This window comes from Carcharhinus amblyrhynchos, chromosome 26 (assembly GCF_965287045.1).
Source record: "Carcharhinus amblyrhynchos chromosome 26, sCarAmb.v2.hapA, whole genome shotgun sequence".
NCBI classification, from domain to species: domain Eukaryota; kingdom Metazoa; phylum Chordata; class Chondrichthyes; order Carcharhiniformes; family Carcharhinidae; genus Carcharhinus; species Carcharhinus amblyrhynchos.
In genome coordinates, this window is record NC_137349.1 from 12374661 (window position 1) to 12663018 (window position 288358).

At 46.4% G+C, this 288358-nt stretch overlaps 5 protein-coding genes across 6 annotated transcripts; 3 read left to right on the top strand and 2 right to left on the bottom strand.

The window, feature by feature from the left end:
* Positions 1–848: 848 nt before the first annotated feature.
* ano8b (anoctamin 8b) lies at positions 849–141022 on the top strand. Of its 2 annotated transcripts, XR_013889508.1 has the most exons (20): positions 33301–33655; positions 42933–43043; positions 50489–50621; positions 51213–51351; positions 52403–52499; positions 53486–53602; positions 54317–54444; positions 56005–56166; positions 58238–58390; positions 60444–60570; positions 62754–62809; positions 64977–65051; positions 65334–65489; positions 75106–75822; positions 77574–77765; positions 78684–78815; positions 79405–79515; positions 79964–81134; positions 87628–87724; positions 139034–141022. XR_013889508.1 is itself a non-coding variant. In XM_080213111.1 (18 exons), exons 1-18 carry the CDS (start codon positions 979–981, stop codon positions 80666–80668), a joined length of 3423 nt encoding a protein of 1140 aa, XP_080069237.1. In that variant the 5' UTR covers positions 849–978; the 3' UTR covers positions 80669–86199. The 2 variants fall into 2 exon arrangements, 1 of the variants encoding a protein (XP_080069237.1); XM_080213111.1 differs by lacking the exons at positions 33301–33655; positions 87628–87724; positions 139034–141022 and adding an exon at positions 849–1090 and having other exon boundaries at positions 79964–86199.
* Positions 98876–116153, bottom strand: dda1 (DET1 and DDB1 associated 1). The gene is made up of 5 exons (XM_080213117.1): positions 116086–116153; positions 104678–104758; positions 101661–101712; positions 100793–100854; positions 98876–99913 (listed from the first exon to the last, which is right to left on the bottom strand). Exons 1-5 carry the CDS (start codon positions 116086–116088, stop codon positions 99803–99805), a joined length of 309 nt encoding a protein of 102 aa, XP_080069243.1. The 5' UTR covers positions 116089–116153; the 3' UTR covers positions 98876–99802.
* Positions 129031–147245, bottom strand: babam1 (BRISC and BRCA1 A complex member 1). The gene is made up of 8 exons (XM_080213115.1): positions 146677–147245; positions 143800–143858; positions 137556–137676; positions 136892–136970; positions 135972–135996; positions 133964–134093; positions 130777–130863; positions 129031–129681 (listed from the first exon to the last, which is right to left on the bottom strand). Exons 1-8 carry the CDS (start codon positions 147232–147234, stop codon positions 129481–129483), a joined length of 1260 nt encoding a protein of 419 aa, XP_080069241.1. The 5' UTR covers positions 147235–147245; the 3' UTR covers positions 129031–129480.
* Positions 147246–150165: 2920 nt separating this feature from the next.
* On the top strand, positions 150166–179892 carry ushbp1 (Usher syndrome 1C binding protein 1). The gene is made up of 15 exons (XM_080213119.1): positions 150166–150322; positions 153270–153445; positions 155887–156029; positions 156939–157090; positions 159800–160006; positions 160745–160882; positions 161073–161221; positions 163450–163590; positions 164426–164532; positions 164940–165093; positions 167384–167690; positions 173134–173313; positions 174007–174083; positions 177820–177942; positions 179443–179892. The coding sequence occupies exons 1-15, from the start codon at positions 150317–150319 to the stop codon at positions 179615–179617; spliced, it is 2235 nt and encodes a 744-aa protein (XP_080069245.1). The 5' UTR covers positions 150166–150316; the 3' UTR covers positions 179618–179892.
* Positions 179893–185701: 5809 nt separating this feature from the next.
* Positions 185702–210758, top strand: ccdc124 (coiled-coil domain containing 124). Its single transcript, XM_080213042.1, has 5 exons — positions 185702–185756; positions 198749–198921; positions 204685–204874; positions 206253–206364; positions 209091–210758. Exons 2-5 carry the CDS (start codon positions 198763–198765, stop codon positions 209290–209292), a joined length of 663 nt encoding a protein of 220 aa, XP_080069168.1. The 5' UTR covers positions 185702–185756; positions 198749–198762; the 3' UTR covers positions 209293–210758.
* Positions 210759–288358: the final 77600 nt, after the last annotated feature.

Consider the following 288358-nt stretch of genomic DNA (forward strand, 5'->3'; position numbering starts at 1 on the left):
AGCGCCTCTGAGAGTGCAGCTCTCCCTCAGTACTGCACTAGAAGGGTCAGCCACATGATCAAGGGTCTGCAGGGGGGTGTTGACCCCACAATCTTCAGGGGAGAGACGGTTAATAGATAGCCCCTATACAGCAACTGGCAGGAATGAAAAAAAACTCCCCTTCAAAGACCCAAATCCCCTTTCCTTTTGGGTACTGGGAATTAAAATTAGCCCAATCTCTGCCTTACTGTTTGTTTTCCTAGATATCCTTCTCAATGGGGACAACTCGGTGGCACAGCGGTTAGCACTGCTACCTCACCATGTCCCGGGTTTAATTCCGGCCTCGAGTGACTGTCTGTGTGGAGTTTGCACATTCTCCCTGTGTCTGCGTGGGTTTCCTCTGGGTGCTCAGGTTTCCTCCCACAGTCCAAAGATGCGCAGGTTAGGTTGATTGTCCATGCTAAATTGCCCCTCAGTGTCAGGGGGATTAGCAGGGTAAATATGTGGGGTTATGGAAATTGGGGTGGGATTGTGGTTGGTACACACTCGGTGGGCCGAATGGCCTCCTTCTGTACTGTAGGGATGCTATGATGCTCCCTACATTCCCCCTCTTTCTGTCCCTGTTAATCCCAGTCTCCCTCCTTGTTAATCTGTCTCTCTGCCCAGCCATCTCTCTCCCTGATGCCCTCTGTGTCTCTTTGTTCCTGGCTCGGGCGGGGATACAAAGCGGATGATTAATCCTGCATTTTGCTTTCATCCTCTAACCTTGCAGTTTCCCAGTGCTGTGTGTGTGTGTGTGTGTGCAGAGAGAGAGAGAGAGAGAGTGGCTTCAGGAGATTGTCATGCCCAGGAGGTGCCAGGCACTGCATCAAGCTTTCACAAAGGGGGAGGTGTGAGTGCGTGTGGGGGGGATGTAGGGAGAGTCAAAGTAACCCCAGCAGACAGAGCACTGCACCCCAAATGCAGCCCGTGTAGAGAGCAGCATCTTTGCACTGGGAGATGCCGGTGCCAAGGAAGGAGAAGGAGGACAGCGACGCGGAGAGACAACCTCAGCCCGAGAAGGAGATGCGAGAGGCGGCGGAGAAGCGGGCAGCCAGCGCTGGAGTCTTGGGTGAGTGAAGGGAAGGGACTGGGGGGGGGGGGGGGGGGGGAGGGTGCAAACAGAGGGGCAAAGAGAATGCGGGGCTGGGGGTGGGGGGGGGGGTGGCAGGCTGGTTTTGGAAAGAACGTGTATATCCATGACAGAAATGCGTCCCTCCCTGCGCAAAAAGGGAGCAGAGAAAGAGGCAAGAGATTGTGGGACAGGCGATGCAGCAACTGCTTAAAGGGGACACTCCGCACCCCCGGTATTCTGTGGGATCTTTCTCTGCAGCCCCGGCAGAATTTGCATTCCAATCAGGAGAGACAAAGGAAATTGCTCTTTCTTTTTAAAAAAAAAGAGACAGGAGCTGGTGCAGAATGTGTTATCAAATCTCCACTGGATTGATGTGAGTGGATCGATTCCACTCACTGGATTCCCTGTGGGATCATTTCACAAAGTGCCAGGGCTACTGGCCTCTCTGCATGTTTACTGAGGTTTCACAGAGGAACCAGGAGCTGTGAAGGGCACACGTTTGTTTCAGGGACTCTGTAGCAAATCCCCAGGTCAAAGCTGTGTCTCTGTGAGACCAGGCTCCCTCTCATCTCTAGTCACTTCCTCTCCTCTCTCTCTCTCCCCTACAAGTCTTCCTCCTCTGCAGACTCTGAACTTTTCCCCTGTGCCTTCACCCTCAGTTCAAACCTGGACTGGTTGCATCAGTTTCCCTGCTCTCAATGTCAGCCAGGGTGCAGTGACCTGCATCACACTTAGTCCCCATCACCCCACCTGGCCAACAAACTCCACTCCGCAGATTCAAGCTGGCATCCCAGGCCGGCACTTCCATTGCCAACACCTTGGGAATGCTGCCCTGTCAGAGGCACCATCTCTTGGAGGAGATATCAAACCCTCTCTGGTAGATGCGGACATTCATTGGCCACTATTTCCCCTGGTGCCCCGGGACATTATTTATCCATCAACCTAAGCCATAGCCGGTGTGTGGGATCTTGCTGTGCACAAATCGACCACCACTTTTCTTCCATTGCACGGTGACTGCATTGCAAAAGAATTCAGTTTTCTGAGATGTTCAGATGTCACGAGAGGCGCTATACAAATTGCAATTCTGTCCTTTTGTAAGACCCCAATATCCTCTTTGTTAAACCTCGGCCTTGTTAAACTGGGATTCCCTCCCTCTCTCGCCGCCATCCTGTTTCACCCTCTATCCTCCATTCTGAACTTTACAAAACGCAAAGATGTGCAGGGGAGGTGGATTGGCCATGCTAAATTGCCCCTTAGTGTCAGAGGATTAGCTAAGCTAAATGCATGGGGTTACAGGAATAAGGCCTGGGTGCGGCTGTGGTCGGTGTAGGCTCGATGGACTGAATGGCCTCTCTTTGCACTGTAGGGATTCTGTGATTTAATGATTCAGTTCTGGCCTTGGGTGTCTATGTGATGTTTGCACATTCTCCCTGTGTCTGCATGGGTTTCCTCCAGGTGCTCCAGTTTCCTCCCACAGTCCAAAGATGTGAGGGTTCGGTTGATTGGCCATGCTGAATTAACCTTAGTATCAGGGGGATTAGCAGGGTAAGTATGAGGCGTTGCGGGAATAGGGCCTGATTGGGATTGTGGTCACTGCAGGCTCGATGGGCCGAATGGCCTCCTTCTGCTCTGTAGGATTCTATGATCCTATGACATGTTGAGCTTTTGAACTGTAACTCCTCATCTCTTTCGCCCTGTTTCTGGGTATCTGCTCCATGATGCACCTGGCAGTACTGTGACTAATTGAGCTCAATGTAGTGTTAAGGATGGGAGGGGTGTTAATTAAAACGGCTTTAATTTTTCCTCTCACCCACCCCCCCCCTCCCATATATAAGCTTTGATTTGTTTTGACTCTCACTAGCGGTGGCGAATTGCCCTCACCCCCTCGGTTTTTGGTGATCACAGTTTCTATTAATAACCTCACAGCAAACTCGGGATAGGATGAACTCAAAGGGTTAGTTTATTTGCACACACTTGAAACGCAGGAAGAGGATTGCAATGTCACCTCAACACTCACACAATAAAGAGAGGGATAGAGAAAAGAAAGTTTCACATTACAGAGACCACAGAGAAGGTTAATATTGGGTCATGTGAGTTCTAGAATCAAAGTCCAATGAGGTATTCCTTCATGGAGGTTGGCAGGTCGAGAACCGATGCTGTAGAATTCACAGGCACCAAGAGATTCAGTCTTGTAGGCGATGGTACAGACTCACAACAAACGCAGTCTAGATGGAGCCAAGTGTTCTATCTGGGCAGAGCTCCTTTCAGTGTGGCCTGCTAGTCAGATATTAAAGCAGCAGACTGAACTATTCAGCTCAGCAAGGCAATATTAACTTGTTCAACAAGCCAGAGGCCTCACTCACGTGACCCCATTTCTTCACCAGGTCTTTGACAAAGGATGTGTATCCATTGTTTGGAACCTGGCTGCTTCTGACAGAAGGCTAAACATCCCAGCCATTATGAGTTGAAAAGAAGCAAAGAATCATAGAAACCCTACAGTACAGAAAGAGGCCATTCGGCCCATTGAGTCTGCACCAACCACAATCCCACCCAGGCCCTACCCCCATATCCCTACACATTTGCCTGCTAATCCCTCTATCCTACACATCTCAGGACACTAACGGGCAATTTTAGCATGGCCAAAAAACCTAATCCGCACATCTTTGGATTGTGGGAGGAAACCCATGCAGACACAAGGAGAATGTGCAAACTCCACACAGACAGTGACCCAAACCGGGACTCGAACCCAGGTCCCTGGAGCTGTGAAGCAGCAGTGCTAATCACTGTGTTACCATGCCATCCATACCACTGTGCTACCGTGCCGAATATTTGAGGAGCCTTTTGTCTGAGCAGATCTTGTGTCTCCTGTTGGTGAGCCTGTATTAGCAAATGCAGATACACTTTGTATAGCTCTCTGAAGTTGGGCTGTGTAGTCCCAGATGAATGTTAGTGCCTCCTCAGAGATAACGAGGTGGGAGTTTCCCCAAAACTGCAAAACAGATTCACAGTGTGAGGTTGCTGTCTATCAAGTGGGCAAATGTGTACAGCTGGAGTACTGTGTACAGTCTTGGTCACCTTACTTAGGGAGAGATTTACTTCCACTGAAAGCAGTTCAGAGAAAGTTCGTTAGGCCAATTCCTGGGATGGAGGTGTTGTTTTATGAGAAAAGCATGAACAGGTTGGGCCGACACTCACTGGAGTTTAGAATGAGGAGAAGTGATCTTACTGCAATACAGGAGATTCTGAGAGCACTTGACCAGGTAGATTCTGAGAGATGTTTCCCCTCACAAGTGAATCTAGAAGCAGAGTTTAAAAATAAAGGCTGTCTTGGTTACAATGCAAATGAAGCAAAGTTTCTTCTCTCAAAGGATCATTACAGTTTTACAGACTCGGCACTTGGGGGCTGAAGCATTGAATATGTTCAAGGGAGAGTTAGACAGATTTTTGATGAACGAGAAGTCATGGATTACGAGCAGAAGACAGGAAAATGGAGTTAAGGTCACAATCAGAGATCAGCCATGATCCTATTAAATGGTGGGGCAGGGTAGAGGGGCCGAATGGTCTAATGGGAGGCACGATGGCACAGTGGTTAGCACTGCTGCCTCACAGCAACAGGGACCCAGGTTCGATTCCCGGCTTGGGTCACTTACCGTGCAGAGTCTGCACTTCTCCCCATGTCTGCGTGGATTTCTTCTGGGTGCTCTGGCTTCCTCCCATAGTCCGAAAGACGTGCTGGTTAGGGCCGTGCTAAATTCTCCCTCAGTGCAACCCAAACAGGTGCCAGAGTGGGGATTTTCACAATAACATCATTGCAGTGTTAATATAAGACTGCTTGTGACAGTGCCAAAATAAATTCCTGCTTACTATCTTACATGTGAGTTCAACTCAACTGAGGGAGACGGAGATGCAGAAATCACTATTAGGTGATGGATGCAGAAAGTAATCAGAATGTGACGGATTGTTAGTTTCTCAAGGGGAGCAAGCTATGTTTCCAAATTACAGAACCTTGGGCAAAGCCCCACCTGGAGTCAGTGGGTTCAGTTCTGGACTCTGTGCCCCAGGAAGGGGATGTTGGCCTTGGAGGGGGTACATGCAGATTCACCAGAGTGTCATCTGTACTGAAAGGGTAAAACCATAAAACACAGCCATATAAACAGGCACACACACACAGGCACACTCACGTGCTGTACGCACTACAAAGTACAGCTGCAGTGCTGCCAATAACGTGGGTAATTGCCCAGGCAGGAACTGTTTGTGAAAAGACAGAACAAATCCATCCTGCTTTGGAAATATGTCGCCGTTTCTTCACTGTTGCTTAGGGGGAGGAGTGGGGGGGTGTGGAGAGTTATAGAGTGGGGGAGGGGAATAGAGGTATGGGGAGAGGGAGTGTTGGGGAACTGTGTGGGGGGCAGGTTGAAGTGTGGGGGGCAGGCCTAATTTAAATCAATCAAACTCAGAGTATTCCAATTGGATTTTTGTTGGAGAAGGGTTTGGACACAGATTAGACATTGGAAATGAGGAGGTAAAATGGACCAGTAATTTTCTGTTGTACCAGTGGAGCTGTCTCTTTGAGTTAAATGTCTTTCTCTTGCTCCTCTGAGCAACACTGTACAAGCAAATAAGAGGAAGAGAGACATGGAAATACTGTCTGTGGAAATGAAGATGATCACAATCAGGTCTCAGCTTATAGCTACAACCTTGCTGAGTAAGAGTGAGTGCACTGGTCAGGCTGCCGTTCCCCATCACCATCTGGTGCCTCTGTTGGACAGTACGAATGTTGGCCTCCATATCCTGAGGGCAACACATTCTGGGCCAATGTCCAGGGCAGGGCATAGAGAGAAGCTGGGAAGAGATGGGCAACTGGTCATCTGCAGCTGTCAGGGTTTCAGGCAGATGTGACAGGACTGACGATAAATCCAACACAGACATTCCCAATGCATGAAACCTTCCTGAACTGAGAAATTACTCAGAACACGCGCACACACACACAGATATACATGCACACACAGATAGACACACACACACACACACAGATATACATGCACACACAGATACACACACACACACACACACACAGATATACATGCACACACAGATACACACACACACACACGCACACACAGATATACATGCACACACAGATACACACACACACACACAGATATACATGCACACACAGATACACACACACACACACACACAGATATACATGCACACACAGATACACACACACACACACACACAGACAGATATACATGCACACACAGGTACACACACAGATATACATGCACACACAGATACACACATACACAGATATACATGCACACACAGATACACACACACACACACACAGATATACATGCACACACAGATACACACACACACAGATATACATGCACACACAGATACACACACACACACACATACACAGATATACATGCACACACAGATACACACACACACAGATATACATGCACACACAGATACACACACACACACACACACACACAGATATACATGCACACACAGATACACACACACTCAGGCACTCACACTCACTCACACACACACACACACACGTACACACACACGTACACACACACACACATACACACACACTCACACTCACTCACTCACACACACACATACACACTCACACACACACACACACACACACACACAGGTATACACGCACACACAGATAAACACATACACAGATACACACACACACACACACACGCACAGCTACACACACACATCACACAGTCACATACAGATATACATACACACACTCACACACACACAGATACACATACACACACACACACACACAGATATACATACCCACAGCTACACACACAGACACACACATAGATAAACACACACAGATGCACAGATATATGCACATACACACACAGATATACATATACACACACACATACAACATACACATACATGCAGATATACATACACAAGTACACACATGCAGATATATGTACACACATGCAGATATACATACACATATGCACAGATATATTTACACACATGTACAGGTATACATACACACACATACACATATGTATAGGCATACACAGATATATATATACACACAATCACAAATGTAGATTCACATACACACACGCACAGATATATGTAAAATGTGCACAAATATACATACACACACATTTACATACACACATGCAGATGTACACATATGTACAAACACACGCACACAGATATGCATACATACACATATGCACAGAATAAGATATGCACAGATATGCACAAATATACATGCAAACACACAGAGATATACATATGCACAACCACAAAATGCATACGCATACAGATATAGACACACGCACACAGATATAGACACATGCACAGATATACACATATGCACAAATATACATACACACAGATATATACATATGCATATATGCATAAATATACACACAGGTATACACGCATGCATAAATATACACATGTGCACAAATATACACACACATGCACAGATACCCACACAAATATACACACACACAGATAGACATACACACACGTGCACAGATATACACACATGCACAGATATATATGTATGCATAGATATACATATACACATACTTACACACAGATATATACACACAGACATACGCAAATGCACGCACTCACACACATACAAACAGATACACAGACGCAGGTATACTCATGCGTACACACAAACACAGAGATGCATACACAAATGTACAGACAGATACACACATGCACACAAATACACACAGTCACAAATGCATGGATAGACAAACGCACACAGGCTCACAAATACACACAGACAGACAGCGTTACACGCAGGCAGACTGGCACATGGACATGAACGCAAACACTAATATGCACGCGCAGCACCGGGTGGTAAGCGCATAAGATGATTTCTGGTGTGGGATTTCAATGTCCGTCACGAGATTGACTCGGCAGCAGCACTACTGAACGAGCTGCTCAGGTCCTAAAGGATGTAACTGCGAGACTGGGTCTGCAGCTGGTGGTGAAGGAACCAACAAGAGGTAAATGACATACTTGACCTCATCCTTACCAATCTGCCGGCTGCAGATGTATCAGTCCATGGCAGTATCGGTGAGAGTGAACACCGCACTGTCCTTGCGAAGACAAAGTCCTGCCTTCACTTTGAGAATAACCTCCAGCGTGTTGTGTGGCACTATCACCATGCTAAATGGGACAGACTTTGAACCGATCTAGCAACTCAAGACTGGGCACCCATGAGGCGCTGTGGGCCATCAACAGCAGCAGAATTGTACTCCAGCACAATCTGTAACCTCACGGCCCGGCATATCCCCCACTCAACCATTGCTATCAACTCAGGGAATTAACCCTGCTTCAATGGAGAGTGCAGGAGAACCATGCCAGGAGCAACACCAGGTATACTTAAAAATGAGGTGTCAACCTGGTGAAGCTACTTGTGTGCCAAACAGCATTAACAGCAACTGATAGACAGAGGTAATCGATCCACAACCAGTGGATCAGATCTAAGCTCTGCAGTCTTTCCACATCCAGTGAAGAATGGGAGTGGACAATTAAAAAACTCACTGGAGGAGGCAGCTCCACAAATATCCCCTTCCTCAATGATGGAGAAGCCCAGCACATCAGTGAAAAAATATAAGGCTGAAGCATTTGCAGCAATCTTTAGCCAGAAGTGCCGAGTGGATGATCCATCTCGACCTCCTCCAGTGGTCCCCAGCATCCCAGCTGCCAGTCTCCAACCAATTCGATTCATTCCATGTGATATTAAGAAACGGTTGGAGGCACTGGATACTGCAAAGGCAATGAGCCCTGATAACATTCTGGCGATAATATTGAAGACTTGAGCTCCAGAACTTGCTGTTCCCCTTGCCAAACTCTTCCAGTACAGTTACAACACTGGCATCTACCCAACAAGCTGGAAAATTGCCCAGGTATGTGTCCTGGACACAAAAAGCAGAACAAATCCAACCTGGCCAATTATCGCCTAGTCAGCTTTCAATCATCAGTAAAATGATGGAAGGGGTTATCGACAGTGCTATCAAGCAGCACCTGCTCAGCAATAACCTGCTCAGTGATGCCCAGTGTGGGTTCCACCAGAGTCACTCAACTCCTGACCTCATTACAGCCTTGGTTCAAACATGGACAAAAGAGTTGAATTCCAGAGGTGAGGTGCGAGTGGCAGCCCTTGGTATCAAGGCCGCATTCGACCGAGTGTGGCATCAAGGAGCCCTAGCGAAACTGAAATCAATGGGTATCAGGGGGCAAACTCTCCACTGGTTGGAGTCATAACCTGGTACATAGGGAGATGGTTGTGGTTGTGGAAGGTCAGTCATCTCAGCTCCAGGACATCGCTGCAGGAGTAGGACAGGGTAGTGTCCTAGGCCCAACCATCTTCAGCTGCTTCATCAATGACGTTCTCTCCATCATAAGGTCAGAAGTGGGGCTCTTCGCCGATGATTGCGCCATTCAGCGCCATTCGTGACTCCCCAGATACTGAAGCAGTCCGTGTTCAAATGCAACAAGATCTGGACAATATCCAGGCTTGGGCTGACAAGTGACAAGTAACATTCGCGCTACACAAATGCCAGGCAATGACTATCACCAATAAGAGACAATTTAACCACCGCCCCTTGACATTCAATGGCGTTACCATCACTGAATCCCCCACTGTCAACACCCTTGGGGTTACCATTGGCCAGAAACTCAACTGGACTTACCACATAAATACAGTGGCAACAAGAGCAGGGCAGAGACTCAGAATACTGCAGCAAGTAACTCACCTCCTGACTCCCCAGAGCCTGTCCACCATCTACAAGGCACAAGTCAGGAGTGTGATGGAATATTCCCCCTTACCTGGATGGGCACAGCTCCAACAACACTCAAGAAGCTTAACACTAAACCCACTTGATTGGCACCACATCCACAAACATTCAATCCCTCCATCACTGACGCTCAGTAGCAGCAGTGTGTACTATCTACAAGATGCATTGCAGCAATTCACCAAAGATCCTGAGACATCACCTTCCAAACCCACGACCACTTCCATCTGGAAGGACAAGGGCAGCAGAATAATGGGAACACCACCACCTGCATGTTCCCCTCCAAGCCACTCACCATCCTGACTTGATGTGGAGAGGCCAGCATTGGACTGGGGTAGGCACAGTAAGTAGTCTCACAACACCAGATTAAAGTCCAACAGGTTTATCACTCACCTGATGAAGGAGCAGTGCTCCGAAAACTCGTGCTACCAAATAAACCTGTTGGACTTTAACCTAGTGTTGTGAGACGACCCATCCTGACTTGGAAATATATTGCAGTTCCTTCGCAGTGGTTGGGTAAGATCATGGAATCCCTCCCTATAACATTGTGGGTCAATCCACAGACCATGGACTGCAGTGATTCAAGAAGGCAGCTCACCACCACCTTCTCAAAGGCAACAAGGGATGGGCAATAAATGCTGGCCAGCCAGCGACGCCATGAATAAAAAAGACAGGCATACACAGACATACTCACTTTTGTATATACTCGGATACGTACACAAATGTAAAAAATACCTATACAAGTGCATGTCTCTGGGTAATATCCCCCCCCCACCCGAGGGTGCTGAAGCCCAGTTTATTTCTGTTATGTGTTTCCCTCTGGAGGCTGCTTTCGGTGAGCTTGGAGGGTGCCACCTCGTCCCTGTGGTTGAGGGTGAGGCACGTTAGGAATGGGGTGGATTGTGGCTGATGGGGAGATTATGGAGCAGGAAAATACTCGTGAACCCCAGAGTTCTGGAAGTGCAGTTGACTTGAGCAGTCGCTCAATTCTATTTAACTAAAATACTAATTAATAAAACAGCCACTTCATACCGAGTAAATAACATGCCTTCTCGTTTGTTTTGACTGAACGGAATGATCAGTTAAAGGGTTATTATCAACAGCTCTGCAAATCTTCTCAAGACAGTTTCCGTTCGGTCTCAAAATCCACTGCTGTGTTTCCATGGAAACAGTTTACCATCACAAGTGTACCCTTTGCTGTAACAAATATTTATTGAATCTTGTACTTACCAAAGTAATAGCTGTTAATGCTAAGCACGCAATATTTTTCTACACCGTCCCCATCAAACACTCCCAGTATAGAGAGAGCTTTACTCTGTATCTAACCCTGTGCTGTAGCTGTTCTGGGAATGTTTGATGGGGACAGTTTAGAGGGAGCTTTACTCTGTATCTAACCCCCTGCTGTACCTGTCCTGGGAGTGTTTGATGGGGACAGTGTAGAGGGAGCTTTACTCTGTATCTAACCCTGTGCTGTACCTGTCCTGGGAGTGTTTGATGGGGACAGTTTAGAGGGAGCTTCACTCTGTATCTAACCCTGTGCTGTACCTCTCCTGGGAGTGTTTGAATCTGTGAAGCAGATTACGTGGTGATTATCGCATTTTGTGTGGGAGCGTGTTGTTCACAAATTGCCTGCCGCATTTACTACAACAATGATTACAAATTAAAAAGGACAGGATTGGCTGTAAAGCACATTGCGACATCCTGAGGTTGTGATTTGGATATCCTGTTGGTGGATTTAGGAATAAATGTAAGATGATCCGGTTCCCCAGAGCGTCTGTCAGCAAGCAGAGACACGGTAAGTGACTGCGCCCTGGGAATAACAGCACCTCAAATTTCCTGTGGGATTTCCTTTCCCAATAAACATCTCGAATGACGAGATCGGGATAGCAATTGTGTTTGTGTGTAATTTTGGTTTTAATAAACTCTACCTGTTGGAAACTTGTTGTTATCTAACAACAACTTGCATTTAGATAGTTTCCTGTCTTGTGAACCAGTGCATCGCTGTGTAGATTGTCACATGATTATATGTGATGACATCATTAGAGGCATGGGGAGATTTTCCCATCCTGGATTGTAAGTGGGCAAAATCGATCGAATTAAACTCCACAAACTGGTTTAGTGGCCCACTGTGTGGCAACCGTTTCATTCCTTTATCTAAAAGTGAGCTGACCGCATGAATACACCACAGATAAAGGGCCGCACTTCCCAGCCGCACTCATCCCAAGGCTGGAAAATCCCGCCCAAGGTCAATGGACCTCAGCGTGGTCCGTGTCCCACCCGCTACGATTCCCGTGATGGGAATATTCCACCCCAAGTGTCTTAACATAGGTGAAAATGCCAAGCCGCTTCAATATCAAATTAAGCTGGACACCGAGCTAGGTAATGCGATATTCAATCGCAGCATCAAAAGTTTGATCAAAGGGGAAAGTTTAGAAGAGAGTCTTAAAGGAAGAAAATGAAGTGGAGAGATTCAGGAAGGGAATCTGAGAGGTTGGGGCCTGGCTAGTTGAAGGCATGGTCGCAAATGTTGGAACAATGGAAATCGGGGTTGTGTGAGTGAGGAGATTGAAGATGTGCAGAGATCTTTGGAAGAGATTTCATAGAATCTCTACAATGCAGAAGGAGGCCATTCAGCCCATCGAGCCTGCACCGACAACAGTCCCACCCAGGCCCCATCCCTATAACCCCATGTATTTACCTTGCTAATCACCCTGACTCTCAGAGTTAATTTAGCATGGCCAATCCGCCTAACCCACACATCTTTGGACTGCAGGAGGAAACTGGAGCAAACCCACGCAGACACAGGGAGAACGTGCAAACTCCACACAGACAGTGACCCAAGGCAGGAATCGAACCTGCGTCCCTGGGGCTGTGAGGCAACAGTGCTAACCACTGTGCCAACTTGCCACCCGAAAGATTGCAGAGATCGGGAGGGACAAGAACATGGAGGGATTTGTAAATAAGGATGAGAATTTTTAACCTATCGTGCTGCAGGGACAATAAGTTAAAATGCTTCACCTTTGATCACATTTCTTTGCCTGAAAATTGGAAGGGTGACTTTTATCTCTCATGGATTCAAGCCTAATGGTCTACCCTGTATTTCTGTTCCAACTTCCTCACACTCCTTGCGATCTCTCCCACCCCTCATTATTTCTCCCTATCAGTATATCATAGAATCCCTACTGTGCAGAAGGAGGCCATTCAGCCCATCGAGCCTGCACCAACCACACCCTATCCTCCATTACTCCACACATTTACCCTGCTAATGCCCCTGACACTCCGGTCAATTTAGCATGGCCAGTCAACCTAACCCACACATCTTTGGGCTTTGGGATGAAACCAGAGGAAACCCACGCAGACACAGGGAGAATGTGCAAACTCCACACTGTCAGCGACCTGAGGCCAGAATTGAACCTGGGCCCCTGGTGCTGTAAGGCAGCAGTGCTAACCGCTGTGCCACCGTACCGCCCTTCTGTTCCTTTCTCCTTTGATTTGATTTGCTTTATTATAGTCACCTGTATTACTATACAGTGAAAAGTATTGTTCCTGCACGCTATACAGTCAAAGCATACCGTTCATAGAGAAGGAAACAAGCGAGTGCAGAATGTCGTGTTACAGTCATAGCTAGGGTGTAGAGAAAGATCAACTTAGTGCGAGATAGGTCCATTCAAAAGTCTGGAAGCAGCAGGAAAGAAGCTGTTCTTGAGTCAGTTGGTACACGTCCTCAGACTTTTGTATCTTTTTGCTGACGAAAGAAGGTGGAAGAGAGAAAGTCAGGGGTCATGTGTTTATCCAGCCTCCCTTTGAATGAATGAATCCATGTGTACAGTTTGAGAGTGAAACGTTTTAAAGTACGTCACTTTTCACACATCCTCTGGCAACCAGGAGAAGTGACCTACAAACGAGAGCCAGAACGGGGGCAGACAAAGGGTGAAGGAAATCTGAAATGCCTGAAATGTGGTGGATGCAGGAGGTCATTACAGCGCAGAACAGGCCCTTCGTAAGTTCAGGCCTGTGAGTGATAGATTGCTGTTGGGGTACAGAAGTAAAGTGAAGTTTATTTGTTAGTCACAATAAGGCTTACATTAACACTGCGATGAAGTTATTGTGAAATTCCTCTAGTTGCCACACTCCAGTGCTTGTTTGGATCAATGCACCAAACCAGCACATCTTTCAGACTGTGGGAGGAAACCGGAGCATCCGGAGGAAACCCGTGCAGACGTGGGGAGAACGTGCACACTCCACACAGACAGTGACCTAAACCAAGAATCAAACCTGGGTCCCTGACGCTGCTAACCACTGTGCCACCATACCACCCAAGTGAGAATTTGGGGTTCTGGATCCAAGATGGGGAGATACAGTTAAGATTCAGATCAGGCAAGATGGAACAGGCTTGAGGGGCTAAATGGCCTCCTCTTGTTCCCATTATTCCATATTCCTCTATTCTAAAGTACTTTCCGGTCAATAAAATACTTCTGAAATTCAAAGCAAATTGCAGATTGCGATCTACCACAAGCAGATTGCAGTCATTATTTGCTAATATAATTGACAAATGTTATTTATTATTTACATTAATGATTTGGATGAGAATATAGGAGGCATGGTTAGTAAGTTTGCAGATGACACAAAGATTGGTGGCATAGTGGACAGTGAAGAAAGTTATCTCCGATTGCAACGGGATCTTGATCGATTGGGCCAATGGGCTGACGAATGGCAGATGGAATTTAATTTAGACAAATGCGAGGTGATGCATTTTGGTAGATTGAACCAGGGCAGGACTTACTCAGTTAATGGTGAGGCGTTGGGGAGAGTTACAGGACAAAGAGATCTAGGGGTACATGTTCATAGCTCCTTGAAAGTGGAGTCACGGGTGAACAGAGTGGTGAAGAAGGTATTTGGCATGCTTGGTTTCATCAGTCAGAACACTGAATACAGGAGTTGGGATGTCTTGTGAAGTTATACAAGACATTGGTAAGGCCACACATGTAATACTGTGTGCAGTTCTGGTCACCCAATTATAGAAAGAATATTATTAAACTAGAAAGAGTGAAGGAAAGATTTACTAGGATGCTACTGGGACTTGATGGTTTGAGTTATAAGGAAAGGCTGGATAGACTGGGACTTTTTTCTCTGGAGCGTAGGAAGCTGACAGGTGATCTTATAGAGGGTCTATAAAATAATGAGAGGCATAGACAAGATACATCTTCAACATCTTTTCCCAAAGGTAGGGGAGTCTAAAACAAGAGGGCGTAGGTTTTAAGGTGAGAGGGGAGAGGTACAAAAGTGTCCAGAGGGGAAATTTTTTCACACAAAGGGTAGTGAGTGTCTGGAACAAGCTGTCAGAGGTCGTAGTAGAGTTGGGTACAATTTTGTCTTTTAAAAAGCATTTAGACAGTTACATGGGTACGATGGGTATAGAGGGATATGGGCCAAATGCAAGCAATTGGGATTAGCTTAGGGGTTTAAAAGAAAAGGCAGCATGGACAAGTTGGGCCGAAGAGCCTGTTTCCATGCTGTATACCTCAAGACTCTATGACTAAGCAGCAGTGAGGTAAATGTACTGATCATCTGATTTGAATAATGGTGACTGAAATTTAAATATTGGTCAGGTGACTAGGACCACACCCCTGTGCTTCCTTTAGATAGTGCCTTGTGATGTGTCCACCAGAGACAGTAGACAGGGCAGCAGTTTAACATCTCATCCAAAAGACAGCACCTCTGACGGTGCCGCACTCTGTGTGTTCTGCACTGGGAGTGTCGGTCTTGGTTCTGTGCCCCAGCATCTGCAGTGGGAGTCATACACATGGTCCTCTGATTCATGGTAAACACTGGGCATGGTGAGCACATTGGTTAGCACTGCTGCCTCACAGCGCCAGGGACTCGGGTTTGATTCCCGGCCTGGGATCACTGGCTGTGTGGAGTTTGCACGTTCTCCCGTGTCTGCGTGGGTTTCCTCCGGGTGCTCCGGTTTCCTCCCACAGTCCAAAGATGTGCAGGTTAGGTGGACTGGCCATGCTAACTTGCCCCTTAGTCTCAGGAGAACTAGATAGGGTAAATGCATGGAGTAATGGGGATAGGGCCTGGGTGGGATTGTGGTTGGGGCAGACTCGATGGGCTAAATGGCCTCCTTTTGCACTGTAGGGTTTCTTTGATTATCCAGACAGCAGTATTTATGTCCATTGGCAGCAGGAGATGCAAATAAAAAGTGAGAGCTGGATTTTTTTCTTTACATTGCCCTATTTAACCTCAGACTGACCCAGTTGCTGTGTCTGACTATCGTCAACCTGCAGAAACCCTGCCCTCGTCTAGACTGCATTTCGCAGAATCATAACCAAGCTCAGATCTGTGTGTGCAGCCCGCAGATGGTGTCTGCCTGTGGCCGGTGATAGCTCTCTTGATGGGGACTGTGTAAAAGTGCATCACTCAAATCCAAGATTCCCAGGTGCAATGCAAGATCTCCACCAGGGCAGCAGGCCACCTTTTTAGCCCGTGACCCCGTGCTGGGAAGCAAAGGCAAGTCTGTTGGGGTTCCCGTTTCCCGATCGCTCTACTGGGGTTCGTGTTGGGAGAGGTAAATGTCTGAAAATCGTGACAGGCTCCTGCTGAGTCCTGATTCCTTCTCCTCTGTGGCACGTTGGTTAGCACTGCTGCCTCACAGCGTCAGGGAGCCGAGTTCGATTCCCGGCTTGGGTCACTGTCTGTGCAGAGTCTGCACATTCTTCCCATGTCTGCATGGGTTTCCTCTGGGTGCTCCGGTTTCCTCCCACATTCTGAAAGACATGCTGGTTAGATGTATTGGCCATGCTGAATTGTATCTCAGTGTACCCGAACAGGCGCCGCAGTGTGGTAACTGGGGGATTTTCACAGTAACTTCATTGCAGTGTTTAATGTAAGCCTACTTGTGACACTAATAAATAAAATTTAACCTTTAGAAACACAAAGCAGGAGGAAGACAATCAGTTCATCAGATGGGGTACAGTTTACACTCTCACAAGCTCAACCTCAAGTTCATGAGTAAATGACCAATGTGAAGCCCAGGGTTAATGGAGCTGACCCCACACAATATGAATTAGGAGCAGGAGTATGGCCATTCAGCCCCTCTGGCCTGCTCCACCATTCAATGAGGCCATGGCTGATTTGATTGAACCCTCAGCTCCACATTCCCGCTCACCCACCATAACCTTTCACCCCTTTGCTTATCAAGGAGCTTTCTCACTCTGCCTTAAAAATATTCAAAGACTCTGCTTGGGTCACATTTTGAGGAAGAGAGATCCAGAGATTTACAACCGTCAGAGAGAAAAAAATTCTCTTCTTCTCTTTCTTAAATGGGCAACGCCCTCAGAAGAGATTGAAATGAAATTGGAGAGCTTTGTAACAGTCCAGATATTAAAGGAGAGTTTACTGTACTCATTGTTCTTAGTGCTCAAATAACAAGGCAGCTTGAGACAAGGAAGCTGTACCAGAAGTTGCAAATTCCCAAAAATTAAGAACATAAGAACTAGGAGCAGGAGTGGGCCAACTGGCCCCTTGAGCCTGCTCTGCCATTCAATAAGATCATGGCTGATCTTTTTGTGGATTCAGCCCCAATTTCCCCAACCGCTTGATGTAACCCTTAATTCCTTTACTGTTCAAAAATTTATCTATCCTTGCCTTAAAAGCATTCAATGAGGTAGCCTTAACTGCTTCACTGGGCAGGGAATGCCACAGATTCACAACCCTTTGGGTGAAGAAGTTCCTCCTCAACTCAGTCCTAAATCTACTGCCCCTTATTTTGAGCCCATGCAGCCCTAGTTCTAGTTTCAGATGATTTGTATAGTTCTGTTATCAGCTTTGTGAAAACAGCAGCTCAGTCTCAACCTCCCCACCGAGTGTCAACAAAATTGTTACCTTTGCACATGACCCAATAAACTTACTACAAGAAGTTAGGGCTGGTAATTAACAGTGTAAGGACCTTTTTAAGAAGAAATTTACAAGCCTGCAATGCTACTTAACCTCCCCAGCCCAGGAAATGAACAACTGAAGCTGAAATCTCAAGCTAGCCATTAATAAATTGATGTTAGCAGTTTTAAAAATTTAAGATGAGTCACATGACATCAGGTTAACGTTCAACAGGTTTATTTGAAATCACGAGCTTTCAGAGCACTGCTCCTTCGTCCAGTCAAATTTAACTATTTTCTTTTTTGTCTTTTTTTTTGTTGATGTTTTGGTCTAATGTTTCTGTCTCTCTCATTCTTAAAAAGGTTCTTATTGGATTCTAATTTATCCTCATCAGTGCTCCGAAAGATTGTGATTCCAAATAAACCTGTTGGACTTTAACCTGGTGTCGTGAGACTTCTTACTGTGCCCCACCTCATTCTAACGCCGGCATCTCCACACCATAGCCACCTTTAAAATTTAATTATTTTCTTTTCGTCTTTTTTTTCTCCCTCTCTCGGCCTAATGTTTCTGTCCCTCTCATTCTTATTGAACTCTAATTTGCCTATTTCCTCCTGTGTTCTTTCTCTGCTTCTTTCCCAATCGCTAACTCTCATTACTTACAGAGATGGACTGTGGTTTCTGTTGTTCAGTGGGATCCCTTTGCCCTTGAACTGGAAGCAGTTGACAGGACAAAGTGATGATTGAGCCGAAGGGTGAGTCCAATTTACTGAAGAATGCCATAAGCCTTCAATATGATGTCCAATCGTGTTACAATGATAAGCGAAAGAAAATTTTTATTTCCCTGAGCTATTGGTTGACAGTCTCATGCCCTGTTACCCACACTGGGGTTAACTGACTGATTCAATTGAGTGTTGAGCTGTGAGATGTTTATTCTTTTGTCATACCCTCTTCTCATTGTGGATGTTGCTCTGTTCCTTTAGCTGTGTGCAATTGCAACATTCTGTGGACTATCTAACGATGGTTTGCAGAATAAGGGTCCCCAACAATTGGCAGTTATATCTTCTCCCTGCTGCCCTCCTCATATAAGACAAAGAACGACCAGCAGTAAACAGTTATTTTGTACCCATTGCCCCACCTTAGCCCCAAGACCCCGGCAACAAAAAAGCAGATTAGAAATTGAAGGTTTTTTAAAAAATTCATTCATGGGACATGGGAGTTATTGCCCATCCCTAGTTGCCCTTGAGAAGGTGGTGGTGAGCTGCCTTCTTGAACCGCTGCAGTCCGTGTTCTGTGGGTTGACCCAATGCCTTTAGGGAGGGAATCCCTGGATTTTGACCAAGCGACTATGAAGGAATGGTGATATATTTCCAAGTCGGGTTGGTGAGTGGCTTGGAGGGGTACTTGCATGTGGTGGTGTCCCTTTGTATCTGCTGTCCTCGTCCTTCTAGATGGAAGTGGCCCTGGGTTTGGAAGATGTTGTTTAAGGATCTTTGGTAAATTGCTGCACTGCATCTTGTAGATAGTAAACACTGCTGCTACTGAGCATTGGTGGTGGAGGGATTGAATGTTTGTGGATGGGGTGCCCATCAAGTGGACTGCTTTGTCCTGGATGGTGTTGAGCTCCTTGAGTGTTGTTGGAGCTGCAGCCATCCAGGCAAGTGGAGAGTATCACACTCCTGACTTATGCCTTGGAGATGGCTTTGGGAGTCAGGAGATGAGTTACTCGCCGCAGTATTCCTAGCTTCTGACCTCACTTGTAGCCCCTGTGTTTATGTAGTGAGTCCAGTTGAGTTTCTTTGCGGTGGGGTGGTGTTTGGGAATTGGCTTGAGAGGGTCTGGATTGAGTGTGGTTTCAGTCGGGGGGGGGTGGGGAGTCAAACTGGGGGCTACATTGAGAAAGAATGATAAAAATACAGGTTCAAAGAGACAAGCAGTGTTATTGCCAAAACTCTATTAACTCTTGCCCCCGCCTCTTCTTCTGAAAGCAGGTTCCAGACTCTTCATTCTCTCTGGTTAGATTTGGTAGAATCACTTCTTTCCCGCCACATTTAATGTGGTTAAAAATGTCCCCAGTTGCTTCACAGGAGAGATATGAAACAAAATGTGTCACCAAGCCAGGTAAGGAGATATTGGGTCAGGTGACCAACAGCATTGGTCAATGGTGCATGTTTTAAGGAGTGTTTTAAAGGACAAGTGAGAGCAGGAGAGGTTTAGGGAGGGAATCCAGAGATTGGGGCCCAGGCAGCTGGAGTCACGCTTACCAGTGGTGGAGTGGTATGAATCAAGGGTGTGATAATGAGCTGCTGTTGCAATTGGGTATGAAAGAAGAACATTTGAGGCAAGTAGCTTTCTTGCCTGAAGGAAGAGACATAAAAATCAGAGAAGTATGCCTGTTTTCTTTTTCCTAATTTATCCATTCATGAGACATGGGCGTCGCTGGTTGGCCAGCATTTATTGCCCATCCCTAAGTGCCTGAGGGCAGTTGAGAGTCAACCACAAAGCTGTGGCTCTGGATTCACATGTAGGCCAGACCAGGTAAGGATGGCACGGGACATTAGTGAACCAGATGGGTTTTTCCAACAATGGTTTCATGGTCATCAGTAGATTCTTAATTCCAGATATTTTTAATATTGAATTAAAATTCCACCATCTGTCATGGCAGGATTCGAACCTGCCATGGGATATGAGCTGAGTTTCTGGATTAATAACCTAGCAATAATACCACTCGGTCATTGCCTCTGTAGACACAATGAAGTGCCTCAATATGTGAACTTCAAAGTAGTCAAAGCTTTGAAATGATGCACTTTTGTTAAGGGATAGACAGTTGAGGAAGAATATTTAGGATTGCGATGTTCTTGGTCACTGAACGAGAAGGACCAAGCCCAAACTGTTTGGTTGTAGGCAGAGAAACATCTGGTTTGACATGTCCTGTGACTCAGGGAATGTGGCAACAGAAAGAGACATGGCTGGGAAGAAATGCTGACACATACACATGGGAACAATGCTGAGGGGAGTTACAGAATCCAGTCTTCATCTATAACTGCAGGCATCTGCACTGAAAATCGCCACTCGGCTACACTGCCTGTTCAGACAGAATGTGATTACGGTGCTCTGTGCTGGGTAAGCTGGCCTCAGAGTGAGGTACAAATTGTTGTGTTTTTAAAATGATATAAAAGGCACCAAACACTGCTAAGGGATTGTGTAAATGCGTTGTGGGTTAATTTATTTAAACTAGGTATGTGAGACTATATAAACAGGGGCAGAAAGCTTGAAGATATCAGCAGTCGAGTTGTGTGTGATTTGATTTGATTTGATTTATTATTGTCACATGCATTAACATACAATGAAAAGCATTGTTTCTTGCGTGCTATACAGACAAAACATATCGTTCATAGAGAAGGAAACAAGAGACTGCAGAATGTAATATAGTGCTCCACAGGGCTCTGTACTGGGACCTCTGCTGTTTGTGATCTATATATAAATGATTTGGAAGCAGGCGTAGCTGTTCTGATTAGTAAGTTTGTGGACAACACAAAGTTTGCTGGAGTTGTGGATAGTGATGAACATTGTCAGAGAATATTGCTGACATTGTCAGCAGGATATAGATAGGCTAGAAAATTAGGCGGAGAAATGGCAGATGGAATTTAATCCAGATAAACGCGAAGTGATGCATTTTGGTAGATCTAATGCAGGTGGGAGCTACACAATAAATGGCAGGACCAACAGGAGTTTGTAAAACATAGAGGGATCTGGGTGTGCAAGTCCACAGATCCTTAAAGGTGGCAACACAGCTGGAAAAGGTGGTGAAGAAGGCACATGGCATGCTTGACTTTATTGGATGGGGCATACAGTATAAAAGTTGGCATATGATGTTGCAGTTACATAGAAAGTTGGTTAGGCCACATTTAGAATCCTGCATCCAGTTCTGGTCACCACACTACCAGAAGGATGTGAAAGCTTTGGAGAGCATGCAGAATAGGTTTACCAGGATGTTGCCTGGTAGGGAGGGTATTAGCTACGAGGTGAGATTGAGTAAACTAGGATTGTTCTCCCTGGAAAGGCAGAGGTTGAGGGGGCAACCAAATAGAAGTTTATAAAATTATGAAGGGCATAAATAGGGTGAAGAGTTGGAAGCTTTTTCCCAGGTTGGAAATGACAAACACAAGGGGTTACAAGTTCAAGGTAAGGGGGGGGGGGCAAGGTTCAAAAAGAAATGCGGAGGACATATTTTACACAGAGGGTGATGGGGGCCTGGAATGCATTACCAAACAAGGTGGTTGAGGCAGACATGCTAGGATCATTTAATACTTATCTAGATAGCCACATGAGCAAACTTGGAATAAAGGGATACAAACGGATGGTCTAGTTAGGAACACATGATCGGTGCAGGCTTGGAGGGCTGAAGGGCCTGTTCCTGTGCCGTATGGTTTTTTGTGTTTATTTGGCTTTCTTTTACAGTAAAAGATATGGTGCAGTGAAAGATCAACTTAATGCAAGGTAAGTTCATTCAAAAGCCTGACAGCAGCAGGGAAGAAGCTGTTCTTGAATTGGTTGGTACATGACCTCAGACTTTTACATCTTTTTCCCAAAGGAAGGAGATGGAAGAGAGAATGTCTGGGGTGTGTGGGGTCCTTAATTATGCTGGCTGCTTTGCTGAAACAACGAGAAGTGTAGACAGAATCAATGGATGGGCGGCTGGTTTGCATGATGGATTGGGCTACATTCACGACCTCTTGTAGTTTCTTGCGGTCTTGGGCAGAGCAGGAGCCATACCAAGCTGTGATACAACCTGAAAGAATGCTTTCTATGGTGCATCTATAAACGTTGGTGAGAGTTGCAGCTGACATGCCAAATTTCCTTAATTTTCTGAGAAAGTAAAGGCGTTGATGGGCTTTCTTAACTATGATGTCGGTATGGGGAGACCAGGACAGATTGATGGTGATCTGGACACGTAAAAACTTGAGGCTCTCGACACTTTATACTTTTTCCCCATTGATGTAGACAGGGGCATGTTCTCCTTTACGCTTCCGTTTGTAATTGAAGTCAATTACAATCTCCTTCATTTTGTTGTCATTGAGGGAGAGATTATTGTTGCCGCACCAGTTCACCAGATCACCTATCTCATTCCTGCACTCTGTCTCTTCATTGTTTGAGATTCAACTCACTGAGGTGGTGTCATCAGTAAACTCCTTGCAAATGTCCGTACTGTGTTCTGCTCTCAGGTCAAAGTGAAACTGGGACTGGAACACATGACACACTTCCCTTCTGGTGATGTCATGCTGCTATCCCTTAAAGACATTTTACAATATGCAATAAAAAAACATATTTTCCCCCTTCCAAAGAAATAGAACTATTTCCAATACATGTTTATGTTTAGTTACTATTACATATGTGTATAGGACAGATGAACCTGAGTCTCTGAAGTTTAGACCTAATCTGCTGGTATGTTCAGATATTGTAATGGAAACTTTGTCTGGAGGTTTAGTTAATTGTTCACTGAGATCTGTAGGATTGTTATTCTTAAATATTGTCACTAGTTGTATTTGGGATTGTGTGTCTATGATGCAATTGGACTGTTGAGAAGCTGGAATCAGTGGGGTAGCTAGAGGGGGAGCAGGGGGAGTGACTGCTCCCCCTAAGCATGTTCTTCAAAAGTGGCGCCTTTTCAACAGAGTGTTCCTCACGGGCCCCTCAGATCTCTTCCCGAGATCTGAAGTCCTCGATCCGTGTACTGCAATCGCGGGATGCAATACGGATGCGGGAACTTCAGGTAGCGAGGAAGGCATGAAATCTCCCGAGAGGGCAATGCAATCACAAGGATAGTTGCAGGGACCGCAAAGGACATAAGTATGCAGGCACCGCGATGAACTGGCAGTCGAGACCAAGCATCCTTCACCGACGGACATCACCCACCGAGATTGGGTGAGTAAATAGATTTGGTGATTATCACTTGAAGAATTTAAACCACTACAAAGTCCAACATTGGCAGCTTTAATTTAAATAAATCTGGCTCATTTAAGTACAGAGCAAATATGAAGAATAAGAGTATGACATCGCAAGAATGGTTTGGTGAAAATATTCGGCGTGTAATTTATAGTTTTAGTCACCATTCATTCAATACTGTGTATGATTAGAACCGTGGCACCTTTTTTATATGCTCGTTCCCCCTACTTTAGAACCTGGCTACGCTCCTGGCTGGAATGGATCAGATTTGACCTCGGTTAAGCCTCACCACTGCACCTCTGTGTGTGATGACTTCATTAGACTAGGATTCCAACAAATCCATGTCATTGCTACGTGCCTTCTGTGGGATCCTGGATGCGAACTTGCCCCAACCGTAAACTTGGCAATTCTGTGCCCACATTCTCATCTTGCGCATTGGTCATCTTCTCTCGCGGTTTTGAAGGTTGCTCTCTAGTTCCTGAGAGAGTAGAATGGTTAAGAGTTGGTAAATTAGTACGCACTGGACAGCTGACCATCAGCTCTGTCAGTGAGGGAATGGTTGCATTTAAAGGTGCCGCTCTCAGATGTAACATTGCAATGTGTCGATCTGGCTTGGTCTGCCTACATTCGAGAATTAGGAATCCCATTCCTCACACATATCCTGAAATGAGTGACCAGAAAATTTTTGATTTGATTTGACTTGATTTGATTTATTATTGTCACATATATTAGTATACAGTGAAAAGTATTTTTTCTTGCGCGCTATACAGACAAAGTATACCATTCATAGAGAAGGAAACGAGAGAGTTGGAACATATTGTTGAAGTTGTACAAGACATTGGTAAGGCCACACTTGGAATACCATTCTGATCACTCGATTATAGAAAGGATATTATTAAACTAGAAAGACTGCAGAAAAGATTTACTAGGATGCTACTGGGACTTGATGAATTGAGTTATAAGGAGAGGTTGGATAGACTGGGACTTTTTTGTCTGGAGCGTAGGAGGCTGAGGGGTGATCTTATAGAGGTCTATAAAATGATGAGGGGCACAGATCAGCTAGACAGTTAATATTTTTTCCCAAAGGTAGGGGAGTCTAAACCTAGAGGGCATAGGTTTAAGATGAGACAGGAGAGATACAAAAGTGTGCAGAGTGGCAATTTTTTCACACAGAGAGTAGTGAGTGTCTGGAACAAGCTGCCAGAGGTAGTAGTAAAGGTGGATACAATTTTATCTTTTAAAAAGCATTTACATAGTTACATGGGTATGATGGGTACAGAGGGATATGGGCCAAATACGGGCAACTGGGATTAACTTTGGGGTTTTAAAAAAAAAATAGCACGGACAAGTTTGGCTGAAGAGCCTGTTTCCATGGTTTACCTCGATGACTGTATGACTCTATGAGTGCAGAATGTAGTGTTACAATCATCGCTAGGGTGTAGAGAAAAATCAATTTAGTGCAAGGTAGGTCCATTCAAAAGTCTGATGGCAGCAGGGAAGAAGCTGTTCTTGAGTCGGTTGGTATATGTCCTCAGACTTTTGTATCTTTTTCCCAGCGGAAGAAGGTGGAAGAAAGAATGTCCAGCGTGCGTAGAGTCTTTGATTATGCTGGCTGCTTTTCCAAGACAATGTGAAGTGTAGACAGAGTTAATGGATAGGAGGCTGGTTTGAGTGATGGAATGGGCTTAATTCACGATCCTTCGTAGTTTTTTGCAGTCTTGGACAGAGCAGCAACCATACCAATGCATCTGGAAAGAATGCTTTCTATAGTACTTCTGTAAAAGTTGGTGAGAGTCGTAACTGACATGCCAAATTTCCTTAATCTTCTGAGAAAGTAGAGGCATTTGAGGGAGGGGGTTCTTAATTATGGTGTTGGCATGGAGGGACCAGGACAGGTTGTTGGTGATCTAGACACTTAAGATGTTGAAGCTTTCAACCATTTCTATTTCATCCCCAGTGATGTAGACAGGGGCATATTCTCCACTACGCTTCCTGAAATCAATGACAATCTTCTTTGTTTTGCTGACCATTGTTTGTAATGATCCCTTTGGGCACACCAAATAACAGGAAAATAGCATTTATAGAGCGCGTGACAGTTGTGCTTCACATATTGTGCAATTGCAGAATTATGGATTTAGTTATTTATTGGTCACAAGTAAGGCTTACATTAACACTGCAATGAAGTTACTGTGAAAGTCCCCTAGTCACCAGTCCGGTGCCTGTTCGGGTCAATGCACCTAACCAGCACATCTTTCAGAATGGGAGGAAAACGGAGCACCTGGAGGAAACCCACGCAGACACGGGGAGAATGTGCAGACTCCGCACAGACAGTCACCCAAGCTGGGAATCGAACCCAGGTCCCTGGCGCTGTGAAGCAGCAATGCTAATTACTGTGCTGCTGTGCTGCCCTGTTACTTGGTAAAGTGGTGGACCATGATGATGAAGTCAGTACTATGGACATGATAAAGCTTGGATGTGAGTTTGGACCGAGGGTGGGTAGAGATGTTGTGAGGAATCAGTGGCTCTTTGTACTGACTTGAGATGTGCTCTTGAGGAACCTTGCACTTCTTGATGAAGACTTCACTATCATTGTTCATATCCTGCCCATAGCCTGGCTTTCCTGCGATGTTTCTTGTCTGATCTATGCACATATGCGAGTGATGAAATTGTTGAACAGTGCGACATTGCAAAGATTCCGCTATGATGACCTACTTGCTTTAAAAATGACTCCCCAGGAGATTCCGAGCTCATTCCAATAAAGCCAGAATTGTCTCACACATTTGTGATTTGCTGAGTTGAATCAGGTCAATCTGCAGTGATGGTTTTCCACAGTTTCTGCAGTGTGGAATCTTTCACCATTTCTTCTTGTAGCTGCTGGTAATTGCATTGCACAACTGTAGCAGATCAGTTAACAGATTTGCATCTCTTGAATGCGCAATATTGTGGCTTTCAATGTTGCCAAAACATTCCAGATATTTCGATATTAGGTTGTGAACTCGGGTGATGGAAGTTTCTGAGGTTGATCTGGAAGCCAGTGGCGGGTGGGATAGGAAAATACTCCCCCAAAGTGCCTGATCAAGCCCAAGATGGGGTGCAATGCCTCATAGGATCCCTACAATGCAAGAGGAGGCTATTCGGCCCATCGAGTCTGCACCAACTCGAACCCAGGACCTATCCCTGTAAGCACACGTATCTACCCCGCTAATCCTCGTAACCTATATATATAAAACTTGGGACACCAAGGGGCAATTTAGCATAGTCAATCCATATAACTTGCATATCTTTGGATTGTGGGAAGAAACAGGGGCACCGGGACAAAACCCATGCAGACATGGGGAGAATATGCAGACTCCACACACAGACAGATCCCACACACAGATCGAATCCAGATCCCTGGCGCTGTGAGGCAGCAGTGCTGACCACTGTGCCAACGTGCTGCCCTGCTCGTCAGCTTGGATCTGGTTTGTCTCTCTTGTAGGGACCATGAATTGGATTCAACTGGATTTTGAATTTGGTTTTTTGGAGCAAGCAAGGAATGGATTTGGATTCACCCGGTCCGCTCTGAGCATTGGCTTTGTAACTTTAAGGATGATTTGATTTGATTTATTATTGTATTGGTATACAGTGAAAAGTATTGTTTCTTGCGCGCTATAAAAATGAAAAGCACTTCACTGCTGATTGAATATTTCTGGCAAACAGTCAGTGTCGGAAAGCAGAGAGAAAGCAATGCAAAAAACTGCACCTCCAACAGTTTAGCACTCCCTCAGCACCGGCAATGTTAGTCAGGATCGCTGGGGTGGCCCTTAGGCTTACAACCTTGTGACTCCCGGATCAGAGAGTAACTCACTGAGAGCCACACCACAGCAAGGGAGTTAAAGAAATGCAGGCTATGTTTCAGATACACCAGGGCGGCACGGTAGCACAGTGGGTTAGCACTGCTGCTTCACAGCTCCAGGGACCTGGGTTCGATTCCTGGCTCGGGTCACTGTCTGTGTGGAGTTTGCACATTCTCCCCATGTCTGTGTGGGTTTCCTCCGGGTGCTCTGGTTTCCTCCCACAGTCCAAAGATGTGCGGGTTAGGTGGATTGGCCATGCTAAAATTGCCCCTTACTAGGATGCTTAGGTTAAAGAGATTAGTGGGTAAAATATGTAGGGATGTGGGGGTAGGGCCTGGGTGGGATTGTGGTCAGTGCAAACTTGATGGGCCGAAGGGCCTCTTTCTGCAACGTAGGGTTCTGTGGTTCTATGACAAAGTGAGAGGCAGGGGTGATAATCGAGATGAAGGAACAGGAGCATCCCGAATAATCAGTGATGTGAGTCACTAACAAACAGAGAGAGAATCACCTCACCAGTCAGTTACAGATTTATTACCTGAATAACTGTTTCTGTAAAACCCAGTAATGTTTTCACAACTGAGTGGAGTAAACTTTCAGCAGCTGGGGACAGCCACAGTGAAACTCCTTTGGTTGTGAGAATTTGGGATGCACAGGGACTAGAAATCCGGGTGAAGTTCGAATCCAGTGTTCTCCTGTGCACATGTTTCACACTCTGTCGCTCACACATTCTTTCACAATCCCACACACACTTTCACACTCTCGTCCCCAATGGAAGGATATTGCTGCTGCCATTCTGTCACCCTCTATCCACAACCACCAACAACCCCCCCCCCAACCCGTCCCTCTGCACACCCCCCTCCCCCCCCTCAGATCTAATTTCTGTAAACAGTCTCTTCCTCCAAATCTCACTGTAAACACAGCAAATATTCACACGGTGCTGATCCTCCCCCATTCTCCCCAAGCCGTGAGTCCTCAGCGTCAGTCCGAGTGTGGAACAGTCAGTGCATTGTGCCGAGGGGTTTAGTCCAGCCTGTCACACACTCTGTTCCACAGCTCATTCTCCCAGCTCTGGAGGGGGGGGGGGGGGAGGCAGGGGGGGAGGGCTGATCAGCAGTCAAGCTAATGACAAGAGGGAGCCAGAAAGCAAAAGGAGGAAACAGTTACATTTTTATAGTGCCTTTCACACCCTCAGGAAGTCCCAGTGTACACGGCAACCAGTGAGGTGCAGTCACTGTTATAATGCAGGGAACACGACAGCCAATCAGTTCACAGTCTGAAACAGCAATCTAATAATCACCAGATCATCTGTTTTAGTTAGGATGTGGAGATGCCGGCGTTGGACTAGGGTGGACACAGTAAGTAGTCTCACCACTCCAGATTAAAGACCAACAGGTTTATTTGGTAGCACGAGCTTTCGGAGCACTGCTCCATCACTCACCTGATGAAGGGACAGCGTTCCGAAAGCTCATGCTATCAAAAAACAAAAAAACAATAAACCCATGGATTTTAACCTGGTGTTGTGAGACCACTATCTGTTTTAGTGATATTGGTCTGGCCAGCAGGAAGAACTCAGCGGTCCCTCTTCACAATACTATCTGTGGGATCTTCTGTGCTTACCCTGGGAGAGCAGACAGGGCTCCCATTTCACCTCAGCCCGAAGATTGGCATCTCCAACAGTGCAGCATTCCCTCAGTCCTGAGCATCAACTCAAATTTCTAATATGGGACTGAACCAGTAGCTTTCTAACCCAGAGGTGATACAGAGAGAGCAAGAGAGAGAGCTACAGTGAGAGAGAGACGGAGAGAGAGTGAGAGAAAACATCAGAAAGAGAGCTAAAGAGAGACAGAGAGAGAGAGAAAGTCTGGGGGAGAGAGAGCGAGAGTGTGAGAGAAAGCATGAGAGACAGAGCGAGAGAGTGATCAAGAGAAAGCATGAGAAAGAGAGCGAGAGAGAGTGAGAGAGAGCGAGAGAGGGAGTGCGACAGCAGGGAGAGTGCGAGGACAAGCCACAGAGCAAGAATGAGAGAGAGCAAGAGCGAGCGAGAGTGAGAGTGAGCGAGAATGAGTGAGAGAGAGAGAGAGCAAGAGCGAGAGAGAATGAAAGTGAGAGAGGGAGAGAGAATGCTACCCCTGCAAAGAGCCACAAATGATAAGAATTGGTTCATTCTTGAAGATTGTTATTTCAGGAAAGAATTGGGCGTGAGCTGCCTTCTTGAGGCGCTACAGTCCATGTGGTGTAGGTACACCCACATTGCTGTTAGAGAGGGGGTTCCAGGATTTTGACTCAGCAACAGCGAAGGAATGGTGATGTATTTCCAAGATGGTGTGTGGCTCAGAAGGGAAGCTGCAGGTGGTAATAATTAAAGGGGATTGACCTTGTGATTCCATTAAATTGCAATGGTGCCCATCCCTACTGACCCCAGAAGAAATACTTTATGTGGAGATGAAGGCCCAGATTATCTGGGAATGTTCTCAGCTTCACTGAACATTAGTGTCCATCATTTTTAATCTTGAGAACTTGCTTAAAGATATGGCGTCACGTAGGAAACATAAAATCACAAATGAATTCCCTGCAAGGATCTGAGATCCCTCCATTGTTCCAGTTCCGGCCAGTCACACAACCTCAACTCCATTCATCCCTCCATCTATTGCTTAAAGCACTCTGCCCCTCACTCTCTCTGCCTATCTCTTCTGCCTCTCTCTGTCTGTCTTTCTCGCTCTCTCCTCCATAGTAACACTACAGTGCAGAAGGAGACCATTCAGCCTTGTAAATCTGCATAGAATCTGAAAAAGCATCTTACCCAAGACCTGTGGGAGCGAGACCCACATTTTCCACACTCCCTGTGGGAACGAGACCCACATTCTCCCCACTCCCCATGGGAGTGAGACCCACATTTTCCCCACTCCCCGTGGGAGTGAGTTCCACATTCTCCCCACTCCCTGTAGGAGCAGGTCCCACATTCTCCCCACTCCCTGTAGGAGCAGGTCCCACATTCTCCCCACTCCCTGTAGGAGCAGGTCCCACATTCTCCCCATTCCCTGTAGGAGCAGGTCCCACATTCTCCCCACTCCCTGTAGGAGCGGGTCCCACATTCTCCCCACTCCCTGTAGGAGTGGGTCCGACATTCTCCCCACTCCCTGTAGGAGAGAGTTCCACATTCTCCCCACTCTTTCTGTCACATTGTCACATGTATTAACATACAGCGAAAAGTAGTGCTTCTTGCATGCTATACAGACAAAGCATACCATTCTGAGAGAAGGAAACGTGAGAGTGCAGAATGTAGTGTTACAGTCATAGCTAGGGTATGGAGAAAGATCAAAATAATGCAAGGTAAGTCCATTCAAAAGTCCGGCAGCAGCAGGGAAGAAGCTGGTTTTGAGTCTGTAGTACGTGATCTCAGACTTTTGTATCTTTTTCTCGATGAAAGAAGGTGGAAGGAAGAATGTCCGGGGTGTGTGAGGTCCTTAATTATGCTGGCTGCTTTGCCAAGGCAGTGGGAAGTGCAGACAGAGTCAATGGATGGGAGGCTGGTTTGTGTGATGGATTGGGATATGTTCACAACATTTTGTAGTTCCTTGCAGTCTTGGGCAGAGCAGGAGCCATACCAAGCTGTGATACAACCAGAGAGAATGCTTTCTGTGGTGCATCTGTAAAAGTTGGTGAGAGTCATAGACCCTTTCTACTTCGTCCCCATTGATGTAGACAGGGGCATGTTCTCCTTTGTGCTTACATTAAGGGAGAGATTATTGTTGCTGCACCAGTTCACCAGATCATCTATCTCATTCCCATACTCTGTCGCATCATTGTTTGAGATCCAACCCACTATGGCGGTGTAGTCAGCAAATTTGAAAATCAAGTTGGAGGGGAATTTAGCTGCACAATCATAGGTATATAAGGAGTATAGTAGGGGACTGAGAACACAGTCTTGAGGGGCACCAGTGTTGAGGATGATAATGGAGGAGGTGTTGTTCTCTATCCTTACTGATTGTGGTCTGTGGGTTAGGAAGTTCAGGATCCAGTTACAGAGGGAGGTCCCAAGGCCAAGGCCTCGGAGTTTGGAGATGAGTTTTGTGGGAATAATGACGTTGAAGGCTGAGCTGTAGTCAATAAATAGGAGTCTGACATAGGTGTCCTTGTTATCCAGACGTTCCAGGGTTGAGTGCAGGGCCAGGGAGATGGCATCTGCTGTGGACCTGCTTATGGCAGTAGGCAAACTGTAGTGGATCCAGGCAGTCCGAGAGACTGGCATTGATCCCTGCCATGACTAACCTTTCGAAGCACTTCATAATGATGGATGTCAGAACCACGGCTGATAGGCATTAAGGCACGCTGCCTGGCTTTTCTTAGGTACTGGGATGATGGTCATCTTCTTGAAGCAGATAGGGACTTTCATCCCACATTCTCCCCACTCTGTATGGGAGCAAGTCCCCGATTCTCCCCTCTGTCCATAGGAATGAGTTCAACATTCTCCCCAGTCCCCAGGGGAGCGAATTCTCTCTCATGAGCCAAAAGAAAAGTGTCAGAGCATCAGGAAAAGGGGACATGTCCTCTTCCTGCCCGACCCCAAAAAGGCTCTGTCCATGAGAGCGAGTCGCACATTCTCCCCACTCTGAGTAAAGACATTTTTCTTGAATTCCGCATTGAGTTTCATAGTGACTATCTGATGATGATAATGTTGTTTGCTAGCATTGCTATGAATCACTGTGGACTGTATTGTATTGAGGGCTCAGAATAAGTACATGTTGCTGAGGTTTATGTAGTGTGGATTGCTGATTCTGGGGATTTCTGGATCTTGATTTGTTGAGTTTTTACCCTTTCTCTATCAGAGCCATTAGCAACATCCCAACAATCAAAATAATTCTGGAATGTAAACTCAAAATAACAACCCCATAAAAACCCCAGAGAAGCAATGTATTGAAAAACTCGGGACCAGCCTGGGACTGGGATCCATCACCACCCCCATCCCACTCCCCCTCACCCCCCACCCCCTCATTCCCACACTACCGCACTCCCACTTCTGCACTCCCACCCCCATTCCCACCCCCCTCACTTCCACCGTCCACCCCCTCCGCACTCCCATTCCCCCCACCCCACCCCCCCGTCACCCTCACCCCCTCACCACCCCCCCACCCCCACCCCCTCCCACAAGATCATCCCCCATACCCACACTGCCCCCCCCATCCCCCTCACCACCATCAACCCCCCACCCCCCAGCCCACCAATACCCCCACACGTACCAGTTACGTCCTTGTTGAAAGCTCGGAGTTGCCAACCCGCCTGGATTGCCAGGAGTTTCTGGATTATTGCGCAGCCTCTCACTGACTGTGGAAGCATTTGGGTAAAAATCCACCAGGGAGAAATCGCCGTGTGTGTTTTTTTTCTCATTTTCTGTGAAATTTGTTTTTCAGGGATTGGGTGAAAGTGTCTCTCCCACAAAGTCAACCAATCCCATTTGACACTCTCCCCGTTCTAGAGCTCCGGTCACCCAGTGAAGCGACAGGAATACATCCAGCTGGAGTTGGCAGCTGGTATTTAAAGATTCAGCACTGAGGAAATCTGAGCCCTGACCAAACATCCCACCCCCTCACCCTCACCCCACCCCTGCCCACACCCTCCCGCTCCCCCCCCCTGCCTCATCTGCTGTCTGGTGTCTGGAGCGGCTGGGTCTCAGGGGTTGGGGGTGAGGGTGGGGGGGGGAGTTGGATCGATGAGCTGCAGTGGATCCCAGGGAATCGATCTGAAGCTCATGGTCCGATTGCTTGGAGCAGGGAGACTTCATTCGGGTCTCGGTCCCTGACTGACAGATTCATATTCCTGATAGAGAGAGGGGAAAGAGAGAGAGAGAAAAATTGGAAGGAGAGAGAGAGAAGCAGCAATCGACAGCTTTAAGATGGTCTGTGGCGAGGAGCACAGAGATTACTGAACAGGGGAAGGTCTTAACTCGGTTAACAGCTGAAAATGCCTGGCCACCAGGTCTCTGCTGAGTCTGCAGGTGATGTTCAAAGGAGATTAAACCCGTGTGGAATGCTGGACCCACGACCCAGGACCTTCTTCAGGTTTGTGCTCTTATCTTTTCTGCAAAAGGTTGCATTTCCAGAGGTCCCAGTACCTCGTACTCCACTGGCCATTTACCATGCATGTACCAAGCCAGTAAACTATTCAACTACAGAGGGCATCATGGCTTGTTGCAGTCCTGTCCACCCTGACAGATGTACACGCACATATACACGCACGCACATACACGTGTGCACACATACACACACACATACCGGCACACACTCACGCACACGCACACTTTTTTTTATTCATTCGTGAGACAGGGGCATCGCTGCTGGCCAGCATTTATTACCCTAGTTGCCCGAGGGTAGTTGAGAGTCAACCACATTGCTGTGGGTCTGGAGCCACATGTAGTCCAGACCAAGTAAGGACAGCGATTTTCCATCCCTAAAGGACATTAGTGAACCAGATGGGTTTTTCTGACAATCGACAATGGTTTCATGGTCATCAGTAGATTTTTAGTTCCAGATCATTTTTATTGAATTCAAATTCCATCATCTGCCATGGCGGGATTCGAAGCTGGGTCCCCAGAATATTAGCTGAGTTTCTGGGTTAATAGTCCAGCGATAATACCACTAAGCCATCACCTACCTATATACATGCGCACACATCCGCATATATGCACACACATGCACAAGTGCACACTATGCACGCATACATGTGCATGTGCACACACACATGCAAACACACACATGTACACATGTCATTATTGCCACAAGAACTGGCCATGCTGTCCTATACCACATTCATCATACCGTCCCACACTGTACAACCCTGTGCTGCATTGTACCACACTACTGCACTACACTGCATGGTAGTGCATTCTCCCACACTGTAATGCACTGTATTGTACCACACTATCCCACACCACAGTCTACTGCATTTTAGAATACAGCTGTAAACAGGATGTGTAATGACGCTTTGTGCAAGTCAGTAGAAAGGAATTAAAAATACAAAAATAGAATACAAGATGAAACATTTCTTTTTCATTGAAAACAATGACTTGTTTTTGGGATGTGAGCTCACTGATGGCCCATCCCAAATTCCCCTTTGGCAGGTGAGGCATCTACAACTGAGCGGCTCCCTTAGCCATTTCAGATACGTTGCTGTGGCTCTGGAGTCACATGTAGGCCAGGCTGGGTAAGGACAGCAGATTTCCTTTCCTGAAGGATAAATGGGTTTTTACAACAATCAGTAACTTCATGATCATCATCAATGAGAGTAGCGTTTTATCCTCCTAGCTGCCAGGGTGAGATTTCAACACATCTCCAGAGTGTTGGTGCAGTCCGGCGCCCAGTAACAATACAACGATGCTACTGTCCCCATCTGACAGAGATTGATGAACTGGTGGAGGAGTGCCACTTGTGAGGAGACCTAAACAAAGCAGTGTGAATATAAGATAGTCATTGATAAAGCTAATAAAGAACTTCAGAGAAATTTCTTGACACAGTGTTCAGTGAGAATGTGAAAGTTGCTCAGAGTATTTGAAGTAGAGACTATTGGTATATTCAACAGGGAATTGATGCAGAACATGGTGGGGTTTGGGAATAGAGATATCAATGGGATGGGAGAGGTTGCTGTGGAGGAGAATTATACAATGATACATAAGAACTAGGCCATTCAGCCCCTCGAGCCTGCTCCGCCACTCAATACAATAATGGCTGATCTCATCAGGGCCTCATCTTCACCTTTCTGCCTGTTCTCCATAACCCTTCATTCTGTTACTAATTAAAAACCTGTCGATCTCCTCCTGAAATTTGTTTGGTATTCTGACATCCCGCACTCTGGGGTAAAGAGTTCTGCAGATTCACGATCCTTTGAATGAAATGATTTCTCCTCATCTCTGTTTTAAATCTGCCACCTCTTATCCTTAAACTATGGCCTCTTGCTCTAAATTGCCCCACAAGGGGAAACAACCTCCCCATGTCTGTCCTTTCAATCCCCCTTATCATCTTCTGCACCTCAAATAAATTTCTCATTCAGGCACCCACTACCCTCTGTGTTTAAAAAACTTGCCCCGTACATCTGCTTTAAATCTTGCCCCTCGCACCTTAAACCTGTGCCCCCCTCGTAATTGACTCATCCCCCCTGGGGAGAAAGCTCTGCTTTTCAAATTATTCATCCGATTCCCAGTTATTATTGAACCGATCAAGGCTAGTCGGGTGGAGTGGTGAGTCTTGGCACTGACAGTTCTGTGCAGTCGTACGCCTCAGAGGTTTGGGCACAAAGTGTCTGAACTGAGAGGAGGCGTTGGAGCGGGAGCTGAGAGTCAGTGCCCAGAGGGTTAGTAACATGCTGGAACATGAAGGTTTCTTTGTAAATTGATTCGGCCGGCAGTTGTTCAGCTGTTGTCAGGGCTGATTCTGCAATGACCTCGGTGACAGTCTAAACCTCCTGGCAGCGTCTCCGACTAGATTTGATTCTGGGAAATGCAGACCTCAGTAGCAAGCAGAGGTTGAATTCGCGAAGGAGAGAAGGTTAGGACCAGACCTCGTTTTAGACAAGCTTATGGTCCAGACACAACACCAGCAGCTGCATTTATATAGCACCTTAGGCAATAGTGAGCAGAATTATCCCAAAAGCTGACTAATTGACATTCTGGGTGGGAAAACAAGTGCGTTTGTATCTGATCGGGATCTTTCTGAACTTAGTCATTTAGTCAGGGCGGCACGGTGGCACAGTGGTTAGCACTGCTGCCTCACAGCGCGCAAGGACCCGTGTTCAATTCCGACCTCGCGTCACCGTTGTATGGAGTTTGCACATTCTCCTCGTGTCTGCATGGGTTTTCTCCGGGTGCTCCAGTCTCCTCCCACAGTCCAAAGATGTGCGGGTTAGGTGGATTGGCCATGCTAAATTGACCCTGAATGTTAGGGGGATTAGGAGGGTAAATACAAAGGGTTTTGGGGATAGGCCTGGGTGGGATTGTGGTTGGTGTAGGCTCGATGGGCTGAATGGCCTCCTTCTGCACTGTAGATTCAATGATTTCTGGGGAAGGGGGATGGTTTTGCACCGGTTCACAGAGGGTGGGGCCTAAACACGTTAGCAAGCCTGACTTTACAGAGGTGCGGGTGGGGGAACCGAAATCAACAATCTCCCTCACCCCATAGACATTGACCGAGGAACCCACCCCACTGGATTCCCACGCGCTCGAGGATGGGAGAACCACAGGAGCAGAGAGAATCAGCCTTGAATCAGACAAAGTGTATTAAATAGATATTGAAATGTGTAAACCTGGTTCACACCTTCACTGGGGTGGGGAGGGGGGGATCCAGATTACATCAGGGCACGGGGGCTGGGACAATCCCAAAGGTTGTTATCGCCAGCGCTATTTCGCTGGCATTCTCATGATCTATGCAGGGCTGAGATTATGCCGAGCACTGCCAGGCTCGGATTGGAGGTGAGGTAGGATTATGGGTTCGGTTCAACTTCTGGGGAGCTTTACTCAATGCAGTTTGTCCCTCTGGTGAGGGTAACAGCTAAAATCTCGACGGGGCAGTAAAGTTTGTTTGCAAGACACACTGGGGATATCAAATATCCCATGACCTTTATAGAAATAATATACAGAGTAAGACTCCTATAATTAGGGATAAGAGCTTGTAAAGAGCCCTGTACTGAATCACGCATCGTTGAGAAAGAGATAGTGACTGAATACTGGGGACAGTCTTCACGGTAATAACTCCTCTCCACAAGCTATTCCTTTTGAATATGATCCTTTTCATCGGTATTTGATTCGTGCTGAGTACAAACAACCATCACTGATTCACGAGCCATTTTACAGAGACTGTAACTGTCCTCAAATAACATCCGCACAAGCAGGCCAAAGGCTTCTGAAGGTACAGCAGTATTCTAAATCCTGCCTCATGCTGTATGCAGTTCAGATACAGAGCCAAGGAGTAACACATTTCTAAATACTTATAACAAGTGTCTGCGTAGGTTTCCTCTGGGTGCTCCAGTTTCCTCCCACAGTCTGAAAGATGTGCTGGTTTTGTGCATTGGCCATGCTAAATTCTCCCTCAGTGTACCCGAACAGGCGCCAGAGTGTGGCAACTAGGGGATTTTTACAGTAAAAGAATTATAAAATCCCTACAATGCAGAAGGAGGCCATTCAGCTCATCAAGTGTGCGCTGACAACAATCCCACCTAGACCCTATCCCAGTAACCCCATATATTTACCCCGCTAATCTCTCTAACCTATACATCCCAGGACACTCAGGGGCAATTTAGCATGGCCAATCAACCTAACCCGCACATCGTTGGACTATGGGAGCAAACCCACGCAGACACGGGGAGAATGTGCAGACTCCACACAGACAGTGACCCGAGGCCGGAATTGAACCCCAGTCCCTGGCGCTATGAGGCAGCAGTGCTAACACTGTGCCACAAGTCCAAGACTGACTCACCCAAGTTCCTACCTGGGTGGAGCTAGTTCTTCCACTCACTTGATCCACTCACTTGAAGAGGCAAAATACTCCATCTACATACATGACACAAGCAGTTTTATCCATTGAAATCCAACCTCCCCGCACAGAAACACTCCCATAAAAGGCCAGCACTTTAACACCCTAACTCTACCAGTTAAGAGGTTATAGAGTCATAGAGCTTTACAGCATGGAAACAGGCCCTTCGGTCCAACATGTCCATGCCACCCTTGTTTTTAAAACCCCTAAACTAATCCCAGTTGCCCGCATTTGGCCCATATCCCTCTATACCTATCATACCCATGTAACTATCTAAAAGCTTTATAAAAGACAAAATTGTACTTGCCTCTACTACTACCTCTGGCAACTTGTTCCAGACACTCACCACCCTCTGTGTGAAATAGTTGCCCCTCTGGTCACTTGTATCTCTCCCTTCTCACCTTAAACCTATGCCCTCTAGTTCCAGACTCCTCTACCTTTGGGAAAAGATATTGACTATCCAGCTGATCTGTGCCCCTCATTATTTTATAGACTTCTATAAGATCACCCCCTCAGCCTCCTGTGCTCTAGAGAGAAAGGTCCCAGTTTATCCAGCCTCTCTTTATAACTCAATCCATCAAATCCCGGTAGCATCCTAGTAAATCTGTGTGGATGTGGGACCTGTGTTGCAGGAATAGGGCCTGGGTGGGATTGTGGTTGGCACAGACTTGATGGGCCAAATGGCCTCCTGCAGGGATTCTATGAATCTACAGCAGTAGCTGCACCTTCAACTGCCTGGGCTCTGAGCTCTTGAGATTCCATCCCAAACCTCTGCACATCTCAGTCCTCTTTTAAGTAGCACCTTGAAACCTACCTCTTTGATTACCTGCCCTAATGTAGAACATAGAACATTACAGCGCGGTACAGCCCCTTCGGCCCTCGATGTTGTGCCGACCTGCAAAACCAATCTAAAGCCCATCTAACCTACACTATTCCAATATCATCCATATGTTTATCCAATGACCATTTAAATGCTCTTAATGTTGGCGAGTCCACTACTGTTTCAGGCAGGGCATTCCATGCCCTTACTGCCCTCTGAGTAAAGAACCTACCTCTGACATCTGTCCTATATCTATCACCCCTCAACTTAAAGCTATGTCCCCTCATGCTAGCCATCTCCACCTTCAGGAGAGGAGGAGAGGCAGTCTGAGAACATGTGGCATGGTAGCACTGCTGCTTCACAGTGCCAGAGACCCGGGTTTGATTCCTGGCTTGGGTCATTGTCTGTGTGGAGTCCGTACATTCTCTCCATGTCTGTGTGGGTTTCCTCCGGGTCCTCCGGTTCCCTCCCGCTGTCTGAAAGACGTGCTGGTTAGGTGCATTGGCCATGCTACGTTGACCCTTAGGCCGGAATTTTACTGGCACACCCATCCTGGAATCGGCCATTCTTTGGCCTTGGGCGGGATCTTATGAGCCTCGGGCATGCGAGATGGTAAAATTCCCTACTAGTGTCCAAAGATGTGTAGGTTAGGGGGATTAGCCATGGAAAATGTGTGAGGTTACAAGGATAGAGCAGGAGAGAGGGCTTGGGTAAGATACTCTTTCAGAGAATCAGCACAGGCTTGATGGGCCAAATGGCCTCCTTCTGCACTGTAGGGATTCTGTGATTACATCAAGCAACGGTGAGTGTTCTCTTCGTTAAAGTCCGTTGAGATAATGTTGAAGAGCATCACTGTTTGTGTTGTCTCCAGCGCTTCCTCAGCTGTTGTGAAATGCTAACTTGTTGCTGGTGTGCTGCCAGGAGGCTGTTCGCACCAACAAGAGCCCTGACTTTGTGGCTTTCACACTGCCGAGAGTGGGATTGCTGTGTCCCAGTAACTCCTTACACCTCTGATCCTGAGCTTGTATCTGTCTCCAAGACTCCCGGGTGGCAGAGTAAAGGCTACTTCTGTCTGGCGGAGAGCCAGGCTGAAGTGAGGGGCCTGTTAGGGAATAGAACTGAGTGTACATTAGTGCAGCAACCTGGGTAGTGTGTGGGTGAAGTGTGCTGTGCTCAGCACTGAATGTTTCTGGAAAATGAAACATCAGGGTGGTGTACTTGGAGATGTAAAGTGCCACTGTGGAGTACATTTACAGAGGCGAGGGTGAGGTTGAATGGGAGTAAAGAGGCTTCGAGGGGCTGTGGGTGGAGGGGTCTTGGAGGGAGGAGAGTGGGATGTAGTGAGGATAAAGTTGCAGCGGGGGTGAGGTTGCAGTGGGGGTGAGGTTGCAGCGGGGGTGAGGTTGCAGTGAGGGTGAGGTTGCAGTGAGGGTGAGGTTGCAGCGGGGGTGAGGTTGCAGAAGGGGTGGGGTTGCAGAGGGGGTGAGGTTGCAGTGAGGGTGAGGTTGCAGTAAGGGTGAGGTTGCAGTAAGGGTGAGGTTGCAGAAGGGGTGGGGTTGCAGAGGGGGTGAGGTTGCAGAAGGGGTGGGGTTGCAGAGGGGGTGAGGTTGCAGTGGGGGTGAGGTTGCAGTGAGGGTGAGGTTGCAGAAGGGGTGGGGTTGCAGAGGGGGTGAGGTTGCAGTGGGGGGTGAGGTTGCAGTAAGGGTGAGGTTGCAGAAGGGGTGGGGTTGCAGAGGGGGTGAGGTTGCAGTGGGGGTGAGGTTGCAGTGAGGGTGAGGTTGCAGAAGGGGTGGGGTTGCAGAGGGGGTGAGGTTGCAGTGGGGGTGAGGTTGCAGTGAGGGTGAGGTTGCAGAAGGGGTGGGGTTGCAGAGGGGGTGAGGTTGCAGTGAGGGTGAGGTTGCAGTGGGAGGTGAGGTTGCAGTGAGGGTGAGGTTGCAGTGGGAGGTGAGGTTGCAGTGAGGGTGAGGTTGCAGTGAGGGTGAGGTTGCAGCGGGGGTGAGGATGCAGCGGGGGTGAGGTTGCGGCAGGGTTGAAGTTGCAGCGGGGGTGAGGTTGCAGAGGGGGTGAGGTTGCAGCGGGGGTGAGGTTGCAGTGAGGATGAGGTTGCAGAGGGGGTGAGGTTGCAGAGGGGGTGAGGTTGCAGCGGGGGTGAGGTTGCAGCGGGGGTGAGGTTGCAGCGGGGGTGAGGTTGCAGTCAGGGTGAGGTTGTACTGCAAGTGGAATTGCACTAAATGATGAGACTGCTTGGGGGTGTGGGTTTGTGAAGTGGCACTGGAGGTAAGATTGCACCAAGGTGAGCTTGCTCAGGGGCTGGAGGTGAGGGAGCATTGGAGAATGAGATTGCATTGGGGTGACGTTGCATTTGGGATGAGGTTTCACTGGTGGTGGGTAAGGTTACATTGCACTCAAGGATAAGATTGCCTGAGCATCATAGAGTCATACAGCGCAGAAGAGGTTGTTCGGCCCGTCGAGTCTGTATCAGCACATGTGAAACACCTGAACTCCCACCTCATCCCATCTGCCAGTACTTGACCATTGCCCTGAATGTCATAGAGTCATAGAGGTTTACAGCAGTGAAATAGGCCCTTCGGCCCAACTTGTCCATGCTGCTCTTTTTTTTTTAAGAACCCCTAAATTGATCCTAAATGCCCGCATTCGGCTCATATCCCTCTATACCTATCTATCCATATAACTATCTAAACGTTTTTTAAAAGACAAAATTGGACCAGCATCTACTACTACCTCTGGCAGCTTGTTCCAGACACTCACCACCCTCTGTGGGAAAAAATTGCTCCTCTGGACACTTCTTTCTCTCTCCCCTCTCATCTTAAACCTATGCCCTCTAGTTTTAGATTCCCCTATCTTTGGGAAAAGATGTTGACTATCTAGCTGATCTGTGCTCCTCATTATTTTATAGACCTCTATTAGATCACCCCTCAGCCTCCTACGCTCCAGAGAAAAAAGTCCCAGTCTATCCAGCCTCTCCTTATAACTCAATCCATCAAGTCCTGGTAGCATCCTAATAAATCTTTCCTGCACTCTTTTAGTTTAATAATATCCTTTCTATAATAGGGTGACCAGAATTGCACACAGTATTCCAAGTGTGGTCTTACAACTTCAACAAGACATTCCAACTCCTGTATTCAATGTTCTGACCAATGAAACCAAGCATGCCGAATGCCTTCTTTGCTACTCTGTCTACCTGTGACTCCACTTTCAAGGAGCTATGAACATGTATCCCTAGATCTCTTTGTTCTGTAACTCTCCCCAACGCCCTACCATTAACTGAGTAAGTCCTGCCCTGATTCAATCTACCAAAATGCATCCCCTTGCATTTGTCTAAATTAAACTCCATCTGCCATTCACCAGCCCACTGGCCCAATTGATCAAGATCCCATTGCAATTGGAGATAATTTTCTTCACTATACCACCAATTTTAGTGTCACATGCTGGGTACATCAGGATATGCCAAGTGCTCATCCAGGTCCTTTTTAAAGGATGTGAGGCAACCCACTTCTATCACCCTCCCCGGCAGCGCATTCCAGACCATTACCACCCTCTGGGTAAAAAAGTATTTCCTCACATCCCCCCTAAATCTCCTGTCCTTTACCCCTTGAGGATGTAGTTGCACTGGGATGATAAAGTTGTATTGGAGGGTGAGTTTGCATTGGAGGTGAAGTTGCATTGGAGGTGAGGTTGCACTGGGGTGAGGTTGCACTGGGGTGAGGTTGCATTGGGAATGAAGTTGCATTGGGGGTGAGATTGCATTGGGGTGAGGTTCCCTTGGTGGTGAAATTGCAGTGGGGGTGAGGTCACACCAGGGAGTGAGGTTGCATTAAGTGTGAGGTTGGTCTGGGGTTCAGATTCTTGAACTCCTCATCATCCAAAAAGAACTCACATTTGCACAGAAAATCCCAATGTTTCTGTCTCACTCCCCTCTCTGTGTAAGATGGATTGCACTCTGTACTGTCTGCTGATTCTGTTTTTGTATTCCCACAGATAAACTGTTTGGCAAAAGTTTCCTCCAGGCGGGACGTTACATCATGTCCCATAAATCATGGATGAAGACAGTTCCAACAGAGAATTGTGATGTATTGATGACATTTCCAGGTACAACTAAGACCCTCGTGAATAGTAACTAATTCAGAGAGAATAGGCTAAATGCTCTGAGCTCGATAGCTGCAGCTTGGAGTGGGTGGAGGGGAGGGCAGTGGGGGGGAAGTAAGGGGAATGGAGATTCTCAATCTGTTGTTGCCTGTGGGCACTTTCTCAGAGACAGGAGGGAACAGGCACAACTACCACAGAGGCAACCAGCCAAGGGAGGCGATGAAGGCTCTGATTTGACCACTGGTGTACAGGTCATCATCTGAACCGTGGCAACCTCCCCATTCCGTGCCCCAAAGAAGGGGTTGTTTAGAGTCACCAGATTCTCAAATGTCAAAACTGGGGCACATGGGAAAAAAGACTGAGGAAGGCAGGGCTTGGATGATTGATATGTTGGATAACCAATGGCAGGGATCTGAGGGAGGGGCCATTGAATGATATCTCCCTCAATGTGTCTAAACCCGAAATTGAGACCCTAATTCCCCAAAACCATCGACCTCCAGTCACTGAGAAATGACCAATCAAATTAATTTTAGCCCCATATCCCTTCCTGTGGAACTCATTTCAAATCTTCAGAGAACAATTTCAATGTGCTGTAATTTTAAATATTGCGTACTCTGAACAAACAACAATAGGCAGTGAAACTATTGTGATTTTGAACATGTCATCCAACAGTTCAGCTAGTTAGTTACAGATGAACTCATGACCAGATTGTGTTAGCATGTGGCAGGAAAATTGCATTTATCAATTATCATCGAATGTCCTGTTTTCAAAACTACACATTTGAAGCTGATAATAGGTGCATCTTGAGAATTAGATACTTGGGTTACAATTCATAGCCTGATCCATCTTTACTGACGATTTGCCTATTAAATTAGTTCATTATTTGGTCAGACAGAATGTGAGTATAGCTGAAAAAGACACATGCTGTTGAAGCTTTTCATCTTGCACTCATCAGGACAGACACAAAAATACCAAATCTCAAAGGGAACAACAACTTATACTGCATGAAAAGAGAGTGCTGATTGGTTGGCAGGTGGACTTTGATTGGTAGATACATTGCCATGGAGAATGAACCAGTTAACGGATGACTTTTGTTCTGAAAAGTACCACAGATTACCCTGGAAGGTGCTTCATGCTGCTGCTGCACAGTAGCAACATGAATGGTATTCACCACTAAAAGGATATAGAAGGATATCATCATCGAACCAAAAAGACACTAGCTAACCACACAAATGAGTAATGTGATTAATGAATTTGAGTGCCATTGTGATGTTGGTATGTAAGTCATAGATCCCAAAGACTGGCAGATTGTACCAAACAGCATCTCCCTTTCACTGTTCACTACGGGTAAGGTACAGACTGTACCCAACCACCCTGTGCTTGCAAAACATTAGATGTGATTCCACAATTGGACAATATTTAATAAGCAATCCTAAGAATTACACAAACAGCCAATTTAAGATTGACAATTGGGCTGACAGCGTGGTTCACTAGCAAGTGTTAGAGGTCCATATATTAACACATGAGGCCCTGTCCTTTACAGACAAAAGGAATATGTACATACATTGCACCTGTTTCAACTAAACAAAATAGCCATTCTCTGTTTCATTTACCAGAGGAATAACTCAACCAATCAGAGCAAACTTGCCTGGTTGAATTTAAACAAAGCTTCACAGTTAACTGTCAGTCATCAGTTAACTAATGCATTTTCCATGGCAACACCTGTACCAATCAGAGTCCACTTGCAAACCAATAAACAGTCTCTTCTCATATAGTATAAATTGTTATTCACTTTACATTTGGCATTCTTAAGAGTTGTCCTGATGAGTGTAAGACTAAATGTTTCTACAATGTGTCTTTTTTCAGCAACACACAAATAATTCTAAATTTTAACAGAAGATTAATTGTGCAATTGAGTTGTCTGCTATGAACACAGCGTTCTGCTGCTCTGGAAGTTATCCAGACTGGTCAGGTAGGGTTATCCTAAACTGCAAAGTGATTGACAGTTCCTTGCAACCACTCAGATGGTGCAGCAGTGAGAATGACCTGTGTGGCAGCCAGTGGGATAGCTGAGGAGGCGAGCCAGGGGTGAGAGGGGGTGGTGGTGCTGATAGAGCAGTCATGGAGCAGCAGGGTGGATTGAGCAGTGACAGCAGCTGAGCGGGGGAAGTGGCTGAGGGTCTCAGGGACGTTGGAAAGGTTTTAGTAGCAATGGAGCCATTAACACCAGTAAGGCTGCAATAACCCTCTTGGACGGTGGCTCCATTACATGGTGGCAGCCATTAGTGAACAGTTGGATCCAGGGTGGAGCTGGCTCTAATTCCCAGGACCTGGGTAGGATTGTGGTCAGTGCAGACTCAATGGACCGAATAACCTCCTTCTGCATTGTAAAACTCTATGATTCATTAATTCTTTACTGAACTTTAACTGAACATCAACTTTAACTATTTCCCTGAAAGTAGATACTACCGAGCTTAGGAAAACCTTGGCCGAGAAATATCCTTGATGTAGAATCTATCTTCTTCTTCTCTGAAGCATCCTTCAGGACACCGGTCTTGATGGTTGGTCTCTTCGAGTTATCACTGGCAAACAAAGGCTGCACATGTCGTTTTATCAACAATTTTCCGCTCACTTCCAGAAGATTTTCTGTCATCTAGCCAACTGTGTAACCAGAAACCAAACACATGGCTCGAACATCCAGTGAAAATACATTTGAACAACGCCCTTACGCTTAGTTCAAATTGCATGCTCCATACATAGCAACCATATAAATCAAAGCCACTCTGTCTGGACTAATGTAGATGACTTCCCTTATCTGGGGAAGCTTCAAATCACAATTCCCAAACCAGAGCAACTTTACGACCTGCATCTGGCTTTAATCTATAAATTGACCAATAGAAATCCCAGCATGCTTAATTCTCATCCGGAGAAGCCATTATAAAGCCACTATTGCCATTATTATTGTTAAATCACTGGTGTAGCCATTTTTTCTTGTCCACCGTGGGAAGGAAACATTATACCCGCCTCCCTAACCATGTAGCCCCTGGGGGTCTCCACTCTGAGTGGCCGAATGGCTTCACCTCTCACAACATTCAGTGCAAATCCACGCCTCTGACCCACGCCCCCATGTTGAGGTGCCTTCGTGGCTTCTGACCTGCCTCAGCAATGCCCACCTCTCCCGCTGGGACTGTCAATACTTCCAGTCCTCTGATTGGGCATGAGGCCTGTCTACTGTCCTCAGAATTGGACAGTGAGTGTGGAGGCAGCCAATTAGGAGGCCACTTGCTGAGCGGACACAGCTGGCCAGTGTGGATTTGGGACCCCCGACATCAGGAAAGCTCAGCGATTGGTCAGGTGCCTTGTATCCTGGGAGTGCTGAGTCTGATGATTTCCTTTCTCACTCACCTCTATATCTATTGGCGCAACTTTGTCTAACAATCAACACCATTTAATATCCCACTGACTACCGCTCTCAATATTCGGATAGAAAAGCAATATCACTGCAGACAGGATCCAGTCCTTTGGAATTCAGATGGTGGGTTTTCCAGGGATAGACAGCCTTTCGACAGAGGACAATAAAGTATCTGCCCAATCAGTATAATGACAACCCCATGAGGGAAACTCGGATCTGTGACGATATTAACCTATCCACAATGCCAGCTGGGTCTCAGTGAGTAACAGTGCCACTGAGGGAGAAGGTTCTGGATTCAAATCCCACTCCAGACATTTCAACCCAAAATCCAGACTGGCAATTCCAGTTCCAGTACCGAGGGAGTGCTGTACAGTCAGAAGTGCGATACTTCAAATAAGATGCTCTTTGAGGCTGATGTAGAAAGTTTATTTATTTGTCGCAAATAAGGCTTACATTAACACTGCAATGAAAATCCCCTGGTTGCCACACTCCGGCACCTGTTCAGGTACACCGAGGGAGAATTTAGCACGGCCAGTGCACCTAACCAGCATGTATTTTGGACTGTGGGAAGAAACTGGAGCACCCGGAGGAAACCAGAGCAGACACGAGGGGAATGTGCAAACTCCACACAGACAGTGACCCAAGCGAGGAATCGAACCCAGGTCCCTGGCGCTGTGAGGCAGCAGCACTAATCACTGTGCCACCATGCTGCCCACACGACACAGATCCCACAGCCACTGAAGGAGAGAGGGGGGAGGGATCTTCTTCCCACTATCCCTCAATCAATTCCACAAAAAGTGTTACCTGACACCTGGATATAAATTGTCCCACTGGGAAGACGCAGCATGGGTTTATGAAGGGAAGGTCATGTTTGACTAATTTGGTGGAATTCTTTGAGAACATTACAAGTGCAGTGGACAGTGGGGAACCTGGGGATGTTCTCAAAATAAGGGGGAGCAGATTTAGATCTGAGTTGAGGAGGAACTTCTTCACACAAAGGGTTGTGAATCTGTTGAATTCCCTGCCCAGTGAAGCAGTTGAGGCTACCTCACTGAATGTTTTTAAGGCAAGGATAGATAAATTTTTGAACAGTAAAGGAATTAAGGGTGAACAGGCAGGTAAGTGGAGCTGAGTCCACGGAAAGATCAGCCATGATCTTATTGAATGACAGAGCAGGCTCGAGGGGCCAGATGGCATGCTCCTGCTCCTAGTCCTTATAGTCATTATCAGATTGCTCTTTGTGGGATCTTGCTGTGCACAAATTGTTTGTCACGTTTCCTACATTGCAACTGTAACCACAAAACCTACTTCATTGCTCTAATTACCCAATCTTTTCCAGTTTCAGGTTTTGATTACAGCATCTCCTAACCTGGGAAAACAACCCAGTTTGTGTGCGGTCTTCTCCTCCAAAAGTAACCCTTGGAGTCCACATGTTAGTGTGTTAAATCTACATCCCTTCAAGGCCAGTAAATCATCCCTGAGGTGTGGGGCCCAAAACTATTCACAGTGACTCCAGGTGTGGTCTAACCAGGGTTTTGTCTGTATTTTTTGCCCTGCTCTGTGATCCAGTCCTCTCGATAGAAAGACCAACATTTTCCGTTAGCCTTTCTCATTAAAGGCTGGGGCTGGGCTGGCCCGGTGGCACAGTGGTTAGGACTGCTGCCTCACAACTCCAGAGACCTGGGTTCAATTCCCCACTTGGGTCACTGTCTGTGTGGAGTTTGCACATTCTCTCCGTGTCTGTGTGGGTTTCCTCCGGGTGCTCCAGTTTCCTCCCGCAGTCCAAAGATGTGTGGGTTGGGTTGATTGGCTGTGCTAAATTGCCCCTTAGCGTCAGAGGAACCAGCTAGGGTTAGTGGAATTAGTGGGGTAAATGCGTGGGGTGATGGGGATAGGGCCTGGGTGGTCAGTGCGGACTTGATGGGCTGAACAGCCTCCATCTGCACTGATGGATTCTATGATTTGATGATAATAAATATAATTGATAACTGAGACCTCCGATCCTGTGGGAGGCCACATTCTGCCAACGAGGGGAACTGCCCATACTCCCTACGCTCTTTCACTCAGCCAATTTCCCAACCATCTGAATAACTTGGAGTCTGTACGATTGCCACAGTTGCTCGCAGGGATTACTGCCGGAACAGAGGAACTGTTTGGCCCATTGTGCCCGTGCCAATGCTCAGTGTTAAACTGCGTTTCATCTACTCTTAATCACATGTTAAGCCGTATTGCAGACTGGCTTACTGGCGAGTACACAGAGTCAAGTTACAGGAACACTGACACTGGCAGCATCCCATCCTCTGGATTTTCCAGGCACTGAGCTGCTAATGAGGGGGGAGCCAGAGTTTACGGGAAGGCCAGGGCACTCTGTAACCAGTTCAGTCTCTGTGTCGGACGGAGGGAGCGGAGAGGTTCAGACACTTGAGGATGTTGTGAATCAGGGGAACTATCCCCTTGGTCATTCCATGTGGAGCTCATCATTGGCAGACCATAGGAGTGGGAGGAGGCCATTCAGCCCCTCCAATCTGTTCCATCATTCGGACTACAGCCAATTATGACTGATAGGTGTCTCAACTCCATCAAACCACCTTGGTTCCACAACAATTAACATCTTTGGCTAACAAGAATTTCTGTCTTGAAAACCTCAACACCTTTATTTTTATTTTCCATTGGACATGGGTGTCACTGGCTAGGCCCAGCATTCATTGCCCCTCCCTAATTGCCCCTTGAGAAGGTGATGGTGAGCCGCTGCATTGGACCACTGCAGTCCACGTGGTGTATGTGCCCCCACTGTGCTTTATTCTTTTAGAATCATAGAATCCCTACCGCGCAGAAGGAGGCCATTCAGCCCATCAGGTCTGCGCTAACAACAATTCCAGCCAGGCCCTACCCCCATGTATTTATGCTGCTAACCCTCCAGGACACTAAGGGTGGAATTTAATGAGATTTTTTTGAAGTGCTGCGTGGGCGTGAAACTGGGAGAGGTCCTGGTCTGTTTTTTGGGCGAGTTTTCAGGCCCAATTTTATGCACTCTGTCCGCAAAATTTTGGACTCATCAGTTTCTAGCCATAGAGGTTGTGGGGGGGGGGGCTTAACTTGCCAGACAGCCTGCAGGGGGAGGTGTTGCGCATGTGCTGACCTCTAATGCTGCACATGTGCATCAGCTGTAGCGGGGGTCTGACAGACTAAGAGAGAGCTGGCAGGCTCAAGTAGCACCACCACACGCCCAGCAACCGCGGGGGCCCGTGACCCGAGATGCAGCCCCTGCCAAACCTCCCCCCGGCTGCCCAGATCGATCACACACCCAAGTGCAGAGTGGCAGCAGGGCCCCTCCCCCACTGGCCCCACCCACCCACAGGGCTCACCCTTGGTGCTGATCCCATTAGGCCCACCCTCTGGCATTGTCTGGTGGGCACTGCCCAGGTGCCAGGCTGGCACTGCCAGTCTGGCATCACCCAAGGGTCACCCACCCCCTTGCCCTCAGCCTCCTAGGGGGGCCCTCAATGGCCTTTGGTTCCACCAGCGAGGCCAACTATAACTGCTCCCCGTTCATGGGGGACATGTCTATCCCTCGACGGCGACAACCCTTCCTAACAAGGTCATAAAGAGGGGAGGGCCTGGACGATTGAGAGTGGGGCTCACTAAGCAGATGTTAAACAGCAGTTAGATAAATTTAGTTAAATTAACCAGCCTCCCGTCCATTACCAGGGTGAGGCTGACGACACTGGAAACTCAGCTGCTGTAAAATCCCGCCGCTCCCACTCGCCGCTTTAACGGCATTTTCCCACCGCAAAACGGGCGTAAAGCAGCAGTAAAAACCCACCCTAAGGGTCAGTTTGGCATGGGCTGATCCACCTAACCTGCACAACTTTGACAGGAAACCGGAGGAAACCCACACAGACAGTGACCCAAGCTGGGAATTGGACCCGGATCCCTGGCGCTGTGAGGCAGCAGTGCTAACCCACTGTGCCACCGCGCCTCCCTGAAGTTCATTTGCCTTCTCACCACCGAGGGATTTGTTTCATTATTCCCACAGAAACGACGGACGACCACACGTTACTATGGTTACTGAACCACATACGACTGGGAATCCCAGAGCTGATTATCCAGATCCGACATCACAAACACACTAACGTGTACGCCTTCTTCGTGACAGCGACCTATCAGAAGTAGGTGTGAGCGGGGGTCCGGTGTGAATGGGGTTCAGTTTGCTGGGGGGTGTGTTGGGTGTATTGTGGTGGGGGTGGGGGAGGAGGCTGCCTGCTGGCTGTGTGTATTTGGAATGTGTGTGGGACAGAGGGCCCTGGCTGGGGTCACACACAATACAGACAGGAATTTGGGGGGGGGGGTGCAGAGGGTAAGTGTCAATTGTACACGGTGGGCCTTTATGGAGCTTGATTGGTGACCACTCGGCAGTACGGGAGCGGCACGGTGGCACAGCGGTTAGCACTGCTGCCTCACAGCACCAGGGACCCGGGTTCGATCCCCGGCTTGGGTCACTGTCTGTGTGGAGTCTGCACGTTCTCCCCGTGTCTGCGTGGGTTTCCTCCGGGTGCTCCGGTTTCCTCCCGCAGTCCGAACGATGTGCGGGTTTGGTGGATTGACCATGCTAAATTGCCCCTTAGTGTTAGGGGGACTAGCTCAGGTAAATGCATGGGGTCATGGGGATGGGGTCTGGACGGGATTGTGGTCGGTGCAGACTCAATGGGCCGAATGGCCTCCTTCTGCACTGCATAATTCTCTCTCAATTCTACCTACAGCTTGCTCCGAGGTGCTGAGGAGACGGGTCTGCGGAAACCAGTGAAGGAAGAGTTTGGGGGAGGGTCGAGGGCATTTTCCTGCGAGGAGGATTACATCTACGAAAACATTGAAAATGAAATCTATTTCTTCACTTCCCAGGTGAGGCAATCTGCGGGGTGGGGGGTCACCATATTGGCAAAGGTGTTTATACCACAAACACACAGAAACCCACTGCAAGATTTAAGCACAGGATCCAGGCACTGGGTGCAGTTTTGAGGGAGTGCTGCGTTGCCTGAGGTGCCGTCCTTCAGATCAGATGATAAACTCACGGCTCTCTCTCTCAGGTAGATGTGAAAGATCCCACAGCCGCTATCTCCACGGGCCTTCGGTCCGATCCATGGAGGTTCTCCCCTGTGTCGTGGCCCAGTATTACCGCTCAGCCAACATCACCCGAAACACACTGGCCAGAATCTTATCACCGTTCACACCGGCGGGATTCTCCCATCCCGCTGCAGTGAACGGAGATTTGGCTGGGCGCCAATTCCTTCAACTTCGCTGCAAGTGGGAGTGTGGTGTGAACGGGTAGTGAGATTGCGCACACGAGGCACAGCTTAGGGCGGCACGGTGGTTAGCACAGCTGCCTCACGACGCCAGGGACCCAGATTCAATTCCGGCCTCGGGTCACTGTCTGTGTGGAGTCTGTACATTCTCCCCGTGTCTGCGTGGGTTTCCTCCTGGTGCTTCAATTTCCTCCCACAGTGAGCAAGAGAGAGAGAGGGAGGGAGAGGGAGCAAGCAAGCAAGAGAGAGAGAGAGAAAGAGTGAGCAAGGGAGAGAGAGAGAGGGCAAGCAAGAGCAAGACAGATTGAGAGAGACAAAAGCAGAAACTCCCACGCTACCTGTTGAAATGCACACGTTATAAAACTCAATCAAGGGGTGCTTGGGGAGTTGCTGACAGTGTGCGGGGGTGGGGGGGGTGTCACACAGCAAAGGGAAGCTGGATGAGGACCTGAGGGAGAAGGAATTCGAAGGATAAGCTGATAGAGTGAGGTGAAAAGGGATGGGAGGAGGTTCATGCGCAGCATAAACACCAGCACAGAGCAGTCGGGCCGAATGGCCAGCTCCAGTACGGTAAAATGTGACTCTGCTGAATTGGAAAGAAACGGTTTGAGGGTTTGATTTTGAAACGAAAGGGTCTTGTGTCCTCACAGGAGAGACAGAGCATTATCCGACACTGGCTCCAGAACCTGCGAGCAAAACAAGGAGAAAGTCTACATAACATCCACTTCCTGGAGGGGCAGCCAATCAGTAAGTAGCATCTAATCAGCACACAGAGCTCTGTGGAGATTCCTTTTGTGAGTGGGGTTTACAGCTCCCGCACACGACAGACCCTCCCCGTTATTCAATATAACACCAGCCTTTTGCCTGCCTCCCTCCAGACATCTGGGTCCAGATCTGAGCTCAGAGCCTCTCCCAGTTTGAACTTGGCTTCATTTCCCCCACAGACCTCTTTGTGTCCATCCCGCTCACTGGTCCATCACTGTGGATGTTGGGGGTGGGGATGTTGGGGGTGGGGATGTTGGGGGTGGGGATGTTGGGGGTGGGGATGTTGGGGGTGGGGATGTTGGGGGTGGGGGTGTTGGGGGTGGGGGTGTTGGGGGTAGGGATGCTGGGGTGGGGATGTTGGGGGTGAGGTTGTTGGGGGTGAGGTTGTTGGGGGTGAGGTTGTTGGGGGTGAGGTTGTTGGGAGTGGAGATGTTGGGAGTGGGGATGTTGGGGTGGGGGTGTTGGAGGTGGGGGTGTTGGGGGTGAGGATGTTGGGGGTGAGGATGTTGGGGGTGAGGATGTTGGGGGTGAGGATGTTGGGGGTGGGGATGTTGGGCTTGAGGATGTTGGGGGTGGAGGTGTTGGGAGTGGGGATGCTGGGGTGGGGGTGTTGGGGGTGAGGATGTTAGGGGTGAGGGTGTTGGGGGTGGGGGTGTTGGGGGTGGGGGTGTTGGAGGTGGGGGTGTTGGGGGTGAGGATGTTAGGGGTGGGGGTGTTGGGGGTGGGAGTGTTGGGGGTTGGATTGTTGGGGGTGAGTGTGTTGGGGGTGAGGGTGTTGGGGATGGGGGCTATGGGGGTAGGGGTGTTGGGGGTGGGGTGTTGGGTGTCAGGGTGCTGGGGGTCAGGGTGTTGGAGGTCAGGGTGTTGGTGGTGGGGTGAATGTGGATCCGGGAAAGGGCAGCGGGAGGAGGTGAATCTCTGAGTCGTGTTGAGTTTTGGGAATACTGACCGGTGCGTGTTGTGTCCAGTTGCAGAGCTCCTGACCCGAGGGATAATTCAGCAAGTGCTTCCCATCCATGAGCAGCGGATCCTTAATCGACTGGTGAAATCCTGGGTTCAGGCTGTCTGTGAGTCACAGCCAATAGGTACGTACGGGAGATTCAGAGAGTCCTGCTAAGGCCGACAGACCTCAGACTGATCACTAAATGATGATTTATATAATGTCGCCTCCCTATCTGTTTAAACTTGCTGCGTTCTGCACCTTGGGGCCTCCTGCTGCCCTGCACTGTGGACCTCCCTGGTGTCCTGCACCATGGGGCCTCCTGGTGTCCTGCATTGTGTGGTTCTCCTGGTTTGCTGCACCGTAGGGCTCTTCTGCTATCCTGCATTGTGTGGCCCTCCTGAGGCCTTGTACCATTGGGTCATCTGCTGTCCTGCACTGTGGGGCCTCCCTGGTGTCCTGCACCGTGTGGCCCTCCTGGGTTCGTCCACTGTGGGACCTCCTGCTGCCCTGCACTGTGGGGCCCTCCTGCTGTCCTGCATCTGGAGCCTCCTGCTTTCCTGCACCGTGGGGCCTCCCTGATGTCCTGCACTGTGGGGCCTCCCTGGTGTCCTGCACTGTGGGGCCTCCCTGGTGTCCTGCACCGTGGGGCCTCCCTCATGCCCTGCACCGTGGGGCCTCCCTGGTGTCCTGCACCGTGGGGCCACCCTGGTGTCCTGCACCGTGGGGCCTCCCTGGTGTCCTGCACCATGGGGCTTCCTGCACCAGGAGACTAGGCCTTTGCTAAAATCCTTGTTGTGTAACCATTTTCTGTGTGTTCTCAGCTGATGAATCTATCTTCTCTTCTCTTCTGTTGCAGATGAGATCTGTGAATACTTTGGGGTTAAAATCGCGATGTATTTCTCCTGGCTCGGATATTACACGTGGTGCATGATTTACCCAGCTGTGATCGGCTTCGGACTCTGGACATTTACAGAGTCTGACCAGGTAGAGCTTGCAATGAATGATTTATCTCCGCTATAAAGACCAGAAGTCATTCCTGAATTTCCACTGAAGCAAGTACACACTGACAGAATATTACCCCTTGCACACCGAGATTTACAGATGAATGAGAGAAGCTCAAGTCAAACAGTTGTATTCTCAGTGAAGGATTTACAATAAAGCTTTACAGATTTATTCATTTATTAGTGTCGCAGGTAGGCTTACATTAACACTGCAATGAAGTTACTGTGAAAATCCCCTAGTCGCCACACTCCAACACCTGTTTGGGTACACTAAGGGAGAATTTAGCATGGCCAATGTACCCTAACCCACACATCTTTGGAGTGTGGGAGGAAACCAGAGCACCCGGAGGAAACCCACACAGACACGGGGAGAATGTGCAGGCTCTGCACAGACAGTGACCCATGCCGGGAATCGAACCCAGGTCCCCCAGATCACCATGTCACCAGCCACCCTTTATTTTTATCCATTGATCACCCTTATTTGCCACCCGCCCCTTATGGAACCACCCTGCCTCCCTGGATAGCTGTCTCATCCTGAAAGTTATGGGTTCACATCCCACTCCAGACACTTGGGCACAAATTCCATCAGACCCTCATACTGAGAGTTACACTCTCAAAGATCCAATTCTAACACAGAAGGAGGCCATGCCAGCTCCCTACTGTAACCCTGTGAGTTTAACTGACCATCTAATATTTCCATTTGAACTCATTGAATGTCTTCACTTCCACCACCCGCATGGCAACAATTTCCAGGCCGTTAACACTTGCTGTGTAAAAATGTTCTTTTTTACAACCCCTGCACCTCTTGTGTAAAACCTTAAATCCCTGTCCCCCAGAGTCCACGTACCATTTATTAATGAGAAGAGTTTATCCTCATTGACCTTATTAAAACCTGGTGTAATCTTGTCTTTTGGAAGAGATGTTTAGCCAAAACCCTGCCCATGCTCTACGATAGATACTAAAGATCCCACAGCCTTCTTATTTTATTCATTTGGGGGACATGGGCACCACTGGCTGGCCAGCATTTATTGCCCATCAGCAGTTGAGAGACAGCCGCTTTGCAGCGGCTTTGGAATCACACGTAGACCAGACCAGGTAAGGACAGCAGATTTCCTTCCCTAAAGGGGATTAGTGAACCAGATGGGCTTTTCCGACAATCGATTCTTAATTTCAGATAGTTTTTGTTAAATTCAAGTTCCACTATCTGCCGTGGCGGGATTCGAACCCTGGTCCCCAGCACATTGGCTGAGATTCTGAAATTAATAGTCTAGCGATAATACCACTAGGCCATCGCTTCACCATATCTTAAAGAGGGGTAAGGATGTACTGGTCAATGTCTATCCTTCAACCAACGTCACAAAAAAACCAAATCATTTATCAGGTTGCTTTTTATGGGATGTTGCTGTGCACAAATGGGCTACTGCGTTTCCTACATTACAACAGTGACTACACTCCAAGGGTATGTCATTGGCTAGGAAGAGCTTTGGGAGATCCTGAGGTGGTGAGAGGTGCTGTATAAATGCAAGTTTTCTTTCTTTAACAGACCAGCCGTGATGTGATCTGTGTGGCTTTTGCCCTGTTTAATGTTGTGTGGACCACCTTGTTTCTGGAAGGTTGGAAGCGTCAGAGTGCGGAGCTCGCTTACAGATGGGGAACGTTAGACCGACCACCAGAGCTTATCGAGGAGCCCAGGACCCAGTTCAGGGTGAGCATGGCTCAAATATCTGGACTGTGTTTACGCGGATGGTATAAAGTGTGACACTGTAGAATCCAAAATGTAAACTAGCAACGAAATACCTTTTTGTTAACTACAGAGAATGTAGTTAACTACAGGAAATGGCCATTCGGCCCGACTGGTCTATGCTGGTGTTTATGCTCCACATAAGTCTCCCTCATTATTCCATGCTATCAACACATTTTCTATTCCTTTCTCACTCAGATGTTTATTCAGCTTCCTTTGGAACGTATCTCTGCCATTCGCATCAAATGCTCCCTGCGATAGCAAATTCCACTTTCTCCCCACGTTCAGGGTAAAGAAGTTTCTTATGAATTCCTTATTACAGTCCAAAGATATGCAGGTTAATGGATTGGCCATGCTACATTAGCCCTGAGTATTAGGGGGTTAAGAAGGGTTAATACATGGGGTTACAGGGATAGGGCCTGAGTGGGATTGTGGTTGGTGCAGACTCGATGGGCCAAATGGCCCCCTTCTGTACTGTAGGGATTCTATGATGAAGTAATTGGAGAGGTGATGATACTGCATCGAAGGTAAACACGAAGGTCTTATGAGGAAAGGCTGAGGGACTTGAGGCTGTTTTCGTTAGAGAGAAGAAGGTTAAGAGGTGACCTAATTGAGGCATACAAGATGATCAGAGAATTAGATAGGGTGGACAGTGAGAGTCTTTTTCCTCGGATGGTGATGGCTAATACGAGGGGACGTAGCTTTAAACTGAGGGGCGATAATTATAGTACGGATGTCAGAAGTAGGTTACATAACATAACATAAGAAATAGGAGCAGGAGTAGGCCATCTAGCCCTTCGAGCCTGCCCTGCCATTCAATAAGATCATGGCTGACCTGAAGTGGATCAGTTCCACTTTCCCGCTTTCTCCCCATAACCCTTAATTCCCTTGTCTGTCAAAAGCCTATCTACCCGTGACTTAAATATGTTTAGCAAGGTAGCCTCCATCACTTCAACAGGCAGAGAATTCCAGAGATTCACCACCCTTTGAGTGAAGAAATTCCTCCTCAACTCTGATCTAAACTGCACCCCCCTTATCTTGAGGCTGTGCCCTCTAGTCCTGCTATCCTTTCTAAGTGGGAAGAATCTCTCTACCTCTACCCTATCCATACCCTTCATTATCTTATACGTCTCTATAAGATCCCCCCTCAGCCTTCTAAACGCCAACGAGTACAGAACCAGTCTATTTAGTCTCTCTTCATAGTCCAACCCCCTCATCTCCGCTATCAGCCTAGTGAACCTCCTCTGCACTCCCTCCAAGGCCAATATATCCTTCCGCAAGTGAGTTCTTTACTCAGAGGGTAGTAAGGGCGTGGAATGCCCTGCCTGCAGCAGTTGTGGACTCGCCAAGTTTAAGGGTGTTCAAATGGTCATTGGGTAGGCATATGGATAATATTGGAATAGTTTAGGTTAGAGGGTCATTAGATTGGTTCCACTGGTTGGCGCAACATTGAGGGCCAAAGGGCCTGTACTGCGCTGTAATGTTCTATGTTCCCTCCCATTGGGCCAGTGGACACACTGAGGCAGAAATAGGTTCACATTGAGCATAAATCCCTGGCACTGATCAGATGGGGTGTGTGCTCTGTGTCTGTACAGTAAAATTTTAACCCAGGAACCAACCCCTTAGCCTGGCTAGTAATCAATATGTGATCCAGACCATTATTCTGACAAAGAGCAGGCGAGTTCTCCCTGGTGTCCTGTCCAAAATGTCCAGGACAATATCAGTGCAAGTCGGATTATCTCACCATTATTTTCTTGCTGCTTGTGATAGTTTCCTGTGTGTAAATTGGCTGTTGTGGTTCCTGTGTTACGACAAGGATTACACTTCAAATTATGCTGATGCCTATAAGGTGCTTTGGGCTGTCCTGAGGTGGTGAAAGATGTAGAAATGGAATTCTTTTTACATTGACAAGTGGAGCTTGAATTGGAAAATGTTCTACTCCCCAAGTAATGTCTCTCAGCTTGATAAGGACACGGGTTACGGCACGGTTTGCTACACAATATTTTTAATACTTCTCCTCTCTCTCCCCCGGCAGGGTGTAAAGCGAGTTAGCCCAGTTACAGGTTGCGAGGACTTCTATTACCCGCCCTGGAAACGGAGGTTGTTCCAATATTTTGTCAGTCTTCCTGTGTGTTTCTTCTGTCTCTGCGTGGTCTTTCTGATCATGTTAATCTGCTTTGAACTGCAGGTCAGTACCGGGCAGCTGTCGAAACATTGTCATTGACCATTTGTGTACAACGTAGGCACAGGGTAATTCAAACTGTGCTGCTGGATAAGCAACTGCTTTTGAAATGTTAATGGAAAATCTCAGCAGCAAGATACTGTGCGGGATTTTTCCACCTCGCTCGGGTGAGGCTCACAAAATCCTGTCCGAGGCCAGCGGAGAATTCTGTTCTGCGGACCTCGCCTGCCTTGATTCCAGGCGAGGCGGTAAAATTCTGGCTACTGACTCTACATTCCGAAGGACATTCTGCAATTTAACATGGAGTGATACTCAACCAAGCTTTATTTCCACAGTAGCCTTAGAGGATTATAGTACGCTACATTCCTATGAACTGAACTTCCCCCCACTTGAATGTCTTCTAGTGCCATGGTATTAGGGCCAGTTCACCCACAAGCTGTGATAATCTCAAACCGATTGGACAATTGTAAGGCTGCAGGTTCCCCCTCAATCCCCCTACCTGCCTCACTGGCAGTCACGGTCTCCTGTGCCTGACCAGTGATCAAACCAGAAGGCGCAGACCCAAGGAGTGTGATCTCCTCCCGGAACAAAGTGTTCAGGTCACTTTCCCCCAACTGGTGCCTCACACTGTCTGCAGCTCAGTCTCCAGCCCAGTGACAATAAGGTGATGCTCCTCCAGCCACTGGCACTCACTACAGGTGTGTTTGCCCTGGCTCACTCTGGTGTTTAGGAGTGCCTACATTCTCCAGTTGCAATACCTCACCTGCCATGCCGTATTCTTTATCTTTATTACCAGGGTGGTATGGTGGCACAGTGGTTAGCACTGCTGCCTCATAGCGCCAGGGACCTGGGTTCAATTCCCAACTTGGATCACCATCTGTGCAGAGTCTGCACATTCTCCCTGTGTCTGCGTGGGTTTCTCTGGGTGTTCCGGTTTCCTCCTACATTCTGAAAGATGTACTGCTTAGGTGCATTGACTGAAACAGGCACCAAAATGTGGCTACTAGGGGAATTTCACAGTAACTTCATTGCAGTGTAAGCCTTACTTGTGACTAATAAATAAACTTTTTAACTTTAATTTTATTTTTGAATTAATTATTATTTCCTTCATTATTAATTACTTTGATTTGATTTGGTTTATTATTGTCACGTGTATTAACATACAGAGAAAAGTACTGTTTCTTGCATGCTATACACACAAAAGCATACCATTCATAGAGAAGGAAACAAGAGAGTGCAGAATGTAGTTTACAGTCATAGCTATGGTGCAGAGAAAGATCAACTTAATGTAAGGTAGGTCCATTCAGAAGTCTGACAGCAGCAGGGAAGAAGCTGTTCTTGAGTCAGTTGGTACGTGACCTCCAACTTCTGTTTCTTTTTCCCAATGGAAGAAGGTGGAAGAGAGAATATCTGGGGTGCATGGGGTCCTTAATTATGCTGGCTGCTTTGCTGAGGCAGCAGGAAGTGTAGACAGAGTCAATGGATGGGAGGCTGGTTTGCGTGGTGGATTGGGCTACATTTATGACCTTTTGTAGTTCCTTGTGGTCTTGGGTAGAGAAGGAGCGAGAGCAATGAGGCTCTGCTATTGCAAGTAAACCTTGCTAATATTAATAAAAGCTTACAATTGGTACTAAATTACCAAATTTTGAAAGATTAATGAGCAAACAATTACTTACCTGCTCCTTCCTCCCTCGACGCACCAAATACCTTCACTCACCAAATTCCCAAGTTCACACTTTGTGACAGGTTGCACTCATGCTGAGCTGCTATTTCCACACTGTTCCGAACCCATGGTGGTATTCAAGGAAGAAACTGGGAAGTTCTCCTCGGTCTCTTTGCTAAGTTAAATCCCTCGACCACCACCACCTAACTCCGATTAACACGTTATATAAGGACATTAACATTGCAGAGCTGCTGTCAGCGTGACGGACATACCAGCAGTCACAAGATCCCAGTAATAATCCAGGGTGAGGTGCACCAACACAAAGGGAAGTTTTTACTCAGCTCCGACACACATCAGTCTCTTGTTCATCAATTTCCTTCTGCTTTGTTTTCCTAGGAATTTGTGTCTAGTATTAAAGAATTGCCACGGATAGTCGTGTATTTTCCTAAAGTCCTTTTGGCTGTTGTGGTTACAATTCTAGACGATGTTTACAAGAAGATCGCTTACTGGTTAAATGACATGGGTAAGAACCAAAAACTCTTTCCCCTTCACGTGAGGGGTGGGGGAGGTGGTGAGTGGACAGGGGGAGAATCGCTGTGGTGGGGTAAATGGGCCAATCACCCTCCCTAGGATTTACATTTTACAATTTGATTTGATTTATTATTGTCACATATATTAGCATACAGTGAAAAGCATTGTTTCTTGTGTGCTATACAGACAAAGCATACCGTTCATAGAGAAGGAAACAAGAGAGTGCAGAATGTAGTGTTACAGTCTTGGTTGGGTGTAGAGAAATATCAACTTAGTGCAAGGTAAGTCCATTCAAAAGTCTGACAGTGGCAGGGAAGCAGCTGTTCTTGAGTCGGTTGGTATGTGACTTAGACTTTTGTATCTTTTTCCCGATGGAAGAAGTTGGAAGAGAGAATGTCCGGGATGCGTGGGGTCCTTAATTATGCTGGCTCCTTTGCCGAGGCAGCGGGAAGTGTAGACAGTGTCAATGGATGGGAGGCTGGTTTGCGTGATGGATTGGGCTACATTGTGGTCTTGGGCAAAGCAGGAACCATACCAAGCTGTGATACAACCAGAAAGAATTCTTTCTGTGGTGTATCTGTAAAAGCTGGTGAGAGTCGTAGCTGACATGCCAAATTTCTTTAGTTTTCTGAGAAAGTAGAGGCTTGGTGAGCTTTCTTAACTATAGTGGCAGCATGGGGGGACCAGGAGAGGTTGTTGGTGATCTGGACACCTAAAAACTTGAAGCTCTGGACCATTTCTACTTGGTCCCTGTTAATGTAGACAGGAGCTTGTTCTCCTTTACGCTTCCTGAAGTCGATGACAATCTCCTTTATTTTGTTGACGTTGAGGGAGAAATTATTGTTGCCGCACCGGTTCACCAGATTCTCTATCTCATTCCTGTACTCCGCCACATCATTGTTTGACCCACTGCGGTGATGTTGGATCTCAAACAACTTCATTTCATCAGGATCCGAAGGACTTCAGTTACGTGGTGAGACGGCAAAAGTTGGGATTTTCCCCAGACCACAGAAGGTTAAAGGGAAGATTTAATCGAGGCGTTCAAAACCAGGAGGAGATTCGATGGAATAGATAAGGAGAATCTGTTTCTAGTGCCCGGGGTGATCAGCAACCAGAGGACAGAGATAGATGGTGATTGGCCAAAAAAAGACACTGAATGTGAGAAATATATTCTACTCAGCGAATCTTAATTGGAAATATCTGTGCAAAGAAAGACTGTACAGGCAGTGGGAGAAGAGTGGGGCACAGGGGGGCAGGGTTTGCTATTGGACTAATTCAGTATCTTTGCAATTCTCTGCCACGGAGAATTGTAGCTGCTCCATCATCGAGCCAACACAAGGCTGTCCAGAGGTGATGTCAGGAAGCGACTCTTCACAGAGAGGATGGAGGGGTGGGGTGTGGGAGCTGTCCTGCCTGAGTTTGATGGATATTTGTTGGAGCCAAGGTGGGGAAGTGGAGTTGAGGTGCACATTAACCATGTAGATAGTGCAGCAAACTGGAGGGGCAGAATGGTCTTCTCCTTCATAGAATCCCTACAGTGCAGAAGAAGGCCATTCAGCCCATCTGCACTGAGCATAATCCCAGGATCAATTTAGCATGGCCAATCCACCTAATCTGCACATCTTTGGACTATGGGCGGAAACTGGAGCACCTGGAGGAAGCCCACGCAGGTACGGGGAGAACGTGCAAACTCCACACAGACAGCGACCCAAGCCGGGAATCGAACCCGGGTCACTGGTGCTGTGAAGCAGCAATGCTAATCACTGTGCCACTCCTAATCCATATATTTTGCAGGAGTAAGAGACCTGAGAACGTAATCCAGGCTGTACCCAAATAGACTCTTTGGAGTAATAACTTTGAATGGTTCGGAAGAGTTTTGATGAGTTTGAAGGACATTCCTGATGTTCTGCAGCCCTTGAAGCTGGGCTTGTTACGTCATTGCTCCAGCAGCTGGCAAAAGCTCAATAATCAAAGGGTTTTTTCGTTGCCCAAACCCTGGAATTGGAATATAGTCAATTAGCACAAGCTCAGCAGTGAGTGTGTAGGAAATATCAGGGTTCAAGCTGCACCCCAATTCCTATCAGCTTCTCTGCTGATTGGTTTCTGACTGTTATGGGAGGGTTCTGTGTCCATCGGTGTGTCTGAGTCACCTTTCTCTGTATTTCTTTCTCACAGAGAACTACCGCTTGCAGAGTGCCTATGAGAAACACCTCATCATTAAAATGGTTTTGGTAAGTGTTGTCTTTTGTTGAGACATTAAACTGAATTTCTATCTGTCAGAGAGTCACTGCACCGAGTCATTTACAGCACAAAATGAAGCTATTCAGCCCATTAACTGCACAGAGTCAAACAGACATGGAGGTTTACAGCATGGAAACAGGCCCTTCAGCCCAACTTGTCCATGCCATCCTTATTATTGTTTAAACACCTGATCTAATCCCAATTGCCTGCATTTGGCCCATATCCCTCTATACCCATCGTATCCATGTAACTATCTAAATGCTTTTTAAAGGATAAAATTGTACTCGCCTCTACTACTACCTCTGGCAGCTTGTTCCAGACACTCACCACCCTCTGTGGGAAACATTTGCCCCTCTGGACACTTTTGTATCTCTCCCCTCTTACCTTAAACCTATGCCGTCTAGTTTTAGACTCTCCTACCTTTGGGAAAAGGTATTGACTATCTATCTTGTCTATGCCCCTCATTATTTTATAGACCTCTATAAGGTCATCCCTCAGCTCCCTATGCTCCAGAGAAAAAAGTCCCAGTCTATTCAGCCTCCACTTATGACTCAATCCAACAAGTCCTGGTAGCAGCCGAGTGAATCTTTTCTGCACTCTTTCCAGGTTAATAATATCCCTTCTATAATAGGGTGACCAGAATTGCACACAGTATTTCAAGTGTGGCCTTACCAATGTCTTGTACAACTTCAACAAGGTGTGCCAACTCCTGTATTCAATGTTCTGACTGATGAAACCAAGAAATTCATAGAAAGAAATTCATAGAAACCCTACAGTACAGAAAGAGGCCATTCGGCCCATCGAGTCTGCACCAACCACAATCCCACCCAGGCTCTACCCCTATATCTGTGCATATTTTACCCATTAATCCTCTAACCTATGCATCTACGGTCAATTTAGCATGGCCAATCAACCTAATCTGCACATCTTTGGACTGGGGGAGGAAACCAGAGCACCTGAAGAAAACTCATGCAGACACGAGGAGAATGTGCAAACTCCACACAGACAGCAACCCAAGCCAGGAATCAAACCCAGGTCCCTGGAGCTGTGAAGCAGCAGTGCTAACCACTGTGCTACCGTGCCGCCCAAGCATGCCGAATGCCTTCTTCACCACTCTGTCAACCTGTGCCTCCACTTTCAAGGAGCTATGGACATGTACCCCTAGATCTCTTTGTTCTGTAACTCTCCCCAGTGCCCTACCATTAATTGACTAAGTCCCGCCCTGGTTCAATCTACCAAAATGCATTACCTCACATTTGTCTAAATTAAACTCCATCTGCCATTCGTCAGCCCACTGGCCCAGTTGATCAAGATTCTGCTGCAATTGAAGATAACCTTCCTCACAGTCCACCATGCCATCAATCTTGGTGTCATCTACAAATTTACTAACCATGCCCCTTATATTCTCATCCCAAATCATTAATATAAATAAGAAATAACAGTGGGCCCAGCATTGATCCCTGAGGCACACCGCTAGTCACAAGCTTCCACTTTGATAAACAACTCTCTACAACCAGAGGCCAATTTTGTATCCATTTAGATACCTCACCCTGGATCCTGTGAGATTTAACTTTATGCAACAATCTACCATGCGGTTCCTTGTCAAAGGCCTTGCTAAAGTCCATGTAGACAATAGTTCATGTATACTATTGATCCATGTGTATTAATAGTCTAGCGATAATGCCACTAGGCCAAGGACTCCCCTTTTAAATTGCTCTCTAAATGCAGGTCTTTCACTTCTGTCTGTACTGGATAGCCTATATCCTCAGAGTTACAGTTTATTTACTTATTAGTCACAAGTAGGTTTACATTAACACTGCAGTGAAGTTACTATTGAAATTCCCTAGTCGCCACATTCCTGTTAGGGTACACTGGAGGAGAATTTAGCACAGCCAAGGCACCTAACCAGCACGTCTTTGGACTGTGGGAAGAAACTGGAGCACCTGGAGGAAACCCACGCAGACATGAGGGGAACGTGCAAGCTCCACACAGACAGTGACCCAAGCTGGAAATTGAGTTCAGGTCCCTGGCTCAGTGAGGCAGCAGTGCAAATCACTGTGCTACCATGCAGAGGGGAGTGATAATCTGGGAGGTATTAATCTGACTCTGAATCACCAGCAAGAAGCAAGCCTAACCTTTTCCTTTCTTTCCCTCCAGTTCCAGTTTGTAAATTCATACCTTAGTCTTTTCTACATCGGATTCTACCTCAAAGACATGGAGCGCCTCAAAGAGGTAAGAGCTCTTTTCTCCCTGTTGTTGCTGCATAACCCCATTCTTTGCAAGACCTGGGCACGATGGGCTGAATGGCCTTTCCCTATAAGAGTCTGTGATTGCTGGCTGCTGAGATGGATAGTGGTTTGGGGCCAACAGTCACTGGGCTTCTTTGCAAGGTCAGTATTGCAAAGATCCTTTCCTGATTGGGCACACGGTTGTACATCGCAGCTGTTCCTGGTCTTGCTTTATTTACTTCACTTGTGTTTTCATTTCAATTTTTCTTTCCTCTCTCCTCCGCAGATGTTGATAGTCTTCTCCCTGTCCAAAAGCCTAATCCGTCAGCTAAAAGATGCCCTCCTCCCATACATTCTCCTCAAATTCTATCTCCTCCTCATCTTCAAACGCAACACGGCGACAAGGACCTACATTATCTGCTTCCGATGGTTCCGATGCCAAGTACAAACCAGGCTTGGCTTTGCTGGTGCATGCTTTGCAATAATGGGCAAAGGGCAGAGTTCAATCTAGGCAACCCCATTTGCTCGATGGTGGCAGATTTTCCTGACCCAGATCATTAATTTGGGCTGATTTCTGATGGTTCTGTTCTGCCAAAAGTGCGAAAACTGCCTCAGAGTCATCATTTTCAAAAAACAAAAACCCTTTCTCATTGATTGTCCAATTCTACTTCCATGCTTGACAGGAACTCTCCCAGAATATTTCCCGTGTAACTGAGTGACCTGCCAAGCCACTGAGAAGGAACGCAGTCACACTCAGCACGGTGGCACAGTGGCACACTGGTTAGCACTGCTGCCTCACAGTGCAAGGGACCCGGCTTCGATTCCTGGCTTGGGTCACTGTGCAGAGTCTGCACGTTCTCCCCCTGTGTGTGTGGGTTTCTTCCCACAGTCCAAAAAACGTGCAGGTTAGGTGGATTGACCATGCTAAATTGCCCCTTAGTGTCAGGGGGATTAACTAGGGTAAATGCATGGGGTAATGGGAATAGGGCCTGAGTGGGAGTGCAGACTCGATGGCTGAATGGCCTCCTTATGTACTTTAGAGATTCTATTACTCAGCAATTCAGTTAGCTTTCTTTTTTCTTACTTATTGCCAGAGGTTTAAGATTTTTTTTTCTATTTTTGCTTTCCCCTTGGAGACCAGGGTGATTTGGTACAAAGATTCACAGACTGAAGGTCTGTTCTTGTTGTTTGAGTATCTTTGCATTCATGCCTTAGGTGCAGTGTGGAGGTGTGAGAGAAAGATGATGTGGAGTTGCGGGGTAGAGATTGGGATTCCCAGAGACAGAGTTGGTCATATGCAGTGGGGCAGTTTTACAGCTCCCATACCCCACGCACACCAGACACGAGAATCCCACGAGTTATCGACACAAAATTCCAAGCCTGAGATCCACCCACCATCAGTGGGTCACCCCTGAACATGTTTCAGCATTGGGCCTCGTAACCCAGCGGTGGAAATGGTCAGTCAGTGGAACCCATACCCCAGTGAGAGTCGGTGTGTGTGCAACCCGTACCCCAGTGAGAGTCAGTGTGTGTGGGACCCGTACCCCAGTGAGAGTCAGTGTGTGTGGGACCCATACCACAGTGAGAGTCAGTGTGTGTGGGACCCATACCACAGTGAGAGTCAGTGTGTGTGGGACCCGTACCCCAGTGAGAGTCAGTGTGTGTGGGACCCGTACCCCAGTGAGAGTCAGTGTGTGTGGGACCCGTACCCCAGTGAGAGTCAGTGTGTGTGGGACCCGTACCCCAGTGAGAGTCAGTGTGTGTGGGACCCATACTCTGTTAGAGTCAGTGTGTGTAGAACTCATACGCCAGTGAGAGTCAGTGTGTGTGGGACCCGTACCCCAGTGAGAGTCAGTGTGTGTGGAACCCGTACCCCAGTGAGAGTCAGTGTGTGTGGGACCCATACTCTGTTAGAGTCAGTGTGTGTAGAACCTGTACCCCAGTGAGAGTCAGTGTGTGTGGAACTCATACGCCAGTGAGAGTCAGTGTGTGTGGGACCCATACTCTGTTAGAGTCAGTGTGTGTAGAACCTGTACCCCAGTGAGAGTCAGTGTGTGTGGGACCCATACCCCAGTGAGAGTCAGTATGTGTGGAACCCATACGCCAGTGAGAGTCAGTGTGTGTGGGACCCGTACCCCAGTGAGAGTCAGTGTCTGTGGAACCTGTACCCCAGTGAGAGTCAGTGTGTGTGGAATCCGTACCCCAGTGAGAGTCAGTGTGTTTGGGACCCGTACCCCAGTGAGAGTCAGTGTGTGTGGGACCCGTACCCCAGTGAGAGTCAGTGTCTGTGGAACCTGTACCCCAGTGAGAGTCAGTGTGTGTGGGACCCGTACCCCAGTGAGAGTCAGTGTGTGTGGGACCCGTACCCCAGTGAGAGTCAGTGTGGGACCCGTACCCCAGTGAGAGTCAGTGTGTGTGGAACCCGTACCCCAGTGAGAGTCAGTGTGTGTGGAACCCGTACCCCAGTGAGAGTCAGTGTGGGACCCGTACCCCAGTGAGAGTCAGTGTGTGTGGAACCCGTACCCCAGTGAGAGTCAGTGTGTGTGGAACCCGTACCCCAGTGAGAGTCAGTGTGTGTGGAACCCGTACCCCAGTGAGAGTCAGTGTGTGTGGAACCCGTACCCCAGTGAGAGTCAGTGTGGGACCCACACATTATCAGAGAGCTTGTGCTTTGACTGATAATGGTGTAAAACGTTGATCAGGTGGAAAGAGGGGAGAATAGGCTTTCCAAACCTCGCGTGCCTATTGATTCATTGGGATGTGCTTTTTTACGAATTAGGAAGAATTGTACAGAAACTTCGCTGGGTGAGAGTGTGGATCCCAGAGTCTGACAGGGTTAAGCTCCATTTCCACCCCACACTCTTGTGTAGCCACACCTTACCAAAGTCCCCATTCCCTTATCAGTACCGAGCCAATTTGGGTGAATAGTGAAGATTAGGGTCTCGAGTCGAGATCCTTGACAGAGAACCGCACCCCTCCCTCCCACCCAAAATGCACCCCCGGCTGCGGAGTTCTGTATCAGAGTTTATTTTTCTGCCCCAGTTTTGTTCCCTCCCTCCTTGTCTCGATGTCTATGGGGGCTTGGTGCATGCCAGATTGAACCCTGCTTAGCTCGCAGTGGAGTGAGTAATACTGGCAATTTGCTGATCTGACAGGGGAGCTTTAAAGAGGCGGACATGCTGAAGGTGTGGGAGGCTGGAATGAATGAGTGGTTTGATGCAGATTCTGGCCCTGTTGTTGCACAATCCCACAGGCCACACAATGCCAATGGCACCAAGTCAGTGGAAAACAAATGTTAAAAAGCGACTTGAAGTCTTTGCAGACTCTTGAGAGGCTTTGCTGCATGTGGAGGTCTGATACAGGCGTTCATTGTACTCTAATGCTGAATGTGAACTTTCTAAAACTGGCCTCCTCTCAATTCTAACCCTCGTAGGAATAAAAGCATGAGATCTTTATTAGACCAGTGTGAGGCTGGTGCGTGCCACTGAGTGAATTCTGAGATAAGGGAGAGTCGGCTGGCCAAATGCTTGTGGCAAGCGTGACAGTGACGCATATCCAGATCGTACTTCGGAGATTAGTAAAATCCTGGAAAACAGGAAACTTGGAAAGTTGATCAAATATCAGCATGCCTTTGTGTTAGCGTGTCTCGGCTGTGGGTTCACTTAGCCCTCAAGCCTGTAATTCTGGTTAACCGTATGGGTGCAGCTTTGACGGGGTGCTGCACTGTCGGAGGTGCTATCCTTCAGGATGAGGCCACAAACCCGAGGCCCAGTCTGCCCTTGCTGGTTGCCGTAGTAGATCCCGGCATGCTAGTTCTCTCCTGGGTCAATATTTACCCCTCAACCAACAGCGAAAACATATCTTCCAGTCGTGATCTTATTTCTGTTCATGGGATCTTGCTGTGCTGTTCACATTACAACAGTGACTACACTTCACCAACACTTTGGGATGCGCAGAGATCATGAAAAGCGTTACACAACTGCAGGTTTCCCCTTCTCATCAGTCCATGATTGGCCCAGCATAGACAGACGAGAAGGAAGACTTGCATTTCTATAGCACCTTTTGTGATTTCAGGAAAAACAAGGGGACAGAGGGTCTAGCATGAAGGAGGAACTGAAGGAAATACTTATTCGTCAGGAAATTGTATTGGGAAAATTGCTGGGATTAAAACCTGATATGTCCTCAGGGCTTGATGCTCTGCATCCCAAAGTACTAGGGGGCATAGCCTCAAGATAAAGGGGGGGCGGTTTAGAACGGAGTTGAGGAGGAACTTCGTCACTCAAAGGGTGGTGAATCTCTGGAATTCTCTGCCCGTTGAGGTGGTGGAGGCTGCCTCGCTAAATATTTTTAAGACGCGGGTTGATGGGTTTTTGATAAGCGAGGGGATTAAGGGTTATGGGGAGAGGGCGGGAATGTGGAACTGAGCCACAACAGATCAGCCATGATCTTATTGAATGGCAGGGCAGGCTCGAAGGGCTAGATGGCCTACTCCTGCTCCTATTTCTTATGTTCTTATTTTTTCTTATGTACTCAAGGAAGTGGCCCTGGAAATGCAGGACACATTGTTGATCATTTTCCAGCATTCTATAGACTCTGGAAGAGTTCCGGTGGATTGGAGGATAGCTAACGTAACCCCACTTTTTAAAAAAGGAGGGAGAGAGAAAACAAGGGATTATAAACCGGTTAGCTTGGTGATGGGGAAAATGTTGGAGTCAGTTATTAAGGACGTAAAATGAACATTTGGAGAGCAGTGACAGGATCAGTCTAAGTCAGCGTGGAATCACCACAGGGAAATCGTGCTTGACAAATCTTCTGGAATTTTTTGAGGCTGTGACCAGTAGGAGATGCCGGCGTTGGATTGGGGTAGGCACAGTAAGAAGCCTCACAACACCAGGCTGAAGCCCAGCAGGTTTATTTGGTAGCACGAGCCACAAGCTTTCAGAGCACTGCCCCTCCATCAGGTGAGTGGGAGCTCTGTTCACAAACAGGGCACATATAGACACTAACTCAATTTACAAGATAATGGATGGAATGCGAGGCTTTAAAGAAATCAAGTCTTAAAGGTACAGAGAATGTGAGTGGAGAGAGGGTTTCCAGCCAGATCAGTTAGTGAGATTGTACAAGCCCAGGCAAGTCATGAGGCTTATAGATAGTGTGACATGAACCCAAGATCCCGGTTGAGGCCATCCTCATTTGTGCGGAACTTGGCTATCAGTTTCTGCTCAGCAACTCTGCGCAATCGTGTGTGTGTAGGCCGCATTGGAGAATACTTACCTGAAGATCAGAGGCCGAATGCTGAAGTGTTCCCCAGCAGAAAGACAACACTTTTGCCTGGTGATTGTCGAGCAGTATTCATTCATCCATTGTCATAGCGTCTGCATGGTCTCCCCAATGTACCATGCCTCGGGACATCCTTTCCTGCAGCGTATCGGGTAGACAACATTGGCCGAGTTGCAAGAGTATGTACCGTGTACTTGGTGGATGGTGTTCTCACGTGAGATGATGGCATCCGTGTCAGTGATCCGGCACGTCTTGCAGAGATTGATGTGGTAGGGTTGTGTGGTGTTGTGGTCACTGTTCTCCTGAAGGCTGGGAAGTTTGCTGTGGACAAAGGTCTGTTTGTGGTTGTGCGGTTGTTTGAAGGCAAGATGTGGGGATGGCCTTGGTGAGATGTTCGTCTTCATCGATGACATGTTGAAGGCTCCAGAGAAGATGTCATAGCTTCTCTGCTCCAGGGAGAATCTTCGGGTATTCGCTGAGCAGAAACTGATAGCCAAGTTCCGCACACACTAGGACGGCCTCAACCGGGATCTTGGGTTCATGTCACACTATCTGTAACCCTGACAACTTGCCTGGGCTTGCAAAATCTCACTTACACACCTGGCTGGAGACAATACACATCTCTTTAACCTATGCTTAACCCTCTCTCCACTCACATTGTCTGTATCTTTAAGACTTGATTACCTGTAAAGACTCGCATTCCAACCATTATCTTCTAAATTGAGTTTGTGTCTATAAATGCCCTGTTTGTGAACACAACTCCTCACTCATCTGATGAAGGGCCAGTGCTCCGAAAGCTTGTGGCTTGTGCTACCAAATAAACCTGTTGGACTTTAACCTGGTGTGTGAGACTCCTTACTAGTAGAGTGGACAGGGGTGAACCAGTGGATGTTGTGTATCTAAACTTTCAAAAGGCTTTTGACAAGGTCCCACACAAGAGATTAGTGAAGAAAATCAAAGCTCGTGGTTTTTGGGGTAATATATTGACGTGGATAGAGACTTGTTGGCAGACGGGAAGCAGAGAGTGGGAATAAGTGGATCCTTTTCAGAGTGGCAGGCAGTGACTAGTGGGGTACCGCAGGGTTCAGGGCTGGGACCCCAGCTTCTCACAATATACATTAATGATTTGGACAAAGGAATTGAATACAATATCTTCAAATTTGCAGATGACCCTAAGCTGGGTGGTAGTGTGTGCTGTGAGGAGGATGCTAAGAGGCTGCAGGGTGATTTGGACAGGCTGGCTGAGTGGGCAAATACTTGGCAAATGCAATTTAATATGGATAAATGTGAGGTGATCCACTTTGGTAGCAAAAGCAGGAAGGAAGATTATTATCTGAATGATGGCATTTAGGAAAAGGAGAAATGCAACATGACCTGGGCGTCTTGGTGGAACAGCTGCTGAAGGTTGGCATGTGGATATGGCAAGCGGTGAGGAAAGCTAATGGCATGCTGGCCTTCATAGCAAGAGGATAGGATAAAGGATGTCTTGCTGCAGTAATACAGGGCCTTGGTGAGGCCACACCTTGAGTATTGTGTGCTGTTTTGGTCTCCTAGTCTGAAGGAGGACATTCTTGCCATTGAGGGAGTCCAGCGAAGGTTCACCAGACTGATTCCTGGAATGGCAGGACTGATATATGAAGAGAGACAGGATCGACTGAGCTTGTACTCTCTGGAATTTAGAAGGATGAGAGGGGATGTCATAGAAACATATAAAATCCTGACGGGACTGGACAAGTTAGATATGGGAAGAATGTTCCTGATGTTGGGTAAGAGCAGAAGTAGGGGTCACAGTCTAAGAATAAGAGGTAAGCCATTCAGGACTGAGATGTGGAAGAACTTATCCACTCAGAGAGTTGTGAACCTGTGGAATTCTCTACCACAGAAAGCTGTTGGGGCCAGTTTGTTAGATATATTCAAGAGGGAGCTGGGCCTGGCCCTTGTGGTTAAAGGGATCAAGGGGTATGGAGAGAAAGCGGGAGTGGGATACTGAGGGAGCATGATCAGCCATGACCATATTGGATGGTGGTGCAGGCTCGAAGGGCCGAATGGCCTCCTTCTGCACCAATTCTGTATGTTTCAAAGCAATCAATGCAGTGTAACCACTGTTGTGTTGTAGGGAAATGTGATTTGAGGGCAGGACGGGGAGGGGTGTAGTTTATGATGCATCTTCACTCCAGATTCATGTTCAATGGCCCACACTGTCTGCCAGAAACTATATCGCTGTGGGAATGTTACTGGAGATAGCTATCCTGAACTAATGACCGGGAAGTGGGGGAGGTGTCTGGAGTCCCCACATTCTTCAGCTGAACCCCGACACTATCCCTAAACACCCACACGGTGTTGCTACAGTCCAACTGGTACCTGCACCTTTAGCTAAGGTCACTAACCCCAGTCCCTCTGCTTCTGTCTGCTATCCAGAGTCAGCACTTTGAGAGTGGGAGTGGAGTAAAGACTTTCAGAATCTGATCCCCCCCCCACCCCCGACTTTCTCACTCAGCTGGAGTGACTCATCTCCCAGACATTGAGAACCCTGAACGCTGCCCGACCCCACCCTGACCGCACTCACTGTCAAACCACCCCCCCCACCCTGTCCCCTCCCGCCCCCTTCCTCACTAACAGTCCCCCCCCTCACCTTGTCACCCCACTCACTGACATCCTCTCACCACCCCCCCCTTCCCCGACACTCCCCCCCCCCTCACTGTCACCCCACCCCCCCCACCCCCCCCCCCCTCACCCTGTTCCTCCCCCCACATGCTGACTGTGCTGCCCTCCCCTTGCTGCTGTGCCCCGGGCACACAGCTAGCTGGGAGGCTGCAGTGCTGACTCGCTGAGTAGCTGCAATGCAGACACTGCCTCGAATCAGCAGAAAGTGTCCGAGCTCAGCTCAGCTCAGCTCAGCTCAGTGGGGTGGGGGGGAGGGGAGGGATTTCTATTCTCACTCTGCCTTTTGCGGAGAGTTCCTTTAGCCTGGCACTGAGGCAGTGACAGGAGGAGAGAGAGCAGCTGCTCTGAATCCCAGTGTCCCCCCCCAACCTAAGCCCCTCGACACTGGGTAAACACTGCTTAATTATTCAAGTAAGAAATCTCCTTCCGACCCGCTATCACTCAATCTTCACACAAACCAGTCCACACCCACCTGCCCCTCAGCCCTACACCCCCCCCTCAACCTCACCCCCCCCAACTCCTCCCCCATCCCCACCCTGTCCCCCACCGCCCCCCCCCCCCCCCTCACATCGTCACTCCCCTCACCACCATCCACTGGGTTTGGTCTCTAACTGAATACTCTGCCTGTGACAGAACGGAAACGTTGAGATATGACAATCCGGGTTCCTCTCCACTGTGGATGGCACAATGGTTAGCACTACTGCCTCACGGCGCTCAGGGTTCGATTCCCAGCTTGGGTCACTGTCTGTGCGGAGTCTGCAAGTTCTCCCCGTGTCTGGGTGGGCTTCCTCCGGGTGCTCCGGTTTCCTCCCACAGTCCAAAAGATGTGCGGGTTAGGTGGATTGGCCATGCCAAATTAACCCTTAGTGTCAGGGGGACTGGCTGGGGTAAGTGCGTGGGGTTACGGGGATTGGGCTTGGGTGGGATTGTGGTCGGTGCAGGATCGATGGGCTGAATGGCCTCTTTCTGCTCTGTAGGGATTCTATGATTCTGGGTTTCTCGCAACTCCAGGATCAGCTCCAAATTTGTACACAGCAAGATTCCACACACAACACAGATAAAATGATTGGATAATCTAAATGGATAAGCAGAGTTGTGGGTAATTATTTCACTGAGAACTCCCTCAGTGCTGCATTGTGACAGAGTGCTGTGCACTGAGGGTCTGACGGGTAGGTGATGATATGAAGGATTTAGAAATATCGATACAGACAGCAATAAAATAGACACTTCCAGATATTATGTCTGGCTATAGTTTGGAGATTTTGCTGTTGGAAATGGGATCATTCTCTGCACTGAGCTCTGGGAATCAGTGTTCTAACATTTGCTGTTGTGAGCTGCAGTGAGAATCTCTCGCTTGGTTGTAACAGAGCACGTGGTTGTTTGCAGAAAGCACAAACTGACACAGGAATGCAGCATTACATCAAACTCTGCTCAGATTCACAACATCAGCTTCCTCACGGCATCGAGAAGCCAGTCACACACAGCACTGAATAAAGAGTCAGACTGAATATACTTACACTGACTGTCTGTGTGTGTGTGTGTGTGTGTGTGTGTGTGTGTGTGTGTGTGTGTGTGTGTGTGTGTGTGTGTGTGTGTGTGTGTGTCTGTAGCTGTGTGTGTGGGTGTGGGTGTGTATGTGTGTCTGTCTTCATGTGTCTGTGTGCATGACTGTGTGTTCGTATGCGTGTGTGTCTGTGTATGTGTCTGCATGCATCTTTGTATGAGAGAGTGTGTATGTGTGTGTGTAACAGGACTGAATATCCTAGCATTGACTGTGTATGTGTGTGTCTACATGAGTCTGTGTACATTCTGTGTTTGTGCATGTGTGTGTCTGCATGTGTGTGTGTGTGTAGGAGTTTGTGTGTGTGTGTGTAAAACGGGACTGTATGCGTGTGTGTGTGTGTGTGTGTGTGTAGGCGGCTAACAGGACTGTGTATTTTTGCCCTATTTTGCAGCAATACTGATATGGATTACTGGCTGTGCGGGGTCTGGGGGGGTGGGGGGGGGGGGGGCGGTGCGGTGCTGGGAGATGGTGTTGGAAGTGAGTGAATGATCGAAGCTGTCTGTGAGCTACTCCAACTGGTTATCTTCGCTTTCTATCTTTCTGCTGACAGATGTTGGCTGCTCTTCTAATAACCAGGCAGATCATTCTGAATGTGAAGGAGGTTCTGCAGCCCCTTTTCTACGAGAAGTATAAGCAGGGACACCTCACCCTGCAGGTGACAGCAAGGATGCTGAGAAATCTGTTCAAACAGTCCCCGGAACGGGTCAGGGAAGTTGGTGAGAGCCCAGAGGAAACGGGTGAACAAGACCCGGGACAGCCAGACTCCGACCCGGGCAACGGGAAAGCGGAGACAAAGTGTGAGAACGGAGCATGTGGGGCCCCAGAGGAGGAGGAACAACAGAACGAAGAGGAGGGTGACGAAGACAGTGTCCTCGACTGCGGCCTCCGCCTCTCGAAGAAAGTGAGCTTCGCTGGCAGCGGGCAGAAGATGGTGAAGGAAGAGAGGAACTGCGAGATGGAGGGAATGCTGCAAGGGATGCTGATGGAGGAGGGAAGTCCAATCCTGGTGGAGAGGGGGGCCGAGGGGGGGCTGGTGTTTGAACTGTGCGAGCACGATGTGAAGATGGAGGCAGATGATGGTGATGTGGGCGAGAGCAGCAAGCAGCTGAGTGTGATGCTGCGGCACAGGAGGAGGGACAAGAGCGCAGAGCGAGGCGACAACACCGAGACTGCGACCAGCAGGCTGTCCTGGATGGATCCACCAGACGATTACGAAGATGTTCCTCTGACTCAAGGAGAAATTGAGAGCTGTATGCAAAAATATGAGGTCAGTGCAGTTATTCAGTCCCATTAAACACAAACCAAGTCCCATTAAACACACACCGTGTCCCATTAAACACAAACCAAGTTCCATTAAACACAAACCAAGTTCCATTAAACATGAACCAAGTTCCATTAAACACAAACCAAGTCCCATTAAACACACACCCTGTCCCATTAAATACAAACCAAGTTCCATTAAACACAAACCAAGTTCCATTAAACATGAACCAAGTTCCATTAAACACACACCCAGTCCCATTAAACATACACCCAGTCCCATTAAACACAAACCAAGTTCCATTAAACACGCACCAAGTTCCATTAAACACGCACCAAGTTCCATTAAACACGCACCAAGCCCCATTAAACACGCACCAAGTCCCATTAAACGCGCACCAAGTCCCATTAAACACGCACCAAGTCCCATTAAACACGCACCAAGTCCCATTAAACACACACCAAGTCCCATTAAACACGCACCAAGTTCCAATAAATACAAACCCAGTCCCAATAAACACACACCCAGTTCCATTAAACACTGATCTGGTCTCATGAAGCCACAGGGTGGTGGCACAGTGGTTAACACTGCTGCCTCATAGCACCAGGGACCGGGTTCAATTCCAGGTCTGGGTCACTGTCTGTGTGGCATCTGCACATTCTGCCCATGTCTGCGTGGGTTTCCTCCAGGTGCTCCGGTTTCCTCCCACAATCCGAAAGACGTGCTGGTTAGGTGCATTAGCCGTGCTAAGCTCAGTGTAGCCGAACAGGTGTCAGAGTGTGGCGACTAGGGGATTGTCACAGCAAATTCATTGCAGTGCTAATGTAAGCTTATTTGTGACACTAATAAGTAAAACTAAAAATTAAGCACACACCCAGTCCTGTTACACGCACACAAATAGTCACTCTCACATACACAGAGTGCTGAGACACTCAGCCCTGCGGGTTGATCCTGATTGCTCTCCTTTGCGCCCTCTGCTGGGTGAATTAGGTTCTGCTCTATCCTGTCTGGTTGTTAATCTCCGCACTGCCTTACAAAGGGAACCAGCCAAATGTCGACCTACACTGAGACACTTGGAGCAGGAACCACCTGCTGCCATTCCCATTCCAATGCAGATCTCAGCCAGGACCAGAGTGGAGCCGGCGACAGTAACAGTGCAGTAACGATGCAGTGTACAGTAAAAATGCAGTGTACAGTAACTTAAAAGGAACAGTGCAGTAACAATGCAGTGTACAGTAACGGTGCAGTAACAGTGCAGTGTACAGTAAGTGTAGTGTGCTTTAACAGTGCAGTGTACAGTAAGTGTAGTGTGCTTTAACAGTGCAGTGTACTGTAACAGTGTAGTGAGCTTTAACAGTGCAGTGTACAATAACAGCATAGTAACAGTGCAGTGTACAGTAGCAGTGCTGTAACAGCGTGGTGTAGAGTAACAGTGCAGTGTACACTAACACTGGATAGGGGATGTTAGCGAGGATAGCCACTGGGTCAGTGGGCGCCTCATTGCAACCTCTTTGTTTTCTTTCTTTTTTTGCCATTTCTCATTCCGGCTTCATTCTCCCACTTTCTGTTCTTTCATTTTCACCAACAACTTGCTGAGGCTGAACAAGTGTTTGACACAGATTCATCATGACCTGCTGACCTTTGTACTCTCAGCCTCGAGTTACAAGCCCAGGATCCCACTGGCCTGTTGAGTTACTTTCTCACGCTGCAAAATTTGTGCACAGATTCTTAAAAGCTTCCTTTGCTCTTTCTTTCAGGACACTTTCCAGGATTACCAAGAGATGTTTATTCAGTTTGGGTATGTGGTTCTCTTCTCCTCAGCATTCCCCCTCGCGGCGATGTGTGCCCTCATCAATAATGTCATTGAGATCCGCAGTGATGCCTTCAAACTGTGCACTGGCTCCCAGAGACCCTTTGGTCAGAGAGTCGACAGTATTGGTCAGTGGCAGGTAGGACCAACATTCACACTCATTCACTCAGTGCATCACTTGCAGGAATGTGACTTTTAGATTATTCCTTAAAGTATAATAGTATCTGTTATTCTCTATAAGATATACAGGGGCTGCTATTCTCTATAATATGCACAGGGACTGCTATTCTCTATAATATACACAGGGACTGCTATTCTCTACAATATGCACAGGGACTGCTATTCTCTATAATATACACAGGGACTGCTATTCTCTACAATATGCACAGGGACTGCTATTCTCTGTAATATACACAGGGACTGCTATTCTCTATAATATGCACAGGGACTGCTATTCTCTATAATATACACAGGGACTGCTATTCTCTACAATATGCACAGGGACTGCTATTCTCTATAATATACACAGGGGCTGCTATTCTCTGTAAGATACACAGGGGCTGCTATTCTCTATATTATACACAGGGACTGCTATTCTCTATAATAAACACAGGGACTGCTATTCTCTATAATATACACAGGGGCTGCTATTCTCTATAACATACACAGGGGCTGCTATTCTCTATGATATACACAGGGGCTGCTATTCTCTATAATATACACAGGGGCTGCTATTCTCTATAATATACACAGGGACTGCTATTCTCTATAATATACACAGGTGCTGCTATTCTCTATAGTACACACAGGGGCTGCCATTCTCTACACAGGGGCTGCTATTCTCTATAATATATACAGGGTTGTTATAATTGTCTTACCCCTAAATATGGTGGAGAGTGAGGCTATTCTTGTACTGAATGTTACTGCGGTGATTTGCTTATTGTGATGTGTTGTGCTGATCCAATGCCTGTTGCAGCTGTGCTGTTCCTGTGGGTGCTACACTAACGCAGCAATGTTGTGGACCCACTGAGCTTGGTTTCTTGCTGTTTCCCCACAGAGTGTGATGGAGGTGATGGGGGTATTAGCCATCATGGTTAACTGCTATTTGATTGGACAGTGTGGACAACTGCAGCGCCTGTTCCCCTCACTCAGCTCCGAGATGGCCATCATCCTCGTGGTAATCCTGGAGGTAAGGGGGGAAATCAGAGCCAGAGAGAGGGAAAGGAGGGACATATCAGTGTTAGAGTGAGGGGTGTGGGGTATATCAGTGTTACAGTGAGGGGTGTGGGATATATCAGAGTGTTACAGTGAGGGGTGTGGGATATATCAGAGTATTACAGTGAGGGGTGTGGGGTATATCAGAGTGTTAGAGTGAGGGGTGTGGGGTACATTAGAGTGAGGGGTGTGGGATATATCAGAGTATTACAGTGGGGGGTGTGGGGTATATCAGAGTGTTACAGTGAGGGGTGTGGGGTATATCAGAGTATTACAATGAGGGGTGTGGGGTATATCAGAATGTTACAGTGAGGGGTGGGAGGTATATCAGAGTGTTAGAGTGAGGGGTGTGGGGTATATCAGTGTGTTACAGTGAGGGGTGTGGGGTATATCAGAGTGTTAGAGTGAGGGGTGTGAGATATATCACAGTGTTACAGTGGGGGGTGTGGGGTATTTCAGAGTGTTACAGTGAGGGGGTGTGGGGTATATCAGAGTGTTACAGTGAGGGGTATGGGGGGTATATCTCATTGACCAATCTCCAATAATATTTGTGACTCCTGCAGCACTTTGCGTTCCTGCTGAAGTATGTGCTCCAAATCGCAATTCCCGATGTCCCGTCCTGGGTGGCTGAGGAAATGGCAAAGCTGGAATATCAGCGCAGGGAGGCATTTAAGGTGAGTCGTTCTATTGGGGCAAATTTGTTCCTGTTAGCAGTGGATTGTCAGAGAGTAGCCGAGAGCAACGTGTCAGCAGCAATAGTGGGAAGGAACCTATTTAAAGAAGGGATGATGTGGAGATGCCAGTGTTGGACTGGCGTAGGCACAGTAAGTAGTCTCATATTCACCAAGTTAAAGTCCAACAGGTTTATTTGGTAGCATGAGCTTTCAGAGCGCTCCCCCTTCATCAGGTGAGTGAAGAGTAAGAGAATTCTTTACTCCCCTGATGAAGGGGCAGAGCTCCGAAAGCTCGTACTGCCAAATAAACCTGTTGGACTTTAACCTGATGTTGAGAGACTTCTTACTAAAAAAGGGATGAGAGAGGCTTTAAGCATTCCGGCCTTGCGGAGCCCTTTGGCAGGGGAGCAAGCTCTGAAAGCACGTTAATGATCTCCTTGCCTTCCAGAAGCACGAGCGTCAGGCCCAGCAACACTACCAGCAGCAACAGAAGAGGAGGCAGCGTGAGGAGGAAGAGAAGCACAGGCAGGAACAGAAGGAAAACATCCAGTCCAGGAAGGAGAGAGAGGCAGGGAAAGGAGAGGAAAAGTCCGGCTCTTCGTCGTCCGACCAGTCTCATGGCCGAGCTCACAGCAAGTCCAAAGCAGTGCAGTCCGGCCAGTCCGTAGAGAAGCCCAAGCGGCCTAGCTCACTGCTGGCCTCCAACAACGTCCTGAAGTTAAAACAGATCATCCCGCTGCAGGGAAAGTTCCTGTCCAGCGGAGGGGGCGGCACGGTCACTGCCAAATCCCCCCAGTCACCGACCGGCAGCGAGAGCAAGCTGCCGGGGTTCCTCAGCTTCAAGTTCCTGAAGTCACCAGCAGACGGGAAGAAGGACGGGGCGGCGGAGAAGGAGAAGGTGCAGTCTCCCACCAAGCCCTTCAACCCCGGCAAGCTGTTCAACTTTGGCAAGTTGGACACCGGGGTCTCCAGTAGCAATGGGACCACCACGACCCAACCCAAGGCTGGAGGCGGCGGGGGGGCCGCTGCTCCCCCGCCAGAAAGTGGCGAGAAAGTCACCAGCAAGTCAGACCTTAACGGCCTCCCAGAGACAGCAAACCCCGAGGAGACCAGCACACACCCAACAGAGGAATCCAGCAGCCCCAAACGTTAACACACAAAAAAGGGTAAAGTAAATGTTAGGGCAACGCGAAAACTGGGTTGAACAAAAAAAAACTTTAAAAAGATCCTTTAAAAGTTTGGCTTCTCTCGTTATAACTTTATTCATATAAAATTGAATATTCAGGGATGGAAATCTGTATTTGATAAACAGGATACTCATCATCTTCAGGTTTTTTTATACAACATGGTTGGTATAGACCATTGATTTACTGACACCAAGATTTTTGGCTTTAAATTGTCTGGGAATTGCGATTAATTTTCTCTTAACCTTCCTGTTCCCGACTCCTTATCCTTTGTCAATGTTGAGCCATCTCACTCTGCAAACTCTCTCAAAATCCGTGCCGAAGCATCCGTCCAAAATCTATCCAGTACAAATTTGTCTTCAAACATTTTTACCGATTAAGTGTACAGAACAGTCATTTGTGTACAGCCTGTGGTCAGAATCACCAGTACGACAGGTAAGGGGAAAGGTGTCAGAGTCTTTTATTGGGGAGTTAGAACATTTTAATTTAATTTAATTTAGGCTATGCAGATTTCAGAAGGGGAAGTCTACAAAGGGTATAGGTAGTGGGGAACTAGTGCATGTGGATTTTCAGAGAAAGCATTCAGCTATATTGGCATACAAGAGGTTATTGCATGGGATTGGAGCATGGATAGGGAATTTGTCAACACACAGAGAGTAGGAACAAAAGGAAAATGTTCATGTTGGCTGGGGAATCGCAAGGATCAGTTCTTGGGTGTCAGCTAAGTACTATCTATTGTTGGGGTTGGGGACTGAGTATAACTTATCCAATTTGCTGTTGATAAGGCAGCACGGTGGCACAGTGCTTAGCACTGCTGCCTCACAGCGCCAGGGACTGTGTGGAGTTTGCATGTTCTCCCTGTGTCTGCATGGGTTTCTTGCGGGTGCTCCAGTTTCCTCCCACACTCCAAAAATGTGCGGGTTAGGTTGATTGGCCATGCTAAATTGCCCTGGGTGTCAGGGGGATTAGCAGGATAAATACGTGGGCTTACGCGGATAGTGTTAGGGTGGGATCGTTGTTGGTGCAGGCTCGATGGGCTGAATGGCCTCCTTCTGCACTGTAGGGATTGTATGATTATGTAAAATTGGATGGGAAGTGAGGAGGATACAAAGAGGCTGTGAAGTTATCCGGATACTGAGTGGCCAAAACAGTGACACAGGAAACATTGGGCAGAATTTTTGAGCGCTCAGCTTCCTGAGAGGGGGCACGCAACCGACTCCTGGTTCCTGCCAACTCTCAGTGGCCCACCCGCTGCCATTCCACACTCAACTAAGCTCTGACTGGCAGTGAGTGGGGCTCCTCTTCATCCTTGGAAGGAAGGCCCATTGTGGAGATCGTTTGGCCAGTCTGATTGGCCCTCCAACCCGTCCAGGCAAAGCGCTGCAGTGATACTGCATTGCCCTGCCTGGAAACAAAGTCCCACGGCCGTTTCTGAAGTAAGTCCCGGGGGATGTGCAGGAGGAATGGCCTGGGGGTGGCGGAGTGATCTTGGAGTCAGATTTGCTGCCCCAAATCTGGAAGGGTCTTCAGGTTGAGGCTCGCCCAGCCACCCCCACCTCAACACCCCCCCCTTCCTGCTCAAGGTGGAGAATCATTTTTCCTTTCTGTTACACACCCTGTGCCGACCATCACAGTGGAGGTCAGTGGGTGGGAAAACGTCTGAACAGCGGAGAGGTCAGGTTTCCGGCCTGGAGCATTGCCCGTCCCACTGCGTCAGGGGTCGGGGTATCCCATCCCTTCAATTCTACACTGCTCCCCATCACCTCAGAGCCTGCCTGGCTGGGGATGGGGGGGGCGGGGGTGTAAAATTCTGCCCATAACATGGAGAAGTGTGAAGAAAATAGAAAAGCAGTGTTTTTATTTAATGGTGAGAGACTGGGGAATGTTGCTGTTCAGAGAGACAGGACAATTTAAAATCAGTTGAGAAGCCTGTTAAACAGGCCGACATGTGGTCGCATGCTTTATAAATAGGGAATAGAGTTGAACAAAAAAAGAAAGCAAGGCGGTTATGCTAAACCTTTGTAAATGACTGGTTGGAGCTCAGCTGAAAGTATTGTCTCCAACTCTGAGCACCAAACCCCAGGAAGGATGTCAAGATGGCGCAGGGGAATGTTTCCAGGGATGAGAGACCTGAGTTACATGGAGACACTGGGATTGTTACTGGGAGTGCGGAGAAGATTAAGATTTTACAAGGAAGTGTTGAAAACCATGAGGAATTTAGGTCAAAGAAACAAAGTGAAACTGTTGCTAATTTTTTTCCAAAGGGCTATTTCTGTGCTGTCATCATCATCTGGTTCTGTTCACTAGCAGGAAGGTCAGCATTCAGTCAAAGGTTTAAGATAATCAGCATAATAACCAGAGGGAGAGCAAAGGAGATTTTTTTATTATGCAGCCGGTTGTTGAGATCTGTAAGGGCAGTGGAAGCAGATTCATTAGTAACTATCAAAAGGGAATTGGATAAATATTTGAAGGGAACGGAATTACAGGCTTGTGGGCAGAGGTATGGGATTAATTGGATTGCTAAACCAAAGAACTGGCACAGGTTCAATGGGCTGAATGGCCTGCTTTAGTGGCGCATGATTCATGAGCTATGTCCAGTCAATCGGTGACCTTATTGAAAGCCAACATCCGACCAGAATTCGAAAAAAAACTGTAAACTGGGCTCCAAATGAACCAACATCAAATAAAGTCATTGCCCCGGTCACCTGGAGACAGGTAACTTCAGAGCCCGATTTCAATGCACCTGCACGGGATCCGTCAAGTTGCAGTGTGGGAAAACCAAGGGCAAATGTGGCTTTCGATATTCGGCAGAAGGCCAAGGGAATGGTTCACACTGGGATCAGGGCTTCAGGTGACAGATAGAAGCATCGCCTGGAGATTAGAAGACAGAAACCATTAGGGATGGAACCGACGGTGTTGACCTCCAGGCCTCGACCTCCCAGTACCGGCTTCCATCCTGCAAAGCGCTGCCCAGAAAATTTCCAAATTTGACCCCTTGTGTGTTGGAGGCTGTGATTCGCTCCCAAGGTTCTGCTGACATTGGAGGGAATTATAGCTTTGTTTTTTAAATTCCTGATGTCTTTAGAACCATTGGCCAATTCAGAGAACTGTTTATTATATATATGGTGAATCGGGTTTCTTACGGTTCTATATGTATAAATGTATATATTGTATATCAGCATGTATTATAGTCTGTGCACCAAGAAACTCTTTCAACATATATGTACAGTTCCAGCATAGACCTGATTAAATATAACACTTGAATCAGAATTACAATTCTCCTATTTAAATTAGTGTGAAATAATAAGCAGTTTGCCTTCAGCTTATTGGCTGATCGATTGGGTAACAGTATCACGTCAGCACGAATGGTGTCATCCTAATTTAGTCAATTGTCGTAAAAATCAATTTTCTCCGAGAAAGACTTGCATTTTGTTCACATCTTTAATGACCTTAACAATGTTCCAAAGCAAATTCTCAGCCAGTGAATCACTTTCTGCAGTGTCATCGCTGTTGCAATGTAGGAAATGCGGCAGCCAGTTCATGCATAGCAAGATCCCACAGGCAGCAATGACAGGATAGTCTTAATGAGGTTGGGTCAGGACACCAGCAAGAACTCCCCAGCTCTTCTCTGAAGCAATGCCATGGGATCTCTACCTGTGAGGATGGACAAGGCCTCGCTCGGTTTGACATCTCATGAGAAACCCGGCACATTGCAACACTTTTGTCAGTATTACACTGGGTGCGTCGGCCTGGATTATGTGCTTGAGTCTCTTGAGTGGGGTTTGAATCCTGTACCTTCTCCCTCTGTGGAGAGAGAGTGTGTTACCTACTGAACCCTGGCAGACAGTCAAATCAAAAGTGCTAGAAGAGGTCCTTTGTATAAGTGTTGCATTCAGTCTGACCATGCACTCAACAAATCCATTCTGACTGCCATGTTGTTTGGCCAAGACGCAATTACATCTCGTTCCAGGCTTCTCTTCTTAGTCATTTAAATCGGCAGCACGCTTCCTCCAGGAGGCCCTGGGGTAAGAAGAAGAACCGATGTTTAAATTGATGGGATGGAACTATCTACTCTGGGTCTCAGAGTTCTCCGTGAAATGCGACTGGGTCGCTCCCGTTCAGTGTGGATCAACAGCATAAACTATCCCCAATCTCAGCACAAGTTGGCATCAAACTCGGTGACAGAGGCTGTGAGATTGAGAAAATGGAGCATGGTGATTGGGCCAAAGAACCTTGTCTTAAAGCCAGGACTTTGGCCGTGACTTGGGCGCACCTGATGCCGAGAGCAAAATGGGCCCATTTCCACTAACGCTCCTTAATGTGAAGGCTCGCTCAGAGCAGTAGGTCACCTCTCAGTCATCCTGCATTGCTGCAGGAAAGGAGTGGGGAATCTGAGCTGCAGTAACATTCTGAGTCACAAAACCATTTCCAGAGATTCCCAACAAAGGAAGCTCCTCACACAACGAAGGTGATCTTCAACTTACCTTCCTGTCTGCAGAAAAGTCAACCGTCTTCTGTTTCCTTCTTCATCCAAACATCTTCCACTTTAATCGAGTCCGGCTGCAAAACCTTTCTTCTGCATGAGCCAATGAGTTTGCACTATTTGAATTGAAGCCATTTAATTCTTCCTCCACGTGTTTGTGTGTGTTTTATACAGAGGGCTTAATAAACAGGGCAGGTAAAGGAAAATAAAAGGAAACAGAAATTTCAGTGTGTGGCTGAGGGCCTTGGCTTTAAAATGGAGAATATGTAAACTAATGTTCAACAGGAGTACAAACTCTTGGCAAGCTGCCGTGGAGTTTCCAGTTTGCTGCTTATTTTGGTGTGGCGTTACCAGTGTTCATCGGGTACATTTTATTGTGCATCTCTTTTTGTTAAACATGAGGTCTTTTGCCAAAATTCGCTTAGGCATTTCAGGTCCAAAGCAATAACAATTCATATTTTACATTGCATCTTTAACGTAACAGAACAACCCAGGGTGTTCCATTGGAATGTTCTAAAACAGTGTGTGATTAAGGAGATAATAGGGCAGATGACCAATATCTTGGTCAAAGAGAAGGTACTGAGGAGCGTCTTAGAGGAAGAAAGAGTTAAGAGAAGCAAAGAGGTATAGGGAAAGAATTGCAGCGTTTCAGACCCAGGCAGCTGAAGGCACAGCCACATGGTGGAGCTATTATAATTGGGAAAAGGCCAGAATGAGATAAGTGCAGAAAGCTCAGATGGTTGTAGGGCTGAAGGAGATTACAAGGAAGGAAGGAGCAAGGCTGTGGAGGAGTTTGAAAACAAGGATTCTAAAACCAAGAGATTGTTTGACTGGGAGATGTGTAGGTCAGTAAGCCCAGGGTGATGGAGATTGAGACTCATTCTTCAGTACAGACATGGGCAGAGTTATGGGTAATGTCAAATTTACAGAGTATTCGGAAGTACAAAGGTTACAACGTGCATCACTGTTACTCAGAGAGCGCTAGAGAGAGGGAGAAATAGAGGGAGGGGGAGAGGAATAGAGAGGATAGAGAGAGGGAGGCATGGAGAGAGGGGGGAAATGGGGGGGAAGAGGAATAGAGAGGGGGAATGGAGAGAAAGGGGGAGAGAGAGAAAGGAATAGGGAGAGAGAGGTATAGACAGAGAATGGGTTAAAGAGAGAGGGGAGGCTTGGGGGGGTGGAGGAATAGAGAGAGAGGGATGGAGAGAAGGTGGGGAAGAGAGAAGGTTAGAGAGAGAGATAGAGAGAGAATGGGATGGAGAGGGAGGGGGAAATAGGGAGAGAGGGGAATAGAGAGAGAGAGGGGGATGGAGAGAAAGGGAGAGAGAGAGAGAGCAGGAGAGAGAGGGGTAAAGAGTGGGTCCGAGAGAGAGGGACAGAGAGAGAGGGGAAGAGAGAGAGGGATAGCATTGCTCGGGCAATGAATGGCAACAGAGTATTCTACCAGAGCTGCAGCACAGCCAAGCCCACTGCCCCATGCACTATCCAAAAGTGCAACTATCAGAAGCAGGAATCATGACCCCTTGGGGTCCCCCCCCCTCCCTTCACCTAACCCACCCCCCCCCCAAAACCCCAACCAATCACGGCTTCACTTCCATAAGGGAAGTGATCATAAATCTGTTAGACGCATAGATCACTACAAAACGTGCACGTCTGGTCCTCATGTTATACAAAGGATATGCCTTTACCCTAAGTGATGAGAATGAGTGGTTGAAGTGAATCGTATTGATGTACTTGAGAAGTAATTAAATGAGTAGATGAGGGAGAGGGAACTGAGGGCTTTAATCAGAGGTTTAGATGAGAAACGATGGGTGTAGGCTCAAAGCAGAGCCAAGGTAAGGACAGACCTGGAGCACTCTTGCTCTGGACAGGAGAGTTCCACAGCAGGTAGCACTTCCACAAACTGAGTCATTTGCCTTGACTTTGGCACATGTTCTTAGTTTGTCAGAATTCCGATTCAGTAAATGGAATGTTCCAGAAGTGTGGATCAAGTGGCCATTCATAGAATCCTGATGTGTAGAAGGAGGCCATTCGGCCCATCAAATCTGCACCCTCGCTGACAGAGCATGTTATCCAGGTTCACCCTCCGCCCTATCCCCATAAACCCATGTATGTATCCCATTGATCCCCCTAACCTGCACATCTTGAGATACCAGTATGGCCAATCCACCCAACCTGCACATCTTTAGACTATGAGAGGAAATCGGAGCACCCGGAGAAAACCCACGCAGACATCAGGAGAACGTGCAAACTCCACACAGTGACCTGAGGTCGGAATCGAACCTGGGTCTTTGGTGCTGTAAGGCAGCAGTGCTAGCCACTGTGATTCACTGAATCTTAAAGGAGGATTACTGAATTAGGAATTAATTAGTAAGTTATAAATGAATATACCAGGAAAATTATAACTGTTCCTCAGTCACTCTTGTTTTGTTATATTAAGAGCAGGTTCGCATTGGACATTCTGTATCGGTCTTGCCCTGTCTGCATATCACATCAGGAGAGGGAAGAGCCAAGCTCAGCCACACCACCTCAAGTCTAGCAGGTACCACTGATTAGCGCCCCCTCAATACTGCAATAGAACATAGGCAAAAGAGAAGTCAAAGAGCTTCTACAAATACATAAAGGGTAAAAGAGTAACAAGGGAGACAGTAGAGCCTCTTAAGGATCAACAAGGTCATCTATGTGTGGGAAATGGGTGAGATCCTAAATGAATATTTCTCATCAGTATTTACTGCTGAGAAAAGTTCGAATGTTAGGGAACTTGGGGAATTAAATATTGATGTCTTGAGGAGTGTACATATTACAGAGAAGGAGATGCTGAAAGTCTTAAAGCACATCAAGGTAGATAAGTCTGCAGGATCTGATGAAGTGTAACCCTGGACATTGTGGGAGACTAGGGAGGAAATTGCAGGTCCCCTAGCCGAGATATTTGAATCATCGATAGTCACGGGCGAGGTGCCTTTATTTAAAAGGGGCTGCAGGGAAAAGCCTGGGAACTACAAGGCCAGTGAGCCTCACATCTGTGGTGGGTAAATTGTTGGAAGGTATTTTGAGAGACAGGAGCTACAGGCATTTAGAGATGCAAGGACTGATTAGAGACAGTCAGCAAAGCTTTGTGAATGGAAAATCATGTCTCACAAATTTGATTGAGTTTTTTTAAGGGGTAACCAAGAAGATAGATGAGGATAGTGCAGTTGATGTTGTCTACATGGACTTTAGCAAGGTCTTTGACAAGGTACTGCATAGTAGGTTGCTGCGTAAAGTTAAATCTCACTTGATCCAGGGTGAGATATCTGAAAGGATTCAAAATTGGCTTCTTGACAGAAGCCAGGGGGTGGTTGTAAAGAGTTGATTTTCAAACTGGAGGTCTGTGACCAGCGATGAGCCTCAGGGATCAGTGCTGGGCCCACTGTTATTTGTCATTTATATTAATGATTTGGATGAGAATATAGGGGGCATGGTTATTAAGTTTGCAGATGACATCAAGATTGGTGGCATGGTGGACAGTGAGGAAGGTTATGTCCAATTGCAGCGGGATCTTGATCCATTGGGCCAGTAGGCTGACAAATGGCAGATGGAGTTTAATTTAGACAAATGCGAGGTGATGCATTTTGGTAGATTGAACCAGGGTAGGACTCACTCAGTTAATGGTAGGGCACTGGGGAGAGTTACAGAACAAAGAGATCTGGGGATGCTTGTTCATAGGTCCTTGAAAGTGGAGTCACAGGTGGACAGAGTGGTGAAGAAAGCATTTGGCATGCTTGGTTTCATCGGTCAGAACACTGAATACAGGACTTTGGACGTCTTACTGAAGTTGTACAGGACATTGGTAAGGCCACACTTGGAATACTGTGTGCAGTTCTGGTCACCCTATTATAGAAATATTATTAAACTAGAAAGAGTGCAGAAAAGATGCTACTGGGAGTTATAAGGAGAGGCTGAATAGACTGGGACTTTTTTCTCTGCAACGTAGGAAGCTAAGGGTGATCTCATAGAGGTCTATAAAATAATGAGGGGTGTAGACAAAGTAGATAGTCAATATCTTTTCATAAAAGTAGGGGAGTCTAAAACTAGAGGGCATAGGATTAAGGTGAGAGGGGAGAGATACAAAAGTGTCCAGAGGGGCAATTTTTTCACACAGAGGGTGGTGAGTGTCTGGAACAAGCTGCCAGAAGTAGTAGTAGAGACAGCTACAATTTTATCTTCTAAAAAGCATTTAAATAGTTACATAGGTATGTTGGGTATAGAGGGATATGGGCCAAATGCAGGCAATTGGGATTAGATTAGGGGTTTCTAAAAAAAAGGCGGTGTGGACAAGTTGGGCCAAAGGGCCTCTTTCCGTGCTGTAAACCTCTATGATTCTATGAACATGACAACACCCACAACCTCGGGGCTGAAGCAAGATTGTTACATGGCTCCAATGAAGGCCAGAGGTGGCTGTGCATTACCAGGTTCCAGTCAGATCAAGTGTATGTTGGACATTTGGATTTGAAATGCTTTAAGTTTTGTTCCACGGTCAATTGCCACTTTCATTGCAGGACTATTGAACAAACCTCAATGGAGCCCTTGTTAAATAAATCCTGCAAGCATTTCAAAGCAATGCACGATTTATGAAGCCATTGAGTTATCTGATTATCCCTGTAAGTGGCCTTTGAGAATGACCCACTTGTGATATTCAATCACTCTCTGAGTGGGAAGGTTCAATCTTAGTTGTCCACTCCTTCTTACTAAGTTTTATAAATGTTTTATGTAAGTTCTATGGCTTAGGGGTGATCTTAAAGCGATCTATAAAATAATGAGGGGCATAGATTAGCTACTTAGTCAACATATTTTCTCAAAGATAGGGGAATCTAAAACTAGGGGGCATAGATTTAAGGTGAAAGGGGAGAGATACAAAAGGGTCAATTTTTTCACGCAGAGGGTGGAGTGTCTGGAACAATTTTGACAGATACAATTTTGTCTCTTAAAAAGCATTTAGACAGTAAAATGGTATAGAAGGATATGGGCCAAACACAGGCAATTGAGACTAACGTGGAAAGGGCAGCATGGACAAGTTGGGCCAAAGGGCCTGTTTCCATGTGGTAAACCTCCATGATTCATATAATCTACAGGGTACAAATATGTATTTGGTCTGACCAGCCCAAGAACTTGTTTATGCTCCTCAGGGTCATTTCTCCCACACCACCTCAACCTCCTATTCCTTTTCCCACATTTGTCCAACTTCTTCTTAAATGTATCTGCGCAATCCCAGTTCTGTATTCTCACTATTCTCTAGGTAAAGAATCATCTCCTGAATTCCCTGATTGATTGGCGAGCATTTTACATTTATGGCCCCTATTTCTGGCCTTGCCCACAACTGGAAATGTCTTCTCCATATCTATCCGACTAACATCATTTCAAAATGTTACAGACCTCATCAGCTCACCCCCTCAGTTTCCTCTTCTGGTAAAAAGAGCCTCATCCTATTCAATCTTTCCAAATAGTTATGACTTCTCAGTCCTATATCATCCTTATCATAATTTTTGGACCTTCTCAACTGTTTGCACGTCCTTTCTGTAATATGGTGACCTGTCTGTGCACAGTGCTCCAATTGTGGTCTAATGAGGTTTCCAAAGCTGAGAGTTTTGTTGGTAGAGGTGTGAAGGGATGTAGAGCAAAGACACGTTGTTGGACTTGAATCATCCAGATGAATGGTGGGACAGCTCAGGGACCTGAATTGTCTCCTCCTGCTCCTATATTCCTTTGCCCATTGCAGAGTCAAAGGGCTGTGTGTTTGAGGCCAGAAAGACTATACTAGGCTACCTGGGGTGACAAACAGCCTCACCAAAACCCAACAATAAACAATGCAGGGTGACAATTTTACATTTCTGTGCAGATGGATAGTCTGGGAGTGACGCTTAGTATTCAACTTTTTCACATGGCGAGTGGCTGGGGTTTAGAATGCACTGCCTGGGAGTATAGTGGAGGCAGGTTCAATTGAGGCACTTGAGAGGGCATTAGATGATTATTTGAACAGAAACAATGTGCAGGGATACAGGGAAAAGGCAGGCAAATGGCACTAAGTCATGATCCTCATTTGAAGAGTTGGTGCAGTTACGATGGCCTCCTCTGCACCCTTACAATTTTGTGGAGATACTAGTCTGGTACTTTAAAAAAACTGATCGACTACCCAATAGGACCACTAAACAGGGACCTGGGTTCGATTCCCGGCTTGGGTCACTGTCTGTGTGGAGTTTGCACATTCTTCCCATATCTGTGTGGATGCGGATGTTCCGGTTTCTTCCCAGAGTCCAAAGGTGTGCGGGTTAGGTTGATTGGCTATACCATAGTGTCCTGGGATGTGTTGGTTAGAGGGTATAGCAGGGTATATGTGTGGGGTTATGGGGATAGGGCCTGGGGTGGGATTGTTGTTGGTGCAGACTTCATGGGCCAAATGGCCTCCTTCTGCATGGTAGGATTTCTATGATCGCCAGGATCTGTAATTCCCATCACATTTACACAGATCCAGGGAAAATGAAATTGTCCGTGAAACTAGGAACAGATTGTAAATTCCTCATTATCTTTTGGGAGTGTTATCTTATCGAAAAATGGAAAATGTTCAGAAAAGGTATTTGAGAGAGAGAGAGAGAGAGAGAGACAATCATCAACATTTAGTAGTTGTGGGCACTATTGTGAGGACTGAGTAGCACAGTCGACGCTGGGAGTAATTATTTCATTTATAAGGTTGCTCGGTTTTTTAGTTTAGTTCTTTATTAGCAGCATCCCTCTAACGAGGAGGGTCACGTTTGTTAGGTTTTGGTTTGGTGATGTTAGAAGAACCAACAAAGAATAAAGCAACTCGCTCCCTGTGAAGTAGCTCATCCTGAGATTAGTTAGGTTGCAGCTAAGGATTGCCCAGGATAAGGAGAGGAGCATTTGAAAAAAATAATAAAACATTTGTATTAAAGAAAGAACTTGCATTTATATAGCACCTTTCACAACCTCAGGACATCCCAAAACACTTCACAGTCAGTGAAATACTTTTGAAGTATAGTCAATGTTGTAATGTGAGAGACACAGCACTTTGCACAGCAGGAGCCATATGACCAAATAATCTATTTTTGATGGGTTGGTTGTGAATTAGGTATTGGCCAGGACAGCAGGCAGAATTTAGTGGCTGTGCAATCTCTTAGGCTTTCGAGAGAAAAGCCACGTGAAGAGTGGTGAATCTGTGGAACTCTTTGCCGCAGAAGGCTGTGGAGGCCAGGTCATTGAGTCTTTAAGACAGAGATAGATAGGTTACTGATTAATAAGGGGATTAGGGGTTATGGGGAAAAGGCAGGAGAATGGGGGTGAGAAAAATATCAGCCATGATTGAATGGCAGAGCAGACTTGATGGGCTGAGTGGCCTAATTCTGCTCCTACGTCTTATGGTGTCATCAGAAAGACATTTATTTTGATACAAAGGCTTATTTGAGCGTGATGATTCTTGAAACTTTCTATATTTCCTGCTGGTATTACGAACCTACCCTCTGCTAGTACTCGATCCCAGTGATCACAGCTCAACTTTTCATACAAAATTGAAACCACGCTCTGAGGAAAAAAGATAGCAAACACAAGTTGAGCGTTCTGGAGTTGCTATCAAAGGTTTGCTTCTAGAAGTCAGACATGTGGGATTGTTTAACAGGAACAGCTTGGAGATTGAGGGTTCTCAGAATCTTTGTTCAGACCTTAGGTCTTGACAGTCCCATTTCAAAAGCGTAATCCTGGTTTAGAAGCAAAGTGAGTTGTCAGATAATGCAATGTAAAGACGTACATTTGTGACTCATTTGCTCAGAAACAAAGTACCAGCAAAGTAAGTCTCATCACTGCATCTTCCATTTTACTGATGTACAAAGGTTTTTTTTTAAAAGACTAGTTTCCTTTTCATGCAAAAGGGTTTATTTATTTAATTTATTTTGTCATATTTTTGTAATGCTGCATAAAAGATAACAATAAAAGTATGCACAAAAAAATGAGTTCTTTTTACCCCTCACCAGGTAAACTTTCATTTGTATAGCAACATTTCAGTGATGACCAAAGGTGTGGTCAAAGAGGGAGGTTTTGAAGAGTTTCTTAAAGGAGCAGAACAAAGCAGGCACACTCAGGGACTGAATTTCAGAGCTTGGGGTTCAGGCAACTGAAGACACAGCCAACACGTCAAATCGAGGATTGTATAAGAGACCGGAATTGGAGCAGCGCAGAAATCTGAGATCTGGGGTTGCCAGTTTGGGGAGGTTATTCTATTTTATTTATTAGTCACAAGTAAGGCTTACTTGTCTCCTAGTCACCACACACTGCCATCTGTTCAGGTCAATGTACTTAACTAGTATGTCTTTCAGACTGTGGGAGGAAACCGGAGCAGCCAGAGGAAACCCATGCAGACACGGGGAGAACATGCAAACTCCACACAGGCAGTGACCCAAGTTGGGAATCAAACCCAGGCCCCTGGTGCTATGAAGAGGCAGTGCTAACCAATGTGCCACCGTGCCACCCATACATTAAAGACAGGGATGAGACAAGACCAGGAAGAGGGGGGAGATTTGAACACAAGGACGAGGAATTTTTTTAATTAAAGAATTGGTCTACCGGGAGCCAATGGAGGTCAAGGTGCACAGAAGGTGAAGGGAAAACGGGACTCCATGCTAGTTAGATTTCTTTTTCCATTCTGTTATGCAGATTAGCACAACACCAAAATATCCCATTTATTTGGTGAAGAAAGCATTGGAAAGAAAAATGACAGAGATTGGAGCAGCAAAGAAATGGTCAAAGTTTGGAGTGAGCACAGACCACGCTGATTGCAAAACACTTAAAATGATAAATTATTGGAACTGTGATGATGTTTGTAGACACACACAAACCATTCAATGCCAGCAAGTTCACACACTGAGACCAACCAATTGGTTATACTATTGTTAAAGGAGGACATGTTAGCCCGAATATCTCCACTTCAAATATTCTACCGGGGGCCAGCAGACAGCCCGCTGCCCCGGAAAATAGGCTGACAACTATTTGGGAGGTGGCATCAAGGAAATATTGGGTGGAAGAGAGGCAAAAGATATTTAACTGACAGCAAATGAACTTAACATTGAAACAAATATAAACAGCGGGTGATGGTATTCGTCAAAATATTTTAATTTGCTTCTAGAAGTTACATCAGCTTTTGTTTGCTAAATCCACAATAGAAAGCTCAAAAAAAACGTGTACAAATTCAGAGAGCAGCATACATCAGATCAAGGTAATCACTGACTGTGATCTCACCAAGCCTGTGTCTTAGTCCATTCACTGTTCTGTTTCACAGAGAGCTAATGGAGATCAAGATGCACAGAGGGTGATGGGAAAATGGGACACTGTGAGTTAGGATAAGGAACATCTTCACAGCAACACCCTTTCCCTGTCCCAACAAGCACAATGTGGTACTGAACCACGCAGTTCAGGGTAGGATCTGGGCTATAGCCCCAGCCTCATGTGGAATTAATGACAAGAGAAGCTGCTAGGATTGACTTTGCTTCACTAGCCCTGTGCTTTTGACAAGGGTTAAGACGAAGAAGAAAAAAATCAGTTTTGATTCCTGCTCTATCCAGTCCGCTGTGTGTGTGCCTGATGAGATCCTGCTGGTCGCCTCCCAGTGAGACACCCAACCCCCAATAAACACGGACACATTCCTAAAGAGCACCTACTGCAATATCCAAAAGGCCATGCCAGTTATTCAGAGGAGGGAAGCATTGATCAGTATCCTGCAATGGGAATAAATTAGGAACTGCAAAAATACAAAGAATGAATCAAAAATTGTGCTGCAGCAAGGAACAAATTTATCGCGGGAAGCACTTCTGGGATCTCTCAAAGACCAGGGACTCCAGACTGTAACCCTATTACACAGATTGGAGAATACAGCAACAATAATGGGGGTGCCAAAACTTAGAGTAAGTAACAGGGTCGAACTACTAACTTAATAACTCACCACAAACCATCACCGCACCATTTCCACCCCCGCCCACCATTCTGCCCAGGGATCCACCTTCTCAAATAGCCAATTGAGACTTTAGATCCTTCCCCACCAGGTCCCATCCTAATCACTTGAGGTTTTCTAGTTTTAAATGGAGTGCTGCGGTAATGTGAATCACAAAATAATCATGTGCTCAGGGGCATAGCAAAGTGGCAATGGGACAAAAACAGGGTTGTAATCAGTAATGATTCTCCCCTTGACAAACATCCAAAGAGTAGAGGTAGGACCAGAAACACCTGTTCCCCCAAGCAGGACTCAGTGACTTCAAGGTATCCTCATGGGGTGGAATGGGTGGTTGTGCAGAAGGGACAGGGGGGAAAACAGCAAATTTCCACCCAATACTGGTCTTGCAGTGTAACACTGGGGCCTTTCCCCATTTGCAGACTGTAAATGCTCGGACTGAAACCCACTACTGGATTTGATCAGCACGGTAACCCACTGCTCTGGGCCCAGTATTCCAAAAAAAAAGAAAATTACATTCTTCACATTTATAAACACCTTTATTACAAGTTTTCTCTGATGTTTTATTTAATTTTAAAAATCCAATAAAAGCCAGCTATTGATTGGTAGCAGCTCAGAGTTCATGCAAGGCAAAGTTAATGGTTGAGGGAAGTGGGAATGGGAGAGAGACATTGTACAGTAATCTGGTACCAGTGATTGACAATGCTGGGTGACGGACTGGCACAGAGAACACTGGAACTATCTTTGCAACAACCAGACAGCACCTTTGTGGCCCTCCAGTGTGCTAAACTATGAGCCTATATTCACAGCGGCATCATTGTGATTGTGGGCTGCTGGGATGAGAGTGTTTAAGATCTTACAAGAGGAGTAATAAAATAACAATCATCAAAGGTTGTGACACTGACTCCTGGATACATTCTCCAAGCCTATGGGAGCATATCTGTTTATCTGTCAATTAGCAAAGAGATCAGAGGGGGAGGCTTCCTACGTAACAGCAGTGACTGCTGGTGAGAAACAGCTAAAGTTGGGGGTCTGTTAGGAATGTAACTACTGCCAGGTTTCTAGAGAAGTGAGGAGGTGGGTGGGGGCTGGAGGAGAGAGAGAACAGACGGGTTGGGAGGTGGAGGGAGGACCAACACAAACACAACCCTGTGGTTCATGCAAAATTTTCAGCCCAGGAGCATCACATGCAGTTTTATGGAATTCACTACAGAGAGGGATGGGGCACATTGGAATCAAGGTTTTTACACTCCTTCCACCCACACCCAGCACCAACAAAGAGACACCAACCCTCTTCCCTAACCGCAGCCCCCCCCCCCTCCCCAACACACACACACAAACAAACCCACTGACCTGCTAATAAATACCAAGCAAAGCCAAGAGATTTGAGACCCGGTCTCTTTATAAACAAGGGGCATGTATACAGTCCAGCAGAGTTCACTGCACTTCAATTAAGAGCAGGAAGCTGGTGGATTCCCCACCATCCTGCTCAATAAGCCAGGATTGCTGCCACCACTGAATTCCCCCCATCCCTGTCAGATTGTACTTGGTTCAATGAATCAACTGGAGCAGAACTTGTGACTGGCAAATTTCACATATGAACGCCCAACACCACACGTGGCGTGAACCTCACTGTTGCAAGATTCTAGAATCTGCTTCAACAAAACAACAACTTGAAACGGTCTGGGATCGAAAGAAGCGAAAACAAGAATTCAGAAATGCTGTGTGCAATTTCTCAGCCTCCCCGCACTGGGACAGAACAGTGCAATATTCGGCAAACTTGGGGGAGGGTAACTACTACACCAAACCTGATCAAGGGCAGGTCGCATATTCTCCCTTTTGTTTTGCATTGGATGTGAAGTCAAGAATCAGGGAGAACGGAAACATGCTTAGAGTGACTGCACCAGCAGCCTGACTTCCAGCACATTAATTTCAAAAGGATTTACTTTACTGTAGTGCTCGCTACGACCTCAGCACACCCTACAGGCAATGCTGTATTTCTAAAGCTCACTGTGGCAATGTAGGGAAATCATTGCTGCAAGAGAATAAATTCACTGATTTGTTAACTGCATATGGCCAATGACTTACATCAACAACTCTCAGAACCCTACAGCAGAGGCAATGACAACTGGGGTCAAACCCAAACCACATGCTGGCCCAGCCCTTCACAGTCAACTCTGACTGGAGTGAGACCACTGGCAGATTGGATAAGATTTTCAGTTCACATGCTTTGCATTTTCATCAACATTCCACAGTCAAAAGCCCGAGAAAGAATCTCAAAGATCAAGGGAGACTGGGGGAAGTCACAGTGGATCAGGGTCCCAGTACATCAATTAGGGACATTGAGGAGCCATGTTTTGAATTGTAAACAGTTGCAGTTTTCAGTACAGTGTACATGATTTTAGCAGCAAGGGTTTGGCATTACTTCATCTGCTAATGAATCAAAGCATTATCACTTTACTCACCCCCAAATCAAGGCTACGGTACAGAGGGTGACAAGATCTACTGAGGTCATGGTATCACACTGTTCCAGACCCTGTGGGACTGAAAGGAAGACCCTTCACTAACTCTGATCTTAAAAGGGGGCAGGGGAGAGGGGATGGTTTAAAACCTTGAACACTGAAGAGTGCAGTCTCTTTGCTATTCACCCTGAAGATCAAGCTCTCACAGGTAGCAGCGGTCCTCAATTCATTCATTATTCCACCCAAAAAAATGACATTACGGCTCCTTCTGAGGTCAAAATATGGAAAAACATGAGACACTATCCCCGGAGCAAGAAATGGAAATAATGAACTAGGTACTTTCCCTTTAGGTGACAGATCACTGCCCACTTTCTCCCAGCGATTAGTCACTTGGTTTGCATTATTTTTGATTATTGAGAAAAGAGTGAGCTGCTGCCTCTTAACAGTGATCACAGCCACTAGGTTAGCAAGGAGGGAGACAGTTACAGGACCTCCAGATATCAATCCACTTGCAATGGCAATGGAGGTCTCAACGCTAAAAGGTAGGATAGAAAGTCAGGCAGAGATGGAGGCACAAAACAGAACAGACATCAGCCACTTCAAACCTATACAGTATCAAACTCTACTGAGATGGTGCATTGTCAAAGGGCTGGTGCAGCCAGAACTGAAGCCAATTGCTCATCCAACCCTGATCCTCTCTTTCCATAAGGAACAATAAGTACTCAGGATAAAGTTGCTGCTGCTGCTCTGCAGACCAGCCTGTTTCTCCTCCTCCCTGCTCTATACTCAACTTATTCCCACACTCACTCCATACACGCTGATCATACCACTGTCTTATCTTGCAAACACAAATACATTTCTCATGTAAAGGCAACTCAATTAAGCAGATACTGCTTTTTCAAGTCAGGTTCCCATGGTGATGTGATGCAAAGGAGATTAATTTTTCTCTGCCAATATGCAAGCTTATTCGAAAAAAATAAGCTGAGAAAAAGTTCACCCCATCAGAGAGAGAAGTTCTTGTGTGAGATTAACACTGGAACAACTTAACACAGTTGTAAGTTAGGTCACATGCTGTCATTTAATGCCTGGCATCAACAAGTCAAGGCCTGCATCAAAACAGTGGACAAATTAACAGAACACAAACATCGTGATTTCAGGGCTCAGATGTCACTTATTCTGAGGTCCCTTTGCACCAAGTTCCTTCAAACCCCAAGAACTCAAATTAGCAATTTCCCAGCACTGTTAACTCTTTGAACTTCAAAATATTTATTTAAAAAAAACACAAACCCTTACAATACAGCTTCCCTTAAAATAAAAAACTGATCATAAAACCAAATGTCCCACAAGGTCAGCACACAGTTCCAATGCCAACAATGTAAGTCACTCGTGATGTGAATGACTCACTCCCAGCATTCACAGCCGAGCTGTACCCACCAAGGCTTTTGTTGTATAAATCTTGCCGTGTCCACTATGAGCCAAAGTCTGGTCTGGGGTTGGCCAGCTCAATCATTTCCCATCTCTCTTGCCAAGAACTACTGAGTGAGACAGGAAAGGGAGGAGTGAGGGGGAATGAAACTTTAACAGAAAAACCAAAGGCAGCTCCACAAAGGGCAGGGTATTATTTTAGGGTGAGGGCAAGAGTCATTGAAACAGTTCTAACAAACTCTTTTACACAACATGTCTGATCGTTTCTGAAGGCTGAGCTGTGCACCACAGTAAACTGACCTGCGTCAAACTGGGAGTATAAAGTTAATAATAGTGATAGACATATAGAAATAATAAGGTAAGATATGAGTGCAGACACTGTGGACAGTACAGGTGGATTAGACATGCACTTCAGGACCACTGCATTCCACACCGTGAGGCTCTGACTCCTACACTATTACACACTTTTTTTAACCAGACTCTGCGCTACACCCACTCAAGTCTTTGCCTCTGGGACCTCTACTAAAACCTTGGGCAGCCCAGTCAATTGCTGATTGTAATTGGACACTACAGAAGGTTTCCACTGGGTCCACTTCCCATTCCTCCCTCCCTCCCTCACCCAGACCATAAATTACATGTAAATAAATAAAGGTGCTCCTATGATATACATATGAAGGGCTGCACAGTGGAGAGACTGTAAGACATTACATGATGAGAAGGGAAGCACTTGCATCTTGTGGACAGAGGATTAAGTGTCTTCAATCATGTCCTGGCTGTCTGTGCGGGCAATTTTGCATGGTGGGGCCGAACTCTCGCCTTCAACGTCCACTTGCTCTTGGTCCCTTTTCTTCGCAGCGTTCTGCGGGAAGGAAGGAAGAAAGATGACAGCTCAGAGGATGAAAGCATCCTCTGTATCAATACTGTGCGGAATTAGCTATTTTCACTGGTTGGGGCTGTAATTACAATTGGATGCAGTTCCATTCACTCTCCCCTGGGCTTAATGGAAATAGTAGCGGAGGAAGTAAATCACAGAATCACAGATTACTACAGTGCAGAGGCCCTTCAGCCCATCAAGTCTGCACTTGATGAAGACACATGAAATGTCCTGACTGCCTACCTACCTAATCCCATTTGCCAGCACTTGGTCCATAGCTCTGAATGTTATGATGTGCCAAGTGCTCATCCAGGTGCTTTTACAAAGACGTGAGTCATCCCGCCTCCACCACCCTCCCAGGGAGCACATTTCAAACCGTCACCACCCTCTGGGTAAAAAAGCTTTTCCTTTGTTTGGCTGCAAATCAACCAGGACTTTTACTCAACTCGGTGACCTCACCCTCCCTGCCCCCAGAAATACACACACCTCATTGGCTTGGACGAGACCAGCTGTATTGTCTCCCAGAGTCACACAGCACATGTGAAGATAAACCATTTATGAGATCTTCAATGAAATTCCTGCATTTCCTCATTATCTCCCAAGATACAGGAAGCGCCTACTTGTCCCAAGGCATATCAGAAGCCCCCCACAACCCATTTCCAAATGGAACGCTAGTTCACATGAAGCATTCCCAGCATGCCCCTCCTCCCTACCCCGTGCCTCAGCCTTTATATGACAACAGATAACACAGGAAATTTCCAACACACTAACTAGGCCTCCATCCAATTAAACCTGCCGTGGATGACGCACATTTCTTCACCCATTATTATAAAGCAAACCTCCAAACCATAACCAGCAGCTCACCTTTTTGTCCCATTGCTGATGGAGATATCGAAGCAATATGTTGGTCTTTTCTGTCACAATGACTGTGTAAAGCGAAAAGGGAAGATGCTTAGTGCCCGAGTTTCTAAAAACAGTTGAATGCAATAAAATCTGGAGTGATGACAGCACAAAATGAAACAAGGTATTTCTGTGGGTTCTACAGAGTTTTCAGCTTTGAATCCAGGTTCAAATTCAGCTAAGGCTGCTGGGGTGACAATTTTTGGCTGTTTGACTGCAACCTGCGTAGCGGGCTTGGGCCAAAGGCGAATCATTGAAAACGAAGAGGCCACATGGTAACTGATGTAGGAACAATAACAGCTCTGTACACATGTAGTCGGTGTCTATGTGAGATTAAGACTGATTCAAAGCGTTGGAGGAGAAAGGAGCTACATTCTCTTCAAAAGAAGTACACAGCTCTGGCCCGCCCTCCCACCTCAGGTAAACCACACACGGGTGTCCCATCACCGTGGTGGGGGCATCACAGACACACATAAATCAAACACATTCATTCGGTGCAGCAATGCTAACCACTGTGCCACAGGTGGCATGGTGGCACAGTGTTTAGCACTGCTGCCTCTCAGCGCAGGGATTCGGGTTCAATTCCTGGCTTGGGTCACAGTCAGTGTGGAGTTTGCATGTTCTCCCCCTGTCTGCATGGGTTTCCTCCAGATGCTCCAGTTTCCTCCTTGAAAGACGTGCTGGTTAGGTGCATTGACCCGAAAAGGCACCAGAGTGTGGCGACTAGGGGATTTTCACAGCAACTTCATTGCAGTATTAATGTAAGCAGAATAAATAAACTTTCTCATCCCTGAAAGCCACATTCGACTGCAAAATCTCTTCAAGCACTTACTCTGTTCTGATGGGTATTCTCGCGTTGGGAGGTACACAGATGGTCTTCTATTCTGCAAAAAATATTGCACATTAAACATTCAGTGGAAACATACAAGATTTTGAAGTTCAGCAACTCTTACAGTCTATGGTTAATTACTTTAATCAGAAATCAATTGAGATCATCCATTGTATCAAACTCTGTCACTAAGTACAAACTTCTTTCTTGGGATACAGCATCCACTGCTATTTCAATCATTAATATTTACCCCCAAGTATAAAAAACTGCTGTGATTATTCATATGGACATACAAATTAGGACTAGCCATTTGGCCCCTCAGTCCACCTCTGCCGTTAGATAAGATCACGGGTGACCTGATTATACCTCAACTCCACTTGGTCGTCTGCCTCCTAGAACCCTGGACTCCCCTGTCATCATTACTTGAATTTCTGACAGATCAATCCATTCTTAATTGCTAGCCCACAAAAAACAGTTATAAACAGGCTGTAGCTGATCCTGATCTGTGAGCCTAGTCCCATATCCATTCTATTGCCAACATCAGCTATTTCAACCTCTGTAATAGTGACCATTTCAGCTCCTCTGCAGCTGAAACCATCACCTGTGGTTTTATCACCTACTGACTGGACAATTCCAATACTAGCCAGCCTCTGACCCTCCATTAACCTGGAATTCCCTCCCTAACAGCATTGTGCGTCAACCCACAGCACGTAGGCTGCAGCATTTTAAGACTGGGCAGCACGGTAGCACAGTGATTAGCACTGCTGCTTCACAACTCCAGGGACCTGGGTTCAATTCCCGGCTCAGGTCACCGTCTGTGTGGAGTTTGCATATTCTCCTCGCGTCTGCGTGGGTTTCCTCCCACAGTCCAAAGATGTGCGGGTTAGGTCGATTGGCCATGCTAAATTTGCCCCTTAGTATTCTGGGATGTGTAGGTTAGAGGGATTAGTGGGTAAATATGTAGGGATATGGGTGTAGGGCCTGGGTGGGATTGTGGTAGGTGCAGACTCGGTGGACCAAAGGGCCTGCTTCTGCACTGTAGGGTTCTATGTTCTATGTGAACATAAGAAATAGGAGCAGGAGTAGGCCATCTAGCCCTTCGAGCCTGCCCCGCCATTCAATAAGATCATGGCTGATCTGAAGTGGATCAATTTCACTTTCCCGCCTGCTCCCCATAACCCTTAATTCCCTTGTCTATCAGAAATCTATCTACCCGTGACTTAAACATAGTCAATGAGGCAGTGTTGGAAATTTCCTGCATTATCAGTTGTCATATAAAGGCTGAGGCACGGGGGAGGGAGGAGGGGCCTCCACCACTTCAACGGGCAGAGAATTCCAGAGATTCACTACCCTTTGAGTGAAGAAGTTCTTCCTCAACTCTGTTCTAAACTGCACCCCCCACCACCATTTTCACAAGAGCAACTAGGGATGGGCAATAAATGCTAGCCTGCCAGCAGTGTCCATACTCCATAAATGAATAAAAAAACCTAATTCTCTTTAACTCTGCCACTCCTATCGTAACAGACACCATGTTCCACTCGTCCATCATCTTTGTTTTCACCGACCTTCCTCCAAAGCTTCCAACTTAAAATTTCTCAATTCAAATCTCTCCATGGCCTTGCTCCTCTATCTCTAATGCTCTTCAACCCTCTGAGGTCCCTGAGCTCCTCTGATTCCAGCCTCTTAAACATCTGATTTTAATCTCTCCCACATTGGCGACCGTGCTTTCAACTGCCCACAGCCTAAGCTCTGAAATTCCCTCACGAAACCTCTCCATCTCGCTCCTCTCTAAAGACGCTCTGTAAAACTAATCTCTTTAACCAAACTTTTACTGTCCTTGGGGATGGAGTTGGTGGTGGAGGGGGGAGGAGATAATATGTGCACACTTACCAGTGTGTGACAGTGCGTGCACGCACGTGTGTGCATACATATGCATGAGTGAGAAGATAGGGTGAAGGAGACGCTTAGAACAAAGGCCACTCAAGTAGGCACTGCCTTTTCAGAGACAAGGGCTGAGTGCCTGTCATTACAGTGCATGATTTAGGACACCTTGTGGCAATTCGTTACACAGGGCATTGCGCAAGCCCTGCAACAAGCTGCCAAAACTTACCTTCTCTGAGCCCGGGTATCGGATCCCACTCAGACAGACAAGAGGAGAAAACGGGACTGGAAGGGAGTGCATTCGGAAACAGGTCCGAACCTACTCTGTCTGGAGTCATTTCTCTCTCTGGATGTTTGCAGACAAGAAGCAAAATAATTGTGAAATCTGAAGAGCTATTCAATCAGACTGCTGTTAAATCTAAAGACTTCCTTTTATTAAATTCCCAGTCTAATTTGAACAGAAGAATGATTGTTGTAAATGTTGGATGTAGTTCGTATGCCTTATTCAGATATTTATAGTTACTAGTTACTAAATGTTACTTTCTAGTTACTAACTACTAGACATAAAATATATGTGTACAGTAAAGGTCCAAACTAGAACTGTCTCTATGCTTGCTTCTACACACAGCTCTGTCCAATACTACACTGACCCCTAGGTGGGGATCAAATGTTCTCTTACATCATTGTGTAGACAGTACTGTACTCAGTCCACATTAACCTTTGATGTGCCAGATCCTTGTACTACAGTTACAATTATGTTTTTTACCCTGGGTTTGGGAGAAGGGATTTATTTCCTGGTAGCTTGGAGTTGTGTGAATGGCCCAGGCAAGGAATCACTATGCTTCCCCATATCTGAACGGCCTGTCCACTTGCTTTTTACAACAGAGATGACAATGGCACAGAGGGTATCTGTTGCTCACAGAATCTCCAGCACAAGGTGCGACTTCAGGACAGAAGGGCAAAGAAAATACAGAACAAACTTTCCTGTTCTAATATACCTTCACTTTAGTATGCTGCATTACTTCTCCCAAATCTCAAAGTACCCGTCTTCCTACTTTAGTGAGGTTTATCATATGTAGTTGTACCAACAATCGTTACAATATGTTGCTGATTAATCTCAGCCTTTGGTAAGTACTCACCGAAGCTTTACAAACTGAATCTGCATGAAATCGGCTGAAGTTGCTTTCATTATAGACCGGTAATCCTTTCAAGAAGTCCGCCTGTAATCAGACATACAGAAGTAAGGGATCTGTGCTTCACTGGGAAGAATCAGAAAATGGTGCTTCTCATCTCTAGGTGAGGAAGGCACAGCTTCCCACTCCAGTCAGGCAGGCAATGATCAGACCAGCACAGGGGGAGGGGCAGAGTGAATTAAGACTGCTGGCACTTTTCCCTGTTACAAACCACACAACTGTAATCTGTGCCACTGACTTTCACACACAGTATCTGGGAAGAGAAAAGCACTGAAAGAATGAGGGCACAATAGCCACAATGCAGCACCTTCCCGCCAAGCTAGGGACTGTCTTTGTTGCAAAGAGCCGGGGAAATGGCTGTTCCTCTGTGAGATAGAGCGAGTGGAGGCAGGGAGGAGGATGCAGAAGAGCAGACAACAATATAATCTCGGAGCTCTCAGCTGAACATAAAGGGAGCAGCGAGGCACAAACACTCAGCCTCTGGAAGTGACATGTTAGCCCTTATTGCAAAGGGGATAAAAGGGCAAGAAGTATTAATGCACTTGCAGAGCCTGGACGACAGCACGACCAGTGCGTAATATACAGTTTTAGTTTCTTTACCCAAGGAAGGATACATTTGACCCAGAATGAGGGCAATAAATATGCACTGAATGAGTCCTGCCATTGGGGGATTAACTATGAGGAGCAATTTGAGTAGATGACGCCTATACTCTTAAGCAGAATGAGAGGTAATCCTATTTAAACAAAGTTCTTATGGGGCTTGTCACGGTAAATGCTGGGAGGCTGTTTCCACCTGGTGGGAGTCTAAAACTAGAGGGTCACTGGCTCAGGATAAGGAATTGACCATTCAGCATTATAATTGGAATATATTTCTAGTTACTAACTAACAGCACAATGGTTAGCACTGCTGCCTCACTATGCCCGGGACCAGGGTTCAATTCCAATCCACTGTGCCAGGGACTTGGGTGACTGCCTGTGTGGAGTTTGCACGTGCTCCGTGAGTCTGTGTGGGTTTCCTCCAGGCGCTCCAGTTTCCTCCCACACTCCAAAGATGTGCAGATTAGGTGGATTGGCCATGCTAAATTATCTCAGGTGGATTAGTAGATTAAATACGTAGAGTTACTGTATAGGGACAGGGTGGGATTACTGTCAATGCAGACTCAATGGCCCAAATGGCCTCCTTCTGTAAGGATTCTACGATCCACGATCTATGTTCCAAACCCAACTTGAGTGGCAGAATGACTGACCTCTGCTCCTGTTTCTTATGCTTTAACTGGCCAATCAGAGAGCAGTGCCGACTATTGGTGGGGAAAGCAGAGGACACAAGGAGAGGACAGGAGGGGATGGAAGCACACCAAAGTCAATGCCAAACTGGACACTAGGGGTGAGACTCAAGATGTCAACAAGCGGAAAAGCCAGAAGGGGCAGTCACTAATGTACTGGTGGGGGAGGGTGGAGAGACACAAAGGCACAAGAGTCAAGATGATCCCAGGGAAGAAGAGGGGAAGGATGTGACCAATATTAAAGCAGTTTACAATCCAGCAAAGGAGGACCAAGGGATTGATAAAGGAGGGAAAAATAGAGTATAAAAGCAAGCTAGCGGGAAACATGAGAACTGACTGTAAAAGTTTCTATAGATATGTAAACAGAAAAAGGTCGACAAGAACGGATGTAGGCCCTTTACAGTCAGAAACAGGAGACTTCATAGTGAGGAATAAAGAAACGGCCAAGGAATTAAATTTGTACTTTGCTTCAGTCTTCACAAAGGAAGAATAATGTGCCAAAAGTGCTGAGGGCAACACATTTAAGTGAGGAGCCGAAGGAAATCAGCATTAGTGGAGAAATTATTTTAGGGAAATTGATGGGCTTGAAGGTGAATAAATCTCCAAGTTCTGATAATCTTCATCCCACAGTATTTAAGTGACCCTGGAAATAGATCCACTGATGGTTATTTTCCAAAATTCCTTGGACTCTGGAATAGTTCCTACAGATTGGAGGGTAGGTAATGTAAGCCCGCTATTCAAAAAGGGAGGTAGAGAGAAAACAGGGAACTATAGACCAGTGAGCCTAACATTAGTACTGGGGAACTTGCTAGAGTCTATCATCAAGGATTTCATAACTCGGCATTTGGAAGGCAGTGGATAATCAGACAAAGTCAGCATGGATTTACAAAAGGGAAATCATGCTTGATGAATCTATTGGAATTCTTTGAGAATGTAATTAGTTGAGTTGACCAAAGAGATCCAGTGGAAGTGGTTTAATGTTTTCAGAATGCTTTCGACAAAGTCTCACATAACAGACTGCTGTGTAAAGTTAAAGCACATGGGATTGCAGGTAATGTCTTAAGATGGATAGAAAGCTGGTTAGCAGATAAGAAGCAAATAATTGCCATGAATAGGTCTTTTTCTAATTGGCAGTCAGTGACTAGTGGGGTTCTGCAGAGATCCATGCAAGGATCCCAACTGTTCACATTATATAATGATTTGAAAGTGGGAACTGAATGTATTATCTTCAAATTTGCAGATGATACGAAGTTGGGTGGGAGGGTGAGCTGTGAGGAGGATGCACAGATGCTTCAGTGTGATTTGACAGGCTGAGTGTATGGGCATGTGAGGTTATCCGCTTTGGTAGCAAAAGTAGGAAGACAGATTATTAATTGAATAGGTGTAAACTGAGAGAAGTGGATACTCAACAAGACCTTGGAGTCCTCCATGCATCAGTCACTGAAAGTAAACGTGCAGGTACAGCAGGCAGCAAAGAAAGCAAATGGTATGTTGGCCTTCACAGCAAGAGGATTTAAGTATAGGGATAGGGCTGTTTTACTGAAATTGTATAGGGCATTAGTGAGGCCACACTTGGAGTATTATACGCTGTTTTGGTGTCCTTACCTGAGGAAAGTGGTCCTTGCCATAGAGAGAGGACAGCAAAGTTTACCATACTGATTCCTGGGATAGCAGGTCTGCCATATGAGGAGCGATTATGTCATTTTGGATTATATTCACTGGAGTTCAGAAGAGTGAGAGGGGATCTCGTAGACATTTCAAAAATTCCAACAGGATTAGATAGGGTATATTCAGAAAAAATGTTCCCAATGGTGGGGGAGCCCAGAATTAGGGGGTCATTATTTGAGGATAAGCGGTAAACCTTTTAGAACTGAGGTGAGGAGAAATTTCTTCACCCAGAAGGTGGTGAATGTGTGGAATTCAAGTCCACAAAAAGTAATCGAGACCAAAACACTGTCTGATTTCAAGAATAAATTAGATTTGGCTTTTGGGGTTAAAGGGATCAAGGGATATTGGGGGAGGCGGGGGGAAAGAAGCAGAATCAGGATATTGAATTCATGATCAAAATGAATGGTGGAGCAGGCTGTAAGGGCCAAATGGCCTAATCCTGCTTCTAGTTTCTACAGAGTCACATGTAGGCCAAGCCAAGTAAGGATGGCAGGTTCCTTCCCTAAAAGACATTAGTGAACCAGATGACTTTTTCTGACAATTGACAATGCTCATCTTTAGATCCTTAATTCCAGAAATTTTTACTGAATTTAAATTCAAACACAGGACACTAGAATATTAGCTGAGTTTCTGGAGTGATAGTTTAGCGATAATACCATCGCCTCCCCAAGCCTTCACATTTTGGGACACTAAAGGGCAATTCAGTATGGTTAATCCACTTAACCTGCACATCTTTGGATTGTGGGAGGAAACCAGAGCACCCGGAGGAAACCCACACAGACAGTCACCAAAAGCCAGAATTGAACCCGGGTCCCTGGAACAACTGTGCCATCGTGCTGCCCACATTCTCTGCATCTCTGACAATTCCAGGATGGACAAGATATTACAGTAGATATTACATCTGTCATAAACAGTTCAATAAAGCCTGTGTCGATATATCATCACTGTTTTCAGTTACTTTACATAAATCATAGAATTTTTGGAAGGAAGCACCTGGCTTCCAGCAAAGTGAAAATGAAAACTTAAAAAAGACACCATATTCACAATGCATTTTACCAACAGAAATATGCCAAAGAAAATCCAAATGTTCAAATATTCATAGGGACACACAAATTAGAAGCAGAAGTCAGCAAATTCAGCCCTTCGAGCTGAGTCGGTAGTTAACACTGCTGCTTCACAGCACCAGGGGCCTGGGTTCAATTCCTGGCTTGGGTCACTGTCTGTGTGGAGTTTGCACTTCTCCCCATGTCTGTGTGGGTTTCCTCTGGGTGAGTCAGAGGTCTACAGCATGGAAACAGGCCCTTAGGCCCAACTTGTCCATGCCACCCTTTTTTTAAACCCCTAAGCTAATCTCAATTGCCTGCATTTGGCCCATATCCCTCTATACCCATTGTACCCATGTAACTATCTAAATGTTTTTTAAAAGACCCGCCTCTACTACTACCTCTGGCAGCTTGTTCCAGACACTCATCACCCTCTGTGAAAAAATTCCCCACTAGATACTTTTGTAAATCTCCCCTCTCAACTTAAACCTGTGCCCTCCAGTTTCAGATTCCCCTACCTTTGGGAAAAGATACTGACTATCTACCTTATCTATGCCCCTCATTATTTTATAAACCTCTATAAGTTCACCCTCAGCCTCCTATGCTCCAGAGAAAAAAGTCCCAGTCTATCCAGCCTCTCCTTATAACTCAAACCATCAAGTCCTGGTAGCATCCTAGTAAATCTTTTCTGCACTTTAATTTAATAATATTCTTTCTATAATAGGGAGGCCAGAACTGCACACAGTATTCCAAGTATGGACTTACCAACGTCTTGTACAACTTCAACAAGACATTCCAACTGCTGTATTCGATGTCCTGACTGATGGAGCCAAGCATGCCGAATGCCTTCTTCACCACTCTGTCCACCTGTGACTCCACCTTCAAGGAGCCATGGACATGTACCCCTAGACCTCTTTGTTCTGTAACTCTTCCCAATGCCCTACCATTAATTGAGTAAGTCCCGCCCTGATTCAATCTACCAAAATGCATCACCTCGCATTTGTCTAAAACGTCATCTGCCATTCATCAGCCCACTGGCCCAATTGATCAAGATCCCATTGCAATTGGAGATAACTTTCTTCACTGTCCACTATGCCAACAATCTCAGTGTCATCTGCAAACTTACTAACCATGCCTCCTATATTCTCATCCAAATCATTAATATAAATGACAAATAACAGTGGACCCAGCACTGGGTGCTCCGGTTTCCTCCCACATTCTGAAAGACATGCTGGTTAGCTGCATTGACCCAAACACGTGCCAAACTGTGGTGACTAGGGAAATTTCACAGTAATGTCATTACAGCGTTAATGTAATTACTTAGGATGAATAAATAAGTTTTATTCAATTGGATCATGGCTGATCTCTCCCAATCTCAAATCTACTTCCCCACCTGTTCCCCATATCCCTCTTTCCCTTTTTTGACTACAAATATATCTGTCTCCCACTTAAGATCATCCAATGATTCAGACTACACCGCGCTATGGGGCAGCGAGTTCCACAAATTCACCACCCTCTGCATTAAGTAGTTCCTCCTCATCTCAGGGAAATTATTGGAGAAACCGCTGAAGGACAGCATCTATCACCATTTGGAGTGGCAAAGCTTTATGAGGGATAATCAGTATTACTTAGTCAGAGGAAGGTTTTGCCTAACAAATTTGACTGAATTTTTTGAGGAGATGACCAGATGTGTCGACAAGGGTGGTGCAGCTGATGTAGTTTATGTGGATTTCAGCAAAGCCTTTGACAAGGTCCCACATGGGACACTTATAAAGAAGGTAAATGCACATGGGATACAGGGTAATCTGATAAATTGACTCAGTTGTAGAAGACAGGAGGTGATGACAGAAGGCTGCTTTAGTGATTGGAGGCCAGTGTCCAATGGCGTAACGCAGGAATCTGTGGTGGGCCTCCTATAATTCGTCATTTATATAAATGACATTGATGACTATGAGGTTGGGGGGGTGGTGGCTGAGAGAGAGAGAGAGAGAGAGAGAGAGATTTAGGATTATAAGTTTGCAGATGACACGACGATTAGACAGGTGGTTAACAGTGAGGTGGAGTGTCTTGGGCTACAAGAAGATATAGACGGAATGGTCAAATGGGCAGATAAGTGACATAGAATTTAACCCTGAAAAGAGTGAGGTGATGCACTTTGGAAGGAGTAATTTGACAGGGAAACATTCAAATGAATGGTAGGACACTAGGAAATTCTGTGGAACAAAGGAACCTTGGCGTATTTGTCCACAGATTTCTGGGCAAAAGGGAATGTTAATAGGGTGATGAAAAAGGCAAATAGAACACTTGCCTTTATCAATCGAGATATAGATTATAAAAGCAGAGTCGTCATTTTGGAGTTGTATAGAACTTTGATGAGGCCACAACTAGAGTAGTGTGTGCAGTTCTGGTCATCACATTATTAGAAGGATGTGACTGCACTGGAGGGGTTGCAGGGAAGATTAACCAGGATGCTGCCTGGGATGGAACATTTAAGTTATAAAGAGAGGTTGGATAGACTTGGGTTGTTTTCATTGGAGCAGAGAACACTGAGAAATGACCTGATTGAGCTGTACAAGATTATGAAGAACATGGACACAGTTGATAAGCAGCAGCTGTTCCCCTTACTTGAAGGGTCATGTCACTAGGGGACATTGGGTCAAGGTGAGGGGCAGAAGGTTTAGGGGGTTTGACGAAAAACCTTTTTACCCAGAGGGCGGTGACTGTCTGGAATGCACTGCCTGGGAGGGTGGTGGAGGCGGGATGCCTCACATCCTTTATAAAGTACCTGGATGAACACTTGGCACATAGTAACATTCAGGGCTATAGCCCAAGTGCTGGTAAATGCAATTAGGTATATCTGCGCAGACTCGACAGGCCAAAGGGCCTCTTCTGCGCTGTACGAGTCCATGATTCTATACCGCCTCTCAACCTATACCTGTGATCCCTTGTTCTAGATTGCCCTATAAGAGGAAACATTTGGTCTACGTTTGCTGTATTGATCCCTTTTAAAATTTTATACACCATGATCAGATCTCCTCTCGTCCTCCAGCGAGTACAAACCCAAACTGTTTAATCACTCCTCATACGTCAACCCCTTCATCTCCGGAATCAATCTGGTGAACGTCCTCCAATACCATCACATCCTTCCTCAAATAAGGAGGGCAGAACTGGACACAATACTCCAGATGGGGTCTCACCAACACCCTATACAATTGCAACACTTCTCTACTTTTACACACCAGTCCCTTTGCAAGTAAATGCCAACATCCTATTTGCCTTCAAATTTAACGTGAAGTCTTGGAGAAAAGTCAATTAAAATTATTCTATTGTTGAAAGGTCAGAGGTCTCCAGTTTCATGGAAAATTGGAGAGAACTGCATAACAGAATCCTCAAATCCAAAAGGAAATATCATAGAATTCCAAGGAGTTAAAGGAGATTTCAACTAATTCATTCAGCACCAAGTTACAGAATTTTAAAATCGTTCCCCGGTTAAGAGATTGAGTTATCTGAGGAGTGAGATGACCCAAAGCACAGGGTTCCATAGGTAAGAGTGGGTATTAAACATTCTTGGTACAGGCTTTTAAAGAAACTAATGGGCACCAAATCCTCTATGCAAGCAAGTAACAGAGTGAAAAGGATAGTTACATCGTACGAAAGAACCTTTAGATGTTGCAGTGCAGAGGATTTGCTGCGTAAGCGGCACTGAACCAACAGGCTGAGCCAGAGATCGCCAGCATATTTACATCAAACAAAAACTGCTCATACTAACAAAGGTTAAACGCCACAATCAAACCAGCAATAACATTTCCACAAAACAATATAAACAGGGGAAAAGACACCAACATACAGTACTGGTGGGGATGGGTCTATCACTGTCTAACACTGGGGTATGGTACAGATGTGAACAGGTCTGTCACTGTATAACACTGGGGTAAGTACTGGTGTGGAAGGATTGGTCATTATACAGGGCTGGGTACAGAAGTGGTGAGATGGGTCTATCACTGTATAACACGGTACAGTACTGGTGGGGATGGGTCTGTCACCGTACAACACTGGGGTACAGTACTAGCAGGGACAGGTTTGTCTTTGTCTAACACTAGGGTACAGTACTGGCGGGGACAGGTCTGCCTTTGTATAACACTGGGGTACAGTACTGGTGGGGATGGGTCTGTCACTGTATAACACTGGAGTACAGTACTGATGTGGAAGGGTTTGTCGTTGTACAGGCCTGAGTAGAGTATTGTTGAGATGAGACTATCACTGTATAACATGGTACAGTAATGGTGGGGATGGGTCTGTCACTGTACAACACTGGGCTACAGTACTGGTGGAGGCAGATCTGTTGCTGTATAACACTGAGGTACAGTACTGGTGTGGAAGGGTTTATCATTGTACAGGGCTGGGTACAGTACTGGTGACATGGGTCTATCACTGTATAACGTGGCACAGTACTGATGGGGATGGGTCTGTCACCGTACAACACTGGGGTACAGTACTAGCGGGGACAGGTTTGTCTTTGTCTAACACTAGGGTACAGTACTGGCGGGGACAGATCTGCCTTTGTATAACACTGGGGTACAGTACTGGTGGGGATGGGTCTGTCACTGTATAACACTGGAGTACAGTACTGGTGTGGAAGGGCTTGTCGTTGTACAGGGCTGAGTACAGTATTGGTGAGATGAGTCTATCACGGTATAACATGGTACAGTAATGGTGGGGATGGGTCTGTCACTGTACAACACTGGGGTATAGTACTGGTGGGGATGGGTCTGTTGCTGTATAACACTGAGGTACAGTACTGGTGTGGATGGGTCTGTCACTATACAGCACTGGGGTACAGTGCTGGTGGGGATGAGTCTGTCACTGTAAAACACTGGGATACAGTGCTGGTGGGGATGAGTCAGTCAGTGTATAACACTGGGGTACAGTACTGGTGTGGAAGGGTTTGTCATTGTACAGGACTGGGTACAGTCCTGGTGAGATGGGTCTATCAGTATATAACATGATACAGTACTGCTGGGGATGAGTCTGTCACTGTATGACACTGGGGTATAGTACTGGTGGGGATGGTGTGTCACTGTATAACACTGGGGTACAGTACTGGTGGGGATGGGTCTGTCACTGTATAACACTGACAATACAGTGCCAGTGGGGACAGGTCTGTCACCGTATAACACTGGGGTACAGCGCTGGCGGTGACGGGTCTGTCACCGTATAACACTGGGGTACAGCGCTGGCGGGTACGGGTCTGTCACCGTATAACATGGGGTACGGGTCTGTCACCGTATAACATGGGGTACGGGTCTGTCACCGTATAACATGGGGTACGGGTCTGTCACCGTATAACATGGGGTACGGGTCTGTCACCGTATAACATGGGGTACGGGTCTGTCACCGTATAACATGGGGTACGGGTCTGTCACCGTATAACATGGGGTACGGGTCTGTCACCGTATAACATGGGGTACGGGTCTGTCACCGTATAACATGGGGTACGGGTCTGTCACCGTATAACATGGGGTACGGGTCTGTCACCGTATAACATGGGGTACGGGTCTGTCACCGTATAACATGGGGTACGGGTCTGTCACCGTATAACATGGGGTACGGGTCTGTCACCGTATAACATGGGGTACGGGTCTGTCACCGTATAACATGGGGTACGGGTCTGTCACCGTATAACATGGGGTACGGGTCTGTCACCGTATAACATGGGGTACGGGTCTGTCACCGTATAACATGGGGTACGGGTCTGTCACCGTATAACATGGGGTACGGGTCTGTCACCGTATAACATGGGGTACGGGTCTGTCACCGTATAACATGGGGTACGGGTCTGTCACCGTATAACATGGGGTACGGGTCTGTCACCGTATAACATGGGGTACGGGTCTGTCACCGTATAACATGGGGTACGGGTCTGTCACCGTATAACATGGGGTACGGGTCTGTCACCGTATAACATGGGGTACGGGTCTGTCACCGTATAACATGGGGTACGGGTCTGTCACCGTATAACATGGGGTACGGGTCTGTCACCGTATAACATGGGGTACGGGTCTGTCACCGTATAACATGGGGTACGGGTCTGTCACCGTATAACATGGGGTACGGGTCTGTCACCGTATAACATGGGGTACGGGTCTGTCACCGTATAACATGGGGTACGGGTCTGTCACCGTATAACATGGGGTACAGTGCTGGTGGGGACAGGTCTGTCACTGTATAATACTGGGGCAGGATACTGGGGGTTATTTATTCTATTATTCTCTATCCTCTCTCTGTTGCTCCCCCTCCCCCACTATCCGTCCCGTCCCCCACCCCCTCCCCCACTCTCCCCTCCCCCCCCCACTCTCCACCCCCTCCCCTCCCCCCCCCACTCTCCACCCCCTCCCCTCCCCCCCCACTCTCCACCCCCTCCCCTCCCCCACCCCCTCCCCTCCCCCCCCCACTCTCCACCCCCTCCCCTCCCCTCCCCACTCTCCACCCCCTCCCCTCCCCCACTCTCCACCCCCTCCCCTCCCCCACTCTCCACCCCCTCCCCTCCCCTCCCCCACTCTCCACCCCCTCCCCTCCCCCCCCCCACTCTCCACCCCCTCCCCTCCCCCCCCCCACTCTCCACCCCCTCCCCTCCCCCCCCCCACTCTCCACCCCCTCCCCTCCCCCCCCCCACTCTCCACCCCCTCCCCTCCCCCCCCCCCACTCTCCACCCCCTCCCCTCCCCCCCCCCACTCTCCACCCCCTCCCCTCCCCCCCCCCACTCTCCACCCCCTCCCCTCCCCCCCCCAACTCTCCACCCCCTCCCCTCCCCCCCCCAACTCTCCACCCCCTCCCCTCCCCCCCCCCAACTCTCCACCCCCTCCCCTCCCCCCCCCAACTCTCCACCCCCTCCCCTCCCCCTCCCCTCCCCCCCCCCAACTCTCCACCCCCTCCCCTCCCCCCCCCCAACTCTCCACCCCCTCCCCTCCCCCCCCCAACTCTCCACCCCCTCCCCTCCCCCCCCCCCACTCTCCACCCCCTCCCCTCCCCCACTCTCCACCCCCTCCCCTCCCCTTCCCCCCCACTCTCCACCCCCTCCCCTCCCCTTCCCCCCCACTCTCCACCCCCTCCCCTCCCCTCCCCCCCCACTCTCTCTCCCTCCCCTCCCCCCCCACTCTCTCTCCCTCCCCTCCCCCACCCCCCCCACATTCACTGCCTCCCTCCGGGCCTCTCTTTCTCCGCCCGGCGGCCGCCGCCTCTCCCCCTCCTCAGCCCCCGGACCCTGAACACCGTTTCCCCCCGGGCTCTGCCGCTCCCTGGCCAGTCCCTCCGCCCCAATGAGGCCCGCTTCCCGCTCTCGGCCTCTCCCTGTCTCACTCACCATCTTCCCAAGCTGCGCATCACTCTGCCGCCTATGCAAACCTGCTGCCGTTCAGACCCGCCTCCCACCACCGCCGCTCATTGGTCCCGACTTCCCCGGCGGCCAGTTCCCGTCTGCTGACTGGTCTATCGCACCGTCACTCAGCGCGGCTATTTCCGCCCGCTGGGTTTGGTTGCACCGGAAGGCTAGTGGCCGGCCGCTGTGCATGCGGGGGGACGTAGTTCCGCTGGTTCAGGGCTGGTTCCGGTCCGAACGGGCGGAACCGGAAATAAAACTACAACTCCCAGCATTCACTGCGACCAGCTCCATGGAGCCTCTCAGACAGTGCTTGAGTCCCTCCTGACTGACTCAAGTCCTTATTCATTGCTTTGTACCCTTCTCCAGATGTAATTATTATTTATTTACTGAGGTCTAAACCACATATTGCCAAAGAGGCAGTGATATTGTCACTGGACTAGTTATCCAGGGTATTCTCTGGAAAGCAAATAGTTAGATCTGAATCAAAAGTCTGTCAGATGGGAGATTACACCACATCAGGTTTATTTAAAATCACAAGCTTTCAGAGAGCTGCCCTTTGTCAGGTAAGTCAGAAGGAACGGCGCTCCGAAATCTCGTGATTCAATATAAACTTGTTGGACTTTAACCTGGTGATGTGAGACTTCTTACAGAATATTTAGGCAGAGTCACGTTAGCTCGACACACAGGTAATCATGATTGTCAACAGACAAGTACAGACTGTATGTATAGTGTGCAAGAAACAATACTTTTCACTGTGTGCTAATACAGGTGACAATAATAAATCAAAGACCTCCGTCGTGCCACCCCACACCTGGGGCAGCATGGTAGCACAATGGTTAGCACTGCTGCCTCACAGCATCAGGGATCCAGGTTTGATTCCTGGCTTGGGTCATGGTCTGTGTGGAGTCTGCACATTCTTCCCGTGTCTGCGTGGGTTTCCTCCCACAGACCAAAGTTGGCGGGTTAGTGCATTGGCCATGTTAAATTGCCCCTTGGTGTCAAGCTAGGGTAAATGCATGAGGTTATGGGGATAGGGCCTGGTTGGGATTGTGGTCGATGCAGACTCAATGGGCTGAATGGCCTCCTTCTATGACCATGTAGTGCTGGCTGAATAACAAGTCTTTACAGGCAATCACCAGTGCTAATAAGTAAGTGGAAGCACTTAAGTATAATCAGTATGTGTAAAATGTCAACAGGCTGGATAACAAGTTTTGGGATGACCTAAGAACCGATAATGAAACTATCGTTGATTGCTGTGAAAACCCATCTCGTTCATTAATGTCTTTTAGGGAAGGAAATCGTCCTTACCTGGTCTGGCCTGCATGTGACTCCAGACCCACAGCAATGTGGCTGACTCTCAACTGCCCTCAGAGGTGGGCAGTAAGTGCTGGCCGAGAAATTGATGCTCACATCCCATGAACAAATAAGAAAAAAATCCTCCAGTTTTGTTCTGGTGCCTCCTGTATTGTTTATTTATTTGTGTCACAAGCAGGCTTACATTAACACTGCAATGAAGTTACTGTGAAAATTCTCTAGTTGCCACACTCTGATGCTTGTTTGGGTACACTGGGAGAATTTAGCATGACCAATGCACCCTAACCAGCATGTCTTTCGTACTTGTGGAAGGAAGCCGGAGCACCTGGAGGAAATCCATGCAGACATGGGGAGAACATGCAGACTCCACACAGACAAGCTGGGATTCGAACCTGGGTCCCGGGCGCTTTGAGGCAGCAGTGCTAACTGCTGTGCCACCGTGCTGCCATTCATTAATCTCGCACAGCAAATTCAAACTCTGACTGTCAAAAGAGAATTGGACAATTATCTGAATAGATACTATTTGCAGGACTGTGGGGAAAAGTCTTGGAGTGTAGGACTAACTGAGTTGTTCCTGCAGAAAGCTAACAGAGAGCAAGGGCTGAATGGCCTCCTGCACTGTAAGGATTCTATGATTCTAGAAGGAGACCAATCAGCCCACTGGGACTGCACCGACTCCGCCCTATCCCCATACATTTAACTTGGCTGATCCATCTAAGCTACACATCTTTGGACTCTAAGGGGCAATTTAGCATGGCCAAGCTGCCTAATGTATCCACAATTCTATAGTTCAGGATTTTAACACTACAAATCCAGGGGAGGGATTAGATTCACCCAGAGAACATGAGGGAAAAAAGTCATGCGGTGCGTGAATTGGATTTGCAATGCACTGCCTTGGAGTGAATTGTAGAATGGGTACAGCAGAGAAAGAGGCCATTTGACCTATTGTATCTGTGTTGGCTCACTGCAAATGCAGCTCCCCTCATCCCAGTCCACTGCCTTTTCCCTCTAGCCCCGCAAACCTTTCTCTTTTCAGAAAATGAAACAATTCCCCTTTGAAAGCCACGACTGAATCTGCCTCTATCACACTCAGGCAGTAGTTTCCCGATCCTAACCACTTGTGGCATAAAAAAAATGTTTTTTTTTGTCTGATGTCGCCATTGCATTATTCGTCAATCAGCTTAAACCAGTGTGATCTGCTTCACAAGATCATAAATAGAAGTGGGTCATTTGATCCATTGAGAGTGTGGTGGAGGCAGATTCCATTGAGGCCTTCAAATTATTTGAACAGAAAAAAATGCAAGCTAAAGAGAAAGGGAAGAGAAGTGCAACTAGGTAAGTTGCTCCTGAGAGAGCAGGTACTAGTATATTTAAATGCCTTCCTTTTAAGCTATAACCATTAGATTATTCTATAACCAACAGGGGAAAATCCACAGGCACTTTAAAACAGATCAGAAATGTAAAGAACATTGCAGGGGGCCCAATGCCCCCGAGACAGCTCCATTACCCAATGATATCACGGCTACATCTTCATCAGCCTGACCTGGCTCCATATCCACCTAAATCCTTTTAACCATTTTAACTCGCAAAGCTCTGATGTTCTGAGATTGATCATTTGAGCTAAAATCTGTCTGTTTCATGGATGAGAGTTCCACATTTCTACCACCCTTTGAAAAAGTGTTTCCTAACTTCTCTCCTGAATGGTGTGACTTGGATTTTATGTCTCTTGTCCTAGAATCCTCTCCATTTGAAGGAAATGTTTCTATCTATACCCTATCAATTCTTTTCAAAAATATTTTAATTCTTTCATGGGACCATAGAATCCCTACAGTGCAGAAGGAGGCCATTCAGCCCATCAAGTCTGCATCGACCACAATCCCACCCAAGTCCTATTCGCATAACCCCACATATTGACCCTGCTAATCTCCCTGACATATGGTTAATTTAGCATGGCCAGTCAACTTAACACGCGTATCTTTGGACTGTGGGAGGAAACCCACACAGACATAGGGAGAACGTGCAGACACCGCACGGACAGTTACCGAGGCCAGAATTGAACCCACGTTCCTGGTGCTGTGAGGCAGCAGTGCTAACCATGGTGCCACCATGCTGCCCTGGATGTGGGCATCACTAATGTTATTTACCCATCCTTAATTGTTCTTGAACTGAGAGTCTCACTCGGCCATTTCAGAGGCCGGATAACAGGCAACTGCACTGCTGTGGGTCTGGAGTCACATATAGGCCAGACCAGGTTCCTTTCTCTAAAGGACATTAGTGAGCTAGAAGGATTTTTGACAACAATCAGTAATATTTTTAAATAATATAAAAGAAAAATACTGCAGAAGTTGGAAACTGAAACAAAAACAGAAAATGCTAGAAAATCTCAGCAGGTCTGGCAGCATCTGTGGAGAGAGAACAGAACTAATATTTCGAGTCAGGACGACTCTTCATCAGTTCATAGTTCAGTTTCATGATCTCTACCACTAGAAGCAGGAGTAGGCCATTCAGCCCTTTGAGCCTGTTCCAACATTCATTTTGATCATGGCGAATCATCAAATTCAATATTCTGATCCCCCCTTCCCCCATATCCTTTGATCCCTTTAGCCCCAAGAGCTATATCTAATTTCTTCTTGAAATCACACAACGATTTGGCCTCAACGACATTCTGTTGGACTTTCACACATTCACCACTTTCAGGGTGAAGAAATTTCTCCTTACCTCAATTCTAAAAGGTTTAACCCTTATCCTCAAACAATGATCCTTAGTTCTGGACTCCCCTAACCATTAGGAACATTCTTTCTGAATCTATCCTGTCTAACCCTGTTGGAATTTTTAAAGTTTTATGAGATCCCCTCTCACTCTTCTAAATTCCAGTGAATATAATTCTAACTGACTTAGTCTCTCCTCACATTTATTTGGTAGCACAAGCCAATAGCTTTTGGAGCGCTGCTCCCTCATCAGATGTGTGGAAGTTCTACTCATAAAAGGGCATATAAAAACACAAATTCAATTTACAAAATAATGGAATGCGAGTCTTTACAGGTAATCAAGCCTTAAAGATACAGACAATGTGAGTGGAGAGAGGGTTAAGCTCAGATTAAAGAGATGTGGATTATCTCCAGCCAGGACAGTTAGTGAGATTTTGCAAGCCCAGGCAATTCGTTTGGGTTACCAAGGCATGGTACATTAGTGAAACTATGCAGAGGTTACGACAACAGATGAATGAACACCGCTCAACAATCACCAGGCAAGAGTGTTCGCTTCCTGTTGGGGAACACTTCAGCGGTCATGGGCATTTAGCCTCTGATCTTCAATAAGCGTTCTCCAAGGTGGCCTTCACAACACACGACATCTCAGAGTCGCTGAGCAGAGACTGATAGCCAAGAGAATGTGAGAATCTTGGGTTCATGTCTCACTTGCTGTAACCCCCCCATGATTTGCCTGGGCTTGCAAAATCTCACTAACTGTCGTGGCTGGTGACAATACACATCTCTTTAACCTTTGCTTAACCCTCTCCACTCACATTGTATGTATCGTTAAGATTTAATTACCTGTAAAGACTCGCATTCCAACCATTATTTTGTAAATTGAGTTTGTCTCTTTATATGTCCTGTTTGTGAATAGAGCTCCGAAAGCGTGTGGCTTGTGCTACCAAATAAACCAGTTGGACTTTAATCTGGTGTTGTGAGACTTCTTGTTCTGTCAAGAAGCCAATTTAGCTATCTCACCCTGGATCCTGTGAGATTTAACCTGATGCAACAACCTACCATGTGGTGCCTTATCAAAGGCCTTATTAAAGTCCATGTAGACAATATCAACTGTACTGCAATCATCTACCTTGGTTACCCCTTCAAAAAGCTCAGTCGAATTTGTGAGACATGATTTTCCATTCACAAAGCCATGCTGACTGTCCCTAAGCAGACCTTGCATTTTTAAATGTCTGTAGATCCTGTCTCTCAAAATACCTTCCAACAACTTACCCACCATAAATGTGAGGCTCACCAGCCTGTAGTTCCCAGGCTTTTCCCTGCAGCCCTTTTTAAACAAGGCACAACATTTGCCACCCTCCAATCTTCAGGCACCTCACCAGAGACTATTGATGATTCAAGTGTGTCTGCTAATCAGTTCAGAGAAGGTTCAATTGGATGTTCCCCAGTGTGGAGGGATTGTCTTGTGCGCAGAAGTTAAACAGGCTGGGACTCTACCCATTGGAATTTAGAAGAATGAGTGGTGATCTCTGAAACATATAGGATTCTTAAGGGGCTTGACAAGATAAATGCTGAGAGGATGTTTCCCTTCATGGGAGAATCTAGGATCAAAGAACCACATAATCTTGGAAGAAAGGGGCACGGATTTATGACAGAGATGAGAATTAATTTTGCCTCTCAGAGGGTTTGGATGAACTCCTTGCCACAGAGATGATTACAGATCTAACAAGACTCAAGAAATTCAACACAATCCAGGACAAACAGCTAGTTTAATTGCACGTGGATGGAGTGCTATTCACACTCTCCAGCATCAATTCACGGTGCTAGCGGTGTGTAACATCCACAAGATGCACAACAGAAACTCACCAAGGCTTAGATAGAATCTTCCAAATAGTACCACCTAGAACAAAGCAGCAGAGATGATGCTGTGCCTTTAAGAAACGTATTCAATCATTTGATTTATTACCACATGTATTAACATACAGTGAAAAGTATGTTTCTTGCATGCTACACAGACAAAACTTACCATTCATAGAGAAATAAATGAGACAGTGCAGAATGTAATGTTACAGTCATAGCTAGGGTGTAGAGAAAGATCAACTTAATGCAAGGTAAGTCTGACAACAGCAGGGAAGAAGCTGTTCTTGAGTCGGATGGTACGTGACGTCAGACTTTTGTATCTTTTTCCCGAAGGAAGAAGATGGAAGAGAGAGAATGTCCGGGGTGTGTGAGGTCCTTAATTATGCTGGCTGCTTTTCCGAGACAGCGGGAAGTGTAGACAGAGTCAATTGATGAGAGGCTGGTTTGCGTGATGGATTGGGCTACATTCATGACCTTTTATAGTTCCTTGCAGTCTTGGGCAGAGCAGGAGCCATACCAAGCTGTGATACAATCAGAAAGAATGCTTTCTATAATTCATCTGTAAAAGTTGATGAGAGTCATAGCTGACATGCCAAATTTTCTTAGTCTTCTGAGAAAGTAGAGGTGTTGGTGGGCTTTCTTAACTATAGTGTCAGCATGGGGGGACCAGGACAGGTTGTTAGTGACCTGGACACCTAAAAACTTGAAGCTCTTGACCCTTTCTACTTCGTCCCTGTTGATGGAGACAGGGGCATGTTCTCCTTTATGCTTCCTGAAGTCGATGACAATCTCTTTCATTTTGTTAACATTGAGGGAGAGATTATTGTTGCTGCACCAGTTCACTAGATTCTCTATCTCATTCCTGTACTCTGTCTCATCATTGCTTGAGATCCGACCCAGTACGGTGGTGTCGTCAGCAAACTTGAAAATCGAGTTAGACGGTATTTGGCCACACAGTCTTTTGGTGTATAAGGAATATAGTAGTGGGCTGAGAACACAGCCTTGTAGGACTCCGGTATTGAGGATGATGGTGGAGGAGATGTTGTTGCCTTTCCTTACTGATTGTGGTCTGAGAGTTAGGAAATTCAGGATCTAGTTGTAGAGGAAGGTGCTGAGGCCCAGGCTACAGAGTTTGGAGATGAGTTTCATAGGAATAATGATGTTGAATGCTGAGCTGGAGTCAATAAGTAGGAGTTTGACATAGATGTCCTTGTTATCTAGGTGTTCCAGGGTTGAGTGCAGGGCCAGGGAAATGGCGTCTGCTGTGTTGACCTATTGCGGCGTTAGGCAAATTGTGATCCAGTCTGGGAGGTTGGAATTCATTTATGCCATAACTAACCTTTTGAAGCACTTCAAAACGATGGATGTCAGAGCCACGGCCGACAGTCATTAAGGCACGCTGCCTGGCTTTTCTTTGGTACTGGGACGATGGCCATCTTCTTGAAGCAGTTAGGGACCTCAGATTGTTGTAAAGTGAGGTGTTTCATGTTTCTCCGTAGGATATCTCAAGCAGTCCCTGGCATTCTGTTGGAGCCGTTTTGTCTACAGCCACTGTCCTATATTGTTACTGAAGCAGTACAATTGATACCATGTTTGTTTTACTCTGAACAAATGCAGTGTTCTGTTGTTTTAGTGTTCTCTGGGATTGCAGAGTAGAGCTTGATTGGGGTGATTCATATGACTGGAGACAGCTAGGCTTTTGCAGAGGATTCCAGCTCAGTTTCTGCTTCAGGTGCGGTTTGGAATTGAGAGGGAAGAACTTTGTCTCATTTCACCTCTCTGGAGTTGGAAATTCTGCTGTTTTGGAAGCTGCAGAGAGGGGTATTCTTTCCTGTCGCTGAATCTGCTAGACAAGATTTATTCTCTATTTTTCTGTTGAGGATTTATCCTTCTTTGAAAACTGCTGCTTGGATTGTCCATTGGTGTTAAAAGCTGGAAATCTAGTATCATGGGAGTATGCTTGTTTTAGTGCTATCTAACTCTGAAGAAGGATGTATGTCTATAGGGTATTGCTTTTAAATTGGAACAACAGGGATAGCTAGCTGTTAAGAATTGTACTGTCATATTTAAGTTTTGTAATTGGTAAAACTTATGCTAATTCTTTTTGTTATATTCTGTGGGTCACTTGAATGATACGTGTAGAGAAACACCTTATGCTCACCAATGCCAAAATCAAATGTAAACCTTAGGGTCTAGGCTAACTTCACAAAGCACCTTGGAGTTGCTGGCCTGGGTCTTAACAAGACACATGTGAACACCACCACCTGGAAGTTCCCGTCCAAGTCACTGACTTGGAAATACATTGCTGTTACTTCACTGTCACTGGGTCAAAATCCTGGAATTCCCTCCCTAACAGCACTGTGAGTGTACCTACATCCCATGGACTGCAGCAGGTTCAAGAAAGCAACTCAGCACCACCTTTTCAAAAATAATTAAAGATGGGCAATAAATGCTGGCCTAGCCAGCAATGCCAACATCCCATAAATGACTAAAAGATAAATCTGAAAACTATGAATTGCAAATGGTACACAGCTCAAAACTAGCTGTGAACTAATTCCAGACTGAGAAAAAATACAGCTGAAACGTGGACCAGATTCCCATGGATGAGTTGTCAAAAATTCAGAATCAGTTAAGAACCCTCTGCTGTGAGGCAATTTTAAGGTCATTCTGATTCACCTTCCTCCCCTGCAAGGATCTTTCCTCTAACTCCAATACTAGGAATCTCTGTGCTGTCCCTTTTCGAAATGTCTCGTCTCTTATATGATTAGTGCTCTAATGAGAGTACAATTTCCTTAACCAAGTGGAATTTCTGCTAATCACATCACCACCTCACTCCCACCCTGTCCCTGCAACGTCCTCCAATATTATAATCCTCTCCCATAAGATGGTGTTGTAGTGGTAATGTCACTGGACTTCTAACCCTGAGGCTCAAGGATAATGTTCTGGAGACACAGGTTCGAATCCCACCAAAGCAGCTGGTGGAATTTCAACTCAATTAACAAAGTTAGCCATGAAACAATCGATTGTTAAAAATCCATCTGGTTCACTTATGCTATCTGTACCTAATCTAGTCTAGTCGTGCCTCACAAATCTTATCGAGTTTTTTGAAAAGGTGACCAAAGAGGTGGATAAGGGTAAGGCAGTTGACGTGGTGTATATGGATTTTAGCAAAGCGTTTGATAAGGTTCCTCATGGTAGGCTACTGCAGAAAATGCAGATGCATGGGATTGAGGGTGATTTAGCAGTTTGGATCAGGAATTGGCTAGCTGATAGAAAACAGAGGGTGGTGGTTGATGGGAAGTATTCAACCTGGAGTTCAGTTACAAGCGGTGTACCTCAGGGATCTGTTTTGGGGCCACTGCTGTTTGTCATTTTTATAAATGACCTAGATGAGGGTGTGGAAGGATGGGTTAGTAAATTTGCTGACGACACCAAAGTCGGAGGAGTTGTAGACAGGATGGATGTTACAGTTTGCAGAGGGACATAGATAAGCTGCAGAGCTGGGCTGAGAGGTGGCAAATGGAGTTTAATGTGGAAAAACAGGAGTACAGAATATAGGGCTAATGGAAGGACTCTTGGTAGCATCAACAAGCAGAGATCTCGGTGTACATGTGCATAGATCCCTGAAAGTTGGCACCCAGGTTGATAAGGTTGTTAAGGCGGTGTACGGTGTGTTAGGTTTTATTGGTAGAGGGATTGAATTTCGGAGCTATGAGGTTATGTTGCAACTGTACAAAACTCTGGTGCGGCCGCACTTGGAGTATTGCATACAGTTTTGGTTGTCAATAAATAGGAGTTTGACATAGATGTCCTTGTTATCTAGGTGTTCCAGGGTTGAGTGCAGAGCCAAGGAAATGGCGTCTGCTGTGTTGACCTATTGCGGCGTTAGGCAAATTGTGATGGATCCAGTCTGGGAGGTTGGAATTCATTTATGCCATAACTAACCTTTCGAAGTACTTCATAACGATGGATGTCAGAGCCACAGCCGACAGTCATTAAGGCACGCTGCCTGACTTTTCTTTGGTACTGGGACGATGGCCATCTTCTTGAAGCAGATAGGGACCTCAGATTGTTGTAAAGTGAGGTGTTTCATGTTTCTCCGTAGGATATTTCAAGCAGGCCCTGGCATTCTGTTGGAGCCATTTTGTCTACAGCCACTGTCCTACATTGTTACTGAAGCAGTACAATTGATACCATGTTTGTTTTACTCTGAACAAATGCAGCATTATAAGAAGGATGTGGAGGCATTGGAAAGGGTGCAGAGAAGGTTTACCAGGATGTTGCCTGGTATGGTGGGAAGGTCTTATGAGGAAAGGCTGAGGGACTTGAGGTTGTTTTTATTAAAAAGGTTGAGAGGTGATCTAATTGAGGCATACCAGATGATCAGAGGGTTAGATAGGGTGGATAGTGAGAGCCTTTTTCCTCAGATGGTGACGGCTAACACGAGGGGACATAGCTTTAAATTAAGGGGTGGTAATTATGGGACGGATGCCAGAAGTAGGTTCTTTACTCAGAGGGTAGTAAGGGCGTGGAATGCCCTGCCTGCAGCAGTTGTGGACTCTTTAAGGGCAGTGGATAGGCATATGGATAACATTGGAATAGTTTAGGTTAGAGGGTCATTAGATTGGTTCCACTGGTCGGCGCAACATTGAGGGCTGAAGGGCCTGTACTGCACTGTAAAGTTCTATGTTCTAGTCTACATGCGGGTGACACAGTGGTTAGCGCTGCTGCCTCTCAGCGCCAGGGACCTGGGTTTGATTCCAAGCTTGGGTCAGTGTGTGTGGAGTTTGCACATTCTCCTCATGTCTGCATGGGTTTCCTTCAGATGCTCCAGTTTCCTCCCACAGATGCGCTGGCTAGGTGCATTGACCCAAAAAGGCATCCAAGCGTGGCAACTAGGGGAACTTCACAGTAACTTCATTATAGTGTAATGTAAGCTTTACTTGTGACTAATAAAATTTTTTTTTATGTAACTCCAGGCCCACAGCAACGTGGCTGACTCTTAACTGTCCTTTGCAATGGCCGAGCAAGCCACTCAATTCTAAGGCAATTAGGAATGAACTCGCCTTGTGACAAAAATGACACCCACATCCCTTGAAAGAATAAAGAAAAAAACCCCAGTTGCTTTCCCTCTCAGATAGAAGCCAGGAGGAGAAACATCCAAGTCAAACAACCGAGTGTATGGTGTCGAAATTTGCTGATGACACCAAGTTTGGTGGAACGACAAATTGCGCGGAGAGTCTACAGAAGGATCTAGATAGGCTGGGCGAATGGGCCAGGAACTGGCAAATGGAATTTAATGTTGGCAAGTGCGAGGTGGTCCACTTTGGTAGGAATAACGGTAGGAAGGATTATTACTTACGTGGCAAAAAACTGCAGCAGGCGACAGTGCAGAGGGACCTCGGGGTCCTTGTGCATGAGTCACAAAAACCCAGCTTGCAGGTGCAGCAGGTGGTCAGGAAGGCGAATGGGATGCTGGCCTTCATAGCGAGGGGGATTGAATATAAAAGTAGGGAGGTCTTGCTGCGGCTATATAGGGCATTGGTGAGGCCGCAGCTGGAGTACTGTGTGCAGTTTTGGGCGCTGTACTTACACAAGGATATTTTGGCCTTGGAGGGAGAGCAGAGGAGGTTTATTAGGCTGATGCCAGAGTTGAGGGGGTTGAGCTATGAGGAGAGGCTGAATAAACTAGGCTTGTACTTGTTAGAGTTTAGAAGAATGAGGGGAGATCTCATTGCGACATATAAGATGATGAAGGGGATGGATAGGATAGAGGTGGAGAGACTCTTCCCGCTCAGAAAGGACAGTAGGACTAGGGGGCACAGCCTCAAGATAAAGGGGGGGAGGTTTAGAACGGCGTTGAGGAGGAACTTCTTCACTCAAAGCGTGGTGAATCTCTGGAATTCTCTGCCCGTTGAAGTGGTGGAGGCTACCTCGCTAAATATTTTTAAGACGCGGGTTGATGGGTTTTTGATAAGAGAGGGAATTAAGGGTTATGGGGAGAGGGCGGGAAAGTGGAACTGAGCCACGACAGATCAGCCATGATCTTATTGAATGACGGGGCAGGCTCGAAGGGCTAGATGGCCTACTCCTGCTCCTATTTCTTATGTTCTTATGTTCAAACTGGTAAACCAAACATCAAAGTGATTGTGATCTTACATGTAAGCAATCAGGAAGTCAAAAAGGTGCAAACTAGATGAACACAAAGAAACAGATATGGAGAAGTGCAGGGGCTTGTGTGGGACATAAACACTGGCATTGTACTGAATGGCCTGTTCTTGTTGAACATTTGATGTCACATTAAAGACTCTGCAAACTTTTTCAGTAACTTTATTTTCTTGTTAAAAGCAAATAGAAATTGGCAATAATGGTTTTCCTTCAACACAGTTATATTTACATCACCAGTCATATTTTAAACCTCTTGAAAATCTTCATATCTAATGAATTACTCTGATGTGCAAAGACTAAGGTAAGCACGGCAGTCATTATGCACAGTAATGTCACAAACGTATCGGAATGAATCAGTCAGTAGGGAGAACCCATGTGCTCTGCTTCCAATAGTGCCTTGAAATCTTTAACATCAACTAGACTAGGCAGACAAGATCCTGATTGAACATCCTGCCCTAAGGTGACAAGCACTCCCCCAGTGCTGCACAAAGTGAGCGACTGGGTCACGTGCTCAACTCCCTGCAGCGGGTCCTGAAGCCAAGGCATTTCCAACGCAATGGGGAAATCTGCAGTTGAGCAGAAAGTGAGGATACTCTCATGCCACTGCTCAACCTCAGTGTAAAAGAGCTCAGTGCACAAGTACCCACTGTAGCACTTAACACATCCAGCCAAGGCCAGAATGGGCTGGAGTTACAGGGTGAGGCGTCTATATCCAAGCCATTGAAACACAGTCAGTTTTACAACGTAGAGAAACAAGTGATGCTGATTGGAGGAATGAATATTGGGCAGGATACTGGAGTGCATTTGACTCTTCTTCCAAAAGATGCTCTGGGGTATAGTCTATATAACACTGTGTGTGTGTGTGTGTGTGTGTGTGTGTGTGTGTGTGTGTGTGTGAGAGAGAGAGAGAGAGGTTTGGGAGGGGATGGCTGTATTAGTTTATCGGGATTGTCAGTCTGTGTTGAGGTACATTGACGCGTGTAAATATTGGTGCCAATTTGCTCACGATTCCCATCAGCATCCTTGTTTAAATTATACTATTTTCTAATTTCACAGAAAAAGTATCAGTTGTCCTAATTTGAGCAGGTAAAATTCAACCCATAACAGGAGAAAAGCCCAGGAGCAGGAGGGTAGAAACAGCTCATAGAAAAAGCTGGTCGTGTACTATTGGGGATTCAACACAAGGAGCACTCAGATTTATTAAGGAGTGAGATTGCTCTGGAGGTTAACTGTAACCAACAGCCTGGATACACACAGACCAACATGGAGACTTCCCCGATATGTGGAGAGAGAAGGTTTTAATTTTCTTCTCGCCTATGTTCTTCCATCAAACAGTTGCTTCCACTTCCACTCCTTCCTCATCCTCAAGCAGGCTATAAACTGCATGGGTTTGAATGGGCCTCTGCAGCGGGTGTGCAAGTAACTTGGCCATGCAGTTATGTAGCTCTACAGCTTGACCAGTGAGTGACACATCGTATTTGTAGCTGGTCCCCTTAGTATCCAAGTTATTGAAAAATGAATAAACTTCCTGTACAAAAAAACAAATCCAAAATGAAACATGCATTCCAAAATCTGCATTAAAAACAATGATTGTGGTAAGTGTCTTGTCTGGAATTGGATTGGCTGATCCCCTTTACCACCTTGGCTTCAAAGTCATAACATCTTGTGTTCACCCACCACTCTGGAGACACAAGCACAAAGTCTAGGTTGACACATCCAACTGCAGTACTGAGGGAGTGCTGCCCTGTCAGAGATGCTGTCAATCAAATCAATCATTAAATCAAGGCTCTGTTATCCCACAGCACTATTTGCAGAAAAGTTAAGAGTTCTGGTATATCCCTGGCCTTATCAAAAACATCAGAAATAGATAAATAGGCTATTTATTCGATTACAGTTTGAGAGCTCTGATTGCTGGCTATAATTTCATGAAAGCATTTAGCTACAATTGTTAGTTTTTAAAAATCTGATTTTTGATTTGATTTGTCATATGTACTACATACAGTGAGAAGTATTGTTTCTTGCATGCTATGCAAAGCATACCGTTCACAGAGAAAGAAACGAGAGAGTGCAGAATGCAGTATTATAGTTATAGGTAGGGTGTAGAGAAAGATCAACTTAATGCAAGGTAGTCCATTCAAAAGTCTGACAGCGACAGAGAAGAAGCTGCTCTTGAGTTGGTTGGTACATGACTTCAGACTTTTGTATCTTTTTCCTGACAGAAGAAGGTGGGAGAGAGAATGGGGTGCGTGGGATCCTTAACTATGCTGACTATTTTGCCGAGGCAGCGGGAAGTGTAGACAGATACAATGGTTGGGAGGCTGGCTTGCACGATGGACTGGGCTACATTCATAACCTTTTGTGATTCCTTGTGGTCTTGAGCAGAGCAGGAGCCATACCAAACTGTGATACAGCCAGAAAGAATGCTCTATATGACAACAATGAAAAGCATCTCATTGGTTGTGAAGTGTCTGAGGACCTCCTGAGATGTTGTATAAATTAGGGTTCATTCTTCACTGTCCCTTGGAAGATCCTGCACCAACTCAGTTAAAAAGCTGCAGTATAAACAGGCCAAGAAAGAGGAAAAAGGCGCATGTGTGATAGAGAAATACAAAACACTCCTTACCTTGCAACCAGTCTCCTCCTCCATTTCTTCTGTCCCATTGTGAATGTAAATCACATCAAAGAAAAAGTAAGGAGATTGCAGAATTTTCTGAGGAGAGAAGTGGAAAAAACGCAGGGTTTACACCAGGCAGAAAAGGGTGCACATGTCACAAAGAGTAACCTCCTGGCTCCTCCGACAAGTGCTGCTTCTTAAAAAGCAGAAACAGTTGAGGCTACCTCATTGATGTTTTAAGACAAGGATAGATAAATTTTTGAACAGCAAAAGGAATTAAGTGAGCAGGTGGGTAAGTGGAGCTGAGTCCACAAAAAGATCAACCATTATCTTATTGAAATAGTGGAGCAGGCTCGAGGGGCCAGATGGCCTACTCCTGCTCCTAGTTCTTATGTTCTAAACCAGGCTTGTCACATCTTCAATCCAGGGAGGGGACTGGATACCAATAATCACTAAGAGCAGATAAAAAGACTGGAGCAAAAATTGACAAGTTTGTTGTTGGACAAGAGTATTCAGGGTTACTGAAGCAAGACAGGTAAATGGGATCGAGATACAGATTATCCATGATCTAACTGAATGGCAGAGCAGGCTTAAGGCATCAAATGGCCTCCTTCTTATCAGTATTGAACAGGCAGGTTTTACTCCAGACCGAACATGGGGACTGCTGTTTACTTGTGACAAATGTCTTTGGTCTTACAATGCATAATAAAGCCTTTCTATTCAATCAGATGGACAGGAAGCAGATACAAATGGAGCCAGAAGACTAATTTTGAGCGCTAAGATAAAGGAGGACACTGCCTTAAGTTCAGGCAGCCTACATTAAACCAGTTTGAATGACATGCCTCTGGTCAGTGCTGACGTGTAGGAATGTATGTGTTTCAGCCAGTTCTCAAAAGAATAAATATTGGAGTTTTGAAGAATTGAATCAAGGAGAAGAATAGAAGCAAGAAAGGAACCTCAAGCTGTAAGCGTGACAAAGTCTGAAGACCTTTCCATGCCTGTCCAGCACAAGTGGCTAGAGACACCCTTATAGGTCAATTAGATAAGTATAAATAGCTAAAATCTATGTTTGTAAATGTACATTGTACATTTATAAGGCAATAGAAGCACTGAATTGTGATGCAGTGTAAAAGAATCAGTCTTGTAGCAGTCGTAAGTTTTTTTTATATTTTCCCAGTAAAGATGTGATTTGATTTAAAGATAAAGTTTTTGTGCCCATCAGTGAACTGGAACAAGGGTCTCCATTAACAACGTACATTCAGAATTTAAAAAATTGGGGCTGATGCTGAGATAATTCCCACAGAGGGGATGGAAGGGAACGAATTTGGGGGACTAGTTGTAACACTGCCTGAAGAGACTTGCATTTCTATAGTGCCTCTCTTGAGAACATGAACAACAGGATCACCAATTTGTTCCTTTGTGTCTGCTCCACCATTCAATACAACCTACAGGCATTTAGAGGGGCAAGGACTGATCGGGACAATCAGCATGGCTTTGTGAGTGGAAAATCATGTCTTACAAATTTGATACAGTTTTTTGAAGGGATAACCAAGAAGGTAGATGAGGGCAGTGCAGTCAATGTTGTTTACATGGACTTTAGCAAGGCCTTTGACAACCTACCTGGTAGGTTGTTGCATAAGGTTAAATCTCAAGGGATCCAAAGTGAGGTAGCTAAATAGATACAAAATTGGTTCCTTGACAAAAGCCAGAGGCTGGTTGTAGAGGTTTGTTTTTCAAACTGGAGGCCTGTGACCTGCGGTGTGCCTCAGAGATCAGTGCTGGGTCCACTGTTATTTATCATTTATATTAATGATTTGGATGAGAATGTAGGAGACATGGTTAGTAACTTTGCAGATGACACCAAGATTAGTGGCACAGTGTACAGTGAAGAAGGTTATCTCCGATTGCAACGGGATCTTGATCAATTGGGCTAGTAGGCTGACGAATGGCAGATGGCATTTAATTTAGATAAATGTGAAGTGATGCATTTTGGTACACTGAACCAGGGCTGGGCTTACTCAGTTAATGGTAGGGCACTGGGGAGAGTTACAGAACAAAGAGATCTAGGGGTACAGGTTCATAGCTCCTTGAAAGAGGAGTCACAGGTGGACAGAGTGGTTAAGAAAGCATTCAGCACGCTTGGTTTCATTGATCAGAACACTGAATAGAGGATTTGGGATATCTTGTTGAAGTTGTACAAGACATTGGTAAGGCCACACTTGGAATACTGTGCACAGTTCTGGTCACCCTATTATGGAAAGGATACTATTAAACTAGAAAGAGTGCAGAAAAGATTTACTAGGATGCTACTGGGACTTGATGGTTTGAGTTATAAGCTGAGGCTGGATAGACTGGGACTTTTTTGTCTGGAGCATAGGAGGCTGAGGGATGGTCTTACAGAGGTCTGTAAAATAAAGAGGGACATAGATCAGCTAGAAAGTAAATATTTTCCCAAAGATAGGGGAGTCTAAAACTAGAGGGCATAGGATTAAGGTGAGAGGGGAGAGATGCAACAGTATCCAGAGGGACAATTTTTTCATGCAGAGGGTGGTGAGAGTCTGGAACAAGCTGCCAGAGGTAGTAGTAGAGGCAGGTACAATTATGTCTTTTAAAAAGCATTTAAGACAGTTACATGGGTAAGATGGTCCAGGGAGGTCTGGGCAATTGGGATTAGCTTAGGGGTTTAAAAAAAAAGGGCAACATGGACAAGTTGGGCCGAGGGGCCTGTTTCCATGCTGTAAACCTCTATGACAATCATGGCTGATCTTCATCTTCCTACCCACTTCCCCATTCCCTTAGTGCCCAATAATCCACCGATTTCAGATGTGAATACACTCCAGGGTGGGGCATCCACACCACTCTGGGGCAGAGAATTCCTCAGACCCACAATCACCGAGTGAAGGAGTTTTTCCTCCCCACTGTCCTGAATGACTGACTAGGAATTCCCAGACCTTTTCACTCTGTCGTGACAGCCATTTGTAAAGAGCAAGATCTGACAAACAGTCGTGTAGGAAATAAACCCCTCCCACCCCAAATACTCATGCATGAAGATTGGCCACTTGAGTGAAGCAGCAGAGAACAGGTATTGGCCCTCTCCCAGCATCATTAAGCCGGATTTTGGCTGGAGCACGCAGGGAGACAGAGATATAATTAACAAGATGTTCAGGCAGGGAGAGGAATCTCATTCCTTACTCACATTGAGTCGCTCAATGGAGACGGACTGCGGGTGGCAGGGTGTACGAACGTAGACCAGAATCATCCGGATAATGTATGGTGGTGGGATAGTCTGAACGTTTTCCGTGACCGGCAGTTCAATCTTCTGTTGTCTGTGGGATAAGATTAAAAACAAACTGGTCACAGCAATAAGTTCTCAGAGGTTGATAATGACGATTGAGAGAGCAAGAGCATCAAAGCTGCATTTACTGGTCTCTTCCCCAAGACCGGAAAGAGTGGTTGGTCACTGAGCTGTTTGGCTGTGATTCCCGCTCCTCTAATGTCAAATAATTTGTAAGACCTACAGTCCAGGTGTGGCGAAAATGTCTATGATTCGCCGCAAAGCCAGGCAGCCATCGCTAAAAGCCTCACCCTAGGCCTGAATAATAATAGTGCTGAATAGGATACTCTCGGATTGGCTGGACCAATATTAGTAATTGATTCAGCAATGTCTCTCATTCAACCCTGAATCACAGTCAGCCATGGCTCCGCATGTAGCACTCCCTATCTTCTAAGGCTGTGAGCTTGAATCTCACTAGAGCACAAAAGCTAGGCTGCCACCCCAGCGCATTATGGAGGAAGTGCTACCTTGTCAAGAGATGCCGTCTTTCATATGATGTGGAGATGCCGTTGTTAAACTGGGGAGGGCACAGTAAGAAGTTTCACAACACCAGGTTCAAGTCCAACAGGTTTATTTGCTACCATGAGCTTTTGGAGCATGACCCCTTCATCAGGTGAGTGGAAGCAGTGCTCCGAAAGCTCGTGATACCAAATAAACCTGTTGGACTTTAACCTGGTATTGTGAGACTTCTTACTGTTTTTCAGATGAGATGTTCAACAGGTGATAAAATCCTGTAGATGCTGGAATCTGAAACAAAAACAGAAAACGCTGGAAAATCTCAGCAGATCGGACAGCATCTATGGAGAGAGAATAAAGCCAACGTTTCAAGTGAATGACCCTTTGTCAGAGCTTTTTCAGACGATTTTGGGTGTTTTCAAACTATATGACTGCAGGCCATGAGATCTGATGAAGCGTCATCCAGAAACATTGGCTCTATTCTCTCTCATGATGTGGGTATGCCGGCGTTGGACTGGCGTAAACACAGTAAAAAGTCTGACAACACCAGGTTTTAGTCCAACCTATTTATTCGATAATAGACTCACAAGCTTTCGGGGTTAGCCCCTTCGTCAGGTGAATGAGGCCAGAACTCTCCATTCACCTGACGAAGGGGCTAACCCCAAAAGCTTGTGAGTCTATTATCAAATAAATAGGTTGGACTAAAACCTGGTGTTGTCAGACTTTTTACTCTATTCTCTCTCCACAGATGCCGTCAGATCTGCTGAGATTTTCCAGCATTTTCTGTTTTTATTCAGCAGGCGATCCGTCTGCCCTGTCAGACAGATATAGAAGACTACGTATCGCTGTTTTGAAGAATAGGGGAGTTTTCCAAATATTTATCCCTGAGTTGACATCACCTAGCAGGCACTGGTGGTTATTACATTGCTTTTTAATCAGTGTTTCCAATGCACAACTTGGCTGCTGTTTCCTCCGGTACAACTCTGGCTGCTCATTCCATTGGCTAGAATACACTTCTGGTCACCCTGAGGTCCTATGAAGCGCCACAGAAATGCATTCCAATCTACCTTACAACCGCTGAAGGGTAACACCCATTGTCACCACATCCCAATAGGGAATTTTTTATGTCAAAGGCAGTTATTACTTTCACATTCAATTCCCCAAAGGGCAGTTTATCTTTTTAAAAATGAAAAGTCCTTGGAGCAAAACCCAAATTCAGCTGGTAACTGAAACTAGTACAAGAACTTCCCTCACCCTGCCCTCCACATCCCAGCCAAAGGCAACATGTAGCAAAACAGCTTTGGACGTCCCAACCCAGGCGCTGGCCATCCTGGCCCAGGTGCTGGACACCCCCGCCCAGGCGCCGGACATCTCAACCCGAGCGCAACTCCATTAAATAATCTTTGAGACTCACATGAGATTAAATAGTCCATCCAGATCTGAAAATAGGCTTTAAGGAAAAGAATAAGGAATTATGTAACATCTACACAGCACAGAAACTGGCCATTCAACCCAATTGATTCTTGGTGTTAGACAATGATAGACCCATCCCCACCAATACTGTACCCCTGTTATACAGTGACAGACCTGTCCCGATCAGTACTGTACCCCAGTATTATACACTAAGACCTGTCTTCACCAGTACTGTATCCCAGTGTTATACAGTGACAGACCCATCCTCACCAGTACTGTACCAGTTAAAGTGACACACCCGTCTCCACCAGTACTGTACCCCAGTGTTTTCCAGTGACGGACCTGTCCCCACCAGTACTGTACCCCTGCGTTATGCAGTGACAGATCCGTCTTCACCAGTACTGTACCCCAGTGTTATAGTGACAGACCCGTCCGCACCAGTACTGTACCCCAGTGTTATACAGTGACAGACCCGATCCCATCAGTACTGCACCCCAGTGTTATACAGTGACAGACCCCGTCCCCAGCAGTGCTGTACCCCAGTGTTAAATAGCGACAGAGCTGTCCCCATCAGTACTGTACCACAGTGTTACAGTGACAGATCCATCTCCACCTCCACCAGTACTGTACCCCAGTGTCATACAGTTGAAAGTCCCCACTTCAGACCCAACACAGGTTCAAAAGGTCAGAATCTATTATATTACTGTAAACTTTTCATTGTTTTCTCAACATGAAACTTGGAGATGTGTTGGCAGTTCATCTACTCCCAATAACAACCACACAGGGTTTCACATCTTAAAGTCAATACACTCTCCAATGCCAGGCCCAAGACGGAGATTAAATGTAGAGTTTTGCAATGAGCACCTGCTGTGATGCTGTACTCCATACCAGGGGATTTTTATACCTATTGCAAAAGGATACTGAATGACTCACAAACGTTGGTATCCAGGTCATACAGGCAGCTACAAACCTCCCGGGGGTCAGAGGTGAATCCTGACAACTGGAAGGAGAGAAACGCCATGTGTAATAGCTAACATCACACACCATTACTACACAAAGAGGTCAACCTGCTTAATGAGAGTTAATATCTCGCCAATATTCAATAATATTGCATTCTAGTGGCCAGAGCTTGTCAATACACCATGACCAGGGGTGGCACAGCATTTAGCACTGCTGCCTCAGCGCCAGGGACCTGGGTTCGATTCCCAACTCAGGTCATTGTCTGCAGAGTTTGCACATTCTCTGGTTAGGTGCATTGGCCATGCTAAACTCTCCCTCAATGTACCCAAAAAGGCGCTGGAGTGTGGCGACTAGTGGGTTTTCACAGTAACTTCATTGCAGTGTTAACGTAAGCCTACTTGTGACAAATAAATAAACTTTTATTTTTAACTGTTGCCATGGCAAAACTGAAAGGGGAGGTAAAAGACAAACAAACAGAAAATCATCAACAATCAACAGATGATTTATTGGTTAGTTGGTCAATGATGAACAGCTAAGCTTCATTCCAATACAGACCACTGGAGTGAGGAGATCAGTGTTATCTAGGGAGCCTGTTCCCCTGCCTGAGTTCAGACATTGTTCTTACCCAAGTCACCTCGTCGTTCACCACCACGAGGGCAAACTCGTGCCGCTTGTCAATCTTGTGCTTTGTCCGGACAAACATTTCAATCATTTTCTGAGCGATATTTAATGCATTTGTTTTTGAACTGAAGAAAGAAAAAGAACCAAAATCAAATTCAACAATTCCCAAAACTTGATCAAGGTCAACATAATAACAACTCCCTTGCCACCCTGTCCAATAAACTGTCAACCCAATTCATTACTATAGAATCTTCCACATAGGATGATATTCAGCCCATCATTCCTATGCTAGCTCTTTGAAAGAGCTATCCGATTAGTTGGTATTTCCCCTGAATATTTTCCCCTTTAACGTATCATCTAATTGAGCTTTGAAAGTTCCTATTGAATTTGCTTCTACTTATCAGCCCGTACCTGTGTGCTGTCCAGGTTTTGCTGTATCAAGGCATGAACTACTTCAGTTATCTGAGGAATTGTGAATGGTGCTGAACATTGCACAATCACCAACAAACATTCCCACTTTTGACCTTATTACTGAGGGCAAGTCATTGATGAAGCAGTGAAGATGGTTGAAAGAACTTCAGCACCTTGGGAACTGCTGCAGCAACACCCTGGAGCTGAGATGACTGGCCTCTGGCAACCATAACAACATAACCATAACAACCACAACCACAACAACCATAGACTCCAGCCATTGGAGAGTTCTCCCTGATTTCCATTGTTAATAGGATTCCTTGATGTCACACTTGATCAAAGGCTGCTTTGATGCCAAGACTGACACTCTCACATCACCTTCGGGATTTAACTCACTTGTACATATTTCAGCCAAGTTTATAATGAGGCCTGGAGCTGAACGGTCCTGGAAGAACACAAACTGAGCATCAGTGAACAGGTTATTTTGTTTTAAAACGCAACTGGTTCATTTAGCATAATGTTTACATAAATAATAGGAAATGGTAAAGAAATGTGCAGTTGCCATTCTTTACTTAGGTAATGGGCCATTTCATGTATATTCTGGTCTTCTGCATTTGCCCATTTTTTTTCCTTTTAATTGTTTTTACAAACCATGATATTCTAAGGGTGGCAAAGTGGTTAGCACTGCTGCCTCACAGGGCCAGGGACCTGGGATCCATTCCCAGGTTGGGTCACTGTCTGTGTGGAGTTTGCACATTCTCCCCGTGACTGTGTGGGTTTCTTCCGGGTGCTCCGGTTTCCTCCCACATTCCAAAGATGTGCAGGTTAGGTTGATTGACCATGCTAAATTGAGCATGATAATAGTTTCAGGGGGGATTAGCAGGGTAAACATGGGAGGTTACGGGGATAGGGTGGGATTGTTGTTGGTGCAGACTCGATGGGGCGAATGGCCTTCTTCTGCACTGTAGGGATTTTAAGGGTTGTCTCCCTCTCCTGAACGGAATGAGACTGGTGAAGTTTTCAGTTATGTGTGATTCTACAAACTAATTTCTTTCTTCAACTGTTCTTCAGAAGCTGTGGCCAAGAATTCAACTGAATTTGGAGATCTGTCTTTTGCCAGAACTGAAAGGCCTTGCAGAAGAATGGGTACCGCTGTTTGATCCAGATACGCACGAGTCGGAAGAGATTGCAGATCCACTCTCTGTTCAGATGTTTTCTCCATATTCGATTTTTCATTCTCAACTATCCCCTGCACGTTCTGAGAGAGAGACCATATTCCACATGGATTTTCTGATAAGGATTTTCTGTCCTTTCAGGTTTGGTTTTGCAAATGTATCACAATGCTCTTCTGCCATGTTAGTTGTCCGAGTGTCCCTTGAAAGCGCTGCTGACAGGGTTGCTTTCGTTGCAGCAGAGAAGACAGAGGGGTGACTTGATTGAGGTGTTCAAGATTATGAGGGGCATGGACAGGGTGGATAGGGAGCATCTGTTCCTCTTAGTTGAAGGGTCAGTTACGAGGGGACACAAGCTAAAAGTGAGGGGTGGGAAGTTGAGGGGGGATTTGAAGAAAAACGTTTTGACCCAGGGGGTGGTGATGGCCTGGAATGCACTGCCTGGGAGGGTAGTACTTTAAAAAGTACCTGGATGAGCACTTGGCACGGCATAATATTCAAGGCTCTGGACCAAGTGCTGGCAAATGGGATTAGGTGGGCAGCTCAGGGCCTTTCATGCGTCACTGCAGACTCAGAGTCATAGAGGTTTACAGCATGGAAACAGGCCCTTTAACCCAACTTGTCCATGCAGCCTGTTTTTTAAACCCAGATGGGTGGAAGGGCCTCTTCTGCACTGTCGTATTCTGTGAATTCCATCATTTTGCCAATGATTGCAAGGGGCAGTAAGTGGTTGGACTGGGTTAGTCCCTTCCTTGTGCACAGTACAGGCTGGGCTTTTATTTTACTTTATCAGGTAGGTACCAGAGTTTCAGCTGCATGGGAAAAGCTTGAAGTTGCAGCTAATTTTGGCACACATATCTGCAACACTGCAACCAGGATGTTGCTGGAGCTCAGCCTTCGCTGTATTCAGTGTGGTCAGCTGCTTCATGCTATCATCCGGAGTGATTCAAACTGGCTGAAAATCAGCAGCTCAAGGGAGGGCGACGCCAGAGATAAAACCTCAAAACCTCACACCCAGGGTTTTTTCCAACACAACACCTCCACATTAAATTCTAAAAACCTAATGACAGCAATACCTGCCGACACTATAGTTAAGAAAGCCCACCAACACCTCTACTTTCTCAGAAGACTAAGGAAATTTGGCATGTCAACTACAACTCTCACCAACTTTTACACATGCATTATAAAAAGCATTCTTTCTGGTTGTATCACAGCTTGGTATGGCTCCTGCTCTGCTAAAGACCACAAGGAACTACAAAAGGTCGTGAACGTAGCCCAATTCATCACGCAAACCAGCCTCCCATCCACGAACTCGGTCTACACTTCCTGCTGCCTCAGCAAAGCAGCCAGCATACTTAAGGACCCCATGCACCCTGGACATTCTCTCTTCTATCTTCTTCTGTTGGGAAAAAGATACAAAAGTCTGAGGTCACGTACCAACCGATTCAAGAACAACTTCTTCCCTGTTGCTGTCAGATGTCTAAATGGATTTACCATGCATTAAGTTGATCTTTCTCTACACCCTAGCTATGACTATAACAATACATTCTGCACTCTTTCCTTTCCTTCTCTATGAACAATATGCTTTGTCTGCATAACTCGTGAGAAACAATACGTTTCACTGTATGTTAATACATATGACAATAATAAAATCAAATCAAAAACTGTTCTTACTTGATCAAATCAGTGATCAAACACAATAGTATCTACCCACCCGGCCAGCAGCATACTTCCTCCACACTCAAAGCCAAACCTGACTATTTAGACCTGTGATTAAAGACTAGAATCTTTAAGCTCTTCAGGAGTACTGACAGGGTGGATCTGGAGAGGATGCTTCCTCATGTCCCAAAATCATAGAATCTTACAGTACAGGAGGAGGCCATTTGGCTCATTGAGTCCGAACCAACCACAATCCCACCCAAGCTCTATCCCCATAACCCCATGCATTTACCCTAGCCAGCTTGCAGGTGCAGCAGGTGGTCAGGAAGGCAAATGGGATGCTGGCCTTCATAGCGAAGGGGATTGAATATAAAAGTAGGGAGGTCTTGCTGCAGCTGTATAGGGCATTGGTGAGGCCGCAGCTGGAGTACTGTGTGCAGTTTTGGGCGCCGCACCTGCGCAAAGATATTTTGGCCTTGGAGGGAGTGCAGAGGAGGTTTACTAGGCTGATACCGGAGTTGAGGGGGTTGAGCTATGAGGAGAGGCTGAATAAACTAGGCTTGTACTCGTTGGAGTTTAGAAGAATGAGGGGAGATCTCATTGAGACGTATAAGATGATGAATGGGATGGATAGGATAGAGGTGGAGAGACTCTTCCTGCTCAAAAAAGACACTAGGACTAGGGGGCACAGCCTCAAGATAAAGGGGGGGCGTTTTAGAACGGAGTTGAGGAGGAACTTCTTCACTCAAAGGGTGGTGAATCTCTGGAATTCTCTACCCGTTGAAGTAGTGGAGGCTGCCTCGCTAAATATTTTCAAGATGTGGGTTGATGGGTTTTTGATAAGAGAGGGGATTAAGGGTTATGGGGAGAGGGCCGGAAAGTGGAACTGAGCCATGACAGATCAGCCATGATCTTATTGAATGGCGGGGCAGGCTCGAGGGGCCAGATGGCCTACTCCTGCTCCTATTTCTTATGTTCTTATGTAGTCCCTCTAACCCTGAGGGGCAATTTAACATGACCAATCCACCTAATCTGCACATCTTTGGACTCAAAACACACGTTGGCGAACCTCGAATTAGGAATCACTGTTTAAAAATAAGATGTCACTCCTTTAAGACTGAGCTGAAAAGATTTGATTTCTCTCAGAGGGGCGCGAGTCCCTGGAACTTTCTTCCTCAAAAGGCAATGGAAGCAGGGTCTCTGTTTAAGGCACAGCTAGATAGATTCTTAATTAACAAGGGGATGAAAGATTATTGGGGGTTGGCAGGAATATAGAGTTGAGGTTACAATCAGATCGGCCACGATCTTGTTGAATAGTCGGGCAGATTCAAAGGGCCGAGGCCTACTCCGGCTCCTAATTTGTATTGAATAGACATGTCAACAAGCTTCTCCAGGAAGTGGTGAGAACGTGGAACTACCCACAGCAAGAAGCAATTGAAGCAAATGGATGCATTTAATGGAGGCTGGACTAGCATTCGTGGGAGAAGGTTACAATGATAAATTTGGAGAACATCCGAGTTAAGCTGAAACACAGCATGGACCCGTTGGGTCACTGGCCTGTTCCTGTAGCCAATATAATCCTAAATCTAATTTTTAAATTACATGGCACAGACTGATCGAATACTAAACATTATCAGCCAAATCGCATCTGCATGATAATTAGATAAATTTACAGAAAAGGACCCTGCTGTTTTCATGATCCAGACGAACCTCCTCCTATAGTCATGTTGGAATTGTCTAGAACTTTGGTGAGGCCATAGCTAGAATAGTGTGCAGCTTTGGTCACCACATTATCAGAAAGATGTGATTGCACTGGAGAGGTTACAGAGGAGATTCACCAGGATGCTGCCTGGGATGAAGCATTTGAGTTATGAAGAGAGGTTGGATAGGCTTGGGTTGTTTTCATTGGAGCAGAGAAGACTGAGGGGTGACCTGATCAAGGTGTTCAAGATTATGAGAGGCATGGACAGAGAGGATAGGGAGCAGCTGTTCCCTTTCATTGAAGGGTCTGTCACAAGGTAACATAGGTTCAAGGTGAGGGGTAGGAGGCTTAGGGGGGATTTGAAGAAAAGCTTTTTTACTCAGAGGGTGGTGAGGGTCTGGAACGCGCTGCCTGGGAGGGTGGTGGAGGCGGTGCGCCTCACATCCTTTAAGAAGTATCTGGATGAATATTTGGCACATCATAACATTCAGGGCTATGAGCCAAGTGCTGGTAAATGGGATTAGATGGGAGATCAGATGTTTCTAATGTGTCAGTGTGAACTTGATGGGCCGAAGGGCATCTTCTGCACCCATGCCATTTGTCTCAATCACCCCTAGTGGTAGCGAGTTCCACATTCACATCATTCCCTGCGTAAAGATATTCTTCCCGGATGGATTTATTAGTCACAGTCGTACATTCACAACCCCTAGATTTGCCTCTGCGTTTTTCCTATTAGCTCCCAGGAGAGGTTGATGAAACTTGGTTTGTTCTCACTGGAGCGACGGAGTTTGAGAGGAGACCTGATAGAAGTCTACAAGATTATGAGAGGTATGAACAGAGTGGATAGTCAGAAGCTTTTTCCCAGGGTGGAAGAGTCAGTTACTAGGAAGAGCAGGTTTAAGGTGTGAGGAGCAAGGTTTAAAGGAGATGTATGAAGCAGATTTTTTACACAGACAGTAATGGGTGCCTGGAACTCGTTGCCAGGGGAAGTAGTGGAAGCGGATATGGTAGTGACTTTTAAGGGGCATCTTGACAAGTATATCAATAGGATGGGAATAGAGGGATATAATCCCCGGAAGGGTAGGGTGTTTTAATTCAGTCAGGCAGCATGGTCAGCGCAGGCTCGGAGGGCCGAAGGGCCTATTCCTGTGCTGTAATTTTCTTTGTTCTTATCAAACACTTCCACAATTTTAAAGATTTCTATTAGGTAAACACCCCTCAACTTCTAGCCTTCTGAACCCCAGCCTGTTCAGCAGATGATGACAGAAGGTGAGTTCAAAAACATTAGCATGAAGAGGCCTAACCCATTCATCGAATCCAGCTTCTGCAGTGACATCTCCTCTGAAAGGTCCAAACAGATGATCTGGAAAGAGAATGAGGAGAACCTGAGATCTGTCCCTGCGTCATAAGCAGACAGTTGGCACACACAGATCGACCAGAATAACCCAAACAAACTGTCCACCCAGTAACGCATCACAGTCAATAACTAGCCAAGCCCTTCTAGAGGAACGGGGGAATGTTCTACAAGGGCAGATTGGATACACTATACTTTCAATCTTCCTAAACTGCAAGGAATATGAGCTGATCTCAGTGAAACATGAAATTCTTGAGGAGACAAATAAAAGTTGAACATTTCAGATCTGTGATCTTTCACCAGATGTGTTCTGACAAAAGTCACTTGCCTGAGTATGAATTTATTTTGTCTCTCCAAAGATGCTGCGTGAACAAGCAAATAGTTCCAGCATTTTTTGTTTTATTTCAGATTTTCAGCATCCTTAATATTTAGTTTCACTGGTACCTCACAAGAGGTTATTGCAGAAGGTCAGGGGACATGGAGTTGGGGGTAGGGTGTTAGCGTGGATAGAGGATTGGTTGTCAAATAGGAGGCAGAGAGCGGGGGTCAATGGGTGCTATTCGGATTGGCGGTTGGTGACTAGTGGGGTGCCCCAGGGGTCGGTGCTGGGGCCTCAGCTTTTTACCATTTATATAGATGATCTGGAGGAGGGAACCGAGTGCAGGGTGTCGAAATTTGCTGATGACACCAAGATTGGGGGAACGGCAAATTGTGCGGAGGGTGTGGAGAGTCTGCAGAAGGATCTAGATAGGCTGGGCGAATGGGCCAGGAAATGGCAAATGGAATTTAATGTTGGCAAGTGTGAGGTGGTCCACTTTGGTAGGAAGAATGGTAGGAAGGATTATTACTTACGTGGCGAAAAACTGCAGCAGGCGACGGTGCAGAGGGACCTCGGGGTCCTTGTGCATGAGTCGCAAAAACCCAGCTTGCAGGTGCAGCAGGTGGTCAGGAAGGCGAATGGGATGCTGGCCTTCATAGCGAGGGGGATTGAATATAAAAGTAGGGAGGTCTTGCTGCAGCTGTATAGGGCATTGGTGAGGCCGCAGCTGGAGTACTGTGTGCAGTTTTGGGCGCCGCACCTGCGCAAGGATATTTTGGCCCTGGAGGGAGTGCAGAGGAGGTTTACTAGGCTGATACCGGAGTTGAGGGGATTGAGCTATGAGGAGAGGCTGAATAAACTAGGCTTGTACTCGTTAGAGTTTAGAAGAATGAGGGGAGATCTCATTGAGACGTATAAGATGATGAATGGGATGGATAGGATAGAGGTGGAGAGACTCCTCCCACTCAAAAAAGACAGTAGGACTAGGGGGCACAGCCTCAAGATAAAGGGGAGGCGGTTTAGAATGGAGTTGAGGAGGAACTTCTTCACTCAAAGGGTGGTGAATCTCTGGAATTCTCTGCCCGTTGAAGTGGTGGAGGCTGCCTCGCTAAATATTTTTAAGAAGCGGGTTGATGGGTTCTTGATAAGAGAGGGGATTAAGGGTTATGGAGAGAGGGAGGGAAAGTGGAACTGAGCCACGACAGATCAGCCATGATCTTATTGAATGGCGGGGCAGGCTCGAAGGGCTAGATGGCCTACTCCTGCTCCTATTTCTTATGTTCTTATGAATTAATGCTGGAAGGATGTTTCCTCTGAATCACGTGCTGAGAACTCATGGTCACAGTCTCAGAGTAAGAGTTCAGCCATCTAGGACTGAGATGAGGACAAATTCCTTTAATCAAAAGATTATGAATCTTTCAAATTCTCTAATCCAGAGGACAATGAACTCAGTTGTTCAGCAATTTCAAAACTGGGCTTTTTAGATACTGAGAGAACCTCGGATAAGGGATAGTGTGAGAAATTGTAACTGAGATAGATGATTAACAATGTTCCAAATGAATGGAAAGCTGACTGGCTTATACTTGCTCCTATTCCTTATGGCCTTACACAGCTCAACTTAGTTGCTCTAGACATAATTTCCATTTTGAAAGACAAAACGTTTGGAGTGCGTTACAATTCATGGTGTGTGTGTGATTCTAGCTTGAGAAGTGGGTCAAGTTAAAAGGGCTCGGCTGAAAAGTTCCAATTGGAAGCCAAGAAATAGCAGTCGAGTTGTGACTTTGCTGTACTGATTGCCTTTCTCTCACGGCATATATTTCCTGTATCTTTACTGCAATGCTACAGGTAGTGACAGCTTTCATGTTACCCTTCCTGCTCACAGCTAGAACATATGAAAAGATTGGGAGGAGTCCATTCAACTCAACAAGCCCAATGTTTTCTACAGATGTCCAAATTTCATATTGTTAACCTAAATCATTAATACCAAGACCTGATACAAATAAATAAAGAAGCACTTCAAGCTCGTACATTACACATCACTGGCAGTTTAACTTCCTTCATACAATGCTCAAATGGTCTCAGATTAGTAACTGGCAACTTTCACAGAACATTGTTTTCTTTTAAATCTGAAAGATCCACTTCAACCAAGTATGTATTCAGTGTTTTTTTTGTGAAATGTTGCAGCGCGACCTTCTGTATCGCAGCAGTGGTTACCACGGCTGCCTCACAGCACCAAGAACCCGGGTTTGAGTCCCGGTTTAGGTGACTGTGTGGAGTCTGCATGTTGTCCCCGTGTCTGCATGGGTTTCCTCCAGGTGCTCTGGTTTCCTTCCACAGTCCAAAGATGTGGGGATTAGATGGATTGGCTGTGCTAAATTCCCCCTCAGTGTATCCAAACAGGCGCTGGAGTGTGGCAACTAGAGAATTTTAACAGTAACTTCATTGCAGTGTTAACATAAACCTACTTGTGACACTTATAAATAAACTTTAAACGTCAACTAAACTCACCACTTTCTCCGGACAGTTAACCTTCGGAGTCCTGATCTGAGTCTCTGGCTGGGGATGGCTTTGGAACGGTGTTGAGAGCTGGATCTGGGGCTGAAACTGGGGTTGACTTTGTGATTGGGGCAGGAATGGAGCTTGGGCTGAGGGCGCAGGCTGGTTTTGGAACTGGGGTTGGCTCTGAGACTGGGGCAAGGACTGGGGTTTAGGTTGGGGCTGGCTTTGGGGCTGGGGCTGGGTTTGGGTTTGATTTGGGGGTTGGGGCTGGAATGGGGGCAGGCTGTGGGGCTGGGCTTGCGCCTGAGCCTGAGCCTGGGCCTCCGGTTCCTGGTGCCTCCTCCGGCTGCTCCTGGTTCTTCCCCCGACCCCCGGGCTCTCAGTCCCGGCCTCGCCATCGCCCTCCCTGCTGCCGGCCTGCGCCCCTTGCCCTGGCGGATCCTGCCTGTCCTCGGCCCCCTCGGGGTTGGAGCGGGTGCTGGGTCTCTGCTCCATCGGGCCTGAAGCCTCGGGCTCAGGTTCCGAGCCGGCCGGTGCCTCCCTCCCGTCCTCAGCGGCGGCCGCCATCTTTGATAGGGGAGCAGAGACCGGAAGCGAGGGGGTAAGACCTGCCACGCGGAGGTTTCTGGGGGTTGTAGTTTCTTCCGCCCCCTGGGCCCGGACACGTCTGCGCAGGAAGGACCACAATCCCAGAATGCAGTACGGCGCCGCCCGGCCCTAGCCGCCAGGCATTGTGGGGATGTAGTTCCTAATCCGACTCCGGTCATTGCGAACAATAGCGAAGAAACTACTATTCCCAGAGGGCAATGCGATAGCTCAGCTTCCGGCCCATGTTCCAGTCCCCAGTATTAACGTCTAACTGTCTTTATGATTAGAGATCCCTTCCAAATCCGTTTTTAATTTATTCCAACTTAATTAATTCCAACATCAAATATCAATAGGTTGTGGCAAAGAAGAAACTCCTGCGTTATTTACATTCTAATGGACTAGGAGGGTTGAGTTATTGGTTCCCAGACTGTACTGTTGTCAATTGGAGATGGGTAGGGCAAGTTATATTTCGCAGTTTTATCTATTCTATTTATCATAGAATCATAGAATCCTGCAGTGCAGAAAGAGGCCATTTGATCCATCGAGTCCGCACTGACAATAATCTCACCCAGGCTCTATCCCATAACCCCATACATTTACCCTGCTGACACTAAGGGGCAATTTAGCATGGCCAATCCACTTAACCCGCACATCTTTGGACTGTGGGAGAAAACCGGAGTATCCGGGGGAAATCCACACAGACATGGGGAAAACATGCAAACTCCACACAGACAGTGACCCAAGCTGGGAATCGAAACCAGGTCCATGGCGCTGTGAGGCAGCAGTGCTAACCCATGCCAGCATCTCAACCTCATATGATTTTAAGGCATCATGTTCTGCCTGTTTATATTTGTTTGGAGATACAGTTGAAAATATTGCCTTAGCAGTGATATGTGGAGAGAGCAGATTGGCCACTTCTTTTTAATCTGATGGGCCCATTGGCTTCCTTCTCCTCTGTGCCCAGAGGCAATGCGGTGAAGAAGGAAAAAATCTATAAAACATTTCACGGTCTCTACTGAAGGGATTTTAATTATGTTTTGTTGTTTGTGCCATGATGATGCAGTTCACAAATAAATTAATGTCCTAGAATTTTACAGTACAAAAAGAGTTCCTTCAGCCCATCATGCCTGTGACAGCCACCAATCTATCCTAATCCCATTTTCCAGCACTTGATCCGTAGCTTTGTTTGCATCAACTAAACATTTCATATCAGTCATGTGCAATATCTGGTCTCAATATTTAAAAAAGGATATGGAGAACTAGCAGAAAAGATTCGCATGGATGATAGCAAAACTGAGAGGTTCTACCTGGATAGGTTGGATCAATTTTCTCTTGTAAAGAGCTGAAGGGTTAAACTGATAAAGTTTTTCAGATTTATACTCAGGTTTGATTGGTTAGATACAGAGAAAATGTTTCCTGTCAAGTGGGAGACTAGAATTAGGTGCCAGACATATAAAATAGTAACTATAAATCCAATAGGGAATCCAGGAGAAATGTCTTTGTCCAGAGAATGTGGAACTCACTCCCACAGCATTAAGGTGAATAGCAGATAAACATTTGCAAGGTGATGCATTTTGGTAGATTGAACCAGGGCAGGGCTTACTCAGTTAATGGTCAGGCACTGGGGAGAGTTACAGAACAAAGAGATCTAGGGGTACATGTTCATAGCTCCTTGAAAGTGGAGTCACAGGTGGACAGAGTGATGAAGAAGGCATTCAGCGTGCTAGGTTTCATTGGTCAGGAAATTGAATACAGAAGTTGGGACGTCTTGTTGAAGTTCTGCAAGACATTGGTAAGGCCACACTTGGAATACTGTGTATAGTTCTGGTCACCCTATTATAGAAAGGATATTATTAAACTAGAAAGAGTGCAGGAAAGATTTATTAGGATGCTACAGGGAATTGATGCTTTGAGTTGTAAGGACAGGCTGTATAGACTTTTATCTCTGGAGCATCGGAGGCTTAAGGGGCATTGATCAGCTAGATAGTCAACATTTTTTCCCAAAGGTAGCAGAGTCTAAAACTAGATGGCACTAGTTTAAGGTGAAAGGGGAGAGATACAAAAGTGTGCAGAAGGGCAATTTTTTCACATAGAGAGTGGTGAGTGTCTAGAACAAGTTGCCAGAGGCTGTAGTGAGATGGGTACAATTTTGCCTTTTAAAAAGCATTTAGACAATTACCTGGTTAAGATGGGTATAGAGGGATATGGGCCAAACACAGGCAATTGGGATTAGCTTAGGGATTTTAAAAATAGGGTGGCATGGACAAGTTGGGCCGAAGGGCCTATTTCCACGCTGTAAACCTCTATGACTCTATTTAAGGAGAAGCAGAATATGGATGAGAAAAGAACAAAGGGCAATATTGACTGAGTGAGATGGAGACAGGACGACTGGAGGTTCACACGGAGCCTGAACAGAGCAGATGAGTGAAATAGCCTGGATCTCAAGTTTTAAAGTTTATTTATTAGTGTCACAAGTAAGGTTTACATAAACACTGCAATGAAGTTACTGTGAAATTCCCCAAGTTGCCACACTCTGGCGCCTGTTCGGGTCAATGCACGTCTTTCAGACTGTGGGAGGAAACCGGTGCACCCAGAGGAAACCCACGCAGACACGGGGAGAACGTGCAAACTCCACACAGACAGAGATCCAAGCCGGGGAATCGAACCCGGTCCCTGGCGCTGTGAGGCGGTGGTGCTAACCACTGTGCCACCGTACCACTCCTGCGGTGTAAATTGATGCGTTCCTCGTGTGGCGACTGGCAGCCTTTGAGGGTTAACCTGAAAGAGGAAATTATAATCCAAAAGGATGTTGACTTTCAGCAGACCAGGGGAAGGGCGATTCCGGCAGGAAATCTCAAAGGCTGATAACTCTCAGAATCTTACTTGCCAAGTTCAGAAAACAATCCCAAGTTTGACCAGACAAACCCTGAAGTCAGTGAAGCCAAGAAGCCAGCAAATTCCTACCTAACCTTTACCCTACACCATTCATCAAGTAGCATCTTTGTAAAGAAAGGAAGGAAACAGCGAAAAGAACCAGAAGTTTCGGAAGGGGTGTTCCGGCATGGAGGTACAATCTTATATAAAAACACTCCTTCAACTTCATTGAGCTGTTCAATAAGTGAACCATTCGATCCCTAAGCTGCTGCATTCAGAATGCTCAGATACAATGTGAGGAGCTCTTAATGCTGAGGGAGAGTTTTCACCTGGGACTGATCGAATCTTTCTGTCCTATTGCTGTTCTTTGTTGCTGTTGTCGTGGCACAGTGACATAGTGGTTAGCACTGCTGCCTCACAGCACCAGGGAACGGGTTTGATTCCCGGCTTGGATCACTGTCTGTGTGGACTTTGCACGTTCTCCCCGTGTCTGCGTGGGTTTCCTCCGGGTGCACCGGTTTCCTCCCATTCTGAAAGACGTGCTGGTTGGGGGCATTGACCCAAACAGGTGCCAGAGCGTGGCAACTAGGGGAATTTCACAGGAACTTCATTGCAGTGTTAATGTAAGCCTTACTTGTGACACTAATAAATAAACAAACTTAAACTTTGTAAAATGGGTCTGTATCTGGTGAACATTGTTGGTGTTTGTCCACTTACAGTGGGTTCAGTTGCACGGAGAATCGAGAGAAAAGAAAATTTCTATAGCGCCTTAAGGACCTCAGGAAATCCCAAAAGGCTTTACAGCTACTTTTAAAAGTGTAGTCACTGTTGTAATGTAGGAAACATGGTAGCCAATTTGCGAAGAGCAAGATCCCACAAAAAAAATCTGATTACCACCAGATAGTCTGTTTTTTAGTAACATTTTAAACCTTAGTGGGGAGGTTTAGGGGAGATTTGATTTATTTTTATAAAGTTTATTTATTAGTCACAAGTGAGGCTTACATTAACACTGCAATGAAGTTACTGTGAAGATCCCCTAGTCGCCAGATTCCGGCGCCTGTTTGGATCAATGCCCCTAATCATCATGTCTTTCAGTCTGTGGGAGGAAACTGGAGCACCCAGCGAAACTCCACACAGACACGGGGAGAACATGCAGACTCCACACGGACAGTGATCCAAGCCAGGGATTGAAACCGGGTCCCTGGCACTGTGAGGCAACAGCACTAACCACACCACCCAATAAGGAATGTATGTGATAGAGGAAATACACCAAAGGAAACAGATTAGGTGATTACCCAGAGTGGAAAGATGAGGGGTGAGATTCTCCAGTCTCCCAGCCGTGTGTCTCCTGCCTGTGGGAGACGGCGCGTTATTTGCTGCCAGTGGGTTCTCTGGTCCTGCCACTGTCGATGGGAATTCCCATTAACATCACCCTATACCAGTGGGAAACCCACAGGTGGGGCTGCGCTGCCAACAGGATTGGAGAATCCCACTGGCATGAGCAGCTGGAGAATTCTAACCAAGATTTTTTTACCCAGTGAGATGTTGTGATCTGAAAAGTGCTGCCTGAAAGGGCAGTGGAAGCAGATTCAGTGAGAACTTTCAAAAAATAATGGGATAGTTGAAGAGCTGAAGGAAATTTGGCATGTCAGCTACGATTCTCACCAACTTTTACAGGTGCACCACAGAAAGCATTCTTTCTAGTTGTATCACAGCTTGGTATGACTCCTGCTCTGCCCAAGACTGCAAGGAACTACAAAAGGCCATGAATGTAGCCCAATCCATCACACAAACCAGCCTCCCATCCCTTGACTCTGTCTACACTTCTCGCTGCTTCAGCAAAACAGCCAGAATAATAAAGGATGCCATGCACCCTCGACGTTCTCTTTTCCACCTTCTTCTGTCAGGAAAAAGATACAAAAGTCTGAGGTCACATGCCAATTGACACAAGAACAGCTTTGTCCCAGCTGCTATCAGACTTTTGAATGGACCTACCTTGCATTAAGTTGATCTTTCTCCACATCCTAGCTATGACTGTAATACTACATTCTGCATCGTCTCCTTCTGTATAGAGCACAACAAACAATACTTTTCACTGCATGTTCATATATGTGACAATAATAAATCAAATCAAAAAGAATTTACAACACTATGGAATTCAAGCCGTATCTCTCCTTTCTCTTGAAAAAAAGCAGTAAGGTGTTTAAAGTGATTAAAGGTTGAGATTGGTTTCGTCTAGTGGGGAGGAGAGTGAGGTCGGCTTTGATATGGAACAGATGCTGTCTTATTGTGGATCCAGTCCCAAAACAAATCATAGTCAAAAGTCAGCACCTACCAATCATAAAGTGACTTGTTTAAAGGGAAGTGATGTTATCCAGTCATAAAGTCATAGAGCAATACAGCACGGAAACAGGCCTTTCGGTCCAACTGGTCCATGCCGACCACAGTGCCCTCCCAGCTAGTCCCAGTTGCCCATGTTTGGCCCATATCCTTCTAGAACTTTCCCATCCATGTACTTATCCAAATGCTTTTTAAATATTGCTATTGTACCCGCCTCAACCACTTTCTCTGGCAGTTCATTCTAAGAAGTCTCACAACATCAGGTTAAAGTCCAACAGGTTATTTGTAGCAAACGCTACTAGCTTTCTGTCGATCTTCCACTCTAGTGACATTTGCTCCAAATAAACCTGTTGGACTTTAACCTGGTGTTGTGATACGTCTTACTGTGTTTACCCCAGTCCAGCGCCGGCATCTCCACACCAGCTCATTCTATATCAGCCAATGCCAATGGATAAACAGAAACATTAACAAGCTAAGAACAGAAGCCATTTGCACCCAGATTATTCAAGGTTCCTTTTGCAATTTAGTGATTGTTCACATGTTAAAGAGCTTCCTGCTTTGTCTAATGCAGCCTCTGCCCTCTTAAGATCAAACAGTCACACTTGACAACAACAGCTTGAATTTTAATAGCAGCATTTGTACTACAGGCTGTCCAATGTTGTGTCACACAAGGACCTGTCACACAGGGAATGGTTACTCACGGACACATCAGTCATTGATCCATCACACGTATCTGTCACATGGCCTCTTTGCATCATATTGTGTAGTGTTGTGAGTGTTGTTTTTTACCATCTGTACAGTTCCCGGACTCTCTGTTGACCACGGACTCCACAGAGGTGAATTTGGAGGTGCCGGAGGAGGAGGAAGAGGAGGAGGCATTAGCCGTGCTACATTATGAAGAACAGATCACAGAGTTACTCGTTGTTATTGCTGAGCTGAACAGGAAGATCGATAGACTCACAGTGACAACCATCAGGTGCGCACGGAAACCAAGTGTTTCTGATTACTGTCTCTTTCTCCTTTCCTCATGACTACTCATCCTGGGTGACGGGGTTAGGTGGTGGAGGTTGGGGGGGTGGGTAGTGGGAATGGTGCTAGCCAAGCCCCATGGGTAGGGAGGGGTCAATTTGACAATGAAACCTCAAAACCTACTCCCTGTGTCATTTCTCAGCTCATGACCCAGGTTCCTCCAATTTATTTCCTTGTGTCTGATTCAGCTGCAGTGCAAATCAAATGTAAATGTCAGGCTTGTAAGAAGGATGCGCATTTCTATAGCGCCTTTCATTCTGTCAGGATGTTTCAAAGGACTGCTTCATCGCAAATAGCTAACCTCACCTGTTGTTCGAATGTTTGAGCTATCTTACCCTCAGCTAGACTTCACGCTTTTCTGGTCTGGTGGTGACCTGAAGCCCAATTTGTGAATATGCGCGATACATAGCAAGCAATAATCTCATGGGATAGCCAATATCCTGTGAGGTAACATCTATAGCTCCCTGATTGGATCACCACTGAAATGCCTCAACTAATCAGAATTGACGTGCCAGCCAATCACTGCACTTTTCTGATGCAGTATAATTTGTTACTCCCTTTGAAATTTGGTGGTCTGGCATTTGTCCTGATGAGTGCAAGATGAAAAACTTCAACAACTTGTCTCTTTTTATTTAGCAATACTCAGGTTCTGTGCGACCAAATGACTATTCTAGAATTTACTGTGGAATTATCGAAAGGAGGGAGCAGTCATCTCTGCTGGAGACTTTTTTATTGCTTCATGGAATGTAGGCATCACTGGCTGGGCCAGCACTTATTGCCCATCCCTAATTGCCCTTGAGAAGCTGGTGGTGAGCTGCCTTCTTGAAATGCTGCTGTCTTTGTGATGTAGGTACACCCATAGTGCTGTTAGGGAGAGAGCTCCAGGATTTTGACCCAGCGACAGTGAAGGCACGGCAATATATTTCCAATATTTCAGGATGGTGAGTGACTTGGGGAGGAACCTCCAGGTGGTGGTTCCCATGTAATGTTGCCCTTGTCCTTCTAGATGGTAGAGTTTGGAAGGTGTTGTTGAAGGAGCCTTGGTGAGTTCCTTGTAGGTGGTGCACACGGCTGCCACTGTGCATTGGTGGTGGAGGGATTGAAGTTTGTGAATGGGATACTAATCAAACAAGCTGCTTTGTTTTGGATGGTGTTGAGCTTCTTGAGTGTTTTTGAAGCCGCACTTATCCAGGCAAGGGAGAGTATTCCATTACACTCCTGACTTGTGTCTTGCAGATGGCGGACAGGCTTTTGGGAATCAGGAGATGAATTATTCATCACAGAGTTTCCAGCCTCTGACTGCTCTAGCAGACAGGCTGTGGAGAGTCAGGTACATTTACCAGAGAATTGTGGAATTCCAGTTCAGTTTCTCCTATTGATTTCCTAGCAGGAAAGAAAGCAGGAATCTGTCCACCCATCAATCGTGTAAAATATAAACTACCCTGTCTCCAAGAAAGGAGAGCACCTCATAACTGCTCATTCTCTCTATAATAACCCATTATCTCTACTTTGATTCTCTTTTGGAGTGACCAATACAGAATAAGTGACCGAGAGTGACTGACCAGAGGAATGACCCCTTAGAGTGACCAGCCCAGAGTGACTGACCCAGAGTGACCAGCCCAGAGTGACTGACCCAGAGTGACCAGCCCAGAGTGACTGACCCAGAATGGTCAGCCCGGAGTGACTGACCCAGAGTGACCAGCCCAGAGTGACTGATCCAGAATGGCCAGCCCGGAGTGACTGACCCAGAATGGTCAGCCCGGAGTGACTGACCCAGAATGGCCAGCCCGGAGTGACTGACCCAGAATGGTCAGCCCGGAGTGACTGACCCAGAATGGCCAGCCCAGAGTGACTGACCCAGAATGGCCAGCCGAGAGCTTCCATTTCAGGTTAACTGGCTCAGAGTGACTGATCACTCAATCCCCAGCAACCAAAGCATGGAGACAAGCCCAGAGTGACAGTGACCAGCCTGGAACAGGCCGAATGACTCAGAGTGACTATCCAGCAGTGAGCGGCTCAAACTGAGCACTGAACTCACAAAGATTCCCCACCCCTACCCCTCACCCCACCCCACACGCACCTTTTCCCACTCCAACCACCCCTTCCCTACCCGATGTCTGGACAGGTCAGTGCAGGAATCACCAGAAAGAGTCACTTCCTGCAGTGGGAGCTGCTTTCTGCAGGGTTGGCAGACTGTGCTTTCTCCATTCAATCTCCAGCTCCAACCAATCTGTGCATCTTGTTTTTGGGTCGGAATCGCAATGGACTCAGTCTGGCTGCTCACCTGTCTTTAAGAAGCCTGAGGCCTCCCCCCCACCTCCAAAAAAACCCACTGCATTTTGCTCACTCTCGCTTTCCAGTTTTCTTATCGCCTTACTTTCCTTGCAGGGAAGAAGATGAATATCTGGACACTTGCTCAGACCTCAGTGACAGTCATTACCTGGAGGACAGCGCCTGTCTCGGTTCAGACCAAGACCCAGCCACTGACTCAGACTGTCCAGCACAACTTTGTCAAACCTCGAGGATCACAGGTCAGTAGGAAAGGGCCTCCATGAGAATCATGGATTATCTGTTGTTTTTTGTCAAAGCTCATGGGTTCAGGTGAGGGAGTGCTGCACTGTCAGACGTGCCAACTTTTGAAATAAGAACTGAAACCAAGGCTTTATTTGCATATTTGAGAAAAGCCTGTGTTTTCTTTCTGTGCAATGTTCCCTTTGGGATAGAAGTGGAAGCGGGAAGTGGAAGGGGTAAGTGGATTCCTCTCAGAGAGAAATGCCCAAAGCACCTGAGTTTGCCTTGGGGATGGAAATTGAGAGGCAAAGGGTAAATAGAAACTTAATTGCAATGGTGGAAGCTTTCAACCTGTCTTTGTGGTAGACCATCCAGTTTAATGTTTCAGTGTTTATCACAATTGATCAGGATCTGTCTCTTTTGATCTCTGTAACCCCCACTAACCTGCAAATCCACCATTTCCTTTGTTCCATCACTGATGGCTAAACTCTGGAATTACCTCCCTAAGCCTCTCCTCTTCTCTACCAATCAATCCTCCTTTACAATTCTCCTTAATATCTTTGCCAAAGGATTATCTGGACTCGAAATGTCAGCTCTTTTCTCTCTTACAGATGCTGACAGACCTGCTGAGATTTTCCAGTGTTTTCTCTTTTGGTTTCAGAATCCAGCATCTGCAGTAATTTGCGTTTACTGCTTAATACCCATTGCTTTCACCAAATGTTTGCCCACCAGTTCCTGATACTTCCTTATGTGACTCATTGATAATGCTGTGTGAGGCTCCTTGGGATGATGTTTTACCACGCTAAAGGCGCTATATGAATGAAAGTGATTGTGGCTGAGGCATAGTTAAACTCCTGCCGTGAGGTTGAGTTTGGATGCTCCTGATTCCTGGCCTCACCACTATCACCCCGTTCCATTTCCTGTCTCAGGAGAACCGTGTGAGCTGTCCCAGAAACTGCATCAGGTGCTGACGGAACTCGAGGACACAGTCCGAACCCGGAGGGCAGGAATTCCACATCGCTACACTGACCCTGACCAGGAAGAGGAGGCAGCACTCACCCGCTGGAAGCTGGTCACTCAGGTAAGGGTCAAAGGATCTGGACATTGGGTCAGACTCTGGACGCTGGGTCAGGGATCTGGACACTGGGTCAGGGGTCTGGACACTGGGTCAGATTTTGGACACTTGTCAGACTCTGGACACTGGCTCAAAGGATCTGGACACTGGGTCAGGAAGCTGGACACTGGGTCAGACTCTGAACATTGGGTCAATAGTCTGGACACTGAGTTAAACTCTGGACACTGGGTCAGACTTTGGACACTGGGTCAAAGGATCTGAACATTGGATCAGAACTTGGCACAGAGCTGAATAATTTATTAAATTATTGTCTTAATACAATGTCAGTGTCATTAGCAGGTCCAGGACTGAAGTCTCCAGGCCCACTAGACTCTCTCCCCCTCCTCTGTCAGGAGTGGCTCAGTCCAGTGGGGTTTACAGTAGCTCCCCACTAGCTCATGCTGAGAGGGGTGCCCACCTGGCACTGCCAGCCTGGCCCCCGGCACTGCTCAAGGGGCAAAGTGGCTATGCCTAAGGGGGCATTTTGGCACTCCCCACCGGGCATCAGGCAGTGCCGGGGGTGGGCCTAATGGGCCGGGGCCTAAAGGGGCAGAGTTTCTGAGGGCGATTGGTGTGGGTGGGGGGACCTGAACCACTCTACAGTCCGGCTGGGTGACAGAGGGAGGGAGGCCAGCGATCGGGGCTGGGCATCGGGGTGGGGCTTTGGTCTGTGGGTGGTGGGGGGGGGGGGGGGGGGGCGGTTTCAGGGCTGCGGTGGGGGGGGGGGAGATTGGAGCCTGGTGGGGGTGAATCAGAGATTGGCACTGTCAGGGGGGTGAGATTGAGGTGATCTGGGGACTGCAGAGTGAAGGGGAGAGTGCGAGGCTGACTCAGATATGTCCGGGGGGGCTAGGGATCGGGCTATGGAGGTTGGGGGGGTGGTGGTGTCAGTGAGGCAGCGATGCCACGGTCGTGGCTCTGACCAGTGATCGGGAGGCCAGCAGTTTGGGTCTCCTGAAATGTGCCAATCTTAGCACTGGCAGATTGGCACATATGTAGTGATCCGCTCAGCGCTATGCTGCCAGTCTTTCCAGTGGGAATAGGCCCCGCCTGCAGTGTTTTGAACTGATTCACGCTAGTGCACTCTACAATGCACAGAGTGTGGGAGATTCATTCTGAAACTCCCATTAAAAAAAATTGGGATTTACTCCAGTTTTTACACAAATTCGACTCTCAGAATATTTTTGGAAGAATTGCCCCTGCGGCTTGCACACGTAGCTTCCAGCTAACAACATTAGCCTTGTTCTAGGCGTTCTTGTTTGTACAGAGTACAAACTGAAAGTGAAACTGCAGCCTTTGCAACACCCTAATGACATCACTGACAAATCATGTAATCAGCTCTTAAAGCAATCTGTAACCATTTAAATACATAACACAAAGGATGGTCACTAATAGATCAAATGAAGAAGTTTGGAGGAATGGTGAGTGTGGTGAGAATGTGGAACTCACTGCCACATGGTGAAGCAGAGAACATTGTGCATTCAGTGGAAGTTTGATGCAGAACATGAGAGAGAAGGGAATTGTGAGATATGAAGTGGCAGAATTGGAGGAGGTCTTTAAAGTGGCAGGCGCCTCTTGTGGAAGAGAAAAGAATTGGAGCGAATGGCCAGTCTCTCTGCTATTGATTCCAGGGTGGGATTCGCTGAAACTTAAAAGGGTGAGGGATAATGTGACTGAGGTTTTCCAGACACAAAGGTGAGCAGATTGGATAGAGGGAGAGAAATTATTGTTGGTTGTGGAAGAGGGAAGTCTAGCATGAGGGGAGCAGAGTTTAGAAAACACAGCCAAATCTTCCAGGAACACTTTTCCAGACAAAGAGTGGTAGAAGTTTGGAACTCCCTTCCACAACCAACAAATGTTCATTTTACAATTGAAATTGATAGATGATTGTGAACCGAGGCTATTAAAGAATATGGGATTAAGGTGGGTATGTAACATTAGGTCACAGAGCAGCCCTGATCTCATTGAATGGGAGAATAGTCTCGAGGGGATGAATGGCCTCCTCCTTTTTCTGATGTAACATTTCTGCACATAGGTCCTTAGGTCCTCCAAACAAAGCAGCCAGCATAATCAAGGCCCCACGCACCCCGGACATTCTCTTTCCCACCTTCTTCCTTTGGGAAAAAGATATAAAAGTCTGAGGTCACGTATCAACCAACACAAGAACAGCTTCTTCCCTGGTGCCTTCAGACTTTTGAATGGGCCTACTTGCATTAAGTTGATCTTTCTCTACATCCTAGCTATGACTGTAATAGTACATTCTGCACTCTATTGTTTCCTTCTCTGTGAATGTCTATATAGCGTACAAGAAGCAATACTTTTCATTGTATGTTAATACATGTGACAATATTAAATCAAATCTAATTCTAATCTAAATCATTCCCATTTTCCTAGCACCCAGGAGGATTGATGGGAGGTGGTGGGGGGATGGTGTGGTTAAGTGTTCCAGTTCACCTTGGAGCAGTTGCCCCCACCCCCTGCTGTGGCCCTGCCCCACCCCCATCAGTAGCTTCGTTTGGGGTTTATTATCAGCCTTTTCCCCCTTACCTGCCTCGCAGAACTGGCTTATTCAGTAAACAGCTAGAACTCGGATTACCCACTAAGACTTGGCTAAGTTATGCGCCCATGCTTGTGTTACTGTTGCTGTAACCAAACCCCACTTAATCTCCACTCCAGAGGATTGAGGAGGTGGAACGGGAATTGGGGGTTGACCTGACCCCAGAGCTGCAGGAAGAAAGGAGTCAGTGGGAAGCTGAGCTGGATTGTCTGAGAGAGAAAAATCAACACCTTGCAGATCAACTCCTGGAGAAGGATCGGGAATTGTGGCGAGTCACTGCTGCTCTCGATGGGATTCAGCGTGAGAGGAACAAGCTCCAGCTAAAGGCAAGTTACTCACTATTATGCTCTCCATCTGCCCAAAGGCACTGTCACCCAATACAGACACGATGGGCTGAAAGGCCTGTTTCTCTGCCGTATCACAGGCAGACAATGGCAGACTGTGCAGAATGAATGAATGTGCAGTGAGTTATTGTAATCTGGAAGGTGCTGCCTGAAAGGATAGTGGAAGCAAATTCAATTGCAACTTTCGAAATGGAATTAGATAAATACTTGCAGGAGAGATTTGCAGGGCGATGGGGAGAGAGCAGTCGGAGTGGGATTAATTAGTTAGATAGCTGGATGAGAATGTTAGCATGGGGTTCATATTGCTGGATGAGTAACACAGAGATCTGGTTTAATGACCCAAATATCAGAGTTCAAATGGCACAGGGGAGCTGAGGAATTTAAACTCAATTGCATGTATGTGAGTGTATGTGCATGTGTCTGTGTGTGTACATGTATGTCTGTGTGTACACATGTGTGTTTACATATGTGTCTGTGTGTACATGTGTGTGGGTATGTGTGTGAACATATGTGTCTGCATGTGTGTGTGTCTTGTGTCTGTGTGTGTGTACGTGTGTGTGTACATATGTGTCTGTGTGTACGTGTGTGTGTGTACATGTGTATGTGCGTACATGTGTGTGTGCCTGTCTGTATGTGTGTGTGTGTGTGTGTACATGTTTGTGCAGTGGGAGGTCACAATGTAATATTTTCCCTAATCACTGTTTCTGATTGCTACTTTAGGCTGATGACCTGCTTACATGTCTCCAGAGTTTGCAGCAGAGCGGGACAATCTTTCCACCTCCCAGTCCATTCCCCAGGATCATGGGTGCAATCACAGCTGGATCCAACACTGCTGACACTGAGGCAACTGTAAACACTGTAAGTCTCAGGGGAACAAGCATTCTTAAAAATGTTCATTTCAGAATGATGTGTCAGTGGTTTTGCAGATACTGCCTGTGGTTTTGTACAGCGGCCTGGGTTAATGGGCTGGGAGCCAGTCCTTTCAGAAATGGGAACCATTTATCCCTGGAATGAGTGCTTTCATTCCTTGTCCTTGTCTCTGCTGCAGGATCCAAGGTTTGTGGTCGAAAGATTTACGCAGTCCTTCCAAGATTGCTCCAGTGTCCAAGATCTTTTCCGATTCCTTCATGCACATGGATCCAATGTGACCAGACTAAGGATCCGGGATTCTGAAATTAGTGAGGATCAGCTGAGGAAGTAAGCCAGATTCCTGACCACTGGTATATCATAGAAACTTAGAAGATAGGAGCAGGAGGAGGGCATTCAACCTTTTGAGGCTGCTCCGTCATTCATCACAATCATGGTTGATTGTCCAACTCAATAACCTAATCCTGCGTTCTCCCATAACCCTTGATCCCATTCGCTCCAAGTGCTATATCAGCCGCCTCTTGAATACATTCAATGTTTTGGCATCATATACTTTCTGAGCTAATGAATTCCACAGGTTCACCACTCTTTGGGTGAAGAAATGTCTCCTTATCTCCATCTTAACTGGTCGACCCCGAATCCTCAGACTATGACCCCTGATTCTGGACTTCCCCACCATCGGGAACATCCTCCCTGCATCTACCCTGTCTAGTCTTATTAGAATTTTATAAATCTCTATGCGATTCCTCCCTCATTCATTTGAACTCCAGCGAAAACAATCCGAACCTAGTCAATCGCTTCTCATACATCAGTCCTGCCAACCCTGGAATCAGTCTGGTAAAACTTTGCTGCACTCCATTGAGAGCAAGAACATTCTTCCTCAGAAAAGGAGACCAAAACTGCATACAATATTCTAGGTGTGGCCTCGCCAAGGCCCTGTATAATTGCAGCAGTTTTTGCATCCCAGGTCTTGTACTCAAAACCTCTCGCAATGAAGGCCAACATACCATTTGCCTTCTTTACCGCCTGCTGTACCTGCATACTTACCTTCAGTGACAGGTACACAAGGACACCCAGGTCCCACTGCACACTTCCCTCTTCCAATTTACAGCCAGTCAGGTAGTAATCTGCCTTCTTGTTTTTGCTTCCAAAGTGAATAGCCTCACACTTAACCAAATTATACTGCATCTGCCATTGATTTGCCCACTCACCCAACTTGTCCAGATCATGCTGATGGATCTCTGCATCCTCGTCACAGTTCATTCTCCCACCCAACTTGGTATCATCAGCAAACTTTGAGATGTTACATTTTGTTCCCTCATCCAAATCATGAATATATATTGTGAATAGCTGGGGTCCCAGCATCGATCACTGTGGCATCCCATTAGTTACTGTCTGCCAATTTGAAAAACACCCATTAATTCCTACTCTTTGTTTCCTCTCTGCAAACTAGTTTTCTATGCATTTCAATACACTTCCTCTAATCTGATGCGCTTTAATCTTGCACGATAATGTCTTGTGTGGGACTTTGTCAAATGCCTTCTGAAAGTCCAAATGTATCACATCACGAGCTCTCCCTTGTCAACTCTACTATAGAGCATTCCAACAGATTTGTCAAGGACAATTTCCCCTTCATAAATCCATGCTGACTCTGCTACAAGGTCCTTAATCATGAATTTGAGAATTTCCCCACTACTGATATCTGGACTTCTTTGCCATTTTCTTGTTCAAATATTTTACGGACAAGTTTTTAAATTATTTTTTCACGGAATGTGGGCGTCGCTGATTAGGCCAGCATTTAATGTCCACCCTTAATTGCCCCTTGAGAAGGTGGTGATGAGCCGTCGTCTTGACCCGCTGCAGTGCCTGTGGTGTAGGTGCATCCACATTGCTGTTAGGGAGTGAACTAACCACTGTACCACCGTGCCACCCTTAAACGAATCATTGGTCCCAATATTAATCCCTGGGAAAAACCTTCTTCCTGGCTGAAAAACAACCGTTCTCCACCGATCTCTGCTTGCTGACTCTCAGTGTATTGCCGCTCCCTTTCATCTCATCAGTGTCAATTTTTCTGACCAGTTGATGATACAGTGCATTGTCAAACACCCGTTACTCTGCCCAGCCCCTGCTGAAGACGCTCCCGCTCTGCTGATAGGAACATGACAGACCTTTCACCCAGCTGTGATGGTGGACTGGCTCAGATTGTGTGTGACTTTGGAAGGGTGCAAAGCTTTAATAATTGTTCTCTTGCTGTGGCATTGCTTGGGTGGCATGGTTAGCACAGTGGTTAGCACTGCTACTTCTCAGTGCCAGGGACCTGGGTTTGATTCCCAGCTTGGGTCACTGTCTGTGCAGAGTCTGCACATTCCCCCCGTGTCTGCATGGGTTTCCTCCAGGTGCTCTGGTTAGGTGCATTGGGTGCGCTAAATTTTCCCTCAGTGTAACTGAACTGGCGCCGGAGTGTGGCGACTAGGGGACTTTCACAGTGACTTCATTGCAGTGTTAATGTAAGCCTTTTTGTGAAACTAATAAATAAACTTTACCTGTTTTTGCTGTAGCTGTATTGACAAATGGAAAAGCCACAATGAGCAGCTGTCAGCAGTCCTGCAGGAGAGTAAAGGTGACTGCGAGAAGCTGAGCATGCTACTGGGGAAACATGAATCCAATGGCACTGCACTGCGGCTGGCCCTACAGTACAGGTAAGGCTAACCTCCTGCACCCACAACCCATCCAGTACAGCCACTCATTCATCCCAACCTGTCAATCTTCACAACAGCATCTCATTCCTGAGACTTGAGCATAAAATGTAACGGATACTTTCTGTGCCATGGGAGTGGCGCACTGTCAGAGGGTCAGTACTGAGGGAGTGCTGCACTGTCAGAGGGTCAGTATTGAGGGAGTGCTGCACTGTCAGAGGGTCAGTATTGAGGGGGTGCTGCACTGTCAGTGTATCAATACTGAGGGAGTGCCACACTGCCAGCGGGTCAGTACTGAGGGAGTGCTGCACTGTCAGACGGTTAGTACTGAGGGAGTGCCGCACTGCCAGAGGGTCAGTACTGAGGGAGTGCCACACTGTCAGAGGGTCAGTACTGAAGGAGTGCTGCACTGTCAGAGGGTCAGTACTGAGGGAGTGGTGCACTGTCAGAAGGTCAGTATTGAGCCGAGTGCCGCACTATCAGAGGGTCAACACTGAGGGAGTGCCACCTTGTCAGAGGGTCAGTACTGAGGGAGTGTCACCCTGTCAGAGGGCCAGTACTGAGGGAGTGCCGCCCTGTCAGAGGGTCAGTACTGAGGGAGTGTCACCCTGTCAGAGGGTCAGTACTGAGGGAGTGCTGCACTGTCAGAGGGTCAGTACTGTGGGAGTGTCACCCTGTTAGAGGGTCAGTGCTGAGGGAGTGCCGCACTGTCAGAGGGTCAGTACTGAGGGAGTGCTGCACTGTCAGGATGGCACTCCAAGGTCTGATAGAATTTAATATAACAGCCTTTCAATGTTATTGCTGTGGAATTGAACATTTGAACCTGTGTTTCCTGCAGTGAGCAGAGTACTGATGCCTATGAACAGCTCCTGAGGGAGGTTGAAGCTAAAGGGAGCTCCCTGCGGAGACAATTAGAGGCAGGAAACTGGCACTCTGAAAAGTTGGGTAAGCAAAGTAAATCAACTCATCTTAGGAATGTGGTGTAAAGCAGAGAAACCCCTGGAACATGTTCACCATCCTCATAAAAACTCCCATCCGCACCTGCATCCCACTTGCTGGAAGATGGAGAGGATGCAAACTAGCAGTGGGAGAGTGGGACAGGAAGGGGGGGTCTGTCCTTCCCCTCTGTGGGTACAGGACAGCCTTCCTTCTTGAGACTTCCTCCAGAAAGAGTTACAGCGCAGAGAGCCTGTGTGCCACTGCTGAGATATCCCTGGATGTTCTTGTGAAAAGCCAGGTTTGACACAATGGGGCAGTTGTTTCCCTCTTTCTCGGAGATAAAAGTAAGTTTGGGTGTGTTTGGGGACGTTAGTCCAGACTAATTTTAATTGTTTCTTCTGCTCGCTCTTTAGCTCATTGGCGCATAGACAAAGTTGGCAGACTTGCCAGTAAGGACACAGGAGTCCCTGGAGCTGACACTTCGACACCGGCGGGGAATGTTCATGGCATTTACCCAACGACTGCTGATCCTCAACATCAGGCCCCATCAGAGCACACGCAGGACAGGTGAGATTAAATACTATGCGTCTCAGTCACAATTTACATTCTCTTATTGCCTTTAACACAGTAAGACATCCCAAGGTGCTTCACAGGAGCCACATATGGAGTTGCCAGGACATGTGGCCAAAAGCTTGGTCAAAGAGGTTAGAGCATCTCAAAGGAGCAGAGAAAGGTGGAGAGGTTAGTGAATTCTAGAGCTGAGCAATGAGGCAGCTGAAGGCATGCCCACCAATGATGCAGAAATTAAAATTGACGATGTTCAACAGGCCAGAACTGGAGGAGGACGGCAATCCCAGTGATTGTGGGATTGAAGGAAGTTACAGAGATGGTTATCAGTTATATCACCCTCTAGTCTTCTAAACTGGAGCCTAGTCTGTACAGTCTGTCCTCATATTAACCCTTTAAGCTTGAAATATGGTTATTTAGGGAAAGAAGGTGATTGAATAGAGTAGGTCTATATCCCGGAGTTTACAAGGAGCGATCTCATTGAAACATATAAAATTCTTCATGCCGTTGACCAGGCCTGAGCATGGAGGAGGTTTCCCCTGAGTGGACAGGCTCGAGCTGGGGTGGGGGGGGGTCACAATTTCAGAATAAAGGATCAATCATTTAGGACCAGGTGGAGGAGGATTTTCTTCCCTCAGAGGGTTGTGAATCTTTGGAATTCTTTACTCCGGGGGGTTGTGGAAGTCAGATGTTGAGTTTACTCAAGACTGAGATGGATAGAGCTCTGGACGTCGAGGGAATTAAGAGGCATCGGGATAGTGCAGGGATGTGGAGTTGGAGCAACAGATCAGCCTTGACCAAGTTGAAGCAGTTTGTGTCCGATTGCAGCAAGATCTGGACAATATGCAGGATGAGGCTGACAAGTGGCAAGTAACGTTCACGCCACACACCACACAGGTGTCAGGCAATAACCATTTCCAAAAAGAGAGGATCTAACCATCACCCCTTGATATTCAATGGCAAAACCATTGCTGAATTCCCCCACTATTAACATCCTGGAGGTAACCATTGACCAGGAACTGAACTGGACTAACCATATAAATACTCTGGCTACCAGAGCAGTAAAAAGTCTGACAACACCAGGTTTCAGTCCAACCGATTTATTTACTGAATTTTTTGAATAGGTTTGGACTGAAACCTGGTGTTGTCAGACTTTTTACTGTGTTTACCCCAGTCCAATGCCGGCATATCCACATCATGACTACCAGAGCAGGTCAGAGGCTGGGAATCCTGCAGTGAGTAACTCACCTCCTGACTCTCCAAAGCCTGTACACCATCTACAAAGCACAAATCAGGAGTGTGATGGAATTCTGTCCATTTGCCTTATTGAGTGCAGCACCAACTACATGTAAGAAGATGAACACTTTCCAGACAAAGCAGCTGCTTGATTTCTACTCTTTCCACAAATATTCACTCCCTCCATCACCAACAAATATTGGCAGCAATATGTACTATCTACAAGATGCACTACAGGGATTCACCAAGGTTCCATTGGCAGCACCTTCCAAACCCACAACCACTGCCATCTAGAAGGGCAAGAACTGTAGATAAACTAAACTCACTGGAGTTTAGGAGACTGAGAGGGGACCTCATAGAAATTTATAAAATTCTAACAGGGTTAGAAGGGTAGTGTCAGTAAAATGTTCCCAATGGTGAGGAAGTCCAGAACTAGGGGATCATAGTTTGAGGGTAAGGGATAAACCTTTTAGAACTGAAGCGAGGAGAAATTTCTTCACCCAGAGAGTGGTGAATGTGTGGAATTCACTCCCACAGAATGTACTTGAGACCAAAATGTTGCCTGATTTCAAGAAGAAATGAGGTATAGCTCTTGAGGCTAAAGGGATCAAGGGATATGGGGGAAAGGGGATCAGGATATTGAATTTGATGATCAGCCATGATCATAATAAATGGCATAGCAGGCTCGAAGGGCCAAATGGCTTACTCCTGCTTTAGTTTCTATGTTTCTAACAGCTGATACCTGGGAACACCACCATCTGGAGGTTCCCCTCCAAGTCACTCACTATTCTGACTTATATTACTGTTTCTTTACTGTCACTAGGTCAAAATCCTGGAACTCCCTCCCCAACAGCACTGTGGGTGTACCTACATCACAGGAACTGTAGTGGTTCAAGGAGGCAACTCACCACCACCTTCTCAAGGGCAACTAGGACAATAAATGCTGGCCTAGCCAGTGACACTCATATCCCATAAATGGATTTTAAAAAAGGATTGAAGGGCTGAATGGCCTTCCTATTTATTCCAAATTTAGTCCTTATGTTCTCACTTGCAGTACTTCCAGTATCTCGGGGGAGCCAGAGGGTGATGATGTTGAAACTCGTCTGAGAGGAGACGTCACAAGGCTCCGAGTCAGCTGTGCTTCAGTAATGCTGACCATCCTGGAACTGGGAGACACAGCAGCCCACCTGAAACGCTATCTCCCCACCCCCTGGGAGGGTGAGGCCAGCTCTCAAAGCAGTGAGACTGGAACAGTCACACAGGGTTTGGTGGTGCCTGGGATTGGCACACACTCACACAAGATGGTTCACCAACACAAGAAGGCAAAGAAGGAAGTTCTGCAAGAACTTGTGACTGTCAGGGTAAGTGCCGTTGGTGAGGGTATTGATAGATTTTTGTTGGGTCAGAGTATTAAGGGTTAAAGGAACCAAGGTGGACAAAGCATACCGTTCACAGAGAAGGAAACAAGAGGGTACAGAATGTATTGTTACGGTCATAGCTAGGGTGTTGATAAAGAACTTAATGCAAGGTAGGTCCATTCAAAAGTCTGACAGCAACAAGGAAGAAGCTGTTCTTGAGTTGGTTGGTACGTGACCTCAGATTTTTGTACCTTTTTCCCGACAGAAGAAGGTGGAAGAGACAACGTGAGTGGATGAGTAGGCTAAAAGGGCCAAATGGCCTCCTTCTGATCCTATAGAATTGTAGAAGCTTACAGTAGAGAAAGAGGCCATTCAGTCCATCATGCCTACGCTTGTTTCCACTACCCCATCTTTTCCCACAGCTCTGTAACTTTCTGCCCTTCAAGTACTTATTTATTCCATTTCCTGTTCAAAGTAAACACAAAAATTGCGGATGATGGAAATCCAAAACAAAAATGGAAAATTCTGGATAAAATCAGAGCGGCATGGCGGCACAGTGGTTAGCACTGCTGCCTCATAGCGCCAGGGAACTGGGTTCGATTCCGACCTTGGGTCACTGTCTGTGTGGAGTTTGCACGTTCTCCCTCTGTCTGCGTGGGTTTCCTCCGCATGTTCCAGTTTCCTCCCACAGTCCGCAAGCACTGTTGGCTCGGTGGATTGGCCATGCTAAACTGCCCCTTCAAAATGTGTAGGTTAGGGGCATTAGTGAGGTGAATACGTGGGGGTGACAGGAATAGGGCCTGGGTGGGATGCTCTGTCAGAGAGCCAGTGCAGATCGATGGGCTGAATGGCCTCCTTCTGCACCATCAGGATTCTATGATTATGGTCTATGAGAATGGCTGGCAGCATCTTTGCGAAGAGAAAGAGAGATAATGTTATTCGCAGCATTATGGAAGTTATTACTGAATCTGCTTCCACGACCCTCTCCGGCAGCACATTCCAGGCCACTGCAACTCACTACAACTCTCTGTAAAAGCTTCCCCTTCATGTTGAACTCTGCTTCTTTTGGCAATTATTTTAAATCTTGTCACCCTCTGGTTCCCAGTCCTCCTGCCACTGCTAACAAGTTTTCCTTATTTACATGATCAAAGCCCCTGTATGGTTTTGAATGCCTCGATTAAACCTTCCCTTAATCTTCTCTGCTCTAAAGAGAACAACCCCAGTTTCTCCAGTCTCTCTGCATTTTCCTCTGTTTTCTGTAAGCAGGCACTAGCGCAGAGACAGTATCGGAGCCGATGAGGTTTAACTAAGGCACGATTATCATTTGCTCAAACTTTTCCCAATAAAGAAAGTGGTGGCATGGACAAGTTGGGCCGAAGGGCCTGTTTCCCTGCCGTAAACCTCTATGATTCTATCTGCTTTGATGATTAAAATATAATCGGTAAGGACAGTTTTTAACAAGTTTCTGCAGAAATAGGACTAACTTATTGCATTGGTTCATGGGAATAAAGGGATATGGACAGAGCGAGAGCGCGTGGGTTTAGGATATTGTTTGTAAGGAAAATAATGCCTATCCCACACAGGATGGGCTGAATGGCCTGTTTCTATGTTGTAATTCCCATGCAAACCTACAGTGAGGGGAGCAGCAGGATTCTTACTGTTAAAGGAGACAAGTGTTTGCATTTCTATAGCACCTTACACAGCCTCAGGGTGTCCCAAAGCACTTCACAACCAACAGAACATTTCTGCAGAGCAGTAACTGTAGTCTAGGAAGCGCAGCTGTCAGTTTCGCTTAGCAAGATCCCACAAACAGCAATGTGATAATAACCAGACAGTGCGTTTTTCATGTTGTTGGCCGAGGGGTAAATATTGGCCACTGGACACAAAGGAGAAGTCCTCCAGCTCATCTTCCAATAGTGCCCTGGGATCTTCAATACCCATCTCAGAGGGCAGGCAGAACCTCAGCTTCACATTTCATTCAAAAGATGGCACCTCCGACAGTGCAGCACTCCATCAGCGCTGGCACAGAGTGCGACAGCCTAGATCAGGGGCTTAACTCTCCGAAGTGAGGGTTCAAACCCTGTGACCTGCTGACCCAGAAGTGATAGTGCATTCCACTGAGCCAAACTGCCACATGGCTAAAGTCGTGCCACGTGATTGGTGGAATCTATATCTCAGTAACAGCCAGGGGATTGGTGGAGTGGTTTAAGGGCGTGGAAATCAAGGGAAAAGCTAAAGGGGATCAATACCCCACCCCCTCCCCCCACAGTGTCTTTGTAGAGTCTAAGTGACTGTTTCAGGGCTCTCTGGAGACCAGGTATCACCAAAAACTTCAGCCAATACAAAGACTCACAAAGCCAGTGGCTCGGTTAAAGACGTATCATTATTTGACCAACAATCAAAGGGAGAGATGAGCATTGGGCAGTCCAGTGTCTCTCTAGAAGGGAAGGCTTTGACCCACTCTGAGGTTACAATATGTCCGTAAACACAATTCTACATTTCTCAAATTTGCTCCTCCTGCCTCTCCGGTAATAATGATTCAATCATCATTAATATAAATCAATCGCTATTAACAATGGCTATATACCTTAACCAATTGCATTCTACTCTCTGACATCATGGAATTTCATTGGTCCGTAGAACCTGGATGCCGCACTTACGCAAGGATATTTTGGCCTTGGAGGGAGTGCAGAGGAGGTTTACAAGGCTGATGCCGGAGTTGAGGGGGTTGAGCTATGAGGAGAGGCTGAATAAACTAGGCTTGTACTCGTTAGAGTTTAGAAGAATGAGGGGAGATCTCATTGAGACGTATAAGATGATGAATGGGATGGATAGGATAGAGGTGGAGAGACTCTTCCTGCTCAAAAAAGACAGTAGGACTAGGGGGCACAGCCTCAAGATAAAGGGGAGGCGGTTTAGAACGGAGTTGAGGAGGAACTTCTTCACTCAAAGGGTGGTGAATCTCTGGAATTCTCTGCCCGTTGAAGTGGTGGAGGCTGCCTCGCTAAATATTTTTAAGACGCGGATTGATGGGTTTTTGATAAGCGAGGGGATTAAGGGTTATGGGGAGAGGGCGGGAATGTGGAACTGAGCCACGACAGATCAGCCATGATCTTATTGAATGGCGGGGCAGGCTCGAACGGCTAGATGGCCTACTCCTGCTCCTATTTCTTATGTTCTTATGTTCTTATGTTCCTCCCCCTTTTGTTGATACTTCTTCCTTTGTTGCTTAGCAACCCCTGCGTTCAGCTACAAAGGTCAAAGTTAATGTTCCCACCAACTCTTGCTTACATCAATGGACAAAGCAGACATATATACATTCTCAGGTCAGAGAAGACCTGCCTTATCCGGACAGTGTGAACAACCCTATTCAGAAAGGGCCTCTAAGAACCTAATTGCTAGTAACTTTCGCTGGTAAGAACTTGCACATTCTGTGGTGTCATTTTTCCAAAGAATGTGGTTCTGTCTGCTAAAGCTTCATCCCATCACCCCTTGCAGCAGCCTGCCTTTGGCTAAAGTGTACAGTTACTTTTTAAAAATATAGCTAATACATTTTAAAACACCAAAATACATGTTTAAATCAGAAATATTTGTTCAAATCTTAATACTTAATTAAATTTCTGACTGTATCTATACCATTTTCATGTAGGCAATTCCCCCATTAGACTCTAAGTCGGATATGAGGTCATTTCTTTTATTGCTGGTGTTTTATTAGTGATTTAAATCCCTGATTATTTCACAGAATTACAGAATCCCACAGGGCAGGAGAGGCCCTTTGGTCCATTGAATCTGTACCGACACATAAAAGATCTTGATTTGCCCTCCTAATCCCGCTTGCCAGCACTTGGCCCATAGCCAAGTACTCATCCAGGTACTTTTTAAAGGATGTGAGGCATCCCACTTCCACCACCCTCCCAGGCAGCGCATTCCAGATCATCATCACTCTCTGAGTAAAAATGTTTTTCCTCAAATCCCCCCTTAGCCTCCCACCCCTCACTTTTAACTTGTGTCCCATCATTACTGACCCTTCAATGAAGGGGAACAGCTTCTCCCTATCCATTCTGTCCATGCCCCTCATAATCTTGAACACCTCAATCAGGCCGCCCCTCAGCCTTCTCTGCTCCAGAGAAAATAACCCGAGTCTATCCAACCTTTCTTCATAACTTAAATGTTCCATCCCAGGCAGTAAACTGGTGAATCTCCTCTGCACCCCCTCCAGTGTATTCACATCCTTCCTATAATTTGGTGACCAGAACTGCACACAGTGCTCCAACTGTGGCCTTACCACTATACAACTCCACCGTGAGCTCTCTGCTTTTGTAATCTATACCCTGATTGATAAAGGCAAGTGTGCCATATGTCTTTTTCACCGCCTATTAACCTGCCTTTCTGCCTTCAGAGGTCTATGAACAAACATGCCAAGGTCCATTTGTTCTTCAGAATTTCCCAGTATCAGACCATTCATAGTATACGTCCTTGTCAAATTACTCCTTCCAAAGTGTATCACATCACACTTTTCAGGGCTAAATCTGCCACCTATTCACCTATTTAATCATCTTATCTATATCCTTCTATAGCCCAAGACACTCAACCTCACTGTTAACCACCCGGCTAATCTTTGTGTCATTGGCAAACTTACTAGTCCTACCTTATACATAGTTATCTATGTCATTATATAAATGACAAACAATAGGGGGCCCAGCATGGATCCCTGTGGTACGCCACTGGCCTCCAGTCACTAAAGTAGCCATCTATCACCACCCTCTGGCTCCTATCGCTAAGCCAATTATTAATCCACCTTATCAGATCACCTAGTATTCCATGTGCATTAGCCTTCTTAATGAGCCTCCCATGTGGGACTTTGTCAAAGGCTTTGCTGAAATCCATGTAAATTACATCAACCGCACTACCCTCACCCGCACACTTGGTTACACGCTCAAAAAATTCAATCAAATTTGTTAGGCATGACCTCCCCCTGACAAAACCATGCTGACTATCCCTGGTCAAACCTTACCTCTCTAAATGGAGATAGATTCTTTCCTTTGGAATCTTCTCCTGTAGTTTCCCAATCACAGACGTGAGGCTCACTGCTCTGTAGTTCCCTGGCTTGTCCCTACAACCTTTCTTAAAGAGTGAATCCACATTAGCTGTTCTCCAGTCCTCTGGCACGGCACCTGATGAAGGGGCAGTGTTCTGAAAGCTTGTGCTGCCAAATAAACCTGTTGGACTTTAACCTGGTGTTGTGAGACTTCTTACTGTACCTCCCCTGTGGCCCGGGAGGAATTAAAAATTTGGGTCAGAGTCTTTGCAATTTCCTTCCTTGCCTGAAATTTGAAATTTCTCTAACTTAATATGAATTCCTCCTTTATTGCCCAAGTTAATTGTTGTGGAGTATCTTAGTACATATTGATTATCTCTGATCTGCTCCTGCTTGATGGATTATCAGGATGAGATTTCCTGGCTGAAAGGTCAACTGAGTTGGATGAAGAAGGAGAGGAGAGAGCTGGAGCAGAATCTGCGATCCCAGGAGACTCAGGAAATGGCCACAATCCTCCTCCTCACACACTGGCAAGCAGAGCGTGAGGAGTGTCTGCAAGAGCAACACATCGCACGCTGCGTCAAGGAGGTATGTCCAAGGACAGAGATACAGGCATCTCACTGATGGTGTAGCAGTATCCCTGCTCCTGACCAATATCTGGGGAGGCAACGGCCCAGTGGTATTATCGTTTGACTATTAATCAGGAAACTCAGCTAAATTCTGGGGACCTGGGTTCGAATCCTGCCACGGTAGATGGTGAAATTTGAATTCAATTAAAAATATTTGGAATTAAAAATCTACTGCTGACCATGAAACCATTGTTGATTGTCAGAAAAGAAAGCATCTGGTTTACTAACATCCTTTAGAGAAGGAAATCTGCTGTCTTTACCTGGTCTGGCGTACACGTGACTCCAGAGTCACAGTAATGTGATTGAATCTCAACTTCCTTCCAAAGGCAATTAGGGATGGGCAATAAATGCTGGCCAGCCAGTGACAACCATGTCCCATGAATGAATTAAAAATCTAGTGACCATTTCTGAAGAGCGTTTAAGTCTAAGGCTGAGCCATACATCCTGCCAACATTCACCCTTGGGCTTACAGACAATGCCTGGCCACGTGATGAGACTGCCAAAGATGGCTGGGGGAAGCCTTGTGGATCTCAGTCAAAAGACCATATCTGAGGGGTAGAAAGAGAGAGAAAGCAATGAAATAAATCAGAGCACTCAGAATTGTAAGCTCTTAGCTGAGGATCTTGTCTGATTGACTCTGCTCCATTTTTAGGAGACTGCACCAACATCAGAAGCTCCAGCAATCAGCAATGACCAACTGGTGTCTGAACTCACAGCGGCTTCCACACGGTAAGCACAGGAAATACTAGACAATGGGGTAACTAGAAAGAACCTTATAGATCACAACACGAGGTGGGTAGTATACAGATTGATTATTCCAATGTGATGGCGAGGGGAGCGAAACTCTGTAAGAATTAGAATAGACTGGATGGTGGCCAGGTCTCATGGCTCTAGAGCATCAGTCTGGGCATCATGGTAACTAATCCAGTGACATAAACATTTTGTCATCACCTCCCCTATGTGCAGCTTCAACACTTTTGAAGCTTGACACCATTCAGAGCAAAGCAGTCCCAGTTGATTGGCACCCAACAAAAACATACACTCCCTCCACCACAAACGCGGCCGTGTGCACCATCTGCAACGTGCACTGCAGCAACTCACGAAGGATCCTTAGATAGCACCTTCCAAACCTTCCTCTATCATCAAGAAGGAGAAGGGCAGCAAGTGTATAGAAGCACCACCACCTGCAGGGTTCCCTCCAGGTCACTCACCATCCTAACTTGGAAATATATCACTATTCTTCACTGTCGCAAGACCAAAATCCTGGAACTCCCTCCCTTACAGCGCCATGGGTGTACCTACACCACAGGGACAGTAGCGGTTCAAGAATGAAGCTCAGTATCTTCTCAAGGGCAATTAGGGCTGGACAATAACTGCTCATTTAGCCAGCAATGCCCGCATTCCATGAATATTTTTTAAAAAAGTCATCCAGGCAAGTGCAGAATATCCCATTACATTCCTGACTTGTGCCTTGTAGATGGTGAACAGCCTTTGAGGAGTCAGGAAGTTGTAACTGTCTGCAGGATTCCCAGTCTCTGACCTGCTCTTGTAGCCCCAGTGTTTATCTAAGACCATAAGACATAGGAGCAGAATTAGGCCACTCGGCCCATCGAGTCTGCTCCACCATTCAATCATGGCTGATATTTTTCTCATCGCCATTCTCCTGCCTTTTCCCCATAACTCCTGATCCCCTTATCAATCAAGAACCTCTCTATCTCTGTCTTAAAGACACTCAATGACCTGGCCTCTACAGCCTTTAGTGGCAAAGAGTTCCACACATTCACCACTCTGACTGAAGAAATTCCTCCTCATCTCTGTTTTAAAGGATCATTCTTTAGCCTGAGGTTGTGCCCTCTGATTCCAGTTTTTCCTACTAGTGGAAACATCCTCTCCACGTCCACTCTATCCAGGCCTCGCAGTATCCTGTAAGTCTCAATAAGATCCCTCCTCATCCTTCTAAACTCCAACGAGTACAGACCCAGAGTCCTCAACCATTCCTCATATGACAAGCTCTTCATTCCAGAGATCATTCCTGTGAACCTCCTCTGGACCCTTTCCAAGGCCAGCACATCCTTCCTTAGATACAAGGCCCAAAACTGCTCGCAATACTCCAAATGGGGTCTGACTAGAGCCTTATACAACCTCAGAAGTACATCCCTGCTCTTATATTTTAGCCCTCTCGATATGAATGCTAACATTGCATTTGCTTTCCTAACTGCCAAATGAATCTAGCGTTAACTTTAAGAGAATTTTTAACAATGACTCCCAAGTCTCTTTGTATTTCTGATTTCCGAAGCATTTCCCCATTTAGAAAATAGTCTACGCGTCCATTTCTTCTTCCAAAGTGCATAACCTCACACTTTTCCACATTGTATTCCATCTGCCATTTCTTTGCCCACTCTCCTAACCTGTCCAAGTCCTTCTGCAGCCCCCCTGCTTCCTCCATACTACCTGTCCCTCTACGTATCTGCAAATTTATCAACAGTGCCTTCAGTTCCTTCTTCCAAATTGTTAATGTATATTACGAAAAGTTGTGGACCCAGCACCGACCCCTGTGATACACCACTAGTCACTGGCTGCCATCTGAAAAAGATCCCTTTATCCACTCTCTCTGCCTTCTGCCAGTCAGCCAATCCTCTATCCAAGCCAGGATCTTACCCTTAAGACCGTGGGCTCTTAACTTATTTAACAGTCTCCTATATGGCAGGTTCAGTTCTGTCTCTGGTCGATGGTAACCCCCAGGGTGGTGGTGGGAGATTCAGTTATTGCAATGCCATTGAAAATCAAAGAGAGATGGTTAGACTGTCTTGTTGGAGATATTCATTAACAGGCACCTAAGTGGAGTGATGTTTATCTGTTAATTGCTGTATTGGGGCTGATTCTGTACCTTGAGCACTGTCACTGAAACAAAGATTGCTTCATTGCAAAGATCAGAATCTTTATCAATAATATTGGCTCTGTGTAATCTCCAATACAAGTTCCCATCATGTGAGGGGCTCGGAGGAGAACTTCCCAGGATAGGTTTTCCCATTTTGGCCCTGGGATTTTCTCTTTGGGACTTTTCATCCCCAAGGAGATTAAGTGGCAGGAGTGAGGAGAGAGTGATTGTCACAGTGCGTGAGGCAGGTCTGATTCACCAGCTAGGCTCAAAATAACTGTCAATTGTGAATGTTTTTCTTACATTCCCCTGAGGGTCATCCTGTCAATTCAAGCGATGAGAAGGAAATACAGAGTGACCATATTAATGAGGCAGTGCGGGTGAAGCAGTGTTGTCCACAATCCTGCCCCCATGTGACATTATCTGTAGCTTCTGGCTGAACTCCCATTGATTTGTTCAGGATATTTGAGCTGACCTCTCCTGTGTTGCTATATTCTGGAGAGCTTCTCCAGCCACAGGAGTGGATCGTTTCCTACAGCCCTCTACTGCCCCTGATTTATCACAATGTCTGAGACACCCAGTATCGAAGCAGAAATATTCCACCAGGAAACACTATGAAGACTGAAGTCACACTGCTTGCCGGGGCAATATAAAATAAAAACACAAAGCTGATACAAATGCAACCCGTAGAGATGTTCCTCTGGAATCAGACAGCAGTGAAGACATGTAACTCATTGAACGGGCTTTTGGCCATCTCTCTGTGTATTTCCTTACTCGGCTGAGTTTCTGAAAGATGTGCTGGTTAAGTGCATTGGCCATGCTAAATTCTCTCTGTGTACACGAACAGGCACCAGAATGTGGCAACAAGGGGATTTTCACAGTAACTTCATTGCACCATTAATGTAAGCCTTACTTGTGACTAATAAATAAACTTTAAACTGTCAAATTTCTATCTGATAATGTTTATATGATGCACCTTGGGACAGTGTAGAGGGAGCTTTACTCTGTATCTAACCCCGTGCTGTACCTGTCCTGGGAGTGTTTGATGGGGACAGTGTAGAGGGAGCTTTACTCTGTATCTAACCCCATGCTGTACCTGTCCTGGGATTGTTTGATGGGGGACAGTGTAGAGGGAGCTTTACTCTGTATCTAACCCCATGCTGTACCTGTCCTGGGAGTGTTTGAAGGGGACAGTGTAGAGGGAGCTTTATTCTATATCTAACCCCGTGCTGTACCTGTCCTGGGAGTGTTTGATGGGGAAAGTGTAGAGGGAGCTTTACTCTGTATCTAACCCCATGCTGTACCTGTCCTGGGAGTGTTTGATGGGGACAGTGTAGAGGGAGCTTTACTCTGTATCTAACCCCATGCTGTACCTGTCCTGGGATTGTTTGATGGGGGACAGTGTAAAGGGAGCTTTACTCTATATCTAAGCCTGTACTGTACCTGGGAGTGTTTGATGGGGACAGTGTAGAGTTACAATACCCCGCCCCACCCACTGGGACACCCACTTACCAAGTGCAGTCAATGTGGTTTAACCTGATGTCTGTGAAAATTTCAGGAATAAAGCTGATGTGAATTGTCCTACAGAGAGAAACAACTGAGAGGACGTATTGAGGAGCTGGCGGCATCACTGGAGAAAATGATAAGAAACAACAATATTGCAAAACATCAGTCTGAGGAACTCACCTGTGAGCTGAGGAAAACATACAGGTATCCCAGGAAGTAGGGTGACTGAGCTACTTATCTTACATGGAGACCTGAACTGTGCGTAATGTTCTAACTGTACATAAACTGAACAACATCAGTATGATCCCAGAGCCTGAGCAGGTCTGTTCTTGCCAAGGTCAGCCAGGTAACAGGCTGGTAAGAGCCAAGGGTGAGGAAATGCAACCTTGAATGAGCTGGCTTCAATCTTCTACCAGACTTCACTTCTTCAGATCTTTCATCTTCTCAGCACTTCACCTGAATCTGCACGGGAACAGGAGGAGGTCATTCAGCCCCTTTACCCTGCTTGCCATTCAGTTAGATCATGGCTAATCTGTGTGTTAACTTCATCTCCCCATTTTGGTTAATCCCCCTTCCTAACAGACATTTATCAGTCTGTGACGCCCAGACCCAGCAGTCCTTTTTGGAGGGAGCGTGGAAGAGAGTTTGAGAGTTCCGCTCCCCTCTGTGTGGAAGTCTTCCAGACATTACTCCCAGTCAGCCAGCCTCTCATGTTAAAATTCTGCCTTTGTGTTCTGGTACTACCCCTGAGCCCTCTGGAAATAGTCTCCAATCAACCCGATTGAATCCTTTAATCACCTCAGTCAGATTGATCACCCCTTAACCCTCTAAACCCGAGGGCAAACAAAGTTAATCTACTGAACCTGTCTTTCTAATTTAACCCTTTTCACTCTGGTATCATTCTAGTGATTCAATGCTGCACACCCTCCAAAACTTCAATGTACATAAGAACTAGGAGCAGGAGTCAGCCATCTGGCCCCTCGAGCCTGTTCCACCATTCAATAAAATCATGGCTGATCTTTTTGTGGACTCAGCTCCACTCACCCGCCCGCTCACCATAACCCTTAATTCCTTTACTGTTCAAAAATCTATCTATAGTCTTAAAAACATTCAACAAGGTAGCCTCAACTGCTTCACTGGGCGGGGAATTCCACAGATTCACAACCCTTTGGGTAAAGAAGCTCCTTCTCAACTCAGTCCTAAATCTGCTCCCCCTTATTTTGAGGCCATGCCCCCTAGTTCTAGTTTCACCTGCCAGAGGAAACAACAACTCTGCTTCTATCTTATCTATTCCCTTCATAATCTTATATGGGGGTATCTATAAAATACCCCCTCGTTTTTCTAAATTCCAATGAGTATAGACCCAGTCTACTCAGTCTCTCCTCATAAGCCAACTCCGGAATCAACCTAATGAATCTCCTCTGCACCCTCTCCAGTGCCAGTATATCCTTTCTTAAGTAAGGGAGGCCAAAACTGTACATTGTACTCCCTTTGTGAGTGCATTGCACAGAACTGAACACAGTTCCCACAGATAATAAAGGTATAACTTCCATTCCTTTGTATTCCAATCTTCTATAAAGGCGACCACTCCATTAGCTTTTAAATTCATTCTGTACCCACCTATTTAACCATTTTGAGTAGTGCTTGAATTTAATTATCAGATTAAACAATGTTCTGATTTAAACTCTCATTTCTCTGGTGCAGCAACTTGTCAGCGGCCTACAGAAACACCAAGAGGAAGTATGAGAACCAGCTGAGCAAACTGGAGTCACAGATCAGCACCATGTCTGAGCGGCAGGGTGTGCAGATCCAAGCACTGGAGGAGAAAGCCAGGAGGCTTCAAGAGGAGTTGGAGAACGCGCGTGGCACACCATTGTAACAGAGATCGCAGAATCAGGACAACCCTGGACCTTCTGCATTTGTACAGACTTTATGCTAACCTTTGGGGTTGGGAGAGCATTTAGACAGAACTTACCCCCCGTGGGGTGAAATAGGAAGGTAGATTCCACAATGGGGGATAAAGAGGGTAGGTAGACTGTGGGAGGAGATCACATGATTCCACGAGGAACACGGCATATTCTAATTGAGTGAGGATTGAATTTAAAAGCCCAAATGGCCTCCTTTCATTCAGTGAATCTGTGGTTAATCAGCTTGTGGAGATGCTGGCGTTGGACTGGGGTAAACACAGTAAGAAGTCTCACAGCACCAGGTTAGAGTCCAACCAATTTATTTGATAGTAAACCCACAAGCTTTTGGGGTTTGCCCTTCGTCAGGTGAATGGAGAGTTCTGCAGACCAGAACTCTCCATTCACCTGACGAAGGGGCAATCCCAAAAGCTTGTGGGTTTACTATCAAATAAATTGGTTGGACTCTAACCTGGTGCTGCGAGACTTCTTACTGTGTTAATCAGCTTCCCAGCTCTCACTTTTTGCAGGAAGCTCCAATCTGCCTACTTCAGTCCTGCAGCAAGCAATTTTATACAATGTTTTACCCAAATTCCTCAGTCAGCATAGCTATGTGATATTCGCTAAGGTTTCATATATTTGGGATAAATGATATAAATTTGATGAGGGGCAGTAATGTGGGAGGGTAACTTTTCAGAGGGGTTGTTTGGGGTGGCTGTCCTTCACTGCCAAACAATCGCACCAAATTCTACAATGTGGGCAATAATTTTTTTAAAGATACACAATTTATGGGAAAGTTAATCCTAAAACACGGGAAAAAGAAAGTGTTTAAATTTCCATCATATCGCAAAGTGCAAACAAGACAAATAAATACACAACTGAAGTGAGGTTTGAGGAGTCAGTGAGGGAGAGTGGGTAGAGTCAAGCAATAATCTTTTGCATTAAAGATTACTGGGCATCACAGTGGTAAGCACTGCTGCTTCACAGTGCCAGGGGCCTCAGTTCGATTCCCGGCTTGGGTGACTGTCTGTTTGGAATTTGCACATTCTTCCCATGTCTGCGTGGGTTTCCTCCGAGTGCTCTGCTATCCTCCCACAATTCAAAGATGTGCGGGTTAGGTTGATTGACTATGCTAAATTGACCCTCATTTCGGTGGGATTAGCGGGGTAAATATGTGGGGTTACAGAGATAAGGGCTGGGTGGGATTGTTGTAGATGCAGGCTTGATGGGCCGAGTGGCCACCTTCTGTAATGATTCTGTAATAGAATTTGAATGGCACAGCAAGTTACCATTCAACTCATTCCAGGATTATCCAATTTCCTTATGAAAGTTATTATTGAACCTGTCTCTCTTTCAGGCAGTGCCTTCCAGATCATAACTCATTGGGTTAATAAATATTTCCTTATCTTTCCCTCTAGTTCTTTTGGTAATGAATCTTAAGCCTATGTCTTTTAAAAAATTCTTTCTTAGGGATGTGGGCACCACTGGGAAGGCCACTATTTGTTGTCCATCCCTAACTGCCCTTGAAATGATTGATTTGTCACACCATTTTCAGAGGGCAGTTAAGAGTCAACTACATTGCTGTGAGTCTGGAGTCACATGTAGGCCAGACTGAGTAAGAATGACAGATTTCCTTCCCTAACGGACATTAGCGATCCAAATGGATTTTTACAACAACCGATGATAGTTTCATGGTCATCTTCAGAGAGATTAGATTACAATTCCAGATTTATACATTGAATTTAAATTCCACCAGCTGCCTTGGTGGAATTTGATCCCCGAACATTAAAATAAAAACAAAGTCCCGTGTATGCTGGAGATTGTAGATAATGAGAATACTTGACAGGATCTGGGAAAAGGGAAATTCTTTAGATGTTGCAGCTTTCTCTGTTTTCATCCCCAGACCATTAGCCTGGTCCTCTGGATTGCTACAATGCCATGATCTCCTGTTCAATTCTTGAGCTTGCTGCCACTTGAAACACTGGCTCCTTATTTATTCTCCTGATGATGTGGAACATCTTTCCTCTGCTCTGAGAAAAACGATCCAGAGTTTGTATTCCTCTTTACATTAGCTACGAGGAGAGGTTGGACAAACATGGTTTGTTCTCACTGGAGCGACGGAGGTTGAGGGGCCACCTGAAAGATGTCTACAAAATTATGAGAGGCACGGACAGAGTGGATAGTCAGAAGCTTTTTCCCAGGGTGGAAGAGTCAATTACTAGGGGGCATAGGTGTATGGTGCGAAGGGGCAAGGTTTAAAAGAGATGCACGAGGCAGTTTTTTTTTTAAACACAGGGAGTAATGGGTTCCTGGAACTACCGGGGAGGTAAAGGAAGCAGATACGGTAGTGACTTTTAAGGGATGTCTTGACAAATACATGAATAGGATGGGATCAGAGGGATAGGGTCCCTGGAAGGGTAGGGGGTTTTAGTTTAGTCAGGCAGCATAGTCAGTGCAGGCTTGGAGGGCTGAAGGGCCTGTTCCTGTGCTGTAATTTTCTTTGTACATTGAGTGTACCTACAAGCTGATTAGAGTTGAGTTGAAGAAGAATGGTAGGCTTCACCTTTTCCACTGACTGATGCTCACCGAGCTGTCTAGAAGTGGAGTGTTGAATTGGCCAAGCTGTCTAACGGTCATTATAATGGAGTGACTTGGGGGCAGAGGGTGAGCCTCTTTAGGGCTTTCACCAGCTGCTCGTCCTCCAAAACACACACATTCCATCAGCATTCCAAACTGTGGGCCCATGGCACAGGTTCCAGTTAAATTGTCACTCCCATGCCCACAACTTTTGATTTTTAAAACGTTTAATTTATAACAGGCAAATTCAAAACACCTCTAAAATTCTAGGATATGGGCAGCACACTGATTAGCGCTGCTGCCTCAGTGCCAGGGACTCAGGTTCAATTCCAGCCTCCATCTGTGTTGAGTTTGCACGTTCTCCCAGTGGGTTTGCTCCAGTTATGATAGGAAGGTCTGCTCCAGTTATGATAGGTGGGTCTATGGCAGGTTGAAACTCCTGTGCTGAGGGAATACTGCACTGTCAAAGGTGCAATCTTTCCAACAAAATGTTAAAAAAGGCCTCATCTGCCTACTGAAGTGGATGCAACAGATCTCCGAATTCTTACGGTGTGGAAGGAGGCCCTTCAAGCCTGCACCAACTCTCTGAAAGAGCATTTTACCCAGGCCCTATCCCCATGCATTTACTCTGGCTAATCCACTTAACCTACACATCTTTAGACCGTGGGAAGAAACCCAAACACCCAGAGGAAATCTACTCAGACATGGGGAGAACATGCAAACTCCACACAGACAATGACCCAAGGCTGGAATTGAACCCAGGTCCTAGTGCTGTGAGGCAGCAGTGCTAAACACTGTGCCACCCATTGCACTATTTCATAGAAGAACAGGGGAGTTTTCCCTGGTGTCTTCAAGCCAATCGCCATCAGACAAAAAAAACACTGTATACTGATGTACAAAATGCAGCAGCAAATCTTTGCACAGCAAGCTCCCAGAAATGGCAACGTGATAATGACAGAACATCTGTTTTTGTGATCTTGATAGAGGGATAAATATTGGTCCTAGTACACCTTCCCTGTTCTTCAAACTAGGGTCACGAGACCTTCTGGTGGCACAGTGGTTAGCACTGCTGCCTCACAGCATCACACACCCAGGTTCAATTCCCAACATGGGTCATTTGTGCAGAGTCTGCATGTTCTCCTCATGTCTGTATGGGTTTCCCTCATGTTCTGATTTTCCCCCACAGTACAAAAGACATGCTGGTTAGGTGCACTGACCCAAACAGGTGCCAAACTGTGGCAACTAGGGAAATGTCACAATAACTTAATTGCAGCATTAATATAAGCCTTACATGTAACTAATGAATAAACTTTAAAACTTTTATACCCACTTGAGTGGCAGGATCTCAATTTAACACCTGACACATGGCACTATACAGAGTATCAGCCTGGAGATTCCTACTCAAGGCCTGAGATGGGACTTGAACCCACTCACTTCTGACTCAGTAGTGAGTACCATTAACTGAATCAAAGTCAATGCCTTGGAAACATTTTACCACCCATGTACTCTCACAAAACACCTTAAAAACAAAGTGTTAAATTCAGATTAAACCAAGAGAGAAAATGCTGGAAAATCTCAGCAGGTCTGGCAGCATTAGTGTGGAGGGAGCTTGGCTTAAACTAATTCATTTGACAAAAGAGAGCCTCAGATTTTAGATAAAACATTTATTATGATTTTTCAGCAAAAATGATTGATCTTTCAGGAGCTTTGCTTATGAAAATACAATATTAAAATCATAGTTTTTTAAAAAGGCAAAACTACCCTCTGAAACGGCATTCAGTGATTGGATCCATCAACCCAAACTGTAAAGTGGTCTGAAACAGATTGAAAGGCAAGACATTCAAGATGAAAGGGAATCCATAAATCTTCTGCTACCTGCCTGTGAACCGTGATGTGAAAAGGCATCCGTTGCCTGTGACCACACTCCACTGTGGCATTTTTTCAGCATTTGTATCCAACAGTTGATAACTTGAAGCAGTTCACTCAGGATTTGGGTTGCAGTTCTCATTTTGCAGAGTCCAAAGGAGTTTATTTTTTTCTAAACTCCCCCTCCCACCCCCTCCCCTTCCCCCAAAAGGAATAAAGAAACGTCTACAACCCACCGACGTTTAATTTGGGAGCTAGACGTGCACCCAGCTCTCCCTCTGGGTGCTCACCAATCCTCCTGCACCTTGTTGGAGTCCTCAGGCTGGTGACTGAGCTGCTGCAGGTTGGGGAAGTTGAAGTTGGGCTGGTTAATCTTCTCCAGGAAGGAGGTGAGCAGGCGCTTGTTGAGGTGGTCAGTCTGGGTGAGCTCCAGGTCCCCCTCAGGCCCAGGTCTGCTCTCGTCAGCCTGGACTGGAGCTGGCCTCTGCTCTCCCTCTTCACCCTTCTTGTGGCCCAAGTTGAGGCTGCTCTGCAGGGCGACGTTTTCCATCTCCTTGTGCCTCTTGATATCATTGCTGCAGGGTGGCCTGGAGCCCTCCTGCGTATCCAGCTTACTGCTGTCTCCCTCCATTGTCCTCTGCACCTCCAACCAAGGCGAGGCGGCAGCGGCTGTCAATAAAGCTTGTTCAAATGGATGCCATCTTTGTGCGGGGCTCTGCGACCGGAAGTAAAGTGATTGGACTTTCGGTAGACCAAAAATATCTATTTTTTGCAATCGGAAACAAAACGTGACCCTTGACCCTTGCTGCCAAGTGTCTGCATGCGTTTCCCATTTATTAGACAAAAGAAAACCATTTTAATTTATTTTTTGCAATAGGAAATTGCTCACTTTATGTTTATCCACATTAGATGCACATATAATTAATAAAGGTTCAGCTGGTGGGTAATATAATCTAACTTGAGATTCTGAATGTGATTTAGAGGTATATTGTTGGCATTTTTAAGACACCTTATGTTGCTCCTCATAAAGATGGCGGCCAGCCCAGAGTTGCTTTGCAACTTGCCCCCACAAAGATGGCCGCCCACCACCCGGCGTGGCGACTTCACTAATTGCCCCTCCCACAAAGATGGCTGCACGTTCTGGGGCGGGGCGTCTCCCCTCAATCCCCGGAGCCTCTCACAAAGATGGCCACCCTATCCCCAACATGGCGGCTACAGTCTGGCGTATTGCCCCTTACAAAGATGGCAACGGCGATTCCTAACCCCTCATAAAGATGGCCGTCAATCCCTAAAATGGCGGCTCCTATCAGACAGCGAGCCCCACACCAATATGATCTACCAATTCAGCCACATCGCGGCTCCCATCAGGCGTTTCGCCCCTAACAAAGATGACCATCCGACGGCTTCAGCGAAGAAGTCGCCTCTTCCACGAGGACCCAAAGTTGTACATCATCCTGTTACCTTGACAATCATCTACAAAAAAACAGGCAGGCTTAAAACAGACGACTGTATTCATAGCACTGATCAGCTGAAGACACGCTTCAGAATAAAAGCCTTGTTGATTGATCTGTGCCTATTGCGCGCAGGCAACAGAATAGATAGGCTGGTGTCGTCATCAAGAGGCGCTAGTGACAGGAGGTCAGCTGTTTGATGCTGAGGTACCCTGAGTCAGTGAGTAATCTAACACCTCAATAACTTCACATTTTAACTCTAATTCCATTCTTTTGGAATAATTTGCTCTCCCACCAGATTTAGCTGCAGTTTCCCTTCCCTCTGTGGGGGGAAGATTGTTGCCGAGGTTACAAGGTTGGCTTAGCTCAGAACCCTCTGCTTCATCATTGCTCTGGTACCGGTTGGCATGGTAACTCCCTGCCTGACCCCAGGGTGCCAAAGGTGGCGCACCCGGGGGATAGGTAGGCCAGAGGTATATCTGGAATCTGGCTGCCTCTTCCCCCATATCTGACCATCAACGAGCTCCCTCCGTCCTTATCTTGCGTGCAGCTGAAACGCACCATGCATCATTCATTGGGTCACTCACTCTTGTCCCAAAGTAAGATGGCTATGTGTTCAAGCACCACTTCGGAGAGCTGAGCTCATATTCCAGTGCAGCACTAAAAGTGACACAGTGGTACTGCTGCCTCACAACATGAGGGACCTGGGTTCGATTTCTGGGTTGGGTCACTGTCTGCATTGAATTTGCATATTCTCCCCATATCTGTGTGGGTTTCCTCCCATAGATTGAAAAGACTGCTGGTTTAGTGCGTTGGCCTTGTTAAATTCTTCCTCATTGTACCCGAACAGGTGCTGGAGTGTGGCAACTGGTGGATTTTCACTGTAACTTCATTGCAGTGTTAATGTAAGCCTGCTTGTGACAATTAGTAATGTTCTAAAACTGATGAAAGTGCAGCATTGTTGGAGGTGCCCCTTTCAGAAGAGGAATTGAACTGAGGTCCTGTCTCCCATCGCAGATAAATTTAAAAGATCCAGTGGTCACTACTTAAATGAGCAGGGGAGTTCCTCCCAATCTCCCTTGATCAACGTCATGAATGTTGATTATCTGTGCACTTATTGCTGTTTGTGGGAGCTTGCTGTGCAAAAATTCAGTGTAGTGTTTCCTACATGACAACAGTGCCTATGCTTTATATGAGGGACTGTAAAATTTTTTGGGACATCCTGAAATTCTGATATAAAAATGCAAATCTTTCTATATGTTCTCTTAATACTGTATTTTAGACTTCAAGTAATTGTGGAATTCCATAGCACATTGTGTTGTACGGAGCAGATTCTGCAGTAAATTTCCAAAACAAATGCTTGTCTTTGCTTAGTGCCTGTAAAATAAAGAGTGTTCCCAGGTGTTTCACATAATTGGAAAGATGTAGACAAAGACAGAGATATGAATGATGAAGCAGACACTTGGCTTCAGTGACTGTAAATGTTAATGCTGGAGATTTAAGGCTCAGGAAGGATCTTATTGGGTGTTTGTTATTTTTAAAGTTATTGATGTATGGAAGATGAATTGTGCCCAAGCTTTTGCCGGGATAGTCAATTTGACAGTTAGATTTTAATTGTTACCGATTGGCTCTAATTTTTCAGTGTAACTTATTGTGATAATGGGATATCTGAGACCTTCATAAACCTGAAGCATGTCTCCTAGCCAATGAGATTTAAGGATTGAAAAAGTTAAAAAAGAAAGCTGGAGAAGGAAATCAGATGAATTAGAACAGGTTTGCCTGAGGTTCTGCCCGAGTTCTGGGTGTGACCAGCAAAACCCCGCCACCCAGCCCACCAAGGCAGCTTTCAAAATTCTTGTCAACCAGCCAAGTTTCAATGCAAGATTCCACCTGGAGCTGCTCCTCCAAACGCAGGCTGGTTCTCACCCACGTTTGCTCCTGATAGGCTGACTGGTGAGCATTATATAATGAGTGAGGCTAATAAATGATCTAATTAAAGATCCTCTGGGGAAGAGTGATCATTGCATGCTAGAATTTCAATTCAGTTTGAGGGCGAGAAGCTGGCATTCTGGATTTAAAGGTACCTACATAGGCATGAGGACAGATTTAGCCCTAGTGAACTGGGCAGGAAGACTGTAAGGTAGGACAGTTGAACAGTGGCAGATATTCAAGGAGATATTTAAGTCCATTGAATTAAATTATATTCCAGAGGAAGAAAGGTGATAAGAGGGTGGGGGAAGACTTCCATTTCTAAGCAAGGAAGTTAAGGATAACAAAAATGAAAGTATACCGTACTGTAAAGGCCAGTGACATACTGGAAGATTGGGATGCTTTTAAAAATCAACAAAGAGTCACTAAAAAGAGCAGGTAACTTAGATTAGGAAAGACAACTGCCACAAAATATAACAGCGCACAGCAAAAACTCCTCTAAGTATGTAAAGAGGACGAGAGTAGCTAAAATGAATGTTGGCCTTTTGGAGGATGAGGCTGGTGAGTTCTGTGGGAATGCAGAAATGGCTGAGACATTAAGTCAATATTTTGCCTCAGTTTTCACAGTGGACGACACCAGTCTTATCCCAAAAGTAACAGAAAATGCAGAGGTTATAGAAAAGAAGGAACTTAGAACTACCATCATCAGTGGGGACAGAGTACTGAGCAACCGACAGAAAGCAGAGAGTCAGGATAAATGGGTCTTTTTCTGGTTGGTAAGATGTAGCAAGTGAGATACCAGGGGGTTCAGTTCTCGGGACCCCAACTATTGGCAATCGATATTAATGATGCAGAGGTAGTAGGTACCATAGCCAATTTGCAGATGACCAAAATAGGTGGGATGGTAAGTTGTGATAATGAAATAAGAAATTTACAAATGGATATGGATAGGTTAAATAAGTGGGGTGAAATTTGGCAGATGGCGTTTAATATGGAAAACTGTAAGTTAGGAAAAATACAAAGGCGAATTATTGTCCAAATGGAGAGAAACTTCGCAGTGGTTCGGTGCAGAGACAAGATGCAATCACACTGTTGGGGTTGTACTACAGATCTCCCAATAGCCAGTGCGAAGTGGAGGAACTGATACATCAGTAGATTATGGGAAGATGTAAAAACAACCGGGTTGTTGCGATGGGCGATGTTACATAGACTGGGATTCCTTTAGTGCCAGGGCTTGGATGGGACAGAGTTTGTTCAGTGTGTCCAAGAGAGCTTCTTGAGACAATATGTAGATAATCCAACTCAGGAAGGGGCGATCTTAGACCTGGTTCTGGGAAACGAGCCCGGACAGATGATTGATGTCTCGGCAGGGACCATTTTGGGAACAGAGACCACAATTCTATAAGTTTCAAAATACTTGCAGAAAAAGAAAGAAGTAATCTCAGAGTGAAAGTACTAAACTGGGAGAAGGCTGGCTACGACAGTATTAAGCAGCAGCTAGGGAGTGTAGACCGGGGGGTGGCTGTTTGAAGGTAAATCCCCATCTGATATGTGGGAGTCTTCTAAAAGTTAGTTGTTAAAAATTCAGGTCAAGGATGGCAAGATTCAGGAACCCTGGATGATGAGAGATTGTGAGCTTAGTGAAAAAGAAGGAGGAGTCATATATAAATATCAGGAAACTGAAAACAGATAAGGCTCTTGCGGAATACAAAGATAGCAGGAAAGCTTAAACAGGAACTGAGGAGGGCAAAAAAGGGGCCATAAAATGTTCTTGGCAGGCAGGATTAAGGAGAATCCCAATAGACACTAATAGACAGATTTTTAATTTCTAATGGGTTGAAGGGTTATGTGGAGAAGGCAGAGAAATGGGGATAAGGAGCATATCAGCCATGATTGAATGGCAGAGCAGACTCGATGGGTCAAATGGCCAAATTATGAACTTAGACTTTTTATGCGTATATAAGGAGGGAAAGGGTAAGTCCATTCAAAGACAGTGGAAGAAATTTGTGTGGAGCCAGGTGAAGTTTGTGAGGTTCTTAATGAGTATTTTGCATCAGTATTCACAAAGGAGAAGCTGTGGTGGATGGTGACATTCTAGGACATGCTGAGATAAAAGAGGAGGAGGCATTGGAGGTTTTGGAAAAACGTTAAGGTGACAAGTCCCCAGGGCCAGAAAGGGTCTATCCCAGAATATTGAAAGAGGTGAGGGAAGAAATTGCTGAGGTCTTGGCCAAAATCTTCGTATCCTCTTTAGCTATGGGCAAGGTACCAGACGATTGGAGAGTAGCTAAACATTCCTCTGTTTGAGAAGGGCAGAAGAGACAATCTGGGAAATTACAGGCCTGTGAGCCTTACATCGGTGATGGGGAAATTATCGGAGAAAATTCTTAGGGACAGGATGTACTCACATCTGGAAGAGAATAGGTTTATTAACAATAGGCAGCATAGCTTTGTGAAGGGGAGATCATGTCTCACAAACTTATTTGAGTTCTTTGAGGAAGTAACAAGAAAAATTGCCCAGGGCAGTGGATGTTGTAAACATGGACTTCAGTAAAACCTTTGATAAGTTCCTCATGGAAGGCTGATACAGAAGGTGAAGTCATATGGGATCCGAGGTGAGCTGGTAAGATGGATACAAAACGGGCTTCAGCATAGAAAGCAGAGTGTCGGCGGAAGAGTACTTTTCTAACTGGAGGCCTGACAAGTGGTGTTCCACAAGGATCAGTGCTGGGGCCTCTGTTGTTTGTAACATAAAGTTTATTTATTTCTTTGTCACAAGTAAGGCTTACAAATGCACTACAATGAAGTTACTGTGACATTCCCCTAGTCGCCACACTCCAGTCCCTGCTCAGGAACACACAGAATTTAGCATGGCCAATGCACCTAACCAGCATGCCTTTCTGACTGTGGAAGGAAACCGGAGCACGCGGAGGAAACCCATGCAGATGCAGGAAGAACATGCAAACTCTACGCAGACAGTGATCCAAGCCAGGAATCGAACCCGGATCCCTGAAGCCGTGAGACAGCAGTGCTAATCACTGTGCCACTGTGTTACTGTATCACTGTGCTACAGTGCTGCCCATATATAATGATTTTAAGAAAAATGTAGGTGATCTGATTAGTAAATCTGTGGATGATACAAAAATTGGGGGAATGGTGGATAGTGAGGAGGATTGTCGGAGGATACAGCAGGATATAAATCAGCTGGAGACCTGGGCTGAAAGATGGCAGATGGAACTTAATCTGGACAAATGTGAGGTGATGTGATTTGGAAAGTCTACTTCAGAAGGAAAGTTTGCAGTAAATAGTGGAGTTGTTAGAAATATTAGCATACAAAGGGTATGCAGGTATGCAGATCCACAGTTCCCTGAAGGTAGCAACTCAGGTGGACAAGAAGGCAAATGGCATGCTGCTCTTTATTGGTCGGGGTGTTGAGTATAGGAATTGGAAAATCATGTTGCAGCTGTATAAGATTTTGGCGAGGCCGCTTTTGGAGTATTGTGTATAATTCTAGTCACCGTACTACCAGAAGGATGTTGATGCATTGGAAAAGATGCAGAAGAGATTTATCAGGATGTTGCTTGGTTTGGAGGATATGGACAATGAAGAAAGGTTGAACGAGCTTGGTTTGTTTTCATTGGCATGTCGGAAGATGAGGGGGAACCTGACAGAGATTTACAAGATTATGACAGGCTTGAATAGAGTTTTGGATAGTCAGAGTCTTTTTCCCAGGGTCGAAGGATCAATTACTCAGGGGCATAGGTTGAAAGTGAGAGGGGGAAAGTTTGAGAGATGTAAGGGGCAAGTTTTTCACACAGGATGGTGAATGCCAGGAATGCACTGCCAGAGGAGATGGTGGAAGCAGGTTCTATAACAACATTCAAGAGGCACCTGGGTAGATACATGAATAGGCAGGGAATACAGGGATATGGACCATGTGGAGACAAGAAAATATAAGATTAGAGAGGCATCTGTATCGGCACAGACTTGGTGGCCGAAGGGCCTGTTCCTGTGCTGTACTGTTCTGTGTTCTTGATCTGGGTGTTCTCGTGTATGAATCACAGGAAGCTAGTGTGCAGGTACAGCAAGTAATAAGAAAGGCAAATAGAATCTTGGTATTTATTGTTAAAGGAATGGAATGTAAAAACAGTGGAGTGTCTCTGCAGCTGTACAAAGCATTAGTGAGACAGCACTTAGAATATTGTGGACAGTTTTGGTCTCCTTACTTAAGGAGGGATAGAGTTGCATTGGAGGTGGTTCAAAGGAGGTTCGCTAGATTGATTCCAGAAATGAGGGGTTTGTCTTATGAAGAGAGATTGGGCAGTTTAGGCCGATACTCCCTGAAGTTTAGAAGAATGAGCAGAGATCTAATTGAGGTGTATGAGATGATAAAGAGGACTGACAAAGTAGAGATGGAAAAGATGTTTCCTCTTGTGGAGCAATCTAGAACAAGATATCGTAGTTTTAGGATAAGGGGTGGCAGATTTAAAACAGATGTGGAGAAATTACTTCTCTCAAAGGGTTGTTAATCTGTGGAATTCACTCCCCCACAGTGTGGTGGAAGCTGGGATTTTGGACAGATTTTTAAATTAGTAATGGATTTGAAGGACTATTGTGAATGGGCAGGAAAGTGGAGTTGAGGGGGAGACTGAGTAAACTGAGACTATACTCATTGGAATTTAGAAGAATGAGAAGAGATCTTATAGAAACATATATGATTATGAAGGGAATAGATAAGATAGAAGCAGGCAGATTGTTTCCACTGGCAGATGAAACTATAACTAGGGGGCATTGCCTCAAAATAAGGGGAAGCAGATTTAGGACTGAGTTGAGGAGGAACTTCTTCACCCAAAGGGGTGTGAATTATGGAATTTTCTGCCCAGTGAAGCAGTTGAGGCTACTTCATTGAGTGCTTTTAAGGCAAGGATAGATAAATTTTTGAACAGTAAAGAATTAAGGTTTATGGTGATCGGGTGGGTAAGTGGAGCTGAGTCCACAAAAAGATCAGCCGTGATCTTATTGAATGATGGAGCAAGCTCGAACAGATGGCCTACTCCATGTGAATGAGGTCCCTGAAGTGAAAAAGTTAAGTTAAGCAAAGGAAAGAATTAACAAGTACACATTTTTAAATTCTCCAGGAATAATTTCCTAATTGCGGGAGTGAGATTTTTATATAGAAATATAAAAACTAGAAGCAGGTGTTGGCCATTTGGCCCTTCGAGCCTGCTCTGCTGCTGGTCATTATAATCAAGGCTGTTTATTGAATTCAATATCCTGATTCCTACCACCACCACAACCACCACCACCACCACCACCACCACCCCCCCGCCCCCATCCCTTTAGCCTCAAGAGCTATATCTAATTTCTTCTTGGATTTGTCCCCATTCTGGGCCTCTGAGGATGATTGCCTAACCCAAACCTTTACATCCAGCCTTGGATTTCTTTTACAGGTTTAATGCATATTTACAATGCAAATCTGGTAATTTCTGGAAATTCTCATGGAGGATGAGAGCAAGATCTCATTTTCTACCAAGGGACTAATGCAAATCATCCAGTGTCTTGCAGTGATTTATTAAGTATGTGTATTACAACAAATCAAATTTATATAGCACCTTTAACTAGACATCCCAAGGTGCTTCACAGGTGTGTTATGGGGAAAAGGCAGGAGAATGGGGATGAGAAAAAAAATCAGCCATGATTGAATGGTGGATCAGACTCGATGAGCCAAGTGGCCTAATTCTGCTCCATGTCTTATGGAGACAAAATTTGATGTTGAGCCACACACAAAGATGTTCTATCAAAAAATCAAAAGCATGGTCAAAGAGGTAAGTTTTAAAGAGTGTCTTAAAGGAGGAATGAGGTGGAGAGATATAGGGAGGGACTTCCACAACTTTGGGTCCAGACAACTGAAGGCACACAGCCCCCAATAATGAAGCAACTTAAATCGTAAGAGTCCAAAGTAGGAGGAGTGCTGATATCCTGGAGGGCTGTGGGACTGGAGGAGGTTACAGAGAGATAGGGATTTGAAAATCAAACAGTGAATTTCGTATTCAAATTGTTGCTTAATGAGGAGTCGGTATAAGTCAGCAAGTGCACAAGTGATGGATGAATGAGACTGAGTGTGAGTAAAAACATGGGCAGCACAGTGGTTAGCACTGCTGCCTCACAATGCCAGGGAGCCGGGTTCGATTCCCAGCTTGGGTCGCTGTCTGTGCGGAGTTTGCACGTTCTGCCCGTGTCTGTGTGGGGTTCCTCCGGGTGTTCCAGTTTCCTCCCACAGTCTGAAAAAACGTACTGGTTAGGGTGCATTGACCTGAACAGAGGCAACTAGGGGAATTTCACAGTAACTTCATTGCATGTTAATGTAAGCCTTACTTGTGACTAATAAACTTTACTTTTTGGATGAGCTCAAGTTTGTGAGGAATGGAAGGTGGGAGGCCAATCAGGAGAGTGCTGGATTTGTCAAACCCTGGGAAAACCTGGGCACAGATAAGGGTTTAACTGGATAATGACCTGAGGCAAACATGGAGCTGGCCAGTGTAACAGATTGTGTAGATATATTAGAACACTTGTCCTGGAGGCAAACACTACACCTAGCTGTGTCTTGCATGGAGGCTTTAACAAAGCTGCTGAATTCACTTATATTTGAATATTTGCGAGGCATATGGTGTTTAAAATTTCACAGAGGAGATTAATAAGCATTTGGCAGGGAAAGCAATCGAGATGAGAGAAAGCAGCGTACGATATATTTCAAACACTAGCATCAGTGTCGCGGTGTCAAATGCTTTCCAATTCCGTATTTTTACGTCCAAAGAAAGAAATTTTAAACACTGCCCTTCATACCATAGAGACTCTGCCACTGAACACACTGGGGTACAGTATTGGTGGGGACAGGTTTGTCACTGTATAACGCTGGGGATAAGTACTGGTGTGGACAGGCTTGTCACTGTATAACCGTGAGGGTACAGTACTGGTGGGGACAGGGCTGTCACTGTATAACATTGGGATACAGTACTGGTGGAGACAGGTCTGTCACTCTATTCCACTGGGGTACAGTACTGGTGGGGACCATTCTGTCATTCTATAACATGCGTACAGTACTGGTGAGTATGAGTCTGTCATTGTATAATACTGGAGTTTAGTGCTGTTAGGGATGGGTCTGTCACTGTATAACATTGCAGTGCAGTACTGGTGTAGACGGGAGTGTCACTGCATCACACTGGGGTACAGTACTGGTGGGGGCGGGTCTGTCACTGTGTAACACTGGGGTACAGTACTGGTGGGGATAGGTCTGTCACTGTATAACATTGGGGTACAGTACTAGTCGCGCACTTATAGTTATAGAGTTAAATAGCACAGAAAAAGGCCCTTCAGCCCATTGCATCTGTGCTGGCCAAAGACCAGCCACCTCGCTATTCTAATCCCATTTTCCAGCACTTGGCCCATAGCCTTGTATGCTTTGGCATCACACGTGTGCATCTAAAAACAATTTACATATTGTTTGTCTCCACCTCAACCACCCTTTCATTGGGCAGCGAATTCCAGACTCCCACATTCCCTGGTGAGAAAGTTTTCTCTCATATCTCCTCTTAACATCCTGCTCTCTAACTTAAATCTATGCCATCTCATCACTGATCCCTCCACCAGGGGAGAAAGGTTCCAATGCTAGTACAGGCATAATGGGCTGAGTAGCCCCCTATCCTATAAAATTCTGTTTTATCCACCTGATTCTATATTTTCCATTCCTTTCCCAATGTTTGATATATATTGTTTGTGGATCAGGGTATTACTCTCTAAAGTTTGTATTTTTTTTGTCCTCTGGACCCACCTATCTTTTAGTCACAGATTTGTCAATAGTGCCAACTCATTCTGTGCAATCTGACCTCAGGCTGTGCTCTCTGTTCTTGCATTTCCCAATTTATGTCTGCGTTTTCTACTACACCATAACTTATCTAGCATCCTCCTGTCTTCCTCTGACTCAACCCTGGTGAGTTCTGGAATCCAACACAGGCTTATTCTATTTTGTGTGTGTGTGTGTGTGTGTGTGTGTGTGTCTCTGTGATAAATTTAAAAGATTGAGGGGCGATGTAATCAAGGATTTTAAAATGATAATGGAATTTGATAGGGTTGGTGAAGAGAAACTACTTCCTCTGGTGGGGGAATGCCCAGAGTAAGAGGCTAAAATGAAAGTTAGGCCCTTCAGGAGAGAAATTAGGAAACTTGTTTTACTTTACAAAGATCAGCGAAATACTGAAGCTCTCAATGCCACACTAGACTGTGGATCTGTTGAAATTTACAATCAGGAGTGTTTTATTAAGTAAGGATTCGAAGGAATGTGGAGTATGGAGTTGTAATGTTGATAATCCATGATTGAATGGTGGAACAGTCTTGAGGGGCTGAATGGCCTGCTATTCCTGTGGTTTTGTATATCTTAGAAACAGAAAGGGGAATGACTTGCATTTTTAGTGTTTTTCTCAACTTTTCTTTCGATTAATCATCACTGTTCCATTATTTCACTATCTTAAAGATGCTATCTAATGTAAGTAATATTAGCAATACAAGTAATGTTACTAATTAAAATTAGTAATACAAGTAATATTGTATTATATACAATCCAATTCTGCAATGTCATCTTTCCGATAAGACTTTGAATTTTAAGATGCCAGCTAATATTCAAAGAACAGCACTGAGTGCTTCTGGTGTCCTGGCCAACATTTCTCTCTCAACCAAAGCCACCCCAAGTGGCCACTCACCTTACGGATGTTACCCAAGCATCAACGCAGGATGGCTGCCTCCTTGCTTATATAACCAAGTAACCTGTTGTACGCAAATCACTTTTAGAAGTTTTGAGATGCCTTCTGTGAATGAAGGTTTTTCACCACCGCTCCTGTGAATTTTGGTGCTTGAAAGGTAGAATCTGTGAATGTTGCTGTACAGGAGTGGGGATTTGGCCTTTGTGTCTGTGCCAGTTCCTTGAACCAGCTGTCCAATTTAGTCCCTCACTCAAGCCTTTCCCCATAACCCTACAGATTAATCCTCTTTCTGAGTCTAAAGGCATCAAGGGGTATGGGGAGAGCGTGTGGGTATGGTTTTGAGATAGAGGACCAGCCTTGGTCATGAATAATGGAGAAGGCTCAAAGGGCCGAATGGCCAACTGCTGCTCCTACTTTTCCTGTTTCGCATTCAGTCGCCTTTCCAAAGTTCCAATGGAATCCGATTTCGCCAAAGTTTTAGGGAGTGCTTTTCAGATTTGAATGACCCTCTCTGTGAAAAAAGATCTTTCCTCAACTCTCTGGTTACTGACTCATGTTCCGAACAAAAGTTTCTTCCTCTTTGCTCTATCAAAACCTGTCATCATTTGCAAGATCTCCATTAAATCTCCCTTTAACTTTCTCTGCTCTAAGGAGAACAATCCCAGTTTTACTAGTCTCACTACAAAAGTGAGATCCCTCATCTTCAATGCTGTTTTAATAAATGCCCACTTCAGCTTCTCTGAGCCTCTGGCATCCTTTGTAAAGCCTAGAATTGGACACAAGAATCAAGCAGAGATCGAGTGCAGTGATTCATGAAAGTTTACTGCGTTAGTAAATAGAGCTGGTTTAAGTAATTTGTATTTGTATTGTGGGCATTGAAAATAAGGTGTAAAAACAAAGAACAGTACAGCACAGGAACAGGCCCTTCAGCCTATCAAGTCTGTGTCGACACAGAGGCCTCTCTAATCCATTATTTTCTTGACTCTACATGATCCATATCCCTCTTCCCTGCCTATTCAATTTAAACTTAACTTGTATTTCTGTATTTGTTACGCTAAGAAAGGATTAAAACTTCAGTTAGCTTCAGGTTAACCAAAGGTACCTGTACATCTAGAGGTTTTAGTTTTGCTTCAAACTTGGCCAGTATTGTATTTCAGGGTTTTCAACATGAAAGCAGTGTCAGGGGTAAAAGAAAGAGGCCTAAAGTGAAAAGCAGAAACATTTAAGTTCAGTTGGAACCAAATAACCCAGAGGAGAGCAACTTTAGCAGAAAAACCATGTGCGGGAGAAGATTCTAAAGTGTGTTCTTTGAGAGCAGAGTTTGGAGACCCTCATGTGAAAGCCAGAGTTCCAGTCAGACAGGTTGGCTCATGGTGCGATGAGCATCCGGTGAATTTGAAAAATCCGTTGACATTATATTGGATTGCATCTGTCACATAGTTTCAGAGTGCAGTGTATCTGACCGCATTTCACCTGTTGGTTTATGTGGCCTGTTGTTTACTGAGAATATTAGGGAATGAGGCATGTTCTGTAATTTGTGTTATCTTTACAAGTCTATATATCTCTGGTTTCCTCCCACAGTCCAAAGATGTGCATTAGCTATGCTAAATTCTCCCTCAGTGTACCCGAACAGGGGCCAGAGTGTGGCAACTAGGGGACTTTCACGGTAACTTCACTGCAGTGTTAATGTAAGCCTACTTGTCATGACTAATAAATAAACTTTATATATCTGTAAAGGTGTGGCTGGGGTGAAGGAGTGGTACGTTAAAGTTGACCTTTTCTTGTTTGATAAATATTTTATTCTTTTGTTAAAAGTTAGTCAACTCTGTTCATCCACGTCTCCCAGCAAAAAATAGAAGTTACAATCTAATGAACCAGTGTTCTGCCTTGGGACCTGGCTGTCCAGTAGTACCATCAACTGGGGGCATGACAACTGTAATTTCTGTGCTACGTTTTACTCAGGATCCAGTGTATCCTGACCCTGTCCCTGTGAGTTGTGTGAGACCAAGCTTGGGGTTATTTCACACTCTGAGCGCTGCTGCATTCTGTTGGATTACTCTGTCTGCATGGTTATTTTGATTCTGGCTTGTTTGGTCAGCTGTGGCTCAGTTGGTAACACCCTCGCCTCAGAGTCATGAGGTTCCAGGTTCAAGTTCCACTGCAGGATTGAGCACTAAATTCAAGGCTGACATTCCAATGCCATACTGAGAGGGTGTAAGCCTTAAGTGTTGTACTCAGATCCTGGCATGGGGCTTGAGCCTGTCTGCTGGATGTGGCGTTCCAGATGAGACATTAAAACCCAAGTCCTGTCTGCCCTCTCTGTTGGAAGTGAACTATCGCCAGTGTTGAAGAAATTCTCCCCGTGTTCAAGCTAATATTTATTCCTCGGTCAACATCGCACAATCGTATTCGTCATTTGTTGTTTGAGCCATGGCTCTGGTTTTGTGCCATACACAACAGAAGAGCACTCACTATTATCTCGCCAGCCCCTGTATTTCCAGTCTGAATCCTATTCCCTTCCTTTTGGCAGGTGGCAGCGGAGGGATGCCCAAGAAGTTTCAGGGAGAAAACAGTAAATCAGCAGCTGCCAGGGCTCGGAAAGCAGAGCAGAAGGCAGCAGCAGACGCAAAACGGCAGCAGGAGCTTGAAGACGCTTACTGGAAGGATGATGACAAACACGTGGCGAGGAAAGAGCAGCGAAAGGTGCATCACCTTATCTCAAAACTATTCCAATCTCACCTGCTTTGTCCCTTATTCCAGCTTGAACTCCACATGGCTGAGTTACAGCCCAGCTTCAGTCTCTGCAGTATGGTATTGTCCCATCAGACATTCCCAGGATAGGTACAGCATGGGGTTAGATACAGAGCAAAGCTCCCTCTACACTGTCCCCATCAAACACTCCCAGGATAGGTACAGCACGGGTTTAGATACAGAGTAAAGCTCCCTCCACACTGTCCCCATCAAACACACCCAGGACAGATACAGCATGGAGTTAGATACAGAGTAAAGCTCCCTCTACACTGTCCCCATCTAACACACTCAGGACAGATACAGAGCAAAGCTCCCTCTACACAGTCCCCATCAAACACTCCCAGGACAGGTACCAGATGAGTTTAGGTACAGAGTAAAGCTCCCTCTACACTGTCCCAAGAATATAAGGGTAAATGCCTTTCATGTCAGCTGCAGTGTATTTTTAATAGTAAGAAGTCTCACAACACCAGGTTAAAAGTCCAACAGGTTTATTTGGTAGCAAAAGCCACTAGCTTTCGGAGTGCTGCTCCTTCATCAGGTGAGTGGGATTTCAGTTCACAAACAGGGCATAGAAAAACACAAACTCAATTTACAAAATAATGGTTGGAATGCGAGTCTTTACAAGTAATCAAGTCTTAAAGATACAGATAATGTGAGTGGAGAGTGGGTTAAGCACAGGTTAAAGAGATGTGTATTGTCTCCAGCCAGGACAGTTAGTGAGATTTTGCAAGTTGTGGGGGTTACAGATAGTGTGACGTGAACCCAAGATCCCGGTTGAGGCCGTCCTCATGTGCGGAACTTGGCTATCAGTCTCTGCTCAGCGACTCTGCATTGTTGTGTGTCGTGAAGGCCGCCTTGGAGAATGCTTGCCCGTGACTGCTGAAGTGTTCCCCAACAGGAAGAGAACACTTTCTTGCCTGGTGATTATCGAGCAGTGTTTATTCATCCGTTATTTTAGCGTCTTCACGGTTTCCCCAATGTACCATGCCTCGGGACATCCTTTCCTTCAACGTATCAGGTAGACAACATTGGCTGAGTTGCAAGTGTATGTACCGTGTACCTGGTGGATAGTATTCTCACATGAGATAATGGCATCCGTGTCGATGATCTGGCACGTCTTGCAGAGGTTGTTGTGGCAGGGTTGTGTTGTGACGTGGTCACTGTTCCAAAGGCTGGGTAGTTTGCTGCGGACAGTGGTCTGTTTGAGGTTATGCAGTTGTTTGAAGGCAAGGTGTAGGGGTGTGGGGATGGCCTTGGTGAGATGTTCGTCTTCATCGATGACATGTTGAAAGCTCCGGAGAAGATGCCATAGCTTCTCCACTCTGGGAAGTACTGAACGATGAAGAGTACTCTGTCTGCCATGTCCCATGTTTGTCTCCTAAGGAGGTCGGTGCGGTTTTTCACTATGGCATGTTGGAACTGTCGATCGATGAGTTGAGCGCCGTATCCTGTTCTTATGAGGGCGTTTTTCAGCGTCTGGAGTTGTGTTTTTAACACAGGCTGCCTGTGGCAGATTAACACCCAAGAGGCAGCATGTCTGAAATACCAGAGATAGTTAAGAAAGCCCACTGCTGCAAATATGGGGATTGCAGTTTCATTAACTGCTGTCAGATTGTGCATGTTTGCAGCTGCAGCAGCTTCCACTAGGTGGCAGAGCTGCTTCAGTTACTGGAAACATTGGCAGGGCTGCTGTTGTCAATGCGGGAACAAGTAGATCGAAGGCATGAGTGGGGTTTCCAGCAGCAAGTGAGTCGAGACGGGGTAAAGCTGGGAGATATTCCACAGGTGAAAATAGGCAGTGATGCCAGGAAAGAGCCAAAGGCTTATGTTGGGATCAAATGTGACACTGAGGTTGTGAACTTGCTGGCTTGGTGTCAGACTGTCACTGAGCAGAGGGATGAGGTTAGGGAACAGGCTTTGGAACAAGAACTGGAAACAATGGCTTCAGTCTTTCCGTTATTTGATCAAAGGAGATTCCTGCAAATGCATTGCTGAATAAGCAGTCTGATCATTCAGCAGCAGCAGGGCAGCAGTCGGGGCTGGTGAGGTTGACTGTGTCAAAGACAGATCAAAGAACAGTACAGCATGGGAACAGGCCCTTTGGGCTTCCGAGCCTGCGCCAATCATGATGCCTGCCTAAACTAAAACTATGTGCACTTAGAGAGTCCATATCCTTCATTCCCATCCTATTCGTGTATTTGTTGAGTTGCCCCTTAAATGTAGCTATCCCACTATCTTCCCAAACAATACATCCCAGACATTCACCACCCTCTGTGTAAAAAAAAACTTGCCTCGCACATCTCCTCTAAACTTTTCCCCACAACCTTAAACCTATGTCCCCTTGTACTTAACTTTTCTACCTTAGGGAAAAAATCTGACTATCCACTCTGTCCATGCCACTCATAATCTTGTAGACCTCTATCAGGTTACCCCTCAACCTCTGTCGTTCAAGTGAGAACAAACCAAGTTTTTCCAACCTCTCATAAGAACATAAGAACTAGGAGCGGGAGTAAGCCATCTGGTCTCTCAAGCCTGCTCCGCCATTCAATAAGATCATGGCTAATCTTTTTGTGGACTCAGCTCCACTTACCTGCCTACTCACTACAACCCTTAATTCCTTTACTGTTCAAAAATTTATCTCTCCTTGTCTTAAAAACATTCAATGAGATAGCCTCAAAATAAGAGGAAGCAGATTTAGAACTGAGTTGAGGAGAAATTTCTTCACACAAAGGGTTGTGCCCTACCTAGTGAAGCAGTTGAGGCTATGTCCCCTAGTTCTAGTTTCACCCGCCAGTGGAAACAACTTCCCCGTTTTATCTTATCTATTCCCTTCATAATCTTATTTTTCTATAAGATCTCCCCTCGTTCTTCTGAATTCCAATGAGTATAGCCCTAGTCCACTCAGTCTGCTACCATAAGCCAACCCTCTCAACTCCGGGATCAACCTGGTGAATCTCCTCTGCACCCACTCCCGTGCCAGTATATCCTTTCTCAAGTAAGGAGACCAAAACTGTATACAGTACTCCAGCTGTGGTCTTACCAGCACCTTATATAGCTGCAACATAACCTCACTGTTTTTAAACTCCATCCCTCTATCAATGAAGAACAAAATTCCATTTGCCACTTTAATTAGCTGCTGCACCTGCAAACCAATTTCTTGAGATTCCTGCACAAGGACATCCAGGTCCCTCTGCAGTTTTTTTTACCATTTAACTAATCCATTTTGCTGTTATTTCTACCTCTCCTCTTAGCTAATACCATCCAGACCAGGCAACATCCTGGTAAACCTCTTCTGTACCCTCTGTTCCCCAGATAGGTCACTGATTTCCCCTTCCATTGCTGACCCAAGGAATCACAGGACAGTGATGGGAAGCAGGAATCATGGCAGATTGCCCCTTCTCATTGGTCAGACTACGTAGAGAACTGCATTTAGCATTGGTCACTGTACCTCTGGTCTGAGCAGTAAGAAGTCTTAATACCAGATTGAAGTCCAACAGGTTTATTTGGTAGCACAAGCTTTCGGAGTGTTACTCCTTCCTCAGGTGAGTGAAGAGTTGTGCCTGCAAACAGGGCATGAATAGACACAAACTCAATTTACAAGATAATGGTTGGAATGCGAGTCTCAACAGGTAATCAAGTCTTTACAGGTACAGACAATGCGAGTGGAGAGAGGGTTAAGCATAGGTTACAGAGGTGTGAATTGTCTCCGGCCAAGACAGTTAGTGAGATTTCGCAAGCCCAGGGGGGTTACAGATAGTGTAACATGAACCCAAGATCTTGGTTGAGGCCATCGTTGTGTGTGGAACTTGGCTAGCAGTTTTTGCTCAGGGACTCTGGTCTGACACACATTGTGCTCAGAGTGGATGAAGCTCCGATCCACCAAGTGGCTCCATTGGCTAGAATGGAGTGGGAGATGCACTTGCTCTGCCCACTCTCAGACTGCAAGCTAAAAGCAGTGTGGAGTGACTGTCCCATCAAGCTCAGATAGAGCAGGATGCAGCTTACAATAAGCAGCTAATCCTTTCCATGTCGCTCTTGAATTTTTCAGGAAGCTGCCCCTTGCACTCCTTGTTATACTAATGAGCTTTGACCACTGCCTTTCCTTAATCACTCCATAACCTTGGGTTTTAAGAAGCAGTGAATCTAGTAGAGGAGTCTCGAGTTACGTCCAATCTTTTGTGCAACTGATCCTTCCCTTCATGAATATCCAATGCAGATTCCAACAAACCCTCTCCACATTTCCTCTTCACCAAATTAAAAAGGTGCAATCTAACCTAGACTGGGCACTCTGCCCTTCTAGAGTCGCTAACCCCTCCCCCAGCACTGCTTCCCCGCTCGTTCCACCCGTCATTCACCAAGTTAAAAGTCACCCAGAAAATATCCAACCCAAATTGTTTTTTTTAACATTAAGGAAGACTTCAATTTCTATAGCACCTTACAGCCCTCAGGATGTCTCAAAGTGCTTTGCGGCCAATGAAGTACTTTTTTGAAGAGTAGTCACTGTTGTAACGTGGGAAGCACGTTAATTTGCACCCAGCACACTCCCACGCGTGGTGAAGTGATAATATCCTGATAATCTGTTTTAGCAGCATGTTTGATACATTGGCCCCGGGAAACCCCTCCCTCCTGTACCTGTCCTGGGAGAGTTTGATGCGGTCAGTATAGGGGGAGTTTGACTCTGTATCTAACCCCATGCTATACCTGTCCTGGGAGTGTTTGATGGGGACAGTATAGAGGGAGCTTAACTTTGCGTATAACCCTGTGCGGTAGTGTCCTGGGAGTGTTTGATGGGACATTGAGTACTCAGGGATGGAAGATCTTCCATTCAAAGCTTTGTTTATGCTGATCATGATGGTGATGATGATGCCAGAAGTCAGGGAGACCAGAGCAACTTTGTGTAGGAGTGGCCCTTGGATATTTTGTTTTTTAATTGAAAGTCTTATAAATACAGTGTCCCCATCAAACACTTCCAGCACAGCAACAGGCCATTCTGCCCAACTGGACTGTGCTGCCTTTAAATGCCACACAAGCCACCCTTTCCATCTCACCCTTTCAGCATAAGGTTTTAATTCTTTCTTCCTGATGTGTTTATCCAGTTTTCCTTTAAACATAGTGATAGTAGTCACCTAAAGAAATCCCTGTGGGAGCAAGCCCCCCGTTCTCACCACTCTGGGTTAAGAAGTTTCCCGTGAATTTCTGATTGGATCTATTGATGACATTTTTTATGTTCTGGTCTTACCCACAAGTGGAAGCACCTTCTCTACATGTTTCATGTTTGTCTGTGTGGAGTTTGCACATTCTCCCTGTGTCTGTGTGTGTTTCCACCCACAGTCCAAAGATGTGCGGGTTAGGTTGATTGGCCATGCTAAATTGTCCCTTAGTGTCAAGGGGAGTAGGAGGGTAAATGTCTGGGATTACGGGGATAGGACCTGCATGGGATTGCTACCAGTGTAGGCTTGATGGGCCAAATGGCCTCCTCCTGTACTGTAAGGATTCTATAATATTCCTAAGTGAGATCCCAGGTCCTGCTAATTTATATTTTATCACTTGAAACTGTTTGGACTTTAAAACCACCTCGAGTCCCAAAGTCAATGAGACACAAGTCCAGTGACCTTTGCCGTGCTTGTTGACCTCTAGACCTCTGATGCGCTGTTATTCTTTGTCTTTTTAGCTGATTGACATTTTGACCTTCCCCCTTCTGACCTCCATCCATAGATCGAAAAGGAGAAGAAGCGAGTGGAACAGCTGGAGCGCAAGAAGGAGACCCAGCGACTCCTGGAAGAGGAGGGAAGCAGCATGAAACCCAAAGCCTCCAAACCAGTAACACCAGCCAAGATAACACGGGCCCAAATCGAGGAGACAATTAAAAAGGAAAATGCAGAACAAAACACAGAGGAAGTGAAAGGTATTGTGGTCGCGCCTGGGATGGATTTCCTGCTGCACGCTCAGAGATGGGTTTGCATCTCTCTCTTTGGGACAGGAGTGACATTGTCACAAATTTACAGTCCCCCTCAGCCTACACTGACTTCCAGTCAACAAACACCTCTGATATTTGTTCAGATTCCATCTGTGCTTTTGTCCTTTTCTGATCACTGTACCTTCTCCAGTCCTACATCCCCAATACCTCTGCGCCTCTCCAATTCTGGCCTCTTGAGTAAGATCAGTTTCCATCGCTGCACCTTTGGCACTTGTGTCTTTGGCTGCCTGGGCCTAAGCTCTGCAATTTCCACCCTCTTCAAAAAAAAATCTCTCTGCCTCTCTACCTCTCTTCCCCCTTTAAGACACTTGAAAACTCAAAGGTTTTTCATCCAGAGGCTTTTGGTGACCTGTCAAGCTGTTTCCTTTGGCTCTCTGCCAAGCAGACTACTCACCTGTGAAACTCCTTTAGACACTTCAGTACGTTGCTGGTGCTGTATAAATGTAAGTTGTTTGGCGGCAAGGTTCAGTGCCGTCTTCTCGAGGCAGGGCTCAGTCTGAGTAGATCTGAGCTCAAGAACTGGGATGAAGAATCGATGTGTACCAGGTAATCCACGCGATCAGTCATCGGAGGGTGCGTCACTAGCCTGATGTATCTCTGTGTAGGGATCATTGCTCCCCTTGTTTTGAGTGATTTATGGTCTTGCTTCAGCCTTCCTCTGACAGAATGCATTCATTCATCTGTCTGCAGGAACATAGTTCCTGGGATTCCTCAGCTGACTGACCTCAGCGTATTTCTGAAAGTGACAGACAAAATTGGATAGATGACCCAGTGTGAGAAGCAAGAGAGCTTTATCCATAAATTGTGCAGTACCTGCCTAGGGAATGTTTTCCCAACACTAACGTCCCTCACTAGGGGCAGCACGGCGGCACAGTGGGTTAGCTCTGCTGCATCACAGCGCCAGGGACCCAGGTTTGATTCCCGGCTTGGATCAGTGTCTGTGCAGAATTTGCACGTTCTCCCCGTGTCTGCGTGGGTTTCCTCCGGGTGGTCCAGTTTCTTCCCACAGTCCAAAGATGTGCGGATTAGGTGGATTGATGATGCTAAAATGCCCCTTACTGTCAGGGTGACTAGCTAGGGTAAATGCATGGGGTGATGGGGATAGGGCCTGGGGGGGGTTTGTGGTCAGTGCAGAGTCAATGGGCCGAATGGCCTCCTGCACTATAGGGATTCTATGATTTTACTATGACCAATATGGTATCAACTCGTACAGCAAAGAGAATAAGGGAATTTCATGTCCTTTTATAAAGTGACCTGTCACAGACAAGGTTTGATTATTGGTTCTTATTGATCTTTTGAATTGCAGTGAAACAGTTGAGCCACCTGGAGGTGCCATTGGAGGAGAATATTAATCGCATTGTACCCAGCGAGGGGGATGTAGATGCCAGGACCATCGAGGATGCCATTGCTGCATTGAGGTGAGTGCAATGACATTGTTCTATCTTGTCACAGAATCCCTACAGTGCAAAAGGGGGCCATTCAGCCCATTGAATCTGCACCAACCACAATCCCATCCAGGCCCTATTCCCGTAACCCTACCTATTTACCCTGCTAATCTACCTGACACTAGGGTCAATTTAGCACGGCCAATCTACCTAACCCACAAATCTTTGGATTGTGAGAGGAAATGCACGCAGATATGGAGAGAATGTGCAGACCCTGCACAGATCGTGACCTGAGGCTGGAATTGAACCCGGTTCCCTGGTGCTGTGAGGCAGCAGTGCTACTGTGCCACCGTGCTGCTCTTGTCAGCTGAATTAGATCAGGGTCAGCAAATTACTTCCTCACTTTAAATCTCATGCGTCACCTAAGTGAGAAGCAGCACAAATCAGAAACAGTCTCAAACTGTTTGGCAGTCAGACAGGGGTAAGTTAGGGGTAAGTTTTTCACTCAGAGGGTGGTGAGTGAATGGAATCGGCTGCCGTCAGTGGTGGTGGAGGCGAACTCGCTGGGGTCTTTTAAAAGACTTCTGGATGAGTATATGGAATTTAATGGGATTGGGGGTTATAGATAGGTCTATAGATTGGTAGGTGTTGATGTGATCGGCGCAGCTCGTGGGCCGAAGGGCCTGTTTGTGCTGTAGTGTTCTATGTTCTAAAACCCAGGGGTTTTTGGATGGGGAAGGGCCTGTACAACCTCACAGATTAACCCTTTCATCCCACATCCCTCAACCCCATCTACCCAGTTCCATAGGAGTAGAGCACAAGGGGTATGCTGTGCATCAGGTTCACAAAGCCTGGGTTAGACCACATGTAGAGTCACTGTCCACACCTCTTGGGAAGGATATATTGGTTTTGGAGGGAGTGCAGTGTAACTTTAACAAAATGATACCAGCATTCCAAGGGTTAAACCTTTTATTGGCTCTTTGAAGGAGATTCATTAATTCCACTCCTTGCTCTTTCCCCATAGCGCAGCCACTTTTTTCTTGTCAAACATTTGAAAGTTGCTGGATCAGGCAGTCACTGTGTGGACTAATATCTCCCGTGGAGTTTTTGCAGTTCTAAGGTGTGTTCTTTAGTTACTAATCCACCTGCCAGTGGGAAAGTTGCTTATTTATTTACCCTATCAAAACCCCTCATAATTTTGAGCATAGAATCAAGAATCTTACAGTGTAGTAGGAGGCCATTTGGCCCATCGAGTCTGTACCATAATCTCACTCAGGCCCTTATCCCCATAATCCCATGCATTTACCCTAGCTAGTACCCCTGACAGTAAGGGGCTTGGCCAATTCACCTAACCCGCACATCTTTCGGACTGTGGGAGAAAACAGAAGCACTCGGAGGAAACCTATGCAGACACAAGGAGAACGTGCAAACCCCACACAGACAGTGACCTAAGCTGGAAATTGAACCGGGTCCCTGGCACTGTGAGGCAACAGGGCTAACCACTGTGCCACCATGCCGCCCCACACCTTAATTAAACCTCCCTTTAATATTCAGTCCTCTTAGGAGAACAAATCCAGCTTCTCCAGTCTCTACATTTCTGGATACCAGGGATGAGGGACTCCCTTCTGGCAAATCTCCACAGCACCCTTGACATTCCTCCTACAATTAAGTGCGATGTTCCAACAGAGGCTGAGACAGTATTTTGTGGAAGTGCTGTGTTTAGTTCTCTTTTCCTCTATGAATAAAACCACAGACCCAATTTGTCTTTCCAACAGCTTTCGCAACCTGCTGTGTCACCTTTGAGATTTGTTACGTTTAGCCCCAGGTCTCTCCAATCCTGCACACTCTTCGACATGAGATTTAATTTCTGATACTCCTGCTCATTCTTCCTTCAAAATATACCACTTCACACATCTGTGTTAAGCTCTGTTGATTTCACCAATCTGTCTTCATCCTCCCTGATGCCGATTGCTCTCCTCCTGCTGTAATCCCAGTGACTCCACTGTGAACTTGGAGTCCAGGTGTCCTGATTCTCTGCACTCTAGTTTGTGACTTTTGATCCGCTAGATAACTGGTGGTTAAAAGTAACGGATAGCAAAAGGCAGACATAGGCTGTAGCAGCATGATGTTGACTTGTATCTCTGTAGCTTATTAAAGGCTGAAATTTTGTGTGCACTCACAACATTGACATGCATGCGATAATCACTCAAACATACGCATTGCCACAAATTCTTGCACTTGCATCCTCGTACATGTGTGCACGTTTGTATGCACCAGCACACACACACACACACACACACACACACACACACACACATGATTACACCCTCACGCAAGCCACATTTGCACACTGACAACACAGGGTGGCACGGTGGCACAGTGGTGCTAATCAGTGGTCCCTGGTGCTGCCTCATAGTGCCAGGGACCAGGGTTCAATTCCGGCCTCGGGTCATTGTCTGTGTGGAGTTTGCATGTTCTCCCCACACCTGCGAGGATTTCTCCTGTGTGCTCCAGTTTCCTCCTACAGTCCAAAGACGTGCAGGTTAGGTGGATTGGCCATACTAAGTTGCCTCTTAGTGGCAGGGTGATTAGCAGAGTAAATATGTGGGATTGTGGTTGGTGCAGACTACATAGACTGAATGACCTCCTTCTGCATTGTAGGGATTCTATGAACACATGCACGTACATTCATATGTACATACCCTTGTGCGCACACGTTCACATGTTCTCACTATTAACTGTCACCATTCTGCTTTCAGCACGAACCAGACGGTGGATCACCATCCTGAGCGAAGGTTACGAGCTGCCTTCACCAGCTTCGAAGAGGCAAACATGGCACGATTGAAAAAGGAGAACCCCAACATGCGCATGTCTCAGCTTAAGCAGATGCTGAAGAAGGAGTGGATGAAATCACCCGAGAACCCAATGAACCAGCTCCACGCTGCCTACAACACCAAGTAGAAGGCCTCAGAGAACAGGTCTCTGCAAACTTTAGGTGTGAACTTTGACCTGCTAGTGTGAACGTGATATCAATTGGGTTTCGCCATTCAAAAGAAATACAGCTTAAATAAAAGAAACTGCCTGGTTATTCCCAGTGGCCATGCTTCCCTCTCAACCATCAGCTCACAGCCCGGGCATCCTCTGCTGCCACGCTTCACATGGTAGCTGCCAAACAGCTCTCCCCACTGAAAACGCCCTCCCCCTCAATCCTCCACCCCATAAACATCAGCACTAGTTTCAAGATCAGTGTCACTTCCCTGGACAAAGCATGTGTCCCTGGTTGGAGATGACTTGCACTGTCAGGGAGGGGACACTGGGATTTTGGGCTGGGTGGGGAGACTTGACTCTGGCAAAGCTCAAAGTAGCTGACCTTTGTCAGAGCATGTGTAGTGAATCTAAACTCCCGCGTGATTTCCCAAGCTAAAGATAAACTGAGGCAGATCGTTGAGGTTTTAGGATCAGCTGGAGGGTGTGGTGGGGGAGGTTGAGGGGAGAGTCAGTGGGTGACAGGATTGGGAGTTCAGGGGTCAGCAGGTACTTGGTGTGAGGTTGGCAGTGGGTGTCTGGATGTGCTTGGGTGTGATAGGAGTGGTCGTCGCCAGCAGTTCAGGGAGGGGTCAGTGTTGAAGGAAAGCCAGGAGTAGTTGGAGGAACTCTGAGATCAACAGGTAGCTCATGTTGGGGGTTTCAGGGTTGCTGCTGCTGCTGTTTGGGTTTACTTGAAGTGTTTGAGCAGGGGATGCGCTCTCCGATTTTCCACACTGTGTAATGCAGCATGAAATCTCTGTCTAAAGCTTTGGCAAAACCGGTTAATGCGCTGCTTTGCAATTCCTTTCTAGTTACTGATGCTGAACGCTGTTTCCCTGGAACTCTACAAATCAACACATGGAAATGATGGGGGAGGATTGGGTGGTGGGAGGGATGGCAGTTACAAATTCTGACTTGGGATGAAGGAGTGGCTGCATTTTTGCAACCCACTTTCATTGGGCTTGATTGAGAGCGAGTGTAGAGTGAGGGTGAAAGTTTTTGAGTTATGATTGGGGCACTTTGCTGACAATTTATTGGGCATCCCAAGTCACTTGGTCACCAGGATAGGTGATGATAGTCAGGAGCTGACTACTCCCCGAGTGAGGTCAATCTGAGGGAAACCCTGTGTCTGACAGTCACAGTGACCGGGTCCCTTTGAACTGTTACTCACACCTCCCAAATTCCTGCAGCACCCCGTCCACCTTCACTATTATCCAGACCTGCTCCTCGTCCTGTACCCCCATCAAAACCTGGGCGGGTGTATGGTGACTGAAGCTAAATTGCCCCTGCTGGCTGTTTTGTTTTAGTATTTGTTGTGTTCGTCCCTAAGTTTGCCAGATTTCTTTTGGACTCCTGATTTCATTCTCTCCATTGAGGAGAGAATGGAACTGTAGACATCGGGTGGGTGGGTGGGAGGAGGGGGTGGTGGGGGGACTGGGAGATCCCACTGGTTGCCAGTGGTATGCTGCCTCTGTCGCTGGAAAATGTGCTGGGGGGAGCGGTAGGGAGCTGCTGGAGGCAGGGGATTTCCTACCTGGGGATTGGGCAGCAGGAAATAACAAGCCCATAAATTCATCAGAGTTGCCAAAATCCCAAATGCAACAGCTTTGTAATGTGATGATGACGTTTGTAGTGATGACATTGGTCCAGTGTGTGGAACATGTCATTGAGGGGAGGGAGTGCAGAGTTTGGAGTGTGTGGATTCCAAAATGAAATTAAATATTAAAATAAACAAATTGATCTTTGTGATTTTTGCCATGACACACATCTAAGTGAGAAGGTACTTCAAATATCAAACAAGACTGAAATGCAACATCTCTACTTTCTCAGAAGACTAAGGAAATTTGGCATATCACCTACAACTCTCTCCAATTTTTTACAGATGCACCAAAGAAAGCATACTTTCTGGTTGCGTCACAGCTTGGTATGGCTCCTGCTCTGCTCAAGACAGCAAGAAACTACAAAAAGTCATGACTAGCCCAATCTATCATGCAAACCAGCCTCTGTCTACACTTCCCACTGCCTCGGCAAAGCAGCCAGCATAATTAAGGACCCAACGCACCCCGGACATTCTCTCTTCTACATTCTTCCGTCGGGGGAAAAAAAATACAAAAGTTTGAGTGATTTCTTCCCTGCTGCTGTCAGACATTTGAATGGACGTACCTTGCATTAAGTTGATCTTTCTCTACACCCCTAGCTATGACTGTAACACTACATTCTGCACTTTGTTTCCCTCTCTCTGAATGGTATGCTTTATCTGCATAGCATGCAAGAAACAATACATTTCACTATGCTAATATGTGACAATAATAAATCAAATCAAAAAAATCAATCTTCACTCCAAATCAACAAAGTGACGGTTGTGGCAAAATGGAACCCTGTCCTTATTTCAGGAATCCCAAAAAAAACACTCCCAGGATAGCTACCGCACAGGGTTAGATACAGAGTAAAGCTCCATCTACACTGTCCCTATCAAACACACCCAGGACAGGTACACTATGGGGTTAGAAACAGTAAAGGTCCCTGTACATTGTCCCCCATCAAACACTCTCAGGATAGTGACAGCACAAGCTTTGATAGAGTGAAGTTGCATTCTGCAGTGTATGGGGATAGCAAAGTGGGAAAGAATGCCACCTTTGAGCCTCTGTGGAACTGATTTGTTTAAAATAATAAAGCAATGGACCACAATTCCTGGTCCAAATGCAGAATAGCTGTTTTTCAGTTTATCTGAGTCCTTTTGCCCTTGTGGCTGTTTTTGTGTTATTGCCTGGAACTAACTGGCTGTGAATGAGACGTCAGTAAAGAAAGAGGTTAGAAAGTATCTCCATTCCTGGATATGTATGTCAGGACATTGCCCGGGGTATCAGCTATATATACAAATATGAAACGTGACTTGATTTACTGGGTTCTGGGTTATAAATAGAGCATCAAAGCAGAATGCAAAGTGACAGACCTGTTATGACTTGCTTGGTGACACCTTCCCTCTTCACAGCAAACCCCATCAACGATTGGAAAACAGCCCCAGAATCCAGCTTCAGCTGACTCGCCCCAGTTCCTGTTTGCATTCTCTTACATTTTGCGGTGGCTGAGGGGGGTGGAATTTAAATTAAACTTTTTCTTTCACGAGATGTGGGCATTGCTGGCCAGGTCCAGCATTCATTGCCTGTCCCTAATTGCCCTTGACAAGGTAATGGTGAGCTGCCTTCTTGATCCGCTGCAGCCCATGGGGTGTAGGTGCACCCACAGTGCTGTTAGGGAGGGTGTTCCAGGACTTTTACCCAGCAGCAGTGAAGGAACCAGAAAATATTTCCAATTCAGGATGGTGAGTGACTTAAAGGGGAACTTGCAGGTGTTGATATTTCCAGTATCTGCTGCTCTTGCCCTTGATAACTTGCTGTTGAGAGATTAATTCTCAGGATGTGTGGGCATCACTGGCATTTATTGCATGTCTCAAGTTGCCCGGAGAAGGTTGCCGTGGGCCTTGTTGAATTGCTATTTCATTTTAATCCAACTGCAGTGACATGCTGTATGGAAGAAGCGCAGAGAAGATGTCCCCGGGGCCAATTATTGACCCATAGCCACTGTCACTATAAGAGTTTTTCTTCACAGAATCCCGACAGTGCAGTAGGAGGCCATTCAACCCATTGAATCTCCTTTGAGTCTCTGACAGCTTACCTTACCCACCCTATCCCTGTAACTCCACACATTCACCCTCGCTAGTCCCCCTGACACTAAAGGCCAATCCACCCAACCTGCACTTCTTTGGAGTGTGGCAGGAAACTGGAGCACCCGGAGGAAATCCGCACAGACACGGGGAGAATGTGCAAACTCCACACAGACAGTGACCTGAGGCCGGAATCGAACCCGGGCCCCTGGTGCTGTGAGGCAGCAGTGCTAACCCACCGTGCCATTATGCTGCCATCTGATTATTATCACATTGCTGATCATGTAATCTTGCTAGGTACCAATTGGCTGTCAGATTTCCTACATTACAAGCTTCAAGAGAAGTCCTTCACTGATGATGAGGTTTGCTGTGAGGTCAGGCAAGACACTATAGAAATGAAACTCCTATTCAAGTTAAATCTCTGCTGCATGCAGCTGCCAAAATCCTGGAACCTGCTCCTTCGCCCTCAGGATTATCAGCTGGGCTCCCTTGAGAAAGATCACCCCTTGGGCAAGAGTTGGGGTGCCCCCTTTGCCCATGTACTGTGGTAGGGAAGAAAGTAGCAGCCTGAGCTCAGCATCCTGAGTGCTTGCTAGTGACCCCTGGTGGGCAGTGGACTTGTGGATGGGTGTTGGGTGCAGACAGGATTGGGTTCTGCTACAATGCTACCTGTAGCCAAATAGTCTGATACTTGCGCTGAGCATGAGGCCTGGCCGTTTTGGTAAGTCAGTACCCTCAACGCCAGGCTCTGCCAGAGGCAGGCTCCAGGATGATTATTGTGTGGAGATAACCCTTTGCATCTCATTGCAGCATTTATTAAATAGGTCAACTCACTACTTCAATCCATTATCTCGATAACTTTCTTGTCCCTGGAGTTGCTTACCAATATTTATCGCTCAGCCCTGGGGAGACAGTGGCGTAGTGGTACTGTCACTGGATTAATGAGCTAGAGACCCAGGGTAATGTTCTGGGGACCTGGGATCACATTCCACAATGTTAGACATTGAAAATTGAATTTTTTAAAAATCTGGAATTAAAAGCATACTCATAGAAATCCTAAAGTACAGAAAGAGGCCATTCAGCCCATCGAGTCTGTACCGACCACAATCCTATCCAGGGCCTACCCCCATATTCCTACATATTTACCCACTAATCCCTCTAACCCATGCATCTCATTATGCTAGGGGCAATTTTTAGCATAGCCAATCAACCTGACCCACTCATCTTTGGACTGTGGGAGGAAACGGGAGCACCCTGAGGAAACCCACGCAGACACGAGGAGAATGTGCAAACTCCACACAGACAGTGACCCGAGCCAAGAATTGAACCCAGGTCTACTGTGCCACCCACGATAGTAAGCATGAAACGATTGTTAATTGTTGGGAAGGACTGATCTGGCCTAGATCTGACTCCAGGCTCTTCATAGAACCATACAATCCCTACAGTGCAGAAGGATACCATTCAAACATCAAGTCTGAACCATCCACAATTCCACCCAGGCCTATTCCCGTAACCCCACATATTTACCCTGCTAATCCCCTGACACTAAGGGGTAATTTAGCACAGCCAATCCACCTAACCGGCACATGTTTGGACTGTGGAAGGAAACCAGAGTACCCGGAGGAAACCCATGCAGACACGGGGAGAACGTGCAGATTCCATGCAGACAGTGACCCAAGCCGGGAATCGAACCTGGGTCCCCGGTGTTGTGAGGCAGCAGTGCTAACCACTGTGCCACCATGCCTCCCTAATTATCGGGCCAATGACCGCAATGCTTTTTTGGGGGATCTCGCTGTTGCCAATTGGCTGTCACATTTCTGACATTACAACAGCGACGACATTTGAGAAATATTTCTCTGGCTCTGCAGCATTTTGGAACACCCTGAAGTTGTTTGTGGGTTGCTGAAATGCTGTGTCAGTGCCTGTGTTGTTCCTATTAACCCTCTGAGCAGAGCTGGATGGTGTCGAGCAGTGAACGCAGTGTCAGGAGGCCTGAAGGGAGCAGAGATCAGGGAACACGGTCCAAACACTCACTGTCGGAAAACACAGCAGCTCAAAACTAGAGCTCTGAAGAAAAGTAATTGCCATACTCACTTCGGAAATGTTAATAGCAACAAATAAAATTAAAGATAAATTTAAGTAATAAGGGGGTAGAGGTTTAAAGCACTAATTATAATTCCTTCCTTCATTTTATTTTTCATTTTTAATTGTGTGAGGTTTGCTTTTAATTAACAGAATGTGAATGCGCAACCATCAAATCTATTAATGTTATCTGTGATCACAAATTAATGTAAAATGTAATAAGGATGAGATGCTGAGGCGCTGATTACAGACGGAAGGCAGACTCTGGGAAAGTGGGTGGAAGATTGGAGATTTCATGTGCTCCCGGCAATACTCTCAGCAGGTTGCAATCCTGCCTCCAAGACAGAAGAATGTGGGTTGAAGGCCCACTTCACAAACATGAGCAGAAAATCTGGGCAAATATTCCCAGTGCAGTACTGAGGGAGTGCCACACTGTCAGAGGGTCAGTACTGAGGGAGTGCTGCACTGTCAGAGGGTCAGTGCTGAGGAAGTGCCACATTGTCAGAGGGTCAGTACTGAGGGAGAGCTGCACTGTCAGAAGGTCAATAATGAGGCAGTGCTGCACTGTTAGAGGGTCAGTAATGAGGGAGTGCTGTGCTGTAGCGGGGGAGGGGGGGGGGCTAAGTGGGGGCACACTCTGTAGTCAGGCATCAGCCAGGGGGGTGAATGACTGGGCCAGGTGGGTGAGGGATGGACAGTCGGGACGGGTATCGGGCAGCGGTCATCTGCGGAGTGTGGATGATAACAGGGTGATATCCAGCGGGTGGTGGGAACTGTCAGATCTCAGTATTACACAGAACTCTCAGGGATCTGCACACGCACAATAGCGCACTATAGTGTGAGCAGCCGACTTTTTGGTGAGAATAGACTCCCCCTAATGGCATGAATCACACTTTGCCTCTTTTTTTTGCACTAAGTAGCATAAGAATGTGTCTGAAAGCTGAAACGTTGGGTGCATTTGTGTCCTGTTTTCACGCTTGTTAAGCATGTAGAATCCTTTGGTAAGATTGCCCCCTTTAACTTTGTATTGAATTTTGAATGCTCTGAGCTGATGAAAGACAATATGGGAGAAATATTCATTCATCCTTTCTTCAGGAGGGATTGGGGAAAAGAGTATGGAATTCATTCAAAGTAAATCCATTTCTTCATTTTAATTTCTCTGCAGCCCTCACTCACTGTGCAATGGGTGACATCAGTCCAGCAATGGTGTGGAATCCAGTTGCCTTGACCTCAGATCTATTTTCTTTGTAAGAATCCCATGTGGGTGATGACTTCCGCTTCATTTCATCCGAGGTGGAAATTTTCCTCTCATTAACAGAGTTAAATGCAGAGGAGATCATTTAAGGCCTATCGCACTCAGCAAAACACGCAAAGAAATCGAAAACAACTTGCTGCTGAATTGTGGGTTCATCCAATTAATTAAAGAGGAAATGATTTGACAATGGACATTTCCCCAACCTTCATTTCACCCTCTGACAGTGAGCTAGAGCTGGCTAATAAGAACAGTTAGTCAAAGGGTAGAACTAGATTAATATTCTCCTAGTGTGACAGCAAGACTCAAATCAATTGCAATCCTCTAACTGTGAAGGTTAACTCCCCCTCTTGGCAAATGTGGGATTCACCTCTTTAGAATCACTCCCATCCTGTGTAGAACTTGCTTCCCTGAGTCAGGGAAGCAACACAAGAGGTTACAAAGGGTCCTCTTAGATTACAGGTTTCAAATCCCAGATGGAGATTAAAAGTGTTTTACCGGACACAAGAATGTTTGATGGGGGACAGTGTAGAGAGAGCTTTACTCTGTATCTAACCCCGTATTGTACCTGTCCTGGGATTGTTTTATGGGAACCGTGTAGCGGGAGCTTTATTCTGTATAAACCCCGTTCTGTACCTGTCCTGGGAGTGTTTGATGGGGACAGTGTTGCGGGAGCTTTATTCTGTATCTAACCCCATGCTGTACCTGTTCTGAAAGTGTTTGATGGGGGACAGTTTAGAGGGAGCTTCATCTGTATCTAACCCCGTGCTGTACCTGTCCTGGGAGTGTTTGATGGGGATAGTGTAGAGGGAGCTTTACCCTGTATCTAACCCTGTGCTGTACCTGTCCTAGGAGTGTTGATGGGGACAGTGTAGAGGGACCTTCACTCTGCATCTAACCCTGTGCTGTACCTGCCCTGGGAGTGTTAATGGAGACAGGGTAGAGGGAGCTTTACTCGATATCTAACCCCGTGCTATACCTGTTCTGGGAGTGTTTGATGGGGACAGTGTAGAGGGAGCTTTAGTCTGTATCTAACCCCGTGCTGGACCTGTCCTGGGAGTGTTTGATGGGGACAGTGTAGAGGGAGCTTTACTCTGTATCTAACCCCGTGCTGGACCTGTCCTGGGAGTGTTTGATGGGGACAGTGTAGACGGAGTGCTACGTGCTCTATTACTCAATGCCAGAATGGTCAATCAGTTTATTCAGTGAGTCAAACGCCAGCGGAAATAAAGCAAAATGTAGCCAAGAGGAGGGGATGCCTCTCAGTCTGTTTTGTGACCTCAGGTTCCCCCACCATCTCCTTTGGTGTTTTTACTTTTTCCACATCCCAAACTGTTTCGGAGTTCTGGGGCGATGTTGGCTCCTCGACATTCTGCTGGATGTTTTATTCCTTTGGCGTCACTGTCAAGCCCAACATTTGTTGTCCGTATCTTTGTGTCCTTGAACTGAGTGATTTGCCATGCATTTCCAATAGTGCAGAGTCAGCCACACTGTGTGAGTCTGGAGTCACAGGTCAGCAGACCAGGTAGGGGAATGCCTTCCCTAAAGGACATTAGTGAACTTGATGCTTTTTTTAACAACAATTGGTGATAGTTGCCGTGGTTACCGTTACTGAGACTGGCTTTCAATCCCAGATTTAATTGAAATTAAGTTCCACCAGCTCTCATGATGGGATTTGAACTCCTGTCCCCAGAACATAACAATACATAAAATCCCTTCAGTGCAGAGGGAGGCCACTTGGCCCATCGAGCCTGCACCGACTCTCTGACAGAGCATCTGACCCAGGCCCTTTCCCCGTAACCCCACATATTTACCCTGCTAATTCCCCCTGACTTACACATCTTGTAACACTAAGGGGCAATTTAGCATGGCCAATGCACCCAACCGACACATCTTTGGAACGTGAGAGGAAACTGGAGCATCCAGAGGAAACCTAAGCAGACACGGGGAGAACATGCAAACTCCACACAGGCAGTGACCCGAGGCCGGAATTGAACCTGGGTCCCTGGCGCTGTGAGGCAGCAATGCTAACCCACTGTGCCACCTTGCTGCTCCGATTGCTGCAGGCTTGGAATTACGTGTCGGCCAGGCTGGGTAGGCGTGGCAGATTTCCAGTCATTTTGATCCTTGGTAAGGTGTTGTGTGCGTTTGATAAATTTTTGTTTCCAAGTTCAATGAAAGGAGGATGTTGGATCCTGGCTCTGGGAACCACCACCCCCCTCCCCACCCCTTCTCCCTCCCCCAACCTCCCCCTCAGCACATCAATAACTCCAGTCAGCAGGACCGCATCCAGAATGAAGGAGGCAGCCTCCTTGATCAGAAGCTGTTAACAGACCCGACTTTAAAGCTATCAGAAGATCAATTTGCAGCTCATAGGACGTGTTTGTCAAAAGGTTTCCAGGTCACAGATCTGTAGGAGCATGCGGAGATGAAAGGAGTTTTGTTTTAGCACTGAGACTGCGGGGTCAATAGAGCTGTACGTCTGGGAAAAATGAAAGGGAAAGCACCTTCTCCTTTCTGAATTTGCACTGCTCTCTCTGTGGTTGCTTTGTTAGCTATGATGTGGAGATGCCGGCGTTGGACTGGGGTAAATACAGTAAGAAGTCTCACAACACCAGGTTAAAGTCCAACAGGTTTATTTGGTAGCAAACGCCACTAGCTTTCGGGGCTCTGCCCCTTCATCAGATGAGCGGGAGTTCTGATTACAAACAGGGCATATAAAGGCACACACTCAGTTTACAGAATACTGATTAGAATGCGAGTCTTTACAGCTAATCGAGACTTAAAGCCTCTGATCTTTGGGTAAGCGTTCTCCAAGGCGGCCTTCATGAAACACGACAGCGCAGATTTGCTGAGCAGAGACTGATAGCCAAGTTCCGCACACATGAGGACGGCCTCAACCGGGATCTTGGGTTCATGTCGCACTGTGCGTAACCCCCCATGACTTGCCTGGGCTTGCAAAATCTCACTTACTGTCCTGTCTGGAGACAATACACATTTCTTTAACCTATGCTCAATGCTATCTCCATTCACATTGTCTGCACCTTTAAGACTTGATTAGCTGTAAAGAGTCGCATTCTAATCAGTATTCTGTAAAATGAGTGTGTGCCTTTTGCTTTGTTAGCCGCGGGAAGCGAATCCACTGGAATAGAAATGGGTAATTTCCCCATCAGTCACCCGCTGTCAGTTACCGGGATCGATTCTGTTCAGAATCTCAGTTTGAGCGTGATTCTGATCGGAATCTGATTCTCTGCCAAGCTGACTCGCCCCTTCTCTCTCTCTCTCTCCGGGTGTGACCCTGTTCCAAGGTCAGCATCGGAATCAGACTGAACCTCTACTCTGGAGGACCGCACCGACATTACAAACTGGGGCAACCTCTCGAAGAACAACCGAATGCGTGGATTCTTTCAAAGTCATTTAAACATTTCATTCACGGGGCTGTAAATAATGAGTACAAAATTCCATTCTCCACCTGTCCGCACTGATTAAAGTGCTAATAATTCTTACTGTTGGTAAAAGCCCTTCTTATTGATCAGTGCAATGAACAATCTCATCCCATTTGACAAGGTCACGCAGCCACAGCCGAGCATTGAGTGAATTCCAGTTCATTTCCTCTTTTCACCAGATTTTCAGCTCCGGCCTCTCTGCGCCACCCCCCCCCCATCCAACTTCACTCCACCATTGGCGGCCGTGCTTCCAGCTGCCTGGGCCCCAGTTTGTGGAACTCCCTCTCTAAACCTCTCCACCTCTCCCTCCTTCAAAAGGCTTCATAAAAATCTACCTCTTTGGCCAAACTTTTGCTCACCTGTCATCATAAAATCCCCACAGTGCAGGAGGAGGCTGTTCCAGGCCCATTGAGCCCACACTAACAATCCTATCCAGGCCCCCATCTCCGTAAAGCCACGTATTTACCCTGCTAATCCCCCGACACTAAGGGGCAATTTAGTACGGCCAATCCATCTAACCCACTAATCTTTGATTTGATTTGAGTTGATCTATTATTGTCACATGTATTAAGATACAGTGAGAAGTATTGTTTCTTGCGCACTATACAGACAAAGCATACCATTCATAGAGAAGGAAACGAGAGAGTGCAGAATGTAGTGTTACAGTCATAGCTAGGATGTAGAGAAAGATCAGCTCAATATAAGGTAGGTCCATTCAAAAGTCTGATGGCAGCAGGGAAGAAGCTGTTCTTGAGTCGGTTGGTAAATGACCTCAGACTTTTGTATCTTTTTCCTCACCGAAGAAGGTGGATGAGAGAATGTCTGGGGTGCGTGGGGTCCTTAATAATTCTGGCTGTTTTGCCGAGACAGTGGGAAGTGTAGACAGAGTCAATGGATGGGAGGTGGTTTGCGTGATGGATTGGGCTACATTCACGACCTTTTGTAGTTCCTTGTGGTCTTGGGGAGGAAACTGGAGCACCCGGAAGAAACCAACGCAGACACGGGGAGAACATGCAAACTCCGCAAACACAGTGCTCAATCTGGGAATTGAACCCAGGTCCCTGGCACTGTGAAGCACCACCATGTGCCACCATGCCGCCCATATAACTGTCCATCTAACCCCTTGTGTGGTTTAATTTGATCATTGTTCCTATGCAGCACCATTTTACTATGTGAGAGATGTGGTTATTGTTGCTGATGTATTTAGTTAGAACTCACTCACTCAAACACTCACTCACCCAATCATTCACTCACTCACTCACTCATTCAAACATACTTACTCACTCACCCACTCACTTACTCACTCACACACACTCACTCACTCACCCACTCAGTCATTCACTCACACTCACTCACACCTACTCACTCACTCTCACCCAGTGTGATCACCATTATCCAGTAAAGAATTCACAAGAACATTCCTCACCCAGAAGATGGAACTTTGCTGCCATAAGGAATGGGCTAAATCCATTCAGGCAGAATCTAAATTAACACATTCAGGAGAGAGAAATAGGAGGTGATAATGAACGCGTGAAACCAGGTCAACTAGAGGTCACTCCTGAGGATCATCAGCATGATCCCCATGTCTACATGGGTTTCCTCCGGATGCTCCAGTTTCCTCCGACAGTCCAAAGAGGTGCGGGTTAGATTGATTGGCCATGCTGAATTGCCCCTTAGTGTCAGGGGGATTGGCAGGTTAAATGTGTGAGGTTACGGGATGGGGCCTGGATGGGATTGTGGTTGGTGCAAGCTTGATGGGCTGAATGGCCTCCTTCTGCACTGTAGGGATTCTGTGGATACACACACACACACAAACACACACATACACACACAGTCATACAAACCCACACACACACCTTGAACCAGGAATGCTAAAATCAAATTATTGCAATCACATTGCCTGCTGTTCTGGGCTCTGTCAGATAAAGCTCAGGGACATTTATTTTCTCAGTCTTAAGGAACCTTGAACAATTCCTTTGAGCTAGTGAACTGACAGTCCCGGGCTGGCTGCAGAGGTGTGTGTTCTCACTCAGTTTCCGCCTCTCCCTGTGTCCTCTGTCCCGACCTTGGTTTCCAAAAGCAGTTTCTTTTCTGGGATTCTGCCTCTGCTGCCTCTCCATTATTCTCCCATCTGTCCCCCTGTTCCCACAGGGACGCAGTCTGCACAAGCAAACCAGAGAAATACTCAGCATGAGAGAAGTGCGTACAAAGTATTTTCAGAGTAAGGAGGGAGGCAGAGAGAGAGAGAGACAGAGGGAGAGGGAGAAAGCAAGGGAGGGAGAGAGGGAGACAGACAGTGAGAGAGGGAGAATAGAAAGAGAGAGAGAGACAGAGAGAGAGAGATGGAGACAAGGGGAGGGAGAACAGAGAGAGAGGGAAACACAGAGTGAGGGAAAACAGAAAGAGAGGGAGACAGAGACAGTGTGAGGGAGACAGAGCGAGGGAAGCAGAGAGAGAGAGAGGGAGAGCAGAGAAAAAGAGAGAGGGAGGGAGGCAGTGAGAAGGAGGGAGAACAGAGAAAGAGAAGAAGACAGAGAGGGAGGGAGGCAGAGAGAAGGAGAAAGGCAAAGAGTGAGAGAGGGAGAACAGAGAGAGAAAGGAGGAGGGAAACAGAGAGAGGGAGGAAGAGAGAGGGAGAGTAGCAGAAAGAGAGGGAAACAGAGAGAGACAGGGAGACAGAGAGAGAGGGAGTGAGGAAAACAGGGAGGGAGATAGGGAAGAAGGGAGGAGACAGAAAGAGGGAAATGGAGAACGAGGGAGACAGAAGGGGAAGGAGACAGAGAGGGAGGGAGACAGAGAGGGAGGGAGACAGAGAAAGGGGAAGGAGACAGTGGGAGGAAGACAGAGAAAGAAGTGAGAATGGACAGAGGAACAACAGAAAGAGAGGAGAAAGAATAGAGCGATTAAAGGTTGAATGGAGAGGGATTGGGGAGAACAGAGGTGGAGAGGGAAGAATGGAAAAATGTGAGGGGAGAAGGATAGAGAGAGTTAAAGACAGAGAGGTAGAAGATGAAAGATGAAAAACGATGGAGGAGAAAGTAGAGGGGAGAGGAGGTGAAAAAGGTGCAAAGGAGAGAGAGGAAAAACAGAGAAAAAGAAAATGAACGATAAAGGAAATGTCGGAAAGGTGACAGTGAGAGGTAGGAAAGAGAAAGGATTGAGACAATGAGTGATGGAGATAAAAGAGAAAGAACTGAGAGAGAAGAGAGAGATGGGGCAAGATTGAGCAACAGCATGAGTGAGAGAGGAACAGCCAATGAACATGTGAAGCAAAGGAGGGTTTGAGTGATCTGTGAGGGGGATAGTGAGGCAATGGTTACATTGGAAAGGACCTAACCCGTGTTTGCCTCAGCACCTTATCCTGCCATAGGATGATTGGTGGGGATTCCAACAATCCAGAGAGCTGCCTCCATGCAGCACCTTCAGCACAACTCAATAATCATCAAAATAAATCTCCAATAGAGATCAAGATAAAAGCAGGGCTGAGGGGAAAGTTCAGATTCAGCTCCAGTCCGGCGAGCTGTGAGGAGATTGGTCCTGGATCAGAATTGGCAGGGTCTGTGGGTGAACTGGAAAATGACAATAGTAATTTATTTAAACGATTCTGCTGAGTTCAATCTCAGCAGCGTGGCTATTTTAAGAAAAACCAAGCACAGCATAAAAAGATTAAAAGCAAATTCTGCCCCGACAGCCTGCCAACATTCATTTGGTGGCTCCACGTTGTTTAACCCATCCGTGGCACCAGAAAAATAGCAGCAGGAGAAGGCCACTCAGCCCTTCTAGCTTGCTCCACCGGAGATTGTGGCTGATATTCTGCCACAATCCATTTTTCCTGCAGTATTTCCACATTCCTTGACTCCGCAAATCTGCAGTCTCAGGTATACTCAACGTCTGAGCGTCCCTCCCTGGGCTAGAGAATTCCCAAGATTCACAACCCTCTGCGAGAAGGAATATCCCCCCATCCCTGTCTGAAATGGCCATTCCCTTATGCTGCCCTGTGTTCGAGTCTCAACACTGAAGTTGGCTGGTTCTGAGATAAGCACCATGCAATCTTCCTCCTCAGATTTGAAACTCTGCCACCATTTCATTGTCCTAGCCAGTGACTCCCCTCCCTCCTTGCCACCCACCCCCAGCAGCCTATACATTCTCCCTCCTTCCACATTCTTGCTGTGTTCTAGTTAGATTCACATTGAGACTGCTTCCTATGGAAAGCCACATTGCTCCCTCAACATTGCCTCTTGTGCATCAACCCTGACTCAATGGGTAACTCTTCACCTCTGAGTCAGCACACACGGGCCTTCAGCCCAATTCCAGAGTCCATGATCCAAGGTAACAAACCCTGTGGAGCACCGAGGGTGTGCTGCACTGTCAAAGGTGCCATCTTTTCGATGAGATGCAAACCCAAGGCTCCATCTTCCCTCTTAGCTAAACAAAAACAATCCTGTTACTCTGTTACAAGGAAGAGGAGGAGAGTTTCCTCTAGTTTCCTGGGGCCAATATTTATCCCTTGAACAAGACAACTAAATAACAGATTATCTGATCACTATCACATTGATAATGAGATCTAACTGTGTGCAAATTGGCTACTTTTTTTGCACTACAACACTGACTGCACTTTCAAGAGTAGCTACTTTCTTGTAAAGTGCCCTGTGATGTTGTATTAGGCACTATATCAATGCTAGTTAAGGTCTCTAAGTCACTGAAAGTAAGCGTGCTGGTACAGCAGATAGTAAAGAAGGCAAATGGTATGTTGGCCTTCATAAGGAGAGGATTTGAGTATGGGGGATAATTGTATGCAATTGTATAGGGCATTGGTGAGGCCACACCTGGAGTATTATATGCAGTTTTGGTGCCTTTATCTGAGGAAGGATCTCCTTGCCATAGAGGGAGTACAGCGAAGGTTTACCAGGCTGATTCCTAGGCTGGCAGGTCTGTCACATGAGGAGAGACGAAGTCAGTTAGGATTATATTCACTGGAGTGCTAACTCCACACAGATAGTGACCCAAGCTGGGAATCATACCCAGGTCCCTGGAACTGTGTGGCAGCAATGGTAACCACTTTGCCACTGTGCCACCCTCAAATGTTTTTGCGCAGTGAGTTGTTGTGATCTGGGAGCCGCTGCCTGAAAGGGAAGCAGATTCGACAGGAACTTTCAAAAGGGAATTGGCAAAATGCTTGAATGTGAAAGAGTAGGGAGAGTGGGACTATTTGGGTAGCTCTTTCAAAGAGCTAGTGCAGTCACGATGGGCAGAGTGGCCTTCTGTGTTACGAGCTCTTCTGATCCTACGATTAACTGCTAAAAATTAAATGATCAATCCTTGCTTATTGCGCAAGTAAGTAGGAAATATTCTCAGCGCCAATCTGTCAGCTATGGGCAGGGTGTGAATGTCACTTTGACACGAAACAGTAATGCAGAAACTCTCCAGATTACGGAGAGACGCTATTAACCTTTTCAAATCCTACAGCAATGTCTTGTGCACTCAATATTACCGAGACAATGTCCTAGTCAATAGCATTTCCACTTTATTGATGGGGTATCAAATATATCCGGAATCCTTCAATCATCCAGTGACTCCCACTCCCTCCTGTCCCTATTTTTAAATAAAGAAATTCATAATTTATCTCAATCAAACAGTAATTTTTTTTAAAACAAAAATGTCACTGTCTACAACCTCTCCCTCTGCTACAGATCGAGAATAGAGGTCACTGAAATATGGAACACGATTCCTGTCATTTGTTAAGTCAGGAATATTAGTTCCCACTAAATTCCACGTTGATTTAGACAAATGTTGAGTGTGAGATTGTCAGAATGGAACTGGGATTTGGGGTTCTTTTCATAGCCTCTCTGTGACCGCCCCCCCCAAAAAAAATTTGATGCAGCCGAGACCAATTTTCAGAGAATCTTTTGTCGTCTTTTCAGTCCTAATTCCGATTTCTAGAGAGGAGAAAGAGGCAGAGTCTGTGTGTAGGGGGGAAGGGGATGCAGCGAGACCGAGAGAGAGAGTGAGGGAGTCTGTCACAAAGAAAGGTGCAAGTGAGAGGAGACAGAGCGACTCCGAAACATGTCGGAGAGAGAAAGACAGAGGGAAACAAAGGGACTGGAGGATAGAGAGACCAGATCAATTAGACAGAGAGAGGAAGAAGAGAGAAAATACCACAAAATACTGAGCAAAGCAGAAGGACAAAGGGGGACACGCACACACAAGTATACACACACATACATAGAGACACACCCAAACACACACAAAACGTACAAACACACACACACATACATAAAAAGACACACCCAGACAGACACACACACATACACAAAGACACACCTAGACACACACACACAATGCATTAAAAGACACACCCAGACACAGACACACACAATACATACAAAGACACACACACACTTACAAATACACACCCAGTACAGACACACACACACATACAAATACACACCCAATACAGACACACACACACGCATACTAGAGACAGAGAAACACAGAGAGAAGGGTTAATGTGTTAAAGGTCTGGCTTTAATGTTAGACCCTGGCTGGAAGCTGCCAGCTTTTGAAGGGAAACCCATTGTCAGTAACCCATTACTTAGCAGTTTGTGTCAAACTCCCAGTGGAGCCCTGGAAATAACAGGGGATTCCCCAGCCTTTGAAACCTCCATTTCCAATCCAATCTCCTTGTTTAGTAATACGCCTGTCAGCCGGACTCGTCAGAGATGGTGGTTGCCAAGACAACCAGGCTCCTTTAGAAATTACCCGGGGGGAATTCAGCAAAAAAAAATCCATTTTATTGAGGAATCCGTGCAGGGAATGCCCAGGGATCGAATGGTTTGTGCTGAGAATGATTGATGGAGCAGTTAATGCAGAAAGTATCAAGGTTTAAAAATAACTCTGCCTCTCAGAATAAACCAGCGCTAGGAAGAGGCGAGAGGGAAAACAACCCCATCATTCTTTTTTAATGTCACTTTTTACAGTTGCCATCCCTCCAGGGCTGCCCTGGAGTCTCCAGCAATTAAATATTAATTTCTCAGTGTGGAGGAAAAGCAAAGGAGGGAATTGCTAAAAAAAAGAGAGAAAATTTCTATTTTCTTTATACATTTTATTCTGTGCTGGCGATGGAAGGTTGCTCGAATGATGGGCAAAGATCACCCAATCAGGTAAGGCAAAGAGGCTCTTTTGCTATCCAATTAATGGTGAGAGTTGTTGATTGATGTCCTGAGCAGCCAATGGTTTGTGTGAGGGAATGGGGCGGTTAGAAACTGGAGGTTGACTCTGAGTTGGCAGCACCTATTGGGGTTTTTCGAGTAGGGTCCATGTCAGATAGGGAAAACTACATTCAGAAATCATTCCACCATTCTTATCAAACTTCTGCCACTTCATTTTCTTACAAAGGAAATGCAGTACCTATTTGCACAGCATAGCATCACTACAGTGCAGAAGGAGGCCATTTGGCCCCTCGAGTATGCACCAACTCTCTCAGGGGTGGCATGGTGGCACAGTGGTTAGCACTGCTGCCTCATAATGCCAGGAATGTGCGTTCAATTCCAGCCTCGGGTCACTGTCTGTGTGGAGTTTGCACATTCTCTCCGTGTCTGCATGGGTTTCCTTTGGGTGCTCCGGTTTGCTCCCATGTTCCAAAGATGTGCGGGTTAGATTGATTGGCCATGCTAAATTACCCTAGTGTTTGGGGGATTAGCAGGGTAAATAAGTGGGGTTACGGGATTGGACCTGGGTGCAGGCTCGATGGGCTGAATAGCCTCCTTCTGCACCGTAGGAATTCTATGATTCTATGAACAGAGTCTCTCACTCAAACTCACATCTCGCCCTATCACTGTGAACCTGTTAATCCCTTTAACCTGCATGTCTTTAAACACCATGGAAACCCATGGGAAGAATATGCAAACTCTGCATAGACAGTCACCCAAGGCTGGAATTGAACCTGGTTCTCTGGCACTGTGAGACAGCAGTGCTAACTAACCACTGTGCCACTGTGCCGTGAAAGCAGAGAAATAGCTGTAGCTACTTGTAATAGGGTAGCTGTACTAAAGAGCCAGCACAGGTATAATGGGCTGAAAGGCCTCCTTCTGTGCTTATGATTCCCTGGTTTACAAGTTGATAACCCCAGGCTGGCTCGCTAATGCAGTACTGAAGGAGTGCAGCATTGCTAAAGATGCCGCCTTTCCAATGAGATGTCAAGCCTTGACCTAATCTCAAACTACAGAAAATGCTAGAAAATCTCAGCAGGTCTGACAGCATCTGTGGAGAGAGAGTAGAGCCAACGTTTCAAGTCTGGATGAACTTTTGACAGAGCAGAGCTTTTATCTTGACCTAATCTGTCTGCTTTAGTTCATGGGATGTGGGCATCGCTGGCTAGACCAGCATTTATTACCCATCCCTAATTGCCCCTTGAGAAGGTGGTGGTGAGCTGCCTTCTTAAACCGCTGCAATGCATGAGGTGTAGAGACACCCACAGTGCTGTTCGGGAGAGAGTTCCAGGATTTTGACCCAACGACAGTGAAGGAACGGCCAATATTTTCCCAAGTCATGATGGTGAGTGAGCTGGAGGGGTATTTTCAGATGGTGGTGTTCCCCTGTGCTTGGTGCCCTTGTCCTTCCAGATGAAAGAGGTGGGTTTAGAAGGTGCTAATTAAGAATTTGAGTGGAATTATTTGAAAAGCAGGGGGTGCTCTTGCTGGAGTCCTGGGGCCAATATTTATCTCGCAGCCAAAATCTGGTCATTATCACATTCTGGGATGTTGCTGTGCACAGGTTGCCTGTCACGTTTTCTATGTTGCAACAATAACTACGCTTCAAAACTTATTTCATTTGTTGTTAACGCGCTTTGGGATATCTTGAGATGGTGGAAGTCTCTCTGGGGATGAAGGCCTTCATTTCCTTATCATAAACAAAGTCTTTGGTCATTTGTCTTGAGGCTGTTTCTAGGTCAGATGCTGTTTCGGAGCTGCGCTGCAGACTCTATACTCAACGGACTGAATGGCATCTTTCTCCACTGTAGGGATTCCATGTTTGGATTCTATGTTTCTCCCCACAGCCTTGTAATGTTTTCCATTTAAATATTTATCCAATTCCCGTTTGATAGTTGCTATATAAATCTGCTTCCACTGCCCTTTCTGGCAGCACCTTTCAGATCGCAACAACTTACTGCATAAGGCTGTTTCTCTTCACAATCACCTCTACTGATTTAGCCAATGATCTTAAATCTGTGCCCTCTGGTTACCCATCCCTTTACTATTGGAAACAGTTTCTCCCTGTTCATTCCATCAAAACCATTCGTAATCCTGAACAGCTCTTTTACATTTCTACTTCACCTTCTCTGCTCTGAGGAGAACAATCCCAGCTTCTCCCAGTCCCCCCACAACGTCTCTCAATCCTGGGATGGTTAGTGTTGCCCCCTCTCTGTAAAGGCAGCAGTGGCCCTCTGCTCTTGAGCAGCCCCACGTTGGATGTTGACTTATGAAGGAGCAGGTGACATCTGTCCAGGTCGGTGCCCCACTGGGGAAGAGGCAGCTTTGGAAAAGATATAAACAAAAAGAACTACCTCGCTGTGCATAAGATAACCTTCGAAAAACCTTTCCAAAAAAGCGGGGATCAACTTACACACCAAATATAAACTGTGAACCCCTGGCGTTGGTCCAGATGTTTGTCTTTTTGAAATGTGAAAACAAACATCAACAATTCAAGTGAAATCAATATGTCCTGTGTTATTTATTGAATTAATTCTACAAGGATTGTTTGAACCACAGTCAGAACATTTTAAAAACTATCAGGTTGAGCGCCTTTGGCCTCAGTTGGAAATTGTTCATCAAATTCACCCTGAGTCACTTTGGTTATGACTTCATCATAAGGATTTCACCCTGGATCAGATGTGCACGGCCAGGATTCTCCAGCCCTGCTATAGCAGCGCAGTGGCCTGGGAATCATCAAGGCCAGGATTCTCCAGCCCTGCTGTAGCAGTGTAGTAGCCCTGGAAACACCACGGCCAGGATTCTCCAGCCCTGCTGTAGCAGTGTAGTGACCTGGGAATCATCAAGGCCAGGATTCTCCAGCCCTGCTGTAGCAGTGTAGTGGCCCTGGAAACACCACGGCCAGGATTCTCCAGCCCTGCTGTAGCAGCGCAGTGGCCTGGGAATCATCAAGGCCGGGATTCTCCAGCCCTGCTGTAGAAGTGTAGCAGCTTGGGAGACACCACAGCCAGGATTCTCCAGCCCTGCTGTAGCAGTGTAGCAGCCTGGGAGACACCACAGCCAGGATTCTCCCACCCTGCTGTTGCAATGCAGTGACCCAGGAGATGCCAGTGGCGAGAGTGGCCACCGGTCACAAGCACCTCAAGCACTTTTTTAAAATGACCATTTTGATATGATTAGCGGGCCAGGGACAGGATTCTCCAGGCCCGCTGGTGTCTCACCTCCCAGAAGCCGGAGACAAAGGGGGAGGTGGCCCTTGGGCCCTGCCAGCTTGGCCACTGGGCAGTGCCAAGGAGGCAGAGCCAAGAAGGGGCGGGGCATACTGGAGGGCTTATTGGGGTACTATCAGTGGGATAGGGGGCCCACTGCCACTCTGCAATAAAGATCAGTGAGGGAGGGAGAGAAGAGGTGATCAGGTTGGCCAGGGGTTGGGGTAACAGACCTAGTCATCAGGTATTGGGGGAAATTGGGGCTGGCCAGGGGGTTAGGGAGATTGGGGGCTGGCGGGGGAGAGGGTACAGAGAGAGCGGGGGCTGGCCAACTGGGGAAGAGGGCAGGGAGATCAGGGCTGTCCTAGGGAGGTCCAGTAGGTCAGTGATCAGTAGATGGGGGGAGGGGGTGTCTGTAAGGCTGGCGATAGGGATTGTGGGCAGGCCAACAATCTAGCGCAAATCCCTTGGGAATCAGTGGGAGGTCAGCAACAACATGTGCCGATTTCCGCTCTGACAGATCGGTGCATGCACAGTGACCCACTCAGCGCTATGCTGCTGACGGTCAGGAATAGGCCTCCCATAATCCCCACCTCTCCCACCGCTTACCAGAGGGATTCACACCATGGCACTCTGCAATGTATAGAATGTTGGGAGATACGTACACCTGAAAAGCAGGCGGGAAATACTCCCATTTTCCCACCCCTTAGGCACTTAGTTTTGTTTTGGGAGAATCCCGGCTGTGATGCTTTTGGTTTCACAATTACTCCTCACCAACCAATCATCTCCCTCTTCATCAGCTGAATTGGGTATTCTCATGGTCATGAATGATCTGAATGTCCAGTTACCAAAACCCACAGGTGTTTCATCCCTACAGTCAATCTGGCAGAATGGGCCTTCGTGTCTTTGCCACTCTCTGGTGAAGAGTTGCCACAAACTGGTAATTTTGGCATCAATATTTTTTGGGAGTCTCTGAAAAATCTTGGTCTTCTGCCTCAACCCTAGATTCATAAACCTTCATTCAACCCTTCATTCCATAAGGCAGCTACACCAACTTGTTAGTCTGAAATTGTTGCTGGACCCGGGGTTTGATGTGGTCCAGTTAAGCCTGTGTGTACGCACTGTGGGTGGAATTTTATCAGCATGCCTGCTGAGGTTTATACAATCCCACCTGAAGCCAATGGAGAATGCCATTCTCTGAGCCTCGGGGTGGGCGTGCCGGTAAAGTAACAGCCTGAGTGTCTGGTGACGAATGTAACCATACCTGCATTTTACGGGAACCCATTCCAATACAAGCCTGTCATAGTCAGGCTGGTGGCTGTTCCCATGGTCTTGGTATCATCCTGAGGATGCATTCCTGCTTCCCTTTTCCCACCATTTTCTCACTAACTTCCTCACTGCAGCCCGATTATTTGACATTTTATTAAATGTTACGACCTTTAGCTTGCAACCAGCTTTGAACTTTATTCTTTTGGAAGGAAAGCCAATTTCTATCCACCAATGGTCATGTGCAGTCTGCTGGGTGAGTGTGACTCCCACACATTCTCTTGGCAACAAGGCTCACATCACCTGCTTGGTGACCTGTAGGACAAATTGTGAATTTCTATGCTGAGGAATTGGGAAGGACATCTAATGCCAGAAAAGCCCGAATGAAACATGTATTTATTAGCTGAAATGTGAGTGGTCATCTTACATACCAAGTAGAGACCTCAACGGATATTTTGGTGTTAAGAGAAATGGATACGCCAGGTTAACTGGTAGACCACTCAGTCTGGTAATCAGACTCAGGATCCTGGAAGTGACACCAGAGAGCACACAATAAGAAACGGTAAATGAAACACATTACATCGTTCTAACTTGTTACTCTCTCACTTCTTGACACATTTCTCACCTTCCTTCCAACATCTCTGTTTTAGTCATAGTTGTGGAGATTTACAGCCCTTCAGCCCATCACGTCTGTGCTGGACATCAGGCAGCTATCTATTCTAATCTCTTTTCCCAGCTTTTGTACGCTATGCCATTTCAAATGCTCATCTAAATACTTCATGAGCGTTCCCGTTTCTACCATCCTTGCAGTTAGTGAGTTTCAGATTCCCACCACTCTCTGATGAAAAAGATTCTCCCCAAATCTCTTCTAAATCCCCTTAAAACTCTCAACCTCATTTCCAACTCTCTCCATATGCTTCTCATCTCCATCATATCCTACAGCCTTAAACCTCTGAGACCTCAGCAATCCTATAATCCCAGCCTCTGGAGCATCACTGATTTTAATCTCTCTCTCATCGGCGGTCTTACTTTCAGCTGTCTGGGCCCCAAGCTCTGGGATTCCCTCCTTAAAGCTCTCCACTTCTCCACCTCTCTCTTCCCCTTTAAGACTCTCCTTAAAACCTATCCCATTGATCAAGTCCAAATTGCTCCTTTTGTGATTGTTGCAAATTTTGTTTGATAATAGTGACAACAATTTCAAAAGCATTTAATTAAATCTGAAACATTATTTGAGGTTATGAAAAGCACGGTAGAAATGATGTTCTCTCTGTCTTCTTGCCCAAACTATGTACTCTATGATCTATGAAAGTAGAATGACCTTAATGAATCTGTGAAATCCCCTGCCTAGTGAAGCAGTTGAGGATACCTCATTGAATGTTTTTAAGGCAAAGATAGATAAATTTTGAACAGTAAAGGAATTCAGGATTATGGTGAGCGAGCGGGTAAGTGGAGCTGAGTCCACAAAAAGATCAGCCGTGATCTTATTGAGTGGCGAAGCAGGCTCGAGGGGCCAGTTGGCCCACTCCTGCTCCTAGTTCTTATGTTGTTGTTATGTTTTTATGATGAAAATATGTAACAATTCTAAGGCTTATTGCTGTGTCATTCTAATTCCCAAATGCTGGGCACTCTCGGGATGACTCTCATCTTCCCCTGATTCCTGCGACCACAGTGGGATACATTTCAATTCAACTCACCATGGCTCACCCTCCAGCAACTATGAAATTGCAATCCGATTTATTCATTGGCAAGCAAGATGTTACAAAGGGTTATGAATGTTGCCCAGTCCATCATGCAAACCAACCCCCATCCATCTACACATCCCGCTGCCTCGGCAAAGCAGCCAGCATAATCAGGGAGCCCAGCCACCCCGGACATTCTCTCTTCCACCTTCTTCCATTGGGAAAAAGATACAAAAGTCTGAGGTCACGTACCAACTGACTCAAGAACAGCTTTTTCCCTGCTGCTGTCAGACTTTTTGATCTGATTTGATTCGATTTGATTTATTATTGTCACATGTATTAGCGTACAGTGAAAAGTATTGGTTTTTTTGCACGCTATACGGACAAAACATACTGTTCATGAAGAAGGAAAGGAGAAAGTGCAGATTGTTACAGTCATAGCTAGGGTGTAGAGAAAGAGCAACTCAATGCAAGGTAAGTCCATTCAAAAGTCTGACAGCAGCAGGGAAGAAGCTGATCTTGAGTCGTTGGTACATGACCTCAGACTACTGCATCTTTTTCGTGAAGGAAGAAGGTGGAATAGAGAATGTCCAGGGTGTGTGTGGTCCTTAGTTATACTGGCTACTTTGCCAAGGCAGCAGGAAGTGTAGACAGAGTCAATGGATGGGAGGCTGGTTTGCGTGATGGATTGGGCTACATTCTTTAGTGGTTCCTTGTGGTCTTGGGCAGAGCAGGAGCCATACCAAGCTGTGATACAACCAGAAAGAATGCTTTCCATGTTGCATCTGTAAAAGTTGGGGAGAGTTGTCGCTGACATGCCAAATATTAAGCTGATCTTTCTGTCCATCATTGGCAGCCGTACCTTCAGCTGTCCGTGCCCCAAGTTCTGGAATTCCCTCCTTAAAGCTCTCCACCTCTCCACCTCTCTGTCCCCCTTTAAGAATCTCCTGTAATGGTATATTCTGCACCCTCTCCTTTCCTTCAGTCCTATGTACTCTATGGATGGTATTCTTTGTCTGTATAGCATGCAAGAAAAATACTTTTCACTATATTCCAATACATATGACAAAAATAAATCAAATCAAATCAAGTCCATTGTTGTTATCAAGTGGTGGAATATTGGTTGAAAGTCCCTGTTTAATCCTTATTGGAGATTTAAGTTTGTGAGAAAAATCGTCAAAACTAATTGCTCTGCCCAAATTCATTCTGCTGCAGAACCTCATAAATTGCGAAACGCCTCCCCTCTCTCACCTCCTCCATACAATCTACAAATCTAAGTCGGCTTTATCACAACCTTTTCCTTTGTTTCTACTCCTCAATCCATATCCTTGAGTGTCCGACCTTCACGGAGGTTTTCACAGCCTGTGAGGGAACAGACTCTCAGTCAGAAACACACACTCGCATCTTGGGGTGGATAATGACTGCATCATGTTGGACCCAATGAGGCATGCAGAATGAATTTCACTTCACTCTGCACACACCCTGCATTTCTCCCCTGTGATTTATGTAGCCTCTCTGCTGTGTTTTGAAACAGAAAACCAGAGATTCAGCCGTGAAGCCGAGCCATTGAGAGGTTACTCCCACTGAGCTAAGTAACAACATTAAGTGAGATGGATACACCAGTAATGACACTGCACCCCACCCTGCCCCACCCTGCTCTGCCCCGCCCCACTCTGACCCACCTCACACTGCCCCGTCCCGCCCCACACCGCTCCGCCCCACCCCACTCTGCCCCACGCCGCCCAGCTCTGCCCCCCACCCTGCCCCGCCCTGCACCACCCTGCTGCACCCCCTACTGCCCCACCCTGTCCTGCCCTCCCCCACCTACCCTGCCCTCCCCCGCTCCACCCCCACTTTCCCATCCCGTCCGGCCCCGCACTGCCCTGCCCCATCCTGTCTTGCCCCACCCCACCCGTGACTCTCATTTAAACAAAGGAATTTACATTTTGAAAGCTTCACTCCTGAAGTGTAGTCACCATTGTAACATGGAATGTGACAGTCAATTTGCACTCAGCAAGATCCCACAAACAGCAGTATGATCACCTTTGGGTGGAATATTCCCTTGTGTTTGGCAGTGTGTGACAGCGGGCGGGAAATTGGTGTTGAAGACACCGACAGTGATGGTAGATTTCTCCACCGTATTATTAGAAACATTAAAAAACTCAACAGCCAGGAGCAGGTTTCACGAGGCCACACTTGGAGGCTGGGCTCAGTTTCTCAAAGATCCAGGTGCCAGTCTTAAAGACCACACTAGGGCGGAAATATTCATGTGGACTCCCTCTCCCCGTCACTCCCCGATACGACCTGGCAGTATCACCTGGCACTACCCAATAATTCCTTTGCATTGCCCCCAGGCACCGGTCTATGCTGTGTGAGCAAAGGGCAGTGCCCAGGGCAGTGCCAAGGTAGTGGTGGGTATCACACTGCTCCCTCCCACCCCCCCCACCCCCCCCACCCCCGAGTGATACACTCACCTGAGCTCCTAGGGAAGGGGTCTGTCCGCCAGGTGCACACGGTGAGGGACCCGCCACAATTCATGTCGGTCTCACCTCCCGCCAGGGTGAGTGGAATTACTCGGAGGAGGGAAAGGGGGAAGGGGGGAAGGGAGGGTGGTATTTCATACGTAGAGGCCGGACAATGAGGTGCAAATGTATTATAATCCTGATGTTGTACATCACCAGTCCTGGTACTTCACCACCAGGGACAATCGTGTTGTTGCGAGAAAGTCACCACTTTGGAGTCAGACTTGGAGGTTCAACAAACAGTTTTATTCGGACAAAGCTTTGGGAGAAGCACTGGCACTCCGCAGTACAGGCAGTCACCTTCTCAACTACACAATGGTAGTTGAGCATCTTTTATACATTGCTAGATAATAGACAGGATGGACGTTAGTCGTTAGCACATCGTTACACATTGAGTAGACAAGTGCGGACATCAACAGTGAGCACATCATTGTACATAGAGTAGATACATTTATGCAGTTACGTCCCTATCAATGGCTGATCTTGTTATATACATTTATGCATTTATGTCCCCCTATCAGTAGCTGATCTCGTTATCAAACTCATTGTTTTGGGTCTGCTTTTATCTCAAGTTTAAGGTGCCTCATGGTCTGACCTGTTTCCTGCAGTAATTTAAACACTACAGGTTTTAACTCTTTGTGTAATGCCTGTGCCAAAAGTCAGTGCCTCTTAATGTCTTTTCCCAGAGTCCGTTTTGTGCCAGGTAACCATTTTGTGTCCTTTAACTTTGATTTCACTCCAACAGTGTTTCTGTGGGTGTGAAACGCGATTTGGGAATTTCACAAGGTTTCCTGTTCCTGGCGCCGATCCCGCTGGCCAGAAATGGGAGCGGAAATTCTCCCGTCTTTTTTTTGAAGTCTTGTCAGTCGTGGAATCAATATTGGCCCTATTTTACCAATTTGATTCTAAGTGCCGGGCGGACTTGAATTTGGCCGTGTTTCAGACCCGATGTTTACACCCGTTCTCAGGCGCGCCCCCCCCCCTCCTACCCCACCCCCCAACCCACGCACTCTGCCTGAAAAAAACCAGCAAGTCCGAATTGCGCTGCACCAGCCTGCAATGTGCCCGCAATCCTGCAGCTCCAGTTGGTCCCTCCAACTGCGCATGCACAGAAAAAAGATGATAGCATGCGGCTCTCCTGCACATCGCTCCCAGAATGGAGAATGCTTCCCTCTGGCCCCCACAGTATTGCCCCACCCCCCACAACATTACTGACCCCCTTATCCCCCCCCACCCACCCGCCACCCAGACCAATCAAGGCCTCCTCTCCCCCTTCCCCCCTCACTGATCTCAGGCAGAGTGGCAGCAGGCCCCCCCCCTTCCCCCTCACTGATCCTAGGCAGAGTGGCAGCGGACCCCCCCCTTCCCCCTCACTGATCCTAGGCAGAGTGGCAGCGGACCCCCCCCCTTCCCCCTCACTGATCTCAGGCAGAGTGGCAGCGGACCCCCCCCTTCCCCCTCACTGATCTCAGGTAGAGTGGCAGCGGACCCCCCCCTTCCCCCTCACTGATCTCAGGCAGAATGGCAGCGGACCCCCCCCTTCCCCCTCACTGATCTCACGCAGAGTGGCAGCGGACCCCCCCCTTCCCCCTCACTGATCTCAGGCAGAGTGGCAGTGGACCCCCCCCTTCCCCCTCACTGATCCTAGGCAGAGTGGCAGCGGACCCCCCCCTTCCCCCTCACTGATCTCAGGCAGAGTGGCAGTGGACCCCCCCCACTTCCCCCTCACTGATCCTAGGCAGAGTGGCAGTGGACCCCCCCCACTTCCCCCTCACTGATCCTAGGCAGAGTGGCAGTGGACCCCCCCCTTCCTCCTCACTGATCTCAGGCAGAGTGGCAGTGGACCCCCCCCCACTTCCCCCTCACTGATCCTAGGCAGAGTGGCAGTGGACCCCCCCCTTCCCCCTCACTGATCTCAGGCAGAGTGGCAGCGAACCCTTTTCCTCCTCCCATTGATCTGAAGCAGAGAGCCTTCAGACACTCAGCACGTACCTCCTCATTAACTGGAGTACCTGAATCGGATTTTTGTAGAGCATGTCTGTTTTGCGCTGATTCTGGATGGGCGAATGCAGTGGTAAAAGGGGAGTGTCTGTAAGGTTAGGCGTGCAGCCCACTAAGTCAATTTAAATGCATGCAAATTTCCTGATCGTACCCATTTTCAGGCCTTGGTAAAGGGGGAGCCGGCGTGGAGGCGGATGTGGATTACGCTACTCAACTTTACCAAGCTTTCGTGCCTGATGGTCAAATCAGGCCCAAGGAACCTTTACGTGAGGGCAGATTCGGTTTTGGTTTAAGATCTCACCCAGGAGACAACACTCCCAACAATGAGGCACTCCCTCAGCACCACACTCTGTGTCAGACTGAACTTTGTGCTCAAATCTCACGAATGGGCATTGTCCTCCCATAAGAGTGTCATGGTGGCACAGTGGTTAGCTGCCTCACAGTGCCGGGGGCCAGGGTTCGATTCCCGGTTTGGCTCACTGTCTGCGTGGAGTCTGCATGTTCTCCCTGTGTCTGCGTGGGTTTCCTCCGGGTGCTCCGGTTTCCTCCCACAATCCGAAAGCTGCATTGGCCATGCTAAATTCTCCCTCAGTGTACCCAAACAGGTGCCAGAGTGTGGCGACTAGGGGATTTTTACAGTGATTTCATTGCAGTGTCAATGTGAGCCTTACTTGTCACACTAATAAATAAACTTTAAACTTTAAAATCACAACATTCCAGTTTAAAGGTGAGAATTCCGGCTCCTGTAGGTTGTTTTCAAGGACATTCCGGAAGTCTGAAATTGTCCAAGCCAATACAGGGATGGTTTCCGGGACTCTGGGAGTTTCCCTAGAGAATCGATCATTCCTCCCAGCAAGCTCCATTTTTCCAACAGGAACAATGACCAATTTTGCACTCCAACACCTCCAGATGTGTGGCCCTGCACCGGGACCTGGAAACATCTGGACGCCTCCGGACTCCCTTTGTTGTAGAGGCACAAGTCATTTTTTTGTCGGGGGGGAGAGAAGAGGGAATATGACTCCGGAAAACCACTGGCTTGTTTTAATTTAATCGTTGCATCTCGTAGCAGCAAAACGAGTGTCTTAATGAGTGTTCCAGGATTAATTCGATGAACATTAATTTCACAGAGCAGGGCTAAACATTTTCTTAGTGATTAACACTCTTTCCATGCACTGGGAAATTTGCCAAGCATTTTTCAAATTCAGGTGGATTAGAAGCGCAGAGATTTAGCTGCATTAATGACTGTTGAGAAGGTTAATTTGCTATTGAAATTCTGGCCAGACAAGCATCAGCAGATACGAGAGAAACAGTCTCCCATCGTTCATATCCCCGGGGTCCACCTCTCTGAGCCACACTCTGGGAGACTCTGAATATTACATTGCCTCTTTTGTGTCCAACTGCTTGAAATAGTTGGAATTAACTCCCCTTTTGAGAAAGTTACACTTAAACAAGAATCCTTCACGTAGCACAGAGTCCTAGCTAGCCTGTCCACATGTAAGAGCACTAATATTATGGGAAGAGTATTTTCCTACAGGAACAATAACCATGTCTGCGTGTCCCACAATCCGAAAGATGTGCTGGTTAGATGCATTGACTATGCTAAGTTTTCCCTCCGTGTACCCAAACAGGTGCCAAAGTGCGGTGACTAGGGGATTTTTACAGAAACTTCATTGCTGTGTTAATGTAAGCATTACTTATCACACTAATAAATAAACTTTAAACTTTAAAATCATGTGATTCTACCTGTTAAGATGCCAGATCAGAAACCCCATGGTGTGTTATGAAACCGAATTTCAAACAAAAATTAATTCTTGGGACATGGGTGATGCTGGCTGGGCCAGCGTTTATTGTCCATCCCTAGTTGCCCTTGGAGGGCAGTTGAGAGTCAACCACATTGCTGTGGCTCTGGAGTCACATGTAGGCCAGACCTAGGTAAGGGTGACAGATTTCCTTCCTTTAAGATTATTATTTCCTTCCTTTAGGATTACTATTATTAATGAACCAAATGGGTTTTTTCAACAATCAACAACGGCTTCATAGTCATCAGTAGATTCTTAATTCCAGATTTTTTTTAACCAAATTCAAATTCCACCCTCTGCCGTGGTGGGATTCAAACCCAGGTCACCAGAACATTTTCTGGATTAATAGTCTAGCGATAATACCACTGGGCCATTGCTTCCCCTTTAGCCCCCAACAAGTTTCCTTTTTTGGCATAAATGTGTCTGAACGCTTCAGCCCAGGAACAATTTCACTGACACATGATGGTTCTTTTAACAAAACAAGCTTTATTCGTAACAGTTTAAGTCAAACTCTAACAAAATGAAACAGTTTAACTCTTAATCACAGAACAATCTTTAAACACGCAGGCAGCTTGGTAGCACACTGGTTAGCACTGCTGCCTCACAGCGCCAGGGACCCGGTTTCAATCCCGGCTTTGGGTCACTGTCTGTGTGGAGGTTGCACATTCTCCTCATGTCTGCATGGGTTTCCTCTGAGTGCTCCGGTTCCCTCCCACACTCTGAAGATCTGCGGGTTAGGAGGATTAGCCATGTAAATGTGTGGGGTTACGGGGATCGGTAAGTTGTTCTGTCAGAGAATCGGTGCAGACCCAATGGACCAACAGAAGCCACATGGTAAGGTCCCCTTATTTAAATCTTGAAGTGCTGTCTGCAGAAACAGCTTCAACATAGAGGACAGTAATAGTCAAGCCTTAAGAACTGGAGACTCGAACATTCTTAGGTCTTCAAGCTTGTTCCTCCTGCATGTAGAGACTACAAATAGCCAACTCCATGAGAGAAGAATCCTGCAACAATTTGGTATTTGATCTCGGTTATTAAATTCACCAAACTGCACATAAATGTGAAACTCTCTCCTTCACCAGGCCCATCTCGAGTTTTCCAAGATGAGTCAATCATGTGAATTGCAAATTATTATTTTGCTTATAATTTGTACAAGTTCTCTATTCTCTTTAACTTTATTTTCTGAGAGAGTGTGCGCACATGTGAGAATGTGTGTGTGAGAGTGTGTGTGTGTGAGGGAGTGTGTTTGTGCGACTGTGAGTGTGTGTGAGAGTGTGTCTGTGAGTCTGTGTATGTCTGAGTGTGTGTGTGTGTGTGTGTGTGAGAGAGTGTGTGTGCGTGTGTGTGCGTGTGTGTGTGTGAGGGAGTGTGTTTGTGCGACTGTGTGCATGTGCGTGTGAGTGTGTGTGTGTGTGTGTCTGTGTGTGTCTGAGTATGTGTGTGTGTGTGAGTGTGGGTGTGAGAGAGTGTGTGTGTGTGTGTGTGTGTGTGTGAGGGAGTGTGTTTGTGCGACTGTGTGTGTGTGTGTGTGTGTCTGAGTATGTGTGTGTGTGTGAGTGTGGGTGTGAGAGAGTGTGTGTGTGAGTGTGTGTGTGTGAGGGAGTGTGTTTGTGCGACTGTGTGTGTGTGTGACTTAGATTTTTGGGACGAATATGTGAATAAATAATTAGCTTTAGTAAATCCCATGAAAATCATGCTGCTGGTTATTGGGATTGTTCACACACTCCGCGGTAAGAAACATACATTGCTGCATTTTTTGATCAAACACACTGATTATAAACATTAAGGGAAGGGAACTGGAGTTTCTGTTCTTTCTCATCCCTGTCCATAACAGTTAACTGGACAAGTCTGGCCAGGATTTAATGTGCAGAATGATTAATTTTGAGCGGTATTGATTCTGAACACTCTGGTGTATTCTTGTGGGGTTGACCTTTAGAGAAAGACAATCAGTGAGACACCAATCAGGGTAAACATTCTCGTTATATTGAGCTGCCGATTGGAAACTGGGCTGTATCACCAGCCCGGTGAACGACTGCTGGTAAATTTTCCCCAAATTCTTCAGTGAGATAGGAAGCACCGAGGAGCCAGAGACAGAGATTAGTGTAAAAAAGCTTTAGCTTTGACAAAGGGTCATCTGGACTCGAAACGTCAGCTTTTCTCACTCCTTACAGATGCTGCCAGACCTGCTGAGATTTTCCAGCATTTTCTCTTTTGGACAGCAATTAGTGTGGCTGAGTGACTTGCCCAATAACTCAGAGATGCACATGAGTCACAACGGGCTTTTATTCAAATCAAGAAGCCCTGGGAGACAGGATCTACAGGTATTTAGAGATGCAAGGACTGATTGGGGACAGTCAGCGTGGCTTTGTGAGTGGAAAATTATGTCTCACAAATTTGATTGAGTTTATTGAAGGAGTAACCAAGAAGGTAGATGAGGGCAAGGCAGTTGATGTTGTCTACATGGACTTTAGCAAGGCCTTTGACAAGGTTGTTACATTAGGTTAAATCTTACGGAATCCAGGGTGAGGTATCTAAATGGATACAGAATTGGCTTGATGACAGAAGACAGAAGGTAGTTGTAGAGAGATGTTTTTCAAACTGGAGGCCTGTGACCAGCGGTGTGCCTCAGGGATCAGTGCTGGGTCCACTGTTATTTGTCATTTAATGCGGAAAAGTGTGAGGTAATTCACTTTGGCAGGAATAACAGATGTGTAGAGTATAGGGCTAACGGTAGGACTCTGAATAGTGTTGATGAACAGAAGGATCTAGGTGTATGTGTACATAGATCCCTGAAAGTTGGGAATCAAGTAGATAAGGTAGTTAGGAAGGCATACGGTGTCTTGGCGTTTATTGGTAGGGGGATTGAATTTAGGAGCCGCAACGTCATGTTGCAACTGTACAAAACTCTGGTGTGTCCGCACTTGGAGTATTGTGTGCAGTTCTGGTCCCCACATTATAGGAAGAATGTGGAGGCATTGGAGAGGGTGCAGAGGAGGTTTACCAGGATGTTGCCTGGTATGGAGGGAAGGTCCTATGAGGAGAGACTGAGGGATTTGGGGTTGTTTTCGTTAGAAAGAAGGCAGCTAAGAGCGGACCTTATTGAAACATATAAGATGATTAGAGGTTTAGATAGGGTGGACAGTGATAGCCTTTTTCCTCGGATGGAGAAAGCTAGCACGAGGGGGCATAGCTTTAAATTAAGGGGTGGTAGATATAGGTCGGATGTCAGAGGTAGGTTCTTTACCCAGAGGGTGGTGAGGGATTGGAATGCCCTGCCTGCTGCAGTTGTAGATGCGCCTAGTTTGGGGGCGTTTAAGAGATCCGTGGATAGGTTTATGGATGGAAAGGGATTGGTTTAGGTTAGAGGGTCATTGCTTTTTTAATTGGTCGGCGCAACATCGTGGGCCGAAGGCCCTGTTCTGCGCTGTAATGTTCTATGTTCTATGTTCTATTTATATTAATGATTTGGATGAGAATATAGGAGGCATGGTTAGTAAGTTTGCAAATGACACCAAGATTGGGGGCATAGTGGACAGTGAGGAAGGTAATCTAGGATTGCAACGTGACCTTGATCAATTGGGCCAGTGGGCTGACAAATGGCAGATAGAGTTTAATTTAGATAAATGAGAAGTGATGCATTTTGGTAGATCGAACCAGGGCGGGACTTACTTAGTTAATGGTAGGGTGTTGGGGTGGTTCATTGAACAAAGAGATCTAGGGATACAGGTTCATAGCTCCTTGAAAGTGGAGTCACAGATGGACAGGGTGGTGAAGGAGGCACTCAGCATGCTTGGTTTCATTGGTCAGAATATTGAACATAGGAGTTGGAATGTCTTGTTGAACTTGTACAAGATATTGGTAAGGCTTGGAATACTGTATGCAATTCTGGTCACCCTATTATAGAAAAGATATTATTAAACTAGAAAGAGTGCAGAAAAGATTTACTAGGATGCTACTGGGACTTGATGGTTTGAGTTATAAGAGGACGCTGGATAGATTGGGACTTTTTTTCTCTGGAGGGTAAGAGGCTTATGGGTGATCTTATAGAAGTCTATAAGACATTGAGGGGCATAGATCAGTTAGATAATCAATACCTTTTCCCAAAGATAGGGGAGTCTAAAACTCGAAGGCATAAGTTTAAGGTGAGAGCGGAGTGATACAAAAGGGTCCAGAGAGGCAATTTTTCACACAGACAGTGATGAGTGTCTGGGATGCCAGAGGTAGTAGTGGAGGCAGGTGCAATTTTGTCTTTTAAAAAGCATTCAGACAGTTACATGGGTAAGATGGCTATAGAGGGATATGGGCCTAACTATTGGGACTAGCTTAAGGATTTAAAAAATGGGCGGCATGGACAAGTTGGACCGAAGGGCCTGTTTCCATGCTGTAAACCTCTCTGACTGTATGACTCCCTAAGACTGAAGGGTGGAGTGTTTGGTCCTAATACATGTCACAATAGAGCAACAGCAAGTTGCCATAGAATCGTTTGCACTACAATCCACACACAGCAACCTCCTCCAGACAGCAATGTGACACTGACCACATCATCTGTCTTTTATCAATGTTGTTTGATGGATAAATATTGGTTAAGGACACTGGGGAAAACTCCCTCCTCCTCAAATCTTTTGTGCCCATCTGAGAGGGCAGATGGAGCCTTTGTTTGATGTAAATCTGAAAGAGGGTAATATTTAGACCTGCTATGACATTGGAATCTGCCTGAGAGTCCCCCACGGTGATTTATTAAGAGGCAGTATGAACAGTGATCGGATCATGAACACAGCCCGAGGGAAGCCTGTTGGATGAGGGTTGATTGGAACTGTTTGACGGCCAGTTGATGGTTGGGTTTAGACACTGAGCAGGAGGTGCCTGGAGATACAGAGGAATGTGTGAAGCGGGTTTTCAGAGGCAGCTCAGCTGGTCACAATCTCTTTCTTGCTCATTTAATACTGAAATGCTTTGACATTCTACAATCACGTCTTGCCAGGTCATATTAAAGTTGCTGTTCCACAACCACTGACTGCGCGATTCCCCTGCAGGGCCACTGTCTTGTGCCAAAGCAGACACTTCACAACTTAGGGATGTGTGATGATCCTCCAATGTTGTGTCCTCTCTCTCCATCACTCCATGACATTGCCTATCTCAGTACCTGCCTCAGGTCTTCAGTTGATGAAACCCACACCTATCCGTGCCTTGTTACCTCTGGACATTATTTTTCTAAAGCTCTCCGACCTTGCATCCTGCGAAAGATTCAACTCTGTTCAAACTCCACTGCCCTTATCCTTTCTCAAACCAAATCACATTCACTCTGCGTCCCATATGCTCACTGTCCTACCACGTCGCCCGCTCAAGAAATGCCTCGATTTAAAAATTCTCATCTTTATTTTCAAATCCCTGCACAACCTCGCTCCTCTCTATCTCTGTAATCACCTCCAGTCCCACAACTCTCCCAAACCTCTGCACTCCTCCATCCTGGCCTCTTCAGCCTCCTCAATTTTAAATTCTCCACCATTGGCTGTCACGCCAATAAGTATGTGAATAATGTGCCAGAAGTTCTGATGGTAACATGTTTTAGTGAGAAGCTGAAGGAAATCAGCATTAGTAGAGAAGTGGGTTGGGGAAATTGATGGGATTGAAGGTGGATAAATCCCCAGGCCCTGATAATCTTCATCCCAGAGTACTTAAGGAAGTGGCCCTGGAAATAGTAGATCCATTGGTGGCTATTTTCAAAAATTTCCAAAATTCTTTGGACTCTGGAATTGTTTCGACAGATTAGAGAGTAGCTAATGTAAGCCCACTATTCAAAAAGGAAGGTGAAGAGAAAACAGGGAACTATAGACCAGTGAGCTTAATGGTACTAGGGGTCATAGTTCGAGGATAAGGGGTAAACCTTTTAGAACTGGGATGAGGAGAAATTTCTTCACCCAGAGGGTGGTGAATATGTGGAATTCATTACCACAGAATGTAGTTGAGGCCAAAACGTTGTGTGATTTCAAGAGGAAATTAGATATAGCTCTTGTGCATAGTGGGATAAAAGGATATGGGGGGAAGGGGGTATCAGGATATTGAATTTGTTGATTAGCCATGATTATATTGAATGGTAGAGCAGGCTTGAAGGACTGAATGGCCTAATCCTGCTTCTAGTTTCTACGTTTCTATATGCCTTCAGCTGCCTGAGCCCTGAGTTCTGGAATTCCCTCCGTAAACCTCTCTGTCTCTCCATCTTTGAGATACTTGATAGAAGCTACCTCTTTGACCAGGCTATTACAAACCTGTCCTCTCTGTCTGATTATTTTGCTGTGAAACTTCCTTGGAAACTTTATTGCCTTAATGTAAGTAGCTGCTGTTGATATAATTTGGGTCAGTCAGTGACAAGAGTTCATCTCCTATTCCAGCTCATTCATTCCCCAGATTTCCAGCAGTCTTGTTCTCTTCCCTTCTCCTTACCATCTCTGGGGAATACCCAGCTCTACATCCTGAGTTATCTCAGTCTCTCTCCTACCCTTTCAGGATAGTTAACAATATTAAAGATGCTATATTAATGCACAGCCTTGCTTGTTGTTGATGGAAGGCCTCATTTGGGGTGTGCGAAGTCACTTAAGATTCTGTAACTGTGTATCTAATGCCCCAGTGTACTCACCTGATGAAGGAGCAGTGCTCCAAAAGCTCATGATTCCAAATAAACCTGTTGGACTTTAACCTGGTGCTGTGAGACTTCTTACTGTGCCCACCCCAGTCCAACACTGGCATCTCCACATCTAGTGTACAATGTCATTTTAAAATTCCCATCATTGTTTTCGAATCCTTCCCCATCTCTGTCATCTCCAGCCCAGCAACACTCCGAGGTATCTGTGTCCCTCTAATCCTGGCCTCTTGGCAATTCTCCAGTACTGGCGGCCATGCTTTCAGGTGTCTGGGTTCTGAGCGCTGGAATTCCTTCCCTAACCCTCTCTGCCTCTCCAGCTTGCTTTCTACCCTCAGAACACTCCTTCAAATCTACCTTTCTGTCCAGGCTTTGGGGTCATCTAACCAAACATCAGCGTCATGCTTCATTTTTATAGCCTTCCTGTTGGAATGTCTTGTTTATATTAAAGGTGCTATATAAGCATAAATTGTTGTTGAGGAGGGGGGGAATTGTGCTGTCTTGCAAGTCAGTTGTGGTGGATTGTTTCCATCAGGAGTAACTGTTGACCTCTCGGAGTAGGACATTACCTTTCTCTGTATAGTGCGCAAGAAACAATACTTCTCACTGTATACTAATACGTGTGACAATAATAAACCAAATAAAATCAAATACCAGATGGAGTATTTGGTCTGGGATTAGATCCAGTGGCAAAATGCAATGCAGCCCTGTCTTGGCACTTGAACGGATGTCAGTTTCCTTCACAAAATGATAAATAATGGAGTGTGTCTGAAGTCTGCTCTGCTTCCTGTCGATGTTGCTTCTTTGACTGAGGCTTTTCCAGTAAATGCGATCTGGTATCTCCATTTCAAAAGGCGGGCGCTTTTGTTACAGGACAGTCTGATTACCAGGTAAATGTTTTCTGCTCATTGCTGAATGATCATTATCTACTGCTCAGCATTTCAAAGCCACCTGTAGCCGCAGAATAGAGAGGAAAAAAATAGCTTTTTTATGTAAAGACGGTTACGTAAGAAAAGCAAAGTGGGAAGAGGTTTGGATTAATTTTGAAGATGCGTTTGGTTTAATGTTTCTCGCTCATTGAAGGAAGAAATCTTTGGAGCGAGGAAGAATTTGGATTTCCTCACTGGAGAGAAAGATAATTTTTCTTTCCCAAAGATGCTGATTTCAAACATCTCTGTTATTTCACTCTTCCCGCCTTTTCCCCCTTCACCCCCCCCCTTCACCTCCCTTAACCCCCCCTTCACTCCCCCCCTTCACCTTCTTCCCCTCACCTCCAGTGAAGACCTCACAGGTACTCCAAGGCGTTGGTGATTTCAATTTGATCCATTGGTGAAGACTGGGAATGGGTTTTGGGGGGAGTGGGAGAGTTGGCGGGGGGAAATAAGGAGGACACACGGAGTGGGGAGCAGAGTGGGGGGAGAAGGGATCATGCTTAGAAATGACACAAGGTTAGAATGGGGTTAGATGTTTGACAGTCTCTCCTTTCTGGAGGATAGCTGATGTCTGGATCGAGTCGTTGGTTTGTGCATAGACTTGCTGAGTCTCTCTGCCTCTGAAAGATAACACTGGATGCTTTCTGAGGTGGAGATCACACCCAATAGAAGCTCCTGGAAATACCAGTCATTATAAATGCAGCCAATGCAGTCTCATAGATTAGAATTTTTTAATCTTCGGGAGACTACATTGGTGAGATACTGTGTGATTATTCATGAGGGTTTATGCATCATAACCAGGTGAGGTAAACTGGTAAATCAGATTGTTTAACCTGCCCTTCTACTCTTGTACCAAGTCCAGTTCGCTGCCATCACACAGGCTCCCAGTCTGTCTACACTTCCTGCTGCCTCGGAAAAGCAGTCAGCATATTCAAGGAACCCACGCACCCCGGACATTCTCTCTTCCACCTTCTTCCATTGGGGAAAAGATACAAAAGTCTGAGGTCAACCGACTCAAGAACAGCTTCTTCCCTGCTGCCATCAGGCTTTTGAATGGACCTACTTCACATTGAATTGATCTTTCTCTACACCCTAGCTATGATTGTAACACAACATTCTGCACTCTCTGCTTCCCTTCGCTATGAATGGTATGCTTTGTTTGTATAGCATGTAAGAAAAGTATTTTTCATTGTATACTAATATACGCGACAATATCCTCGGAGTTACCATTGACCAGAAACTCAACAGGACTCACCACATAAACACAGTGTCTACAGCAGCAGGTCAGAGGCTAGGAATACTGCGGTGAGTAACTCACCTCCTGACACCCCAAAGCCTATCCACCATCTACAAAGTTCGATGGAATATTCCCTTCTTGCCTGGATGGGTGCAGTTCCAACAACACTCAAAAAGTTTGAAACCATCCCAGACAAAGCAGCCCATTTGATTGGCATCACATGCACAAACATTCAATTCCTCCATCACCGACACTCAGTAGCAGTAGTGTGGACTATCTACAAGATGCACTGCAAAGATCCTTAGACAGCACCTTCCAAACACATGACCATTTCGATCTAGAAGGACAAAAGCAGCAGATACATGGGGACCACCATCACCTGCAAGTTCCCCTCCAAGCTACTCACCATCCTGATTTGGAAATATATCACCGTTACTTCACTGTCACTGGGTCAAAATCCTGGAATTCCCTCCCTAATGGCATTGCGGGTCAACCCACAGCACATCGACTGCAGTGATTCAAGAAGGCAGCTCACCACCACCTTCTCAAGGGCAACTAGGGGTGGGCAATAAATGTTGGCCCAGCCAGCGAAGCCCACAAATGAATGAATCAAATCAAAATTCTCATCCTTATTTTCAAATCCTCTCCTGGCCTAATCCCTCCTGATCTCTGTAACCTCCTCCAGGCACACAAACCCTCTGAGAACTCTGTACTCCTCTAATTCTGGTATCTTGAGCAACCTCAGTTTTCATCTGTCCACGATTTGCAGTGATATCTTTGATTACGTAGACCCTACGTGCTAAGATTCACTCCCTAAACATTTCCACCTCCCACTTCCTTTAAGAAGCTCCTTCAAACTGACCTTTCTGACCGAGTGCTTGTGAATATTCAGGTCAGGACGAAACCAAATCATGGATGAAGGCTTCAGCAGCGTGGGAGCTGTGTTGATGCAGAGTCAGGGCTATGAGTGGAAATAAATGCTGAAATGGGTGTCGGGTTAGCAGTTTATCTTGGAGTCAAACTGACACCAAAGTTGTGAATAATGTGATTAATCCTCAGACAGTTGCCACAAAGAGACAGGGAGAGAGAGAAAGATGGAGTTGACAGTCAGGAAACGGAGATTGTTGTGGTCTTCCCAATACTTGGGTAAGAGATCTGGCAATTCAGAGACAGAGGAAGGGTCAAGAGAGGTGGTGGCGAGGCAGAGTTTGTCATTGGTGTCGATGGTCAGAGGGTCAGTACTGAGGGAGTGCCGCACTGTCAGAGGGTCAGTGCTGAGGGAGTGCCACACTGTCAGAGGGTCAGCACTGAGGGAGTGCCACACTGTCAGAGGGTCAGTACTGAGGGAGTGCTGCACTGTCAGAGGGTCAGCGCTGAGGGAGTGCCGCACTGTCAGAGGGTCAGCGCTGAGGGAGTGCCGCACTGTCAGAGGGTCAGCGCTGAGGGAGTGCCGCACTGTCAGAGGGTCAGCGCTGAGGGAGTGCCGCACTGTCAGAGGGTCAGCGCTGAGGGAGTGCCGCACTGTCAGAGGGTCAGCGCTGAGGGAGTGCCGCACTGTCAGAGGGTCAGCGCTGAGGGAGTGCTGCACTGTCAGAGGGTCAGTACTGAGGGAGTGCTGCACTGTCAGAGGGTCAGTACTGAGGGAGTGCTGCACTGTCAGAGGGTCAGTACTGAGGGAGTGCTGCACTGTCAGAGGGTCAGTACTGAGGGAGTGCCGCACTGTCAGAGGGTCAGTACTGAGGGAGTGCTGCACTGTCAGAGGGTCAGTACTGAGGGAATGCCGCAATGTCAGAGGGTCAGTACTGAGGGAGTGGTGCACTGTCAGAGGGTCAGTGCTGAGGGAGTGCTGCACTGTCAGAGGGTCAGTACTGAGGGAGTGCCGCACTGTCAGAGGGTCAGTACTGAGGGAGTGCTGCACTGTCAGAGGGTCAGTACTGAGGGAGTGCTGCACTGTCAGAGGGTCAGTACTGAGGGAGTGCTGCACTGTCAGAGGGTCAGTACTGAGGGAGTGCCGCACTGTCAGAGGGTCAGTACTGAGGGAGTGCTGCACTGTCAGAGGGTCAGTACTGAGGGAATGCCGCAATGTCAGAGGGTCAGTACTGAGGGAGTGGTGCACTGTCAGAGGGTCAGTGCTGAGGGAGTGCTGCACTGTCAGAGGGTCAGTACTGAGGGAGTGCCGCACTGTCAGAGGGTCAGTACTGAGGGAGTGCTGCACTGTCAGAGGGTCAGTACTGAGGGAATGCCGCAATGTCAGAGGGTCAGTACTGAGGGAGTGGTGCACTGTCAGAGGGTCAGTGCTGAGGGAGTGCCGCACTGTCAGAGGGTCAGTACTGAGGGAGTGGTGCACTATCAGAGGGTCAGTACTGAGGGAGTGCCACAATGTCAGAGGGTCAGTACTGAGGGAGTGCTGCACTGTCAGAGGGTCAGTGCTGAGGGAGTGCCGCACTGTCAGAGGGTCAGTGCTGAGGGAGTGCCGCACTGTCAGAGGGTCAGTACTGAGGGAGTGCCGCACTGTCAGAGGGTCAGTACTGAGGGAGTGCCACAATGTCAGAGGGTCAGTACTGAGGGAGTGCCGCACTGTCAGAGGGTCAGTGCTGAGGGAGTGCTGCACTGTCAGAGGGTCAGTACTGAGGGAGTGCCGCACTGTCAGAGGGTCAGTACTGAGGGAGTGCCGCACTGTCAGAGGTGCCACCTTTTGGGTGAGACGTTAAGTCAAGGAAGACCCTGTCTGAACTCATGAGACTTGGTGCTGGTTGAAAGATGAATACTGAACCTGGAAACTGCACCTCCCACCCCCTCCCCCGTCTTTTCTACGAAACAGTGACTGTGGGATCTTTTATACTCACCTGAGAGAGCGGGCGGTGGGTGGGGACTTTGTGGCCTTTCTGAAGGAGAGCCCACTTTCCCCCCTTTGGCAGGTCTCTGGTGGCGGGGAGGGTGAGATGTACAAAACGCTGCAGACCTCAGCAGGAATGGAAGATGCACCAGTGGCCAATGATGGGCTGAGTCTTCCAGCAGAGAGCAGACTGCGCGGGGAGGAGGTGGGGAGTGGGTGGCGGGGGTGGGGGGGGGGGAGCAGTGGCGGGGGGCGGGGTGTTGGGGGCGGGGGTGGGTGGGTTTGGGGCAGGAGGGGGCGGCCCTGGCTGATGCTTTGGTTTAAAATCTCATTCTGGAAGACAGAATTGTAAGAAACTGTGGCTTTGATGTCAGGGTTTGGAGGTCACTGCAGACAGAGTATGCTCTACTTTGTTGAAAGGGAAATTTCGATCCCGCTCACATTGTATCCACTGGTTGAAGCGCTCCTGAATTTTACTCCCACTCCACATATCTAATGAGAGAGCGAGAGAGTCGGTTTTATTGTAATCTTCTTCCCCTGCTCAATATTCCCTGTGGATTAATTGAAGCATCTTAATTACCCCGACTAAAGTAGAGGACTGTTCCAGAGAGTTCTTTCTCCTGTTAACTGAAGGAGAATTAAACTGCAGTGGATGAAACAGCGAGTGGGGGGAACAAAGTTAATCCAGAGACAGATTCTGCCTGCTCCTTGACACAGCGCCTTGTTCCTGACCAGCTCAGGATCGGCAATCAGAGATTGGCATCTCTCTCCATTGATTGAATTTGTTTCAGTAGCGACGCTTACCCGGGTGGACAAGGAGGACAACCTGCAGAGAGGTCGCAAGGTAGGGGACGCACAATCGGTCAACTTTTTAATAACAGATTGGTTCTCTTTCCTGGTGCCAGAATGGGGGACAGGTTGTTGAATCTGTGACTGACTCCCCAACCTCGTCACAAACCTTGCAAGGTGACTCAGATAACAGAGAGATGTTGGGGAAAATACGCAGCGTTAACCATTCCAGATACTCGTCCTCTGAGTCCACATATCCTCACTGTTTCCAATCCATGCTGTGTTTAGTCTGGGCTGGGCAGTTGGTGCGGATTGGGAGGGTGAGGGGGGGATTGTGTTTAGATATCAGTCCCTCGTTTAGTGATGCTGATTATTCATCTCCTGAGGGTCTGGAGCCTGACTTTCACTATCATGTTTGCTCATTTAATCCCAATCTGAAGCACCACAGCTGGTTTGTGCTGTTCTGGAGCAGATCCATTTTTTATCCTGCATGTGGAATAACTTGTATCTGTGCCTTTCCATGTCTCTGTGTGTTCCCCCCTGTTTATGCATGTCGCTGTATGTCTGTCTCTGTGGACGTTTTCCCATCAGTTTGTGTGCCTTTCCAAGTCCGTAAATATCTGTCCAGAGCAAAGCAGTCCATTTAATCAACACCCCAAATCACCACCTTAAATAGTCACTCCCTCTGCTACCAGTGCAGCTTGTGTACCATCTAAACACACACTGATGCAACTTGCCAAGGCTCCTTAGGCAGCACCTTCCAAACCCACGACCTCTACAACCTAAAAGGTCAAGGGCAGCAGACACATGGAAACAATACCCCCCTGCAAGTTCCCCTCCAAGTCACCTGCCATCCTGACTTGTATCTGTTAACAATTCCTTTACTATTGCTGGGTCAAAATCCTGGAGCTCCCTAACTGTGGGTGTACCACTGGGACTGCAGTGGTTTTAGAAAGTGACTCAGCACCACCTTCTCAAGAACAATAACTGCTGTTCTTCCAATGACTTTCACATCCCATGAACAAATAAAATAAAAGAATGTTTGTGGGGGCTTGAAGTGTGCCAAATCGCTGTCCCATTTCCTCTATTACATTCACAATCTTTGACAAGGCACCACACAGAGAGCTCCCAAGCAAATTGAATCCTGCTGAATTGGTGGGAAGGTTTTGCATTGGATTAAAAAAACTGGTTGTTTTCTCGTCTCAATCCAAACGAGGACAATCTCATCTGCACTGTGCCATCTCAATCCAAACGAGGACAATCTCATCTGCACTGTGCCATCTCAATCCAAACCAGGACAATCTGCACTGTGCCAACTCAATCCAAACCAGGACAATCTGCACCGTGCTATCTCAATCCGAACCAGGACATTCTGCACTGTGCCAACTCAATCCAAACCAGGACAATCTGCACTGTGCCATCTCAATCCAAACCAGGACATTCTGCACTGTGCCAACTCAATCCAAACCAGGACAATCTGCACCGTGCTATCTCAATCCGAACCAGGACATTCTGCACTGTGCCAACTCAATCCAAACCAGGACATTCTGCACTGTGCCAACTCAATCCAAACCAGGACAATCTGCACTGTGCCAACTCAATCCAAACCAGGACATTCTGCACTGTGCCAACTCAATCCAAACCAGGACATTCTGCACTGTGCCAACTCAATCCAAACCAGGACATTCTACACTGTGCCAACTCAATCCAAATCAGGACAATCTGCACTGTGCCAACTCAATCTAAACCAGGACAATCTGCACTGTGTCAACTCAATCCAAACCAGGACAATCTGCACTGTGCCAACTCAATCCAAACCAGGACAATCTGCACTGTGCCAACTCAATCCAAACCAGGACAATCTGCACTGTGCTATCTCAATCCAAACCAGGACATTCTGCACTGTGCCATCTCAATCCAAACCAGGACAATCTGCCCTGTGCCAACTCAATCCAAACCAGGACATTCTGCACTGTGCCAACTCAATCCAAACCAGGACATTCTGCACTGTGCCAACTCAATCCAAACCAGGACATTCTACACTGTGCCAACTCAATCCAAACCAGGACATTCTGCACTGTGCCAACTCAATCCAAACCAGGACATTCTGCACTGTGCCAACTCAATTCAAACCAGGACATTCTGCACTGTGCCATCTCAATCCAAACCAGGACAATCTGCACTGTGCCAACTCAATCCAAACCAGGACATTCTGCACTGTGCCAACTCAATCCAAACCAGGACATTCTGCACTGTGCCAACTCAATCCAAACCAGGACATTCTACACTGTGCCAACTCAATCCAAATCAGGACAATCTGCACTGTGCCAACTCAATCCAAACCAGGACAATCTGCACTGTGCCAACTCAATCCAAACCAGGACAATCTGCACTGTGCTATCTCAATCCAAACCAGGACATTCTGCACTGTGCCAACTCAATCCAAACCAGGACAATCTGCACTGTGCCAACTCAATCCAAACCAGGACAATCTGCACTGTGCCTTCCAATGTGTCAGTCTCAGTGATTCAGGCTGTCAATGAGTTATTGGCAGTAGTAGAGCTCAGAATTATGACTTTGATCCCACCCAGTCCTGTCTGTACACAAACTCCACGTTGCCCACGTCCTTTTTGCCAGTAGTGCTTTAACCGTGTCTGCTGTCCAATCAGTTTCCTGTTCCCTTCATCCCATTAGTCATCTTATATATCCATTCCCATTCTCATCCATCTCTTACCCAGTTCAGGATTGCTCAGAGTCTAATCATACAGTTATCTTGCTTATATCCCCTCAATTACAGAAGAGTACTGGGTGATCTAATTAATTTCATATTTTATTTTAATTAGTGTCACAAGTAGGCTTACATTAACACTGCAGTGAAGTTATAGTGAAAATCCCCTAGTCGCCACACTCCAGCGCCTGTTCGGGTTCACTGAAGGAGAATTTAGCAGGAACAATGCACCTAACCAACACGTCTTTCAGACTGTGGGACGAAACCAGAGCACCTAGAAGAAACCCATGCAGACACAGGGAGAATGTGCAGACACTGCACAGTTGCCCAAGGCGGGAATCAAACCCGGTCCCTGGCGGTATGAAGCAGCAGTGCTAACCACTGTGTCACTGTGCCACCCTATCTCCCATCAAAGTACTAACCAAACCTGAGTCTGTTTGGCTTCCAAGATCAGACTAGATCAGGCGTTTTCAGATTAGTGTGGGCGTAGGTGAGATGTTTAGGATGGCTAAAGGATTGAATGAAGTAGATGGAGAGAAACTATTTCCTCTAGGAGTGGTCAGAGTGGGGGATAGTGGATGTTGTGGTGTGTTGGAAGGGATGTGATGGGATAGGAGAGTGGGCGTTGCAGGGAGAGCGAGAACGTCTAATCTTAATATTCGAGCCAGATGAATCAGAGGTGATGTCAGGAAGCACATCTTCACATCAAGGGAACACTCTTCCACAAAGTCTCTGAAGCTGGAGACCAAGTGGAAGTTCCAAAACTGAGAGTGCTCGGTTTCTGTTGGGGATGGTTATTAAGGATGACAATATCACAGCAGTCGATGAAATTATGATCCAAAGATGTGCGAGTTAGGTGGATTGGCCAAGTTGAATTGCCCCTTAGGACCAGGGGGATTAGCAGGGTAAATAGGTGGCGTTGTAGTGATAGAGCCTGGGTGGGATTGAGCAGGCTCGATGGGCCGAATAGCCTCCTTCTGCACTGTGAGGGTTCTATGATTCTATGAATGGTGGTGGAACAGGCACAAGAGGGTGACTGGTCTCCTGTTACTATCTTCCCAATCTTACCCCATTTGCCCCAATGTCCTACCCATATTTGTGCCCCATGCCATTCTGGATTGGTGGCAGTTGATAAGTCGACTGTAGGGGAATTTCACAGTAACTTCATTGCAGTGTTAATGTAAGCCTTATTTGTGACTAATAAACAAACTTTAAATTTTAACTTTACCCTCCAGCTTATCTCCCTCAACTGGCATTTCACTCAACGAGAGCAGAGCGGTGGGGAAGGGGGGTAGCAGTGGGGCTGGTAGTATGGAGTGGGACAGCAGAGGAGAGGAGTGCACTGGGGTAACGTTCCTTTTTAAACCGTGCCTCTCCCTGGAGCTGGGAACAGTCGGACGTGCGGTTTCTTGTTATTAACGGCTCTTTGAAGCGAATCTTTTTTTAACACCCTCATCATTCCTCACAATGACACCCAGAGGAAATTGTGCAGCGACAGCGGGAAAATGGAAATAAATCTATTTCAATTATTTATTTACCTCTGATGAGGGGAGTTGGTGGAGGACTAAGCACTGGCCTGGATTCCTCACGTAGGAATGGGAACGCAGCTTTTAAATCTCTTCCAGTAAATCCAAGATTAAATGAGTGCTCGAGAGAGAGAGAGAGCACAGAGCCAGGATCTCACCGTCCCTCTCACCCAGTGGAATATTCCCAACCTGCCAAAGAAAAGACCAATTAAAATAGCCCCCCTTCCACCCTCCATTTTTATCACCCCCATTCAATCCCGAGACACGGCGCAGTGGGACTGCAAAATCCTGGCCCTGGTTAAAAAAAAACTACAAAAATAATCAGAACCAATTGAACATTTTGAGGCCACAGACACCTCGATATAAACTCTCTGGAATTTAGAAGAATGAGGGGAGATTAAATTGAGGTATACAGGATGATAAAAGGTATGGATAAAGTAGATATGAAGTGGATGCTTCCTCTTGTGGGGCATTCTAGGACGAAAGGTCACAGTTTTAGGATAAGGCTTAGGATTAGGATAAATTTACAACAGAGATGAGGAGAAACGACTTCTCCCAAAGGATTGTGAATCTGTGGAATTCGCTACCCCAAAGTGGGACAGTGAGTACATTTGAGGAGGAGTTAGACAAATTTTCAATTGGGAATGTGTTGAAGGGTTATGTGGAGAAGGCAGGAAAATGGGGATGAGGAGCATATCAGCCATGATCGAATGGCAGAGTGGACTCGATGGGTCGAATGGCCTAATTCTGCTCCTATATCTTATGAACTCATGAACTGGACAAAACTTAGGTTAACCTAAGTCTTTTTTAACAAGTAGAATTATTCACAAATGTACCATAAAGGTGGTTAGTGAACTGCTATCTCCATGCTTACATGCACACACAGCTCTGTCCAACACTACACTAACCCTTTACTGATGGTCATGAGTTCCCTTACTTCACTGTGTGAGCGGCACTGTACTCACTTCCACACCAGCCCTGTGTTTACCAGATCCTTACATTACAACTGGGGTGGCGTGGTGGCTCAGTGGTTAACACTGCTGCCTCGCAGCTCCAGAGACCCGGGTTCAACTCCCAGTTGGGTGTCTATCTGTGCAGAGTTTGCACGTTCTCCCTGTGTCTGCATGGGTTTCCTCTGGGTGCTCCAGTTTCCTCCACAGTGCAAAGATACGCAGGTTAGGTGGATTGGCCATGCTAAATTGCCCCTTAGTCTCCCAAGATGTGTAGGTTAAGAGGATTAGTGGGGTAAATATGTGGGGTTACGGGGCCATGGCCTGGGTGTTGAGAGATCCTTTGTATGTTTAGCCTGTTTGCTTGCAGTTTATCCAAAGACTTCATTTTAAGATATTTCTGCTTATGTAACTAACTCTGTTAAGCTTAAAACATTGACTGCTAACTTGGCTACATTTTAAAACTCAGAATCATAGAATCCCTACAGTGCAGAAAGAGGCCATTTGCCCCATTGAGTCTGCACTGAACACAATCCCACCCAGTCCCTACCCACATATCCCTACGTATTTACCCAATAATACCTCTAACCTACGCATCTCAGGATACTAAGGAGAAATTTTTAGCATGGCCAATCAACCTAACCCACACAACTTTGAGCTGTGGGAGGAAACCGGAGCACCCTGAGGAAACCCATGCAGACACGAGGAGAATGTGCAAACTCCACACAGACAGTGATCCAAGCCGGGAATCGAACCCGGGTCCCTGGAGCTGTGAGGCAGCAGTGCTAACCACAATGCCACTGTGCCACCCATTACCACTATGCCACTGTGCTGCCCATAGCCATTGTGCCACTGTGCTACCCATAACCACTGTGCCATTGTGCCGCCCATTTGAGAACTCAACATCCTTTTCTTCGTTCCTTCCTGTTGAACCATACTTGGTAGGTTTGGCTGTTGCACTGGTGAGTGGGATTCTGCCCTAACCCATTTCCTACCCAGAGGGCAAGCATTGTGTTTGTTTCTTGGCCGGTTCTTTTGCTTCTTCCGTCATTGTGTGGGTTGTCATGATGTCCTCGATGGCAGAGGAAGAGCGTTCCCGTGATGGGAATGAGGTTCAGTGATGCGTGCACCTCTGCATCTCGCTGTCGACAGAGTGAATCATTGCTGTCTGATTCCAGCAGCTCCTTAGGCGTGGCATTTAGATGAGGTGTGCTGGCTGGGAGCAGCAATATTGGTCCGTTCAGTGGTTGCATTGTAATTTTAAAAGGCTTTAGCTCACCCTGCTGACTCTGCACTCTGGGATTCAGAGCTGGCCTGACGGAGCAGTTTCAAATAATTCTTCAGCTGCAGGAAAGAATTTTGCCTCCAGCTTCCAAGCCTTTCTTTGGAGTTTCCCCTTGTGAGTTTTCCTCTGGCCCCTCTTTTTCTTGAGATGCTTTTTGGTTCTGAATGCTTTGTTAAATTTTTCTCAGCTGTCCAGCATTTGGCTTTGTATTTCTGTAATTTTCGGGTTTATTCTGTAAGCTGCCACACTGTGTGGGGTGTTGGTTATCACTCGGTAGGATTGATTAATTCTTCTTCATCTTTAGCAGGTTAACAATAACTGTTATAACTACTATGTCTATTTACCAATATACAGTCAAGGGTCCGAGCTAGGGGCTGTCTCCGTGCTTGCTTCTACACACGGCTCTGTCCAATGCCAACTGAGGGACCGCTGCTCTGTCAGAGGGTCAGTACTGAGGGAATGCTGCACTGTCAGAGGGTCAGTACTGAGGGAGCGCCGCACTATCAGAGGGTCAGTACTGAGGGAGTGCTGCACTGTCAGAGGGTCAGTACTGAGGGAGCGCCGCACTATCAGAGGGTCAGTACTAAAGGAGTGCTGCACTGTCAGCGGGTCAGTACTGAGGGAGTGCTGCACTGTCAGAGGGTCAGTGCTGAGGGAGTGTATCAGGTATGTATGTATCAGGTATTCACTCACATGACAGTGTAAGGGTCCGATACTCAGTCCCACATTAACTCTATATGTGCCAGACCCTGAAACCACAGTTTTCAAATCCCTCTACAGCCTGGCTCCTTCCTATTTCTGTTGTCTCCTCCATTCCTACACCCACAACTGCCTGGGAGGGGAAAGCTCTGGAACTCCCTCCTGAAACCCTGCCACCTCTCTCCCCTCAGTTAAGACATTCCATTAGGGATGAGATATAAATCCTGGCCTTGCCAACATTCCCTGACTGAATATAAAGAAAACCTACCTCATCGACAAAGCTTTTGGTGACTTTTCCTGATCTCTTCCTGTGTGCGTTACTCTCTGATTACCCTCCTGTGAAGCACCTTAGGTTATTTCATACATCAAAGGCGCTATATAAATGCAAGTTGTTCTTGTTTAGGCCCAACGTGTCAGTCCTTTTCTGAATCGACCTAGTTCCAAATTACCGTCTCTCCCATCCCCGGCGATCCACCTTCACACAGCAGCCTCTGAACCTTAGCTACCCTCTATCCGCCCACACTTCCTCTAGTACAGCAATCTGATAAGAACTAGGAGCAGGAGCCAACTAGCCCTTCGAGCCTGCCCTGCCATTCAATAAGATCATGGCTGATCTGTCGTGGCTCAGTTCCACATTCCTGCCCTCTCCCCATAACCCTTAATCCCCTCTCTTATCAAAAACCTATCAACCCGCGTCTTAAAAATATTTAGCGAGGTAGCCTCATCCTTTACTTCATGCAAAACCACTTAAACTGGTTAATGTGGCCTCAGATTAATACAGCAAAATATAGCATGATTGACAGTGCGGCATTCCCTCAGCACTGATCCGCTCGCTGACAGTGCGACAATCCCTCAGTACTGACCCTCTGACAGTGTGGCACTCCCTCAGTACTGACCCTCTGACAGTGCAGCGCTCCCTCAGTACTAACCCTCTGACAGTGCGGCACTCCCTCAGCATTGACCCTCTGACAGTGCAGCAGTACCTCAGTACTGACCCTCTGACTGTGCGGCACTCCCTCAGTACTGACCCTCTGACACTGCGGAACTCCCTCAGTACTGCAGCACTCGCTCAGTACAGACCATCTGACAGTGCAGCACTCCCTCAGTGCTGACCCTCTGACAGTGCAGCACTCCCTCAGTGCTGACCCTCTGACAGTGTAGCACTCCCTCAGTACTGACCCTCTGACAGTGCAGCACTCTCTCAGTACTGACCCTCTGATAGTGCAGCACTCCCTCAGCACTGATCCTCTGACAGTGCAGCACTCCCTCAGTACTGACCATCTGACAGTGCAGCACTCTCTCAGTACTGACCCTCTGACAGTGCAGCACTCCCTCAGTGCTGACCCTCTGACAGTGCAGCACTCCCTCAGTGCTGACCCTCTGACAGTGTAGCACTCCCTCAGTACTGACCCTCTGACAGTGTAGCACTCCCTCAGTACTGACCCTCTGACAGTGCAGCACTCCCTCAGTACTGACCCTCTGACAGTGCAGCACTCCCTCAGTACTGACCCTCTGACAGTGCAGCACTCCGTCAGTACTGATCCTCTGACAGTGCAGCACTCCCTCAGTACTGACCCTCTGACAGTGCAGCAGTGCCTCAGTACTGACCCTCTGACAGTGCAGCACTCCCTCACTACTGACCCTCTGACAGTGCAGCACTCTCTCAGTACTGACCCTCTGATAGTGCAGCACTCCCTCAGCACTGACCCTCTGACAGTGCAGCACTCCCTCAGTACTGACCATCTGACAGTGCAGCACTCTCTCAGTACTGACCCTCTGACAGTGCAGCACTCCCTCAGTGCTGACCCTCTGACAGTGCAGCACTCCCTCAGTGCTGACCCTCTGACAGTGCAGCACTCCCTCAGTGCTGACCCTCTGACAGTGCAGCACTCCCTCAGTACTGACCCTCTGACAGTGCAGCACTCCCTCAGCACTGACCCTCTGACAGTGCAGCACTCCCTCAGTACTGACCCTCTGACAGTGCAGCACTCCCTCAGTACTGACCCTCTGACAGTGCAGCACTCCCTCAGCACTGACCCTCTGACAGTGCAGCACTCCCTCAGTACTGACCCTCTGACAGTGCAGCACTCCCTCAGTACTGACCCTCTGACAGTGCAGCACTCCCTCAGTACTGACCCTCTGACAGTGCAGCACTCCCTCAGTACTGACCCTCTGACAGTGCAGCACTCCCTCAGTACTGCTCTCAGAATGTACGCTGAGTTTTTCAGATCAGATCTCTGGGATCGCAAAGCTGCAATGTTCTGACTCCGTGGTAACAGGGAGTGCTGCCTGCTGAACCCGATTAAATTGAAAGGAATAAATTAAAATTGGCTGGTTCAGGGAGAATGTTATTGGGTTAATATTTGTGTTTAGATGGGTTGACCTCTGATCCCTTTGTTGCTCTGTACTCATCCAAGAAACCACTTTGCGAGAAAATAGATTTAATTATCAGCCAATATAAACGGGATGAAAGATGAAAGGCTCAAACTGGCAACTGACAGATGGCTTCTGTTCCAAATCTTACCTTCTTGTGGGTTTTTAATGGAGTTAATATAATTTGATACTAATTTGGATTGAATTATAGGCAATCTATCTGACAAATGTGGCTTCTTCCAGAAGGCAGATTTTCACGTGAAAATCCATTTTCTGGATCAGTCCCCTCGGATGATGCATGCAGGGAGGGTAGACTTCAGGTGAATTGGGTTACAGGGCAGAGGAATGGTCACACCAAGGCATGGAGCTCCAAGTCAGAGTCCAGTTGTAACCCAACCAAATCTGCTCTGTCCAAATGGATCATAGTTAGAATCCCTGCAGTGCAGAAGGAGGCCATTCTGCCCATCAAGTCTATACCGACTCGCCGACAGAGCATCATATCCAAGCCTACCTGCCCCCTATCCCCACAACCGCACACACCTATTCCACTAATCCCCCAAAGCTACACATCTTGGGACACTAAGGGACAATTTAGCATGGCCAGTCAACCTATCCCACACATCTTATGGGCGGAAACTGGAGCATCCGGAGAAAACCCACACAGACACGGGGAGAACGTGTAAACTCCGCACAGACAGTGACCCGAGGCCGGGATTGATCTCAGGTCCCTGTGTTGAGGCAGCAGTGCTAACCACTGTGCCACTATCTGTGAGGGACTTCAGTTGATTTAGGGGAATGAGGGGAGATCAAATTGAGGTATACAAGATGATGAAAGGTACGGATAAAGTAGACATGGAGCAGATCCTTCCTCTTGTGGGGCATTCTTGGATGAGCGGTCACAGTCTTAGGATAAAAGGTAGCAAATTTAAAACAGAGTTGAGGAGAAACTGTCTCTCCCAAAAGGTTGTGAATCTGTGGAATTCGCTCCCCCAAAGTGCGGTTGATGCTGGGACAGTGAGTAAAGAGGAGTTAGACAGATTTTTAATTGGTAATGGGTTGAAGTGTTATGGGGAGAAGGCAGGAAAATGGGGATGAGGAGCATATCAGCCATGATCGAATGGCGAAATGGACTCGATGGGCCAAATGGCCTAATTCTGCTCCTATATCTTATGAAATTATGAACTTATAAAGAGGCTGGAGAAGCTGGGACTATTCTCCTTAGAGCACAGAAGATTAATAGAAGATTTAAGAGACGTATCCAAAAAAATACTTCTCCTCACCTCCAACCTGGATTTCTGACAATTATTTTAGACCTGTGTCACCTCCAGTGAAAACCGTCTCTCTCTCTCTCTCTATTCTATCAAACCTTTTGTGGTTTTGAACGCCTGCAATAAATCTCTAAGGTTACCTGCTGTAAGGAGAACAATCCCATCTCTGATCTCCCAGATTCTCATCCCTCATCCCCGATCCCATTCTCGGGGCAGCACGGTGGCACACTGGTTGGCACTGCTGCTTCACAGCGCCAGGAACCCGGGTTCAATTCCTGGCTTGGGTCACTGTCTGTGTGGAGTCTGCACGTTCTCCCCGTGTCTGTGTGGGTTTCCTCCGGGTGCTCCGGTTTCCTCCCACATTTTGAAAGACGTGCTGGTTAGATGAGTTGATCCGGACAGGCCGAACAGATCCAACTCGCCGGAGTGTGGCGACGCGGGGAATTTCACAGTAACTTCATTGCAGTGTTAATGTAAGCCTTACTTGTGACTAACTAACGAACTAGTAAATCTCCCCCGCGCTCTCGGCGATGCATTAACATCCTTCCCTTGGGGCCCAGAAGTGGACACACTGGGCAGAATTTTCTGAGCCTTCTCGCTGGCAGGATTTTCCAGTCCCGCCGACAGCGACCCCGCCACGGGTTCCCCGGTGACAGAGGATGTGAACAGCCAATAGTAGGCCACCTACTACTGAAGCATGGGAAGAGGAAAACCTCACTCACTATTTCCAGCTGCACTTTAACGAATAATTTATTTTAAAATGCGTAGCTCCCATGCATTTGTGCTCTTTTAGGCACTGTCTATAGTATTTGCAGAATGTATAAGTTAATGGCTAGCTCCTTCAGAAAGTCAGCAGGGATATTGTACACTGTCTACTTTCTAATATTCGACCATTTTACTATTCTGGGCTTTCTTAACTAGTAAGAAGTCTCACAACACCAGGTTAAAGTCCAACAGGTTTATTTGGTAGCAAATGCCATTAGCTTTTGGGGTTCTCCCCTTCGTCAGGTGAGTTCTGATCAGAACTCCCCACTCACCTGACGAAGGGGCAGAGCCCAGAAAGCTGATGGCGTTGGCTACCAAATAAACCTGTTGGACTTTAACCTGGTGTTATGAGACTTCTCACTGTGTTTACCCCAGTCCAACGCCGGCATCTCCACATCATGACTTCCTTAACCAGAGCATAGATACAAAAGCAAGAATATGTAAAATATGTACTTAGACCTCAACTAGAATATTGTGCACAGTTCTGGGCACCACACTATAGGGAGGCTGTGAATGTGCTGGGGAGATTGCAGAAGAGGTTTACAAGAATGGCTCCAGAGATCAGAAACTTCAGTGATGAGGATAGGTTGGAGAGGTTGGGACAGTTCTTGGAGAGAAAAAGACTGAAAGGAGCTTTGATAGAGGTGTTCAAAATCACGAGGGAGCTGGACAGAGTAGACAGGGAGGAACTGTTCCTGCTCATAAAAGGATCAGGGACGAGAGGACACAGATTTAAAGTGATTTGCAAAAGAAGCAAATGTGACTCTCACCCAACGAGTGGTTCAGGTCTGGAATGTGCTGTCTGGAAGTGCAGTGCAGGCATGTTCAGTCAAAGTATTAGATGTTTATTTGAACAGAAACAATGTGCAGGGGCACAGGGAAATGGCAGAGGAATTACACAAAATCATTCTGCTCATTTGGAGAGCTGGTATGGACATGATGGGCCAAATGGCCTCTTTCTGCCCCATAACAATTCTGGAGTCTGTGATTCTGTAGTGCAATGCCTAAGCAAAGGCCCAAACAGGTGAAAGTGTGTCATCATGCAGTTATAGCCGTTGAATTATTAGGGTGCAGACGGAATCCAGTTGGCAACTGATTCCATGCAGAGCAAAAAGTCAATCCCATTAAACAAATTTACTCTCACAGGCCTTGTAAATTCATTTTTCACAAGCACCAATTCAGTTTCGTCTCAAAGCCACACACACAGCAGCAGACACTGAGGCAGTGGGGAGCACTCACACCTCTGAGTCAGACTCAAATCCCACTCCAGAAAGCTGGGCACATAATCCAGGCTGGAGAGAGGGACTCCCGGAGCAGGGGTGTCAGTGCTCTGCCAGAGGGTATGGCTCATATCTCTTTCATTTTGGAGCCTCCTCTGTGCTGCCACTGTGGCTGGAGGGCAGGACCTGGCTGGTGGACACCCGCGGCCGCTTCCCAGATGTCGCTGCGAAAGAAAGGAGAGGTGGCAGGGCTTGAGAAGCAAGAGGAATGGCTCCCAGCACTGGGTATCTGATGGATCAGGCAGTGCTGGGTCCTCACTTGGTTTATCAACCTCACCATCAGCTCAGGAACGATCACAGTCCTCCCCGGCCAGCTGCATGGCTCTCCTTCAAAAGCCCATGAGAATCCTGCGTCCTGGCATCCCTCTGCCCTCCTGGGATCTCACCCTCTCATGTGCCAACTTGTCCAGCATGAAGACAGATGGAGAGAGTGTAAGCTGGGTGTGTGGCCAGGGCAGATAGTAAGGATGCCTGGCATGCATGGGGGGGGGGGGGGGCGGTTGGTGAGTGGGAGTAGTGAGGTGACCCACAGGGGAGACAAAGGTATGCATGTGGGAGAGCGAGCGGTGGTCCCCTGAGCTGGCACTGAGTGAGCTCCCTGTGGATGTGTGATGGGTGTGTGAGTGGGAGAACAGATTGTGATGAGTGAGTGACTTAACCTGACAAGATGATGGAGATCATTCACCCTCTTGCGGCACTGGACAGCTGCCCTCTTCCACAGGGCGTTGGCATTGACAATGTTGGCACTGCCTCCCATGCTGGGTTGGTGATCTTGCTGGCAGGTCTTTGCCAGTGGGTAGAGTACATCATGGCGTACTCTACTGCATCCAGCAGGCACTCAACGTAAATCAAGATGGCACCGGGGTAAGGTGATTTCTTACGGACTGTCCCCAGCATACCCTCTAATTCTATCTAAATAACCCTCATTCTGTGCTTCTAAAATTCTATAAAATCTGTAGCAATGCTTCAATTCAATCTCTTACCTACCTTATATTAATTTTTTTCCAAATCCTAGCTACGACTGTAACACTATATTCTGCATTCGCTCCTCGCCTTCTCTATGAACGGTATGCTTTGTCTATATAGCGCGCAAGAAACAATACTTTTCGTTGTATGTTAATACACGTGACAATAATAAATCAAATCAAATCATGGTACCTGTCGGTAAACTTGGTTCCGAGGCCTGGCAGCCATGGAGTCCCAGTGAACCGTGGTGTGTGTGAGGGGTGGCCTTTAAATAGATGTACGAGGCAAGTTTTTTACATAGAGGGTGGTGGGTGCCTGGAACTCATTGCCGGGGGAGGTAGTGGAAGCAGATATGATAATAAGTTTTAAGGGGCGTCTGGACAAAAACACGAATGGGATGGGAATAGGGGGATATGGTCCCCGGAAGAGTAGGGGGTTTTAGTTCAGTAAGGCAGCATGGTCGGTGCAGGCTTGGAGGGCCGAAGGGCCTGTTCCTGTGCTGTAATTTTCTTTGTTCTTTGTTCTTTATGGCATCCGGATCAGTGAAGTATTGGGGTAATTGTGGGACAGCTGACCTAGAGGCCACCCACCAGCACTACGGCATGGAATCCATACCGGCAAATATTTTTCACCGGGTGTCGCACAACATGGCGAATAAAGCCACCATTGCCATTGACGAGTGTCACAGTGCTTCCCCAGCCCGGAATCAGGCTTTGCCGACTTCTGAGAGAATTTCACCCTTTGAGACATCCTGAGGTTGTGGCAGGTTCTTGACAAGTGCAGGAGGGAACTGGAATTAAAGTCTCTCTCCCTGCCCGGGAAAGAGACTCGAAATTTAACTGGAGAGTTTCCAATTCCCGACACTGGATTGCAGAGAAAGGGCATTGCTGTGTCTTTTCACACATGACAGGACAGCAGGGATTACTTTTTTTTTTGCCTGAGAAGGTTATCTATCATTCATTTAACAGGACTGCAGCTGCAGCAAAACAGCCAAATATAGTGGCGATGATGCCCTGGGAGTTGCTGCAGGATTTCCTGCGTTGAATCCAGGGCTGAGTTGTTGTGATTCACATGTCACTGAGATTCATAATGACTCAGCGAGATTCACACTGACTCACTCACACGCTGCTCCAAAGCTGCTCAATGAGGAGGGTCCGAATAGCCGGAGGGGAGGGACGGAAAACATGGCGTGGATTATTGTAGAGGAAGAAAGGGACTCGTCTTTCTGGACCTTTCACCCCTCCCCCCCCCGCACCACCAAGAGCTCAGGAAACACATATTGACGTGTAGTCACCATGGTAACGCAGGAAACACGGTAACTAATTTACCCAAAATTGGTAATGTGATCATGAGCAGGATTGTCTGTTTTTTGATTGAAGGATGAATATTGTCCATAAGATCTCCTGCTTCAACCCAAGGAGCAGACAGGGCCGCAATTTAACATCCCATCCCAAAAGGCAGCATATCTGGCAGTGCAGCACACCCTCAGTGCCCCCTGCATCTCAGATATGTTAGGAGAGCACAGATAGATCTCAGGGACAGACTGCTACAGGAAGCAAACACTGTGGGTGGCAATCAGGGCCACAAAGGAGGCATCTCTGGGGATATATCAGTAACACTGCTCCCATTAGAGACACACACAGGATTTGTCCCAAATGGATACATAATGGAGGGATTCTACAAAAGGAAACTAATACCAGACGCCCTCCCCCTCCATGTGCCCCATTGGAGGGATCACCAGAGTTAACCAATGAAAAACAAGCTTGTTTGTTGAGAATGATTTACACAGAAGGTTCATTATGACCTTTCAACTCTAAGTTACACCTGAAACCAAGTGACTGGGATGAAAGCTACTTTTCCAGTGTCAATTTTCACAAACTTCCAGTTTGTGTGTGGGTGTGGGTTTGTGTGGATGTGGGTGTGGATGTGAATGTGTGTGGATGTGGGTATGTGTGGATGTGTATAGATGTTTATGGGTGTGGGTGTGTGCGTGTATGTGTGGGTGTGTGTGGATGTGTGTTGATGTGTATGGGTGTGGGTGTGTGCGTATGTGTATGAGTGTGTGTGTGTGTGTGTGTATGTGTGGATATGTGTGTTGTCACAGTTGTGGGATAAAGAAATATATGTACATATAAATATATATAGGTCAGCTGGATTACTTTATAATGTCATTTCTTAATCCTTTTCAAAATGGAAGATTACTCACCCAGTGTCTCCAAGAACGAAAGGAATCCTGGTTCCAATTAAACCTCTCATGATTCCAACCATCTTTTGGCCAACATTGAGGAAGAGTGGTGGGAGGAATGTGGCATGACCTTCCCCAAGCAGCACTGTAGTATTGTGGTATGGAACTGAACAAAGACATTTGCTGTTTAATCTTCAATGCGAACAGGACTCTAGATAATGGCCTGTGCTGTCTGCCATCAATCCAGTGGCAGCAGAAAGAACTCTGGCCCTCATCAAACCAGCCAACTGCTGGAACCCGTACCTCCAGTGTAACTCTCTCTATGTGCCTTCTCCCAGCATGGGAATCTCGTTCTACAACCATCAACTTTCTCTTTCATTAGACTTCTGATTCTGGACTCTGAACACATGATAAACACAAACCTGCATTTTGTAGTGGTTGTGCCTGAACCCTCTCCTATTTTCTTTTTTCTATTTTCTCAATTATAAAAACATAGAAATTAGAAACGGCAGTGGCCATTCAGCCCTTTGAACCTGTTTCACCATTCATCTTGATCATGGCTGACCATCGAACTCAACATCTTGATCCAGCCTTCCTTCCATATCCCTTGGTCCCTTTAGCCCCAAGAGCTATATCTAATTTCTTCTTGAAATCACACAATATTCTGGTATCAACTGCTTTCTGTGTTAGTGAATTCCACACATTCGCCACTCTCTGGGTGAAGAAATTTCTCCTCACCTCAACTCTAAAAGGTTGACCCTTATCCGCAAACTATGGCCCCTAGTTCTGGACTTCCCCATCGGGAACATTCTTTCTGAATCTATCCTGTCTAACCCGGTTAGAATTTTATAAGTTTCTATGAGATTCCCTCTCACTCTTCTAAACCCCAGTGAATAAAATCCTAACCGACTTAGTCTCTCCTCATGTGACAGACCTGCCATCCCAGGAATCAGCCTGGTAAACCTTCACTGTACTCCCACTATAGCAAGGACATCCTTCCTCAGATAAGGACACCAAAATTGCACACAATACTCAGGTGTGGCCTCACCAATGCCCTGTACAATTGCAGGAAAACATCCTTATCCCTATATTCAAATCTTCTCACTATGAAGGCCAACATACCATTTGCCTTCTTTACTGTCACTGTACCTGCGCACTTACTTTCAGCGACTGATATATGAGGACTCCAAGGTCTCGCTGAGTATCCACTTCTCTCAATTTACACCTATTCAAGTAATAAGCTGTCTTTTATTATTGCTACCAAAGTGGATAACCTCACATTTATCCACATTATACTGTGTCTGCCATGCAGATATCCACATACTGAGCCTGTCCAAATCATGCTGAAGCATCTCTGCATCCTCCTCACAGCTCACTCTCCCACCCAACTTTTTATCATCTGTCAGTTTGGAGATAATACATTCAGTTCCCTCTTCCAAATCATTAATATATAATGTGTACAGTTGGGGTCCAAGCACAGATCCCTGCGGAACTCCACTAGTCACTGATTGCCAATCAGGAAAAGACCCATTTATGCCAACTCTTTGCTTCTTATCTGCTACAGTAAAAAGTCTGACAACACCAGGTTTTAGTCCAACCTATTTATTTGATAATATACTCGCAAGCTTTCGGGTTAGCCCCTTCGTCAGGTGAATGGAGAGTTCTGGCCTCAGACAGAGCATATAAAGCACAAACAGTTTAGAGATTACTGATTAGAATGCGAATTCTTACACCTAACCTGCTGTTCAAGACCTGAAGTGGCTGATAATGTGAGTGGAAGGAGCACTGATCACAGTTTAAAGAGATGTGTATTGTCTCCAGACAGTACAGTAAGTGAGGTTTTGCAAACCCAGGCAAGTCACGGGGGTTACAGATAGTGTGACATGAACCCAAGATCCCTGTTGAGACCGTCCTCATGTGTGCGGAACTTGGCTATCAGTCTCTGTTCAGCGACTCTGCGCTGTTGTGTGTCGTGAAGGCCGCCTTGGAGAATGCTTACCCGAAGGTCAGAGGCTGAGTGCCCGTGACCACTGAAGTGTTCGCCAACAGGAAGGGAACAGTCTTGCCTGGTGACTGTCGAGCGATGTTCATTCATCCGTTGTCGTAGCGTCTGCATGGTCTCCCCAATGTACCATGCTTCGGGACATCCTTTCTTGCAACGTATCAGGTAGACAATGTTGGCCGAGTTGCAAGAGTATTTACCATGTACCTGGTGGATGGTATTCTCACGTGTGATGATGGTATCCATGTCGATGATCCGGCATGTCTTGCAGAGGTTGCTGTGGCAGGGTTGTGTGGTATTGTGGTCACTGTTCTCCTGAAGGCTGGGTAGTTTGCTGCGAACAATGGTCTGTTTGAGGTTGTGTGGTTGTCTGAAAGCAAGAAGTGGGGGTGTGGGGATAGCCCTGGCGAGATGTTCGTCTTCATCAATGATATGTTGAAGACTCCGGAGAAGATGTCGTAGCTTCTCCGCTCCGGGGAAGTACTGGACGACGAAGGGTACTCTGTCCACTGTGTCCTGTGTTTGCCTTCTGAGGAGATCGGTGCGGTTTTTCGCTGTGGCGCATCGGAACTGCCGATCTATGAGTCGAGCACCATATCCTGTTCTGCTTCCTTCCACTCACATTATCAGCCACTTCAGGTCTTGAACAGCAGGTTAGGTGTAAGGATTCGCATTCTAATCAGTAATCTCTAAACTGTCTGTGCTTTATATGCTCTGTCTGAGGCCAGAACTCTCCATTCACCTGACGAAGGGGCTAACCCGAAAGCTTGCGAGTATATTATCAAATAAATAGGTTGGACTAAAACCTGGTGTTGTCAGACTTTTTACTGTGTTTACGCCAGTCCAACGCCGGCATACCCACATCTTATCTGCTAACCAGCTTTCTACCCATCTCAAGACATTACCAGCAATCCCATGTGCTTTAACTTTACATGTTATGTGAAACCTTGTCAAAAGCTTTCTGAAAGTCTAAATAAACTATATCCACTGGTTCTCTTCAGTCAATTCTACTAGTTACATCCTCAAAAAATTCCAGTAGTTTCATCAAACATGATTTCCCTTTTGTAAATCCATGTTTACTTTATCTGATTATACCACTGCCTTCCAAATGCTGAGTTATGAAATCCTTGATAAATAGACTCTAGCAACTTCCCCAGTATCGACATTAAGCTCACTGCTCTATAGTTCCCTGTTTTCTCTCTACCTCCCTTTTTGAACAGCAGGCTTGCATTAGCTATACTCCAATCTGTAGGAACTATTCCAGAATCCAAGGAATTTTGGAAAATGATCACTAATGGATCTACTATTTCCAGGGCCACTTCCGGGGATGAAGATTTTCAGGACCTGGAGATTTATCCACTTTCAGTCCCATCAATTTCCCCAAAACCATTTGTGTACTAATGCTGATTTCCTTCGGCTCCTCACAAAAACATGTTTCTCTCAGCATTTCTGGCACATTATCCATGACTTCCTTTGTGAAGACTGAAGCAAAGTACAAATTTAATTCCTCGGCTATTTCTTCATTCTCCTGTTATGAATTCTCCTGTTTCTGACTGTAAGGGGCCTACATTCATTTTTGTCAATCTTCTTCCCTTTACATACCTGTAGAAACTTTTACAGTCAGTTTTGATTTCATACTCTATTTTTACCTTCTTTACCAATCCCTTGGTCCTCCTGTGCTGAATTTTAAACTGCTCCCAATCCTCAGGCCTATTGCTTTTTCTTGCCAATTTGTACCCTTCTTCATTAAATCTGATACTATCTCTAATTTCTTTCGTAAGCCATGGTTTGACCACAATGTTGTGCCAAACGGGAATAAAAAACTTCTGGAGTTCACCTATTTGTTCTTTGAATGCCTGCCATTGCCTATCTACAGTCTTTCCTTTCAGTCATGTTTCTCAGTCCATCATGACCAAGTCATGCCTCACACCATCATAGTTCCCTTTATTGAGATTCAGGACCCTGGTCTCAGAATCAACTACATCACTACCCACCTTGACAAAGAATTCTACCATATTATGGTCCCTCATCCCCAAGGGTTCTCTCGTAACTAGGTTGCCAACTAATCCTTTCTCATTGCACAACACCCAGTCCAAGATAGCCTGTTCACTTGTTGGTTCCTCAGTGTATTGCCCCAGAAAACCATCCTGTATACACTCCAGAAATTCCTCCTCTATTGTACTGTGACTAATTTGACTCTCCCAATCTGTACACAGATTAAAGCTGCCCATAATCACAGATGTTCCTTTAACACATGCATCTCTGATTTCCTGTCTAATGCTTTTCCCAACATTATCACCACGTACCACCCTCACCAATGTTTTTTGCCCCTTGTTGTTTCTTAACTCGATCCCAGACGGATTCCACATCATCAAAGCTAATATCTTTCCTCAATATTGTATCAATATCATCTTTAATCAACAATGTAACTCCACTATCTTCCTTTCTGTCTGTCCTTCTTAAACAATGAATAGCCTCAATGTTTAGCTCCCATCCTTGCTCACCTTGGAGCACATCTCCGTAATGACAACTGTATCATACATCTATCTGTGCAACTAATCCATCCATTTTGTTTCAAATATTCCAAGCATTCAGGTACAAACCTTAAGGTGGGCACTTTTAACATTTCTTTTCCCTTTCCTACTATTTTTTACTTGATCCCTATCTGACTCTGGTCCTTGATTTTCTCTGCCTCTCACTTTCCTTATTCTCCTTGCTCCCTTTCCTCTTGTTCTTAATCCCTCTGCTCTGACTCCTTGCAAATGTTCCCACCCCCTTGTCCGTATTAGTTTAAGCCCTCCCAACCACTCTAGCAAGCACCCCCAAAGGTCACCAGACCCAATCCTGCCAAGCTGTCACCCATCCAGTTTGTACAGGTCCTACCTCCCCCAGGACCGGTCCCAGTGCCCCAGAAATCTGAAACCACTCCCTCACACCATCTTTTCATCTACATATTCATCCTATGTATCCTGTGGTTTCTACTTGACAGCAGAATGCGTGTGTGTGTGAGTGTACATGCGCGTGTGTCTGTGTGCAAGAGTGTGTGAGTATGTGAGAGTGAGTGTGAATATGTGTGTGTTTGTGTGTATGTATTTGTGTCTGTGTTGTGTGTGTGTTTGTGTGAGTGAGTGTCTGTGTGTGTAGAAAGTGTGCGTTTGTGTGTGAATGTGTGTGCCTGTGTGTGTGTGTGTGTGTGCCTGCATGTGGGAGAGTGTGTCTTTGTGTGTATGTGAAAGTGGTTTGTGTGTGTGTGCGTGTGTGAATGTCTGTGTATGTATGTGTGTGCGTGAGTGTGAATGTGAGTCTATGTGTGAGAATAGTGTGTATGTGTGAGTGTCTGTGTGTGTATGTGTGTGTCTGTGAATGTATGTGTGTGTGTGTTTGTGTGTGAGAGTGTGAATGTGAGTCTGTGTGTGTGAGAATAGTGTGTATGTGTGAGGGTGAGTGTACCTGTGTGTGTGTTTCTGTGTGTGTGTGTGAATGTATGTGTGTGTGTGTTTGTGTGTGTACAGTACCAGGTTTCACAGGAGATCTAATGAGTTGCATTTGTCTAGCACCTTTTCTCAATATGAAGTTGTCAGAAAGATCTTGGGGTCTGTGATGTACGTTTGTGATTAGGTTGCTGTTGTTCTAATAGAGGAGCGAGCCGGGGATATCCCCTTCAGTGCCCGGCAGATGGAAATGCCAGACTGCCGCAGCTCAGTGTGAATGATTTATCTGCACTATGATTATGTAATCAAGGTCACAATTACACTGCTGAGGACAGGCCAAGTGTTCACTGATCATAGTCCTTCAGAGCTCCGCACAGTGTGCTCTGTACAAGGAGGGGGTCAATGGTGTCTCTAAATGTAGCACCACTTCCGTCAATCCCACTGCATTATTAAACCCGCTTGTGACAAAAACAAAGTGTTTGCCTTCTGACTGTTCCCTTAAACAATGGAGAAAGTGCTAAAAGGTGACAGCCGGTGATTTCCGTATCCCAGTCTACATCCATACCAAGGTTGTGTGCCTCTGATCAGTTGTCTCCAAGGTTACAAGCCTGAGAGAGGAACCACGATACATAATTTAAACATAAGCCACCCTGTGTGATTGGTTCAGCTGTGTACACCGTTCAGATCTCCTTCCTGCAGTGGGTTTTTAGTGAATCTTCAGACCCCGAACGGGTATTTCAGTAACACAAAGTGTTCGGACTGTAGAGGATTATTTATCAACTCTCTCTCTAATTCTCTCCTTCCCTCTCTTTCTCTCTTCCCCACTTCCCCTCTCTCCGCCTTCTCTCTCTCTCTCTCTCTCTCCCTCACTGTGTTCCTCTCCCCACTTTCTCTCTGTATTTGTTGCAAGTGGCGTCAGATGTAGACAGGGTGAAGAAGGTATTTAGCACAGTGCCCTTCACCAGTTAGGGCATTGAGTATGGGAGTTGGCATTATGGTACAGTTGTATCAGTGGTTAGTGAGGCCGCACTTGGAGTGTTGTGTATAGTTTTGGTCTCCCTGTTATAGGAAAGACATTGATAAACTGGAAAGAGCACACAGAAGATTTACGAGGATATTTCCAGGATTAGTAGTCCAGAGTTGTGGGGAGAGGTTTCCAGACTCGCACATTATTCCCTGGAATGTAGGGGAATGAGGGGTGATCTTACTGAGGTGAATAAAATCATGAGGCGCACCCATAGGTTGAACGCACACAGTCTTTTTCCTAGGGAAGGGGAATTAAAAACTGGATGAGTGAGGAAAGATTTCAAAGGGAACTGAGGGGCAGCTTCTTCACACAGAGGGTGGGGCGTGAATGGAATGAGGAAGTGGTTGAGGCAGGTACAATAGCAACATTTAACAAGTGTTTGGATAAGTACCTGGATAGGAAAGGATTGAAGGGATATGGGCCAAATGTGGGTAATTGGGATTAGCTTGGACCAGTTGGGCCGAAGGGCCTGTTTCTGTGCTGTATTGCTTTATGACTCTATTTGTGACCAGGGATGAAATGTGACTGGAATCGCAGCCAATCCTGTGATGTCAAAAAGGCCCTGCAGCCACCCCTGCTGGGACTGGCCCACCAAGCTGGTTTGCAGGAATCAGTGTGAGCGCAGGCTGTGTCTTTACTCCCCGGATTAACAGAATAGATCAATCTGTCTCCACTGCAAACTTCCTCAAACACCAAATTGATCGAAAATAACGGCTCCCCTCACCCTCCCCTCTCCTTGACTTAAACTATTTAACAAAAGAATAAAGACTGATACTTATTTCAAACTTCCTCATGATCACCAGACACCTCAAATTGCTCAACAGCCACTGAAGTATTTTGGTTAGATAATGTGTTGACCAATTTTACAGAGCAAGATCCCACTCACAGCAATGTGACAATGACTGGATAATCTGTTCCCAGGGAAGTTGAATGAGGGGTAAATGTTGGCCAGGACACAAGGGAGAATAACTCCCTCATCAACCCCCCCTTCCCCATCACCCCCAATTTCAACTCTTCTTCCACATGTGGGCTCTTGCTTTAATGTCTCATCTGAATGTCAGCATCTCCAACAGTCCCGCACTCTCTTGGTACTGCACTGGAGGGTCCGCTTTGTGTACAGGCCTGGGGTGAGACTTGAATCCATGACTCTGTCACCCATTGATGAGTTCTCCTACACATTAGGCTTGGATTGGCTAAATAAAAATTCACCTTGGTGCTTTATTTTGGACATTAGAATTTATTTTTTTTGCTTAATAATCTCGTTGGAAAGCCAAATCGTATTTTAAGGTTGCCTTAACTGGTTTCTACCCAAGGCCTTGTATTCTTAGACTGGTTCTTATAAAAATCTATACACCTGGCAATTGATACAATTACATTTGGAGACACTAGGATTGGTTCAGTATCTGCAGGAATAATCTCGAAACTAATACCGCAAACAAAACCCAGAAAAACAAACACATGGTGCACTTTTATACATTATGTTTTGTGAATATTTGTATTTATTAGTCATAAAACTATCAGAGATGTGGGGAATGAGACAGCGTGGACTGGTGAACTCCAAATACATACAAGTTATGCTGGCAGCTCTGTGACATTCAGCTTTTTCCTTGTACCCTGGAGATAGATTTGAACCTGGAGTCTTTTTATTCAGTAGATTAAATACTGCACAATGTGCAACTGTAAAATAAAATCAAAATACTGCCAATGCTGAAAATCTGAAGCAATAACAGAAAATGCCGAAAAACTCAGCAGGTCTGGCAGAGTCTGTGGAGAGAGAAACAGCGTTAATGTTTCAGGATCTGCTGCATTTTTCCAGCATTTTCTGTTTTTGCTCACTGTGTAACTGTACAGAGTCACTGTTATTCAGGGCAAGGATCACTCACTGTGTAACTGTACAGTGTCACTGTTTATTCAGGGTAAGGATAACTCACTGTGTAACTGTACAGAGTCACTGTTTATTCAGGGTAAGGATCACTCACTGTGTAACTGTACAGAGTCACTGTTTATTCAGGGTAAGGATCACTCACTGTGTAACTGTACAGTGTCACTGTTTATTCAGGGTAAGGATAACTCACTGTGTAACTGTACAGAGTCACTGTTTATTCAGGGTAAGGATAACTCACTGTGTAACTGTACAGAGTCACTGTTTATTCAGGGTAAGGATCACTCACTGTGTAACTGTACAGGGTCACTGTTATTCAGGGCAAGGATCACTCACTGTGTAACTGTACAAAGTCACTGTTTATTCAGCAGGGTAAGGATCACTCACTGTGTAACTGTACAGAGTCACTGTTTATTCAGGGTAAGGATCACTCACTGTGTAACTGTACAGGGTCACTGTTTATTCAGCAGGGTAAGGATCACTCACTGTGTAACTGTACAGAGTCACTGTTTATTCAGGGTAAGGATAACTCCCTGTGTAACTGTACAGAGTCACTGTTTATTCAGGGTAAGGATCACTTACTGTGTAACTGTACAGTCACTGTTTATTCAGGATAAGGATTACTCACTGTGTAACTGTACAGAGTCACTGTTTATTCAGGATAAGAATTACTCACTGTGTAACTGTACAGAGTCACTGTTTATTCAGGATAAGGATTACTCACTGTATAACTGTACAGAGTCACTGTTTGTTCAGGATAAGGATCACTCACTGTGTAACTGTACAGAATCACTGTTTATTCAGCAAGAAAATTCACTGCAGTTAGTAAATGCTCTAAGTGTTTGAGTTTATTTATTTCCCAGACAAGGAAGAGTTAAAAAACTGAAAAATCTCATAGCTCACAGAGCTGTCAAGTATCAGGTAACGGGGTGGCGGGGGGAGGGGCAGGGGGGTTGGCGAACGAAGTCTCAGTGCTGAGGCTTTCTATCCACTTCGTCGGGCTGAGAAATGCTGCCTTAAAGAACATTCTATTTTTATTCAACCCTATCTTTTCCTGGTGTGTAGGAGGGTGGGCTTACCCAATGGGATTCTCCGGCTATATTTAGCCGGGGTCCGTGCTGACTGTCAAAGGCGATGGCTAGGATTGAAAACTGAAAAGGAATAAATTATTCATATTTATGTTGGCAATTACACTGAACGCAATAACCAGATAGCAAGCAAAACCAACAACAGCAATGGGTCAAGAAACCTTCAATTACTTAATGAAATAGATTTGGTTTCAGATTGAATGCAATGGGCTGTAACCCTTTCAATGTTTCCACTGCAAACCAACCTTAGATTTCTTTTCTTGCCAGTCGGTTCTGGCCAATATCTGTGTCTCAATCAGATTAACTGCTCGCTTATCCCTTGTCCTGTTTGTGGGATCTTACTGTGCACACGATTGGTTGTCATATCCAACTGCAGTGACCAGGTTTCGCAGCTTGTTTTTTTTTGGATGCGAAGGGTTTTGGAACTCTCTGGAATGTAAGGAGCTGCTGGTTTGTTTCACATTCTTTTGTTCTGGAATGGGCGATGTCTGTGATTGCAAGATTTTAATTAAATTGAGGAATTAAGGAGAAGGGTCACGGGGTGGGAGATTGCGGGCGATATCGAACTTGCAAATCACCCACTCGGGCCATTCTGCCCACCTTGTCTATACTGGTGTTTATGTTCCAGATGAGCCCCCACCTAACACTCTTTGCTTCACCTTATCAGTGTATAAAGCAGCACAGTGGCACAGAGGTGAGCACTGCTGCCTTCCGGCACCAGGGACCCAGGTTCAATTGCTGGCTTGGGTCACTGTGTGCGGAGTCTGCATGTTCACCCTGTGTCTGCGTGGGTTTCCTTCCACAGTCTGAAAGATGTGCTGGTTAGGTGGATTGGCTGTGCTAAATTCTCTCTCAGTGTACCTGAACAAGCACTGGAGTGTGGTGACTAGGGGATTTTCACAGTAACCTCATTGCAGTGTTAATGTAATTGTGACACTAATAAATAAACTTTATTTCTGTGTTTATCCTGAATCCACCAACACTAATCACCTCCACTGAAAGATGTAGGAATGAGTTCCACCACTCTGCAGAAAGCTTTTTCCAAATTCCCAATTGGATTCTCAGTGATATATATTCATGGCCCCGAATTATTTCTCTGTAGTGTAGAGGTTATCATGTTTGCTTTACACAAATTATTGATTCTCCCACTTGTTGAAAGATCTCTACATCTACCCTATCAAATTCTGTCATACTTTTAACACCTCCACCAATCATGGTCTTCTGTTTCCTGGCAGAAACAACACAGCCAATCCCATCTGTCCTGATGGTTATAACCTCTTGGTTCTGGTAAAGTTCTTGCAAAGGTTAGGCTAGATAATAAGGTCAGTGATGAAGTGGTTTTGGGTTTAGAATCGTAGAATCATAGAAACCCTACAGTGTAGAGAGTCTGGCCCATTGAGTCTGCACCGACCACAATCCCACCCAGGCCCTACCCCCTTATCCCTACACATTTACCCACTAATCTCTCTAACCTACCTGTCTCAGGGTATAGTAATGAATTTAAAAACCCTAAATCCCCTGAAAGTTACACTTCTCCTTCTCATTTCTCAAAATTGAATTCATTCTCACAGAAGTGGAGCTCTTTACCTTCCCCCGTCTGTCCCTCCCTCAGGGGCAATTTTAGCATGGCCAATCAACCTAACCCACACATCTTTAGATTTGGGGAGGGGAGGTACAGGCGGGGGAAGGTAAAGAGCTCCACTTCTGTGAGAATGAGTTCAATTTTGAGAAATGAGGAGGAGAAGTGTAAATTTCAGGGGATTTAGGGTTTTTAAATTCATTACAATACCCACTGCTAATCCTCAGGGGTGCATTGGAGGGAAGGGCATGGGTGGGAGAACAATGAGGTAAATAATGATCAGTTCTCTTGCGTCTTGTTCCAGATGTAAGATACAGGTTAGCTGGACCTCTCAAGATATGGGAACAGCAATCAAGTTTTGCATCACTTTGGGTTCTATGAAGAGTTAAGGGCCGTTGAGGAAATAAGATGGTTTTTGGTCGTGAAGAAGGAAGTGAGTTTCTTACTGAATGATTCAATGTTAGGGAAATAATCCGTAAAAAAGGCTGAGGGACTTGAGAGTGTTTTTGTTAGAGAAAAGAACGTTAAGAGGTGACTTAATAGAGGCATACAAGATAATCAGAGGATTAGATAGGGTGGACAATGAGACCCTTTTTCCTCAGATGGAGATGGCTAGCATGAGGGGTCATAGCTTTAAACTGAGGGGTGATAGATATAGGAGAGATGTTAGAGGTAGGTTCTTTCCTCAGAGAGTAGTAAGAGTGTGGAATGCCCTACCTGCGATAGTAGTGGGTTTGCCAACACTAAGGGCATTTAAATGGTCATTGGATAAACATATGCATGATATTGGGATGGTGTAGGTTAGATGGGCTTTAGATTGGTTTCACAGGTCGGCGCAACATTGAGAGCCAAAGGGCCTGTACAGCACCGTAATGTTCTATGTTCTATAAATTCCTGAGAATGTTGAACTCATCAGATTACTTTGAAATTGGAATAATGGACAGGAAGAGTTAGACAGTTAGCGCCCTTTAAGTCTTCACTGAGTCTCAAATTCACAAAGTGAGGTAAACAAGGGAAAGGCAGCTTCCTTCCTCCAGGTATGAAACACAATTGTTTCTGAATGTTTGGGCGGTGGCATTCCTGTGTCAGCAGTGTCTCAGTGAGTTGCGCTCCCACCTCTGAGCCAGAAGGCAGTGGGCTCACTCACCCTTCCTGCAGGCCTCGGCACATAATCCAGGCCCGCACTCTGAGGTAGAGCTAAGGGAGAGGGGCACTGCCAGAGGCACTGCCCTGCAGGTGAGGTATTAAACTGAGGCTGTATCTGCTTTCTCAGGTGGATATTAGGATCTCCTTAGTGTGCAATATAAACCAGCGCGTTGTTACCAACTTCCGTCGCTGACTCCAAAACCATTTTGCACTTGTGGGAAATTAGAGCCTGCATGCTCGGGAATGATGTCATGGGCAGCACGGTGGCACAGTGGTTAGCACTGCTGTCTCACAGAGCCAGGGACCTGGGTTTGATTCCCGGCCTCGGGTGACTGTGTGGAGTATACATGTTCTCCCCATGTCTGCGTGGGTTTCCTCCGGGTGCTCTGGTTTCCTCCCACAGTCCAAAAATGTGCAGGTTAGACAGAGTGGCCATACTAAATTGCCCCTTTGTGTCGGGGGATTAGCAGGGTAAATACATGAAGTTTCAGGGTTAGGACCTGGGTGGGATTGTTGTCCCTGCTGGCTCAATGGGCCGAATGGCTTCCTTCCACACTGTAGGGATTCTGTGATTCTATGATTCTTTCACATGAAGGAGAGTGGAAATCTGGAGGCAGAGGGTCAATTAGAAATTATAACACTGAGATGGATGGATTTTTTTCACTGAGAGAATTAAAGGGAATAAATGAAGTCAAGACATAGACCAGCAATGATCTAACTGATTGGCGGAGCAGGCTTGAGGGGCTGAATGGCCTCCCGCAGTAGCTGCTTCTTCCTTTGATCTCCCTCTTCATCTCCACTCCCTTGTTGAGGACACGTGTCAGGGAAATTGAAACAGATACTATTTCTGAGAGTCACAATCTCATCTGTTAGGGTAACACCGATCTCACCTGTTCCTGCTCCTGGAATTATGTTAGGCTGTGTTAAGCCAGTATTCCTCAAAGTGTATGAAAGGGTCATGTTTGTGTAAGTGGATAGTTATCTCCACGCACAATACACCTGCAGCAGATCACTGGCCTTGTTTTCACCTGCTGGGATGCTATCAGTTACCCTAATGTTTTAGCAACCCCATTTAGCTACTGAATATTCTCGATACTACCCATTGCTGCTCGTGTGTTCACTATCAGATTCTCAGTTGTCTACATTTAACTACACAATCTGATGGTGTAAGGTAGCTTGGTGGTAACATACTCGTGTTAGAAGCAGTTGGTTGTGTATTCAGTATTTGGAGATCTGTCCCACAGACTAGTTAAGCAGCAGCCTGATATTGTCTGTAAGGTATAATTCAATGTGATTATGGCCCACACTCCTCCATCACCCATTCTTCAGTACGTCCTGCCCCACCGGTAGGACAGACCCAGAAGAGGTGGCAGCACAGTGGCATACACTCGGAAGGATGTTGCCTATGGAGTTCTCAATATCTACTCTGGACCCCATGGATTCTCATGGCATTAGGTCAAACAAGAGCAAGGAAACCTCCTGCTGATCAAACTTAAAAAAGTTAAAATCTATTTATTAGTGTGACAAGCAGGCTTATATTAGCACTGCAATGAAGTTACTGTGGAAGTCCCTGAGTCACCATACTCCAGTGCCTGTTTGGATACACTGAGGAAGAATTTAGCATGGCCAATGCACCTAATCAACATGTCCTTGGACTGTGAGAGGAAACTGGAGCACCCGGAGGGAGCCCACGCAGACACGGGGAGAACGTGCAGACTCTGCACAGAGACCCAAGCTGGGAATCGAACCCGGGTCCCTGGGGCTGTGAGGCAGCAGTGCTAACAACTGTGCCGCCGTGCTGCCCCATACACCATCCCCGTCAGCAAGTACCGTCTCCCATCGATCCGTACTCCTCCATGTTAAACACCGTTTGGAGGAAGCATGGAGGGTGGCAAGGGTATAGAATATACTCGGGGGGGGCTGGGGGGGGTGGGGGGATTTCAATGTCCATCACCAAGAGTGGCTCAGTGGCACCACCACTAACCCAATAGGTTGGGTTGTGAAGAAGACTGGGACTGCGGGCGGGGGTGACAGAACCAACATGGGAAAAACTTATTTGATCTCGTCCTCACCAATCTGGGTGCTGCAGGTGCACCTGTCCATGACAGTACTGGTAGGCATTAGCAGCACACAGTGGAAAACCTCCACAGTTTTGTGTGACACTAGCACAATAATAAATAGGATGGATTCACAAAGATGTGGGGGTTAGGCAGATTGGCGATTCTAAATTGCCCGTTGGTGAAAAGGGGACCAGCTAGAGTAAATGCAGAGGTTGTGGGGATAGGACCTGGGTGGGATTGTGGTTGGTGCAGGCTCAATGGGCTGAATGGCCTCTTACTGCACTGTAGGGATGCTACGATTCTGCAACAGATCCAGTAGCTTCAGGTTGGGTATCCGTGAGACACAGTGGGCCATCAGTAGAAATGTATTTGTCCATCTCCTGCCTCATTGAAGCTCAGTATAAGCTTGAGGAACAGCATCGCACCTTTCTATTGGACAGACTCCAGTTCCACCATCGAGTTAAACAGTAATCAATGTCTCCATTTTGTTTCTCTGTTCTTTGCAGGTTTTTGGTTTCAATTGTTTTTGCTTTTGCTCGCCAATCTTCATCATCCTGCCATTCACACCTCCTCTGGTCATATCCTTTATTCCTTAACTGGTCCCATTCCCACTCCCTTCACCTTTGCACCAGCAACTCTTTTGTCATTTCATTTCTCCTGTCTTCCAACTGATCACAGACACTTTCCCATTTGTTTCCCCCTCACCAGCCCCGCCCCACCCAATTCTGTTGAAAGGTCATCGATTTTTTGACATGGTCTCACATTACAGACTGTGTAAAGTTAAAGCATGTGGAATGGCGGGTAATGTCTTCAGATGGATAGAAAGTTGGTCAGCAGATAGAGTTGGCATAAATGAGTCTTTTCCTGATTGGCAGTCAGTGACTAGTGGGGTTCTGCAGAGATCCATGCAAGGATCCTAACTGTTCACATTATATATTAATGATTTGGAAGAGGGAACTGAATGTATTATCTCCAAATTTGTGGATGGTACAAAGTTGGGTGGGAGGGTGAGCTGTGAGGAGGATGCAGAGATACTTCAGCATAATTTGGACAGGCTGAGTGTGTGGGTATCTGCAGATACAGTATAATGTGGATAGATGTAAGGTTATCCACTTTGGTAACAATAACAGGAAGACAGATCATTACTTGAATGGATGTAAATTGAGAGAGATGGATACTCAGTGAGACCTTGGTGTCCTTATGCATCAGTCGCTGAAAGTAAGGCACAGGTACAGTAGGCAGTAAAGAAGGCAAATAGTATGTTGGCCTTCATAGCGAGGAGATTAGTGAGAAGATTTGAAGGGCTGAATGGCCTCCTCCTGCTTCTAGTTTCTCTGTTTCTACGACCTTGAGGCAGGTAGGGGGAGTTGAGAAAGTTCCCAACTCGGCCTGCATGTCTTGAGAGGAAGTGCCCACTAAAGTGGGATTACCTTTTCAAAGGTCCCCTTGTGTACATTAGAGTTCACGACAGCTCTGAGGCTCGTGAACCACAGCTCTTTAAAAACTTGGCTCAACTCCAGGGAAATTACATGGGAACGGAAGATAAATTTCTCCACCATGGAGGTGGTCAGGTCAGGATGGCTGGATGTGAACTTCTGACAGGAAGAAGCCTGCACCTTTTAAAGGCATTCCAAAAAATTGGAATGCGGTCAGGAATGCTATTTTGGGACCTCTTGCCATTTTTAAAGAGCTTCTGAGTCAACTCAACTTGGTGAAAATGTGAACAATTAACTCTGTTTCTCTCTCCACAGACACTGCCAGACCTGCTGAGTGTTTCCAACATTTTTATCACAGATTTCCAGCAACTGTAGAATTTTGCTTTTTTATTCAACCTCATTTCTGGCCTGTTTTGTCCCTCACCCTATCATTACCACTGAGCCAGAGGGTAAATCCGGATGGAATGGGGAGTGTGAGAGAGCGAGTCAGGAACAGTAACAGGCATTGGTAAAAATGATGTGCCAACCAGCATGAAAATCTATCCCAGATTTTACAGGATTGTTCCCTGACTGGGCCAGTTGTCCCGTCTTCCCAGTCGTTTGAGATCGGGAAACAGATATTCCTGCATTTGTGAAGTTGGAGCTGTACGTGTGCGTAGTACACACCTGTACATGCTCGCTGGAGGCTTGAAAACCTCTGGCAATGGCCCCTTCACCCTCCACCAACCTCTCCAGCAGCGTCACTCCCTCCCTCCCAAAAGCGCCATGTTACAGATTCACTCTGATGCCAAAGCAACCATCAAAATATTTTTGCTGGCACCTGGTCTCCCTGATGCCAACTTGTTGAAGCCACAACGCAGGACGGCAAGCTAAACAGCATAAGCATAACAGACAGAGCAAAACAATTCCCACAACCGCTGGGTCAAATCGAATCTCTGCAGTCCTGCCATTTCCATCTGGGCCATTAAACACCACATGGACGGCAATGGCTCAAGATATTCACTCACCGCTACCTATCCAGGGCAATTAGGGTTGGGCAACAAATATTGCGAGTAAAGTTTACATCTCATGAAGAGATTAAACAAAATGTGTTGCGTGAAACTTGCATTGAACACTGGGGGGACGGGGGGGCTTCGACTACAATACAAGCACCATTAACAGTTTGGATCTGAAATGATGGCAGCTGCGCCTCAGTTGGTGGGACACTAACATCTCAAACCCTAATTACCGACACAGTGAAATACCTGGCCTGACACACGCAGCGCAGAGCTGGGGGAGTGTTGCATTGTCAGAGATGCTGTCTTCCCAATGTGATGTTTCAGCCCACTCCTCTATTCATTGAAGATCCCACGGTGTAGTTTTGAGGAAGAGGAGGGCACTTCTCTCTGGTGTTCCGGGGCCAACACTTATCCCTCAAAACAGCTGATCTAGGTCATTATCAATTGGCATCTGTGGGATCTTTCTGTGCGCAAATTGGTTGCTACTTTTCCGACCTTACAACATCAATTGCACTCCGCAAAGTACATTAGGTTGTCCTGAAGCTGTGAAAGGCGCTACTGAAATGACTGGCTTTCTTTATAACTTCTAATAGTAACTGCATTAAATACAAGTCAGTCTCGTGGCAAAGGGGCTCTCCAATTGGCCAGCAGAATGGCTACATTTCTTTTCTTGGAGACTGAAGGGATCTATAAAGGCAGAACATAGGGTGAGCATCAACACAGCAATCTCTGCAAAGATAATATGAACGTTTATTCATTCTGTCACTTGCATCGCTCCCTGTTTGTATCAACTTCAGGAAGCATAAAGGAGAACATGCCCTGTCTACATCAACGGGGACAAAGTAGAAAGGGTCGAGAGCTTCAAGTTTTTAGGCTGCCAGATCACCAACAACCTGTCCTGATCCCCCTGTGCCAACACTATAGTTAAGAAAACTCACCAACACCTCTACTTTCTCAGAAGACTAAAGAAATTTGGCATGTCAGCTACGAGTCTCACCAACTTTTACAGATGCACCATAGAAAGCATTCTTTCTGGTTGTATCACATCTTGGTATGGCTCCTGCTCTGCCCAAGACCACAAGGAACTACAAAAGATCATGAATGTAGCCCAATCCATCACGCAAACCAGCTCCTATCTATTGACTCTGTCTACACTTCCCGCTGCCTCGGCGAAGTAGCCAGCATAAATAAGAACCCCACGCACCCCGGACATTCTCTCTTCCACCTTTTCCCTTCGGGAAAAAGATACAAAAGTCTGAGGTCACGTACCAACCAATTCAAGAACAGCTTCTTCCCTGCTACTGTCAGACTTTTGAATGGACTTACCATGCATTAAGTTGATCTTTCTCTACACCCTAGCTATGACTATAACATTACATTCTGCACTCTCTCATTTCCTTCTCTATGAATGGTATGCTTTGTTTGTATAGTGTGCAAGAAACAATACTTACCACTGTATGTTAATGCATATGACAATAATAAATCAAATCAAAATCAATTCAGTGTCTATGTGGCTGAGTTGAGCTCTCCCCTGTAGAGTGAACAATGTCGACAGAAAGCTGGTTGAAGGCTGATTTGGTTACAAGGATCTTCTCATCCGTGTGGTAGAGGGGTTATTGAAGAGATTCCACAAGAAGAGAATAATGAGGCTGCTATGACACATTGCTTTAAAAACAGGAGTGGAACAGAGACCTGCTCTGCCGCAGGATCCCGCAGACTCAAAACATTGGCTCTATTTTCTCTCCACAGATCCTGTTAGACCTGCTGAGATTTTCCAGCATTTTTTGTTTTTGTTTCAGATTCCAGCATCTGCAGTGATTTGCATTTATTGAATGGAGATCTCGTTAACCTGTCACTCCAATTCACCCAGCTAACCTTCGATGGGTTTCTTAAGACCCTGGGTGTAGGGGGAGCTTTTGAACACATAGTTTCGAGTCTCAGTTGAGGTGTTAAACCAGTTTAAGTAAGCAGATTGTGTTAAAAGTAGCAAGCAGGGGAATTGTTGTGTAAACGTGTTGAGCACCCTGCTACTAAAGGAGTGGATTGCCCCCCCTCTCTAAAAAATCCAAATAACTGTGATCTTTCCCTGTGCAATACTATAACACATGTTACATAACAATACTATAACTAAAACACAAAGAGGCTTGGGAGTCATTGTTCAAGATTCTCTTCACATTAACGTGCAAATTCAGTTGGCAGTTAGGAAGGCAAATGCAATGTCAGCATTCATATCGAGAGGGCTAGAATACAAGAGCAGGGGTGTACTTCTGAGGCTGTATAAGGCTCTGGTCAGACCCCATTTGGAGTATTGTGAGTAGTTTTGCGCCCCATATCTAAGGAGGGATGTGCTGGCCTTGGAAAGGATCCAGAGGAGGTTCATAAGAATGATCCCTGGAATGAAGAGCTTGTCATATGAGGAGCAGTTGAGGACTCTGGGTCTGTACTCATTGGAGTTTAGAAGGATGAGGGGGGATCTTATTGAAACTTACAGGATACTGCGAGGCCTGGATAGAGTGGACATGGAGCGGATGTTTCCACTAGTAGGAAAAACTGGAACCAGAGGGCACAACACCAGGTAAAGGGATGATCCTTTAAAATAGAGATGAGGAGGAATTTCTTCAGTGGTGAATCTGTGGAATTCTTTGCCGCAGAAGGCTGTGGAGGCCAGGTCATTGAGTGTCTTTAAGACAGAGATAGGTAGGTCCTTGATTAATCAGGGGACCAGGAGTTATGGGAAAAAGGCAGGAGAATGGGGATGAGAAAAAAAAAATCAGCTTTGACTGAATGGTGGAGCAGACTCGATGGGCCGAGTGACCTAATTCTGTTCCTATACTTATGGTCTTATGGTCTAAACTACAGCAAGGAGAAGTATGGCTCAGTGATATCATTACTAGGCTATTAATCCAGAAACTCAGCTAATATTCAGGGGACCCAAGTACAAATCCTGCCACAGCAGATAGAACACAGCACAGTACAACACAGGAACAGGCCCTTTGGCCCATGATGTTGTGCCAAACATGACACCAAATTAAATTAATCCCATCTGCCTGCCCCAGTGTCTCTCTATTCCTTGAATATTCGTGTGCTTTTCTAAACGCCCCTATCGTATCCACCTCCATCACTACCCCTGGCAACGCATTCCAGACACCTACCACTCTCCGTAAGAAACTTGACCCTCACATCTCCTATGAACTTTTCCTCACCCACCTCAAGTGCATGGTGCCCCCATGTATTAGACATTTCAACTCTGTTAAAAAAATTCTGACTGTCAAACCTATCTGTGCCTCTCATAATTTTATAAACTTCTATCAGGTCTCCCCTCAGCCTCCGCCATTCCAGAGAAAACGACTCTAGCTTCTGCAGCCTCTCCTTATAGTTCATACCTTCCAATCCAGGCAGCATCCTGGTAAACTTCCTCTGCACGCTCTCCAAAGCCTCCACATCCTTCCTGTAATGTTGTGAGCAGAATTGAGTGCAATACTCTAAGTGCGGCCTAACCTAAATTTGATAAAGCTGCAACATGACATCCTGACCTTTGTACTCAATGCTCCAACCAATAAAACCAAGCCTGCCATATGCCTTTATTGAATTCAATAAATAATATCTGGAATTAGGAATCTACTGATGACCATGAAACCATTGTTGATTGGCAGAAAAACTGTTCGGGCAGGATTTTACAGCCTCGCTTGAGCGAGACCAGAAATTCCTGCCCGAGGTCTACAGACATTTCCATTGTCTGCCCCTTGTCCGCTCCGATTCTGTGACAG

Bases quoted from the DNA above. Each gene is read 5' to 3' on its own strand.
- dda1 (XM_080213117.1), bottom strand. The intron at 101,713-104,677 runs GTGAGTACTTAC...TATTTTTTGCAG, and splicing joins ATTCAGTTTGTAAAGCTTCG to AATAGAAGACCATCTGTGTA. The intron at 100,855-101,660 runs GTAAGTGCTTGA...CGCTTTACACAG, and splicing joins AGAATACCCATCAGAACAGA to TCATTGTGACAGAAAAGACC.
- babam1 (XM_080213115.1), bottom strand. From the start codon at position 147,234: ATGGCGGCCGCCGCTGAGGACGGGAGGGAGGCACCGGCCGGCTCGGAA. The intron at 143,859-146,676 runs GTGAGTTTAGTT...TTCTCTTTCCAG, and splicing joins TTAACTGTCCGGAGAAAGTG to ATCATCTGTTTGGACCTTTC. The intron at 129,682-130,776 runs GTAAGGAGTGTT...TTTTTTGTACAG, and splicing joins AGGAGGAGACTGGTTGCAAG to GAAGTTTATTCATTTTTCAA.
- ano8b (XM_080213111.1), top strand. From the start codon at position 979: ATGCCGGTGCCAAGGAAGGAGAAGGAGGACAGCGACGCGGAGAGACAA. The intron at 1,091-42,932 runs GTGAGTGAAGGG...GTATTCCCACAG, and splicing joins AGCCAGCGCTGGAGTCTTGG to ATAAACTGTTTGGCAAAAGT. The intron at 75,823-77,573 runs GTCAGTGCAGTT...TCTTTCTTTCAG, and splicing joins GCTGTATGCAAAAATATGAG to GACACTTTCCAGGATTACCA.
- ccdc124 (XM_080213042.1), top strand. From the start codon at position 198,763: ATGCCCAAGAAGTTTCAGGGAGAAAACAGTAAATCAGCAGCTGCCAGG. The intron at 198,922-204,684 runs GTGCATCACCTT...CTCCATCCATAG, and splicing joins CGAGGAAAGAGCAGCGAAAG to ATCGAAAAGGAGAAGAAGCG. The intron at 204,875-206,252 runs GTATTGTGGTCG...TTTGAATTGCAG, and splicing joins AAACACAGAGGAAGTGAAAG to TGAAACAGTTGAGCCACCTG.
- ushbp1 (XM_080213119.1), top strand. The intron at 165,094-167,383 runs GTGAGATTAAAT...TCTCACTTGCAG, and splicing joins TCAGAGCACACGCAGGACAG to TACTTCCAGTATCTCGGGGG. The intron at 174,084-177,819 runs GTAAGCACAGGA...ATTGTCCTACAG, and splicing joins CTCACAGCGGCTTCCACACG to AGAGAAACAACTGAGAGGAC.